At 38.5% G+C, this 275,000-nt stretch overlaps 9 protein-coding genes and 3 long non-coding RNA genes across 33 annotated transcripts in view; 7 read left to right on the forward strand and 5 right to left on the reverse strand.

Annotated features, from left to right (window-relative positions):
• Positions 1–206: 206 nt before the first annotated feature.
• On the forward strand, positions 207–54,899 carry LOC136830572 (transcription factor p65-like). 5 transcript variants are annotated; one of them, XM_067090095.1, is made up of 13 exons: positions 207–1,010; positions 8,080–8,157; positions 10,793–10,941; positions 11,078–11,203; positions 12,876–13,119; positions 13,689–13,832; positions 18,060–18,158; positions 19,278–19,411; positions 21,458–21,554; positions 28,080–28,175; positions 42,152–42,253; positions 42,753–43,043; positions 48,825–54,899. In XM_067090095.1, the coding sequence occupies exons 2-13, from the start codon at positions 8,091–8,093 to the stop codon at positions 49,259–49,261; spliced, it is 1,986 nt and encodes a 661-aa protein (XP_066946196.1). In that variant the 5' UTR covers positions 207–1,010; positions 8,080–8,090; the 3' UTR covers positions 49,262–54,899. The 5 variants fall into 5 exon arrangements, 4 of the variants coding, with proteins under 4 accessions (XP_066946196.1, XP_066946197.1, XP_066946195.1 ...); XM_067090096.1 differs by having other exon boundaries at positions 207–359; XR_010850664.1 differs by having other exon boundaries at positions 262–1,010; positions 42,753–43,103; positions 48,825–48,963.
• A 4,591-nt stretch (positions 54,900–59,490) lies between these two features.
• LOC136830944 (probable methyltransferase-like protein 24) lies at positions 59,491–66,778 on the reverse strand. Its single transcript, XM_067090903.1, has 5 exons — positions 66,518–66,778; positions 65,407–65,608; positions 61,266–61,436; positions 60,172–60,267; positions 59,491–59,717 (listed from the first exon to the last, which is right to left on the reverse strand). Exons 2-5 carry the CDS (start codon positions 65,572–65,574, stop codon positions 59,511–59,513), a joined length of 642 nt encoding a protein of 213 aa, XP_066947004.1. The 5' UTR covers positions 65,575–65,608; positions 66,518–66,778; the 3' UTR covers positions 59,491–59,510.
• A 7,987-nt stretch (positions 66,779–74,765) lies between these two features.
• LOC136830945 (uncharacterized) lies at positions 74,766–79,872 on the reverse strand. The gene is made up of 7 exons (XM_067090904.1): positions 79,411–79,872; positions 78,742–78,894; positions 78,187–78,324; positions 77,559–77,735; positions 77,092–77,340; positions 76,741–76,824; positions 74,766–75,265 (listed from the first exon to the last, which is right to left on the reverse strand). The coding sequence occupies exons 1-7, from the start codon at positions 79,432–79,434 to the stop codon at positions 75,101–75,103; spliced, it is 990 nt and encodes a 329-aa protein (XP_066947005.1). The 5' UTR covers positions 79,435–79,872; the 3' UTR covers positions 74,766–75,100.
• Positions 79,873–88,799: 8,927 nt separating this feature from the next.
• Positions 88,800–99,548, forward strand: SdhB (Succinate dehydrogenase, subunit B (iron-sulfur)). The gene is made up of 6 exons (XM_067090097.1): positions 88,800–88,990; positions 92,469–92,617; positions 95,350–95,493; positions 96,285–96,480; positions 97,866–98,090; positions 98,730–99,548. The coding sequence occupies exons 1-6, from the start codon at positions 88,928–88,930 to the stop codon at positions 98,829–98,831; spliced, it is 879 nt and encodes a 292-aa protein (XP_066946198.1). The 5' UTR covers positions 88,800–88,927; the 3' UTR covers positions 98,832–99,548.
• Positions 99,549–102,341: 2,793 nt separating this feature from the next.
• On the forward strand, positions 102,342–161,467 carry LOC136830576 (uncharacterized). Of its 2 annotated transcripts, none has more exons than XM_067090101.1 (10): positions 102,342–102,422; positions 120,565–120,701; positions 146,138–146,212; positions 148,664–148,797; positions 152,101–152,238; positions 153,327–153,399; positions 155,876–156,027; positions 158,227–158,335; positions 159,478–159,586; positions 160,785–161,467. In XM_067090101.1, the coding sequence occupies exons 3-10, from the start codon at positions 146,173–146,175 to the stop codon at positions 161,002–161,004; spliced, it is 975 nt and encodes a 324-aa protein (XP_066946202.1). In that variant the 5' UTR covers positions 102,342–102,422; positions 120,565–120,701; positions 146,138–146,172; the 3' UTR covers positions 161,005–161,467. The 2 variants fall into 2 exon arrangements, with proteins under 2 accessions (XP_066946202.1, XP_066946201.1); XM_067090100.1 differs by lacking the exon at positions 102,342–102,422 and adding an exon at positions 143,543–143,710 and having other exon boundaries at positions 120,624–120,701.
• Positions 116,873–118,289, forward strand: LOC136830575 (galactose mutarotase-like). Its single transcript, XM_067090098.1, is given in 2 exon segments — positions 116,873–117,055; positions 117,058–118,289. Coding segments are annotated over 2 exon segments (1,062 nt in total). The 5' UTR covers positions 116,873–117,006; the 3' UTR covers positions 118,071–118,289.
• A 5,951-nt stretch (positions 161,468–167,418) lies between the features above and the next one.
• Positions 167,419–173,307, forward strand: LOC136830577 (uncharacterized). Its single transcript, XR_010850665.1, has 3 exons — positions 167,419–167,647; positions 169,382–169,502; positions 173,200–173,307. It is a non-coding gene; the product is annotated as an uncharacterized lncRNA (long non-coding RNA).
• Positions 173,308–173,972: 665 nt separating this feature from the next.
• LOC136830578 (uncharacterized) lies at positions 173,973–183,340 on the reverse strand. Its single transcript, XM_067090102.1, has 8 exons — positions 183,147–183,340; positions 181,053–181,183; positions 179,801–179,938; positions 178,876–178,936; positions 178,240–178,376; positions 177,479–177,587; positions 176,596–176,704; positions 173,973–175,126 (listed from the first exon to the last, which is right to left on the reverse strand). Exons 1-8 carry the CDS (start codon positions 183,205–183,207, stop codon positions 174,922–174,924), a joined length of 951 nt encoding a protein of 316 aa, XP_066946203.1. The 5' UTR covers positions 183,208–183,340; the 3' UTR covers positions 173,973–174,921.
• Positions 183,341–190,871: 7,531 nt separating this feature from the next.
• On the forward strand, positions 190,872–203,844 carry LOC136830579 (uncharacterized). The gene is made up of 8 exons (XM_067090103.1): positions 190,872–193,036; positions 196,010–196,140; positions 196,903–197,040; positions 198,085–198,145; positions 200,110–200,246; positions 200,954–201,062; positions 201,836–201,944; positions 203,377–203,844. The coding sequence occupies exons 1-8, from the start codon at positions 192,877–192,879 to the stop codon at positions 203,657–203,659; spliced, it is 1,128 nt and encodes a 375-aa protein (XP_066946204.1). The 5' UTR covers positions 190,872–192,876; the 3' UTR covers positions 203,660–203,844.
• Positions 203,845–206,270: 2,426 nt separating this feature from the next.
• On the forward strand, positions 206,271–219,500 carry LOC136830580 (uncharacterized). Of its 2 annotated transcripts, XR_010850667.1 has the most exons (6): positions 206,271–206,503; positions 207,444–207,613; positions 212,599–212,683; positions 212,891–212,990; positions 218,522–218,686; positions 219,395–219,500. It is a non-coding gene; the product is annotated as an uncharacterized lncRNA (long non-coding RNA). The 2 variants fall into 2 exon arrangements; XR_010850666.1 differs by lacking the exon at positions 207,444–207,613.
• Positions 219,501–220,320: 820 nt separating this feature from the next.
• On the reverse strand, positions 220,321–237,484 carry LOC136830581 (uncharacterized). The gene is made up of 6 exons (XR_010850668.1): positions 237,351–237,484; positions 235,191–235,385; positions 230,600–230,827; positions 228,970–229,090; positions 225,237–225,355; positions 220,321–220,659 (listed from the first exon to the last, which is right to left on the reverse strand). It is a non-coding gene; the product is annotated as an uncharacterized lncRNA (long non-coding RNA).
• A 2,803-nt stretch (positions 237,485–240,287) lies between these two features.
• The window catches only part of LOC136830582 (innexin inx2-like), a 316,948-nt gene continuing 282,235 nt past the window's right edge, over positions 240,288–275,000 (reverse strand). For all 16 annotated transcript variants that reach the window (XM_067090111.1, XM_067090105.1, XM_067090119.1 and 13 more), the window contains one exon: positions 240,288–247,298. In XM_067090111.1, the coding sequence (XP_066946212.1) occupies positions 246,417–247,298 (882 nt within the window). In that variant the 3' untranslated portion in view covers positions 240,288–246,416. The remainder of the gene's footprint in view (positions 247,299–275,000) is intronic.

Consider the following 275,000-nt stretch of genomic DNA (forward strand, 5'->3'; position numbering starts at 1 on the left):
TAGAAATCAATTCCGACGTGAAAATGACCTCAAACGTGGATATATTCCAAGACGAGAGACGCTTTTGACGAATAACCCCGCTGATAAACTGTCAGGGGCGATTTTGGGTAGTAGTTAATCCGCACTTCTGTCAGGAAACTGGGATTTCGTGGGATTTCCCCTGGTGGTGGGTAGGGTCTTCCCCCACCCCCACCAAGCCTTCCCCCACAACCGTTCCCTCACAGCCAGATCTCTGACGAAACATTTGTGGGTAGGATCTTCAGTCAGTGCCCAGTAGTAGACTTCACTGTGCCTCTGCTCGGTTTGGTCCCCTGGGAGATGAGGGCGTCAATTGGCAGTGACTCCTTCTAAGTATTCGTGTAATTATTGTTGTCTTCTGTTGTAGACGCGGTGGGTGTAGTGAGTGACCTTGAAATTACTCTTGCATGTGCTGAGTTTCTAGTGTACAACGAGTGCATTCTAGGCCGCTGTGTGTTTTCGTATGCGACGCCTAATTTTAGACGGGAGTGTCAAGTCCGGATCGCATTCAGTGAAAATTCATTACACAATCGGATAAGGCCGATATAATATCGCGAAAGAAAAAAAAAAAAAAATCGACGTCATTCATCAGAACCCGGACGAAAATAATACGACGGGTGCCGCCCCCGAAGTGCCCGAACCCCCTTCGAGTCGACCCCGCACCGAAGAAACGCCCGCCGGGACCATTTCCCAACGGGAGGCCCGTCCCGAAACGCCCGTATAACGAAGAAACGGGCGAAAAAGACGGTGCGTGCCGACGCTCGCTAGAACGCATCGCGGTCACGTGACGCGCCGCGACCAATCAGCGGCGTTGTTGTGATCTGGTTCTGGGAATAGATTTAGTCATCTCCACCAAAATACGGGGGATAATCACTCGCGGGAGACTTTTCCTCTTCGTCGGCGGTTTTTCGGCGAGATTCGGCCCTGACTGCCCGCCATGGACCTGTAGGCCGATCGGCGACGACTGCAGCGACGTCCCCACGGGCCCAGGAGTAAGTCCCAAGGGCCGCCAGCCCCGAAATGAGGCCCCGAGTTGTCGGGTCCCCAGCAGGAGGAGGAGGAAGGACGGGAAGGAGGAGGGAGGGAGGGTCCGGAATGTCGGGGGTTGGGGGGTTAGGCTGCGACTCTGTCTGTCTGTTGGTCTGTCAGTCTGTTTACCTCAGGCTACGTTAGGCTGTCTGCCTCAGGCGATGGTAGGTTTGTTGGCTTAGGCAATGCTGGGCTGTTTACCTAAGGCTCCGTGTGGCTGTTTGCCTTAAGGTACGTTAGACTGTTTACCTCAGGCTAGGTTAGACTGTTTACCTCAGGCTTGTTGCCCCAGGCTATGCTAGGCTGTGTACCTAAGGCTACGTGTGGCTGTTTACCTTAAGCTACGTTAGACTGTTTACCTCAGGCTAGGTTAGACTGTTTACCTCAGGCTATGTTAGGCTTGTTGCCCCAGGCTATGCTAGGCTGTCTACTTCAGGCTGTGTTAGGCTGTTTACCATAAGCTAGGTTAGACTGTTTACCTCAGGCTAGGTTAGACTGTTTACCTCAGGCTATGTTAGGCTTGTTGCCCAAGGCTATGGTAGGCTGTCTACTTCAGGCTGTGTTAGGCTGTCTACTTTAGGCGCTGTTAGGCTGGTTACCTTAAGCTACGTTAGACTGTTTACCTCAGGCTATGTTAGGCTGTGTGCCTCAGGCTATGTTAGGCTTGTTGCCCAAGGCTATGCTGGGCTGTTTACTTCAGGCTGCTTACCTAAGGCTACGTTAGACTGTTTACCTCAGGCTACGTTAGGCTGTTTACCTCAGGCTATGTTAGGCTTGTTGCCCAAGGCTATGCTAGGCTGTCTGCTTCAGGCTTTGTTAGGCTGTTTACGTAAGGCTACGTGTGGCTGTTTACTTTAAGCTACGTTAGACTGTTTACCTCAGGCTGTGTTATGCTATTTACCTAAAACTATGTTTGGCTGTTTGCCTCAGGCTATGTTTGGCTGTTTACCTTAGACTGCGTTAGGCTGTTTACCGTAGGCTATATTAGGCTTGTTACCATTAGGCTGTGTACTCTAGGCTATATTAGACTGATTATCTTAAACTATGTTCAGATGTCAGCCATAGGCTGTTTGCATTCAGCCATGTCAGGCTGTTTTCCTTAGGCCCTCGTAGGAGGTTCATCTTAGGTTATGTCAGACTGTTTACCACAGGCTTTCGCAGAGTGTTTACCGTAGACCTTCTTAGAATGTTTACCTCAGGCGACATTAGACTGTTGAACTTGAGCCGTGAGAGGCTGTTTACCTCAGGCTGGTGTATACCTTGGTCCATGTTAGCCTGTTTACTTTAGGCTACCTAAGTCTGTTCACCTTAGGCTCCGCAAAGGCCAGTTCCTCTCGTAGCAACTCTTGAGGGAAATTGCTTGGGTAAATGTAAAGGAGATGGCTGCACGAAGAAATCAACTTTCAATATCATTCCTGTCTCTGTTCATATTTTTGCCCTCATCCCCGAGAAGCTGGTACTAAACACAGCGTCCTACGAAACTTTCACATTTTTTTTTTAATATATATACCCGCTAATGTACAGTATTGTTTAGCCAAAAAAAATGACGTTAATAAACAGTGTATTTTTGCGGCCATCTCTTTTACATTTATGCTCGAGTTATATTTACTTCCAGATGAAAGAATCGTACGTTTTCCCATTTTGTAGAATCACTCCCAACTTCGCCGATTTCAATGCTAAAACTGGTCGTCTCTTTGTTTTTCTCCTGCACCTGAGCCTGTGTAAACTATCTGGGGTGATTCTAAGGAAGAGGTCTGCATAGAGATATGGTTTATCCAGGAAAACTTTTCAGCTGAGCAATATAGAAAAGGGTGTATTTATATGATGCAGTGTATGTCAAATTTCGTGAAAAATTTACTGAAATAATGTGAAAATTTTTCCGTCTCTCGTTTATGTTTTTACGCAGAAAAGCTGCTCCTGACGGCGTTTGGTATCAGCCTCTTGGCGATGAGAATAAAAACATAAAACTAAAGACGGTTGTAAATTTATCAAATTATTTAGGTTAGTTTTTCAAGTTATCTCACCTGTACTGCATCATACACACCCTTTTCTATATTGCTCAGTCAAAGAAATACGTTAATAAACGATATCTCCATGCAGAGCTCTTAACTAGAATTACTCTATCCCAGACTAGGTGTTTTAATGGGGCAGCCCAACTAAGAGCGAATTGCGCTAATAGGTGTAGCCTAAAGCACGCAGACCACAAGAAAGCCATCGTAAAATCGTGTTGTTCGGTTCCTTAATCGGTATCCATCACATAACGTATGGTAAAGGTCGTGGCGTCAGTGCACCTCACACGATGCACTCCAGGCATTAATTAAGGTTCTTTGCAGCGTCCCTTCAACCCCTAGCTGCAATCCTTGTCGTTCCTTTTACTATACCTCTGTTCATACTCTCTTTCCACCCTCTCCTAACAGTTGATTCCAAATTACTTTCAGCGATGAATGACCTTATAGTTGTATATTCCAATTCCAAACCTTATCTTCCGTAACCCAGCCTAGGGCACCAGGTGCTACCTAGCGAGAGCGAGACCCTCCCTTATTCATTACTTTGCCACTTCTAAGAATAATATCGCTTCATTGCAGCCTTTCAGGAAAAGTGTGCATTCTGTCTGTGAAGTGTCCTCACTGCCGAAAAGAATGCTGTACAGTATTTAAATGTGTACAGGTCCTCAAAGTGGCCATCACCAAGTAGCTAAATGGTTTTAACACCCCCCTAACCCCCTCGCACTTCTGACTTGGCATTTTCAGGGCATGGTACCCTAGAATAGGTTAGGTTAGGATGCATCCTTGTTGAAATGTGTCTTTTTCGTACTGTTAAACAGGCCACAACCCATAGAAATAACTTGTGTAACTCGTGGAAGCTTGTACCAGCTTGTGAATGTAGTTTATACATTTTTCCAATGTAAGTTTTCAAACTACAAGCTCTCTCAATGCACTTGTCCAGTTTCTACTTGAAAGTTTTAATGTCTTTCCTTTATGCGCAAACATTGTGTTCATTGTTATTCACGTAATAATTAAATCCAAAAGACATGTAGCACAGTCCACCATTAATTCTTAAGTTGCCGTAGCCTAACCATGCAGAATTTTGATGATGAAAGGCTTACTTGTCATCTCTGATTTACAGAGTTCAATTTCTGACTAGCTGTTCAAGACAAGCTCTGTTTTGTTCTGTTCGTCTTTCTGTATTCTCCCGAATATTTTATTCTTTACTTCTATATTTCTGTCTGTGTCGGAGCACTCAACTTTCATAGCAGGGTCACTGGTCAATTAATTATAGGGGTTACAAAAAAGAGGGTTCCCGAAAGACCTGTCAGGATTAGTGGTGTTACTCTGCCATAATACAAGATCTAAATTTTAAGTGAAGGAAGTGGCAAGGGTATCAGGGCATTCAGGTTGATTTAGGTCAGTGTTGGAGTTCATTAAGGATCAGCCCAGAGCCCTTTTGGTGCAATCCCAAAGGGGAGTTGTGCCATCATTGCTCCTCACGTGCAGTGCAGTGCATTACTTAACGTTCTTTGCAGCATCGCTTCGGCCCGTGGCTGCAACCCCTTTCGTCCTTATTACAGGCAGTCCCCGGTTAACGCCGGGCTCAGTTAACAGTGAATTCAGTTTTATGGTGCTTGTCTAGCGACGAAAATCTGCAATTTTTGGCGCCAAAAATAGCCGATTTCCGCTTATCAGCGCCGATTGTTGGGTACTGGCGCCGATGCATACCTAACAGAGGCACCGATAACCAAAAATCGGCGCTGATAACCCCCGAAAATCGCCGAAAAAAGCTCCGAAATCGCCGATTTTCGGTTAGCGGCGATTTTCGGTAATCATCACACCCTCAGAAACGGAACCTCGCCGATAACCGGGAACTGCCTGTACTGTACTGCCATTCATGGCTTTCTTCTATCTTTGTTTCCACCTTTAAAATCTTTATACTATACTTTCAATGTCCCTTTCAGCACTGAATGACCTCATATGTCCCCGTGCTTGGCTTTTGGCCTAGATTTTATACTTCAATTCCAATTCCTTCTGGTGTGTGCCGAGGGGCACAGAATATACATTGGATAAAATTGGAACCATGTGATGCATTGACAGGTTTAGGAGAGGCAGTGTATGTCTGTTACCCTGGGCGTGCTAGACTGGAGCATGGAATGAGAGGGCGGTGAGAAGGAGAGTACCTGACACTTGGATGAGATGGAAATAGCTAGGTTGCAGATTGGCAGATAAAAGTACCCAATCAGTAGCGAGAGAGGAAACTTGAGTCGGAGATGTAGGGCCTGTACTGCTTGATGCAGCAAAAAGATGGGCACGAACAAGAAAAATGGAAGAGACTTGGAAGGTGTGTCATCCACAGTGTTAAAATGAGGTATGGTGCCCCCACCTGGAAAACAGACTGAGATCTAAAAGATTGAGACTATTTGAATATGCAATGGAGAATGCAAGGAGAATAGGAATTCCCACTGAGATTCAATTCAACAATGCTTTGTAACGTAGAAGAAGCATGAGTGGGAGGGGACTTGAATGGACTTGAGCAAAGAGAGAGTAAACCTGCCTCTGATTGATTACTTTTCCTGGAGTTTCCCCAAGGATGTTTGTTCCTTGCTGTGAGGCATTGTTAAAGTTCCACACATTAGTACCAAAGTATCGTGAGTTTCTCATGAGAGAAATGTGTTTTCATTGCAGTCATTATTTAAGGTTCCTTGTAGCATTCCTAGCTGCAACACCTTTCATTCTTTTTTACTTTACCTCCATTTTTATTCTCTTTCTCCCATCTTACGTTCCTCCCTCTCCTAATAATTGTTTCATATCGCAACTGCGAGGTTTTCCTCGTAGCACACCTTTCAAATTTTCTACTCCCAGTTTCCCTTTCAGCGCTGAATGACCTCACAGGTCCCAGTGCTTGGCCTTTGGCCAAAATTTTATATTAGAAAACTTGTGTCTTGCCTAATAATAAATGCACTGCCCAAAAAGGATGTACCATTCTAAGGACCGAATTTAACCGTTGTCACTTGGTTGCAAACCTGGCAACAGCAGTTGTCACATTGTCAATCCTCTCAGGTCTTGCCAGAGAGCAACCTGCATGGCAAAATCTGCCCTGGCCCCACCTCACTTTTGCCATGGGTTTCAGCCACTGAATCTTTTTCCTGAGATGACATCCCCTGGTCCTGGAAATGTACATGTCAGCCTCTCCAAACAGAGAAAACATAGATTACTGCTTAGTCATGTAACTCATCCATGGTTGGTTCATTAAATGTATGTTTCTATAGTCTCCTATTATTGATTCCCATTATATTGGACCTCATCTCTTTATGGGGAGAAAAGGTTATCCAACCCCATAAACTTACTTAAGGGCAGTTGCCATGGACACCACTATACTCATGTCAATGTTTGAATCATCAACTGGACTGCATGGCCTCAAGGGTAGGCAATCAATATACCATTACAGGTTGGGTTTAAAGAAAAGCTTTGTGATGTTCTACTGCAAACATAATAGCACCTCCCCATATGCCACTAGGGGTGACTTCGTGAGAGAAGACGAGTATGACCTTTTTGGTGTGACTGCATGTGTGATAAATTGAACTAAATGGCAAAACTGTAAATAAAATTGCATTGAGGTTGTAGTGCCTCTTCTTATCATTAATCACATGGGATACTGTCTTCAAGTATCTAATTCGGTAATGGAAGGTTAGCTTTCCCAGGATAGCTATCGTGAACCCCCTGTATTCGCGGGGGATGCGTACTGCAAACCCCCCAGCAAATAGCTAAAAGCCAGGAACACTTAAAACCCCTCTAAAAACACTTAGAACTGCCCATTTTGATAGTTTAAACACAAGGAAAACCCTGTAAAAATATTTATACTTGAGTATTTTAATAGTTTTATCAAAAAAAGTGCATTTCTTCTTGAAAATTATATGAAAATACAGTAATTAGTGAATATTTCTCAGTGAAAAATACCGTGAATGGGCGAATTTTCCCCGAATAATGGGTAGATATGTCCCACCGAGAAACCCGCGAATGCGTAAGTCCGCGAATCATGAGGATGCAAATACAGGGTGTACAGTATAGTATTTCCTAATTGTTGCTTGTCAGTCCTTATTCTTGGATAAACTGTACATTATGGACTACACGGCAAATACAATTTGTTAATGACATGGCTGTGTAATGTATTTATGGTACTGTGCGTAGAAAATGGGGTCCAATTAAAAATGTGAATGACTGGGGAGTGTAGCATACAGGAAGTACAAACATCATTCTTACATAAGGACTACTGTTCAACATTACTGGTAATAATATGTCGTAATGTACATCACAGAATTCATGATACACTTAAGATACACATCATTTTACACTTAGGCTACCATACTGTAGAGTACCTTTGTTGTTTGGTAGTTGCTTTGGTGGGCTAGCCTGCAATGACCCAAAGTTCTTGAATGGCAATTTGCTTGCCAGAATGTCATATTTTTTTATTGCGTTGTGCTTGAACATTCTAAAAAGACGTGATTTTCAGTTAGCCTGGTCACTGTTAATTTGTCCTCACTTTGTGCATATTTGTACCTGTCATTGACAAATTGTATTATTATTATTATTATTATTATTATTATTATTATTATTATTATTATTATTATTATTATTATTATTATTATTATTATTATTATTATTATTCAGAAGATGAACCCCTATTCATATGGAACAATCCCACCAAAGGGGCCATTAACTCGAAATTCAAGCATCCAAAGAATGTGGTGTTCATTAGGAATTAAGAGATGTCGCTTATTAAAAAGAAAAAGATAAATTTATAAATAGATAAAAATGTATTAAAATGCAAGGAGATTAGCATTGAGGTAGTAACGTATTGCGTCTCCGCCTGAACTTTTGAAGTTCCAGTTGTATGGTATCCTCAAAGAAACTGTTCTCTCCTTTCATTGAACAAATTTCTTAGTTGTGTGTAACTTAGTTTTACTGTGCTGTGGGAATGTATAGTGTTTTAATATTTTGACATTTCCGCAACATAATCAGCTGATTTCATTGGGCCTTTCAGGTGCTGGCGGTATGGCGGACCCAAGGTCTGTGAGCATGCGAAACACCAACACGCTCGACTATAACATCAGCGATATCAGTGAGTACTTTTCTGGTGAATTTCTTTTGTCCCTTGTTCCTTGTAGGGGAGTAGTGTAGTTCCGCCAGTGCGCCTCACGCGTTGCACTGTAGGCATTACTCAAGGTTCTCAGCTGTAACCCCTTTTATTCCTTTTACTGTAACTCCGTTCATATTCTCTTTTCCGTCTTTCCACCCTCTCCTAACTTTATTTCATAGTGCAACTGCGAGGTTTTTCTCCTGGTACACCTTTCAAACCTTTTTTACTCTCCTTCCTCTCCAGCACTGAATGACCTTATAGGTCCCAGCACGTGGTCTTTGGTCTAATTTCTATATCCTATTGTATTCTATTCAGTCACCATCAACCACTTTGTGTTCAGCCACAGTTGAGTTAAGAAATCTTGCTGCACACTTACTAACCAAGTTAAAACATTTTATTTTTATTGTATGTAAGGTTTGTGTGATTTTCTCCTCAACATTGACTGGAATGTGAAAAGTAAAAACAAAAGATGTGAAAGATTTTATTATTGGTTTCTGCAGCAGTGAAGGAATGCCAGATGATTTTCTCTGATTTCTTTGAAGCGAGTTACTCCAACTTCAGTACTGCGGAATCTTTTCAACTTCATCCCCCCAGACTACCCTTTCATTATAATCCCACCTCAGTCATCCTCATAGCCCCCTGGTGCTTAAGGAAAGTGTTTGGTGACGACAGGGAAATTAGGGGTTTCCTTTAAGCATCCACTTACCACCAGTTCATCTTAAGGATTATTGCTACATAAAAGGTTCTCATATATATACTAAGGAAAAGTGAGAGGTTTACTGTACGTCTTGAATTATGACTTGAGTGTTGAGAGAACCTTCCTCCTGATGTAGTTTCCTGTCCTTGGGAAGTTCTTGAAGTACCCCCTTTGATTCAGAAGAATCCACAGACACACTTGTCTTTTCTGTGAGCAGTTTTCTTTAGAGCGTCTATTTTGTCCTCTGCAGTTTTCATAATTTTTTCACTTTCTTTACAGTTTTCGATGATTGTAAAAAAATAAAATGGAATACACTCTAAAAGTGAAGTTTTATGCCAAGTTTTAGAAAGAGTGGTCCAGCTCTCTCATTCTTTTCTGACTGGGGAACCTCAGGAGAAATGCAAAATTCTGTGTCTGCCATCAAGGTCTGCTGGACACTATTTCCTAAGTCCTCCCTCCTTTGTTACTCAAAATGGAAAGGGGTCTGTATACATTACCAATGAATGGGATTTTAATAGCTGGCTCTTTTTACCGTCTCGGTTGCTTCCAGTGGCCCCTACATTGAGGTAGCTGTGCAGGCTTTGTGAATCAAAGCAAAGTTAGCTTTTACAATGACCTAATTTGTTTGGAAACAGCGTAGATTGCCCCAGAGTGGACGTACATAAATTGCAGTCATCATGCCTTCCCTAGCTGCCAGACAAGTGAAGTCCCTCGATATCACTGAAAGTTGAGGTGTTAAGGGTCAGACTTATGCCACTTCACCCCTTTTCAGACATAATTTAGTTCCATGTTTGTTCATCTACCTTTTGCTCCACTTGGGATGGGAACATCACCCACAAGTACCGCATACCTTTCTACTTGAACCTTCGTGGGCTAGTGACATAGTTGTCACGAGGTGGTTTCCTTAACCTGTGCTCTTCACCTTGATATCTCACATCTTTTCATCCATCAAAATTACACATTGCACCCTACCACCTTCTAAAGCGAGTAACTTTATCTAAACTCTCACCCTGTTTGCTGTACAGAGACTTATGACCTCACATACTTCGACCAGCTCACCAGGTAATGAAAGATGCTTTGGTAGATCCAATGGTAACCTCCAGAGGGTATCATCTCATTGATCATGTACCTGGGAGAAAGTTTGCAGTTGACCAGTTCAACCTCACTTCCTGCCTCACATGGTAATCTCACCTTTTTGACATGTTCCTGTATACTCGAGTTGCCTTCCTTTCTCAGTTTTCTGCTCAGAGCAAGTTATTTTGTATGTTCATCCATTAGAATATGTATGTATATCATAAGCATGCATTTAAAATGGCTCCTTTAGACTTGATTTGTGTGCAGTGGGTTTCATTCTTCTTAACAGTATGTTCATGACCTCCCATTTCGTTCTACCGTTATTCTCTTATTTTTCCCTTATGGCTCAAATTTCATATTTTGATTCGTTCATCCTCATATTTGCAGTGCCTTCCTTCACAGTATTTTGTTTTCTTTCAGATTCAAACTTGTGATTTTTATCACCCCTGCTTGTTTGAAAACTGCCACAGCTGGAGAGCTGTTTTGCTTGTTCAGCTCATTATACAAAGTTCTTTATGATTACTGGTATTATTTATCTGAACTTGGAATAAACTATAGGGTCATTAACTTATTTTGATTATTGATAGCCTAACGGGTTTGATTTTGAAAGTATTGTGTGGATTATATACAAATGGTTGCCTTATGTCAGTAACCCCTCCTTCTGTTTTCCATTTGGGTTAAGATGGATTAATATTGGAGGTTATACCTGACTAGGGACTTCTCTCACACACTGAAGAACAAATTCTTCTTTGCAAAAATCATGCAGTTAATTTGTCTATGTGTAAAAATGTTAGGCTTTGTTAAAAGTGTTATTAGCATGCATCTAATACTTTCCATACTTTACAGTTGATGTTATCAAAGAAGACTACCAAGACTTAGAGACAGAATATGGTGGAGCCGTTGTCGGAAGCGCGATAGGCAGTGCAGACAATTACTCTGTCGTGACGCAGGAATCTTGCAACGATCCTGATTATGCACTCAAAAGGAAAGCTTACGTAAGTTCGTCCATATCATGCATCTTTTAGTCTTACGATGTAAATTTAAAAATTATTGGAAAAGTTATGGCTTAATGATTTATTCGTCTTCGTTATTGCTCTTAGGGAAATGTTTCTATTCGAATATATTCTGCAGGTGAAAATATTGGAGCAGCCTCAGGCCAAAGCTCTGCGATTTCGTTATATGTGCGAGGGTCGGTCGGCTGGGTCGATACCTGGAGTTCGAAGCACTGCAGATAATAAAACTTTCCCAGGCATACAGGTGGGTGAGATTTTGTTTACTTTCACAGGCGAGGTTCGTCATCGTTATTGGGTTAGTTATATTGAAAACTGGTCATGCTGAATGTGAGTTTTCTTATGACGGTAACACACCGAGATAACGGACTGTGGTAACAATTGTAGGAGTGTAATCTAAGATGACTTTGGGTGTTTTGGGATGATGGTCTGGGGTGTATTTTTGTTTGAGCTGATATTGAATTGTTTTAGTATGATAATTTAAGGTATATATTTGTTTGAACTGTTACATTAGGTGGTGAACTGTTAAATTATGCAGTTATAAGCATTTTACAGTAGTTTAAGGGATACAGGGTATAAATATACCTGTACTTTATGGCAGAAACATGCATTCACATATATACAGCGATATATCGGAGTTTCTTTTATGGCAGGGTAGGCTTGGACGCTTTAATCCGTTATCTCAGTGAACTACTGTATTTGAGATATGAAAATGGGTGTGATACACCAGTTTGTCAGTGGTCTCTCAATGTCTTTTTATCTAATTCAGTGTAACTATTATTCATTCATATAAAGGCAGTCTCCGGTTATTGGCTGGGGTTCCATTCTGATGGCGTGATGGTAACTGAAAATTGGCGATTTTTGGTTATCAGTGCCTCTTTTAGGTATGTATCGGCACCAATACCCAATTATCGACGCCGAAAATTGCTGATTTTCGTCGCTAGACAAGTCCCGTAAAACCAGATCGCCTATAACCGAGCCCCGCCACTAACTGGGGACTGCCTGTATACTGTACATCACATTTTACTCCATTCTTATTTGCTGTTGGGCTTTCACATCTTGAGTAATGATAGTGAAACAGTTGATGAAAGCATCACAGAAGATGCTCTCCCTAAAATCTCTCTAGCCACCTGATCAAGTTTTCATTCCACAAATTCTGTAAAGCCATTGTGGATGTTTAAATGCATTGCGTTCTTGTACAGAGTAACTGCTGGGTTGTGGTGTCCTTCATTTAAAAAAGAACACCATGTTGAAGTAATGTCACCCAGTCTTTGAATAAGTCCCACTCATCTGAATCATGGGTATTTGAGTAACCTACATGACCCAGTCCCCAAATGGAGAATGGAGAGAACATTTACAGTGAAACATACCTTCAGTGGTTTTCTAGTTTTCAACCAGCAACATACACATGTATCAGAGATAATCCTTGAAAGAGATTCTATCGGATTCTTCAACATTTTCTGTTTATTCAATCATAGCCTAAAATTTTGAGGAGTTGCAACATATTTTGACAAGATCTAATCTCTTCATAAAAGAGACAAGCTGTGGGCCAGCCATATGCAGTTGATGTTAACTCCATTTTCTGGTTAAATCATTCATTCATTAATAATCTAAATTAAAAGGGTTCCTAGAGTTCAATAAATGCACAAGTCATTTTGTAAGATTGGTCTTGATTTTTGTCAGTAATTATTATGCTTATTTGATTCATCTTTTCTTTAAAGGTTGTAAAGATGTTACACATTATCTTCCTAGGCTCTGTATTAACTCCTATACATATGGTAGTGTTATATTCATTAGCCTTGTAGTCGTATGTTTTGTCACATTGTATTTATATGTAGATTTGACGAAAGAAAAGTTTCCTAAGCAGCATTCTAGTCCTTGTAGAAGTAAAAGAGATGAATTTGCTTGTTCTCTTACAGGTGGTTGGCTACAAGGGTCCCGCGGTAGTCGTAGTGTCGTGTGTAACCGTCGATCCCCCCTACAGACCGCACCCCCACAACCTGGTCGGGAAAGAAGGCTGTAAAAAAGGAATATGTACAATGACGATCAGTAGCGACACCATGCAGTGCATGTTCTCGAACTTGGGAATACAGTGCATCAAAAAGCGCGACGTGGAAGACGCTCTGAAACTGAGAGAGGAGATTCGCGTTGACCCTTTTCAAAGTGAGTGTGGAAGGGGAAGGGCACGCTGCTTATGGCCTTTGTTGCATGTTGCAGCGTTTCAGGAATGTGGTCAGTCCCATTTCTGTGTGAAAGGTGGTTCTTGAGTAAGATGGAAAAGGATTTTTTATGTAAAAGAGTTTGGTGCATTATAATAGACAATTATATCTAGAGTAGAACTGCAATAATTGATGGTAAGATAAGTTTGCGAGTCCAGCATGTTTCGTAGAAGCCTATCTGAGTAAAATGGAAAAGAATTTTTTATATAAAAGAATTTGGTGCATTATAATACACACAATTATATCTAGAGTGGAACTGCAATAATTGACGGTAAGATAAGTTTGCGAGTCCAGCATTGTTTCGTAGAAGCCTGTCTGATTCCTTCACTTGGACCTGTTTGGTTCAGGAGGCTGCATGTGCGATGTTGCGATATGCATTACACCACCTCTGTTGTAAATGTTAAGGGATGGGAAGCAGCATTGTCACAGAGGCATTGCTTGGGATTGTTATATTTCAGTTGACATGTCAGAATTAAGCTCCCATTTGACTGCTAATCTTTTGTTTCCCCACAGCTGGATTCAGCCATCGAAACCAGCCTCAGAGTATCGACCTGAATTCGCTAAGACTGTGTTTCCAAGTGTTCCTCGAAGGCTCGGAGAAGGGCAAATTTACGTTCCCCTTGAAGCCAGTGGTGTCTGATCCTATATATGACAAAAGTAAGTTTTTTGTAATGTTTAATGAGGGTGTTTTAGCAGCAGTGAACCTTTATAGTTTCTTGCTCCATCTTGTTTCTTTATTCCAAATATATGAACACTCCTAAATAGTATTAACAATATGCAGTGATCTTACGGTATGTTATGAACGTGTTATCTTCATTATCTATGAATCTTCTTCTGTACCAGTGACTCTTAAACGGGGGGCCGCCAGAAGCTTCCAAGGGGGGTGCAAGCAGAGTTGCCAGATGGTGCCTATTATTTTTTTTAGTTTGTGATGTTAATTACAAAATTGCCAAAAACGTTATCACTGCTTCCATATATTTTCTAATTATTATCTCAAAACATGCCAGAAATTCAAAATATAAGTCAATTTTAATTTCAAATCTTGTTTATGAATTGCCTTTTATTGTTGTGATAAGTATAATAGCATACAAATACACAACATATTGTTTACAGATTATAGTTGGCAAAAATTTCAGGGGTAGGGGGGCGTGGGATCTGTACATAATGTTGAGGGGGGGCGCAAGGCAAAAAAGTTTAAGAACCACTGTTCTATACATTCATATATACTGTACAGGATGCTAAAAATTCATGTTATAAGAATGTACAGTGAACCCCCCGTATTTGCGGGGAATGCATAACCCCCCACAAATAGCTAAAATCCGCGAATACTTAAAACCCCCTCTAAAAACACCTAGAACTGCCCATTTTGATAGTTTAAACACAAGAAAAACCATGTAAAAATGCTTATACCTGAGTATTTTAAGTTTTATCACAAAAAGTGCATGTATTCATGAAAATATGAAAATACAGTAATTAGTGAATATTTCTCGATGAAAAATACAGTAGTCTAAAATGACTTTCACAAACCTGCTTCCCGTAGGTGGGTAGTGCTGTCAGTGCACCTCATGTGGTGCACCGTAGGCATTACTCAAGGTTCTGGCAGCGTCCCTTCAGCCCCAAGCTACAACCCCTTTCATTCCTTTTACTGTACCTCCATTCATGTTCTCTCCCATCTTCCTTTCCACCCTCTCCCAACAATTGATTCATAGTGGAACTGCGAGGTTTTCCTCTTGCTACACCTTTCAAGCATTTTTACTGTCAAATTCTGTTTCAGCGCTGAATGACCTCAAAGGTCCCATTGCTTGTCCTTAGGCCTAATTCCTATATTCTGTTCCATTCACAAATCTGTTGATATTTTTAGTGAAAACTGACACACTGAGACAGCGTGAGTAAAAGCATTACCTTACAGAATGGAGCACTAAACATCCCAAGAATAACATAACATCCATCCTTTTTTATTTATTTATTTTTTTTTTTCAAACTAAACTCTGTAAAGTGGGAACAACTCATTTTATATAAGTTACTTACCAAGTAATTACATAGCTATTGTTTCCACCATGAATGGCAGCTTAGATTTAAAATTTCAGGGGTAGCACTTTGATAGTTTGTGTTGGTGATCAGCCTGCCCCACTCACGGGAATATTAAGAACAACTTAGCAGACAATCGTCATTCGTTTCCTGCCATTCATGGGGTCAACACCCGGTTATATTACTGGATTTTGGTAGAGGAGGCCTAAACCAACCATTGGAACGCGTACAGTTTATTGTAGCCTTCAGCTGAAATCTTTCAGGATGAGTTTTTTCTTATTTTGTTTTTTTTACATTGAGAGTCATCTACAAGCGGCCGGTAAACGTCGCCATTTGCATTTATGGTTTGTTTACTGGTCAGGCTACTGGCAAGCTGCCGATAATAGTTTTGCCTTAAGAGTAATTTTTGGATGCCATGACACTCCGTTATAAACAGTAAATTGTTGTATGTTATGCCTTTTCATTAAGCCTTAACTATCACAATTAAGATTTGTGGCCACTGGCACCAATAACAGTTTTGCCTTAAAAGTAATTCTCGGATGTTACATTCCATTATAAAAATAAATTTTTGTATGTTACACCTTTTCATTAGGCTGTAAGTTTTATAAATTATATGATTTTTTTTTTTTACTGAGCATTAGGCAGCTGGCGAGCCGCTGATAATAGTTTTGCCTCAAAAATATTTCTCGGATGTTACATTCCATTATGAGAATAAAAATTCTTAACTGGTGTCTAGTTCACCTGACACCAACTACAGCCGGGTGCCAGCGCGTGCTCCGAAAGAGTGAGCTCTCTTGTCTAATTGGAGCTCTTAGGTATGACCTGAGCAGAACTTGATAATCAAGAGGGCCACACTTATCCTTTGCTCACCCTCTGACTAAGATCACATTGTCCTTTATCCTAAAGAGCTTTTATTTCCAAAGCACTCAGATTAGAACATTTTGCCTTCCTTGTAAGGGAAAGCTATGGACATCAGAGTAGCCTCTACTCCTTTAGCTGTCAGGCACAATATGTCCCTTACTTCCATTCTGCATCGACCTACTGGAAATATAAATCGTCCTCCATGTTTCAGTATCTAAGGAGTGAACCTGAGTTACCAGCCCTCCTAGCTACAAGTCTGGCCCCCCAGTTAAAGAGCTCCCAGCACCCAGACCTTTGGGCTCACCTGCCGCCAGCTATAGTCTGGCACCAGCGATGATTACACCAGCACCTGCAGGCTACTACGGCCAGCCTGGTGCCAACTACAGACCAGCGCCAGCTACATAGTGTTTGAAATTCTGCAGTACCACAGGATAGTGACTGGCTTGGTATGGCATGAGAAAGCATAGGATTTTCTCCTACTATCTCTTCACCTTCTAGTTAGGTATAGTTTTTAGGAGCCAGGAGGTCTATAGTACCTGGAGCACCACCACTCTCAGTGGATGGGTTGTGGTGTTATTTCAGTGTAGGTGACAGCATTTATGGTTGTTTTTTACGTGGGTACTAAAGTTTTGCTAGCTATTGGATAACTCCTCAGCTGCATAACTTCCACTGATGCTTTGGTAGCCATTGGAGTACCCCTTGGCTACAAAGCTCCCACTTAAGTAGAGGCACTCCAAGATTTACCACTACAGGTTAAGTTGATCGACAACCAGATGCAGTTTTTCACTGTGGGCTCTCTCAGCTGTTAAGTTAAGTTAAGTATATCTTAGTTTAACCAGACCACTGAGCTGATTAACAGCTCTCCTACGGCTGGCCCGAAGGATTAGATTTATTTTAACGTGGCTAAGAACCAATTGGTTACCTAGCAACGGGACCTACAGCTTATTGTGGAATCTGAACCACATTATAGCGAGAAATTAATTTCTATCACCAGAAACAAATTCCCAACAAGCATTGTATTCAGTGCTAGCAACTTTTCTTTTTCATATTCATTACACAACTTAATGTTTTGGAGTAGAACTCAGTGTCCATGTATCCCGCCTCATGCCAATGTGGGATTCAGCTATGTAATTACTTGGTAAGTTACTTATATAAAAATGACATATTTATAATAAAGTTTTTATATACTTACCAAGTAATTACATGATCGGAGCCCACCCTCCTCCCCTCTGGTGGACATAAGGCATAAAACGAATGACGTGTCTGCCAAGCCATTCCTAATATTCCCGCGAGTGGGGCAGTTGGATCACTTACACAAACTATTAAAGTGCTACCCACGAAATTTTGAATCAAACCTGCCATTCATAGTGGAAACAATAGCTATGGAATTACTTGGTAAGTATATATAGAACTTTATTTTATTATAATAATGTCACTTTTTGGCAGAGCTCATAAGGTCTTTCTAGTATAATACACATTAATTATTAGATAACTAAAATTACTTTGATTACTCTAAGCTGAGAGTGGTTGACATGCATCAGTGTGAGAATGAATTAGGCCAGAGTTTAAAGTTCAGTTTGTTTCTGTGATAACGTACACACCCAGAGTTCTCGTTGAGATCTTCATACTCTCTTAATAGTAATAATAATCAGAAAATTATTCATGGATAAATAGAAATAAACATTTGCAAAATATGATGTATGTGTTAGTAAAATTGCTCAGTCATAGAAGGGAACTATGTTTAGTAGCTTGTTAAACTATTGAATGTTAATCAGTAACAGTTCTAGTTTATTCCATATTTCATACTAAAATCATTCAGATAGAATGAAGTTGCTGTACCTTGTGTATTCATAAACAAGTTTTGGAATCTGTGGAATATTCTGGACCTTGTAGATATTTTGCAATAAGAACTTTGAGAAGCACAAGTCCAGCAGTGAGGTGTGTGCTAATTCCTCAGTTGAAATACAACTCATATCTTCTCTTTGTCATTTTCAGAAGCCGCCTGTGATCTCAACATATGCAAATTGAGTGATTGCACGAGTAGTGTTGCTGGCGGTAAAGAAATAATACTCTTATGCGAGAAAGTCACTAAAGGTATGTCAAGTTTTTACTTTGTCCTTGATAGATCTTGAGCAAGGGATGGGTGTCCTTGATAGATCTTGAGCTGGGGATGGTAACTGTGTCCATTAATCCAGACTTCTCATGTTTTGCTGAAGAACATTGATCCAGGACATGGTGCTAAAACAATGACGAAGATTCTGTTGTGTATTACTTCTGATGTGCACACGATTTACCCTGTCTTCACAAGCCTCTACTCCTCACCCCAACCCATCATTCTCAAAGACTATGGCACATGGTATTTCCTTTACACACTACAGAGAGGTCTTGTGGTAGGCAGTCACCAAGCATAATGTGTGGCCCTGGGGTCAGTCGTGTTTAAAGTTCACCGAGTAGTGTTCAGTTAAAAATAAGCAAAAAGAGACTGACATTCATGCAGGCTGGAGGTTATGTGGAAGCTAAGACTCTCATGTCGGACTCTGCCATAAGTTTTCCAAATTATTTGTTTTCAAATTTTATAGTTAAATTCTTCCAGGAATAAGGCTTGAAGAATTAACTTGATCAGCCCCAAAAGTTAGCAAATGTAAGTGCTCGAACATAAGTGTTTTTTCAAGCACTTGATAAATGGCTAATTGATGTGACAATTCTCTCTCATAGTAACATTATCCATTACAAAACTCAATAATATTACTCTACACATAATACACACCCATGGAAAACCTTCCTCTCGACTGAGATAGTTTTGAGGTTTAACAAAAATGTTGAAGTCAGTAAACAAAGACGATTCCACCTCTTTGTGGAAGGTTGAAACAAGTGTGAATGATAAAACTTTTCAGAAATATCAGTTCATGTAATGCTCACATTTAACATCTTATCCTGATGGTGCAAAGTCCGGTAAGGTTTTCATGAGAATCCCTTGTAACAAGTAGTCCCCATGCCTCAGTGGTAAATATGTTTAAGAGTCAAACGTTTAAAAGCATGAGAACTGGGGACCTGGGCTTTAGCAGTTGTAAGGAGTGCTTGTTTCTGTAAGTGTAACGTTGGGTTAATTAGGTTGATGGTTACTAGTCGCTTAATGTATGGTGTGAAGTCTTTCAGAAATCTTGCATTGATACTGAAATTTTATGCTAATCACTTCTTAATTTCTTTCCACAGAAGACATCCAGGTACGCTTTTATGAAGTCAAAGACGGAAGGATAGAATGGGAGGCATTCGGGGATTTTCAGGCTTCTGATGTACATAAACAGGTGGCAATATCCTTCAAAACTCCAAGATATAAGACACTGGAGGTTAGTTCTTTGAATTTCTCTCTGTCTGACACCCGTTTATAAACTTCACTTTCAGTAGGTTTTTTTTTTTTACCATTTTAGACATGAAATTAGTTCCCTCTCTCTCTCTCTCTCTCTCTCTCTCTCTCTCTCTCTCTCTCTCTCTCTCTCTCTCTCTCTCTGTTTTCTTGAGCACTTTCTACTGAGTCATTTTCATCATTTAAGCCATTTTCTCCAATATTTTCAGGGCCCCCTTGCTGTTTTGTATTTACCATTTTTTAGATTTACCCATTCTCTTCATGTGTCCAAACTGTCACGGTCTTTGAGAATTCAGAAACCTCCTCATTTAGAATACAAGTCGTAAATTCCAAACTCGTCATTCACATTATTCCCTCATCTCATTCTGAATATCGTTGACGGCTTTATACAAAAAGTTTTTATTATAAAAACTCAGCTCATGAAATGTCTAAGTTACTCAAATACATTTGAAACAGAAAAATATAGTTACTCCTCTCTGTGGTTCAAAATATGATATTGGTGACTCGCATGTGCTAAGTCCATTTCAACGACAGCGCTTTCATGGATTGTAACTTGAGTTTGGTATACTTTCTGCCTACTTTTTTTCAGTTTTCACAGTTTCCATTTTTACCAAACAGCATTGCAGCAGAGTTGTGTGTCCGGTGTTGATTTTTGTCATAGCAGAATTGCATGACTTATTTCTTCTATGCCTCTGTTATTGTTGTAGGAATGTTGTGTATGGTTTCCATTTCCATAGAAAAGGCTCCCATGAATTTATGTTATTTGTCATATAGTAATAAGATGATGCCTGCATTTTTAATTTTTTTTTTCAAGTTTCTAGAAATGACTGGGTGAATTTGTTAAACTACTTTGGATGGATATGTAATGATTGGACCTGACTGAACATTGCCTTTGCAACATATATTTGCTTAAGTGAAAGTGCTGTACATTTCTATCAAAATTTTACTTTAGGGGTAGGGCTGTGTAGAACAAGGATATTGAGAGAGATTGAATTCCAGTGTAATAGAATACAGTAAAGGAGTTCTGTGTCTCAAGTATATGATAAATTATGCTATTTTGTGTAGGTTAGTTTTAACACATATATACAGTAAACCCCCGTATTTGCGTTCTCACAATTCGCGGATTTCTCTGTGGAACGTACCTACCCATTATTCGCGGGAAATTCACCCATTCGTGGTATTTTTCACTGAGAAATATTCACTAATTACTGTGTCTTCATATCATTTTCATGACTAAATGCACTTTTTGTGATAAAACTATTAAAATACTCAGGTATAAGCATTTTTAGAGGGTTTTTCTTATGTTTAAACTATCAAAATAGGCAGTTCTAAGTGTTTTTAGAGGGTGTGAAGTATTCGCTTATTTTAGCTATTCGTTGGGGGGGGGGATGTGGTACGCATCTCCCGCGAATACGGGGGTTTTACTGTATATTGCTCTAAGAACATTGCTATGGACTAGTTGAAACTTGTTTATACAATTGATTTTGTATGTTTGGATGAAAAGAGCACAGGACAGGAGGGAATACAAAGAACTCATTTCATATTTAACCCCAGAAAGGGAAAAGTTGGTACAAAAACATTCAGTGTTGATAGCCCTGTACCAAGAACACCAGGCGTGAATTATCTTCAAATCAATTTTAAAATAGGAAGAGAATAAGATAATTGTGTAAAGTTGGAGAAGCTTTACAGCTAAGTAGGAAGAGACAAAAAGGAACAGATGGAAAGTAGGAAGCAAGTACTCAACTATTAATAGGAAACAAGCACCGTTCAGTCTTTGTAATGGGAGGTATTACTTACAGTTTCATGGGAATTTTTTCTAATATCAGTAGCTGTTAAATGTTTTGTCGAGTGTATTTTTTTTTTTAATTTGCTATTTGTCTTTGATTTTGCAAGCTATGGCATTTTCTAAACATTCATTTGTTTAATAAATATGTAATTAGATTTGGATGCATCATTGCGAACGCCATTTTTACTGTTTATTCGCAAAATAAACTGCTGTATATTGATGATTTTCTGATGTCATTTTTAGGTGGAAAATCCTGTGAAAGTATTTGTACAACTACTGCGACCAACGGACAAGAGCACCAGCGAACCAAGGAACTTCCATTTCTTGCCTCTGGATTCAGGTAGGCCATTTACGTCATTTAAGAGGCTAAAGAACAATTACGGCTTGTTCCAACGTATTTTGGGTTTGGATTCCCCGGCCTCAATAGCCGCTTCTGGCGAGGACACCCTACGTCGAAAGCTGCCGTCTCAGTCTCCGAGATCGCCAGATGTCATTGACGTCCTCGCAGAAGACGCCAAGCCCAAGCCACCAACAGAACTGAAGCTGCCCGGGTTTCCAGTCACAGCTCTGCAGGCCCCGGTTCGTCCACCCCCAGCTACCTCGCCTCCCCTCCTCTCTCAAGCAAAGCCAGGCTCCCCTCCTGCTGCTGCCAGTTCAGCCATTCTTGCGAGGCAGAGTTCCTCTCCTCCTCTCTTGATGTCACCAGACCAGAGCGTCGACGATATCCGGCAGAGGTTGACCGCCACGTTGGAAAGGCGGAAAACGGGGGCAACTTCCCCCAAGGCTTCAGCAGGGCCGCCTCGTCCGTCTCCGTTCTGGTCGGACGACACGAGCGTTTACTCTGACACGGACATGCTGGATGAAGTTCTCTCTCAGGGTAGTGTCAACGACTTGCTGTCTGCGGTCGGCGAAGGCTTTACCGTGTACGAAGACATAACGGAGCCCCTTGATTCTTCGAACAACAATGCTTTGCAGCCCGATGCTGTTTATGGAGATGCCTCGTATGCATCATGTTATTCAAACTTGGAGTTTGTAATGGGTCAGGCTCGTGCGGCATCTGCCGGAGGGTCTACAGCTTCTCTTGTGAGTGCAAGTGATAGTCCAGCAAAACTGGAGGTACCTGCCTTGCCGCCAAAGAAAAATCCGAGAGGGTCTGTAGTTCAGCCTGAAGAGGATTTTGGCATTTATGGCACACCCTCGGGACAGCCCATTCATGCAAACAAGGCTGCCCTGCTGTTAGAACGAGGCTTTACGGTCGCAGCAAACAGTAATCAGAACCCGACAAACAATCAGAGTGTTGATAATATTCTTTACTACGATCCTGGAGGGAATGATCCACAGGGAGGGGCGTCGGAGTGCGGTGATCTCGAAGACATGTGGGATGAAGTTTCGAACCAGACGCGCGAATGCACAAACGAACAGTTGCCGCGTACCGTCCTAGATCTGTTTGTTTAATGTCAGATTTACAGTGCATGTGAAGGTATGCTCTACGAAGGCTCTTCATACATACAAATGCACAATGATGTCAGGTTTTCAAACGGGCAACCTAATGTTGATACAATGAAACAACTAGGAGTGATGAACCATCAGAGCTTACATTAACTAAAGTGGGGGTTTTCAGTCGTGTAAGGAATTGACATTTTCTTTCGTAGCGGTTTTTAGTTGAGGGGAATATTGTTTTGTAATGGTTCACTTTGTCTTCCTTTTTGGTACTGACTTTTTTTTTCAACACCAAAAATGTAGCAAATGCCAGGTCATTTACCATTAATGCTGGTGTGCAGTTGATAGCGGGAAATCACTTCAGACAGTGGAAGCAAATATTGTATGTTCCTATGAATTAATGCCAACCCCTTTACCTTTTCTATGTATTATTCCTTACATACATTTCCCACATTGTAAGGATTCCCATGATATCAGAGTACTGTATTTTTACTGACGATAAAGTAAGCTGAAGTTTTGACAGTATTTTTGCACTCGTAGATGTTTTCTTTGGTAAGTTGACACAACAACTTTCGGTGTTACTTTAAAACAGCAATATTAGTATGTACGCTTTTTGGCCGTAGCAAAATGTTTTTACATTTGATTGGGTAGGAGAGAACAATTTGAACCAGCTCCACCATCCTTGAGGGTTGCATCTTGATTTTGCTAATGAAGGTAAGGAGCCACTGAAACAGCTCAGTAGGGTTATATTAGCTGTATCTACGTATCTCTCTTTCTCTCTCTCTCTCTGTTTTGTGGGTTGCAGGATAAACTCTCTTATACATGAATAGGATATCTTGCCAGCATTGGTAAGTCTTCAAAATTTTTCCACTAAGACTGACAGTGTTCTTGATAATTGTAAACTTTTCTTCAGTGTATGTTAAGGCCAAATATTTCAGGTTTATTATTTATGGTTCAAAGCTTTAAATTGTGTTTGACTCCTTTCTGTGATTATGATTCCTTGCGTAAGAGCTATGATTATTTATTATTCAGGTCTTGTCCCTGACCCTGTAATTTGGTTTAACGGCTTCATGTTTTCCTCAGTCCAACGGAAGGGGATTTCAGTCAAATTAGCTCACCCCATTTTTGTTGCAAACTTAGAAACATCGGTATTGGTTTTCCAGAGCGAGTGATATACGGTGCTGTACCTATTACAAATCTTTGGCAGAAGCTTTCCTGTGGAGATGTATCGCAATATTTCCCCGTGCAGGAATTTGAAGCCATCCGTTACCAATGCTTTATATTTGAAAGTTCCTGTTTCTTGATTTACAGTATACACACAGCAAGGAAATAGTGTTGCATCTCAGTGCATAGTGAGTTTTGCAACTTGATAATAGGCTGTTACATGTAGACAGTTGTAATAGTTTCAAGTGGGTATTTGTCAGTTTGGGGTATGAGCTGTGTATTCTAAATAGTGGTAAAAAACAAAATAGTTGGCAAGAGCCATTGTTTTTATATACTCTGAAAAGTAGTTTGAAGAAAGTTTACAGTTTTTGAACCTGTTGGATATTTAGACTTAGAAACCATATATTCTCGCCAGAAATCTAGTTTTGAAAATGACTTTGATTTTCTTTTTGTTGATTTGTTTTACGTTTTTGTAAATGGTTAAATGTTAGTATTAATCATAAAGCAAGTAAAGTTTGTGTTGCATTTACGGCCATGGTTAATGACTAAGGGGCAAAGTAGTCCAAGTCGTCAAAGTATTCAAAATAATTTTAATTTGAAAATACTCTTCCTAAAACGGCTCGGCTAAATGTGTAAAACAGTTCCCTTCACTTCTTTAATGCAAAACAAGATTAAACCCTCTTGGATACTAAGGTTTTGGGGTTCATCTCGAGATTTTTCTAGCAGGAAATAACTGCATCCAATTGCAAAGTAACTAAGGGAAATAATTTGAACAAAATTTAATCATTAAGGTACTCTTTCTCAGTTGTGATTCTTGCAACATTGCAAGGGCCCCCTTGTATGTGTTAACATAGCACTGTACTATTTAAACCACTTATCAAATGCTGAACCTAATTGAGTGCAGTATTGTAATGTTATCTTCATATAGCTTGCATGACGATGCTTTCGGAAACGTGACAAAACCTACTGACCCTTATAAATCAAAGTACAGTACAGTATAGCGACATTTCCCTTACCAGTGCAAAGGGGGTTCTAGTTTCGTTGATAGATTCTGTGCCTTGAAGATTTTATGTTATGCTTAGTGCGTAGGAAACTTACTTTCTTTTTCAGTTAGACTAATTGATGTAGGTGTGGCTCTTGAATGTACATTCAGGTTAAATGTACAAATTCATTATTTTGTAGCAACTTTTTGGAATTTTATAGCCGTACCAGGTGGTTTTAACAAGCCTTGCAAGGTCATACTTGTGGAGGCCGACATATTGATGGTCTTATCTCAACTCCAGTAGTTTGTCATAAAGATGATAATGAATTGTGTGGGATCCGTTTTGTGACTGCTGATAGACCGAGGAAATTTTGTCTAAAAAATGTTTACTTGGCTTTGTCACAAAGTATGAGAATATTGCAATGATACTCAGGTCATCAATGTGTCAGTTTTTTTGCTTATTAATATTTCATTGACTTCAAAGGCCATTATACTTATTGGTGGCGCTGGTTTTTCCTGCATTTGTTTTGCCGTTGCTGAAAAACGATTGGTATTCCTGTCGTATTGTTTATCTAGTCATAGAGCAAAAGCAACATCCTGTGTTTCTTATCAGTTAAACTTTTGTCTGTACTCGACAAGAGCCAATAGATTCTTTGTTACTTTCAGAACTGATGCAGGTATAGCAAGTGTTTATTTTTTGAAACTGTAGTGTAATCTCATTTTTATATTGTACAGTCATTTTAATACTGGCAGCCAGCCGTATGGGAAACTTCTAAATTATCATAGGAGAGGGTGCAAAGATAAGTTAGATATTGACTGAATTATTGCCTTAATTAGATGTTTTATTCTCTTAACACAATTTTATCATCACAATTTTTATAAAATAGTCAGCACCAAGGAAGTCTTTTAATCATACTCAGCTGTGCAGTGGTGTGGTTAAACCACTTGATAACAGTAGAGGTCTAGAATGCAGAACAGGTCGATGAATATTAAAAGTCAAAGGATCCCTGACTTCTTCGAGGAATCCTGCACACTGTTAGATTCATCGCCTTATGCTTTATGCATGGGACTTTTTGTATAACCTGTGAATGCTAATTACATAATGTACATATATAGTAATGTTTGAGATAAGGCAGTACATTTGTATGTGTGGGTATCAAACAAACCATTCACTTCCCCCGTGAGGGCCTGGTACACATAGCTTGCTCTGAACGACACACAGGCTGAACTGAAGCTTCTTCATATTCCTTCTTCTTCTTCCGTCTGCCCATTTTCTGTCCGTCGTCTACACGTCATTCGTTCTTTCTACTATCCAGTGTCTAGCATGCTCGTACTGTTTTGAGTTTTGCCCTCATTCCAAGAACGACGTTGTGGTCGACTCCTAAGCGAGTTTTACGCTACTAATCATTGAACAGGAGGGGAATGATAAATAATAAAATAATAGTACAGTCATGTGTTCTATAGAACTCCATAGAAGGGGGAGCATAAATGCATCATATCTGGCCTTGCAAGACTATGCTAGGGATGTAGAGTTGGGATTGTCATAAGAATGTACCTTGAAGGGTAGACTTCTGAAGTAAAGCCTAAAGGATTTGATAGACATCTGTGGGTAATGAACATTCTTTCGGGTAAGTCTCTCTTTTCTTGACGAATGGGAATTAGCGGTATAACGTTACTCGAAGTAGAGATGTTTTTAGTTATTGGTTTCAGTGCTTTTCAGTTCATTTGGCCCTCGCCATAAGTTTGGTGCTATAATTGTTAAGTAAGTAATATATTTTATTTAATCATTGTCACAGTGCTGTATGAATTTTTCTAGTCATGACAAGTTCTCAGGTTAACAGTATCTTATACAGTATGTACATAATTCCGAATGAAAGCTTAGAACTTGTGTAGTGGATCCTAGTGGAAGAAATGACCTCCAGAGCCGGAGGACTGCATTATGGATTTCAGTTGGGCCTCTTGACCTGTGCTGTCCGTTTAAGCGATAGGTTGTGTTGTGACTTTGTTGATAGGATTGGTTTTTAAAGCAGAAAATAGTTTAATGTTAACTCTTAATATTATTGATTCTGATACACTTTATTTACTGACATTTCAGTACCTAGTCATGTATAAATCCTGTTTTTCTCTTCTGGAATAGGAAGTGTAAAGCATATACTATTTTTGTTTGCAATGATAGTGTCTATATATGCATTTTGTTGGACCATGTAAATAAGACTTTAACAGAATTTGCTTATAGATTTTTGGAGGGACGTGCTGTACTCCCACATGTACTAACTGTTGAATGTCGTGACTGGTGATGAAGAAGTCCTTGTACATTTGCTTCTTTTTATACGTAAGGTTGTTGAAAATTTTACCGATATCTGACAAGAAATTTGGGTGGTGCTTTTCTAAGGTGAAAGTGGAAGTCGACTGCAGCATCATATCCCAGACACGATGTAGTGTTGAGGCCACTGTAAAGCTATTGGCTGCGGCAGAAAGAAAGAAAAAAAAAGGTTTCAGTTAACGAACACAAATTTCAAAAATCTGATATACTCAAGGAAGTGAAATTAGTCTTAATGCATTATACTTTTGTAGTTGTGTTTGATAAATGTTATATTCATTTTCTGTTCTCTCTGCTCGACTCTTTGTCATCTTAAGGTGAAATTTGGGTAAATTGGAAATTCAGTGATGTCTAATAATCGCCTTCGGAAAGAAGGGAATGTCTGTAATTGGGATCGGAGTAAGCGGCATTTCCCGCGTGAAATCACTTGACTGAAATTTGTGATAATCAGGATAATAATGAGGATAGTTGTTATGAAGATATGTTATGATAGATTTAAAAATCTCCACACACTGTTTTGTTTCTATCTCACTCTCTGTAAAGTAACTTTGTTAACAAATGATGTTTAATGCTAAATCGTATTTGATTTCTCTGTCTTAGAAATAAGCTTTTTCAACTGAATGTGTATTGACTTATTACAGAATAAAATATTAAAATTTGTCAAGGTTTATTGGCTGGTACTTTTCAAGAAATTTGATGCATGCTTGTTTGTTCAGTTGATATTTTTTCTTTTTCAAAGTTTTAATCCAGTAGAATTGTTTTTTAATTTTGTTACCACCTTCGATTGAGTTCCTAGTAGTTATGCATGATTTTCATTTTTGCGCCTCCGAACGCAACTTGTCCCCCACTTAGTTGTTTGGTCCCCCACTTAGTTGTTTGTTGTTTTTATTGAGAATTATAGCCTGCAGTTTTGTTTTAAACCTTTATTTTATGCATGGTTCTTCTCGGTTTGTTTTTAGATCCTTTGTATGTGAAACGAAAAGTGGCCAAGTTGGGGAACAGCAGCAATGCGGACAAATTGGTGAAGTTTGTCGCTGAGAATGTTGGTCCTGGAGGTGAGTTGTCAGTGAATTTTGATTTTTAGATGTCCCTTTCTTATTTAGTTTCAGCAGACCTCTTCTTCTTTTAATTTTTTGTTTTTGCAAACTAATTCAGATACTTTCATTTAGAACCGTGTGTAGTGTAAACTTTTATTTGTTTTGTTATGAATTTATGCTTGTGAGTGGAGTCATCCTGTTTTGTTTATGTGAAGGCTTTGTAGCATTTTTTATCTTAAGATGAAGAGGTTGCTTGTACGGACACCACCCTGCTTACAAACGAGTTACGTTCCAGACAGCCATTTTTATGTTGAATTGGTTGTAAGTTGGTTACTTTACTCTTTTTGCCAATTTAAGCACAGTCTGATATAAAATCATATAGTATTGTATGTTTTTCCATCCTAAAACACAATACATCATACATGCAGTACTTTATGTACAGAATAAGTGTACAAAACAAAATTTGAACTTATGGGTGGTAAAGGGGAGTGCTCTGAACACTATTTAAATTTGTGATCCTGTTTGTTTGTAAGTTGAATGTTTGTAAGTAGGGTGGTGTTTTTGTGCATACTTTATGCATGTTTTCTATTGCATGTTTTAATTTTTTTATACATTTTAATGTTGGTTACTATCATATACCGAAAACGGCACAAAGTGTGCTACAACTTGAAGTACAATGATGATTCTCAAAATTACAAATCAAGGCAGTTCTCCCAAACACATTGTCAGCCATATGAGAGAAATCAGTTTTAATCACAATACAGTATTATCCATTGTATATGATTGCATCAAAGACTCCAAGGCATGTTAGAACCCATAAATCAGCAGCGAATATTAAAAAAAGCTGTTTTATTAATTTAATGTTAATGAAATGTATAGCCACAGTATGGCACAAGAGAAAAAAATGGAGACAATAAACATGCAACCAGGACTGGAGGAAAACTCTGTGTAATAATAGTTCCATTATAATTTACAAACATGAGTTGCCAGTGCATCAGGAAATCGGACAAGAAGGACACTTGTTTACACTAAAAAATATCACACATGAAAGCAGTCGTGTATAAGACATACCAGTGATAAACAAAAGCACCTTTTAAACAGTATGAGCCTTGGAAATGACCTGCTGTGTTTTGTATAAAAAATTTTATTCATTGTCAAATCCTGAGACTTCAGTAGTTTCTTCATTATGAAAGCTAAGCTTCAGTCTTCCCCAGCTCCCACCAAGTGTTGTTTCTGCTTCTGTTGTTATAATACACATGGGACAAAGATGGCCTTATTGAGATAAAAACCAAATACAGTACACAATTTTCAGTGTGTGACAGCCCACAGCTACAGTCTTCACTGTCAGTCACCACTGTCGCCCAAATATCAAGCTTATTTCCGAAACTAAAAGTCCTTTGAAAATGTATGTGGTAGGTATAACATAGATGGGCAGCACCACTTCGTACTTCAATTGAAGTACCTGTGATAGTAACAAAATTAATAATGATAATAGTAGAGTCATTAGCATACCAGATGTCTCAACTTTGAACATAAGACAGGTATATTTTATATTACCATTTTTTTTAGTTGGGAAAAAGGGTGCCTTACTTATGCTATCAAATATAGTGCATACCAAAAAGTTTTGTAGCAAGAAGCTTGAGAGATGTCAGAGTATGGTGTTCATTGTGCCAAATATGAATGGAAAACTTCCACTAGATTTCTGACAGTATATGACAAGATACATGATTTTTGGCATACCCACAGTACAGTAGTATTTGACACCCTGCAATTCGGCCATTACCAATCACAGAATTTGGGCAAGTGTATATTTAAGAGTAAATAGATTTTTGGGGGGGATTGGTGTCTATGTCTTAAAAGCCACAGAATTAAAAGGAAGAAAAATTGATTCTAAAACAACAAGGTAGACATATACCTAAAAAAAATTTTTTATTATTTAGAATGTACACTTGTTTAAATGAGTCAAACCAAAAGGGTCGTTACAGTACTGAGTTTGCTGAACATCCCCAAACCAGAATGCTCATGTGTGGAAACAATATAGATGAAACAGCCATAAGAAGTTATGGAATAACGCTGGAAAACAGTGATAAGAGTAAATCGATTAATCCTTTGGAGATCCCAGGGTTGGGAGTTCCTAGAAATGTGGCAAAATAAATATGGGCATTGCAGTATTTGTCGTTATTACTTGCTGTTTACTGTGTCATTTTTAAGTGAGTATTTGATATTTATTGTAGTATGTTCAAAGGCAGAAAACAAGAAATAAATTCAAATGGATTCATTGAAATTTGCCAAAAGTTTTCCACGGATGTCATCATCGGACTGTAATATTTTGGAACGTCGTTTAATGGAAAAAATTATCGAGACAAATCCAAGTATATAACCAGTGTCTTACAATTGCCACTGTGGGTAACTTCTTGGAATCAAAATGCCTTTTGTTCTTACGGGGAATAAACCATCGCCTTTTATATGAAGCCTCCAGGGCATGCACAAAACTGGCCTTTGAACTTAGAAACATGGGTACAACATGGTGAAGATGGGGGCTGGGGAAATACCCACACTATGTGGTCTCTTTTTCTTCAGCCACCATTGAGAGCAGATGGATTAACGTTCTCTACTGTGTAACAGTTGAATTTGGGGAGTAGCCTGCTAGTTTCTGTGCTTTCTGTGCTTTACACAGGATAAGGTTGCCTTTATATTCCAGGACCAGTTCTTGGCTGTTTTTAATTGTATGTTACCTGCTGTCTTTCTGCTTGTCTGTCATAACATTTTCTAGGGGTTTCTCATCCATGCCCTCTGTTGCTCAACTTTCCCTGTGTTCTGCTGTGTACGTAACAGCTTCTGCACACAAGATCGCCTCCATGTATTCAGTCTTTTCCATGGACTCAGCTGCTCCTATATGCTTGACTGTTCTGTGTGTTTGTTTATGGTCTCTGCTATGTCCTTGGTTCTGACAGCATATGATTTTCCTTTGCTCTCACAGGCCCTTGTTTTGAAGATACCCTGCGACACTTGGGCTAGTCTTTGCTATTTGTAAGGTGTCACTTGGTCATGATCACCCCTCCACCTAGAAGTATCCTGAGGCACCATTGGGGGAGTCGTCCTCTCCCAGTCCAGAAAGTGTGGTTGAACAGTGCAGAACCTTCTCATAGTGACATTAGGACCTTGGGTGATTCAGACTGCCACAAGGTTCTTGAACCCAATCCAAGTAAACAAAGCTCACCTGAGTCCTCTCTATTTATACAGTATTTGTCCTGTTCTAATCCTTTGTTATGTGCTCAGTCATTGAGTGCAGCCTCTTTAAGTACCTTGCCATCTGAACATGACACATGCACTTGTTCCCTTTAGAGGATTTTTAGGCAACCCAGGACAATACATCCTTTGTGGAGATTCTCAGTTGGTTCCTTGGATATTTAGCACTGACTTGTGTGAAATGCCTCAATTTCCATTCTTTCGGACGACGTTGGGGAGCCTGAAACAAAGACCTTTCAGCTTCTTCATGCTAAGTTTTTTGTACTCCCCACATTAATACTTGCTGCTTACGAAGGGTTCCAGCTCCAGTAGGGGTTAATGACTTCTTGTGAGTGCTCCTCATCACCTTCCTCTGTTGGACCATTGTCCTCATAAACTATTCCAAATTCAGGGCTGCTCTTCACAGACTAGACTGCTTCATTCACCACGGAGTTTCTTGCTAAGGGTACCTCACCTCTTTTACACCTTGTTTAACCCTTCAGAAAGCTGCAAAACTGGATGTGAAAGATTCAGATTGGAAGGGAAAGTTAGGTTTTGAATTGTCAGGAATGGGTTTTGGTGGCAGCAGTTACAAGATACAGCCAGTACTTGCTTCAGATTTCATTTTAACTGTAAATGCTTTTTTAATAAAATTTTTGCATTTCTAAGTGTTATGTAAATAATAGCTTTTAGCCTGTCATGTGTGCAGCTTATCACAGAAAAAACAGCAGCTCTTTTGTTTTTACCACGATTCTTCAGAAATGTTTATACTGTGCACATTACTGGTGTTTTCTCTGAAGCGAGGATAAATTTCTTTAATCAGGAACTGAAATAGAACCGACGAGTAACTTTATAAACACCATATGCAGATGGTGTTTCAAAGTCAAGATGGCTTGAGCTTGCATTCGCAACTAATGAGTTGAATAGTTGTATAAAGTCAAGTTTAAAGATCCTGGAAAGAGACCTTACAAGTGCATAAATAAGGGAGGAGATGGGAAAACAAGGAAGATGCTGCAAGATTCATTGTGAATTGGGAACAAAGAGACAGGAGTGAGAATGATAGAGAATACTGTCTAAAGAATGAATGCCTTGTGATACTGACATCAGCCAAGTTTATCCAAGACTTTTCTTTCCACAAGAAATACATATAGGCATTTTGAAATACAAGGTGGTTAGATGGAGAGCCATGGAGTAAGGAAACCACTGCCTTAATCATTTATAAAAAAAAAGATATTGAAGCACTGAGAATTAGGAAGTTTTTGAGTGTGATCAAACAGAAATACCAACCATTGTTTTAATGTCTTGTGCAACAGTGATGCAGAGTTGACCTACTGCAAATTGCAGAGTACTGTTAGAGTTTTTTCTTTATTGTCCTTCTGCTCTAACCTTGCAATGATGCCCATTCCATAATTATCTGGACCTTCACAGGGTCGCCAAAAGACACGGGGCAAAATCAAGCGAAGTTTGCATAGGCAGGATGTAGATTTTCTAAGTGATAATAAGTGCACTCACTTGATATCTGCTTCTGTTTTCCTTATTCCTCACTGGAGGCTGCTTACTCCTAGTGATCCTTGTCAGGATCTTCCTATAGTCCTTTGGAAGGGGGTCAGCATTCTCTTGGAGTGCCTGACACCAGAAACTTGCACGCCTCCAGATCCTTGCTTGTCTCCAGGGTTCGCTTGCTGCCGGGCATTCGCATTCTTCTTCTCGGTCTCCCAGGTGGTCTGGTTGTGCTGTACATCTTTGTGCCCTTTGTCCAAACTATAGGAGGTTTGTGCGAGTAGTCGCGATTGGGTGTGTGAACAGATTGGTTCCCCACTTTCTCTTCCTTTCTCAGATGCTCTCATCAATGTTTGATGTCTTATAAGAGCATTATTTTCTTGCACAGACTGAAAAAGCAGAAGCCTGTATCATTCTCCTTGTTCAGTCTCATTCGCTGTTAGCGATGTGTAAGGTGCAGGCACCGCATTGTAATTCCTGTTCTCCGCAGGCATTACACTTCCATTCTCCTTCCCCTTCTTTGTCACCTTTGGCTCCTGAGCATTATAAAAATATTCATGAACCACATTCATCATCACAAACACAGCAAGCTGCTTCCCAGTCACCGAGGCAACTTTCAAGGTACAGGGTATTCTTAGGTGCCAACATCTCCACGAATGTTACCCACTATGTTGTTGGCTCTTTGGGTGCTTTCAGCAGTAGCATATCCCCTGCATCATCAGCACTTAAGACACTTTCCATTAGCACGAGCCTCCACTTGGGCGCCAGCATCTCCTCAGGTGTTAACTGGGTGTTAGCGCCAACCACCACATCGTTGGCACTTCAGAAGCTTTTGGCGTTGTCACTGGTCACCTCATCGGGCACTAGTTGCCACATTGTGGGCACTTCAGACTCCTTCGACATTGGCATCAGCCTCCACTTCATCGACATCAGAGAGTGCTAATGCTGAGTTCCCTGCTTGGATAGAAGACTGTTCTGACTCCCTTGGGGGAGTCTTGTACTTCTTTACAATGCTAAGGTGTTTAGATGTTTAGGTGTCCTTAACCACAGCAACAGCTTCCATTTTATGCTGGTGCAGAGTACTAAAAGAAGGAGTGTTATAGTACTCCTTTCCTTTTCCAGGCTCCCATAGTGAGTCCACAATTGGTTTTCCCCTCCTACCTACGCTACATACAAGGAGAAGCTCCAGATCCAGCAGTGAGATGTAGATTTTCTTTTGCAAGGGACGGTGGAATTTGTTACAAAGTTGTCTCATGGCATCTACAATTGCCTGTTTCTGGTATTGATGCTTCAGGGAGGAGAGACACTAGCACTGAATGCCTCAAAACAAATCTTTTTCTTATTTGTTTGCTTTACTTCATTTACTCTGGAGGTGACAAGTTTGGTTTTAGCAGAAACCCAGAGGAAGATTGGATGCAGTCGGTAGACATGCTGGATGCTATTTCCCATTTTGCTTCTCCAAGTTTTTACAAGAATCCTGTCCCAGTTGGGCAAGCGGACTCTCCTGTTGCTCCTCTTTCTAGACAACTTCTGAAGTCTAGTTGACAGCCAAGGAGAAGCCTGAGGGCAAAAGTCAGTGTTCTTAATTAGTAAATCTTTGAGGGAATATTAATAGATATTCTAAATGGCTCTCTCTGCTGAGACAGATAGCTTCCCTTGAGAAATGAACCAGTTTAAGGATGAGGCCAATCTAATTTTTTTGAAAGAATTGATGGAATAAGAAACCAACTAGTTTTTGGATACTGCTGGTCTCCAGGAATTTATAAGATGTTGTTTATAAGATGCCCCCTCCAGTTGAAGAGGTCAGACTTCTTGTGGTATTCAGGTATGTTGAGTGAAGGTTGTGGTGTGGTTGAGTCAGTAGACACGTCAGGTTTGGTCTGCAGGGGAATGGCAGCTACACATAGATCAACTGGAGGTGCTTACAGTGTTAAAGATCTTTTGATTGTAAAAGATCCTCTTTGACATTGGAAGAGTTAGTGTAGGGTAAGAACTGGCTTACCTAAAGAATTTAAGAGGTACAAACTCAGTGTTTTGTTTGTGGTCAAGTCGCATTTTCCCAGTTCCTCAGTTGTGCCAAGGAAATGAACATTGTGGCTGATCAGCTGAACAGGGAGTATCATGTTCTGTCTTTGGCATGGACTCTTCATCGATAAGTCTGCAAGGGTTGATGGGAGTTGAGGGCACTCCCTTTCTAGATGTCTTTGCCAGAAGATTCTACTTTTGTCTGCCAGTTCAGGATTCAAAAGCTTGGCAGTAGGTTCTGCTTTTATCTGCCAGTTCAGGATTCAAAAGCTTGGGCAGTAGATGTATATTGGACTGATTTTATCCAGACCTCTATACTTCTCCCCCTTTGGCTACGATTCCAAGGGTATTGGCACATTCTGGCTAACAGTGAATACACCCGTGACCTTGGTGACTCCATGGTCGCCACGCTGGAAATGGTTCCAAATTTTCTGTCACAGCTGATAGACTGCCTTGGACCCTTCCCACTAAGGAGGAATCGGATGCATGAGATTGCACCAGAACCTCCCTATTCTTCAGCTGACCTTGTGGAGACTTGATTGTCTCTTGCCAAAAAGAGACTTTCCTAAGGAGAGCAGATCAGTTATTAATTCCAGAAGGCATTTGACTTTCTGCACTGTATGAGAGACAGTGGTTATTCTTTAGAGCTTGGTGCTTTTCCAAAAGGATTTCCTGCACCCATACCTCTTAAATAACCCGATGAAGTTCTTTGCTCAGTTACGCTACACTAGAGTTTAATTTTGTTCATGATAGTAAGGGGTATTGCTTCCTGTTACTATCCATATTAAGACATTCTAGCCTGGATCTCTCTGCTAACCTGGGCATTAAGGAAACCTTCAGTTCCTTAAATCTAGATTCTCTAATCTGATTAAACCGCTGGCCTGGGATTTAATGTAATGCTGAAGTGCTTAAGTATGCCTCCATGTAAATCCTTAATTCACCCTTCCTAAAAGATTTGATGATTAAGACTTTAAAAATCAGTGGATTCCAGGCCTTCTCCTGCAGTGTGAGCTTTACTTCGCAAGGAACAGTTCTTTCCTTTTTGACCCTTCTTCAGGGCAAAGGATGAATATTTAGTCTTGGGCTCTTCCTTGATGTTTTGTGTTCCCAGTCTTTCTTAGTGCCAGATGTGTAAAGTCCTCCCTATGTCCAATCACAGCACACCTCTAAGAGCAAAGGACTAGGGACCTCAAGTCAGTGTTCTAAACCAGGTCACCCTATGGCAAAAAATGCCATGGCATCTCTGTTTGAGAACTTGGTCAAAGAAACACACACTAATCTAGACTCCCCATTCCTACCACTCCTGAAGGTAAGTTTTGGAAGGTGAGAGCAGTAGCAACTACCTTCAATTTACAGCCATGAGTGTTACTAACGCAGCCCAGTGGAGATGCAACTCCATATTTGCCTCTCACCATCTGCGAAATGTAGATTCAGTACAAATCACACTGAGCACTTTCACCTCTCGTTACAACGGGAACTTAGTCTTTCCTATTTAAGGGAGTTTTTTCGGGAGTATTGAAGGTGTTTAACAGGAACTTAGTCTTTCCTATTTAAGGGAGTTTTTTCGGGAGTGTTGAAGGTGTTTAACAGGAACTTAGTCTTTCTTATTTAAGGAAGTTTTTTCAGGAGTATTGAAGGAGTTTCATGTGAACTTAGTTTTTCCTATTTAAGGAAGTTTTTTCGGGAGTATTGAAGGTGTTTAATGTGAACTTAGTCTTTCCTATTTAAGGAAGTTTTTTCGGGAGCATTGAAAGTGTTTAATTTGAGATAGGTAAGAACCCTCATTGATTTACCATCTTGCTAGCTTAGGCTCAAGGCCTTTTCTCCCACTTTCATCAGAGTGAGAATGGTAATTCTTGGTGGAGTTTTGTTGTTTCCTTGTGGGTCACAATTATTTGCCCTTGCACCTTGTTTCCACCTCTTTTCTTCTGTGTGTGAATCAGCTATTGTAATAGGTAAAATTCATTTAAAAATACTTTTTTTATAAAAAAATTTATTTTATAAATACTGTACTTACCTGTTTATTAAGTATCATTCCCCCAACCTCCCCACTCGTGGACGGAGAAAAAAGTGAAATGGTAAACTCTGAATGCTTGAATCGCCCGAAAGGGATGGAGCAGTAGAAAGTTCAAACTAAATGATCCTATTAATTTTTTAGTTTTTGCCATATCGTAACCTGAACGGTATTTAGAGCTATCATAATGGGAAGGTTTTGAAAAATAAACTTTATAAAAATTTCTATTTTCCCTATGGTAAAGTCTATGAAAAGGGCAAATGGCAAATTCGCTTGACATGACCCCATCAGCATCAACTTTGCATCTACTCCATTCATGGGTAATTTCAGTTAGCTTGACATTTTTAATAAAATCCCTTAATGACCCCAAGACCTTTCATAATATTTGTGTGTGGACACTTGTCATATACTTTCTCATAATTAACAGAGGCCGTCAGAAGGGGATTTTCAAATTCTATACACCGCTGCATAATGTTTTAAGACATATTTCTTATGTGCACCTACTGCTTTTTAGAAAATCAGCTTGTCCATCTCAGTGCATTTCAACATTTTCTTGCCCCAGCTTGTTAAAAATATGCATACGGAATATTTTCATTACAATTCAGACCACCTTTCTTTGGTACATTGCTAGGACTTTAAACCCCAATCATCAGACTTTGTTTCCTCATTCCGTAATTTAAAAAACAGTCTAGTTATTGTACAAGGTGTCACTTCAGTTTCAGCTAAAATCATCTCTGTAGTGATTCTGTCATAACCAGGTGTTTTCCTTCTAAGTTTCTTTTAATATTTATAACGTGTTACAAACTGTGAATCCATTCAGAAATACATTCAGGTCTTCTGCAGTTTCTGGCATATCAGTAAACTCATCCCTTACAGTACATATCTTATTAATGCCCTCTCAAAAGTGTTCCACAGAGCACTGTCCTTCTACCTCTGATAAAAGCACTGACCCATCACTCAGTTTTTTAGGTGTCTGCATCTTTTTCATTTCGCCCATGGATTTTTCATTAATAATTGTGTGGCAAAACACCAAATGAAACACCCTGGATACGTAATTTTTCTTCATGTTTTTCCAGACACTATCTTATTTCTTGCACTTATTTTAGCCTTACTTTCCAGACTTTTGAGTAGTTAACATGCTCCACTTTGCACCCTTCATCTTCTCCCAGAGATTTTTCTAAAGTACCTTGTGCTTTAGATAATCCTTTTTTATAAACCTGGTCTCATCCAGTATCAAAGGTTTTATCTTGTTATCCTATATTCCGAAATTCCTTTTGCAACAGATTGATATTCTTTCCTTAACTTGACCAGTCCTCACTGACTGTCAGTCCTCCTCAGATGATGTTTCTAGAACTGCAAATCTGTTTTGACAGCTGCAAAAGCTTCTAGAGTTTATCTTTTAAGATGCATTTCTGTATTAAACCAAGACAAACTTTTTCGTGAGGTGCATTTAATATCAGCTTCAGCATGGCAGCGACTAGATGGTGATCATTACGCACATCTGCTTCTCTGTAACTGGTTACATTCCTCAGCATTCTTTTTGATCTGGATTTACGGTCATGTCGTCTGAATGGTTTCTGTGACTGCCGTCTGGAGGTGTCTGTTGTCCAGAAAAGCAAATAAAGGGAAAAGACTGGAGAAAAGGGTGTAGAGAATCGCAAAGATTAGAGTCGAGAGGCAGGTTGGCAAAGTTTGAAGCACCTCAACAGGAGGGCAATATTTAAAGCTAAAAAGTTAATGCTAATCTAAATCTAAATGAAAACGCTTCTCACGGCTTGTAAACAAAATGTTTTAACGTTACTGGGTAATTACCTAGCATTTAAATTCATTGTTAAGAAAATACAAATGTTGAAGTGCAGTGCTTATATATCGTCCGTCAATGTTTTGTTTAAATTGGTAATTTCTGTACAAATAACTCAGCCAAACAGACAGATTGTTTGATTTTTTTAGACAATTCTCAAAAAACAAAAAGCATAAAATGTATTTATACGTGTTCCCAAAACATTGAAAAGTTATGTACAGTATATGTACATAAAAGATTCTAGAGTAAATAATTAAAACTACAAGTACTCTTTAGGAAAGCAAAACCAAATATACAGCAGAATTATAAGGACAAGAGAAAGTTAGCACCAAGAGAGCAACACAGCTGTATAAACTTTTTAGCATGTATTTAACAAACATCTGACTTTGTTACATTTTTAACAAACATCTGGCACACAGATATGCTTAGGACTGGGTAATGTTGTAAGGGTTTTCATGAGCTCATTTTCACCACCCCACACAATCACATCCATCTTACAACATTGTTCTCTTACAGAGGGGCCCAGATGTTTGGGGCATAAAATACTAAAAAGATAAATGGTAGGTTTATTACAACCCCTACACTCAAGGTCTGAATAATGAGGTGTATGTCGTTTAACCTTTATTAAAGACTGGAGAAGTATATTTTAGTAGGAAATGAAGTTGGTAATAAAGCAGTAAAGTTATAACTAGTACCAGTGACTAGATTAATTATACCCATTCCTTTAAGGGATATTTTATGAAACTCCTGCATCATTAGTAAATGGCAGATGCTATGAAATAATGATTTTGATGACAAATTAAACTGATTGGAGAACCAAATCCACAGTTATGTATGGGTAAATATATTTTGAAAAGCAAACCTCCTGAGATTTCCGGAAGCTCTGTAGAGATTTATTTTGAAGTATATGTACCTATATATAACTGTGGATTTGTTTCTCCATTTCAAGACTTATGCTACTATGAGTATTTTTTTTATTAAACAGATTAAATGAGATCTGGGTGTATGTTGTCCCCCATTCCAAAAATAACACCACATTCAAGTTAACATCTCACCTTTCTGTTTGTCAAACATTTGACTCGTGAGTACAGGCAGTTCCCGGTTTACGATGAGGGAGTTCCATTCTTATGCCGCGTTGTAAACCAAAAAATCGTCAAAATCCAAAGAAAACCTTACTTTTAATGCTTTTGGTGCATTGAAAACAATGTAAACCGCATTTTCATTGAGTTTTTCATAAAAAAAAACTCCAAATTTTGATTATTCTGCCGTTTTGGAGCCATATTTCTTCCGTCAGATCGGCATCGTAAGCGTTGTAACACCGGAACATGCTTCGTAAACCAGGAAATCATTTTTGATAAATATATTTGAAAAGCGTCGTAACCTCGGAACGTCGTAAGTCAGACCCGTCGTAAACCGGGGACTGCCTTTTAATGATTAACCCATTTTATCAAATCCCATAACGAAGAGAATGCAGAACAGTACTCTCAGTTAAACATATTTTATGTTGCTCAGTTTACACCTGACAACAGATATGAAGTTTTGGAAACAAAGTAGCTGAATTTTTAAAGATTTGTAGTTTATTAGATAAGATCAGGTATCTTTACCAAGAACAAAAGTTACGTTTCTCCTCAGTATTTGTTGCAACTGAGTGAAAGGAATCGTTAGCTTCCCATAAAACCATCCACATTTCCCATTGATATGGTGACACAGTAACTTAAATGATAGAAGCAGAAGTGGTGGTGAGAGGTCTGTAGAAATCCAAAGTACCTGCCATGTTTCAACAGTGTTTTGGGTAAAAATCATAAGAAATGAAAACCATCTTCACTAGAACCCCAAGTAATCCACTACCATTCCAGGATAGATGAAAAATGAACCAACTTTAACCAGCAGATGTTAAGATTCAGTATTTTTTTAATCAAAAACTGCATTGATGCAAAATACAGACTTTTAAATCGTAACGTTTCAACATCCAGTCTGGGCCAACAACAATAGTGCCATTCCTCGAATTGGTTCCTTGAAAAGATGTGTGATTGAGTTGCTTTTCCCTATTCCTCTGTATTGCTTCAATTTATGTAAGCACTGATATTATGCCTTACATTGTTTCAAGTTCCTTCGTTTTCAGCTTTATAGAAATTTTTCTTGAATAAGGAGAGGAAAAAGTTAAACTTGCATTTATTGTTTACTATAGTTCATGTTAGTCAGCAAGGTATTAGCGTCATTATTGGGTCGTTTTTTGGGGAATGGTTTCAAGTGTTCTTTACAGTATATAAAGGGAAATTAAATTTTTATGAAAAAGACTGCAAAATAGTGGAATTATGGAGCTTTTCTATTTATGTGGGGCATATATTATATCTTTGTGATGGCACAAGTAATGACGTTATGGGGTTTTTCTAAGGGTTCTATGTTGCTTCCCAAGACAGAGTATTCAGTTTCAGTCATTTTTCAACTTGCAGGTTTTGGCACTAATTATCAACATAGCTAAGGCATAGCTAAGTAAGCGCGGATTACTCTAAATATGAAAGCGTAGGTTCATACGTTTGGAAAAATATAAATTTATTTTTAATGTGATATATTTTTTTACTTGGTCTGTATTTTGTTTTCATTGCTGTCTTTATCCTTTTGTATAATGTTTGCACTGTATACAGGCTGTCCCGGTTTGCGACGGGGCTTCCGTTTTTACGCCGCGTCGTAAACCAAAAATCGTCGTAAACCGAAAAATTGTCGAAAATCGTCAAAAATCTTAAGAAAACCTTACTTTTAATGCTTTGGGTGTATTGAAAACGATGTAAACTGCATTTTTAGTGAGTTTTTCATCAAAAAACCTCCAAATTTTTATTATTCTGCCGTTTTGGAGCCATATTTCTTCCGTCGGATCGGCGTACGACGCGTCGTAACCCAGGAACATGCATCGTAAACTGGGAAATAATTTCTGATGAATATATTTGAAAAGCGTCGTAACCTCGGAACGTCGTAAACCGGGGACTGCCTGTGCAAATGATGCACGTTTGTCAGTTCTGATGTCTGCAAAACTGTGTCCATATATGAGCATATCCAAGGTTTAAGTTTGGTTTTTTATAGAATCCATATTAACATGTTTTGAATCTTTCCTAGATAGTGACCCCCACCTTTGCGGCTTGTTTAGCACAAGCCCGTTGGGCATGACCATATAAACATAAGACTGTAACTATCATGAAGATAACAACCCCAAAGAAATATTAGTCCTAGATAAAGACCCCTGAACTTTGCTGGGGATCACTATCTAGGAAAGGTCCCACCTGTTTCCAAGACTTGTACTGAGATTCTTAGATTATTCCGATTTATGAACCAGCTTTTGATGTAGTCGAACATGCCCAAAGTTATGATTTTTATTGTGTACCATACTTTTCATAAAGAATTTATATTGTACGTACGTACTTGTTCTTCCAGTTTATGGGGACGTAGCTATGTCGGGAGCTGGAGCTGTGCAGCGACCTGTTATAATCGCAAATCGAACAAAATTCGGTGATAGAATAAAGAAGGAGCCTACAGGTAAGGACATCGAATTGTAGGTTTTCCTGCTTATATAACTTAGTTGTCATGTTGACCTTTGGAACTGACCTTTGTATGTATGCAGCTTAAGTTTTTATTCGAGTAATTTTCCCCCGTGCCTACTGATTCCATTTGCCAGTTAAATGTTACATAAAAGATTTTTATGAATTTGTAATAGGTTATAATCGCTGTTTATGTAGTAAAGTTGTGGAAATACTTAACACTTTGTATTTTCTTTTATAAGTCATTAAGGACTTTTCCCATCATTTGTCTTTTAGTATTTTTTTTTCTCGTTTAAGACTTGTGGACGTCTAATCTGACAATTGTTGTAGCTTTCTTGCAATAGCTTCAAGTTTTCCAAAGAGCATTGAATTGATCTTGTGTCATCCTTTGTAAATGCTACCAAAATTCTTGAATGTTACATTTGAATCAGTTGTACCTTTTTCCGAATGATTAAATATGTAATAAACTTTGATTTACAAATCTTCTTCCATTGCAGATATAGGCTCTCCTGTATCCCCCCTCATGAACATGGTCAAATCGCCTGCCAACCAGTCGGTGTCGCAGCATTACGGCGGGGGTACACTGTACACTGTGCCCAGCCAGTCAATGAGCCCTGTCCCCCATGTAGCATATTATACTCAGCAGTCCCCCGTACACACTGAGACTGTGGGTGTGGCCATGATGCCATCGCCCGGCATACCTGATCGAAGAGTTTCCTCACCAGGCCAACCTTATTACCAAGTTCACGATGCTCACTCTCCCTATTCGCAAGACCCTGGTATGGCTGGTATGTAGCCCCTTACCTTTCAGTTTGGATGCCACAGAATGACCTTCATGTTTGTGATGTGTAAGCAGGTATATTTTGATGTTCTTACGTATGTGACATTTGCTTTGTCCGTCAACGGAAGCGTTCACTTCTACTTGGAGCCTTGGCAGAGCTTGACGTGCCGGATTTGTTAAAAGCTTCTTGCGCTTTGATCCGCCTGTCGTCTTTTCAGTGTTTTTTGTTTTGTATGTGTGGGCTTTGAGGAAAAATTGAGAAAAGTAGGGGTTTGAGTTATGGAGACAGATTTTAAACACTTGACACTTATCTGTAAATTCACATGACTAAGTGCCTTATGGTAGATTTAGTATACGAGTCGCCACTTCCTAAGTTGATGCTGCAGTTGCCGTTGAGCAAAGGACATACATTCTGAGACAGTTTGTAAACTTGCTCTTAATATTTTATTAATTAGTAAATATTGACATCTCATTTACATAGGGAAATTCTTTATTTGGAACACCTAAAAGTAAGCCACACCACGTTGCTTTGCTGTGCTTGCCAATGGTATTTCATATTTTTTTTAAATTCTGTCCAATGAACACCATATTCTTTGTAAGCATGAATTTCAAGTCAATGTCCCTTGTAGGCTTGTTCTATGTGGATAGGAGTTTATCTTCTGAAAAATAATAATAATAATACTGTAATAATATTTGGTCTTACAATGGCCATTTAATGATCTGATGGCTCCAGATCTCTGCCATATATAGGCTTTCTAAGAAAGCAAATAAATTTTGCTTCTGAAACCGCTATGCCCCAAGTTCGGCCGTTGTGAGTTGTAAATATGAACCACCTCAGTAATAAGCCAGATCTCTTTACCTAGTAATTCTTGTTTTGATAGCAGGGTTGTCCGTGTTACGGCAAGAAGTTAAGTTTATCAAAAGCGTGCCAACCACTCATTCCAATTATTGATCAAATTATGCTGTCGATTTCCATGAATATGAAATTGCAACTAGAAAATAATCTAAGGTAAAGTACCTGGAATTTCTGAAACACACAACTTGAAGCTGGTCAGAGCACATCAGAACTTGAATAATTAAAACAAAATCCAATGTAATGTATCACTGTTTGTGGCAATATTAATGCCTTACCAACAGTACACTGTTGTATAATTACAACGTGAAACTAAAACTGTGAGTTACTGTTGCTGTAATTTTATGCTTAAAGGAGAATGACTAAGCTGGTGAAGCAGCTAAAGCTGTAATTGCCTTCATGAGATCAAGCAATGTACAGGCAGTCCCCGGTTTACGACGGGGGTTCTATTCTTACGCCACATTGTAAGCCAAAAATTATTGTAAACCGAAAAATTGTCAAAAATCATCAAAAATCCTAAGAAAACCTTTCTTTTAATGCTCTGGGTGTATTGAAAACGATGTAAACTGCATGTTTATTGAGTTTTTCATAAAAAAAAACTCCAAATTTTGATTATTCTACCGTTTTGGAGCCATATTTCTTCTGTCGGATCGGCGTATGACACGTCGTAAACCGGGAAATAATTTCTGATGAATATATCTGAAAAGCGTCGTAACCTAGGAATGTCATAAGCCGGACCCATCGTAACCCGGGGACTGCCTGTATTCCTGTTCTTGTCTTTGATACTTAACTCTCTCGTGTTATGCTTTATGGAATACTGAATCTGATAATGGCTAATTTAGGTAGATCAGATCGACTGTTGGATTGTAACATTATCAGGTTTTTAGTTTTCTGTAAAAGAAAACTATTGAGATGGCTATATGTCTGTCTGCCCTTAGATCTTAAAAACTGCTGAGGCTAGAAGACTACAAAATTGGTATGTTGATCACCCACCCTCCAGTCATCAAACATACCAAATTGCAGCCCTCTAGCCTGAGTAGTTTTTATTTTAATTAAGGTTAAAGTTAGCGATGATCGTGCATCTGGCACTGCCACAGGTGCCAACAACACAGGCCACGACAGGGCCATGGCAGAAAGTTTCATGGGCCATGACTGAGAGTTTCATACAGCATTATACAGTGTGCAGAAAACTTGACTGCACCAAGGAAACTTCGGCGCATTTTTTACTTGTTGTAAATGGTCACATTTGGCCTCAGGAGATTTGAGAAATAACTCGCACAACTTAATCACAGAATGCATAACATGTTGAACTACACTCCAGATTACAGTAAACTTATTTCATGTAATGGTTCAGTTTTGCACAAGCAGAAAATTATCGAGTTTAGGGGAAAAAACTGAAAGAAATTGTCAGTCTTCAAGATTATCAGCTTATCCTGCCGTTAAAATTTTACCGAGATGTAATCTGTTAATTAAGATACGACTTATTTATTAAGAACAAACCCTTGGGACTAACCTCGTGAAGCTCAGTGGTCTGGTTAAACTATTTATTATGAAAAATAATCCAGAGGAAGATAATTCAGGAAGAGGATAAAAGTGTCTGGTATAAGGCTCATATTCCAATATTCCCCCTTTCCCATCCCAATGACCGTGTTGGAAATAAAATTAATGATTCATGCCACCATAGTCTGGCAATTCACTCAGCCCTGATAGACCCTTGACATTGACAGTTTTCCCCTCTTTCTTCCCAAATATTACCCTCATGAATTTTATGACTATTTTAAAGCCTCTCCTTTTTTTATAGATTCAGCAGAAGCTTAGAATGTTGATGAAAAGTAACTGCCGTATTTTTACTGATATACCTGTAATTGTTTTTTTCATGATTGCAGTATAGATACAAGTAATAATTTGAATCATGCTTTGAGTTTTTGCAAGTTGTTTTTAAAAAGGTTGTAAAGCTATTTTGTTCTGCAAAAACCCACCTGTATTTTCTCAGTGCAATATTATAACGAATGAGAACTCATTGACGCTTATTGTAATATGTAGTTGAGTAATATTATAGCGAATGAGAAGTCATTTACGCTTATTCATTGTAATATGTAGTTGAGTAGGGTGGTGAGAGGAATGGTGCGCAGTTGCTTTCGAATTACTGTACTGCTGCTTATGGTATTTATGGCTTGATTCATTATAAAACAGGTTTTAATATAGGAAAAATATATTTTTGGTAGGCAATGTCCGCCCTCAAAGGATTTACCTTGAGGGTTCCCCAAGGGTCTCCGTAAGACAGACGAACCTATATCAAAGAATTCTCTCATAGTTGGTCTTGGCCAGAGTACAGTGGTAGAGTTTAAATGAACTCAAGACAGGGGGGGGATCCCTTTCCCCTGCCTACAGTGAGTACCACAGTCTTTCATTCCCCCTTCTTGCACAGGGGTGGCAACAGTGCGCAAGCCCACCACGTTCGTCACGACTCGCCAGCTCTGTGAAAGGAAACACCTACCACAAATTCCCTTGCCTTTTCATCAGGAGAAGAAGTTGGGTTTGAGGACTCACAGCAACTACCCAGTTTGGGGTTAATGCCATCAGTGCACCTCATGCTGTGAAATGTAGGCATTACTTAAGGTTCTTTCCACAGTCACGTCAGCTCCTGGCTGCAGTCCCTTTCATTCCTTTTATTGTACCTCTGTTCATATTCTCTTTCTTCCATCTTACTTTCCATCCTCGCCTAATATTTGATTCATAGCGCAGCAGAGTTTTCCTCCTAATACTGCTTGCAAACCTTTTTACTGTCAGTCTCTGTTTCAGCGCTGAGTGACCTCATAGGTCCCAGGACTTGGCCGTTGGCCTAAATTTTATATTCTATTCTGTTCTCAGAGCAGCTATCAAAAAACGATTCGTATCGAAACCTGTTTTTTCTTTATAACTTAGCCGCTGTTCTTCCTGAAAGGACCACGTCAAAGAAATTGACAGGTGATGAAATGGCCTGGCCCCCTGATTAAGGTACCCCAACGATCCAGATGAAAAGCCGTGCGACAGTAAAGTCACGTGACCGATTGCTAATCTTTTATTCAGGATTCCCATCCAGAATTGGTAATGAAGAGAGGTGGGGAAAGAACTTGAACATGTTGTACCTATGGTTTTAGGGTGACCTAAATATGTCAGCTTAGCTGATCTGCCCCAACAGTTAGCAGTTGTGTGAGAAAGGACGTCTGGGAAGGTAGCTAGGAAGTGACCTGACTAATTATAACATTTTGTGAGTAGTATTATGAGCCACCCAGTTGGGTGTTTACATTACAAGAGACATAAGAGTAATGCTAAACACAGTGGACTCTTAGCACTGTTGCCACATCTGTGTGAAAAAGGTGAATGGAAATGTTGTGGTAATTGTAATTAGGCGAAAGACCCTTCCTGCCTTGAGTCCATTTGTACCACTGTGTCAACAGGCCCTATTCTGGCCAAGACCAACTATGAATGAATTATTTGACATTGGTTGATATGTCTTAGCAGACCCTGGCAAGACCATAAAAATAACTCCTTTGAGGACGAACAGTGGCTGTGCTTTCAAAAGTGTTGTTATGTTTGTTAGCGTAGAAAATATCGCATAGTTATTCGTTGGCTTTGCATTTGTTAGACTGTTAATACAGTTTGTGTATGAAAAGATATGATCTAATTAGAATCACATGATTTTTATATTAGTCAAGATCCCAAAACCTTTTAAATCATCCCATGCTTTGGAAATAAACATTATTTTATTCTGCTTTGTGTGAATTTATGTATTTTGTGATACTGTTTATCAGCTTTCAGTGTAAAAGACCTTGATGAAGACTGTTTTACAGTGTTTTCCTTTAGCTGCCAACAGTTAACCTTAACTTGTTAACCCTTTGACATTTTGGGAAGGTCATAAAATTTGTCCCTGGCAAAGCCCACTCTTGACTGACAGTGAACATAGCAATGTTTTCTTCATTCACTCCCAGAGAATTGATTTTTCATCTTAGAAAGCTGGTATTGATGTCGCTTTTGCCAAAAATTGTGGGTGGATGACGTCAGAATCTCAAAGGGTTAATAGGGAAGACCCTTAGACATTTTGATAGGCCTTGTTTGCTGTTGGAATGATGTCCTTCAGAAAAAAATGGCAGTTTTGAAGCAGTGCAAACTTCTTACCAGCCAAAAAAAATGAATTCATATTCAGAGCTTGAATGTATTTATAACATTTTTGTAATCGATACCTTACTGGTCACCAATTTATTAGCCATGGAAATTAGTCCCTGTAAATAACTTGACAGTATATTTATAGTCATTTTGTCATCAGGTTCCTACCAGCCACTTGGGTGTGACCTTATTAATCCTTCTCTGTGATGAAAGTACTTATGTATATGAGAAGATTAAGCATGTAATTTTGGTCTGGTTAAACTGTTAAAAAGTGAAAAAGCTCCATGAATAGATTGTGATATAGAATGGACATATAAAGCCTCACCCAATTGTCTGAAGAGAATTCTTCAAGTACATAAACGTAGCATTTGTAGACTTGGCATCGTACAGACAAAACCAAAGTAATTATTGCTGTAAAATGTGGCCAGATTTCACATAATCAATTCTGAGGGTTACAGAAAGTTAAGCATTTGCAAAAAGACATGAAAACCTTAGTCATCCAGCCATTGCAATATTACTATGTATAGTATATGTATTAGTGATCACTGAATATGTATTAACAATCACATCCTACCTGAAATATAAATCTCTATCTGTGTTATATTTCTTTAAAGTGTTTTGGAAATAGTGTTTTTGACTTTATACAATTCATATCAATGAACTTATCTTGTAGACGTCACAGGTCCTTTACTTTTTGTACTTTATAAGAAGTGTGGCAAACTCTGTACTTACTTAAACATTATTGTATGTTCTGTTTCATATCTTGACCAATGTCTAACTGTTCCACAGGCCTTGATGCTGTGGGTCTGGAAGGATATGTTCACCCACAGTCCGTCAGCAGCTCGCCACAGGGTCCCCCAATATCGCAGTTACTGGACTTGGACTCCAAGAAGTACATTGATCAGAACACAATCGAGTTAGACATAAATAACATCAACTCGGCAGAGCTGCGTTCTCTGCTGCCCAGTGAAAATGACATTAACGCGTCGATGGTAGACGCGCATCTCTCAGAGAATCTCTCCTCCAACCTAAATCTCATTGATCATCCTCCACAAATGAATAAGTTAAACAATAAAAGTGGAATAAGCATGAGTGTTCACGTCCCCTACCTGCAGAACATTCCCTCGGATCCGCAGCCCGACATGGCTGCCCCCTCAAATTCGGATAGTCTGAGTAATCTAAAGAGCGAACTCGAACTTCTGAATCAACTGTCAGCCAAACCCTGAGGGTGGTCCGCAGTACGTGAGTTGAAGGCTGATGTATACTGCAATGCATTTTACTCAAATTGTGTGTGTACTTACTATGGTCACATATTTCTGCGTATGTGAATGCGTTCAGAGTAACAAAATTAGCGTATGTGCAGCCGTCTTCGCTGGTGTGTGGACAGTAATTAAGAGTTGTAAATTTGCTTTGAAAAAGGAGCCAGAGATTCTGCAGTTATTGTACCCATGACGCCAGCAGACCTTATATTTCCCCCCTTTGTCACTCAATTTTACATTTAAAAGCTGTACTTACGACATTTGATACAAAGCTAGTACTAAGAATCAGTTTAGATTGTTACTTTCATTTACTCAAAGTCATTTTAACTACCAGAAATAGATAGATCTTTTTTTTCTGTTTGTACATAGCTGCAGTGAATTTGTAAAAACGAAAAAAAAAAAAGACGAGTTCACCAATAATCTTGTTAGCATTGAATCATGGTAGGCACTGCTTTGACCACAATATTCTTATTTTTATACTCTTATTTTTTTCTTAGCTTGTATATAGGTAGTTGAAAGCAAACTTATTTTACTTAAAATGTAAGATAGGAAGACAAAGTATCATTAGGCCACGGAAATGCTGTTTTTTTCGTAAGATTGTGCTCTTCGCGGTGCTGAGCATCCTGGAGATTTTTCACAGTACCCTGATTGTCAGGACGTTTTAAGTAGTTGAGGCTATTACCTGAATTAACAAGACAATGTTATATATACATTAATATATATATATTCTTGAGAATAAGCGTGTGATGGACCACTACCACCAAGGTTTTCTTGTACCGGATATACTCGCAAAAACCAGGAAGTAGACAAAAACAGTTTCCACATACAGGCAGTCCCCGGTTAACGGCGGGCTCGGTTAATAGCGATTCGGTTTTGTGGCGCTTGTCTAGCGACGAAAATCGGCAGTTTTCGGTGCCGAAAATCGCCGATTTCCGCTTGTCGGCGCCGATAGTTGGGTATTGGTGCTGATACATACCTAACAGAGGCGCCGATAATCCCCGAAAATCGCCGAAAAAGTGCCGAAATCGCAGATTTTCGGTCAGCAGCGATTTTCGGTCATCATTACACCCTCAGAAACGGAACCCCGCAGATAACCGGGGAATGCCTGTACTATGCTTAAAAAAATGTTTATATTTTTCTTGTATTTTCATTTTTAAGCATTTTTTTGGTCTTAATGAAGTTCGTGGCCTGCATGATTAACAGGTTTATTGCATAGTGCTGTATTTGTTTTGCAATAATTTTTTTTTTGTTTTATATTATATCAGAAGTCTATGAATTTTGTGTTATATGAAAGTTGAGTTTTTATTTGTTAATATTTTATATGTGAAAGAACTTTCCTAATGTTATGTTTCATCATTTTAATACAAAGTATTCATATAATTTTTGTTATAAGAAATGGGATAATACAGATACCTACATATATTATATGCATGTATACATCATATACAGTACAAATTCCCTACATTACAGTTTCGATATAGAGAATATTTAATGGCATATAAGTTCTATCCCTCTTGTTCGTTCAATAGGAAATATTTAGTTTTTAGTGCATCTGAACGTATAAGGTATGCAGAAATTTGTTGCAGAAGTACTGGCGTGGACCAAATACCCAGTGAAAATGTCAGTATATATATATTTTTTGTACAGAGGCTTGTCTACGTACGTAGGGCTCATCATACGTAAACTCAGAGATGGCAATGGTTTCGGGAATAAGCCCCTCCAGAAAAGTAATCATTAATAAAAATCAGCCCGTGCACACGAAAATTTACAGAAGACACCTGCTGACTTAAGCCGTCACAAGTACGAAACAGCACACAGTCCCTGCGCTCATCGCCAGTGAGTTCACAGTGGTGAGCTTGTGTGCTTTTCTTCGTGTTAATTTGACAAGGGCTTGAAACAGTTAGGAAAAACGGACACTAATATACAGTTAGTGGAATGTTTTTGTAGTAAAAATGACAAGGCTCTGGTTGGTTGTAGGTTATCATTACAGTCCTGTTTCGTATTTGGTAGTGATTTTGAAGTGCGTATTTGATATACTGTACCCCATCAAATATTATGTTATGGTAAATTTCTTATATTAACCATCACTTCGATGAGTTGGGGAGTCGTAATGTTGTGTTTTGATGTTTGATCTATTTTTTATCTTTTTTTATTTCCTTTTGTTACTCATTTTCAGTTGCTTGTATATTTTATGTTATGGCCAAATCTTTCATTTTACATGTTAAAACTTAAACATGTGTAAACAAACTGTGATATGCTAAACATAGCCCCTGATGGGATGCCTAACATAGCATAGCCTAACTTCGAGTACTAAGAAGTACATTAAGTCAAGTTATTGAATTCTGGTAGGTAGAGAAAGCACATTTACTGATAGCAGTAGTAATACTGTTACACAAGTACTAGGAGATGAAAAGTTTGGATGAGCGGTTGGTAGGTCGAACTAATTTTTATCTATTACCTTTACTGTTCAGTATAGTGCTAAAATAGATAATTTTCCTTTTTTGAAATACCAGATATATGTCATAATGAAAGTTACACATATCATCTGTGACCATATTTCCTCTGGTGCATTTTTTACGAGACTGTGAATGGTGTTGAAGGTGTTACGAAAATGTGGGTAAGGGGTTCTGAAGAGTTTTCTCAGCTTAGATAAAATTTGAGCTTACGTATGTAGAGGAGTCACTGTGCTTCTGTAACTCCATGGTATGTACTGCTTAAGTCCAGGGGTAAATCCAGTTCATATCTGCATTCACCAGGTAAGATGTCACCCAAAATAAGCAGCGCTGTTTCCCGACAATTATTGCCGAATTGTCATTTGTTCCCAAACCGACACTCTGTACTCTACTGCCCTTTTAGGTGTTGTTCATAGGCTGCACAAGTAAAAATGTGGAATGTAGCATAGGCCTGTTAGTGTTGTGTTAATACTCTTAGACAGATTATGGTATAAGGCAGTCCCCGGTTAACGGTGGGTTCAGTTAATGGCAATCCGGTTTTACGGCGCTTGTCTAGCGACGAAAATCGGCAATTTTCGGCACTGAAAATCGCCGATTTCTGCTCACTGGTGCCGATAATTGGGTATTGGTGCCAATACATACCTAACAGAGGCGCCGATAACTGAAAATCGGCACTTTTCAGCGCCGATAAGCCCGAAAAAGCGCCGGAAATCGCCGATTTTCGGTTATCATCACACCCCCAGAACGGAACCCCCACCGATAACTTAGGACTGCCTGTAGTACCAAAAACTTGATTACAGAATACAGTACTAGTAATTCACCTGTACCACAGCAATGCAAATGATAGGCACAAACTGAGGCTATTTTTTATTTATCTAAATGTCGTTTTTATTTCTAAGTTATCAAATATAGATCCAAGAAGGTTGCTGTCAGAAGAGAAACTGCTCTGATTATTCCTGGGGGGCCTCTACTATACCTCCATTCATATTCACTTTCTTCCATCTTGCTATTCACCCTCTCCTAACAATTATTTCTTAGTGTAACTGTGAGATTTTCCTCCTGTTACACCTTTCAAACCTACCTGTCCTCAATTTCCTTTCCAGCATTGAATGACCTCATAGGTCCCAGTGCTTTGCCTTTGGCCTAAACTCTGTATTCCTTTCCATTCCAGGGGGCTCATCTTATTGTTGTAAAGCTTTAAAAACCACACCACATATGCTCTCAGTGCAATAGCCCTTTTTTTTTTTTTACAAGTTGAGCAACACAGGAAGAGACTTGACAAGTAGCAGATTGTGTTTTCGTACAAGTTAGCTAAACACCTTACCAGCTCAAAAAAGAATTACATTTTCAGTGTGTTAATTTTTCAAGACATTTGCTTCAATTTTTTTTTGCAATACAGTGTTACCTTTCTGCATTGGAGATCAACAATTCTTTTATCAAGGAAAGTGTTTTTAATCATGTATAATAAAAAAAAATTGATGATTTTAACTAGGTAGAAGTACCAACAGGCTTTGGTAGTTGACAGCTGGGTAATTGTTTTAGCTTACCAGGTAATTCTCCCCATATAGTACAGTGGGTTCTTTTTTGCGGACTTATATGCCATCAAATAGCTTACGTGTAGTTCTTTTACTGGAAAATTATTCTTGCAATATCATGTCTTTTGTATGGAAAGAGTGAATCAGTTCATATTATGTATAAATTCACATACGTATATCCATAGTACATTTAACATGCCAAGAGGTTACAGTATAGTGTTCTAAGCATCAAAGATTTAAGCCATGAAGCAGATATCGTAGCAAAGATTGATAGAACCTAACTGGCATTTTTCCTGCTTTGAGCGAACATCCACGTGACCTTCAGTAATCTCGGTTTGCGGAGTATCGTACAGCGATCCCTCCCCCGGAGCCCTGAAACTGAAAGGATGCAGCAATAGTACTATCATCCAAGTACTTGGCCCTGTTCTGGCCAGGAAGCCCCTCAGGTGTGCTGCGGAATTACAAAGTACAGTATGTCTTTCATTGTACGGAGAGGAGCAGACGCTCCCCGACACGTGTGGTTGCTAACAGTTTACAAAATACGCGTAATGTAGGTAAAATCTGCAAATTAGCACATTGTGTCATCTACGTTACCTGAAGTTACAGTGACATTTTTCTGGTTTGGACAGTTTAACATCGTAATTTTACAGTGGTCCAGATTTTTGATGGGTATAAAATGTATACATATATATAAAAATATATATGAATGTGCATATACATTTTTTTTAAGTCATGAAGACATATTTATACTTGTGCATGAAAGTCAAGTATTTTTAAAAGCCCATCAAAGAAGCTGTCAGATCAGAACAACTGAATTACAAATCTTGCCGAGCTGTTGCAGTGTAGCTATAGTACGTCAGACCGATTTCCTTTCCCAGAGCAAGGTTTTCCCTCGTCTCTTAAAGGCTTTGTAGTCTGACCCCAGGTCATTTTAACTTGGATTCAACACGGCCATTCCAATGGGTACTCTGGTACTTGGAGAAGGGTTTTTTTGTCTTTCATGTTTTGGTGCACAAATATTTTTTTTTTTTCCCCTTTTGTATTAGGAGTCAGTAGTGAATTCCCTGTACTTGCAAATGAAGCAAAACATTGTACAGTGAAAACAAGGAGGTGACACAGGACCAACAAGTCAATCTGGTTTTGCCTAATTACAATTAAGAAAGATCATGTATTGGATACAGAATAGCGATAAGTTTTCTTAATCCCAGAATTTTTGTAAACCATATATCAGTATATTGTTACTCTCACAAAGATGGTCATATTCATGACAGAAAATGGAAAACTTGCGTACGTCAAGTTTGATATTTTTGTCGGTGAATGGTCGCACATGTTGTTTGAATACCCTATAATTTTATCTTTATGGTGTTAATAAAGATAGATTTATATTCCAAATATTGTTCTCAATGGTTGTGTGTTCATTGTTAAAATGTAATTTGTACAGTACTGTCTCTACTGTAATTTTTAAAACTTGTAATTTCCCGAGAGAAAGCAGTGCTTCCTATTGTTGCCTGGTCACAGTTAATACTAGAATTTTATGCTTTTTTATCGTGGCAAATTGAGCTACTGGTATATAGTTTTATATTTTCAGATTTTGTCAATATATTAATTTGCTTAACACCGAGTGTTTTCCTTGTCCTGATTCGTCAGCAAAGCTGAAAGTGCTCTTTGGCCCACCTTAACGGGTTGAACCTTGGGTAACTTCCATCACAAAGGCTTCAACCCCTTGAAAAAGGCTGTCCTGCTCCCTTGAGCGTTATGCCTAGTTTGCCTTCGTGTTGAATTTTCCTGTACCTTTCATTTTTTTTTTTTTTTTTTTGTGAAGAGTAACTACTTTCTTCCTAATCAAAATTTTGTCCTAAGTACAAGCAGTCCCCAGGTTACAACGGGCTCGCTTACAACTTTCCGAGCTTACGATGCTCATCAAATATATTCATCAAAAATTATTTCTTGGGTTACAAAGCTTGTTCCGGGGTTACGACGCCAATCCGGTGGAAAAAATGTGGCTCCAAAATGGCAGAATGGTCAAAATTTCGAGGTCTTTTTGATGGAAAACTCAATAAAAATGTAGGTTATGTCATTTTCAAAACACCCCAAGGATTAAAAGTAAGGTTTCCTTACGATTTTCGAAGATATTTCGGGTTATGACGATTTTCGGCTTATAATGAGGCGTCAGAGCGAACCCCCGTCGTAAACCGGGGACTGCCTGTAGTTGCTCTATTGTCCTAATCTCCCTGTGTCAGGATTGCACAACCGATTGTTTGCTGAGAATGCAAGTGCATAATTGAATATGGAATACATTGCATGAAAAGCATTGCAAAGTACCAGTTGGCCAGTTAGTCCTTGAAGCCTGATAAACTTGGTATTACATTGTATTTCCATAACAAGGCCACAAAACCATTTCTAATACTGCATATGTAACCATCTTGATATGCAGAACACAGTTTAAAAAATACAGTATAATAGATTTATTATTGCATTATTACAATATTATTTTAAGTAGTTGAACCAAATTCTTGGATTGATTGTATCAACTGAAAATCTTGGAAGATGCAAGGTGTGTTTCCAGTACCTGATGTGCACTCAAAGATTGAGTTGCTTCAATATTTTCATTAAATACCTGTGAGTCAGATGAGTATAGTCTTCTTGTTAAAATGAACAAAGTCTAACAGTTGGTTAAATCTTAAATTTTTTAATTTGTTGTTGGATTCGTTACTGCAGGCATTTACTCAAGACGACAGGTTTTCGAGATGATGGTAAATCACTGACAGGAACAGGGATTTTTGGTTGAATCTCAGTGATTGATGCTGACACAGTTTACCATTTACACCAGCTTCTTATAATCTTTGAAATGAAAACTTAATTTTTGTAAAAATAGTAATTTTCAGACAGTAACTTCAAAGGGTTTTCAAAGCACTTCTAGTGTCACTGAAAATTGCATATTTCTATGGAGACATGTTTTTCAGTACTGCAATCTTATACAGAGTATGTGAAAACAGATGGATTGTGAAACTAGTTTGTTTCATTAGATGACAATGCAACAAATCGTACACCAGAGAAGTATTTGCATCTGTGTGTATAGATTATTTAATGTCGACCTGTTTTCTTACATGTTCCGTTAGATACTATTTGTGAGGTGTAGGGGTGTATGAATGATTTTTGCCAAGAAAGTACATGGGTACAGAATTCTTTATGGAAAGATAATAGTAAAGTTATGTTTAGGTATTCTTTATGCATAGTGCAAGGCTAGGGAAATCCTGTAACTGGAAAAATTGTTTACAGTTATGGACTGAAAAATTGTTAGTTGTAACTGGGAGCAATGGTGGGTGATCGTTAATAAACAGGTCTCGGATTGAATGGCTTTTTAGTTGGCAAGTCACTTGTCCGAAGCTCCAAGTCCCAACCTTCAGATAACTTGTGTGTGATAGTTTTATCAGGTTTAACTTATCATGCTTTTAGCAGCAGTAAGTTCCTTTATATGGGCACCCCAGGGGGAACAAATGGAGGGGGCAATGGTATCCCCATTGTCAGATTGCTGTCGGTCGCTTCTCACTTCTGATGACAATGGGACTTGCATGTGAGGGGAATCTCTTGCTGGCGACCAAAATTCCTTCAGTCTCTATTGTAACGACCGTAGATGTAGACGGCCATGAGGAACCAGTTTCTCCAGAGAAGTCAACAGGCCCAGAACAACCTGCCACTGTTACGCTGGTTGTGTTTGTTCCGACAGAAAGGCATGAGCTACTGTCCTAAACTTGCCGATCCTCTGCTCGGACGGGAAAACTCTTGATGCTGCCGAGTCTGTCACCATTCCTAGGTACAGAATCCTCTGACTGGGGATTAGATTCGACTTTTCCAGATTTACCACAATGCCTAAGTTGTGGCAAAACTGAAGCAGTCAATCCCTATCCTGAACCAGCTTTTCCCTGGAACCGTTAAATCCAGCCAGTCGTCAAGGTACCTCAGAAGTCTGATCCCCTGAGAATGAGCCCACATCAACACCAAAGTGAACACTTGTGAACACCTGCAGAGACGTCAGACCGAAGCAAAGCGCCTTGAACTGAAACACCTTTCCCCCAAGACTGAAGCGAAGAAACTCCTGGGAGGAAGGATGGATTGGGATCTGGAAGTCCATGCCCTTCAAGTCTATAGTCAGCATAAAATCATTGTCCCTGACTGCTGCTAAGACTGTTCACGGAGTCTCCATTTTGAACTTTGTATTCCTGATGAACAGGTTCAAAGTTGACAGATCTATGACTGTCCTCCAATCGCCGGTGGCCTCTGGAACCAGGAAGATTCGGTTGTAGAACCCTGGCGAAGGACGCTCTACTTGTTCTACTGCTCCCTTCTCCATCAACTTCTTTACTTTCTCTTGCAGTACTAGGTGTTTTTGCAATCCTGGATCATACGAGAAGTGCAGGAGAGGGCAGTCTGAAAGAGGAGGAGTGAAGTCGAATGGGAGTAGATAACCTACCTGAAGGACATCTACTACCCACGGCTCTGCCCTGTATCTCTGCCACATAGCCCAGTGGCTCGCCGGGCATCCCCCAACTGGTGGCAATGATTGGGGAGAGGTGCCCACTTTATTGTCTTGTACCTCTGCCCCTATTACCCCTCCCTCTTGTAGCACAGCTCCGGAAGGGCCGTTGTTGTGTAGATTTCTTCGCTGAAGAGGCCGATTGAGGAGGTCTAGGTGCAGGAGCAGGTCTCACCACTTTCTCCAATGCAGGTTGTTGCATCTTCCTCACAAAACTAGGTCGAGTAGCAGCAGATTTACTTACTGCCTGCTGTGCTAGCCTATCACTCGTATCAGACAGACGTCTATCAGATGCCACCTCCAGTGTATCTTTTGGCAGCAGCAATTTGGACTCCAAAATATCACCTTTCCTAAGTGACAATGAGGAGTCCACATCCACTGACCGGGCTACCTTGGCTAGGGACATCTCTTCTCACCAACAGAATATTGGCCCATACATTAGTGCTCAGATTCGTTAAGCATGAGATAGGCCAAGAACCAGACTGGAGCAATCTGATAAAAGCCGTCTCATCCACTCCTTGTAGCCGCAGACGAGGTCATTTTGGCCACTGCTGTCAACCGTAAATCCAACCAAGATGTTGTCTGGAAGAGTGAAGATGCCGTCAACTCCAATGCAGTTGCCTATGGAAGGGACACATTGTCCTAACCTGATCCAAAGTTAGGCCCGGGCATAAATGTATGACTTCCAAATTGATCTGTCTAATCAGCAGTGGAACAATTGGTGTTTGTATAATATCTCTTATGGCAAAGTAAAGGAGCTGGGAGAAACTTGAAAGATCCATTCAATTGCAACAAGTTATCCCGACCCAAGATCAATTAATTCACAGACAAAGGACCGAATCTGCATGACTGGAGCATGGAAACTCAAAAGAAGTCTAACATCCTTCTTAGGGTCTAAAAGGGCTTCAATACATGTAGGAGCGATCGTGGAAGGAGTTTCAATTCTCTTAGAAAGATTATTGGACTGACGAATCAGAAGAAAGAAACTCCTGGTTTTCCAAATCCTCCACCTCCTGTGGAATCTAAAGTGTGTAACCAAAGTTGCAGCCCTTGTCTGTAATGGTTTCATCCATCAGTGTTAAATATGCCAGGAAAGCGTGCAACTCTGCTTTACCTCATGATGAATCATATATGTTCACAGACATCTGGCCATTTACCTTGATCTGAGTAGGGGCATCTTTGTACAGATCAAGGATGATGTTATAAAAATGGCTGTGTACCTCGTCACCTTAACACCCAAACAGCTGACCCATGCAAGTCAGTGTCGAACACTTTATGTCATTAAACGTACAGCCCTGTCTTGCTCAGCCTCGTATCACATTATACCCTACAAGGCAGCCACATTCTTCTTGCATCCTTCCACCATCCTAGAGATTTTCTGTAGCTTTGACCACTTTATTGGTAACTTTGTTTCTCTTAATGTCTTGCTCAACAGGGATCTAGTATATTTCAATAGTTCTACTACAGTATTGATACAAAAAGTTGCTGTTTTTTACAAGTGAACTTTGAGATAATAGCTTTGGAGGCTCCTATAGCACTTTTATTCAGTGAAAACTGAAAATATGGTGATAGCATATATTTAGTAATCATAACTGCTGAATTACTGAATGCAGCTCTGTTGTGAAAACAGAAACACTTTTTGGTAAAGAGCATTAATGTGATTTATTCAATAGACTCTGTGCAACAGATCATCTTCACCAATAAACATTCTCCACCTGGGCCCATGCCATCTCATAACAGGTAGATAAATTACGACCTGGAAACTCTGGATGTTCATATAGAAGTCCTGTGACAGAGACTAGGTGAGCGGCAAAGGTGGTGAAACCCAGGTATTCGAGCGAGACAAATAGGTTGTAGAAGAGTTCGTGGTAGGTCTTCATGGGATGGATCTCGATTCCCAGCTGAAAGAAAAAGGAATCAAACTGGCCCTCATCGGAAACATGTTTCAACCCCGCACTGAGCAGACAGTGAAATGGTTTTGTATTGACGAATGACGCAGTGAAAAGCAAGTTAATCGGCTTTGAAATTTGAAAACGGTGGAAATTTTATTAAAAACTTTACTGGCTTGTTAAGTAGAAACCGGTTCTAGACTTGGAAGCAGAAATGAGGTTCAGCACTATGGACTTTTTGAAACAGAAGAAGGAAGGGAATTTAGAAATAAAGCAGATCAGAAATATGTTTTAAATTAAATCATATGGTGGAAAAAAAAGGCTACGTACTTATTGAATATATGTATACAATATATGATACATGTACAGCATAAATGGGAATACACAGACATGGAATACTGTACCAAGAAAAGAAGCTTCTCATATTTTTCCTGAGACGTCCAAAGAGACAGAATGTAAGCATTACCTGTTTTATCTGCAACAGTCTCTGGGGATTATCCATCAAGGCTTGGAATACGCTCAGTTCCCCACTTTCAATGTCAAATTTAACGTAATCGATGGTCTGAAAGAAGAGAAGGATTTGAGTTACACGGTTCAAAGAGCTTGGTATGAAAAGGACAGCTGCTATTGTACTATGGCTCCACCCTATCACGGTACAAAGAGCTTGGTATGAAAAGGACAGCTGCTATTGTACTATGGCTCCACCCTATCACGGTTCAAAGAGCTTCAAAGAGCTTGTACTATGGCTCCACCCTGGTACAAAGAGCTTGGTATGAAAAGGACAGCTGCTATTGTACAGGCTCTGCTGTACAAAGAGCTTGTACTATGGCTCCACCCTATCATGGTACAAAGAGCTTGGTAGTAGGCTCCACCCTCATGGTACAAAGAGCTAAAAAAGGACAGCTGCTATTGTACTATGCTCCACCCTATCACGGTACAAAGAGCTTGGTATGGCAACTCCACCACCCTATCACGGTTCAAAGAGCTTGGTATGAAAAGGACAGCTTATTGTACAAAGAGCTTGGTATGAAAAGGACAGCTGCTATTGTACTATGGTACAAAGAGCTTGGTATGAAAAGGACAGCTGCTATTGTACTATGGCTCCACCCTATCAGACAAGGGACCAGATACAGTATAAATGAAAGAGTGAAACATCAAGGTTGCAAAGTCAAACTAAATCATACTATGATTTTTATTGTCATATTTGTAAGCTGTAAGTATAAAAAAGATACTGGCGTGAAAGGCAAGTTTCCATGGAAGGGGGTTATAAAGAAAAAAATCATAAAAAATACAAATAAAATTAGTAAGCAAGTGGTGTATACCAACACCATGAAATAAGAAAGCAATGGCTAAAACACACACATCCACATAAAATATGAATATACACAAATATACCTTGAACTGATGCAACACAACCACATGGAATGTGACTGAAGGAATTTCCCTGAACAAAATGGTCACCTAAAATATGCAATGTTTACCCCAGGATCATCACCCTGTGCCCTGCAAATGGTCATGGTAGTAAGGATCTGGAACCCATTAGCATTTCCCCAATCTTACCTTATTTGTGTGTCCCAGCATGTCCATTATGCTGGTCAGACTCAAGAACTGCCATTCCTCTGCACCAACAGTCAGAGTTTGGTTGTCGACTCCCAAACCAATGTTAAAGAAGCGAACGCCATCTGATCTATTGTGGTTAGGAAGCTTTATGGTTGGGTCGAAGGAATATACCTGAAGTTGTAAAATGAGGGGTACTGAGATTAGTCAATCAATGAGCAAGGTCAGAAAGGCATTCAAACCAGGTGGGTGGGTGAACGTGAATGGTGAACAAAGAATTGCCGATTAAACTTCGTTTGTTCTAATGGGAATAAGATCCTATGCTTTCATAGATGGATGGAGTAGTCAGCGCGAAGCCTGCTGTAGCTGTCCACTGGCTTAGATTCAGAATAAATGCTTAACAGGTAGACTATGAATCACCTGTGACCTGAGGTGGGTTCGTTCGTCCATTTTGCTCTCGGTGGTCTTGGTGTGTGGTTGTCATTAACTTTGTCTTGCGTGTTCGCGCCCTTTCTTCGCTTTCACTGCAGCATCTTGCCCTCATAGTGTCTTTCCTTCCTCCAGTGGCCTTGTGCTTGAGTGTTGTGCAGTGTAGATTGGTTTTTAGTGTAGAAGAGAAGCATTTTCTGTGCTTTTTCTTTGTGTAACCCAGCCACGTAGGCGACCTCCCTTGTGTGACCTAGCTTGTTACCCCTGTGCACGTCATTTGTTGCTCCCTTCTGTGAGAAAGTTTCCTGTGGCTGCGATGGAGGATAAGCCTGAATTCTGTAAATGTGTGGGCAGATGTCAGGGAACGCGGATCAAGGATTTGAAAGTTGTTGTCCCTCTAAAGAAGTGGCCAACAGTCAAGAAGTTCCAAGGACCTTCAGGGAGAGCTCTCTCATACACAGTCAGATAGGTTGTTCACCTTCGGGCCAACATCAGTAGCAAGTACAGCACAGACCCACCTCCTCCAGCAGTCAGTCTTCTTCCACCCTCTACCCCCACAACCCTCCAGGACAGGTTCCAGCATCAGAGCCAAACCAGACCACAGAACAAAGTGTCGGAGGTCAGCCAGCCCTTCCATAGCTCCCAGCTCTCTCATGGTCACCACAGGAACAGAACAGGGAAAAATAAGGTTTCAAGTGGACATCACAGAGCCTACCACTTAATGGTACCTCCCATTGTGATCCTAAACCAGAGGTTCAGGATTTCAGGAAGTTGTCTTCTGATGTCCAATTGAAGTCTTACTTTTCCCTGTCCTGTTCCTGTGGTGACCATGAGAGAGCTATGGAAGGGCTGGCTGACCTCCTTCCAGCTTCACGGTTGGAGATTATCTGGCAACTCTTGTGAAGGAGAGGCTTTTCAGAGCGGTCTGCTAAAGCAATCGCGATATCCAATGGCTTTCGTCTGCCAGAGGGTACCAGGGTAAGTGGACTGTCTTCTGCAATTGGTGCCATGGGAGGGACTACAAGACACTCAAGACCACTATGAGGGAGGTAGTGGACTTCCTGGTGTATCTGCAGAGGAAGACTTTACATCACCATAGTGAAAGATTACAAAGTTGTCTTGGCCCACATCTTCAGGCCAATGGGGACAGACCTTTAGAATGCCTGGGAATTGTCTGCCATCAAACACTAAGAAGAGAGATGCCCCAAAGGAGTTTAAGTCTCCTGAGGGGTCTGTTTCCAAGGTCCTCTCATTTTTCCTGAGGAAGTCTCCATTTGAACCTCTCAAGAAAGCGTCGGATAGGGACCTGACTTTGAAGACCATATTCCTCCTCTGCCTTGCATTAGCCAAGAGAGCGGGAAATCTACACGCAACAAACAGGCTGATTCACAAAATGGATGAGCTAACCCTCTCAGGTCACAGGCGACTCATATACCTACCGATTAGGCACTTGTTGTTCATTTAAGTCAGCAGACAGCCTCAGCGCACTGTGCTGAGTACTCCATTCATCTATGAAAATGTAGGTTTGTGTCCTAGGAAAAATACAAATGGTTTTGAATTTGGCATTTATTATATATGACAAAGGGTAACAACAAAACGATTGATTTGCATTTTGATGTACATTGAACAGCAGTCCTTTTTTAACTAACAATGGTAAATGTCTTAGTGACTCAAATTATCTTTTTCACATTTCATTGTAAGTGGTATTCATCATGATTATTGTTCTTTAAAGCAGGGTTCTGGTAATTGTCTGGAAAAATCGAAGCATAGCTGCACTCTAGGAGCCTTTTTCTATGAACTTGCCAAACCTGAGCCCTGCAAATGGTCTTGGTGTCCAACAGTGCAGTGCCTCTTGCATGGGTGTAATAGAGTAGTCCTCAAACACTGAATGAAGATTACAGTGGTACTCGGTTTCGACGCTAATCCGTTCTAGAAAACTGAATGATTTTGTCGAATTCGAATCAATTTCGACCACCTGAAAATGGATTAATCCGTTCCTGACCACCAGTCACTACTCCAACCTTGTCTTTTTATACAAAACACTATTACAATTAAATAAGTTCAGAGTTAAATAACAGAGTCTGGTTTTAAATGAGACAAAAAAAGGAATGAAGAATGAATAACAGAACTGTTGTTAAAAAATACAATGAAAACAAGGGTCATTACATTAAATTAATAAAACAATATTAAAAATAAACAATGTAGAGTCTGTTATAAAAATTAAGAAAACCCTTAAGTTAAGGGACAGGCTAATCAAACCAGAGCGCCGTCCTGGTATATCATTCAAAACCCCTTGACCGGGCCATTCAGAGTCTACTGTTTTTTAAATGGTTGGAAGAACGCCCAACAACGCCAAACTAGCGGCGGCGTTAAGAAAAACAAACATCAATGGACGGGTCGGATCGCAGAAGATTTACTCGGCATTTCGTGTCGGAATCCGATTTTGTCACATGGTTGCTAAGATCAGAGTTGGGAGACTAAAAAAGGAATGAAGATGAATACAGAACTGTGAAAAACTAAAATACAGGTCGATCAAAAAAAACTTCCTAATTATATATCATTCAACCCCCACAGGAAGACTTTAAAAGAAAAAACATCAATGGAGAGCAGAAGATAGGCAAATTTGTAAGAAAAAATTCAAACAATTTTCCTACCTTCCACAGGAAGTTTAAAGTTACTATTTACAACCTGTGTGGGGCCTCTTTCACAAAACGCTCGCAAATTTTACCAAGTTATGCATGTTTTTTCTAATAGTTTTATTTTATTTTGTAGAATTATAATTACAGCTCACACAATATCATAACAGATAAGAAATAAAATCAGTAACAAATTACGAGCGTATTTGTTGTAAAATATTTACGTAAATTTACTGAGATTGGGAAATTCAGTAACATTTTTTGGATTTATACATTTATTTTCTAATATTTATTTGCAAAATTACAATTAGAACTGACATCATATCGTAAAAGATAAGAACTAAAACCAACAGCAATCCCTTTATTTATGGGACATTATGGGAGAGAAAGGAACAAGACATTCCTATATCAAAGCAAGAACAATACTAAATTCCATGAGACGCCCACGACTAAGCTGAGCTGAATTCTTTAGTTGTCACAATTCATTTATGGGCCATTGAAGTATTGGAAACTCTTTCCCGCTCGATACAGCCAAATCATATGGTGCGTAACATTAGCACTCCTTGAGGGGATCCTTCCACCACCCAAAACCTGTTTTAGATCCTCTATTAAGGGGATCCGTCCACCACCCAAAACCTGTTTTAGATCCTCTGTTGAGGGGATCCGTCCACCACCCAAAACCTGTTTTAGATCCTCTGTTGAGGGGATCCGTCCACCACCCAAAACCTGTTTTAGATCCTCTATTGAGGGGATCCGTCCACCACCCAAAACCTGTTTTAGATGCTCTATTGAGGGGACCCGTCCATTAAGGGAAAAGGTTTTGCAAAGCAGAATGAAGACATGAGTAGGAAGTTTAACTAACAGAGCCTTCTTTCACATGATAATCAAGAAGAATTCTTCTGACAGCTGATTCTTAGAAGTGTTTCAAAATGAAAACCAAACATCAGATTAACAGGATGGGAGGTATCCAGTTAATGAGAATGTAATTTAGTTTGGATTCTTTACTGTATTGTGCTGTTATCTTTGATCACAAAGGTGAGACTGCCTTTTACAAGCAAAATAAATGAGGGAGTCCTTACCTGGCAGCCATAACCAGCCATTGCGTCATCGAAGCTCCAGTCCGTGGAGATTCCGAAGGAATACACAATGCAGCTGCCCGGCGTGATGTTATACGAGGGTGCGAAGCACACAGCCTTTTCCCCGTCATTTTCACCAGTGTCTCTCCTACGGCCTCCCATGTACCTCATCTCAGGGCACTTGACTCTTGGGTTTTCCGCATAACTGGAAAGGCATTGACTAATATGTTTTCTTCACAAGACATGAAAAGTTCATTATCATACAAAACAGACTTGAGGTATAGTACTCTAGGTCAAGATCTTTTGCTTTTCACAGATACTATTTAGGTAAACAATAATGTAATTTACTTAGAGTCATACGTACAACTGTTGAGTGAACTTTAGGAGCCAGAGTACAGCAGACCTGGTACACAATGGGAGTTGAACCATATGTCAACATCTTTGGCAATTTAATTTCTCACCTATTCTCTCATCTGTTTTTGTAGAAAGGAAGTTTTGATAAATCTCAAAATGAATGCACAAGAGTCAACTGCCAATAATTGCTCTGGTCAGATCTCTCTTCTGAGTACAAAGCATCTCTACCATGCTTCAGAAGCAATGCAGAATGTTTCATGCTGTGTTTTGTGTTCATATTATAAAAAAATAGTATTTTCCAGTAGCCATTGTACCTGGAAATCGAACAGATAAAAAACGAGCATTGGGCAAACCCCTTACCTGTTATTTTGAAGTCACCTTCCATGCTTTTGATGCAGCAAGGCAAGGGAAATACACAAGAGCTAGGCAGCAACATCTAAAAGTTGACTGACAGATCATTAAGTAATGGACAGTGCAGCGCAGAACTCTATATCTCTCTATCTTGCAGGTTTACAGAGCAGCAGTTACAGCTTTCAAGTCCTGAGCAGCACAGGTCAGCTCTCAAGTCTCAGTTGACAAGAAGAATATAAGTAAAAAGGACGTTCTGTCCATTGAAAACATGCCAATCAAGTTCTTGACTTTTTGTCTTGTTCAAAAAGACAAACTGTGTCTTCTGTGGCTGTGAAAAGTGAGCACTTTTGTCTGACTTGACGTAACACATTGTCCCTTCTTCAAATGAATGGAAGGAAAGATTACTCACTCGAGAAACTGTGGAAGGCCCAAGTAGTAGAAGGGCGGTTTCTTTCTCGCAGATGCCCCTGAGAGCGCCTCGGAAGCAGTGAACTTTGTTTGGCTTCTATCCCCAGTCTGACTGTAAGATGCACAGTTGCAAGGACAGTCGCATTTGACAGACTGGCTGCAGTCAGATTGAAGACTCTTCGTTTCACTGGGGGACTGGCCGACTGGGAAGAAAGAGCCGTGTTCTGGATAAGGTCCTACATGTGGGGTAACAATTTCCTTCAGGTCATCACTGCAGCTGAAAAAGAGAAGCACAAGACCTGGTAAAACGGGAAGAAATTGGAAAATAAGATCAGTCCTGTTACATTTTATAACTCTTCAGATTTCTGTCCATTCATGGCCTGTTTTCCTCTCACATTTTCAGCTATCTTCTCACATCTGACAACTGTGTTGTTGTGTAGCTTGCAACATGAAAACGTAAGTGTACCTGTGCAGCCCCCAACTGTCTTTGTTTTGGTGTTTTTTAAACAACATGGGACACTCAAACTGTTTGACGACAAGCAGCGCCAAAAGCTCTTGACATTACCGGTAACGTTTATTATCTACAGTGACGTCAGCTCAAAGAACATGGCTGACTGAAGTTTTGCCATAAACGTATTTACCCAATCCAGTTCTTCAAGATACAGTATAAACTCATGAGGTGTACTGTAAGCATTACTTTTCCTCCTGTTACACCTTTCAAACCTCTCAATTCTCAGTTTCCCTTTTCAGCACTGAATGACTTCGTAGGTCCCAGAACTTGACATTTGGCTTAAATTCTATCTTCCATTCCATTCAAGATATGCATGACGTAATATTTAGTACACTGTAATATATTATTATTATTATTATTATTATTATTATTATTATTATTATTATTATTATTATTCAGAAGATGAACTCTATTCATACGGAACAAGCCCACCAAAGGGGCCATTGACTTGAAATTCAAGCTTCCAAGGAATATGGTTAAGTGTATCTTAGTTTTACCAGACCACACTGAGCTGATTAACAGCTCTCCTAGGGCTGGCCCGAAGGATTAGACTAATTTTACGTGGCTAAGAACCAGTATGGTGTTCATTAGGAAGAAGTAAGAGGAGGTCAAGGGAAACAAAAAGAGATCTCACTTGATGAAAAACAAAACAAAATTCATAAATAGATAAAAATGGACTAATAAGCAACGAGAATAGTGTTAGGGTAATAACACATTGTATCTTCGCTTGAACTTCAGAAGTTCCAATTGCACGACTTCTCAGGGAGTCTGTTCCACAGTCAAGCGGTGTGAGCTTGAAATGTCAGTTTATATCGCAGGAAAAACTGGACATGATTATTAGTGTATTGCAATCAGTACTATGCCACAAAGACCTCGATGTGCCATATTCTTCCATAAGTTTATGAAAATGTCAATTCTTGAGTTAAATTCTACCTATGTTATGCATGTAAAGCCAGGCTAACTGTGCTGTGTAACATGAGTACAGTATAGCCTTGGCTAAGGACTGCATGCTGTTTGGCACAAGATTGCTGTCCTGAATGAAATTTTGTATTACAGGGGTACCAGTTTAGGATGGTTGTAGGAACGCGCCGTAAGGGTGGCGTCCCACAACTTGTTCTGTGTGTGTTTCTGATTAATTGTCGCAGTTTATATCTCTGGTTGAGAGATAGTTAGTATTTAGTGTTTGCAAGACCAGTACGTTATTGTTAGATTATTATTTTCTAACCTATATTACAATGTCAAGTACCAATTCCAGCTAAGAATAGGTCTGGAATATTAACCTAGGCCATGAGGTAAACTTGTACATATTAGCTTATGCCAAGATTTGAATTATGCATTGGCTAGTCCGAGTTAATAGTCCTAAAATGAATGGTAGCCTCTGAATGTACAACAGACAGGGCAATACATAGTAGTAATATCATTATATAAGTACATTTTTTATTACTAATGACAGTATGAAAATAAACATCGATTGTACCACTCGTACATAACTGAGATGCGGCCAAGGTCATAAAAATTTGCAAATCTAACTAAATTACACTTAAGTAATAATCTAAGTTAAAGTCCTTAAATCTATATCTATCAAGTTTGCCACCCATATTGAATGATGCAACATGCACTAAAACAATTGTGACAACTACAACAGGAACTAAATCAAGGCTTGTAATAGCTGTAATGCTGCTGTATTGTAAGGCATAATTATCACAGCTTATGTCCTTCCTAATTGAAAATAAGAGTCCTAGTTGAGCCATAGCTAGGTCTAGGGTTTTCTCCCATGTCACCATCATCTTTCCTTTTGATGCCCTTGACAGGAGGCTCAGCTGCAACAGGACAGCCCTCAGGAGCTGCTTCATCACCAGGTGCAGTGGATGGACCTGCCACTGGGCTGTGAGGGGCACTAGAAACTGAAGTATGAGTGGACTGCCAGCAGGAGTGAATGCAGGCTGTGGTGGTCCAATTGGGATGGCAGGAGGGATCATGTCCCTGATGAAGTCAGCATAAGTTAAGTTATCGGCTGTAAGGTTCATCCCGGCTCTGATATTAGCCATCCTCTTTGCGTGCTCGTCGATGTCCCTCACTGGGGTGTCTACCCTGGTAAGAATACTGAATAACATGTCATCTGACATGGCAACTCTGGTTCCTGGGGTAGCAACGGCAATGCATGCATCTGCTAAACGCTTTGAGAAGTCAGCCTGAAGCTGCATCTTAATATAATCACAGATATGATCCCATGTGCTGTCATGGTCTTCGTAAGATGAATCGCGCCAGACTTTCTCACCAGACTTAATGGTGACGCAGTAAGGGCTAGCGGCGACTTTAGAGCAGGGCCTGAAAGTTTTGACTCAAGAGATTAAACTACCCAGAGCCTCGATCAGGTCTCACCTCAGTCTTCTCTCCTCCAGCAAGATAAACACTACTGACGTGATGCCTGAAAGGATCAGCGAGGACCTGTTCATACTTCTCGACTACTTGAATCAGATCTTCTGGGCCAGGGAAAATAGCAAATACATAATTTTTGATCAACATATCCAGTAGTGCTTTCTCTATCCCAATAGTCCCTGCTATGCAGGCACTCCAGCCATCCTCGTAAACTCATCTTCAGTCAGTGCTATCTTGCAAACCCATTCTGGATTAGGAATGGCAGCACTTCTCAGGGGCGTTGCAGATGCATCCTTTAGCAAGAACTAGTAGGATACTGCACCAACGGGACTGTGTCCATGATGCGAGTCTGTTCTTGTACGCCATCATATCTGAAGGGCTATTTTGCTGGGCAAACACAGCTGTGAGGACCCTTTTTGCCTACCCTTGTTCATATCCTTGGCTGGCGTGATGGTTCATTTGATAGAAGTTAATCTTTCCTGCAAGAGCCATGGTCATTGCTGAGCTGATCATTGCAGTGGAAATAACTGAGTTAGTTTCGGCAAGTAACCGTTTTCTTTGTAGATATAACTGATCCAGTCACCAACGACATGAGACGATGCAAAATAAATTATTATTTGGGATAGATTTATTTATCCAGTAAGATATTTGAAACCTAGACCTTCTAATTAAAGGGTCAGACAGATTAAAGTACTTCAACCTAATGAACCTCACAAAGCTCAGGTTAGAATTAAAAGGAAACTTATTCTACCTCAGTGCACAGCTGGTATTTACCCATTACCTGTAGATGAACTTTCATATATCAAGGGCAACCAATCCCTTAAATTACAATATTTAGGGTAGACAATACATCTAACAATAACAATACTGGTCTTGCAAACAGTAAATACTTCCCATCCCTCGACCAGAGGTATAGTAAACTGCAACAGTTAATCAGCAATGTTTGTGAAGAGATACACAGCAAGTTGTGGGACGCCACCCTTAAAGGTGCGTTTTGGTATTATTTTATAAGTTGTCGATACACGATACGAAATTGTAACCTACATTTTTAAAAAGAGCTCTTCATTCTCGTTATTTTGAAAACCTTAAATACTATGCGCAAATGATAAATGAAAAATTAATCAAATTACGATTTATAGACCATACCGGCCCCCTCCACAGCTAATACGGCTAAATTCTAACCAGTAAACACCCCTAGGTTACCTTAGGTTGGTATTTTTAGGTTCTTTAAATGCCCTAGCCATTTTTTTTTTTTTGCAAAAATGTCTGGCTGGAGTCATATTGGCAACTTGTGAAATTTTACCTGCCTTCCTACCCAACCATCCCGAACTGGTACCCTGTAAAAAAAATTTTTTCATTTAGGGTAGCAATCTTGTGCCAAGGCCACTAGCAGATCCAGAAAAATTTCATGGGGGCACCAATCTTCAATATATATATATATATATATATATATATATATATATATATATATATATATATATATATATATATATATATATATGTATATGTGTGTGTGTATATATATATATATTGTTATTATCTTTTTCTCAATTTTATTTCTATAATAGATTTTAAATTTTTCCCCATTTTTATATTTCTCATTTATGTTATTATTATCTAAATCTTCAATATTATTATTTTGTCATTTTCTGGGGGGGGGCACGCGCCCAGGTGGTCCCCGCCCCCCCCTGGATCAGTTAGTGGCCAAGGCCATACAGTACTCATGCCTAACTTAACTGTTACAGTGCACAGTTAGTGTGGCTTAACAAGCATAACATCGGTGATGGAATTTAACTCAAGAATTGACATATTCATAAACTTATGGAAGAATATCTCAAATTTTAGCCTAATTGCAACCACGTGCAAGCTCAACATGGTGCAACTGTAACAAGACCAAAACAATTCTTGGTAATTTGCGGTTACATCAAGGTAAAATTACAAAATTAACACTATTAAGTGTTATGGCAACATGTAAATTAATAAATTGTAAGGCAAGTGCATACCTTCTACATGGGAGAAATCTAACCGTTCCCACATTTGCGTCCTTGCCCGCTTCTCGAACACGAACTACTTAATTTGAATGAAGGATTTAAATCATTACACCAGCGCTTGGTCTTTGGACTGAATTTCATATTCCACTGATCCATTCCATTCCAGGAAAAGTTACGAGGTCTTTGCAGCTAAATATTTAAAAGCAACTGCGTCACAGCAATGGCTGAACCAGACAGCGGTAAATAAATTGGCATGTTCCGCACAGTACAGTATTACGCGTCAGGCGAACCAACCCTGTAGGCTACAGAGTCACTTTCCTGTTGCCTTCAGTCGCAGTTGTCTCGATGTGGCACATTTTTTTTTTTAATACGACCCTTCCCTTGCAGAGGGTCTCGGGTTGCTGTCTACGTACTATATTAATTTATTGTTATTGTACTGAGAAGTTTTAGCATTTATTAACAGTAACAAGACCCCACTCAGAAAAAAAATATATTTTATTGTAATCAATCAAAAACGACAGAACTTTGAAACCAAACTTTTATAGAACAGAACGTTTGCACGTCTCTTTTGGGTTGGAAAGAGTTCCAAGCTCAACAACAGGCCTTCCGCACATCATAGCAAGGACACGTTGTGGCATAAGGCCAGCTTCTAAACCTAACAACCAAAGCCAGAAACGAAGAGAAAAAAAAAAACTGGTTTGTTTCGTAATCAGCTGAATCCTTTTGTAAAATATTCACAGTGACCAGATAGACAAATTTTTCATTTTGATTTAAAATGCCTATTAAAAGGAACATGTACACCTTATGTAATAGGCCGGCTTCGACTTTGAATTAAACTTTAAAAACACTTAAAATAAGGAAACTATAGTGGTGGTGATAATTCTGAATTGCTGAAGAAATGCGAATAGTTCAGTGATTATTTTTTTTAGCGAATATAGTCTCCACTAAGTTCCTACCCAGATTCGCTGCTTACAGTAATTAAAACAATTATAAATTAATTTTGACGAATTCCTGATGTTTATAGGTAACTTTGGCTAAATTTTAAAACACATTTTAAACAGAGTTAACGCTTTTATTGTGAGAGAAAGCGCCCACGAAGTAACCAGTTTTAGTACTTACAAAATTACGTATGTGAACATGAGCCCACCCATTACCAGAGTGACGAGATTAAGTAGTGAATGCTTCTTCATCTTAATTTTTTATATATAATTGGCTCAGTCCTACAATCCAGGTTTACTGGATCTTCCTGGAGTCACGTCAATGGATGTTGCTGGTAACTTCCAAAACCTTTGATTTGGAAATTCCCAAGAAATAAAATAAAAAAAAAATTGCAGAAAACACCGGCAACTTTTACGGATCTTGCTGGTCGAATTTATATCACTTCACTGCAAGGTCCTTAGAACATTGGCCCACAATTAGTAGTTTTATGGATTCCGATGGCAATTTCATATATGTATACATATATACATATATATTTCACTGCTTCATTAAACTACGCAACAGGCTTCCCCATGTTTTAACGTTTCCGGGATCTCGAAGGCGCTGGTCAACTCTTCCGCGATAATTTGATTGTTTCAAGAAGATAAATATGTCTGTCGTTCAGTCATGAGGTGTCTCTTTGCTTCGTCTATATTTAGACGACAGCTGAATACTGCCCAAGCAGACTTTGACCGCGACCGAAGGAAAAATAGGATTTAAATTTCTATATCCTCGTGTATGCATCGCCCTTTCGTACCCGCTGAAGGATTTGAACTCGTGTCATTTTGGGTTAAACTCAGTGATAGACAGGAGCTTTTGATGCAAGTTTATGTGAATTTATTACATTTAGGACCTGTTGTAGGCTAGAAGGATAGACTGAAATGAATTTGGCTATTCTGCTTTCAGGATTTATGGCGTTCTAAGTCAGTTTAGAATGCGGGGTACGGGGTTTAGGGAAAACAGAGAAACGAATACCTTTTATCTACAACAACGAAGAAAAAATGCATAAAAATGGACAAACCATTTTCAAAAGACGTGGTTCTTGTATTTGAGGAAATGTTAACCGATTAAATAAAGTCCCCCAAAACTAGAAATCATTCCGGACCCTGGCGTAGGCCTATACGGACTAATATAAGAACTATGCTACACAACTACTACGGTAGTTTTGAAAGCAGACAGAAAGACTACTAAAAACTGTATTAAACTTTTTGTATGACTTGTTTTGTTAAGCAGTTTCGGTACGCTGACATAATTTTCGAACAAAAGGAAAAGACTATAAGAGATATTTGTTGAGTCTGTCCTACTATAGCATGGTCGTTTCGGCCGTAAGTCACTTTAGGCCTAACATCCAAAACAATGTAAGACGTTATGTTTATGGTATTTACCATTATTATTTCACGTTTTACGTACATCCCCAAGGGGCTGGTACTAAACACGGCACCCATTTTGCACGTAAACGTGCTTACGGCCGAAGCGACCCGAATGCATATCCAGCATCTACCTTCTACATTTAAATCCCCCAGGGGCTAGTACTAAACACGGCAAAACAGAGACACTGTTTCGCCGTGTTTAGTACTAGCCCCTGGGGGATCAAATAGTTCTGTATATAGTTTGAGGAAGTAATTGACATGAGCCTTAATTGGGTTGTCTGGTAGATAGCATCCTAATTTTTGGTAGGTCGCGAATAACTCGGTAGATACCATACTATGGTAGCAAAGTTAAGTCTGTGTTAACTGTAACCAACGATTACAGCATCACGTCAACTTTCCCATTTAGTTTTTATCAGTACTGAATCATATTGGCCCGTGTGCATTCAGTGCGACAAAATATGGCATACAAGTTGACAAATACTTTTATTTTAGCTAGGCTTAGTTCAACAAAGGGCTTAGTTAAAAGTAAATTAGTTTCTGACTGAAACTTCCTTTGTTATAGACCGGGTAGGTCTATTTGTGGACTACCCAAGAGTTTTGTTAGAAAAGAAAGGGGATTTTTTATTGTGCATCTCTCTCTCTCCCTGCTTGTGGAACTCCTCTACTCTCTCTCTCTCTGCTTGTGAAACTCTACTCTACTCTCTCTCTTTCTCTCTCTGCTTGTGAAACTCTACTCTACTCTCTCTCTCTCATTAAGGTCACTGTTCAGTAGTACTAAGGGCCATTGTTATAATGGTCAATAATGACCTTCAGTTTCTGTGACAGCTAAATTTGCTCTTTTGATCTGGTGACCACTAAAGACCATTACTTTGCTGGTCACAGTTTTCTTGGGCCTTAAAAGCTTTTTTTTTTTTTTCTACCGACAACATTTCATAACATTAACTGTCAGTTATTTTTCCCACTCATTCGTTGGTATATCTGTGTTGTTGTTGAGGATGAAAATATAAATACAGTTGTTAATGTTTTAATTATATTTTTATAAAGTATATTGAAAGATTCAGGCGATTGTTCTTATAGCACTCGACTTTCGCCCTGAGTTAAGAGCGCGCGCACATGGGCCTACAGAGCTTTCTCTATATATGGTTACTGCATATATATGCTAAGAATGAAAGAATATTAATGGAGACTTTGAATAATACACTTCACCTTATATATTCTTGTGATTCATGTAGGCTAATCTGATGAATTCATATTTTGCAGTAACATCGAACTGTTAAACTAAATTGCGCATTTTGTATTGAGAAATTTAACTCCAGGAGCTGAATGTGAAAGCTCATTACATTTCCCATTGCGCGTCACTGCTCGTTCAAGGGTGTTTCAGAGGTCTTGACCCAGTTGACCTCGTATGCTGGGTAAAACGTCCTGTTGGTCATCTCCGGTATGCGAAGGGTTCCTTTGTAGTATCGAATCGGTCGCCCCAGAACGTACTTGTAACCGGCGCAGTTCAGCCCTTGAAATACCTGTGAGGAAGGAAGGAAAGGTCTTAGTGATATTGAGTCTAAAGGTACAGTCGCAACAGCATGGTTATATAGGCTGGTAGAATGGCTACATTAATGTTTTTTTTTTTTTTTTTCAGAAAACAGCCCAGTGTTTGGAATTTGCTTTATGTTTGAATTTGCAATATGCTGTGTCCTTGGTTAGGTTAGTTTAGGGGATGCTAAGTTAGGAGGTTAAATCCTCTGGTGATGGTGCTTAGTTGGGGTCTGGTGTAAATTTCTGACTGGGTCGTTTTGTAAGACTTTATCATACCCCTGTCTAATCCACAAAGATAGCGTTGAACTGGAAGATCTTAAGACCAAGGGAAAACAAATGTGAGATGGAAATTTCAAACCTTTGCAGGCAACAGACAAAAGTAGAACTCCCTGAACTATGCAAGCTAAGGATTACCAAATTCCACAGAGCAAATGTGGACAGTTGCAGCATGACAAATAAAGTTAGGACTTTTGGGGGTTACTGGAGTACTACTGCTAAAAACAATTAGAAGAGTATTGTAGCAGCGAGAAAAAAGGGGCCTTCAAAAGAGATATGAGTGTGACTGATGATCAGACAAAATTGCCTTTGCATCAGTCCTGTTTACAGAAGGAAACGGCAGATGAAACGCCCTAATTATGCCTGTTCCTTCAACCAGATGCCACAAAAGCAACAGGTAATTCAAACAGAGGAGTTCACATGTGCTTCAGTAGTTGATGCTGTAACCTCTCTAACAGAGAGTACCAAGAGATCAGAGTTGTGAAAAATTGAATTTAATGGGTCATACGAAGGCCTGTGAGCTGGCCTTGTATGGAGGGAATTGTTAGGGAGAGGTGGACGTTGAGAGACTTCCTTTTAGCAGATGGCTTCAAAAGGGGAAGATTCAAGACTCTTAAGTGTGTCTGTCAGTGGCAAACTTCACTTCTGAAAACAAAACTTGGGTGCAAATTGTAGCAAGAGATTTAGAGGTCAGGAAAATCATCGCTGGAAAACTTGGTATTGAGAGATTCAGAGGTCAGGAAAATCATTGCTGGAAAACTTGGCATTGAGAGATTTAGAGGTCAGGAAAACCATTGCTGGAAAACTTGGTATTGAGAGATTTAGAGGTCAGGAAAATCATCACTGGAAAACTTGGTATTGAGAGATTTAGAGGTCAGGAAAATCATTGCTGGAAAACTTGGCATTGAGAGATTTAGAGGTCAGGAAAATCATCGCTGGAAAACTTGGTATTGAGAGATTTAGAGGCCAAGAAAATCATTGCTGGAAAACTTGGATATTGAGAGATTTAGAGGTCAGGAAAATCATCCCTGGAAAACTTGGTACTGACGATGAGAAAAATGGATAAAAGAGGCAGATCTTCCAGTTGTTAAAGGACTGTTTATAGATGAAGACTGAGTGTCCTTGCTTGGGCATGGAAGAGGAACAGGTATTATGAGTGAGTTGAATTCCAGATGGCCCCCTTTACCTGGAAAAGTTTGCCGAAATACTCATGGCGAGATTCTCCTGACATCACATTGACGCTGGTTGGGATGTGAAGGCGGACAGCTATCTGCACAGAAGACAAAGTTCATAATGCTATGAAATAAGATCAGATCACCATAACCAGTGATATGATGGCACTATAACATAATGGCATTGATGCAGCTATGAATATATTGAAAAGAATTCGTCCATTATGTATAATTCATCCATTCCAAGATTCACTCTGCACTCATAAGACTTGGCAAGGCATCCACTTCACAATTCACTCCGCATTCACAAGACCTGTCAGGACACCCAGAGAAACCACAGATGAGATTTTCGTCTTGTACAGTACCTGTTTAATATCGATGGTCTGCGAATGAGTGATGATTTGCCGCAAAAGGATCCACTCTCGACCCTCCATATCACTCTTCAGTAGTTTGATTTCCCGGTTTCTGTGTTTCAGAGCCGTGGTGATGTAATCAAGCGACCTCCTTCTCTCCACGCCACCGCCATCTTGGGGTTTGTCGTAAGGGTACTCTCCAATGGTCCAGGCGTGTTCCTTCCAGAACTCGGTCCGCTGGACGTGCTCAGCTTCTTTCACCTGGAAGAATATTTTCAACCATTAGCCTTTTATTCGTAAAGGAGTGGCACAAAGATTGTTGCTTTCCTAAGTCTAGTTACTGAAACGGCACAAGGAATGACCTCATTGCCATTGGTGTGTAGTGAATATTATAAAATGACTTTCAGCAAAAACTCACTGACAAACAGGAAGATTATGATGGCGCTGAATTGCTTTTCTCCATTAAGCAGACACCTTACCTTGTTGATATCAAAGGCGTGTACCTCGCAGCTGAACATGTCCATGTCTCTCTCGAACTGATTATCGTAATCTTTGTCGAAGCTGTAGATCAGGCACGGGTCATGGGTCATCTTATACTCGTCGTTGAAACAGGCATATTTGCTCTTTCTCACCTCGTCCGCACACTCGCGTTCACTCTGGAAAGGGGTCCGTACTTTGTTAAAAATATGCTTTAGACACAAAGTCCCTTGTCACACTGTTTTTCCATTGGGTTCTAAAAGCGAATTTCTGAATCTTTCTCCTAGACACTGTATTAATGCCTGTTTATTTATTTGACAGATATCTTTCTCTCAGTGATGACAAAACCAAGGGTTTGTGCTTGAACCATCTAACTCTAGACTATAGGGGCTCAATATTTTAAGCAAACTTTGACAATAAGCTTAACTGACGTCCAGAATTCTAGAAATTAAAGTAAGAACCAAACTTCTCAGACGAATGCACAAAACAAATTGAACTCTGAGCAGGTCAGATTTTGCAACTCAGGAGTAACTCCTAACGGACAAATTACACTGATGATGAACAATAATATCTTCATTGCTTTTCAAGACAAATGAGAAAAAATTTCAAACGAGACATACTAATTCGTACCTGTGAAGGGATGGGTATCTTCTCTCCACCAAATTCGACCCACGAGTAGCAGTAATCTGAATCCGGATGCGTTAAATACTGGAAGAAGCTCTGTACACCTCTGTACTCTAACATTGGGAGCGCAGGACTTTGGCACACCTGGGAATGAACACAGGAAAGAAAAATGTGATATGTAAAACCAGACTGGGTGCGTGTGCATATCTGTGGGTTCCTGGAGGTGTAGAGACCTCTGTGGACAATGGTGAGGTTAGGTTATGTTAGGTAAAATGAGGTTATTTAGGAATAGTATATGATAAAATTGGGAAATGTAACAAACTGTAATAAAGTATATAAGGATAATTTAGACTAAAGAAAACTGGTTAAGTTAGACTAGGTGAGACTGGCCTATTGGGTAGACTACTTGACAACACTTTTCCCAACGTCCCATGGAACTTAAATATTTCCCAAAAGGTAAATAAAGGAAAACCACATGAATAAAAGACACTAATGAATGATGACCACATAAATAACACATTTATCATGTGAATGCGTAGCCTACTCACACGCTTTACGCACCTCTTTTAGCTTCTCGTCAAAGCCCGGGCTCTGGAAGACCTCGTAATCCGCAGAAGGGAACGCGAAGAAGTATCCTATGGCCCCCGCTATTACCACCAGTACCAACACGGCAATGAGTCTCTTCGCCAACCATTGGTGCCACCATGAATTGGTCTGTTGGGTGAAAATTCAACTGATCTTAATTTAAAGTGCGTATGCTATGCCCATTTCCTGTGAAGGAGCGATTTACATGTTGTACCCCTAAGCCCAAGGACTGAAGGAGCATTCACCCCTTACAAATTTCTAACTTACATCTGATTCAGACCCAGGACTCTTAAATAATGTCGTGGTCACTACAAACTGACCTACAAAGGTCATTAATATGTAGACACTGACGCTGTTATGCATTCCTGAGATATATATATATATATATATATATATATATATATATATATATATATATATATATATATATATATATATATATATATATATATATATATATATAATAAAGTACAGTGATAATTACTAACGTATAAAAGCAAATAGACTGCTTATACATATGTATACATGCATATATATATATATATATATATATATATATATATATATATATATATATATATATATATATATATATTACTCGGGCATATGAACTAAATAAAAGATGATAAATTCAATATCCTCTACCTTAGTATCGTCGTGTGTTCTCATATTTCAATTGAAAAAAATTCACCACGCTCGCTAACGGATTAAGAAAAAAAAACTAGACAACTCCACTGTAACGACACCAAATATTCGTTAAAACGAAACGAATCCAAAGTAACGCCAGATATTCGTCGAAATTCTCAGAGGAACTGAGGATAACTGAGCGGATTTTCGCTCAGTTTTCCAAGCTGACGCGTGGAACTCGCCCAGACGCTTCGGGGCGATTGTGAATGACTTTTTCCTCGTTCGAAATAGGTTAAAAATTCTCTGTAGCGACTATCATCGTCCCTTTCGATGTAACGAAGAAACAGGTCGTTTGAAAGGTACATCGTTATAGTATCTGAATCGTCTTTTAAAAAAATGTGGGAAATTTGCAGTGGGAGTTTTTCTTTTAGGATTTTTTTCCGTCTTCGATCCCACGTCATTCGGCCTTCCCTGTGGGGTGGCCCTCTTGGTAGGGTTCGCTACCAGGCCACCTCATATATAGCAGAATCCTCTTGGATAAGAATGATTCCTTTCTTCTTCTTTTTTTTATTTCGTATCACTCTTAAATTCGTGATTTTCCTCTAAAGATTTCTATATTTTTGTTTAAACGGTCATTTTATAATCACAGAAGCGATTTATTTATTCTTTCAGTGTGTATGTGTGTGTGCGTGTGTGTTCGAAAATTATATCCACACAGAATTCAGTCTATTTACTTTTAATAACAAAAATATGGGATGAAACAGATTTTACTTTTGTGCAATGACAATATAAGGACAAATTGGCATTTTTCACTGAACATGAAAGGTGATATTATTTTACTGATAAATACAAGAGTAATATAAAATAAAACGAACGTTGCTGAATCAGTTCATCAGAGTAAATAAATACAAAACCTTGCTGACGTCACTGTGGCATTTTTAAAATATAATTCAAAGAGTACTCCTTATTAGATGCTTTTCTAAGGAAACTTGCAGAAGCTCCGGGAATTGATAGGCCTATTCGATGTGTAAGCTTCGGGCTTATACAAACATGGATGGATGGATTTAGATTTAGCCAGCCTTGTGCTGGCACGGGCTCTTGCTATTCAGCAGCCCGTAAGTACAAACATCTCGGCTGTTTCTGAGCAAAACTTTAAATTATTCACAACAGTGCGAGGCCGGATGACTGGATTGCATAATCACACAAAGCTTTTGAATGAAGGAAAGGATCAAGACCGGTAATTTCAGGCGCAAACTGAATTCTTGGAAGACCTGAGGCCGGTGTTGCCACCTATATATACTCTATTAATCCTGCTTTAGATGTACCAAAACCGGATGGATTTGGCGTACCAGTGATTAGACCTACTTGATCACGAAACCTTTTTGACAGATAAACTGGATCTTTTTTACATATACATCGTGCTTACCCCATATGAAAAATGGGAAAAAGCACGTTAAACGAAGAAGAAGAAGAAGACATGTTGCAAGCTATACGTAAGCAACATTCCATGCAGTTAATCCATGCGTGAAGGGTAGATAAATCATGATTTAATGCTTTAGTTTTTTTAATGTTTTTTGGAGACTCTGCATCGATTTTGTGACTGGTGACAGTTCTGTGGCAACTTTACTGTAGTATATGCTAACAAACCGTGGGTTACTTCAGTAGGTCTTAAGTTTGAAACTAAAATTTTGTTAGTTTCTTTGAAAAACTTAAATCTTCTTGGTCGACACGAGAGCGGTGAAGATGGTTTCATGCTTCTCCAAATGACGCCCTTAGACTTTCTGGATTTTGTGAAGATGCTTAATAAGAAAGAGACTGTTTCCTAAGGCCAGATATCTTTACCATTTTCTGAGGGGCTTAATCCTAAGCTTATGATCTATGATTTGCGGAATTCTTTTAGCTGTACAGTGAGTTACAGCTTGGAGCTCCACTTCTGCTCTCTGATCTGAGATTTTCCAGTCACAATTGGATCTTTTTCCTAGTATCTGCAGCTACTAGTGATTACCTGAGCGCCATTGCTTCTTCGTGTGTATAGGCCTATGCCTTCTCATCACCTAAAGTTATTTTTTTATGATAAACTTGAAAGTTTTTCAGCCAAAGTTTTCTAACCAACAGTTCTGAGAAGCTTGGATGTTGCACAACATTAACTAATGGGAATATCTTTTTGTGAAGTTAGTCTTATTGCTATTCACAGTTGTCCATTTAGGTTTGAAATACTTTAAAAGTTTGAACCACCGTTGCTGAGAAACATCACTACTAATTATTACATTGTAAACACAGTCTTTCAAAAATAGATGTTTTGGCATTTTGATAGCAATTCAATGCTTAATTTTAACAGCCTAGTCCATTTGCACATTTTGTAGCTCAGTCAAAAAATTAAGAGAAAAACAATATTGTTAGAAAACTGGGCATTGCCAAAACACACACACACACAAGTGGCTTCATGTACAAAAAATGAAAACTAATTATATTTTTCCTTCGTATACAAGTTTTAGAACAGGAAAACTTATAGAGGATGAAAAAAAATCTTTCTACACAAGTTCTAGAACGGGAAAACCTATAGAGGATTTATTTCTACTTGTTTGTTTTTCTAGAATAAAAAATACATAGGCCTATTTTTAAACCGTTTTCCCCTTGATGTGCCATTAGGATTAGTTACGTGTTATACACAATACAAGAAATGTTTACTTGCATAAACAAAGCTACATTTCTCTCTCTCTCTCTCTCTCTCTCTCTCTCTCTCTCTCTCTCTCTCCCTCTCTCTCTCTCTCGTGATTTGACTACTCTAGCTGTTCCGTAATATTTTGGTGAAATGGGTATTAGGACGTTTCAATTACGAACATTTGGGCATTTCAACTACGAACATTTGGGCATTTCAACTACGAACATTTGAGCATTTCAACTACAAACACTTGGGCATTTCACCGACAGACTTTGGGCATTTTAACTACGAACATTTGGGCATTTCGCCGACGGACGTTTGGGCATTTCAACCAAGAACATTCGGGCATTTCACCGACTGACAGGTGGGCATTTCAACTAAGAAAATTTTGGCATTTCAACTACGAACATTTGGGAATCTCAGCTACGTATATTTGGGAATTTCATCGACGGACGTTTGGGCATTTCATGGACGGGCATAAGGAATGTATCTGAAGGGTATTTGGGCAATTTGGGCATTCTAGTGATGGACATTTGAACGGGTCACCTTAGAACATTTGGACATTTCACTGAGAGGCATTAGGGCATTTCATTGATGGGCCTTGGGCGTGCCACATTCAACCGTTTTGACATTTAAAAAGTGAATGTCAAAATATGTTGCTGATGGGTATAATCCGAGCCTTGCTTTAGAGAATAAATAAATAAATAGATGAATAAATAAAGAAATAGATAAATAAATACATAAATAATAGCAACAAGAATAAATAAACTTAGCTAGAGACTGACACACCTCAAGAATTTAGATAAATAAACAAATGTCCAGGAAGAGTTTGTGCGGAGTTGCATGGACGCAGTGAAGCCATTCAAAGTACCCTGTAGGGCATACGCCTTTATAGTTAACCCTTTTAGTGTAAGAACCTCTACAGGAAATAGAATAGAAGACGAATCTCTTATTTTTTCTCTTTACTTCTTGACGAAACTGGACTTTGGACCAGTGAAACGCCAAGTCATTGTTATGTCCACTCTTGGCAAGTAGTGGATCTGGTAGGCCTATTGTAGAGTCTACTTAGAAAATTTGGCACTAAAATAATTCTGTGAGACCCAGGAATAAGTCAAGGTTCTTCATACTTATATATATATATATATATATATATATATATATATATATATAGGGACCAAGGGCAGAGGAAGACGTCCATAATAACGGCATAACTTTTATTTGTGCTTACGTTTCAAGACATCTGTCTCATTATCAAAGCTGGAATAAGTAAAATATAAATATAAAATCAGACTCATACTTAAAATTACAATCAAAATATTAAAAAAGTTATACAAAAGAAAGACAAAATTAAGAAGACCGTTACCGTTTGTACGGAGTATAAAAGTAGAGTGACATAAACAAAGAATTCCAGGCCGGGGTAAACTCACGTCAGGTACAGAGTTGTTGAGGTAGTTTGGTTGTTCAATCTTGGTACTAGTAGTTTAATAAAAAGAGATTCAAAGATAGGAAGCGAAGAACTGGGGACTTTGGAAAGTATTTTAAAATTTCTATAATTAATTTCTGTTTTACATCTTTTGGCGTGTTCTCGAATATTTGAAAACTCTGGATTAGATAATTTGACTCCAGTTCTATAACTGACCCCCCTATGACAATCAATTCGCACTTTCAGTAGGCGACGTGAGGCGCCCACGTATTTCCCCTGACTACATCGGGGGCAAGCAAATAAATAGACGATGCTTGATGTCATAAGAGGGCTAATTTTGTCTTTGTACTGGAATAATGATTTGATATTAAGAGGATTGACCGGAATCAATTTACAATTAATGGCAGGTGCATACTGTTGAATTAGGTTATTCAAAGTGTTGTAAAAAGACTTATCGTGGATCATAGGGAGACTGGCGAAAAATGTCATCTTAGGAACTGTAGGTATTTGTAATTTAGGTATATATTTATCATTCAGAAATTTATTTAAATAGGTATAAAAAAGTCTGGAAGGGTAACAATTGTCTCGAAAACAATGATTCCACATCCAGACTAACCATGTACAAATCTGAGTCTTGTATTAAAATTCTGTTCTTGAATTGCTCTGAGTTCTGTACAGAGTAATCATTATTAGTTAGATTAGATAAAAGAGGGACAACAAATTTTGCTAATTTATAATTTGGAGTATCGTAAGAAGTCAGAATAGGTCGTATGGGTAAGCCAGCTTTATGTACTTTAGGTAAACCATACAAAGTTCCATATGACGAGCCAGTACTAAGTAAAGATTGGTAAGTATCATTATCAATAACCTTTTGATCCGCTAATTGTTTTAAGAATCTATTAACCCTGTCCTCATTTCGAAAGATTGTGGAGAAATTAGCGTCACCTAATTTCTTGAATTTAGATTCATCACTTAGAATAGTTTCAACTTTTTGTATGTACTCAGTTCTGTTCATCAACACCACACCTTTACCTTTATCCGGTTTTGTTATAATTATATTTTCATTCTTCCCTAGGTTTTTCAGGATTTGTAAATCCTCTTTCTTAAAGAATGGAGTCCATCTTGTGGTAAGGTTATTAAACGTTTTGTGCGCTAGTTGTGATAAGTGAGAACGAAATTCTTCCGTTTTGGAAACCAGTTGAGAACTTACAAGTCTAGAGAACAACAATTCCAGAGAACCGAAAAACTTACAGTACGAAGGTTTAAAGCAAGGTAAACAGAAGTCAAGACCAAACGACAACAAGAAATTTTCACGTGGAGACAATTTGTAGTCGGAGAAGTTAAAAATAGTATTGTTATCGTTTTGAAGTTTGGGAATACTAATACCAAGATTATACAATTTTCTTTTGTGAGTACCCTGGACTGTTGAAACAAAGGCAGAAATACTTTTATTGAATAACATCTTAAAACAGCACAATCTAAAAATGTTAAGTTTGAGGTAACGTCAGTTAGTAAAGTTTGATAATTACAGGATAATTTCTAATTACATTGTTTTTGTGATTGATTTCATGTCTAAGAGTCTGTTAGTGGCTTCGTGGTAAAACGGAGTATGGTACAGCGAAGCTTTATACAATTTAAATTTTATAAAATTTGGAATGACATAGTTCATTTTACAAAACAGTAGGAAGTCAAGATCCAGCTCGGCTTTCTTCAGACGACGACAGCTCCTTTCAAGGGTTCTGCAGGAGTTCAATACGGCAGGAGAGTAACGGTCGCGAATGAATCTCTTTTTATTAAACTACTAGTACCAAGATTGAACAACCAAACTACCTCAACAACTCTGTACCTGACGAGAGTTTACCCCGGCCTGGAATTCTTTGTTTATGTCACTCTACTTTTTATACTCCGTACAAACGGTAACGGTCTTCTTAATTTTGTCTTTCTTTTGTATAACTTTTTTTAATATTTTGATTGTAATTTTAAGTATGAGTCTGATTTATATTTTATATTTTACTTATTCCAGCTTTGATAATGAGACAGATGTCTTGAAACGTAAGCACAAATAAAGTTATGCCGTTATTATGGACGTCTTCCTCTGCCCTTGGTCCTGTTTGCCTCGGTTGATAGCAGCCACCTGTATACCCTCTCAGCTGTATTAAGGAATAAGTGGTATCCATCGTCTGGTTCCTTCGTTTGATGGCCCTTCTGCACCTTCGGTATGGCGTTTCTTCATGTGCTTGGCTGTCTTGTTCCTGTTCAAGGTCCGTGCTCGCCGTTATCGAAGTTTTCATCATTTCATTCGCGACCGTTACTCTCCTGCCGTATTGAACTCCTGCAGAACCCTTGAAAGGAGCTGTCGTCGTCTGAAGAAAGCCGAGCTGGATCTTGACTTCCTACTGTTTTGTAAAATGAACTATGTCATTCCAAATTTTATAAAATTTAAATTGTATAAAGCTTCGCTGTACCATACTCCGTTTTACCACGAAGCCACTAACAGACTCTTAGACATGGAAATCAATCACAAAAACAATGTAATTAAGAAATTATCCTGTAATTATCAAACTTTACTAACTGACGTTACCTCAAACTTAACATTTTAGATTGTGCTGTTTTTAAGATGTTATTCAATAAAAGTATTTCTGCCTTTGTTTCAACAGTCCAGGGTACTCACAAAAGAAAATTGTATAATCTTGGTATTAGTATTCCCAAACTTCAAAACGATAACAATACTATTTTTAACTTCTCCGACTACAAATTGTCTCCACGTGAAAATTTCTTGTTGTCGTTTGGTCTTGACTTCTGTTTACCTTTGCTTTAAACCTTCGTACTGTAAGTTTTTCGGTTCTCTGGAATTGTTGTTCTCTAGACTTGTAAGTTCTCAACTGGTTTCCAAAACGGAAGAATTTCTGTTCTCACTTATCACAACTAGCGCACAAAACGTTTAATAACCTTACCACAAGATGGACTCCATTCTTTAAGAAAGAGGATTTACAAATCCTGAAAAACCTAGGGAAGAATGAAAAATATAATTATAACAAAACCGGATAAAGGTAAAGGTGTGTGGTGTTGATGAACAGAACTGAGTACATACAAAAAGTTGAAACTATTCTAAGTGATGAATCTAAATTCAAGAAATTAGGTGACGCTTAATTTCTCCACAATCTTTCGAAATGAGGACAGGGTTAATAGATTCTTAAAACAATTAGCGGATCAAAAGGTTATTGATAATGATACTTACCAATCTTTACTTAGTACTGGCTCGTCATATGGAACTTTGTATGGTTTACCTAAAGTACATAAAGCTGGCTTACCCATACGACCTATTCTGACTTCTTACGATACTCCAAAATTATAAATTAGCAAAATTTGTTGTCCCTCTTTTATCTAATCTAACTAATAATGATTACTCTGTACAGAACTCAGAGCAATTCAAGAACAGAATTTTAATACAAGACTCAGATTTGTATATGGTTAGTCTGGATGTGGAATCATTGTTTTCGAGACAATTGTTACCCTTCCAGACTTTTTATACCTATTTAAATAAATTTCTGAATGATAAATATATACCTAAATTACAAATACCTACAGTTCCTAAGATGACATTTTTCGCCAGTCTCCCTATGATCCACGATAAGTCTTTTACAACACTTTGAATAACCTAATTCAACAGTATGCACCTGCCATTAATTGTAAATTGATTCCGGTCAATCCTCTTAATATCAAATCATTATTCCAGTACAAAAGACAAAATTAGCCCTTTATGACATCAAGCATCGTCTATTTATTTGCTTGCCCTCGATGTAGTCAGGGAAATACGTGGCGCCTCACGTCGCCTACTGAAAGTGCGAATTGATTGTCATAGGGGTCAGTTATAGAACTGGAGTCAAATTATCTAATCCAGAGTTTTCAAATATTCGAGAACACGCCAAAAGATGTAAAACAGAAATTAATTATAGAAATTTTAAAATACTTTCCAAAGTCCCCAGTTCTTCGCTTCCTATCTTTGAAATCTCTTTTTATTAAACTACTAGTACCAAGATTGAACAACCAAACTACCTCAACAACTCTGTACCTGACGTGAGTTTACCCCGGCCTGGAATTCTTTGTTTATGTCACTCTACTTTTTATACTCCGTACAAACGGTAACGGTCTTCTTAATTTTGTCTTTCTTTTGTATAACTTTTTAATATTTTGATTGTAATTTTAAGTATGAGTCTGATTTTATATTTATATTTTACTTATTCCAGCTTTGATAATGAGACAGATGTCTTGAAACGTAAGCACAAATAAAGTTATGCCGTTATTATGGACGTCTTCCTCTGCCCTTGGTCCTGTTTGCCTCAGTTGATAGCAGCCACCTGTATACCCTCTCAGCTATATATATATATATATATATATATATATATATATATATATATATGATTGTGATTTTGTGCATATATATGCGTGATTTATATTATATATATATATATATATATATATATATATATATATATATATATATATATATATATATATATACACCAATTACGTACTCAAAGAAACTGCAATAGTATTGCGTAATATAGTAATAATAACAGCTGGATGCTGTATTTTGAATCATAGATATATCGTTAAATTTTTATATAACGTAGGAAAGATTGCTTGTAACCTGCCGCCATCTTTCCTGACGAAGCCTAAAATTTCAACTTTTACTTTCATCTCTGCAAGAGTTTACGTAACCTGGAAAGTGTTTTGGCCGTCCATGCTTTTATATTATCATTGACTCACTAAAATTGGAATAATAAAAGGGAATGTACAGTGCAAGTTAAGATGCCAACAAATAAATTGAAAAAAATATTTATGATGGAATTGCTTCACTGTTGCGCATTAATCTTCCTTACGTAACCCACAGTAGATGGACCTATATAGAAATAATCTCAGCAATTAATCGCTTATTGACGTCTTATTGAAGAAATATACGTTAAGATACCTTCCGAATGTTCATCATGATAAAATCATGCAAATTTCCGATTTCATAACACTTCCCGTGGTGATGTTTATTGTGCACATGATGTCTATGATTTACACAACCCTACCGTGGTGACGTAAACGGTAAGGGAGCAACAGGGTGTCAGAGAAGCTTCAACGAAGGCTTACGTAATTTGGGTAATGTTTGTTATATCGGGTATGGAAAAATTATGAATATGCTTATTTAGATTTTTTATTTATATAATATTAAAAATTAAAGGCGAAGATTGAGGAACAGGACCGGAAATAGATTAACGAACAGGTGAAATCGCCTGGCGATTCATTCTGAAGCAGGCTGTAGCCTCCTACGTCACGGCTTAGGCTCCGCCCACCCGACGTCCCGTTACGTGCAGTTGTTACCTAAATCGCCGGACGCCAACACCTAAAAGGCGGAGCTGCGACCTTTCCACCCCCAGAGAGAACCCGTCCGAGTGTTTATTATGGCCAGTGTCACGAGGGCTTTAACCCCGGGGAAATTCGGCACCGCCTGCCGTCTCATTGCTGTGAGTATTGGGCGAAATACTGGTGAGGGGGTGGCGACCCCCTCCTCCCCTGGTATACGCAATCAGCTGATGGTCTCCCCCCGAAGGCCTATGTCTTTTAGGGGGCGGGGGGCGGCGCCTATTTTTGGGGGTTGGCCGGTAGGTCCGTTTAGATGGCGAGATTATTATGTTCCCGTTAATTATTGATTATTAATTTAAGCTTCTTTGGTCCGTTTGTAAAATATTTTTTTTTCGGGTGGTTGCGTCAATTGTCCGTGTGTCTGTCTGTCATGTCTGTCTTGTCTGTGTGGCCTTATGCCAACCCCCTAGGGGGCGTGCAGGCCTATTAGGATGACGAGAAATGTTCCTCCTGTATTCTTATTACATTTTTAGGGAGAAATACCTATTTTAATGATTAATTTAAGCTTCTGACGGCCCTTTTGTGGAATGTGTCTGAAGGCTGTTGCGTAAATTCTGTCTGTCAGTCTGTCTGTGGCCTTAGCCATACGTCCCCTGGGGGTGGGGAGGGGGTTGGCTAGGGCTATTTGGATGATTAAATCATATATATAATTCTGTTAATTTACTTTTTTTATTAATTTACTCTTCTGACGGTCCTTTTGTGAAATCTGTTCTGGGTTGTTGCAAAGATAGTGTCTGTGTCTGTACTGAGGTCTGAGGCCTGTGCTTTGTCTGAGGGGGGGGGGTGGCCACAGGGGGCTATGCTTAAGTGAATGGCGACATTAATAAATTCCTCTTCCTTTTTTTTTTTATTTATGCTTCTGATGGTCTTATTGTGAATGCGTTCGAGATTGTTGCCTAAAATTGTATGAGTGTGGCCTTTCGAGGTGGGCCCAGCCTGCTGGCCTACCCTTCCGCGTTGCTTCAGCCTGGCGCAGACCTCGGGCTTGTTAGTGGTGGGTTGGTAAGACTTCAGTTTAGTTGCGCAGCCTGATTCCAGCCGGTCTTCGACCATAACCTTTCCTAGAATGCTAAGTCTTGACCGAACCAGATCTTACCCACTTAGCCTAACTTAGGGCGACGTGCCCTGACCTGGCCGGGAGGGCTTCGCCCTTCTTGGACCCTCCAAAAAGACCGTAACCTGCCCCGGTTGGCGACTGGCGGGATTCAGGCCACGCAACTAAAGTAAAGTTTTACCGGTGGGTTTATTTATTTATTTATTTGGTCGAATTAGGTATTACTTTGGAAATTGACTTTCCCTGTAGTATTTTGGTCGCTTATCATGAATTTACCGTTATATTTTGTCAGTCGACTGTAATTAACCTGTAATTATCCTTAGAATTTATTATATTTTTGCTATCATGCATACACAGTGTTACAGGGAAACTTTTGGTAAAAAGTGGAGTTTTCCTTCACTGGGGGGTCTGGTGGCAGAGGCCCCAGGCTAAGTAACACCGCCTGCTAGGTTAGGTTAGGTTAGGGTATGTTAGGTTAGTATGGTTCCTTTTAGAATAGGTTTCCTTAGCCAATCCCTTCTTGAACATATGGCTGCCTGATGACTTGCGCATGTGCAGAACTATTCCATAACAACAACATGACAATCCGGTCTATCTCCCAGTGATTTCCCCCACCTTAAACCCCACGTTCCCAAAAGGTCCCCAATTAACCATGTTGGGTAGATATGAGGGTAATAATAATCGACCGACAATAAACACCTCCTCCTTCTTCAGCAACTCTTAAAATCATAGGAAAAATCAATTTCCAGGGTAATAGTCCGTGCAGAGCTGTTCTATACTTTTACCGTTTTTTTTTTTACATAATTCATCATTAGGCTATGTTACACTTTTCCTCATGCCTTGCATTTGTTTTGTGGTGTGTGTAGTTTACTGTGGCATAGGGTTTGCCTATCATAGACCTATAACTTTCGGATTTGATCGCATCCTCCGTGCAGAACTCGTCCTTAGAACTACCACTGAAAGTAGCATTCAGGGTTATCATGTATACATAAACGTACTGTTTAATTTTTAAAAAATTTGTTGCCTGTGTTGTTGCATTTTATCTGTAGCGAAGTGTGTGAATCCGTGAAGCTGAACAGGTTAGGCTAAATTTGAAGGTCAGTCAGTCATTTATGTCATTTCATTAAAATCTCTTCAATATGGACATATTTTTGCAGTTCTACAGTAGAGCTCCACAAGGAGGTGTCACTTATTAGTAAAATTCCATGACTGAACAATGTAGAAAAGATGTCCATTATACAGTATAACCTTATACAGTATAACCCAATAAATGTGAGGTCATTTGAGAAATTTACCAACTTTTGTACAGTATATGTTTTTGCGTTTATCTCCGAGGGACTGGTACTAAACACAGCGTCCCACAGAACTTTTCTTTAGCATTACTTTACTTTCCTTCCATGAGGTATATACCTTTTCACTTGACAGAAATCAGTAATTCCTGAGACCCTGTCAGTAGTTAGGTGAAGTGCTGTATACATGTGTTTCCATTTTGGTAACATTGAATATTTAATCAGTTGAATACCAGCATAAAAATTCTTATACTATATACTGTATTCCTAAAATTTACCGAGAATTATATGGCTACCCAAATGGGATTGGAGGCAAGCAACTGGCAATTAGTGGTAATTCTTAGGAAGGGTTCTGCCGGGAGATATTGTTTTTAAGTGAAGTTTCTTGACAACCTAACCTAACCTAGGGTGCAGTCAAACCTGATTTTTGGTAGAATGGCCTACCTGGCTAGTGGCAATGCCTAGAAATGTTGTTGATAAGTATGGAGGCAGCAATGATGAGGTTTAATCTTGGCACGATATCAATGTCTCGATAACTGTTATATTGTAATTTCCAGGGGGGGTGGCTGAGAAGAAAAGCAGTACAGTACATATCGATGAGATAATTTGTAAAATAAGTGCAGAAATAATGTAAATTGAGTACGGGTTCTCTAATGATACCAGAGTGGCCCTTCTAAATTTGCAGAAAAAACTGCTAAGATGTTGGGTGTTTCTGGCCTTGATAATTGATGGTAGGTTGTGAATGTCCCTACTGTAGACACTGTATGCAACTATATCCATTGGTTAAGAATGATAAACTCATAGTTAGCTTGAAATATTCATATTCTTTTTGGAACTTTCTTCCTTTTATGCATAATAATTGTATTCTATGTAAGCTGACTTAGCAAGTTGATGGCCCCTTTTGTACATTCCATGTCTACTTGTTTGCATTGTGATTATTGCTGGCAATTGTTTTGCGAAGCATTATGATGGGTGGTTTTATGGGTTGGTGAGAATCCATTCCTTGTAAATTGAGTATCAAATGAAGGGGAATTTTGCCTCCTGCTATATTTGTGCACACAAAAGATTTAAGTACGCAAATTTGAGTAACTAGGGAGATGATTGCGAACCGAATGAATGACATTCAGTAAACCATTATCAATCAACTGAACACAAAATACAGTCGTGAAAGATCCACCAGTAAATTGGGAAAACTTCCATGTACCCACCTTTACTGAAGCAATTGACGTCTTTCAGATACGTTCCCAGAGTACAGCGGCGGCACCAGCGGAGCAAGTGGAATCCGTGCGGGAGAAGCGACTGAAGAAATTCACAGTCTACCGATGGGACCCCGAGAAGCAGGGAGACAAGCCCCACATGCAGACGTACGAAGTAGATCTCAATGCGTAAGTCTCCCGAAAACCCGGTGGTTTTTTGCTTCTTTTTCTCATCCGGCTGGCCGAGTGCCTAAGGCTCCTAGTTAAGGAGGTGGCGGTAGTGTCTGCCCCCAACTGCTGCCGGATCTTGTTGCCATGTCAGAGGCTTGGGGATCGATCTTAGGTAAAATGAGAATGTCAAGAAAAATTAGGTGTTGAATATTGTACATTGTTTGAAGTTGTTTGTTTTTTTCTTTGTTTATTATTATTATTATTATTATTATTATTATTATTATTATTATTATTATTATTATTATTATTTACAGCAATAATGTATAAACAAGCATATTGTTCTACCTTGTTGAGAAAATTTGGCTTTTTGTCTTTTTTGTGACAATGATCCTGTTAGTGGAATTACTCATTTCTCATTAGATTATTTTGTGTTTATTGTAGGCTACAATTATTGATAAGCTTGCCATATTTGATGCTCACTTTCAGTTAAGCCTATTAGAAAATTTTAGTAAGTCTGCAGTCCATGTAGGGACCACATACAGCATGCTATCCCAGGCAGACTGTAGGCACTCGTTCTTCATCCCCTGTTATATTGTTTTTTTTTTTGCTTTCGTTTTCTTGAATATCTTCCAACATAGTTGCCCAGTTTCTGTACGATTCGGTCAAATCATTAGCAATAAGAATAGTAAGTTTGTAATAGAATTAGATATACTTAAGTTTCCTCATCATATTAGGAATATTGAAGTACTTCTATGTTTGAGTAGCTTGCTTTGTGGTAGATCTAGACTGTTGGGCTGTCAGTTCCAGCTTATTTCAAAGGCAAATGAACTTCATCTAAATAAGCAAGGACTTGGCATTGTACGCAATGTGACTGCTTGATCATTTGCACTTATGCATCCAAAATGTGAAAATGGGTGAGTGACCAGGCTAGCCTAGACTATGGTACTTCTGCAAGACATAAAAATCCTTCTGTAACCGTGGCTTACCCTTGGAAATATACAATGAATTGTAAATGTGTTCCTGTGGGAATATGCAGACCATTGCTGTTCGTATGGAAGTATTCCTCAGTGCAAGCTGGCATAAGTTGTTGAAACTTGGTAAGAAGGTAGTTAGCAAGTTTAGTTAACTGGTGATAAGTGGATAAGTTGTGGGGGTTGGGGACCCGTACTTACTTGCTGTTACAAACACTTTTTTAATTTTGAATCATGGATATACCTAACCGTAATCCTACCTCAGTCATCCTGCTAAGTCTCTGATGCTGAATGAAAAGCACTTGGTTATGGTACCATTATTTGCTCACTGACCACTAGGTAACTACCTCATTACTGTACCAAGTTTCAGTGACCGATTCCAGCTCCTGCTGACGACCACCACTATTTTATAAAATGCTGATTCTTATACCTCAGATAAATGCAAAACACTTGAAAAATTTGTGATATTGTATAGCATCCAAAGAAATAAGAGTGATTTATGTTTTTTATTATGTTTACATTAAACACATTACAATAAAATTATGACAGAAGGAAAAATATGTCATTCAAGAACTTCATCACAGTACCCTAGCCCACCAAAACTATGTATTCATGATCAAGTAACTGGCCTACTCTTATCAAACACAAAGGTATTGTATGTAAGTGTACATATGTTTATAGTTAATGATGTGTAAGTACAGTTGCAACGAGAAATTTTAAGAACATGTTTACTAGACTCCCTCAATGTTTGCATTTTCTGTGGGCCCCATTTACTTTACAGTACAGTATGTATGGTATATACAGTTATATCAGTAGCCATTTGTATGTATTTTTCATAATTTACTATTTGCCTTAGATTAATGATTGTAAAAACATTATTGCAGTACAATTATGGCATGCACGGTATACTAAAATTTAAGTGATTCCTGTTCAACTCTCTCTCTCTCTCTCTCTCTCTCTCTCTCTCTCTCTCTCTCTCTCTCTCCAGCATTTATCTGTTTCACACATACCCTTTGATATAGTGTCCTAGGAAAATAAATTCATGCTAAGTTTCCTTAAATTTTTCATATGTAATAACAGGCAAAAATCAATGTTTGTCATTTCATATTTAAAGGTGCTAAAATAAAGCACAATTATTTGCCTTGAAAGTAAGACCAAACTCAATAACGTTTCACGAAAAAAGTTTCGTCAAGGGATATGAGGAGATTACCTCATAAACAGTAAGCCGGAATATAGTGCATTTTACTAATGACTGGTATTTAAACTCTCCCCCCCCCATCTCGGAAAGGGTCAAGACCAGAGATTGTCAGTGATATGATTAAGTTAAGTATACCTTAGTTTTACCAGACCACTGAGCTGATTAACAGCTCTCCTATGACCTAAAGTAGGATGAACCCCCAGGGGTGGGGTACATCACTGCACCTCATGTGGTGCATTGTAGTTATCACTTGATGTTCTTTGCAGTGTCCCTTTGTCCCCTAGTTTTAACCTCTTTCATTCCTTTTACTGTACCTCTGCTCATATTCTCGTTCTTCCATTTTCCTCCTGTTACACCTTTCAGACCTCCTTAGTGTCGGTATCCCTTTCAGCGCTGAATGACCTCATAGGTCCCAGTGCTTGACCTTTGGCATAAATCCTATACAGAATTCCTAAAGGAAGATGTTTGGAACTCAGTTTTATAAATTAAGTAGTACCTTGGAAGACAGATTTACACGCCATAGGTTCTGTTGCATTATGTCAGTGCACTATTGTTAATTCTGAACTTTCTGTACTCTTCAGTTGTGGGCCCATGGTTCTTGATGCCCTGCTGAAAATCAAGAACGAGATGGACCCTTCTCTGACCTTCCGAAGATCGTGCCGTGAAGGTATCTGTGGTTCCTGTTCTATGAACATTGGTGGTGTGAACACCTTAGCTTGTATCAGGTAAGGCAGTAATGTTTGTTGAATTCAATGTAATTTCCATCATAATAAGTTGCCCTTAAAAGAAATTTATCTAAATCAATTTTGGGCAAAGGGGGTTCAAATTTTGTAGCATTATCACTTGTCATTATAAGTAGCTTTTTTGGGTCAGACACATTGCATAAAATGATTGCTTGTCATGGTAAAAATATAAATATTTAATCTGTGACTTGAACTGGTATCAAATCCATTGAGGTGGTGGCAGGCTATCTTGAAATTTAAATGTTTTTCCATGTTTACTTCAAGTTAGACATGTAGTTTTGATGTTATTGCTCTTAGATTCAACAGACATGCATTTGTGGATACAGGCAGTCCCTAGTTTATGACGGGGGTTCCGTTTTTACGCTGCGTTGTAAACAGAAGAATTGTTAAAAATTGTCAAAAATCCTAAAAAAATCTTACTTTTAATGCCTTGGGTGTATTGAAAATGATGTAAACTGCATTTTTATTGAGTTTTTCATTAAAAACCTCCAAATTTTTATTATTCTGCCATTTTGGAGCCATATTTCTTCCATTGGATCAGCTTATGACGTGTCGTAACCCCGGAACATGTGTTGTAAACCATGCGTTGTAAACCGGGAAATAATTTCTGATGAATATATTTGAAAAGCATCGTAACCTCGGAACGTCATAAGCGAGACCTGTTGTAAACCGGGAACTGCCTGTATTGAAATACAGCTTCAATACATACATAGTATCTGTTGATATTACCTTGCGTGCATCACAGAAGTTCTGAAAACCTTCTTTGATTTCAGCAAAATCGACACCAACCTGACCAAGGCTACGAAGATCTACCCTCTACCTCACATGTACGTGATCAAAGATTTAGTCCCCGACATGAACAACTTTTACGAGCAGTACAGATCAATCCAGCCTTGGTTACAGAGGGACGATGGTCTGCAGCCTGGAGACAAGCAGTACCTTCAGTCTGTCGATGACCGCAAGAAGTTGGTGAGTCTGTCGTCAGTTTGAAGTAGATTTCTGGTTTGAAAAGGGGACCTTGATGAAAGGTAGCCAGTGGTCAGGTTAAAGTAGTAAGCATAATACTGTAATAAACATAATAATAATAATTATACCTTGGAAGTCAGTAGGATGTTGTTTTTTCACTAGAATTTTTAAATTTGTCTAAAAAGATATTGACTGCTATTCAGAAGTTGCTTGCTACTAGTACAATATCTCATTTTACCCCCTATGGGTAGTGCTGTCAGTGTGCCTCACACATTGCACTTTAGGCATTACTTAAGGTCTTTTTGCAGCATCCCTGTGGCCCCTAGTTGCAACCCCTTTCAATTTTTTTTTTATTGTATCATATCTTTATTCCAGCTTACTTTTTACCCTCTCCTAACAAATTATTCATAGTACAGCTGTGAGATTTTCTTCCTGTTACACCTTTCAAACCTTTACTCTCAGTGTTTTGGCCTTTGGCCTAAATTTCATATACCAGTTTCAATATTTTAATATGGGCTTTTCGGTAGGTTTGATAATTGAGATATATACAGTACTGTATATTAATCCTGTAGTAGTATATAAGTGAATAAGAAACATTTAACCATGCCTGTGTTTGTGAAGACTGAAACTCTGCCCCTTTATGCAATTATGTAATATAATTGAAACATTCTTATACCTTGAAAACCTTCAATTACACTTAGCATGTTCCTAGGGATTCATTGTTTTTGAATCAAGGGAAATCTGTTTTTGGGATGTATTTTTGCATACAATGTAAGTGTAGGTTTCTGCACATTTCTGCTTTTAGGGTTTTTTGAAAACAAGGCAAAATGGTTTACAAGCTGCACCATAGTTTTATAGCAGAGAAAAAGTCTGAAGTTGATGGCTTTAACCCAACCTAATGTATCGATAACCAGTAATAATTTTAATCATTAACTCTGAAGTATCCTTTATAAAATCAGATCGTTGGTTAAGCAGATATATTTTTATCACAGGCGGATTTGATTAGATTTTCTGTGATCTATAGCAGACATTTTCTGATGTTGGGCTTTGTGGCAGAGTTGTTACAAAGTAAAGAAACCAAACCATTGAGTAGAAATATCTAAACATTCCTAGGTCATGGTCAGAGGCTTTGTTCATGAATGTGGGCAGAAAGTAATGTAGAAAATAAGAAACAAATTGGACACCCATGGGGAAAGAGAAGAGACATTAATATTGAAAAGCGGAATGAATGGCTACCCTGTGGTTGTTCTTAAGGAACTCGGTTAAGAGCTTTCAGCATTATATTCTAACACTGAAAGGCACACTACCATCATGTAAAACTTTTGCCAGGAATACAGTATCAGAATCAAAGTTGGCAATGCGTCATTTCCCCTTTTATTTTTTATCAGGATGGTCTCTACGAATGCATCCTTTGCGCTTGCTGTTCTACTTCTTGCCCTTCGTACTGGTGGAACGGAGACAAGTACCTGGGACCCGCTGTGCTCATGCAGGCCTACCGTTGGATCATCGACTCCCGAGATGAAAAGTCTGAGGAGCGTCTGAAAAGACTGCGCGATCCTTTCTCAGTTTACCGATGCCACACTATCATGAACTGCACAAAGACTTGCCCAAAGGTGAGAGGAATGGCAATTTGTATCTTGTTTTGCTGGTACTATTCTTGTTGTGCCAATGAAGAGGTCTTGTCTCGTTAAATGTTGTGAAGCAAGATCATCTAGTTTATAGACTAATGTGGACCAGCCTTGAGGACATGTTCTCAAAAGCATTTGCAGGTTGGGTGAAAAGAGGCAGATGCGTCTATTTTTTTCCTTTGTGGACTGTTAGCCCCTGCATTTGCTGTAGTAGTTTTGTAGTTTTAATCTTTTCACTCACCAAAATCATTCTTCCCAAGTAGATATTTGGCTGTACAGTATTCATTTTTCATTTTAACAGCTTTATAAAGAGCAGTGACAACTTCTAATGATACTTTGTTCATGTAGAGTAATGCTTGTAATTTTATGAAAATGCAAATTCCATATATCCTTTCCTTGACATAAGGTTTGCTGGATGCAATGTTATTTTTATTATTCAGAAGATGAAACCAATTCTTATGAAACAAGCCCACAGGGGCCATTGACTCGAAATTCAAGCTTCCAAAGAATATGGTGCTCATTAGGAAGTAAATTGATTGTATGTTGTCAGAGTATAATTTCATGTGTTTTCTGATGGAATTTAAGTCCTGTTATCTTTCTAATCAAGTTTTCCTCTGATTCCAGGGCCTTAACCCAGGTAGAGCCATTGCTGAAGTGAAGAAGCTGTTGTCAGGAATTGCCAAGAAGGGGGACCCAGGTCTCGATGCATTGGGTGCTGCTAATTAATTTTTAAGGGTTTTATTTTCATTTTCATTTCTCAAACCGAACGCATATGGAACTCGAATATCCGGGTAAATTGATCTATTTTATTGTAATTTATTTTAGAATCTTGATTAGCTAGAATTTTTTATGTACATACAGTGTAGGGGGTAGTTACTGTGCTCCCCCAAAAACTACTGTATATGTTGTATGTATTTTAAGAATTTATTTTTTTTATTTGAAAGTTTTAAACTTGTAAATGGAAGGCAATCACATTAATGTTTTACTCTACAGCTTACCATTGGTATCAGGGTATTAATGCAGTCAAAAGTAATGTATACTATCTTCAAATGTTTTTAACTTTGAGTTTCATCAAGCATTTAGCAGACCTGAAATGTTCCGTGAGTTTTAGCAGTCCCGAACTTGAAAGGTTGATGGCTGATATTTTTTTTTAAATGTGTATTTTTATTTTTCTTATTTCCGTAGTATCGAAGCCACGGCAGGACTAGAGAGCAATAGAGGAGACAATGAAAGTCCTCCTTTGTGTGAATGTATAGTGTAGATATTGCTGTATTTTTTAATTTCCCAAAATATATTTTTTGGCAGAAAGAAAGTGTTCTTTATGCATCACTGTGGGATGAATGAGGTTCATTTTAACTTGTAAATACACATTGAAGAGGGATTATGCCCCTTCCCCCCCATTGATTGGGGGTGTGCACCCCAATCATTAAACTACAAGGCAAAGAGCGTTTTATTTCGTAAGCATTCCTGATGTTTGGAAAGATTACTGGGGGCTGTATTCACTTACGAGTTTAGAATACTGATGAAGGTTATAATTGCTGGATGATTATCATATATTCAGAATCTTATTCTAAACAAAAAGAAGCTGGACGTAGATAGGAATAGACTCCAGGGAACTGATGAAATGCAAATGACCAAAGGGCATTCAACTGGGACCACAGCAAACCTGAATAGGAAGAGACTTCAGGGAAGTTGAGGAGTAAGTGGCAGGCTATTTAACTGGGACCACAACAAACATCCTGTTAATACTATCTGCAGTGTGGCAGCTAAATCACTGTCAAGGGAACTCGCCTATGGTTCTAATTTTCTGTCCTGCCAATGCATCTCTGTAACATCTCTCAAGACCTGGGCTTCACCCAAATAAGACTTCTTGGAAGAAGGCAAACGGCTGTTGATGTCTCCCCAGGTATACGTGTGCTCGCGAACCTGCTCTGCTTAGTTGACAGATGGTGGCGTATAGTGTTTCACTAAAAGGTTTAGAGTTCCCTGAGGTGGGCGTGAACTTGGCACAAACTTACTACAGGCTGTGTGGGCTAGCCTAAATGCTTGTGTGCCTTGAAGTTGTAGGGATTTTGTTAATTGTTCCCCTTCGGAGTTTATGCCATCTGCACCTAGGTATGACTTGAGGTCCTCTGCACCCTCCCATCAGCCCTGAACGGCAAACCCTGTCATTTCTCTAACTCTACCTCTATTCTTTTTCTTCCATCTTACCTCCCACCCTTTACTGACAATTGTATAGTAGTGCAACTACAAGTTTTCCTCCTGTTACACCTTGAAAACCTCCTTTGCTCTCAATTTCCCTTTCAGCACTGAAAGAACTCGTAGGCCCTAATTTTGTATTCCATTCCACGAATCTTGACATTCTGTAGTCATACCTTTTGAAAACCATTTTCTATATCAGTGCCCTCGTTTCTACTCAATTCAGTAGGATAGGCCTTGTGGACACACCTAGTTTTTTAAAAAATTTTTGCTCGATTTAATTTTGTGTACATGAATGTACAGGCGAAAGAACATGTACGTTATTATTTGTGTAAATATTCGAGACCTTCAAAAGTAGAAGCAATCAGTACAGTATCGTGTTTACTGAAAAACCTTTGTGTGTAAGGCACTGGTTGTTATTTCATCGTGATTTAGGTTCCCAAAGTGGAAACACTGCTGTCCATAGGTTATGTCCAAAAGGAATGAGGGGTTAATTAGATTTTGCAATGCTACCAGACAAATGACTTCATGGTCTTTTTAGAGGAAAAAATTTGGTACTTCCTGCCCAAAATCCATCTTGGTTTTACAATATTTAAAGATTGACGGTTTAGCACTGCATAAATGGAAATGTTTGTGTGGATATTTGGACTCGGTAATGAGGCTAATGTGGGTCAGTCCCGACTTAGAAACTTTCGTGTTACTAAAACCAAAAGTCTTGCTGATATTTTAGGGGGCCTAGTGTCGTCAGTACACCTCTTGTGGTGTACTGTAGGCATTACTAAAGGGTTTTGCAGTGTCATTTTGACCTCTATCTACACTTTTTTTTTCTTTTTTTTTGGATGTACACTACCTCTGTTCCCGCTTACTGTCCAAACTTCCCGAATATTACACCTCTTAGTACAACTGTGGCTCTCTATTTTCTGGATCTTTTTACCTTGCTGTCCAACCACTCTAACTCCCGTTCTAATCCTGAGCTGCAGAGCTGTACCTCTGTATTTTAAAAGAAAAATCTGTTCATTTTTTGTGTCTTTTATTCAGAATATAGAGAGATAAATCATAATACTCTGAAGCCGTCATTGAAGCAACTTGCATGAAATGCCTTAGTGAATATCATACGAGACTGTATAGGGGGTTAAGTGCCGTCAGTGCACCTCGCTTTGTGCACTGTAGGCATTACCTAACGGTCTTTGCAGCAACCATTCAGCCCCTAAATGCAACCTCTTTCATTCCTTTTGCTGTACCTCTGTTCATATTCTCTCTTCCATCTGACTTTCCAACCTCTCTAACGATTCTTTCATAGTGCAACTGCGAGGTTTTCCTCCCGTTACTGTCAATTTCCCCTTCAGCTTGAATGACCTTACAGGTCCCAGCGGCACGGCCTTTGGCCTAAATTCAGATCTGTCATAGTGAGAATAAAGCTTTTAAGAAAGACGAATAATCCTAATAACTATAATGATATATTAAAGAAAAATTATCACAGCCGCCATTGATAACATTAGACCCCAAATGCGATTAGATAACTCGTTTTGAGGGTCTATATCAGCCGACCTTGAGTAAGTAATCGATAAAAAAGATAGTGTGACAAAGAGACGGCTATTTTTAACATGAATGCACATCCTCTGGATCCAACTTCCCAGGAGGACATAATTTTGGGTAAAGTAATTAATGTAAATTGCTTTAAAGTCTTCCGATAGAGATAGGTTTCGTAGACGTGTGGCTTACGCCTTTGTCACATAATCGTGCAAAAATAACTATAAATTCCAGTTATTATTATTATTATTATTATTATTATTATTATTATTATTATTATTATTATGAAGATAAAACTACGGAATTGCTTAGAAATATAAAACGAGAGAGAATAAACAGGTCTAATTAAATATGATAAAATACGGAAGAGAAATATTTTATCATAACGTAATAATTATCAACACACCATAAAGGCTTTGTTAAGCCTTAAAAACAATTAAATGTAATTAATTCACTTCCATTACTTTGAAAATTATAATAAAAGAATCATTTCCAGCCATTGTTTACAATTTAAGGGGAAACTACAATAAAGTTTTGTTGCTAAGTGAAGGTGCCAAGTCATCGGCGACTCTAACATCGCGAATGTTGGTGAGTTTAACGTGTTAATCGTTCAATTTAACATTATAATTAACAGATCTTCAATTTATCTTAACATTTTGTGTGAAATTAACCTATGAAAAGAGTTTTAGGCCTAGTTGGTTCGGCCCCTTTAGGCCTAAAGCACGAAAGAGCCGGTTTGTCGTATATATTAACCTAAATTTAACCAAATTTAACATATGGCAGTTAATATAATCAACAAATTTAGGGTATTTAGGTTTGTTTCCTTCATGCAAATCGGAATTGAGGGTATAATAGGCGTAAGCAACAGCTCTGATCGGGTATTAATTGATTTTTTCTATAATATTTTTGGTTAATTATCAAGAATTTACCGCTATTTTCTGTCCGTCGACTGTAATTAACCTGTAATTAACCTGTAATTAACCTCAGACGGTGTACGCTGGCATTCCTGGAATGCTATAGGCCTAGCGTATGCGCAGTGTTATAGGGGAGCTTTTGGTAAAAAGTGGGCTTTCCTTCAGTGGGGGGTCAAGGGGGTGGAGCCCCGCTTAGGTAACACAGCCTGCTAGGTTAGGTTAGGTTAAGGTACGTCAGGTTAGTACAGTTCATTTTGTAAAAGGTTTTTGTAGTTAATAAAGTCTTGAACATATGGCTCCCCTAATGACTTGCGTTCCCAAAAGTCCCCAATTAACCAATTTGGGCAAATACGAGGTTAATAATAATTAACCGACGATAAACACCACCTCCTCCTTCATCCGCAACGCTAAAAATACAGGAAAAATAAATTTCCGATTTAATAGGCCTAGTCATGCTTAGGTAGACCAACCTGTCGACTAACGTAACCGCCGTATAATGCTTAGCCCACCCCATTGCAGTCCGGGCTCGTTGAGTGTGGGCTAGGCGTTATTTAGGCCCGGCCCGTTTTGGGCGACTGTCGCGTATGAACTCTTTGGGGTTAAAGAAAGTTGAAGAGCGCAGTTAGGTTTGGCTAGGTTGGTGAGTTAGCAAGCCTGAGGTTAGGTTAAGTGGGGATCGCGTCGAGGTTAGCGAACACGCTCGCAGTTGGGTTCGCTGTTCTTTACAAGAAGATTATTGGGTTCGATACTCTTTACATGGGGGTAATCTGGTTCGATGTTCTAGATATGAACACTTCGGTACCAGACATTTGATCCCCAGGGCTAGTACTAAACAAGTACTAAACAAGGCGAATACATTTGACCCCAGGTGCTAGTACTAAATAAGGCAAAATACATTTGGGTGCTAGTAAACAAGGTAAAACACAGGGCTAGTACTAAACACAGCCAAACAGCGTAGATTAATAACTTTTTTGCCGTGTCTAGTACTAGCCCTCATGTGGAATTGGAGTGTGGACTGGAAAAGGTCGGCCATTCTTTACTTGGGGATCATTGGGTTTGCTGTTCTGACATGATTCTTAAGTAGGCTTAAGGAATACCAACATTGTAATTATGCCAGTTAGGCCTGTACCCCTACTTGGTCCAGTGGTGCATGGTTTGGTCATTCCAGGGAAGAACTTTGCTTGGAGATACCGTTATTAATGAAATTTTTTGCTTGAGGGCGTGATTGATGCAGTACAGATGAGATAGCTTGAAAAATTGACTGAAATAGTGTGAGAAATTCATCGTCTTTTGTGCGATGTGCTTAGTCTAATCCTGGTGGGTCTGATACTAGACATTTCGTCCAGCGGAGCTATTTTGCATAAAAACTTATAGAAAAGATGTTAAGTTTATCATGTTATTTCAATAAATGTCTCAACCTATCCCCCCCCCCTGTACTGCTTCATATAATACAACCTTTTCTTTATGGTTATATTGCTCAGTCAAAAAATGTCATAAGTTAACGTTAACAAGGGCTCTTATACACGATATGTGGGCAAGCATGGTTTTGGCGAACGCTATCAGTCTGTGTGGAACTCTTTCAGCTCACTAGGCCAGGGAGTGTATGGTTGAGCGTATCTGACCTCTTCCTTCCATTCAGGTCTATTATAAGAGCCCTTGTTCCCTTGTACTACTGGTTGGCAATGTCAGCCTACGAGGGGTTAGTGACAGGTTATAAATAATAATAAGATAACCTTGAATAACCTGCCTAAAATATCCTTTCAAACCAGTTAAAAGGCTAGACTATATGAGACTTAACAGTGAACCATCATGTCTTGTTATCATATGCAACATTGCACACGTCTTGAGAACAGCCACATTCCTTGTGGGGTCCCATCCCCAAATTGTCTTAGGAGAGGTTCGTACCCTAATTCCCCTAGGGCGATGAGGTACTTCAGCCTGCCCCTAGGCCATTGATGTATCCAGCATACTGTATAACTGCCCTAGGGCTGTTTTGTGTCTAAATTATCCTTTTAGGGGACAAGGGGTGGGCCTACTCGTAAAATCTAAAGCCTGTGCCAGCATAAGGCTAGCTTAATCTGACAAAAGCAAAAATCATTCTTCCTTTGGGGGCTATCTTGTACCTGAGCTGACATAGGTCTTTGAACTAACCTAGGGCAGTCACTTTGATGCAGCCGATAAATAGTTTTGTATCTATGAAAGAAAAAATAAATATTTAAAGTTATTTGTTGCTACGGAAATAAAAACCGCTGCCTTTAAAGTAGGAGTATTCCTTGGTGCGAGCAGGAATTGGTCATAGAAGCCAGGTAACAAGGTGGTTAGTTGGAATTTGGGTGGGGAAATGACCCACTCGCCTGCTGTAAGACAGCACATTTTCTTTGGCCATTTTTTATGTGATTGCATTTGTATTATTTTTCTAACTTGGATGTGAACTAGATAAGAGAAGAACAAAAGGTGTTGTCCTGCAGTGGTAGTTCCTACAGGAAGTCTGCTAGCTGGGTTTCTCTGTAGAGGAAAGATAGAAATGTTCGCTTGTTTCTCAGAAGGGGATTTCACTTCTTTCTATAATGCTCAGTGTTTTGTCTCCTTCCTTCTGGGCTGCCATTTCTCTCTCCTTACCTTCGGCTAGTTCTCCCCTGGCTTGCTGAGGGCCCTACATGCACAAGGGTAGGTCACCAGCCAGAGCTCTGACAGTGCCGACCCAGGTGCATTTGCAGAACTCTCCCCAAGTGAAACTGCAACTCGTTTGTGGTTCATGACCACCTACCCATGCTCTGTTAGTGGGTTTGGTGGAGTGTTGCTGAACATTTCCATTCCTTGGTGTTCTAAGCATCCCTTCTTTTGTGCTGTTTCTGTTGCTGTTACCACAAAGGACTCAACACTGTTGAGCCTCCAGTAGTGCTTGCCTTGCCTGTAGAGATACCCTTGAGTTTGCAAGCACAGGCCACATTCCTCTGATGATAATACCTTCCTTGACACATCTGCTGTAGCTGGGGAAAGTAAGACTTGTGAACAGAGTAAGTTGAAGAATGCAAGCATGTATCCTCTTCCTTCTCCTTTGTCAAGCACTTCTTCCTCATTTTTATGTATTCCTTCTTCCTTCCATGGAAAGGAAACGAAGAGAGATCTTGGAAGCCCTCTCACAAAATGTTCCTGGGTCATTTGCATACAGACAGGGTTTACGTGTGAAAGGTCACTTCATTATGATACCATTGGGTATCATGACAATCTTTTTATGTATGGTTGTGTGAACACTCGAGCAGTTATGCACACACTATTCTCGGATCATTCACATGGAAACAGAGGGGCGGTTCACCTCTGGGTATCAGTTTGAGCCACGTGCATGTGATCATGCAGACACTCAGTGTTCTTGGTTTATTCAAGATTCCTGATGTGCAAGTGCACAATAGTGCACATGAACATTTGTTCATAGACTCTGCTAGCGTGGTATCAGCAGGTCGCACAAAAGTGGACAGGAATGTGGACCGTGATTTTGAATGGGCATGAGTAAACCTAAACTAGTGATTCAGATGTCAGTACTACCAGGTCTGATTGTTGGTATCCACATTCCTGCAAGCCAGAGAGCTTACAAGTTGATCACAGAGGAAACTAGTGTTCATATCAGTGGTAAAAGACCCATTAACTGCTGAGAACTGTTCAGAAGTGTATGGGCAAGTCCGTCAATTTGTTACCTCAGCTGTGGCGATCTCAGATGTTAGCGAGAAAATGTTATTGTCAAGAGTGAGTAGAAGAAACACAGACTAAACAAGAAGTCATATCACATTTCTTCATACGTGGTGGGGTCCATTTTATGTGTGCTTCATTGGTAATCTACTGAATAGCATCCATGTCCGGGCAGCTTATCCAGGTTAATGTAGGAAAGCAGAATAACCTATGCCCCAGTTTGCCCAATGGCAGACACTGCCTGTCATCAGGCAAAATATATTGAATGGGGATTGTCCAGTTTCCTTCACTGAGCCAAATCCAGCAATTGAGGATTTCGAATTGAATCCAGCAATGGGAAGAGTCTGCTACTGAGCAAAATTCAATAGTTGACATTGTCTATTATTGAGTGTAACCCATTAACAGGAAATCTCAACTATCAGGGAAAATCCAGTAATGGGTTTCAATAGTTTATGATTTTGATATACTGTAGTTTTTTTTGTTCTCTTCAACCTTTATTTTTGTATGAAAATGCTCTGTCATTTCATTTTTGTTTCTCAGTTACATTGCATAAGGTTACAAACTCATAGCCTAGTTGTTTCAGCATAAAAATCCATTACTTTACTTTATGACAGCCTTTATCTGCTGTAGCAGCCATCTTCTGATGCTTCCAAGTAGAATTCTGCTTCTCAGAGTTATTGTTTTGGCCCCTGAGTGCCAGACAGTGATGGAAACTATTCCTCGTTTGTCTGATGTTTGAATCATACCAGTGGTCCAGTTTTCCCAGAGAATGTTATTACTGTATTAACGTTTTAATTGTTTTTTTAAAGCTTTACCCCTCCAGAGATATTCCTTTTGTTATTCTCTCTTGCTGCTTGTTTGCTTGTGGTAATTGCCAGTAATTCACCTGATTTTGTCCTTGTTTGTGCTTGTGTATGTGTGTGTGTATTTTTTGTCATCAGCCTGAATGCCAGTCATAAGTGCCTTTACTCGTTGGCAGATTTGCAAATATAGAGCAGGCATTGGTAGTCCTTCGTAGTCCTCCAGCATAGAGAAAGACCTGCAGTCACCCTTTGCATATAGGATCAATATTGCTCTACAAGATTATACCATTAGAAGATGGTAACAAAAATACAAAACTGCTTAAGATTTTGTTGCTCCCTGTACGTCAGAGGGCTCTTTAATAGTATGTTTGAATTATGGAAGACCCAACCCATTGGCAGAATCTTCTAGCTGTAGTAAAATTAGGAATTATTTGATTTGTCAACTCTATGAGAAGAGAGGACAATGTTCTCATGAATTGTATGATGACCTTTTTGGAGGGTGTGTTGTCTAACCTGGTATTTCATAGCCCTCCTTCTTGTCTGTATGAGAGGTCATCTTTCCATGATGGGCAAAAATCATCATCAGTGGGTGCTGAGGTTCTTTTGCTGTCATGCAGTACTGTTAGTCGGATGCTAAATCCTTTGTGTGTGCTGATATACCAACTGCACGGTGATACTTATGGTTTTGCATGGTTACAGTGTGGCTTGCACAGTGCACTTTCATATGAGACTTGCTTTGTATACTCACTGTCATCCCATGCTTCATGTACTCTTCATGCTTCTAATGTTGAAGTTGGCTTGACCAAGCACAGCCGATCTTCTTGGTATTGCATGTGGAAACATAGATGACTGTGATTTCTCTTCCTTTCGTAGCCACATCTGCATGTGCTGTTTGAAGATGTTAGCAGACCCTTCTAAGTGTTCTCATCATTTTGAAGATTCACTTCATGCCAAGTGGTCCACTTCAAGCTCTTCTCCTTTAATGGCCTTAAAACTAAGCAGAATTGTTTTAGCACTGAATACCTGGACTACCATTTTTAAAAGTTATTTTGAAGGGTTATGAATTTGCATGACACAGAATTGCATTGCACGGCTGCAATTGTTCCATCGCATCTCCTAGTAATGTGGCAGTGTGCTAAGTAAAGCTTGTTCTAGAGATTCCAGTGTATCATGTAGCCTGCTTGCCCAGGCTTCTCCAACCACAGCCCTCACTGCTTTACTGGTGTGATCCTCGTGGCTTTCTCACATTTTCCCCATGCCTTACCTAGCCTGTGCCGCATGCCACATTACTTGGATAACTTTATTGGCCTGCTCTGCATGTCTCATTACCTAGTTCCCCATGCTTCACCCAGCTCGTGCTGTACGTTCTAACGTACTCACATTGTGTATTCTCCTATCTCTCAGTTGAGGGATTGACTCCCATTCTCAAGCTACTAGTTAGGCACCTTCTACTTCTGATAAGTTAACCTTAGAAGGGGTTCTCTCCTTATTATCTCTCTCAGAGATGTATGGCTGTAGCAATGTACGATGGGACTGTTTAGGACTTGGTTAAAGTCTCATCACATATGAAGGGTTATGAATGTTTCTCAGCTTCTTGTAAGAGGCTCTACACATCTTTTGTGGCTAAGTTATCTGCTGGCCATCCAAGATGTTTGTTTCTTTAGACCTGGAAGCAGACACCTGGACCCATTTTGTCTGACCAACTTTGAACCAGATGCAGATGTCCCATGATCCCTGACTCCAGTTTCTTAATTGACCAGCTCCCCCTGCCCAGTTGTGGTTGAGAATATTTGGCCAACTTTCGTCACTGACAAAATTAGAGGCCTGCTGTTGTTTTTTTTTTTTTTTTTTAATAAAATCTCTGCAATTCCTTTTGAATGGTGACTGTTTAGCATCAATGAACCCAAGAGATTATCTCATCAGTATCTCATAGGAAGTCCCCATCCCAGCAGGGGTGATTTAATTCATTATGCCTGTGCTATTTGCATCACTAACTAGCTAGGAAAAAGCTCTTCCTTTAAGTTTGCAAAGGGATTTCTAGTGTATTTTTGACCAGTCAACATGGTTAAGTGATGTTTGTAAGAGCACCACCTCCTTTCTCTTTGAGGAATGTATTCCTAAGTGCATATCCATCACTAACTCACTAGGAAAAAGCTCTCCCTTGCAGTTTACAAAGGGATTTCTAGTGTATTTTTGACCAGTCAACATGGTTAAGCATGATGTTTGTAAGAGCACCACCCCCTTTCTCTTTGAGGAATGTATTCCTAAGTGCATATCCATCTACCTCTTGAGTTTGAAGTACCCAGATAAAATCCATGTGGTCTAGGCCACTTCAACCTTTACCTTGTAAGATAATATGGCCGTGAATTGAGTTCTGAACACATTCACATGAATATCCCCAGTTTTGCTTGGAGGACACAGTTCAGAGCTGCTTGAATTTGTAGTCAGGTGATTCTGTTGTGACAGCAGGTCACGACTTAGCTGTTCCTGAATAAAGCATTCTTTGCCCTGTGAGCATAGATATCAAGGATTTTCTATCTTGATCTTCCTAGAATGATAATTATTCTTTTACCCCTTGCTCTATGTATTTCCACTTTCTGGTTGGACTGCTGCCCACTGACTGCTTTTGAGAACATGTTCGAGTCTTCCTCTTAAGAAGAAGAATTGAGTAGGTTCTCGAAAGCTGTCTTTTGTACATATATTTTTAAAATGTAAATTTACATCTACACCACTGTGGATTTCTTTGCCGTTATTATTCTTATTATTATTATTATTGTTCAGAAAATGAACCCTGTCCATATGGACCAATCCCACGGGGGCCATTGACTTGAAATTCAAGCTTCCTAAGAATATGGTGTTCATTAGAAGAAGTAACAGAAGGTAATGGGAAATACATAAAGAGGGGATCTGTTATTAAAAAAAGAGAGAAATTAACAAACTGATAAATAAATAAAAATGTAAGTAAAATATTAAAATACAAGTTGAATAATATTAGGGTAGTAATGCACTGCATGTTCGCTAGAACTTCTCAAGTTCCAATTGCACAACGTCTTCTGGAAGGCTGTTCCACAGTCCAATGGTGTGAGGAATAAAGGACCTCTGGAACTTTGGAGACATTCGACAGAGAGGCACATTTAATGCCTATTGGTGCTGGTGTTCAGCGAATCTGGTAGCTCTCAGCAGGAAATGGGATCAATTATGAATATGAAAGATCCAATGGTTTCCAGGGCACAAATCCATCCCACCAAACTTGCTACTATGGTTATCTTAGAGTACTACTAATGGGTTTGTATATTGAAACAAATGGGATTTTCAGAATAAAATTGATTTTTCCACCTACCAACCCATTACCTTAAAAGGAAAAATTTGCCTTCTCAACCTCTTGAAGCAGCAACTAGTTCAGACTGTGCAAGCAATGACCAGTTTCTACCACTTTAGGTGGGAAGGACCTTATTCTGGGTGATTGCTGCCTCCACAGATGAATGTTATAAAAACATAATGGGTTTGTATGTGAAAAGAAGTATTATAATTAAAAACCTATATTTTCATTTAGTTATTTTTTTATTACAGTATATTTATATTTAGTATTTATTTCCATAATGAACATTTGTTTATAGTTAGAAAATTGGCAGTGTGACGAAGAAAACTAAACACATAAATAGGGCTACATTTGGGAGGGGCATTAAATGCCGGGCTGGGAGGGGTAGTCTTATAGATATGGGTGCAGTGGACTGTGATTCAATGAATATGTTTTCATTGGGTGAGGGGATATAATATCGGCTTTTAAACCACAGGTCAGCAGTTTGGATCCCAAGGAGGAGGTTTGTATTGCTATCTTTCCCAAGGCAAGATTGCATGGTTATAATAATAATAATAATAATAATGATAATAATAACAACAAATGCACAGTTATGTGTGGGTACATATATTTTAAAATAAATCACTACAGATTCCCCTCTTCCATCAGATTCCCGAAAGCTCTCTCTAGAGAGTTTATTTTTAAATATCTGTACCCACACATAACTGGATTTGTTTCTCCATTTCCAGACTTATGCTACTATGAGTGTTTTTTAATAATAATAATAATAATAATACAGTAATAATAGTTTAGCCTCATTCGGCAAAGACTTAGTGATAGTGTACCAAAGAACTTAACGTGCTACATGGTTAACCATCAGTTTTATGAAAGTGATACGAAACGTGGACTGTACTTGGATCCTTATGATTAAAATCAGGTCTTAAAATTTTAATTTCCAAGCACTTTTGTCTCTTCTAGGATGATTTTGTGGCGGAATTCGAAACCCAAAAACAACACACAGCACAGGTACATAGAACACTCACCCTGATCCTCGGTTGCTGGGAGATGGATTTAGGCCGCCGCAACAACCACAAACAACCACAAGGAAATACAAAAAAAAGGAAACGGAACACACACAATAAAACAGCACACCAACAAGGAAAACCAACAACTCCCGGAAAAGCATACGAAAACTGTCCAACTGACCGGCACTAGCTCTGACTAAAGACTCTCAACAACCAAAAAAAAAAAACCCTCCTTCACATTCTCACAGACAGACAGCGCCGTAAACAAACTCCAACTAACGACCCTTATCCCTCTTCCAACAACCGAAACACTCACTAACGACAATTACACTCGCTCTCTCTCTCTCTCTCTCTCACACACAAACAAAACGTTGGGAAATGCTAAATAAAAATCCATTCATCCCTCTATAGTTCTCCCCCCTTTTAGCATTTCCCAACCAATGCTTTTCACACTACATTCAAATTGCCTTACGCTACACCCACGGATGCTCACTAGCAGGTCCTTTAGAACGCGTTCGCGGGCACGCAATCATTCTCTCAGACTCGCTCTCTCTTCCAGCAACATTCAGATTTACATTTTCTCCTCCATTCTCTCTCAGATTCACGCTATCTTCTTCACTATTACCACTCTCAATTTCATCCTCAATCTCATCTATACCCTCTAACTCGTTCCCAGATACCTCCCCAATTCTTCAACTAACCCATCCCATTCGCTCATTGACCTTTCCAATTCTTGCAACGATTCATTCATGCTTTCAATCACTCGTATATTACTGTTACACTCTCTTACTCTTACACTTTCGCTCACCTCCAACCATTCACTCACCCCCACACATTCAGTCAAGTCAGTTATATCAAATCCGCATATGCTATACGTTCTATTCATACCATCCCATTCATCCGTATTACACGCTTTATCACTCATTTTCACTTTGGCAGTCACTCCCCTATCACACAACTTACGATCACTCCATTCACTCATGTTCTTCCCTTTCTTACGTTTCCTACCATACTCTATCAAAACAAATTGCTGATCCTCCATACACAAGCTCTCATGCATACAGTACTTGGTTCACCCACATTCGATTTCAACCATTTATACACCCCATTCTCTCTCACATATTCCGGTACATCCTTCCATCTACGCAATTGGTTATGATGCGCTCGTATTTCTCTTACACCACCATCTACACATACTTCCCCTACAACATTTCTAAGCCCACTGGGACCAACTTCCAACACTTCATACGGACCCTCAAATTTTTCATGCACTTTATTTACATTCAACCGCCCTTTCTCAATTACTTCTTTCAACACCTTCTCGCCCACCTTGTAACTTTCAAACCTCTCATGCGCCTTCTTCCCTACCTCCCTATCATTCTCAGATATACCCAATCTCGGTCTCACTATCTTTTCAAAATTTTTAACACATATTTACACGGAGACATACCAATACCCTTATGCACGGTGGTGTTGTATACCCACAACGCTCGCCCAACATTTACATCCCAATCATTATCACATTCACTCATCGTACGTAATATTTCCGTCAACGTTCTCACCGTTCGTTCCGCCAATCCATTCGCACTGGGCATATACGTCAGGCCCATTGTCACTCAACATTCGCGTCGGCTTGCACACACACATTGGCAATATCACTTGACCCACCATTCTCGCTACAGTCTCACTCTTTTTGTTCCGAATCGCTACTGCATATGCAAACTTACTCAAATGATCTACCATTACAACCATTCCCACATGTCCTCTAGCAGTCACAGGCAACGACACACAATCAATCACAACCTCTCAAATAACTCTTTCATCTGCAATCACAACACATGTGGATTCGCATGCACACTTTGATACTTACCCTTCTGACAGTCCGCACACGTAATCGCTACATCCGCACAAATTTTATTCAATCCAGGCACATACAATCTCTCTCTCATACATTCCCATAATTTATTTTTCCCCAGATGCCCAAACCTATCATGCACTAATAAAACATACCCACGGCTGCATCTTCCAAAACACTGGCACATACACTTCCCCATCCCACATTCCTTCCTGATGCAAAAATAAACTATACCTTTACATACAACAAATCTCTTAGTACTTCGCTTACAGACTTCTAACTCAGACGGCCAACTTCCTACTCTTACACCCTCTAACACACACTCTCTTAACATACTTATTCTCATGCACTGATTTTGCATCTGCTTAATTTCCTCTTCACTCAACAAATCATTTTCACTCCTTGCAATATCTACCATACCTACAAAACTAGTTTTAGACACATCCCCTCCTTTAACCTTCGTTATTTCCCTGCCGCCCTTTCCTAAAATTCCCCTCCCGACATCCACACTTATCCCGCATTTTTTCAAAAACTCACATCCCAATAAAATATCATATTTATCATTCGTACTCTCAGTCACACAAAAATCACTTTCTTCCATCATTACACCCCCAATTTCTAACCGTTCACACACTCTTCCAACCACTGCTACCCCTAAATTTCCAATCCCTCTTACTTCCCCCTGACAATTCCTAATTTCACACGTATTCCTCAATTTCTCACATCCATTCTTAAATATGACATTCATACTACACCCGGTATCTACTAACGCAATCAATCTTACTCCCTTACAACACACTTGCACACTCATGCACTCGTCAGTCTTTCCAGCAAAGATCCCCTCATGCAACAACCCCTCACGTACATGCATCACACGCACCGCTTGCATCCTAGAGGATCCACCCATTTGAACCCCCTTCACACTCAGTTTCCCGAATTCGCTGTCACAGTCACCCTCTTTCGTCTACATACACTTGATACATGCCCTTCCATTCCACATTCGACACACTTCGCTCTCGGTTCTGAACACATTCTCGCATAATGCCCATTCTTACCACAGTTGCCACATATTACATTCACTCGGGTACCCCTACAACCATTAGCAATATGACCCACCTGTCCGCATCTGTAGCATTTAACCCCCCCTATCTTTCATACACTCACTTACCAAATGTCCCGATTGCCCACACCCGAAACACACTCCTAAAGCCCACCTACACTCACTCTTTGTATGTCCTTCCTTTCCACATCTAAAACACTTCGCTCGACTTCCACTCACCGACCTTCCCCTTTGTACACTACTATCCCTAACCCATCCAACCCGTTGTTCCCTTACAAACCCACCATTCATCCTCACTGGCACCTCCACATTACTTGCTCTTACACTCCTATCTATTACACTATCTGCCATTCTCATTGGGCCCCTCAACACTGCATCCCTAAAGCTTCCAAACTCTGGCACTCTCTCATCTACCCCAGCCCTTACACTCACACTTCTGCTGTCTTTTATAACCCTGTCAAGCTCATAATCTTCTACAATTTCCAAAATTTCTCCCCAAGTCAACCTTTCACTCGTCCATCTTTTCTTCTCCTTCCGCTTCAAGTTCACAAATTCTCTCACTCCATCTGGCACTGTCTCTAACAACTTTCGTACTAACTCCTTACATTCATCTATCCCATCATCCCCAGACTTCTTCCTCACCAATGTCTCCAGCCTACAAGCATACAGTGACAAGGTTTCCCCAGCTTTCATTCTTGCCTCATCAAATCCATTCTTCCTCTTATACTTAACACTCGCTTTCATACGCCTTGCTTGCTCAACTAGTCTAGCTTTCACCTTGTCATACTCAACATCTCCCACACTCATAATAACCCTATACATATCAAGCAAAAACCCAGTCAAATATTCTCCTAATTCTCGTGCCCACACTGTCTTACTCTCCCCATACTTATCCTGACAAAACCTTTCAAAATCATGCACATCTCTACTTCCATACTCATTATACCTTTCACACCGGGGTACCTCCCTTACATACATAGCCTTTCTCACTTCTTTCTCACTTTCACTCTCACTTTCGCTACTTTCACTCTGTCCTTTCATACCCTCTTCCGAATACAAAGAGTCCACTTCCGCACTTACATTCATCTTACTCATTACACTCTTCTTCCCCTTCTTTTTATCCACTTTTATCCATTCACCTCCATCCACCTCACTATCACTACTATCTTTACCCTCTCCCTTCTTTCCTGCCTTTCCCACTTCCTTACCCTTCTTACCAGTTTCCTTTCCTTTTCCCTTCTTCCTTTTTCTCCCCTGACTTATCCTTACTTTCCCTCTGTTCCTTCCCTTGCTTTTCATTCCCCTTTTCCTTACCCTGCCTTTCATTCTCTCGTTTCTTACTTCCTATTTCCACATCACTTTCATCACTCACGCTTCCACTTACTTCTTCCTCCTTTTCTTTTTCTCTTGCCCCTTCACACGTTCCAGAGGGCCTGCCTCCACCAGCCCTTCTCCTAAAACACCCTTGAACATACCTTTCACCATTTCTTCCACACCTTTCATCATTCCCTCCAGCTTTTTATCCATCCTCTCTTCCATTCTCTCTTCTGACTCTTTCATCTCCCCTTTCATTTCCTCTTTCTCTTTTACCAATGATCCCATCTCTTCCAACTGAAGCCTTAATTTCTCATTCTCACTCTTTAACCATGCATTCTCCTCTCTCAACCTCACCAGTTCCTCTTCCATCCTCTCCTCCAGTCACACTACCTGCCACCAATCTTAATTGCAACTGCAACACCAGTTGCCCCACGTTGGGCGCCAAATATATTATGTGGCGGAATTCAAAACCCAAAAACAACACACAACACAGATACATAGAACACTCACCCTGATCCTCGGTTGCTGGGAGATGGATTAAGGCCGCCGTAACAACCACAACCAACCACAAACACATCAAAGGAAATACAAAAAAAAGGAAACGGAACACACACAATAAAACAGCACACCAACAAGAAAAACCAACAACTCCCGGAAAAGCATACGAAAACTGTCCAACAGGAAAACCACTGACCGGCACTAGCTCTGACTAAAGACTCTCAACAACCAAAAAAAAACCCTCCTTCACATTCTCACAGACAGACAGCGCCGTAAACAAACTCCAACTAACGACCCTTATCCCTCTTCCAACAACCGAAACACTCACTAACGACAATTACACTCGCTCTCTCTCTCTCTCTCTCTCTCTCTGACACACACAAAACGTTGGGAAATGCTAAATAAAAATCCATTCATCCCTCTATAATTTGACACCAAAATGAACACAATGTTGAGGTCTAGAAGTGAGACTCTCCAATTAAAATGTTTAGAGTATTAAATCACGTTAATCTCTTTCCAGGAATTGGCTCAAAGATCAGCTCTGGCTAAATGATCAAGTCTTTAGTCTGTTGGAAACTGATGACTGAACAGTGAGGTGTGCCAGTGCTGTGCAATTCTGGTTTTCTGCCAAGGAATTGGGAATTATTAGTCTCACAACGCATTACCCATCCAAAGTATTTATTATTCTCAGGCAGCGTTTGTTCTTCCCTCTGTTACAATGGGCATTTCAAGTGATCTGTTTGGGGAATTTCATGACCCTGATTCAGGGAGAAGGTTGCTGTGAAACGCTACACTCTGAGCAGTGCCTCTGGCGTGGAAGTACGTGTGATAGCATATGGTGCGGGAATCAGCGGAGTTTTAGTCCCGGACAAAGCTGGCGATAAAGACCACGTGGTTTTGGGCTTCGACAACTTGGAAGGCTACACCAAAAACAGCTATCAAGGCAGCACCGTTGGTCGCCATGCCAACCGCATCTGCCTCGGGAAGTTTACTCTGGACGGTCAGACGCACCAGCTGACAATAAACAACAACGCCAACCATCTGCACGGCGGGAAAAGAGGTTGGGATAAATACGTGTGGAAGAGTTCCGTGATGGGTAACAGTGTAGTATTTTCCCACCTCAGTCCCGACGGGGACCAAGGCTACCCTGGGGATGTTTTAGCTCAGGTCGCGTACACCCTTGATGATGAAGGAGGGCTGAAGATAGATTTCGAAGCCATGACAACTAAGGCCACTCCAGTCAACATGACCAACCATGCATTCTTCAATTTGGCCGGGCACGCTGCAGGTCAGAAGGGTCTGTTTGACCATGTTGTACAACTTAATTGTGACAAATACACCCCAGTGAACAATGACTTAATACCAACAGGAGAGATGAAGCCAGTTGGTGGCACAGGGTACGATTTACGATTCCCGGTCAGATTCGGCGATGCCCTCCCCAAAGTCCCAGGTGGTGGGTTAGACCATAATTTTGCTCTTTTCTCAAAGAGGAGAGGAGAGCTGGAGATTGCAGGCCGGTTCCATCACCCCCCGTCAGGCCGTGCTTTGGAAGTCTACACCACTGAGCCAGGGATCCAGATTTATACCGGCAACTTCCTGCCTAAAGAGAAAGGTGAAATGATTGGCAGGGGTGGATGTTCGTACACCTATCAAGGGGCCTTCTGCTGCGAGCCACAAAATTTTCCAGATTCCATCAATCAGGCAAATTTTCCAGAGGATGTCTATTACCCTGGAAAGCCGTACAAGCATAGCATCGTGTATAAGTTCACAGTTGAAAAGTAGAGAGGATCGGCAAAAGCCATTTGTTATTCTCCTTTCATTTGCCAGATTAAGAAAGATTTTGTTGGTTTTTTCCTCATTGCACTTTATCATTTCGTACTATAATTTCCTCTTTGTTTATTTTTACCACATTGTACTTTGTCTCATTTCATATTGTAATTTCTTCTTTGAAAGTCAGACTTACTGAGAAAAGTGAATGCTTTTAAGAAGGTGCTAAATACTGATAACATTAATGTTATATAACAAGTGGGTTATCCACAGAATAGTTTTACATTTTTTGGGATATACCTTGGCTACCTGATTATGAAATAAGTTCCATATATAAAAAACAAAAGGTACAAAATACAAGATATCATATTTGTTCTAGGAGGTTTTTCCAACATGTACTTTATCTGACATAGATGGCTGTTGCATATATATAGTATGTACATATTTATGGAGGTTTGTTCCTCATTGTGGTATCAACCAATGTTGTTAGTACTTGAGATCTTTCGAGCATTGCTTTGGCCCAAGCTACATTAATTTCAAGCGTACATTTCAGCCACTCCCTCTAGACTCTTTGCGGCTAGATGTCCTGCCTCTTTAACTATTTTAAGGTTTGGCTGTCCTCCACTTTAAAGCACAAATCCTTCAGGCTAGCCAAAAGATGTCTTGACGTGGGATTTAGAAGTGCTATGATATTATGTTATAATAACGCTGGTGCAGGCAGTTCCTGGTCACTGGCGATCCGGTGTAACGGCAATTGTCTAGCGACGAAAACCAGCGATTTTCGCCGCCGATATTCGCCGATTTCCGCTTATTGGCGCCGGTAATTGGGTATTGGTGCCGATACATACCTAACAGAGGTGCCAATCTCCAGTTATTGGGGCCAATAAGCCCCAAAAATCTCCGAACTTTGGTTATCGGCTGTTTTCGCTCATCGTCACGCCATCGGAACAGGACCCCGCCGATAACCAGTGACTGCCTGTAATCTGGTGTTGTATGTGATATATATTAATGCAGTACCTGCACATTTAGAGGAACTTTAAATCTTATGTATAAACTGAATAGAAATTTCTGTTATTTGGCTTCTGTGATAATTTTGTAATGAAAGAATTTATTACCAAGTTCTGTTAGTCAAAAGATGTACAGCATTTATATGAAATGGTTTTATAACATGGATTATGTAGATTTTATACTGATTATCAAGAAGAAATATTTGCATTTACTGTGCTCGTTTCATTCAATCCCCCTGTGAAGGAGTGACCCATTACAGTAGTATGATTATTATTTGTCCCACCAATCATAATAGCTGTCTTTTATTGGCAAGCACAGAGGATGGGATTTTAGGATTATTTTTTCATGAATTTTTTTATATGTACAATATATACTATGTGTTTTACTGAAAGGCTTGCTGACCAGGTAAAGTATACCCATTTTCAAAATATTGATTGTACTCATTCATGTCAAGGTATTTTTTGTTGGAAATCTGCCTGGTGTTAACAGTTGATGATAGAATTTCCAATTTGTACTGTGTGGGAATGTAAAAGTTTGTGTTTTCATCAATTTTTGACAGTTGTAAAGATGCTTCGTACAGCAGTGCAAATCCATATGTTGTTTAAATAGTGATTGTTTCTTTACATCTGCTGTCACACTTTGGAACACCAGTCCCAATGAGGTTTTGCCATTTTTCTCATAATCATTCCCTTTTCAAGACCTCATTCCATCAACTTTCAAAATAAATCGCCAGTTTTCCCAGCTGGTAGACCATTTATTGCAAATTAATGAGTATATGGTTAAAACTAGTGACAGTTTACAGGGTATTGACATTTAGGGAATCCAAAATAGACATCCTTTGCCTTGAATGTGATAAGAGAATCAAATCTGCTTTGTTTTTGGTGTAACTGAATGACCCTGAGACCTCAGTGTCTCAGATTTAGACCTGGAGTATAAGCCATCCTTGTCCATTGAGGTACAGACTATCATTTTGTTTGAAAATACACCCCACCTTTATGTCAGGTCTATCATACTCTGATCATTCACATACATATATGTTGATGTACTCCCATGTTACTGTATTTTTGTATTTTATGTCTGTGTATTATATCCCATCTAAGCATCTAAGACAGTAAATGTTGTGTATTATATCCCATCTAAGACAGTAAATGTTGTGTATTATATCCCATCTAAGACAGTAAATGTTGTGTGTTATATCCCATCTAAGACAGTAAATGTGTATTATATCCCATCTAAGACAGTAAATGTTGTGTATTATATCCCATCTAAGACAGTAAATGTTGTGTATTATATCCCATCTAAGACAGTAAATGTTGTGTGTTATATCCCATCTAAGACAGTAAATGTTGTGTATTATATCCCATCTAAGACAGTAAATAAGATACAAAATGATTTTCATAGACATTACTTGGTAATTTGTGTTGTTTTATGTCGTACCATCCTGTGTATCTTGTCCTGTCAAGTTCAAGTAATACAAAATGCCTTTGTTTTTGTCTTCCAGCAGAACAATCTCTTACTTACCCAAACGTGCGAATGATACAAACAAAATTTCTAGGTATTGCAAGGAAGTCCTGTTGCAGGGTCATGTGTATCATGGTGACTGAGGACCGACATGCTCCTCCTGCTTCTTGTGGAATTGTAAGTGTTAAAAGAAGAATCCTTTTTATACATGTATACTCATCCCCGTAGGGGGTAGCGCCGTCAGTGCATCTCATGCTGTGTGCTGTAGGCATTATTTAAGGTTCTTTGCAGTGTCCCTTCGGCCCCTAGTTGCAACCCCTTTCGTTCCTTTAACTGTACCTCCGTTCGATTTCTCTTTCTTACATCTTACTCTCCACCCTCTCCTAACAATTGATTCATAGTGCAACTGCAAGGTTTTCCTCCTGTTACACCTTTCAAAAATTCCACTGTTAATTTCTGTTTCAGTGCTGAGTGACCTCATAGGTCCCATCAGTTGGCATTTGGCCTAAATTCTATACAGGCAGTCCCTGGTTTACGAAGGGGGTTCTGTTTTTATGCCGCGTCGTGAACCGAAAAATCATCAAAAATCCCAAGAAAACCTTACTTTTAATGCTTTGGGTGTATTGAAAACGATGTAAACTGCTTTTTTATTGAGTTTTTCATCAAAAAAACCTCCAATTTTTATTATTCTGCCATTTTGGAGCCATATTTCTTCCATTGGATTGGCGCACAAGGCGCACAACGCGTCGTAACCCCGGGACGTGTCGTAAACCAGGAAATAATTTCTGATGAATATATTTGAAAAGCGTCATAACCTTGGAATGTTGTAAGCCGGACCCTATTCTCTTCTATGTTTTTGTTTGCTCTTCTTTGTTGTATATTTTATATCATAGTTAGGTGGTGATTTACTCTGTCTCATATTCTAGTCATTGGTCTCTCTGGAAACTTAGCAAATAAAAATATACCCTCTTGGCTTGTCCTATAGAAATTTATGTCCATATGCTGTAGTTTTGTGTGTGTAAGTGAGAGTTTACCAGTAGTTGATTCCATGTTTTTACTTTCTCTAGTCCAGCCTGGAGCCAGCCTCTGTCACCAGGATGCTTGTATAATCATTCAGAATGATGAATATCTTAATTCTTAGGGCTGGGATATTCTTTCTTAATCAACCCAACCAACTCATATACAGTACAGTGCTATCTTTAATAGTATGGTACACTGATTGGATTCTTCCATCCATTCTCTCTCTCTCTCTCTCTCTCTCTCTCTCTCTCTCTCTCTCTCTCTCTCTCTCTCTCTCTCTCTCTCTCTCTCTCTCTCTCTCTCTAAGGCAAAGCATCCCAGTTAATCCCAACTCCTCTTTCATAATTCTTATCAGTTCCTCGTTGGACGAGTCGGTATAATTCTCGGCTAGCACTCTGCTGGGCCCGCGTTTGAGTCTCCGGCCGGCCAATGAAGAATCAGAGGAATTTATTTCTGGTCATAGAAATTCATTTCTCGATATAATGTGGTTGGGATTCCACAATAAGCTGTAGGTCCCGTTGTTAGGTAACCAATTGGTTCTTAGCCATGTAGAATAAGTCTAATCATTCAGGCCAGCCCTCTCTAGGAGAGCTGTTAATCAGCTCAGTGGTCTGGTTAAACTATGGTATACTTAACTTTTTCATAGTTCTTATCTGTGTAGGTCTTGGCCTTTCCGTTCTTGTAGAGCAATCCTCCTAGCCTTTAATTGAAGAACGTCTCTTATTTATGCCTCAAGTCAGTCATCACTCTTTCATGTACAGAATACTGTATACTGAATGTTTGATCTCTTAAAGTTTCATTGATTTGCCCGTGACAAAATCACAAATTTATCACCTTCATTCAGACCTGATGGTGTCTTCAAATTGTGACCTGTTTGTCTTGTGTCTCCTTGCATTTTGGATCCAAATTTCTGGGAAATATAAAAAAAAGTATATGAAAAATCCGATGTTCTGTACAGGGAAAGGTTTTATGTAAGTAAGAGAAGTATAACGGTCGTCATTCATCAGAATAGTGTGTCTGTATCAGGGCTACTTCTGCGTTAGGTAAGGAGTGAATTCACTGCACTATCTTTTGTTATTTCTCTTGGAATCTCTGACTGCCCCTCTTCCATTCTAAAAGGTGACCAAACTGTCTCAGCCTTTGGGATATTGCATTAGTTAATAGATCCACACAGGTACAGTATATACAATAGTGTATACCTCCATGGACTGTTTAACCATAACAAATATGTATGACTTGAGTGTTCTGTTTGAAACATATCAAGCTCATTTATCCAGCCTCCGGATACTACGTCTCTCAGTAACTGTGCAATTGCAGCATGATTTTCTGGATGGACTGAATCCTTGCATTTGATATGACTTCTGACCAGTTGTTGGGGACAAAAATCCTGTCTGCATGGGGACTACTGTATCTGTAAGCCAGTGTGGATGTAGGTGCAGTCTGTTGTATATTTAGCAATACAGTGGACCCCCGCCTGTTTGTGGTTATGGATTTGTGGCTTCACCTATTCACAGATTTTTCTGTGGAACATAAATACAGTACACATTATTCACTGTATTTTTCATAGAGAAATATTCACTAGTTACTTTATTTTCATATAATTTTCTTGACTAAATGCATTTTTTGTGATAAAACTATTAAAATACTCATGTATAAGGATTTTTAGAGGGGGTTTTTAAGGTGTTTGACCTATCAAAATAGGCAGGTATAAGCTTTTTTAGAAGGGTGTCAAGTATTTACAGATTTTAGCTAGTATTTTCGGGGGAGTTTGTGGTACCCATCCCCTGCGAATACCAGGGGTCAACCGTAGTTCATGGTGGTAGGTTTCTGGTCCCTAACATTATCAGTTATGACTTGGACCATTGAAAGATGGTACCTGTTTGTAAATCTTTAATAAGTTGTATTTTAACAATGAACTTTTAATCACAATTGATCCCTCACCCTCTTTTCCTGCCGAGAGCAACCAGATTTGGTGAACAGAAGCACCAATATGCAATAAATGTGCCTTGCTGTCAAACTTCTCAGTTCCAGTGGTTTTTTGTTCCTCACGATGTTGGACTGTGGAACAATCTCCTTGAGAGTGTTGTGCAATTGGAACCCCAAAAGCTGGAAGTAAAGATGCAATGATTGCAACCTTAAAACAATTGAATTTGTACTTTAATAATTTGCAGTTTATCTGTTTGTTTTAATTTATCTTTTTTTTTTAGTAATAACTGATCTCTTCTTTTTGCATTTTGTATTATTTTCATATTATCTTCTGTAATTTCTTTGGAAGCTTGAATTTCAAGTCAGTGGCCCCTTTGGGCTTTTCCATATGAATAGGTGTTTATCTTCTGAATAATAATAATAATAATAATAATAATAATAATAATAATAATAATAATGATAATAATAATAATAATAATAATAATAATAATAATAAAATAATAATAATAATAATTATAAAATCAGTAAATGTATATAGTAAATGTTGTAAAATAAACAAACAAAGATTTATGAACACTTGAATGGTGTTCCTCATCAGTGCTGACGTTAACGTTAGCACTGATGAGGAACACCGTTCAAGTGTTCAAAAGTCTTTGTTTGTTTATTTTACATACTAGTACATTTACTATATAATTGAGGATTTTATTACACAGATTGTTTTCATGAAATTCTGAATCTCTTAGCAATAATAAATAATAATAATAATATAATAATAATAATAATAATAATATTAACAATAATAATATATGAAGGGAGAAGACCCTCTTTTAAGCATGTTCGGTTAAAAAGAATTGCAGCATCAGTGGAATTGATTTTATACTTTTCAATTCTTACTATTTTCTTTTCTTCAGGGCTGATATTTGCTAAGAGCAAATTCTCCAAGAGAATCTTCTGCCATGTCCAGGAAGGCGCCATCCATGATCGTGCCAAGAACGACCTAACATTAAAATAACACAGAAGGATATTATTCCTGATATCGGAATTTTTGATAAGGCCTTCGTCTCCTGGAGGCCCTTAACATCGGAATGGAAAGGCCTAGCCTCAACACCATGCAGGAGAATTCCCTCTCCCAATAGTGGCATGTAGAACACTCCCTGCCAGCACGCCAGAGCTGAAGGAATGGACCAATCAGATGGGGCCCCCATCATCTGTGAGTGGCCTTCCCAATACTACCAACCCAGGCTGCAGCGTCTGCACGTGGAGACAGGTGCAGCCATCAACATTTGGAAGACAGCTTCGCTCAGGGCAATAATTCCCCGAGGTGGCCAATCAGAATTTGGCCCACACCATCGACTACTTGGGGCCCTATAAACACTGACTGATGACCTCGTTCCAACCAGAATGAACCGACGAGAATGAACCAGTTAGAAACATTGGATATCCGCTACGACCATAGAAATCACGAGGAAAACACTCAAGAAATACTAATCTTATATGCTGAGACTTGAAAATCTACAGCTATCATGCGCCATATTTAACTTTACAAAGCAAAATTAAAAATCACTTTATTCAGAACAATTACAATTACCTCCCTTATCCAGTTTACGTGCATCGGCAAGCTCTTAGCAAATAGTAAGAAGATTTGAAAAGACCTTATATAAAATCTGTTCCACTGATGCTGCCATTGTTTTTAACCGAATAATAATTAAAATAATAATAATAATAATAATAATAATAATAATAATAATAATAATAATAATTATATGAGATAGAAAGAGAGAAAATTGATAAGTATCAAGACCTGAAAATTGAAATAAGAAGGATATGGAATATGCCTGTGGAAATCGTACCCATAATCAAAGGAACACAAGGCACGACCCCAAGATCCCTGAAAAGGAATCTGGGAAAAACTAGATGCCGAAGTAGCTCCAGGACTCATGCAGAAGAGTGTGCTACTAGAAACAGCGCACGTAGTGAGAAAAGTGATGGACTCCTAAGGAGGCAGGATGCAACCTGGAACCCCACACTACAAAAACCACCCAGTCGAATAGGATGACTGTGATAGACCAAAAAAATAATAAATTAAATAATAATAATAATAATAATAAATAATAATAATAATAATAATAATAATAATAATAATAATAATAATAATAATAATAATAGTGAGGCAGTGATAAGATGTGGGTGAGACTCCCCAATTTGGAAACAATTGATTCTTTGTTTGTAGGAATTTTGCAATGAAGGACTAAGTTTTCTTTTTGCTTCGTCATCATTATTTGTTATCATTCATTATCAATGGTCGATTTGTAGTTTAGGCTATTTTTCAGAAATGATTTACATTTTTCAAAAAGGCCCTGGTTTTGTGCCCTACTGCTCCAGCACAATCAGGGATTTTGTTGAGTAAGTTTCCTGCAAGAATGCATGTGAACTTGCATGCATATCCAACTATTGCTGATGTTGCCATAGCTTTGTTTACTATGACATGTAGTTTTTATATTTTATTGCTTTGTGTCATCATTACCTTGGTGATAGCAGGAAAAAATGGCACCAACAAGAGAGTTGGACATTGAGTAACCCACCCCTTAGAAGGTCCCTTCTCCTAAAAAGTTTACATTCCTAGTAGCCAAGAGGCCCATCATTGGTCTGATTTGCAGTACAGTGTAGTTGTATAGCAGTGTTTCTTTAGTTCTTCATCGGAGGGATGGGTAGAGCTCTCGGCTAGCACGCTGTTGGCCCAGCGTCCGACTCTCTGACCGGCCAACGAAGAATTAGAGGAATTTATTTCTGGTGATTGAAATTCATTTCTTGTCGTAATGTGATTTGGATTCCATAATAAGCTGTAGGTCCCGTTGCTAGGTAACCAGTTGGTTCTTAGCCACGTAAATTAGATCTAATCCCTCGAGCCAGCCCTAGGAGAGCTGTTAATTAGCTCAGTGGTCTGGTTAAACTAAGATATACTTAACTTTTTTTCTTTGAGCTTTGGTATCAGATGTTTGTGCAATGTTCTCAGTCTCTTTTGAGAAAGACACACTTTAACTGTGTTCTGATTATATAATCCCGTAGGGGAGTGGTGCCGTTAGTGCACCTCATGCAGTGCACTGTAGGCATTATTTAAGGTTCTTTGAAGCATCCCTTTGTCCCCTAGCTGCAACCCCTTTCATTCCCTTTACTGTAACTCTGTTTATATTCTCTTTTTTCCATCTTATTTTCCACCCTCTCCTAACAGTTGTTTTATAGTACAACTGCAGGGTTTTCCTCCTGTTACTGTACACCTTTCAAACCTTTTTACTCTGTTTCCCTTTCGGCACTGGATGACCTCATAGGTCCCAGCACTTGTCCTTTGGCCTAAACTTTATATTCTATTCCAATACTTCTTGTTTGCAAGAGGACTCAGTATTTCATTTTTATGTGAAGATGAACTGGTGAAGGATGTCGAGTGCTTCCTAGACCTTGCTGAACCAGGGCATTGTAGGCGTGATATTGTCCCCATTGTCATCGCTGTCGTCTTGGTTATCAGCAATAGCAGCAGTTTCCTTGCTGGACATATTCTGATACCCAGGATCACCACCACCATCTTCATCCGGCCACTCATGGAAATCATTGTCCTGAATGTTTTCTTTGATTTTCCAAAACCTGTAAAGTTGACTGTAGCCTCCTCACCAAGGTACAGTCCAGTCTACACCAATGCTTCAAGTTGATCCAGTAGAAGATTGCCAACTTGAGGGTGTATCATTATTGTTATTATTATTCAGAAGATGAACTCTCTTCATATGGAACAAGCCCACAGGTGCCACTGACTTGAAATTCAAGCTTCCAAAGAATATTGCAGTGTTCATAAGAAAGAATTAACAGAAGGCAATGGGAAATACAGAAGGAGATCAGTAATTAGAAAAAAAATATATAAATTAAAAATAAATAAAATTTCTAAATGAATAGTTAAAAATACAGTATAAATGATTGTTAAAATACAAAGTGAGTTGTTCTAGGGTAGTACTTGCTGTGATGTTACATTTTCACTTGATATCCTCAGGGAGACTTTCACAGTCCAACGGTGTGAGGAATAAAGGACCTCTGGAACTGAGAAGTTTGACAGAAAGGCATATTTTACTAAATATTGGTGCTGCTGTTCAGCAAATCTGGTTGTTCTCGGCAGAAAAGGTTCCCAAAGATTCTGCATAGTCCGTTCCCCATGGGCATCTAAGTCAGCTTCTTCCCTTCATCCTTGAACACCACCATCACTTCATCCTGGAAGTTCTTTTGGTATAATACCTCATCATCACAGTACTACCCTGGTCTGTTGTTTGAAGGACAGACATCTTTTTTGGAGGCCAAAAAAAAATCACTAACAGAGTACAGTGTATCTGTCCTCCATAACCAACACTGGCTTAGAAGGATGCAGAGATGTACAGTCAATTAGGAGGGCATTTACCTGATCTTTAGGTTTGATACTGGATAACTTCCTCCAGAAATGGTCATGACACTAGTCTTTAATTAGTCTTGGCAGCGTATTTATTGTCAGAAAAACTTGGCTGTGTAGTCATGCCATTTATTGTCAGAAAACTTCTTTGTTCTAAGATTTTTCTAAGATTTTCAGGAAATTATATGTTTATGTATTCCCTGTTTACCGCAATATAAATAATGATGGTTTTGTTTGTGACTGGGTCTTGGAGAAGATTATTTTGGCTTATTCACAGGATTCAGCAGCTTCAGTTATTATTTATGGAGACTTCAATGTGAAGCACAGCGAGTGGCTTATTTCAAATTCCACAGATCAACATGGCTGGTCTGCTCTTGAGTTGTGTGTGTCCATGCATATTTCTGGTAATAAATTAGACCTCATATTCACAGATGTTCCAGCTATTGTCAAGTCCAAGGTCTGATAGTATACTATAGGCATTTACAACAATCATCGTATTCCTAATTCCACCATTGGAAAAATGGTTTGGCTGAAATCCAGAGCCATTTAGATAGACATTTGTCTTATATCAGATTCAATCAGTGTATTGAATAAATGCAGATGGCTATTTTAGTAAGGTACATTGGAAAAATTCAGATGGTTTGGCTGAAATCCAGAGCCAATTGGGATTGCATTATTGAAGTTTGTCAGGCAGTTAACATTTGAAATGTTATATCAGATTCAGATCCCAGGAAGAAGTTGAATGAAATGCTGATGGCTATTTTAGTAAGGTACATCCTTAGAAAGGTCATTAAATTCAGATCAAATGAACAGCTTTGGTTTGATGTTACATGTAGACAAGCTTACCATGATAAACAGACCAAGTTCAACTATGGAGACAAAATTGCTCCCATGAAAATTGCACCATTTTTGATGAGTTTTGCCTCACTGCAAATAGAATTTACTGTATAGCCGAGAGAAATTACAACAATTCCTTAAAGAGGAAACTTGAAGCAAACACTCAACCTCACCTGTGGTGGACCAAATTGGCACCATCAATCTTAGGGTCAACCTTGTCTTCAATTCCACCACTACAAACAGATTACGTTAGATTGGTCACAGGCCCTGAGGAAAAGGCTGAACTGCTTCATTGAGTTTTTGAAGCTAAGCAATCAGCTGAGGATGTTCCTCTCCCTGATACTTGTCATCCTGAACCTATTCTTACAAAATTTGCATATTGCTCTGAGGATGCTAAGAAAATTCATGATGATCTTGATCTGGGATGGAGAAGATCCTGGTGGTGTCTTCCCTTTATTTTCTAAAATGGTTTCTAGTGTGTTGTCTCCCAAGATCAGTAGGTTCTACAGATTTTTATGTAACTTTGTGTCTTTGTGGATGAGTGCAAGCTTAGCAATACAGTAAACACCCTGTATTCACGGGGATGCGTACCGCACCTCCCCGCGAATAGCTGAAATCCACGAATACTTAAAACCCCTCTAAAAACACTTAGAACTGATAGTTTAAACAAAGAAAAAACCCTATAAAAATGCTCATACCTGAGTATTTTAATAGTTTTAACGCAAAAAGTGCATTTAGTCACGAAAATGATATGAAAATACAGTAATCAGTGAATATTTCTCAGTGAAAAATACAGCGAATGGGCGAATTTTCCGCAAATAATGGGTGGATACGTTCCACAGAGAAATCCACAAATACGTAAGTCCACGAATACTGAGACCACGAATACAGGGGGTTTACTGCACAGTACCTGTTGCAAAGTGCAGTATATCTGCAGAGTGCAGTAACTACAGACCAATTTCTATTCTTATGCTCTCCAAAGTTGCAGAAAAACTTATTTTTAAGCCACCATGCAAGATTGTGGGATCCAAATGATTGTTAGCTGATAGTCAATATACATATATGAAGTAGCTAGGTACCTGCGATACTCTTTTGGATTTGAAATGCCGCTTGGAAGAAAGCCTTGATAAGAGTTTTAAGTCTAGAGTAATTCAAATAGATTTTAGTGCTGCTTTTGATTTAGTGAATCGTAAGTCACTTATTCATAAACTTCAGAATCTTGGAGTGGGCGGATGTGTTTTAGGATTACTTCAAGATATCCTTATAGTTAGGCATTAGTGAGGTTAGCAAACCATGACCTATTGTGTCGGGAGTTCCACAGGGTAATGTACTTGGTCCACTGTTATTTTCAGTTTATATAAGTACTGTACTGTGGTTGTTGTCTTGGAAAACAAGATTGTTCAGTATGTCGATGATGCAACACTTGTGGGTGTAGTAAAGTCTCAACTCATGTGAAATGAAGCTGCCCTTAGTCTCGATCATGACTTGGAGCAGAATAGTGAATGGTGTAGTTGGTGGGGTATGAGGCTGAACTCTAAAATAAAAACTTTTTAGATTAGTAGCTCTCGTGCTAATTTTCTGTCCCATCCAGGCTTCCAGTGGATGGGACTCTGATGAATGAGTCTCAAGCTTTAACTATATTTGGTGTAACTTTGGACTCACATCTTACTCTTGAGAAACATCTAACGAAAGTGTCTGCAAATGCCACACAAAAGTTAGGTTTTGTATGTAAGGCCTCTTATACTGATGAAGGTGATAAAACCAGTGCAACCTGTTTTAGGCAATTGCCCTTCCTTTTCTAGAATACTGCTCCTTGGTGTGGATGTCTGCTTCTGCCAGAGATTTATCTCTCAGATAGAGTGGTTCATGGTGGTAGGTTCGTTTCCTAACTTTAGCAGGTACGACTTGACCATTGAAGGACGGCCTCTTTTTAGTCAGTTCTTCATAAGTTGTTTTTCAACAGAGATCTTTTGTCGTCACAATTGATCAATGATCCTTTTCTCCTTCCGAGAGCAACCAGATTTGCTGAACAGCAGCACCAATATGCAGTAAATGTGCCTTGCTGCAGAACCTCTCAGTTCCAGAGGTCCTTTATTCCTCACGCACATTTACTGCATATTGGTGCTGCTGTTCAGCAAATCTGGTTGCTCTCGGAAGGAGAAAAGGATCATTGATCAATTGTGACGACAAAAGATCTGTTGAAAAACAACTTATGAAGAACTGACTAAAAAGAGGCTGTCCTTCAATGGTCAAGTCATACCTGCTAAAGTTAGGAAACGAACCTACCACCATGAATCACTCTATCTGAGAGATAAATCTCTGGCAGAAGCAGACATCCACACCAGGGAACAGTATTCTAGAAAAGGAAGGATGTGCAGTTGGAACCTCAAAAGTTCAACGGAAGCTGTAATTCATTACTACCCTAAAACAATTCTTGTATTCTTGTTGTATATTTATATTATTATTTGTTTATTTGTAAATTTATCAATTTATCTTTTTTCTGATAACTGATCTCTTCGTTATGTGTTTCCTATTATTTTCTCTTACTTCTTTCTAATGAACGCCAGATTATTTGGGAGCCTGAATTTCAAGTCAGTGGCCCCTGTGAGCTTGTTCCATATGAACAGTTCATCTTCTGAATAGCAATACAGGCAGTCCCAGGTTTACAACGGGTCCGGCTTTCGACGCTCTGAGGTTACGACACTTTTCAGTATATTCATCAGAAATTATTTCCTGGTTTACTACGCATGTTCCTGGGTTACGATGCTTACGACACCAATCCGACAGAAGAAATATGGCTCCAAAACGGCAGAATAATCAAAATTTGGAGGTTTTTTTGATGAAAAACTCAATAAAATGCAGATTACATCGTTTTAAATGCACCAAAAGCATTGAAAGTAAGGATTTCTTTGGATTTTTGACGATTTTCGACGATTTTTCAGTTTACGACGCGGCGTAGGAACGGAACCCCGTCGTAAACCGGGGACTGCCTGTACTGTATTAATATGTCTCTGTAGCTATTCAGTACCTGAATGGATGGATGTAAGAAATCAAGCAGAAGGACAGTAGCTGTAGGGGTTAAGTGGTTTTAGTCAAAGAGCATGAAAGGACTATGAGCAGTGGGAGAAAATAGATATAAATACAAGCAAGAGTATGGTTATGATGGTAACTGAACCAGGAAGAGGAAATAATGAATGTCGATGTAGATGGTGGAAGAATAGAAGCAGTAAGTTAGTATAAAGGTATTTGGGATTATATTGGAAAGAGTGTGTTAAGGGGTTGTTGAGGCAACTTACCTGTACGGAAGTAAAGTGTGGATGTTGATTATGGATGAAATAAAAAAGTTAGAAAGCTGTAGGTCTGCATTGCTTGTATACCATGCCTAAGAAACGTAGAAAGGGTTAGAATTATAGGGGTACATTGAAGTAGTAAAAGGGTTAGCGTAGGTGGAAAGGTGGATGAAAGCTTTTTATGATGGTTTGGACATATAGAAAGAATGATTGAAGATAGGTTCATGAAAATTGTGTACAATGCAGAAGTATTGAAAGGGATGAGGTGAATGAGAGTAGAGAGCTGTGTTTCCTATTACCACCATCGTTACTTCTTTCAAATGAAAACTTTATTCTTTCGAAGCTTGAAATTCCAGTCAGTGGCCTAATTGGGCTTCTTCCATACGAATAAAGCTCTTCGTTGGGCGAGTCAGTAGAGTTGTGGCCTAGCACTCGCTAGGCCCGAGTTCGACTCTCCGGCCGGCTAATGAAGAGTTAGAGGAATTTATTTCTGGTGATAGAAATTCGTTTCTCACTGTAATGTGGTTCGGATTCCACAATAAGCTGTAGGTCCAGTTGCTAAGTAACTAATTGGTTCTTAGCCACATAAAATAAGTCTAATCCTTCGGGCCAGCCCTAGGAGAGCTGTTAATCAGCTCAGTGGTCTGGTAAAACTAAGGTATACTTTTTTTTTCCATATGAATAGGTTTCATCTTCTGTAATAATAATAATAATAATAAAATGTATAGAGTGGCAGAGGAGTTGGAAGGAAAGGACCCCAGCATTTAGGCTTAGGGAGAGAGCGTGTTCAAGATGCAGGTGAGTGGTGCAGTGTGTGTAGGTTTATTTGACACACAGTTGACGAGCCTTCTGTGTAGGTATATTTAAAGTTTTACTTGTAAAAATTGAAATGCTGAAAATATATAATAAAGCTTCCAGTGTTCTAGCTTAGATTTTTTTGTTTACTTTAAAGACTTATATGTGCATTTTTATGTACTTTTGTTGGATCATATCCAAGAACTTGTAATTTTAATAATTGTATTTGTTTTGGTCAACAAACTTCTGTCTATTTTATAAAGTGGGGATTGTTGTGGATGATTTTACACAGAGGGTTCGTCCCAAGTGCCGCAGTTAAAGTATGTAGGTTGCCTTCTGATGGCACTGTTCATTGGAAAAACACTAATCTTTTCAGAGGTTTGTTCTGTTAGAACATTATTCATTTCCGAGATCTTTATTCATAGAGAACAGCACTTTATGTTCTCATAAGGAGAACGTTATTCATAACTATTCACGAACACAGTAGTTATGACTTGGACCTTCAACGGATGGTCTCTTGTTTGTCAGTTTTTCGCGAGTTGTATTTTAACAGATCTTTTGCCGTCACAGTTGATCCCTGATCCTCTTTTTCTGCCGAGAGCAACCAGGTTTGCTGAACAGCAGAAGCACCAATATGCAGTAAATGTGCCTTGCTGTCTAATTTCTCAGTTCCAGAGGTTCTTTATTCCTCACACCGTTGGACTGTGGAATAGTCTCCCTACTGAGGATGTTGTGAAATTAGAACTTTCAAAAGTTCAAGCAAAGATTGGTGTTCATTACTACGCAAAACAATTTGCCTTGTATTCTACGTTTTTATCTATTTTTTTATTAATTCTTTTAATATATTTCATTTCTAGTAACTGATTTCTTTTTTTTTTTGTATTTCCTATTACCTCTGTATCTTCTTTCAAATGAACACCATATTATATGGAAGCTTGAATTTCAGGCCAGTGGCTCCTGTGACCTTGTTCCATATAAATAGGAGATCTTCTGGAATAATAATAATAATAATAATAATAATAATAATAATAATAATAATAATAATAATAATAATAATAATAATAATAATAATAATAATGGAAAGAGAACCCCACAAGATTCCTGTGTATAACTTGTTTACTTGTAAATATTTACATTTTACTTGAATCTCGAGTACTTTCAGGATCCTAACTGTGACCCTTTTTCAAGAGATGTCAGGCTGGTTCAAGGTCTTGAACCAGCCTGACCACCTTCACATCTCTTGAAAAAGGGTCACAATTAGGACCTGAAAGTACTCGAGATTCAAGTGATATGTAAATATTTACAAGTAAACAAGTTTTACACAGGAATCTTGTGGGTTTCTCTTTCCGTCTTCAGAAGACAAGAGAAGGAAGTTTTTGTATGGTTCAGCAATAATAATAATAATAATAATAATAATAATAATAATAATAATAATAATAATAATAATAATTGTACATTTGTACATTCAGAAGAGGTCTATTTATTCAGAACTTTATAATACCACAAGGATTTTTTGTCATTCCAAAAGAACTTTAGTTATTATAAGAAGAGCTTTCTGTAACGTGATTCAAAACAGCTTTGTATGTTTACTGTGGAGCTGTGCTCATTCAGAGGAGCTCTAATCACAGAGATAAATGCCCTCGATGTCAGTTGCTAACCGATATATGATGTATGGTTGAAATTGCACTTCCTGTTTGCCACCCTCCCCCCCCCCAACTCCCTACCCACAGTCTTCCCAAATCCACTATCTATTCGTTCATTTTAGAGGAAGACCAGTATTGAGGGAGGTCTTACGTCACTTACGTTCTTTTCTCCTTTATCTTTCTTTCGTTTTTCTTTCTTTCTTCAGCTGAAAACCCTTATGGACAAAGTCAATGAACTATTTAAACCCAAGAGGGCTTCAAAGGGAAAAATCAGTCTTTCAAAGAGAGGGACAAGTTAAAGGGAAAAGTGGTAAAAAAATAAATACAAGGGAATGGAAAATAAACAGAGTAGTATGTTTTATGCAACAGACATAATGAATTCACTTTACGTCTGTGCCACTGTGTAAAGCTAACTGAAATCACCCACGAACGAAATAGATGCAGAGTTAACGTGGATGGGGTCTTGTCAAGCGAATTTGCAGTAAAGAGTGGGGTGCCACAGGGAAACGTTATTTCACCTGCGCTGTTTGATCTCGTAGATTTTATTATGGAAAATGTGGTCGGAGGTGAAAGATAAGGTTTAGGTTGGAATAATGACAGAAAATTGACAGATCTAGAATGAGAATATCCAGACGATACTGTTGTAATCAGCAAAACACCACATATTATACAAAGCTCGTTTCATAGAATGCATCATATATCTAGACAGTTGGAACTCAAAATAAATACTGTATAAGAAAACAGAAGTAATTAGGACATTATGCACTGAGAGATTACATAAATTAGGGAAAGATTGAAGTTATTAATTAAAATGGACAGATTGAGTAAGCTTTGGAAATCCAGTTTACTGAAAATGCATAGGTAGTAAGATTATACATAGGGTATACGATCTGTATTGCTATACCGACAGGAATCTTTGCTTAACAATGAAAACAGGAGAGTTGGTCGATTTGAGGAAAAGGCTTCAAGAAGAAGAGTAGTAAGAGTCAGATAAGAAAAATTACTGTCATATGTAGACCCTGGAGGGGTGCACTGTAGGCATTACTTTAGGTTCTTTGCAGCATCCCTTTGGCCCCTAGCTGCAACCCCTTTACTGTACCTCCATTCATATTCTTTCTTCTATCTTACTTTCAACTGTCTTCTAACAGTATTTAATAGTGCAGCTGCGAGGCTTTCCTCCTGTCACACCTTTCAAACCTTTTACTCTCAATTTTTCTTTCATCGCAGAATGACCTCATAGGTCCCAGCGCTGGGTCTTTGGCCTAAATTGTATATTCTATCTATCCAGAAGTAGAAGAGACAATGATAAAAGGGCGATACAGTGATGGCTGGGGATGGTCAACAGTAACTGCAGAAACAAGTAAAATAATTTGGAAAATTGGAAAGTGTCACTAGGAATTAGAGGTCATGATTGCTCATATTATTGGTGGATGAATGAAAGCTTCTGATTTGCAGGAGCCTTTGGGAATCACAGAAACAAAGGTCACTGGCTGTTTGCAAAAGATTTGGGTAGCCAAGATTGGAGTGTATGAAGGGAATGTTGAGCCAGTTCTCCTTTATGGAAGTGAAGTGGCACTTCAAATACAAAGGAAAGAAAAATGACAAAAGGTCCTTGTGGAATTATAAAGTTCTGAATAAATAGACCCCTTCTGAATGTACAATGCTATTATTATTATTATTATTATTATTATTATTATTATTATTATTATTATTATTATTATTATTATTATTATTATTATTATTATCATCATCCAGAAGATCCCCTATTCATATGGAACAATTGGCCTGAAATTCAGGCTTCCATATAATTTGGTGTTCATTTGAAAGAAGAACAGAGTCTACTTATGATAATGATAGGGTGAGGTATATTGAGCTGGTTAGAATTGGATCAGATTATTTTGAGGTGGTTCAATCATGTGAGAAGAATGGGAGAAATAATTAATTTTAAGGTTGTTTCACAGAGGTAGGCAGCGAGAGACAGACAGACAGAGAGACTGAATGGCTGAATTGGGAAGTTGAAAACCAGTTGCCTAAAATCCAAAGAAAATTCTGGTTGAAAATAGTATATATATATATATATATATATATATATATATATATATATATATATATATATATATATATATATATATATATATATATATATATATATATATATATATATATATATATATATATATAGAGAGAGAGAGAGAGAGAGAGAGAGAGAGAGAGAGTCAGTCAGTCCAATGCCCCCTTGCGTCGAGAAGGCTCACTGAAGGTCAAGTACAGTACCCGCTTTTCAGTGCAGGCCTTCTCGATAATCACATCCGCCCATAGCTCTCTCTCTCTCTCTCTCTCTCTCTCTCTCTCTCTCTCTCTCTCTCTCTCTCTCTCTCTCTCTCTCTCTCATCGCCAGATAAGAAAGAAAAGAGTTATTTAAAAAGTGGCACGGAAGGCTTCTGGATCTAGGCAGTTGTCAAGCGCGGCGCTGCCCGGCCTTCTGACTGACAGACATTATCTGGTGTACCGAGATTCTGTTGCTTAGATTTTTTTATGTCCCATATTTTTTTCAGCTTTGTCTATTTTGCGATGATGTTTATGTGGTGTCGAGTTGTTGTACACACAGACACACAGCTTTTTTATATATACATACTCGTTGCTTGAGTCAGTGCAAAGCACAAATTTTACCAAGGTACTGCAGTAATGGTGCCTCTTCCTTATAATTTATGCAGTGAATCGATATTAACACAATATACACATACCTTTAATATAATATATTCACTGCTTAAGTCAGTGCAAACCACGAATTTAACCAAGGCACTGCATTAACCAGTCGTCACCTTTTTAACCTAAGCAGTGAATCTACCCCCCAAAAAATTAAATAAATAGAGTCGACATTAACACAACACACCCTTTAATATGATATATTCACTGCTTAAGTCAGTGCAAACTACGAATTTAATCAAGGCACCGCATTAACCAGTCGTCACCTTTTTAACCTAAGCAGTGAATCTGCCCCCCAAAAAATAAATAAATAAATAAACAGGGCATCAGTCCAAAACCACGAATTTAACCAAGGTACAGCATTAACCAGTCGTCTCCTTTTTAACCTAAGCAGTGAATCAACAAATAAATAAATAAATAAACAGGGCATCATTCCAGCACCTCCATCCCTAAAATTCCTCACTGGACGACCTGGAGTCTCCAGTTCCCGTATACGATTCTTAATAATTAACTGTTCCTGCTACTGGAACGCATACGGAGCAAGGCTCGGTAACGAAGCGCAGATGATCGGCGCTACGGAAATCGAATCGAGATTCGCAGTAACAGATGCACCGAAAATTCGGTGATTAGGACCCGTCATGCCACTCTATGGGTCACGCCACGTGACACTCAAGGACTGTTGCGTATGTATGGGCGTGTTTATGCCTTGTTTTTTTTAGGAATGGGCATGTTTATGCCTTTGTTCTTAGCTCTGGGCATGTTTATGCCTTGGTTTTTTTAGCCATGGGCATGTTTGTGCCTGTGTTTTTTTAAGCTATGGGCATGTTTATGCCTGTGTTTTATGTAGCTATGGGCATGTTTATGCCTCTGTTCTTAGCTCTGGGCATGTTTATGCCTGTGTCTTTTTAGGTATGGGCATGTTTGTGCCTGTGTTTTTTTAAGCTATGGGCATGTTTATGCCTGTGTTTTTTTAGCTATGGGCATGTTTATGCCTTTGTTCTTAGTTCTGGGCATGTTTATGCCTGTGTTTTTTTAGCTATGGGCATGTTTATGCCTTCGTTTTTTAGCTATGGGCATGCTTATGCCCCTGTCTTTAGTTATGGGCGTGTTTATGCCTTTGATTTCAGCCGTGGGCGTCTTTATGCCTTTGTTATACTTTGTTTTTGGACGTGCCTTCATTCCTTTTACTGTACCTCCTTTCATATTCCCTTTCTTCCACCTTACTTTCCCCAACCCTCTCCTAACAAGTGATTCATAGTGCAGCTGCTTTGAGGTTTTCCTCCTGTTACACCTTTCAAACCTACCTACTCTCGATTTACTTTCCAGCGCTGAATGACCTCAGAGTTCCCAGCCTTTGGCCTGTGGCCTAAATTCTACATTCAGTTCAAATCAACTCGAAAATTTGGTAAGTAAAATGTTGTTCCTTCAATAAAAAATGAATAAAATGAGAAATTGCATCTTTCATTGAAACGTGGATAATCGTTGACAAAATTTCGTTGTGAAGGGAATGTGGTTCCTTTTTCTGAAAAATGTGAAGGAAATGTGGTTCCTTTCTCTGAAAATGTGAAGGAAATGTGGTTCCTTTCTCTGGAAAATGTGAAGGAAATGTGGTTCCTTTTTCTGAAAAATGTGAAGGAAATGTGGTTCCTTTTTCTGAAAAATGTGAAGGAAGTGTGGTTCCTTTCTCTGAAAAATGTGAAGGAAATGTGGTTCCTTTTTCTGAAAAATGTGAAGGAAGTGTGGTTCCTTTTTCTGAAAAAAGTAAAGGAAATATGGTTCCTTTTCCAAAAAATGTGAAGGAAATGTGGTTCCTTTTTTCGAAAATGTGAAGGAAATGTGTTTCTTTTTCCCAAAAAATGTGAAGGAAATGTGATTCCTTCTTCCGAAAAATGTGAAGGAAATGTGGTCCCTTTTTCCAACAAAAATGAAGGAAGTGTGGTCCCTTTTTCTGAAAAATGTGAAGGAAATGTGGTTCCTTTTTCCAAAAAATGTGAAGGAAATGTGGTTCCTTTTTCCAAAAAAATGCGAAGGAAATGTGTTTCCTTTTTCTGAAAAATGTGAAGGAAAGGTGTTTTATTTTTCCAGAAAATGTGAAGGAAATGTGGTTCCTTTTTCCGAGAAATGTGAAGGAAATGTGGTTCCTTTTTTTGGAAAATGTGAAAGAAATATGGTTCCTTTTTCTGAAAAATGCGAAGGAATTGTGGTTCCTTTTTCTGAAGAATGTGAAGAAAGTGTGGTCCCTTGTCTGAAAAATGTGAAGGAAATGTGGTCCCTTTTTCTGAGGAATGTGAAGGAAATGGGGTTTCTTTTTCCAAAAAATGTGAAGGAAATGTGGTTCTTTTTTCCAAAAAAATGTGAAGGAAATGTGGTCACTTTTTCCGAAGAATGTGAAGGAAGTGGTTCCTTTTTCCAGAAAATGTGAATAAAATGTAGTCCTTTTCCGAAAAATGCTAATGAAATGTGGTCCTTTTTCCAAAATATGTAAATGGAATTTGGTCCCATTGTCCCAAAAAATGTGAATGAAATGTGGTCTTTTTTTAAATGTGGGTTAAAAGTGGTCTCTTTCAGAAAAATGTGAATTAAATGTGGTCCCCTTTTCTGAAAAATGTGATTTACATGTGGTCCATTTTTCAGGAAAATGTTATTTAAATGTAGTCTTATTTCTGAGAAAAAAAGTAATCGAAATGTCGTCTATTTTCCGAAAAAATGTGAATGAAATGTGGTCCCCTCTTCAAAAATGTGAATAAAATATAGCCCATCTCTCCAAAAAAATGTTAATAAAATATGGCCCCTTTTTTTAAAAAATCTGGATGGAATGTGGTAAGTTTTTCCAAGAAAATTTGGATAAAATGTGGTTACTTTCGCCAAAAAACTTAAATAAACTGTGGTCCTCTTTCCTAAAAAATGTGAATGAACTGTGGACCTCTTTCCCAAAAAATGTGAATGAACTATGGTCCCTTTCCCAAAAAATATGAATGAACTGTGGTCCCTTTCCCAAAAAATATGAATGAACTGTGGTCACCTTTCCCAAAAAATGTGAGTGAACTATGGTCCCGTTTCCCCAAAAATGTGGATGAATTGTGATCCCCTTTCCCAAAAAATGTGAATAAACTGTGGTCCCCTTTCCCAAAAAATGTGAATTAACTGTGTTCCCCTTTCCCCCCAAAATGTGAATGAACTGTGATTCTCTTTCCCAAAAATCTGAATAAACTCTTGTGTCCCCTTTTCCAAAAAATGTGAATGAACTGTGGTCCCCTTTCCCAAAAACATTGAATGAACTGTGATCCCCTTTCCCAAAAAATGTGAATGAACTGTGGTCCCCTTTTCCAGAAAATGTGAATGAACTGTGGTCCCCTTTTCAAAAAATGTGAATGAACTGTGGTCCCCTTTAAAAAAAAATTGTGAATGAACCGTGGTCCCCTTTTCCAAAAAATGTGAATGATCTGTGGTCCCCATTTCCACAAAATTTGAATGAACTGTTTTACCCTTTTCCAAAAAATGTGAATGAACCGTGGTCCCCTTTTCCAAAAAATGTGAATGAACCGTGGTCCCCTTTTCCAAAAAATGTGAATGAACCGTGGTCCCCTTTTCCAAAAAATGTGAATGAACCATGGTCCTCTTTCCCAAAAAATGTGAATGAACTGTGTTCCCCCTTTCAAAAAAATGTGAATGAACTGTGGCCCCCATTTCCAAAAAATGTGAATGAACTGTGGTTCCCTTTTCCAAAAAATGTGAATGAAGTGTGGTACCCTTTTCAAAAAAATTGTGAATGCACCATGGTCCCCTTTTCCAAAAAATTTTAATGAAACGTGGTCCCCTTTTCCAAAAAATATGAATGAACTGTGGTCCCCTTTTCCAAAAAATGTGAATGAACTGTGGTCCCCATTTCCAAAAAATGTGAATGAACTGGTCCCCTTTTCCAAAAAATGTGAATGAACTGTGGTCCCCTTTTCAAAAAAATGTGAATGAACTGTGGTCCCCTTTTCAAAAAAATGTGAATGATCTGTGGTCCCCATTTCCAAAAAATGTGAATGAACTGTGGTCCCCTTTTCCAAAAAATGTGAATAAACCATGGTCCCCTTTTCCAAAAAATGTGAATGAAGTGTGGTACTCTTTTCCAAAAAATGTGAATGAACTGTGGGTCCCTTTTCCAAAAAATGTGAATGAAGTGTGGTACCCTTTTCAAAAAATTTGTGAATGCACCATGGTCCCCTTTTCCAAAAAATTTGAATGAAACGTGGTCCCCTTTTCCAAAAAATATGAATGAACTGTGGTCCCCATTTCCAAAAAACCAAAAAATTGAATGAACTGTGGTCCCCTTTTCAAAAAAATGTGAATGAACTGTGGTCCCCTTTTCAAAAAAATGTGAATGATCTGTGGTCCCCATTTCCAAAAAATGTGAATGAACTGTGGTCCCCTTTTCCAAAAAATGTGAATGAACCGTGGTCCCCTTTTCCAAAAAATGTGAATGAACCGTGTTCCTCTTTCCCAAAAAATATGAATGAACTGTGGTCCCCTTTTCCAAAAAAATGTGAATGAACCGTGTTCCCCTTTCCCAAAAAATGTGAATGAACTGTGGTCCCCTTTTCCAAAAAATGTTAATGAACTGTGGTCCCCATTTCCAAAAAATGTGAACGAACTGTGGTCCCCTTTTCCAAAAAAATGTGAATGAACTGTGGTCCCCTTTTCAAAAAAATTGTGAATGAACCATGGTCCCCTTTTCCAAAAAATTTGAATGAAACATGGTCCCCTTTTCCAAAAAATGTGAATGAACTGTGGTCCCCATTTCCAAAAAATGTGAATGAACTGTGGTCCCCTTTTCCAAAAAATGTGAATGAACCGTGATACCCTTCCCAAAAAATTTGAATGAAATGTGCTCCCTTTTTAAAAATAAATGTGAATGAACTGTAGTCCCCTTTTCCAAAAAATTTGAATGAACTGTGGTCCCCTTTCCCAAAAAACTTGGATGAACTGTGGTCCCTTTTTAAAAAAAATGTGTGTGAAGCATGAGTGACCCCTTTTTCCAAAAAATGTGAAGTTACTGTGGTCCGATTTTCAAAAAAATAATAATTGGGACTTTTCCCAGAAAAAGGAAATAAAATGTGGTCTTTTGTTTTTTCAAAAAATTTTTGGCCTCCATTTCCAAAAAATGTGAATGAATTGTGGTCTCTTTTTTCGAAAAACTTTCTGAAAAACGAATGAAATATGGTTCTTTTTCTGAAAAAATGTGAATGAAATGTGGTTCCTTTCTTCGAAAAATGTGAATGAAATGTGGTTCCTTTCTTCGAAAAATGTGAATGAAATGTGGTCCCTTTCCTCAAGAAATGTGAATGAAATGTGGTCCCTTTTTCTGAAAAATGTGAATGAAATGTGGTCTTTACATCAATTTGTGAATAACTGCAGACGCAAGGGCCGGGAGCTTGAGCTCATTAGTATCACATATTAATCACCTAGTGATCATTCGATATGACAACAGCTCTCAAGGAAATAGACTCAATTATTTAATATATATATATATATATATATATATATATATATATATATATATATATATATATATATATATATATATATATATATATATATATATATATATATATATATATATATATATATACACAGTAGTGTTACAAACCCCTACACACACTACTGCACCATTTATCTCAATCTTCCATTGACATTCAACATCTGCACCTCACTTCCATAGTGGAGGCTTGGCCCAACAATCCATTAATGTTCTCCGACCTTGACTTCCAAAGACACTTCTGTAAGTAGCTAAACTGAGCAGCACGTGACCTTGGGAACTCCACAGACCGTGAGTGCGCATGCGCGTGCTTTCTCCCATGCAAGTAGGCGGTCACTGGTGCTTAGAATTCAACTCTTCCAGGGAAGCTGGTGGTGGGCTGTTTGTGTTTCTCTTTTAGCAGAGATGATAATAATAATAATAATAATAATAATAATTATTATTATTATTATTATTATTATTATTATTATTATTATTTACATGGCGTTTGTCCCTTTTTGGAAATTTTGCAGTGGACTGTCATGGTGGTATATGTCAAAAATGTAATCTTAATTAGAACTTCTCTCTCTCTCTCTCTCTCTCTCTCTCTCTCTCTCTCTCTCTCTCTATATATATATATATATATATATATATATATATATATATCTATATCTATATCTATATCTATATCTATATCTATATCTATATATATATATATATATATATATATATATATATATATATATATATATATATATATATATATATATATATATATATATATATAACAAATCTTTCTCACTCCCTTTCCGAACAGAATAAGACACGTCAGTAAATCCATTTTCATTCACTGGTGAATCTTTCGTCTATCAATCCAGGGGAACTGCCTCTCTCCCCCCCCTCCCCCCCATGTGTAGCGACAGTGAGGGGGGTGGAGGAGAAGGAGGAGGAGGAGGAAGAAGAAGAGGAGGAGGTGGAGGAGGCTGAATAATAAAACCAGATCGACAACTCTAGGTCTGCGCAGACTCGCATTTGCTCCTGGGAAGGTAGGGTCTCTCTCTCTCTCTCTCTCTCTCTCTCTCTCTCTCTCTCTCTCTCTCTGAGGTCGCTTTGAAATTCAGAAATAGTCATCTACTTTAAATGTTTGGTCTCTTTGCACGTTGATTTAGGTACTTGAAGTTCATTAAACTTTTTTTTGAATGTCAAAGAATTGATTGAATACTCATTTGTATTCGTAGAGTTATCTAATTGTTGTCTTTTTGAAATGACCTTTTTTTTTTATGAAGTGTGTGGAACTTGCGTCATTTTGTCTTCTCAAATGATTTTTTTCATTGTGTGAAACTTGTATAATTTTCTTTTAAAGTTCCTTTTTTTTTGTTATTACGTGTATGAAACGTGTGTAATTTTGTCCTTTTATATTACTTTTTCATTGCGTGTCTGAAATTTAATTAATTTTGTCTCATTAAATTAGTTTTTTTATTATGTGTATGAAACTTGTGTCATTTTGTCTTCTCAAATTACTTTTTCATTATTAAGTGTCTATTTTAATTTTGTCTCTTTAAATTACTTTCTTTGTTATTCTATGTATATGAAACGTGTTTGATTTTATCTTTTTAAAATAATTTTTCACTTTTTGCGTCATTACGGTAAATGAAGCTTAATTGATTTTGTCTCTTTAAATTACGATTTTTGTTATTCCGTAAATGAAACTTGGGTCATTTTGTCTTTCCAAACTACTTCTTTGTTGTGTGAAGTGTGTGAAACGTGTTTCATTTTGTCCCCTTTAAATGATTTATTATTATTATTATTATTATTATTATTATTATTATTATTATTATTATTATATAGCTGTTTCCACGGCATTTAATTTATACAGAGTCTTCTCTATTCTTCTCATTATCTTATATTTCCTCAGCCTGTAAGCTGGTATATCAGCTTTCCCAAGGACATACAAAGATTTCTGTTTTCTTAGGTTTATTTCCTCTGACGTTTCAAACGCTCTCTGGCGTTCATCTTCAAAGGGTGAACGAATGGCATGCAGGTTACAAGGGTACACAGGCCATTCCTTCACTCTTTGAAGATAAACGCCCGAGAGCGTTTGGAACGTCAGGGGAAATAAACCTAAGAAAACAGAAATCTTTGTACGTCCTTGGGAAACCTGATATATCAGCTTACAGGCTGAGGAAAAATAAGATAATGAGAAGAATAGAGAAGACTGTATAAATTAAATGCCGTGGAAACAGCTATCATTTTTAATGCGACTGCCCTCAGAGAAGGTCTCCTCCCGAATTATTATTATTATTATTATTATTATTATTATTATTATTATTATTATTATTATTATTATGAAGATGAAACCTATTCATATGGAACAACCCCACCAAAGGGGCCACTGACTTGAAATTCAAGCTTCCAAAGAATGTGGCGTTCATTAGGAAGAAGTCAGAGGAGGTAAAGGGAAATACCGAAAGAAGAGATCTCACTTATTAAAAAAGAAAAAAATAAATTAATAAATTAATAAATAGATAAAATGTATTAAAATGCAAGGAGAACAGTATTAGGGCAGTAATGCATTGCATCTTCGCCTGAACTTCTGAAGTTCCAACTGCACGACGTCCTCAGAAGGGAGGCTGCTCCACAGTCCAACAATCTGAGGAACAAAGGACCCCTGGAACTGATAAGTTCGACAGAGAGGCACATTTACCCCATATTGGTGCTGGTGTTAAGTGAATCTGGTTGCTCTCGGCAGGAAGAGGGGATCAGGGATCAATTATGAATGTGAATGATCTCTGTTAAAGTACAGCTTATGAAAAATTGACAAACAAGAGACCATCCGTCTGTGGTCCAAGTCATAACTGCTACTATTAGGAAACAGAAACCTACCACCACGAACCACACTATCTAAAAGAGATAAATCTCTGGCAGAAGCAGACATCCACACTGGAGAACAGTATACCAGTATTCTAGTAAAGGAAGGACAAATGACCTAAGACATGTTGCACTGATTTTATCACTGTCATAAATATATGAGGCCTTACGAACAATACCTAACTTTAGTGGGCCATTTGCTGAAACTTTCATTAGATGTTTCTCAAAAGTTAAATGTGAGTGTCTAAAGTTACACCTAGTATAGTTCAAGCTTCAGACTCATTCAGCAAAGTTCCATCCACCCGGAGGGAAGGATGGGATGGGAAATCTGTACGAGATCTGCAATCAATAGTGTTTTCGTTTTAATTGAGTTCAGCCTCATACCCATCGACTGCACAATTCCCTGATACCCTCCATGCTCCAATTGAGGCTAAGGGCAGCCTCATTTCCCATAAGTGGAGACTCCACTACACCCACAAGTGTTATTGTGTATGAAACTTGTGTACTGACTTTTGTTATTACGTGTATGAAACTTGTTATGCCATAAGGAACCTCATGAATAAAATGTATTTTATTTTATTTATTTATTGTTTCTATTTTTTTAGATTTCAGACATTTTGAAGTGGGCCATCTTAGCAAGATGCGTAGATTGCTCCTAATTCTTCTGGTTTGTGTGGCAGGTAAGATATTATTATTATTATTATTATTATTATTATTATTATTATTATTATTATTTTTGTCTCATGACTTTCTCTTAATTCATGACATTATTGTGTTGTGGTTTTTATATTGCTTTTGTCGATGTTATTATTAATATTAATCATAATAAGCACACATTGTTAGGGAGCAAATTGAGAAAAAGCAGACAAAAAAATAGATAAATAAATAAATAAATAAATAAATAAGTGACTGCTAAGAAGGAATGTGAACCCTCAATTCCCGACCTAACCTAACCATTGTTTGAAACCATAGGTTACACAGCCCCTTTGAGGCCATAGGTTACACAGCCCCTTTGAGGCCATAGGTTACACAGCACTTTGAGGCCATAGGTTACACAGCCCCTTTGAGGCCATAGGTTACACAGCACTTTGAGGCCATAGGTTACACAGCCCCTTTGAAGCCATAGGTTACACAGCCCCTTTGAGGGCATAGGTTACACAGCCCCTTTGAGGGCATATTGAGAGCATAGGATACACAGCCCCTTTGAGGCCATAGGTTACACAGCACTTTGAGGCCATAGGTTACACAGCCCCTTTGAGGCCATAGGTTACACAGCCCCTTTGAGGCCATAGGTTACACAGCCCCTTTGAAGCCATAGGTTACACAGCCCCTTTGAAGCCATAGGTTACACAGCCCCTTTGAAGCCATAGGTTACAAAGCCCCTCTGAGGGCATACGTTACACAGCCCCTTGAGGGCATACGTTACACAGGCCTCTGAGGGCATAGTTTTTACAGCCCCTTGAGGGCATAGTTTTTACAGCCCCTTGAGGGCATATGTTACACAGCCCCTTGAGGGCATAGATTACACAGCCCCTTTCAGAGCATAGGTTACACAGGCCCTTTGAGGGCATAGATTACACAGCCCCTTTGAGGGCATACGTTACGCAGCCTCTTTAAGGGCATAGGTTACACAGCCCCAAAGGGGCCATTTGAGGATGAGAAGAATTGGGAAAGGAAGAAAAAGAGGAAGAGAGAGAGAGCAGGAAGAGAATTCCAAAAATGGGAAGACAACTCATTGAGGATCTTAGCCGCGTTCCTTTTCTTCCTTTGTGAGCTGTGGGAAACATTTTTTGTAGAAATAGTTTCAGTGTCTTTAAGATAGACTTGTATTTGTTTGGGTTACTGGGCAGTTTGTGGGGGAATGGAGGGTATAGTTTGGCACAGATTTTTTTGAATGTTTTTTATTTGAATTTTTACAGCTATCCATTTATTTATCATTTATTGGTTGCAACATCTGTCTCCATATTGGCTTTGGGTTCTGGGAATATGTACATCTAGATATATATATATATATATATATATATATATATATATATATATATATATATATATATATATATATATATATATATATGTGTATAAATATATATATTTATTTATTCATATGAATAATTTGTCAACATTTCCTGTGGTTACCATGATGAGTATGGTAACTTTATTCTTTCTATATATATATATATATATATATATATATATATATATATATATATATATATATATATATATATATATATATATGTGTATAAATATATATATTTATTTATTCATATGAATAATTTGTCAACATTTCCTGTGATTACCATGATGAGTATGGTAACTTTATTCTTTCCAGGTTTTGGGGAGTAGGTAGTTTTTGGGTGAAGTAGCAGTTTGAGGTTCACTGAAGGTTGTATAAAATAATTGTATGATTTATGAAATGCAGATGCCCTTACCTTTAGCAAATTTTGTACATTACCATGTTAATTCCTTTTGTCCTAAACATTGAACTTCTTACCTGCTTCTGGTGTCCTCAACTCGCATAATCTCCATTTTATATTTTAAAGATCTTTGATTCTCTCTGGGTCAAACCTCAGACTTTTTATCTCGTCTTTTCATATCTGTATTGTGAACGATTAAGTGAGTGAAACCTTCTTTCCAGAGTGGAACTGAATCCCTCCTGAGAAGGGAAATTTTTTACTTATTTCTTTTTTGGATTTTGAGGTTTTCAATTTTTCTGTTTACCAGGACTTGTACAATCCCCATTTTATATTTGGGAGTTTGATTCTCTCCAGGTCAAACCTCACATTTGTTCTCATATGTACAGGGGGTATCCCCGGTTTATGGCGGGGTGCCGTAAACCGAAAACGCCGAAAACCAGAACGTAACAATGATAACGGTAATAAATGGCACTTTACGGCGCCATAAAACTGCGTACTACATCACTGTAAAATCAGGTTAACGGCACCGTGAGCCTAGTGCCGTAATATGGGAACGCCGTAAGCCAGTTCGTCTGTCTGTAACCCGGGGAGTGATGCAGTGAGTTTAAACCTTATATTCAGAGTGAGAACAAATCCCTTTTGGGAAGGAGAATTTTTCCACTCATTTCTTCTTCAGATTTCAAGGCTTTCAGTGTTTTTGTTTTTACCCTTCAGGTGCCTTTGCTGGATGCTCTGAGGAAGACCAGATCGAGTGTAGAACAGACTCCAGATGTACGAGAATCGCCTATATTTGTGATGGAGACAACGACTGTGGAGATTACTCCGACGAACAGTCCGAACTCTGTGATGTGAGTACTACCACTACTACTGTACTACTGCTGTTATTATTATTATTATTATTATTATTATTATTATTATTATTATTATTATTATTATTATTATTATTAAACTTTGCTGTGGGAACCTGATAACTTGCCAATAATGTAGGTGATCTCGGCCAGTTTTGGAAGGTGTTGACTAATCCCCATTCCAAGAAGTCAAAAGTTTTGTCAGCATTTTGACTACCCTTCACTATGTTATTCTAATCACTTTTGACATTTTTAATTATTATTATTATTATTATTATTATTATTATTATTATTATTATTATTATTATTATTATTATTATTATTATTATTGTTGTTATTATTATTATTCAGAAGATAAACCCCTATTCCTAAAGAACAAGCCCACAGGGGCCAATGACTTGAAATTCAAGCTTCCAAAGGATATGGTGTTAATATGAAGGAAGTTACAGAAGATAATAGGGAAAAGCAGAAAGAAGAGATATGTTATTAGAAAAAAATAAATTAATGAAATGAAAAAATGAGTAGACGAAAATATCAATAAATGATTAAAGTACAAGGTGAATTGCTGTAGGGTGTAATGCATTGCATCTTTGCCTGAACTTTTGGAACAGAAATTGCCCAACATCCACAAGGTGACTGTTCCACAGTCCAACGGTGTGAGGAATAAAGAACCTGTGGAACCAAGAAGTTTGCAGATATATTTTTACACCAAAATGAGTACAGTTTAACATCAAGTAACCTATTCTGATATGTGATTTACAGTTACACTTTCTTATGATTTGGAAGTTACATTTTTTAGGAACTGAGAAATAGGTTAAATTCTTTGCAAATCACATGGTTAGTAGTCTTGTTTTTTTGTCTTCCCAAAAATCAGTAGCAAATTGAAACAGGACAGAACAGTCTCCAGAACTATTGAATAGGCATCAAATTGTTCTTCAGTCCAAACCATCTCAGTTTTTGTGTTCTCAGATCTCAAATACCTCTCTCATAGAGATTCAAGTAAGATGTAGAATAGAGACCCTTGCAAGAAGATGATTTCTTGTAATTTCCACAAAGGAATGATTAAGTAAACGTTGGAGGGGATTATGGGGGTAGAGGAAAGGTGAAGGAGAAGAGCCTCGATGGCTTGGTTGGTAGAGTGGCAACCACAGACTTCATAGAAGCCTGTGAGAGGTTCAATCCCGCAGCTGACCAGTCAGAAGAAACTTTGTAGACATCCCGGGATTACGTAAATCAACGGATAGGTTTGCTGAAAAGCAAATGGATGTTATTTCTAATACACACATAAACAAAGCCACTCCAACATCTTCTACATAACAGACACCTCACACGTCTCGAACTGTTCTACCCGCCCAGTTCTCCTCAAAGGAATGATTAATAAACGTAGGGTCTAAGGATGTCAGGCAGGATGTTGAAGGCACCGTGGGGTATAAAGCACGTTAAAACGAAGAAGAAGAAGGAAAGGTGAAGGAGAGGAAAGGTCCCAGAGAGGAGAAAGTAAAATTAGGCAATTGTGGCAGTCCTTGAAGTCTTTCTCAAGTTGAACGTTGGTGAGAATTCCACAGAGGTCTAGATTTATTGTAGTCATTGCTCCTTGAAATGTTCTTAGAAGCCCCAAGACACAGAGGAGGCCAAAGGGGAAACAAAACAGCCAAACGGATACCAGCAAATGACTCACGATCAAAATCCGCGGAAATTTATACTTCCTTTGTTCCAGTGCTCTCCAATGTGTTTCAGCTTACAGTATGCCTTACACAGCACACTGAAGGTGGTACCAAAGGCTCTGCACACCTTCTGATCTGCTACAGATACATTGCTTTTTTCCTCGTTACACCTCGGCCTTTCCCTTTGGCCCCTTCTCACTAAAAATTGTCACTTAAAGAACAGATCCTCCGGCGTGTCAGATGAATCTAGCAGTGTTGTTTCAGTCGTCTGGTGGAACTCCTTTTGAAACCTCTTTACTGGATTAATAGAGTACAGGCAGTCCCTGGTTTATGGCGGGGGTTCTGTTCCCGGAGGGGCGCCATAACCCAAAAAATGCTGTAAACCAGAACATCATACTAATACAGCAGTCCCCAGTTATTGGCGTGGGTTCCGTTCTGAGGGTGTGATGATAACCGGAAATCGGCGATTTTCGGCGCTTTTTCGGCAATTTTCGGGGCTTATCGGCGCCGAAAAGCGCCGATTTTCTGTTATCGGCGCCAATACTCAATTATTAGCACTGATAAGCGAAAATAGGCGATTTTCAGCGCCGAAAATTGCAGATTTTCGTCGCTAAACAAGCGCCGTAAAACCGGATTGCTGTTAACCGAGCCCGCTGTTAACCGCGGACTGCCTGCAATAGGAATAAATGGTGCTTATGGTGTCATAAGCACTGTAAAACTGGTTATGACACCGTAAAACTGGGTATGACACTGTAAAACCGCTTATAGCGCCATAAAATCAGGTTAACAGCCCAATGAGCCAAGCGCCGTAAAGTCGGAATGCCGTAACCCGGGGACTACCTGTACAGGCTTAGTGTGGCTGCTTTTGGTCGACGTTAAGATAAAGAAAAGTCAGCAGTCTGTATTTGACCTTACCAGAGTGAACAACAAGGAAGCTCTCTTAACCTAGATTCAGGTGCCCTTCACTTGGTCATTCCTTTTAATCTCAACGACCCTAATGCATCCATGGCTTCTGCAGTAGCCAAAGGTGATAAAAGGACATGTGGAGGATTATTCACGTCCTTTAGCTCAGCAGTACCTGGAGATTAACAGGGACCTCTCTCATCTAAGGTCGTGAAAGAGAGAGAGAATGAGTGTGGAACTTAAGGAGTTCAAGAAAAGATGCAGTGTATCACTACCCTGATACTATTCTCCTTGCATTTTGATACATTTTTATCTATTTATTAATTTATTAATCTGTTTTTTCTTTTTTGATCAGTGAGATCTCTTCTTTCTGTATTTCTCTTTACCTCCTCTTACTTCATCCTAGTGAACACCATATTCTTTGGAAGCTTGAATTCCAAGTCAGTGGTCCCTGTGGGCTTGTTCCATGTGAATAGGTTTCATCCTCTGAATAATAATAATAATAATAAAAATTTGCCATAGTGACCCCTCATTTCCTTGTTTTCCTGGTTTTCTTCTATGGTAAGCTTCCAAGCATCCAGCCTACGTCACAAAGATGTGCAGTATTGCCGGGACGGACTGACCCTGCACTCTGTTAATCCTGCCTCTTTACTCCTGCAGGCCTGGAGGAACGACGACTGTGCCAGGTTACAGACTGACCCCATACTCTGTTAATCCTGCATCTTTACTCCTGCAGGTCTGGAGGAACGACGACTGTGCCAGGAGTGACGTTTTGTGCGAAAGGAACGGCGACTCCACTTGCATGCCCATCACGGAATACTGCCGCAAGACTAATCCTCCCTGTTCAGGAGATCTGGACATGAGACTCTGCCAGGTATGTTGAAGTCAATGAAAAAAAGTCCCCGTGGGGGCTGGGGGTAGTGTCGTCACTGCACCTCATGCAGTGCTCCATTGAAGGTGTCACTGAAGGTTCTTAGCAGCATCCCTTCGGTCCCTAGCTGCAACCCCTTCCATTCCTTTTAGTGTCCGTCCACTCATGTTCTATATTCCATCTTACTTAACACCCTCTAACAACAAAAATCGTTTCAACATTATTTTCAGCTCTGAATGACCTCATAGGTCCCAAGGCTTGCTTTTGGCCTAAATTTTACATTCCAGCTCCAATGAAAATAATGTGAGTGAAGGCATTCAGTTGAAATTTAAGTTGAACAGAAGTTAATCCTGTAATAAATTTAATGCTATTCCTGAAGTAGTCTTTATGTGAGTTATATTAAAACATGAACATTCTTATAAATAATTTGAACTGTTAGGTGATGTCAGATTGAAGGTTTTATTCAGGGTTGTGCAACCTTTTCAAATGAAAGGCTAATGAAGCAGAGCGAGTGAAAGTTAACTTGAAAAGCTAATATCTAACCTGATGGTAATTGAATGTTAGATTAAATTTAACATTAATTTTGAATTGCAGTTAACACTGGACCCGTAGGAGGTTAGTGCCGTCAGTGCACCTCATACGGTGCACCGTAGGCATTACTTAAGGGCCTTTGCTGCATCCCTTCAGCCCCTAACCACAACCTCTTTCATTCCTTCCACTCTATCTCCCTTCATATTCTCATTCTTCCTTCTTACTTTCCACACCCTCTAACAATTGTTTCATAGTGCGTGGTCTTCCTCCTGTTACACCTTTCAAACCTTCTAACTGTCAATTTCCCTTTCTGACCTTGTAGGTCCCAGCACTTGGCCTCTGGCCTAAATTCTCTCTCTCTCTCTCTCTCTCTCTCTCTCTCTCTCTCTCTGGTTATTTAATTCTTGCTTACCTCTTCCTATTCTTCAGCATCAGTAACCCATCCAAATCTAGCACAGAGGGTGTTAAGATTCTGATAACCTCCTTCCTCAACGTCTCCAGTTCTTTCGCCATCTTTCCACTCCTGTTTTTGATGTCTGATACTCTTGAATTACTTCCAGATGCTCTCACATGGGAAGCTGCAGAATTTAAACGACATCATTCTGCCAAGAGACCGGAGCGAGTTCCAAGATGGTGAGGATTTTTCTGTGTTGCTCTGAGGCAAAATAAGGAAGGTGGCAGGAGCTCTGCTGAGGGTTTGAAAGGGAAGGGAGGGGAGAGTCCCTGGAAGCAAGCATGTGTGGAGGTTTTGTTGAGCCAACTCTCCTTTATGGAAGTGAACAGTGGATGTTGAATGCATGGCAAGAAAAAGGAAGAAACTGTTGAGGGAAGATGTTTTGCATGGTATACGTCGGTGAGGACTGTAGATGCAGCTAAGATTAAGTAGGAAGATTGACACAGGTGAAAGATTGACACAGGTGAAAGAATTGGTTACATGCCTGAAGTCTAGGGAATAAGGAAGGGAAACATCAAGAATGTGTGAATCAGATGGTGTGGAAGAGGAGTTGGAATGGAAACACCTAAATATCTAGGAAACTTGAGAGCCTATTGATGATATAGAGGTGAGCTGTGCAGTGTTGCACAGGGTTGACGTGCTGTTGATGAGCCTTCTATTTGGGCGTTGACAGGAGCTGCTGTTATGGAAGTTTTTGGCACTTGGAACTTGTCTGTGATATAGCAGTTAAAGGATAAGTACATCAATGACATTTTCTCTTGACTTCACTGTGGGGTACCTTCTCTTATGGTGGAGGTGAATATATATATATATTACACCAACAAACACACACATTTTATGAATATATCTAAATATATAGGAAAAAGAGATTGTTTGAAGTGGACTTGCAGGACAAATAAGTCATTGTGTTTTAGGCAAACTAAGAGGTTGAATCTGAAAAAGAATTAGAAAGCCAGAGTAGTGCAAGTTGCTGAAAGCTTGGTGCTTAATCTGAGCAAGGAATTTTAGAAAAAAGAAAGTCATTGTTCTGGAGAAAGTACTGCACATGCAAAGAGAAAGATTAATAATGACTGAATTGATCTTTGAAAATGCAAGGTAGAGTAAAATTCTGCACCATTCACATGAATTCTTTGAGTTCTTAGACACAAAGGGGTAACCTTGAGAGCTGTGCATGTTTAGGGGAAAGAGCCTTTTACTTGGGATGAATATTACCTACTGTTAGAGAAGCTTCTATCTCCTTGCCAATAGGCAATGTATTGTACTGCATAGGAACACACCTTTATATCATAAAGGTATCTTTGACAGTAGGTAAGTATCCAAATGATAAATTGTATTCCATAGATTTATACAATTTTGGACGCATCTTACCTACTGTTAAAGATCCCTTTATGATATAATATACAATATACTGTGTATCAGTGCAGAGATATAAGCTATCTTCCACAGTAGATGAGTATCCAAGTAATAAATGTTATTATGAAAATGTTATATAGAGCATGTGCAACTTCAGTTTTGCTACCAGTAATTGCATCAGACTGATGAAGGATGTCAGGATGTGTTGCTTCAGGCCAATAAACTCTTAGAAGAACTCTGTGCTGTCAACTGAAAAACAATTTTTTATATACTCCATAACATGTAGTTAAATATGTTCCTTTTTTTCTGCCTTGAAGGCAAGCCCCTTCTCTACATCTTCCTCTCATTCAGCTGAGTGGATTCCTCTGCTATAGCCAGACAAACGCAAACACAAAAGAAAAGAAATTGCAATACATTTGAGCCCATTAGTTAATGCAACCTCCCACCACCATAGATTTTTGTTGCAAGATGAACCATTGCTCTGAAAATTGAAAGGTTTTCTGCAATGTTCTACTCTGATAGGTGTGGAGGTATTTTTATAACATGTGAACTCTTGGTTACTTAGTTAATTAACATAGGCAAATTCCTGACTGACAGAATTGTGAGTTGCAAATTGCTGGGTGTTCGGAAAAAGTTCTTGGGACTAAGGATGTTCGAATTCAACTTTCAGAGCTAAGTCATAAGTGCTGCTGCTGTTGTTAGAACACACCTTGGCCTTATGCCAGCATGAGCTGTACTTCTGTGAACAGCCAGTATAGTCCTAAGGCAGAGTAGACTCTCTCTCTCTCTGCTGTATATTAGCCAAACTTTACACCAGATAGCCTTTATCCTTGTAAAGTTACACAATTGCAAAAAAGCTTAAGTTTGTTGCTACACAAATACGAGTACAAACATTTCTTCTTTACATTAAGCTTATCGTGATGTAAAGAACTTCAGGTTTGTATGTTAGGAAAAATACAAACTACTTTCAAAATGTACTATGTGCTCCTAGAATATAAACCTAAAGTTCTGTACGTTAGGACAAGTTTAACATAAAGGAGGAAGGTTTGTTTGTTATGAAAAATACAAACTACTTTCAAAATGTGCTATGCATTCCTAAAATACACACCTGAAGTTCTTCACATTGGGATAAACTTAACATAAAGAAGGAAGATTTATTCGTTAGGGAAAATACAAATGAATTTTAAAATTTGCTGTTTTGTCGCTGTCGTTGGCTATACGGTGCAGGGTTTGGTACAGAAGAAGACTTCGAAACCCTGCTGTGTGTTTCCCTAACTTCGCTGAACTGATTCTGCTTTGCAGGTGGCGAAGTCATCACCGAGAACCTCAACGACACTCTTGTGTCAGGAACCGACTTTGATTACTTGGTCCCTCACACCATCAAACACGATGATTGCCCTAATCTGTACACGAAAGTTGGGGATATGTGCGTCTCCATCTTCTTCATTGGAAACGTATGTATTCACTCATCAATCATTTACTTTAATGTTTTGTGTCTGTACTTGAAATTTTAAAGTTCCAGATCACTGGATCTAGTCTATAGCTTCGCAAGAGCTTTTAGTTACAGTACTTTCATGTTTTTTGACTGTATCTTACATTCATCAAATATTTAGCAAATATCTTATTATGCAGTTTTGAAGTTACAGATTTTCATGTCACCATATGCAATGGTTTGTCCTACTGCTACTTGTTGTCATAATTTACGTAAAGGCTTAGGGTTATTAGGCGCTGAAGTTCCGGTTCTTGAGAGCAACAGTTCCCTGTAACAGGTAGCAGAGATCTTGAATAGTTTTTATACGATTTTAACATTCTAAATTTCCACTTTTCCAACTCTGTGACCTTATTTTGAATTACCACGTCATTTTCAGCAATTTTTTAAAAATTTCCAAGTTCCTTTACTAGTGACTGTGGCATGCATTCATCAAATATTTCAGTAATTTTTTTTTGTACAGTATATTCAGTGTCCCAAATTTCCCTGTCACTAAACTGTAAATCTGGAGGGTCTTGCTTATACTATACCTGTGTTCCTAGTTTGAATTTAGTAAGTCTTATTGAGCTAATTCTTTGCTGTTTGACTTTTGAATTCCGGCACCTGTGACCTTAAGTGACATTTAGAAAATAACTCTATTTTCATGTTTTTTTTTCCAGTCTTGAATTTTCATGTCACTGACTTCATCAGTATTGTGGACAGTTTCTTGGTGTAGTTCCAGATCCTGTGATCATAGATCAAATTTAGCAACTACTTTTAGGTTGCAAGTTCCAATGCATGTAACTACAGGTCACATTTAGCATTGTTTTACGAGGTTCCTTTGGTTTTGAAACTGTGAGTTCAAGCGTCTGTGATTCTAACTTGAAAATAGCAGTAGCACCTCAACTCAACAGACACACTGGGGTCTGGCTTTCTGATCAATAATGAAGTCTTAAGTAACAGAGATGTTGTGTTATAGCCTGCACTTGAATTTTTTCTAGATATGTTACACTAATAGCAATTCCACAGAGTGCCGTCCCTAAACTAACCTGTCCTTTACATTTTAACAGTCAATGTAATAGATTTATCTAAAAATTCATCACATCAACAATGGGAAAACAAAAAAATAGTTATTTGACAGTAATGTTGCTGGTAAGTACAGGAATGTTATAAATTAAATTCCTAAAGTTCCTTGCCTTTATAATCAGTACAGTACCATTGCAATGCCTGGGTCTCTTTAGGTACAGCAGAAATGCAAAATGAATCTTTTTTCCCCTTTTTGTCATTTTAAGTTTGATAAAGGCTTCTTTTGGGATTGTGCTCATATGAGCTGGGATCCTTCTTTGCACAGTGCCAGCTTAAAATTTGCAATATCAAAGCTGTCTGTTATAGTTTAGAAAGACGAAAATGTGTCCTCATTCATATACATGTACAGGCAGTCACTGGGTTATGGCGGGGGTTCTGTTCCCGGCGGCGCGCCATAACCTGAAAAACACTGTAAACTGGAACATTCTAATGGTGCTTATGGCGCCATAAAACCAGGTTACGGTGCTGTAAACCGTGTTAAGGTGCTGTAAATTCGATTATGGCGCCATAAACCGGGTTACGGTGCCGTAAACCAGGTTACGGCACCGTAAACCAGGTTACGGCACCGTAAACCAGGTTACAGCTCGATAAACTAGGTTGCAGCTTGTAAACCAGGTTATGGCACCGTAAACCAGGTTACGGTGCCATAAACTGGGTTACGGCGCCATAAAACGGGTTACGGCACTGTAAACCAGGTTACAGCGCCAGAAAAACAGGTTAACGGTGCCATGAGCCAAGCACCGTTAAGTCGGAATGCCGTAACCCGAGACCACTGTAGCCCAGGGACTGCCTGGTTGTGTAATATTCACCATATTACTGTTTTTCATTAAAAGAAATAGGATTGTTATTATAATTATCATTAATACTCATTGTGACCACTAATTTGCATGGTATAAGACAAAAGGAGCCTTTAATTACAATTTTATTCATCAACAGTGTGTTGACTGTATACCAACAATTGACCATGTCTTCTGTATGATCAAATATCCAGATACTGTACTGCATATTATTAACTGTATCATGCAGTGCTTACACTGCACCTTCTTGTATGCGATCTTGAATAATGTCAAGTCTAATGTCCCTGCTTCCTGTCCAACAGATGACCTGGGGCGAAGCCAAACAATTCTGCGGTGTGATTGGAGGCCAACTCTTTGTGCCAGAGAAGAAAGAAGAATTGGACATCCTCGGCCGCCACATGAGAGAGCAACGTAAGATAATTTTGTTTTTGGTATTTTCTCCTTAGAAATGCTTTCAGTAACAGAGGCGATGATGCCCACTCTTTTCGTTCAAACACTGGCTTAGAGACAAGACTCATGACCCAGTAACTCGGTAGCAAATGAACTGGTCCAGGAATCGAATTAGTGAGCAAAAGCTCTGATAATTCTTTTCATGTCTTATCACTAATGCTCCCAACCCTTGGTCTCAGCCACAACATTGTCACCAAGACCAGTGCTGCCTTTCTTGTCCTGCATATTAGCATTCAGATTTAAATAATTTCAGTAAGTCATATTTTTATGTGGGCTAGCAGATAATAGCATACTGATTATTTTTTGTTGTTTGTCATATGTGCATTTTGTCTGACTCTTTATCTCTTCTACGTTCGTTCACCTGGTGTTGTCGATTGTAATTGCTACACCACCCCAGGTTGCAGAAACCAATGAATAATTTAATCAGTTCCTTTTCACACATGGGCTATGGAATCTTGCTTGGCAAGTTGATAATCTCTTGTCTTCTTTGATAAGAAGAATTTGAATGGTAATGGGATTACAATACTGATATGGGTGAGCAAATGAGTTTAACTTCCTCATTTTATGACTCTGAAGTCTTCACCAGTCTTGAAGAGGTGGGATCAGTGTCACTACTTTTGGGATGGAATTAGTGTACCCCATGCACAGTCATCAGACTGGCAGAGACCATTTGATGGTTTTCTGTGTACCATGGTAGTTACAGTGTGGTTGCAATGAATTATTATGTGCTCCAGTACCAAAAACAAAACATTTAAATCATTGCAGTCAAAGAGTATATATTAAAATCTTCTCTGCTTGCTTGTACTCCAGGGAAAAATTGAAAATTGGGAATAAATGACGAACACTGCAAACAAAAGTATTGGTAATGTAATAGGGACTTAGTGATAAAAGAAAAACTCTTTGTCATAGCTACTTGGTGGATGAAAAGATGATGTGAAATACTGCAGATGTTTTTTTCTGTGGGCATTTATGCCCTTCGTTTTATAAGCGAGTGTTTTTTTTTTACAGTTGAATGAAGTGTAGCAGACTTTAAAAGAATGAGATCTAATGAAAACAATCACATCTGATCTGCCATTTAAGAAGATATTTTGTTTACTTTCCAGCCATTTCCTCTGACTTCTGGATTGGTGGGAACTTCTACAACAACACCAACGGATGGAGGTGGATTGACGATCGACCCATGGAGCTCAACACCTACCACTGGGCTCTCAGGTAAGTTTTTCAAGCTTCAGACTGACTGCATGAATAGACGATCATTAGAAAGGAGGAGACGGAATGACTGTGCCGCAGGAACCTTACTATGTAGCCAACTGGACAAGCTGAACCTAACCTAATGTAGCCTAACCTAACATTACCTTTCTGGCAGCAAGATGCCTGGTATGTGTGTCCCCAGAGATTTGGTAGACATTAAACTTCACGTAGGAGTCGCTGGCAGCTTTAACCAGTTTTGCTGCAGTAAGATTTCCCATTATAGTTTCAGATCAAAGTACTGTAGATTTGTTGCGTGTGAATGGAATAGAAAACAGGGTGTTTTTGTAGATATGTGTGCTCGTAAATTCAAGAGAAGTTGTGATGTTACTGGAAGAAGAGCTATGCCCCTTTGGTTAATTGAATCTTTATTCATTTGTCAATTTTATCTGTACGGTATAGTATTTAAGACTAATTGCACAGCCATTATCTGCAGGCTCACCAGCGTAAAACATTAACAGCAAGGTGTCAAAGACAACTCTGCTGATTACATTTTGGTTTCATCCAGGGTTATAGCCTATTTTAAAACAAAGCAGTAATTTTCTACCATTGCAGTTTAACTTCTAGAACAAGGGGTAAGTTATTAATTACATAATAGGTTCATTCAACTGCTTAGTCACACTTCTGGAGTATCACAGGCCTAGTTGGAAAGGATTTTTTTTTTTAAATGGCAGGTGAAAATTGGAAGACAAAAATACAGAGGACAGCTGAACGTGATAAGACTAAGAAACCAAATAAAGAGTAAAGAAAGAGAGCCTGTGCAGAGGAATAGGATGTAGTGTGCAGCCTTCCAGTAATTGCGTTTAAGTATTCGTATGAGGTCACAAGTTACGCTGAAGCAACAAAGTCACATCAGCATCTAGGCATCAAATTTGCTACACCTTCTCCTATTTACGTTCCATTTATTTTACTCCTCAAAGCTGAATAGAGTGTAATCTGGTATCATTAGGCACTAAGTAGCTGGTATTAAGGTCAGAATTGAAACTGCGTATGTCTTGATGTGTATGACACTGCCTTAATCAACATGTGAGTGACTGTAGTTTGGTCACTGACAGAGAACATATTGGGCACTTGATGCCAGGTGCCCAGAGGTATCAGACAGTGTGACTCTGCCCCAGGTTTACCAGTTACGCTAATGGCAACAATCTCTCGCTGTCAACAGGCATGATTCGACCTGCTACCCACGAGAGCTCAATTGGGAACACCGCAGCGTCAAAGTCGACGCGAATGACGGGGTCTGCTACAACTATTTCCAGGCTCCGTGGGTGAGCAATCCTTACGGCAGCTGTGTTGCCATGACGTACAAGAGGTTCTACTTTCTCAGTGACGAGAACTGCAGTTTGAAGAAGAGTGCTTTGTGCAAGCTCGTAAAGGCTGCATAGGCTGCACAGAATTTTCTTTTTTGTATTGGCTACAAAGGAAGTGATCCTATAGGCTACAGGGGCTGTGATCTTATAGGCCACGAGGACATCTTGCAGTATAGGGGGCGTTTGATCTTACGGGCTGTAGCAAACACAATTTTACAAGCTGTAGATCTAGGACATGATCTTATAGGCCATAGAGAATGTAATCTAATGAGCTATAAAAGACGTGAGCTTTTAGACAGGTGATCTTGTGTACGGCCAAGGACATCATAGTACAGAGTACAAGGGGCATGATTTTATAGTCTCTGAAGGTTTTAGAGGACATGACCTTGTAGAATGTACATTCTGTGATCTTAGCCCGTAAGCCGTTACATCAAAATCTGAGCCTTTTCCATTTCTTTAGAATTTACAACATCTGTTTCTCAATGCTGTAATAACCATTCTGATGTATTCTAATAGCTGACTAATCATTTACTGAACTTATGTGGTTGTTTTGATGGCTATTCCCATTAGCTCATCCTTTTAAAACCTGTTTTTAGTCCTAAAGTTGTTGTTATTATTATTATTATTATTATTATTATTATTATTATTATTATTATTCAGAAGATGAACCGTATTGACATGGAACAAACCCATTGGGCCATTGACCTGAAATTCAAGCTTCCAAAGAATATGGTGTTCATTTGTAAGAAATAACAGAGGGTAGTATGAAAGACAGAAAGAGGTCAGTTATCAGGAAAACAATTAACAAATAAATAAATAGATAAAAACATAATTCATTGTTAAAGTGCAAGGAGAATCGTTTTAGGCAGTAATGCCTTGCTTCTTGTCTTGAACTTCTGAGGTTCTAATTTCACAACATCCTCAGGGAGACTGTTCCACAGTCCAATGGTGTAAGGAATAAAAGACCTCCTCAAGGGAAAGTGGTTGGAGAGATACTGATCGTGGAGGTATAGTAACAGTTTGTACAGAATTCTGAGTCTCGACACAGGTACGTACGTGAATATGCATCTGAAGAGGTTTAGAAATCCCATAGGGATATGAAAAATGGGTAAGATCCCAGGAACATGAGCAATAAAGAACGCTCTAACAAAAGCCTCCTGAGACCCATTTATTGAAGAGTTGACAAGACTGTATGGAATTGTCACAAAAGAAGTAGGACCAGAGTGATGGGGATTATTATTATGGATAATACAGTAAACCTCCGTATTCGGGGGGGATGCGTAGTCCTACCACAGCCCCCTCGAATAGCTAAAATCCACGAATACCTAGAACCCCTCTAAAAACACCTAGAACTGCCTATTTTGATAGTTTAAACACAAAACGCCCTCTAAAAATGCTTATACCTGAGTATTTTAATAGTTTCATCACAAAAAAGTGCATTTAGTCATGAAAGTGATTTGAAAATACAGTAATTAGTGAATATTTCTCAGTGAAAAATACCATGAATGGGCGAATTTTCCGCGAATAATGGGTAGATACGTTCCACAGAGAAACCCGCGAATACGTGAGTCCGCGAATAGTGAGACCGCGAATATTGGAGGTTTACTGTATACAGGAGGACACTGTATAGTGTTGAAACTGCATAGCAATAAGATGGGCAGAGAACCACACGAATGTATGGGAGGAGACGGTAGAAGAAAGGATAAGAAAAATAATCGTAAGATCAAAAATTCCATTCGACCTCTTGCCAGGAAAATAAAGCACAGGTTTTCATCTAGAATGAGGCAAAATGCTGATGAGGTGCTGTTAAAAAGGGGAAGGAAAACTTTATATCTTTGTACATCTTGAGAAGATATTCAACATAAAGCCAAGCTGAGCAGTTAGGTCGGTGTTAGAGTCAGAATCAGAAAAACTCAATAAGAAACTGATGGTACAGTGTAATGCCACAAGATCTAGAGTGAAGAATGCAGCAGGTATGTCAGAATTTCAGATTAATGAAGGAAGTTTCAGAGGAGTGGAGAAATGTGGAGTCCCTGAAATCTGTTGCATGTACATAACCTGCTTGCAACAGCAGAGTCAGAGGAAGTCATGCAAATGCTTGAGAAACGGAAAAGATTACAAATCCACATGAAAAAGCCATATTTATGGTAACAGGGAATGATGCATCAGAGAAAGTAGTCTTGAAAGTGGTCTGTGGATGCTATGGGTCTGAGGTATGTAGAGATGGGTGCAGTGTCGTGGACTCACCGTCACAGATAGCATCACGGTATATATGCCCAGTTCAGAATTACAAAGTTTTAGTGGAGTAAAGGATTTCTGATGCCAAACATGCATGACAAGAGCTCACAATGAGGATTATTTGTTTGATGGAGTTGTCAGAAGTTTTATGTTACTTTGTTTTGATACTGAATTGCGATTCTGGGGTTGAGAGAGCAGCAAGACAGAGTGGCAAAAGAATGGATAAAGTAGAAAGTTATTGCTGGGTTTGGTAAAAAAAAAAAAAGATTATCTCATTGGTAGACAGGGTGAAAAATTAACCTTTGTGTAAGACCTGTACTACTGTGTACAGAAAGAAGGCATTGATTTTTGAACAGAAGATGGAGGAAATTTTGAAAAGATGGGACTACAGAGTGTTCTCGTCCATGGCTGGGAGCCCTTTTTAAGATATATTATAAATGGAGTTGCAAAGAGATAAGATGATAGAAGAAAATCTTAGGCTGGCATTGTAGCGAACACACGATTACAGATAAGGAAGTAGCTGAGAGAGGTGGCCTTCAAATTGTACTCGGATCTACCAGATTTTCTCTGACACAGAACCTTCCTGTCCCTGTGAGCTAGGGATGGCAGGGTTGGGGAGTGAATTATCCTACTTACTAAGTCATCAGTTGCCATTGTCTTGCTTACCCAGGTCTAAAGTGGGTGAAGAGCAGCTTGTGCACTGACCATAAGTTTTGTGTATACATGTCCTCTTTGGGATTTTCTCTGCTGTTCACTGCTGACCTACAATCAAAGCCTTGAGAAAACTGATGAGAATTCCAACTTCATAAAATGAAAATCATTATAAGGATGAGTAAAGAACATTATTATCAATGGTGGAAAGATGGAAGTATTTGATTCATACAGGTATTTGGGAGTAGCTGAAACGAGGAAGGTAACAGGGTATTGGATTAGGAAGAGTCTTGAAATGTCTGATGGAGCTAAGATGGGAATTATGAAGTGGATGTTGAGCCAACTCTCCTTTATGTATGTGAAGTGTGGATGAAAGAAAAATGAGGTTGTAAATGCTGAGATGCACTCTTTGCATAGTGCACGTCCTGAAAAGATTGAAAGGGGAGTAAAGTAAGTATACCTTAGTTTTAACCAGACCACTGAGCTGATTAACAGCTCTCCTAGGGCTGGCCCGAAGGATTAGACTTATTTTACGTGGCTAAGAACCAATTGGTTACTTAGCAATGGGACCTACAGCTTATTGTGGAATCCGAACCACTTTATAGCAAGAAATGAATTTCTATCACCAGAAATAAATTCCTCTAACTCTTCATCAGCTGGCCGGGGGAATTGAACTCCGGCCCATCGAGTGACAGTCCGAAGCTCTACCAACTCACCTAATGAAGGGCTTTGAAAGGGGAGGAGTGTGAAGACATGCAGAAGTGGTAAACAGGTGTTTCAAGGTGTTGTGGTCATGTGGCGAGAATGGAGAACAATAGGTTGGGAAAAGCGATGTATATTTCACAAGTGTTGTGGAAGTTTTCTGACCCTTGTGATCTGCTGGGTAGCACATTCGTCCCTCGCTCGAGGGGTCCTGAGTTTGATCCTCTGAGGTAGAAGTTTGTTTCCTAACTAAGTATTAGAATAGAATAGAATACAGAATTTAGGCCAAAGGCCAAGCACTGGGACCTATGAGCTCATTCAGTGCTGAAAAGGAAATTGAGAGTAAAAAGTTTTGAAAGGTGTAACAGGAGGAAAACCTCGCAGTTGCGCTGTGAATCAGTTGCTAGGAGGGGTGAAGAGTAAGTAAGAAGGAAGAAAGAGAATATAAATGGAGGTACAGTAAAAGGAATATAAGAGGTTGCAGCTAGAACCTCAAGTAATGCCTACAGTGCACTGCATGAGGTGCACTAGCAGTACAACTCCCCTATAGGGCAATCTAACAATTGTTCTTATTCTTTTATAAACTCTGACCATGAATCATTTTTAACCTTGACAAAAGAATGAAAGCTCCAAAGTTCTACATAAGTCACTGAGGTGCCTTTCCTTTCAAAAATGAAGGTTTTCCATCCTGGTACATATAAACAGGGCTGTGGAATTATCAGAATCGGTTCAGAAAACCTGAAACATTATTATTGTTATTATTGTTATCATATACATTCGTACATTTCATATGTAAGAAGAACAAAGACAAACAACACAAAGAATAAAGCATCGTAAAAATGTACGTACGTAAACAGCAATGCAGGACAAAAAACCGAAGCAAATTTGGTTTGAAACTTCCATTACATCTTCTCCTGAACTTATAGCTCATATTTTAGCTACATTTTTATCAAGTTTCATGTTCCTCATTGGACCGGTCGATATCGTTCTCGGCTAGCACTGTGAAGAATTAGAGGAATTTATTTCTGGTGATAGAAATTCATTTCTCGCTATGATGTGGTTCGGATTCCACAATAAGCTGTAGGTCCTGTTGCTAGGTAACCAATTGGTTCTTAGCCACATAAAATAAGTCTAATCCTTTGGGCCAGCCCTAGGAGAGCTGTTAATCAGCTCAGTGGTCTGGTTAAACTAAGGTATACTTAACTTATCAAGTTTCATATTTTAACCTGGTTACGCCTTCACTCAAGAACAACCTACGTAATTTAGTACTTTCAAAATTTGACAAAGTTATTTTGAAAGCTGCCATATTTGTTAAAAGGAAAAAAAAAACCCTTTCTGTTTATTACTGACTGGAAGGGGGCCCATGCAAGCTTTTCAACAGACTAATTTCTACAGTAATTTTTTGGAATGCTGTAGATAAATTATTTAGAGCCCAGTTATGACTAGTGTAGTCTGCAAGAATAGTTTAATGGTAGAGAATCTGCTGTGAATAATGTGCGTAATTGTTTTTTTCACACCTGGCAACCATTAAAATGTAGGTTATTTTTTAATATAATACGTTCAGTCATGAGAAAGTGTTGCCAGATTAGATAAGAATCAGGCAGAGACACAAAATGTTAAAATGTGGTTTGATGTTCACTTTGACAGTTTGGTTAAAGCCATTGCATATAGGCCTACCAGACCTAGATAGAAAAATGCCTTTTAGACCTACATCTAGATAGTGCAGCCTCCATGCCTCTTTTTGTCACTAAATACTTTGTCCCAGTGGACATTTCGTGAGATAATAGAAGGTATTTTAATGTATGTGACACGATGCTTATAAATAAAATGTCAAATGGTGGTTATCAAGTTAGAATGAGCCTTGTAAATGAACTTTGTAAAGAAGTACGGTAACTGGACGCATAGCTACTCTACCATGACATAGGTTCAAAATTGTATTTTAATTTATGTGACACGATACTAATAAATAAAATGTCAAATGGTGGTTATCAAGTTAGAATGAGCCTTGTAAACGAACTTTATAAGGAAGTAACTGGACGTAAAGCTACTCTGACAGGACTCGGTTTCAAAATTGTTACTTGTTTTTTACGTTGTTTGTAAGTCTGAGATTGTATTTTGGCTTTAATGATTTTTTTTTTAGTATTTAAAAGATTGAAAATGAAACTTGAATGGAACAGAACATTGGTAGCCTTGAATAAACACGAGAGGAAAAAATAAATCGCAGAACTTACAAAAGGTTTAAATAAGAGGTCTGGATTCCAATTTTAAAAAAAGCAAATTACAAGAATCATATAGAAATTAGTAACATCAAGAAAAGGTTTTGTGATAACCCACATTTTCTTGGGTCTTTTTTGTTTTTCCTAAGAGGACAATGGAACAAGGACAGTCTTCAGACAAGATATTCGAGTCCACATAAACAGCCAATCCCCAACAAATCAACTTGCCAGTGCTTAATTAATGGACGTGCAGTCTGGTTACAGTGTAAGGTAACACAAAGAGTGTAATTGTGACTATTCTTAAGTCATATACTATCAATGAATATGTTTTGTGAGAAATATGGTTGATGTAGCCTTGAGACAGTTAGCTTGTAGAATTTGTAGTTTCCCCTGTGTGGGAATGAAACAACAGTGGTAGATTTAACCATAGATCTCTCTATATCTATGGATTTAATGCCTTATTCAAGATCTCAGTGACTCAACTGATATTTCAGGAAAATAAAAGTCAGTTGATTTAACTGATTAACATACTGGTGACCTTAGTTTGATCATAATTTATATATAGTTGTTTAGGTGCTGAGTGACGTATGAATTTTGGAAATTTAAATATTAGGTAATGCCATAGATTTCTGTCCTTAGCCACTAGAATGTTTAAAAACTTTTTTTTTTTTTCAGGAAAGCCCTAACCGTAAGCCAAGAGATAGTCCTGCTCCCCAGTGGTTTCATCAAGTGAGTAATCTTTGGTGGCTACAGAAGATTATGTACACTACCTGAAAGGTAAAAGTGAAAGGAACTGCATAGTACAGTATGCAGTGTGTCACTACAGTGACCTACAGTTTGCAAAGAGTATTGGACCATGGCAGCGAAGTTCCTGTAGACCAAGATTCTGTAAGAATTTCGAAAGCAAAAAGGTAGGAAGTGTTGAAGAATTCAGTCATTAGCCCAGAAAAGTTTCGGGTTTTCTCATTTCAGAATATTTGGTGATAATGGAGTTTGTAAAGGAATGAAAGTTATTTAATCACATTACTCTCATCTTAAGAAATGCTCTATGGGTGAGGCTGTATTACAAGTAAAAAGTCTGTTTAAGTAACAAAGACCTTATATTATAGCTTGCCCTAGAATAGTTTGTAGATACAGCTAACTGCAGTTCCACATAGTTCCTAGCCTAAGTAACCGATACTTTAAACCAGTGGTTCTTAACCTCTGGGGCCGCAAGCCATAGGGAAAAATAAAAAATCCTCTAAATTAGTATATTCATTATTGTCTTAACAAGAGTCACTAAGAAGCAGTGTCAAGTATCTCACTAATTCATTCCCAAAGAATAAAAGCACATTTTTCCTTTTAATCTGGGATGGAATTTTACTCATAGATGCAAGGGGGCGGGGGCAGCGTGTAGGGAAGGACCAACTGTTAGAGGGGACGTGGTAATAAAAAGGTTAAGAACCACTGCTTCAAACTTGAATAAGTTGGTGTGACATATCTAGAAACTTTGAATTCCTGCAGTGTTATGTCATGTGGTCAAAAGTGTTAGGAAATTTTATAATCAAGTTTAACTTCTCTTGAGAGTATTAGTGGGACCTGTGAGCCAGTTGACATGTACAGTACAGTCTGTTGATTAGCAGGAATAATTTAGTTGTTTCATAGTAGCACTTTGCAGTCATTTGTTGTTTATAGTGAGTCTTGGCTGATGCTATCATCAGCTGTTTCATAATGTATTGTTCCATTTCAAGGTTTGTTAGCAACAGTTACCGGACTTGGAAATAGGGTAGTATGTAGGTCTACAGGATACAGGTTTGGAAACTCCTGTAAATACAGACAACCTGAGTTCAATATGAGGTAGCTTCCAGGCTTTTCATCATGAATAGTCATTGGGTACAAGACTGAACTCAAAAGCAATGAATTGTTAGAGTAGATGAAACCATATTGCTGTGGGCATCTACTTGAGTAACTGAACTGATACTGTATTGTAATACGGAACCATCACATAGTTTGAGTTATATTTTTTAGCAGCTTTTCAAACTCATATATCATTTATGCCAGAAAGCTGGGGACTAAGTCTCCTTATTTGTAGACACGCACACAGGCAAGAGGAACTAAGTTCTCTCATGAAGATATATAAATATATAATTTTGTTAGATTTTAGAGAAACCATTCTGGTTATATGGTAACAGTAAGAAGGGTGTGTGTGTCTGTCCTAATTTGTCATTCTTTGGCAAGAAACTGTAAATGTGCAAACCCACTTTCATGCAGATAAAGTTGTCTTGCAAGTTCAGATTGCATAGTAGTTTTTAACAATACCAAGAATATTCAGACTAAAATTGTTGTAAATAAAACTGAACAATGGGAATATGATAACTTTTTACAAATCTCACAACGTAAAATAGTCCCAGAATACATTAATGTTCCCAATATGGGTCCCAGTAGAGTAGGGACTCTGTAAAACTTTTTTAAAGAATTTTTATGGTTAATTTAGCATGACGGATTTTGCATTGCCAAACCAGTTTACCAAAGTTACAAGCAATCTTTGTAGCTCTTGACCAGTACACTGATTAGAAAATATAATAATTTTAAAACTAAATTGAAAATGTAATGTGAGAGCTTTCAGTCATAAGCCCATAAAAGTTTAATTTTTTATATACTTTCAGTTTGATGATGATGGAGTTTACATCAAGGCACAAACTGTTTAGATTGGTCTTGGAGAACTCCCCTGTATGTTTGTTATCAGCTATGTTAGTCTCCACAGAAGGACTACATCATAACTAGTTGGTAAGTTAATAAAAGCAAGATGGCAAATTCAACATAACTAGCCTTGTGTAGCCTTGAACACATTGATGGGTTATGTAAAGGTAGACATGTAGAAACAGTTGATAAACGTAAATAATTAAATTTTGTTTTCTAATTCATTGTGTAGTAATATTTTTTTTCATGCAACCTTTTGTAAGTTTGGCTTTGAATATTAAGGTGTTTAGGATCCTCAATAAAAGTGGTGATAAGTTTTCCCAGATGAAGATTGGACCAGGAATGTTTTAATTGTTGTAATGGTACACAATTTAGTTTTTAAGAAAATTGCTCCTGGTTTGAATTTTCAAACTGTTTAGAATTACAACACCTCACCTTAAGACACTTGAGGGTCTGGCCTTTCTGATAAGTAGCAAAGTCCAGTAAGTTAACAAAGACCCTGTATGATAGGCTGCAATTGAGCACTTTGTATATATCTTATATTTAACGGTAATTCCACAAAGTCCTAACCTAGGCTAACCTGTACTTTACATTTAACATTGAATGTAAGATATATATTAACAAATTGATCACATCCAAAATGGGGGCATAGTAAGAAATAATCAAAATATGATATCTGATAAGTACAAAATCCTCATAGGTTGAGGTCTGTAAAGTTGAGGTGTTACTTTTGGATCTTTGCATGTTTTGAAGCAAGACTGTTAATAAGACCTATCTTGGACAACAGGTGGTGTGAGAGTTTGGTGGTTGAAATCTTGCTGTGTAGATGCAGGAGCTATCACAAACCTTGTTCCCTTGGGCCCCCAAAGGCCAACTCAGAGACCTTGCCTAACCCAGCCATTCATTCTGCTGGAGAAAAAGTAGGGCTTGACAGTACAGAGATGTTTTTAAATACCATGGAAAAAGATTTCATCAGTGACTAGACAAAACAATTGAAGTACAAAAACAAAAGGCTGCATGCCTTAAATGCCAATCTCTTTGGGAACCTTGTCTTCAGTGAGTGAATGCAGTCTGATAGGCCAAATGATTATTGTGCTGTATTCAGAAAACTCTTTTTGTCTGCTCAGTAAAATTTGTATTTTGTAGGCTTTAGGAGTCAATACTGTGTTATTTTTTCACTAAATCACATGCTTAGTGTTTTATTTCAAGGAGCCTAGTACTTCATGATTTTAATGGTGCAAGCTTTGGGTTCTCCAAACCCACTAATCTTCAACTTTTCCAAGTGCATTATCAGACTTTCTGTTTAGTTATTCTCATCTTCAACTAATATGACAAAATGGGGTTGCCAGTCAGTGAGGGGTTACTAGAAGAAAAGTACAATTGTGGAGTTGGCAGTGCCCCAGAAGGGGCTTCCTGCAGCTGAGTGGATAAGACTATCTGAAATTTAGGTTGTGGTGAAACCTTGGTATTTCCCCATTCCTTGCCTTTGAAGTCTCAGCAGTTCTTTTATTAATGGGTGGGCATGTTAGTAGTTCTGTTGTGTGTGTTTTTGCTTCATTTGATGTTAAATATGGTTACCAAGAGTTGACTCTGCTTCGAAGACTGTAATGCTGCTTTTGAGCATCATGTGCCATCACTTCCTTTTATCTTATAATCAAATTTACTTATGTTCAGTGTCCACATATTTTTCTTTGACTGGTTTTCCTGTTCCATAGATGCTTGTGTTGCATGTTAAGTACTTTTTAATTACCCCAATTTGAATATTATTTGATATGATGTACAAATTTTCCAAGGCCTCAAAACCATCTTTATGGAGGCTGGGCAAGGTTGCCCCCCTCCCAAAAAGATCCCTTTTCCAAGAAGTTATATTACCAACATCTATAGTCTTTTCCTTAAGATATTGTCAAAGTTTAAGATGTCCAAGACATGCATCTACTTCTCTCATTTCAAAGTAGCAGAATATGTCCCAGATTTGCAGTGATATAATCTGTTAGGGGAGACCTTGCCAGCAAATTAGGATCGTAATTAAAAGATATGTTCTTTTTTAAAGTATCTAAAAGATAAGATGAAGAGGATCAAATTTTGTATAGAAAGAAATAGTCAATTTTTGAAGGAACAAATATGACTCTGGAGAAGCTGTTATAAATACGCCTAGAAGACAGGTCACAATGAAGAGCTCAAAATTACTTGACAGACTTTGACTCTGTTAATAACACTGACAAGAAAAGGGTAGTTGTTAGTTTTGCATTTTATGATATAGCAGCCAGTGCTTGTCCCCTTTTGAATTACACACACACACACATTCAAGAACAAATTATAACCATTTGAAGTTTGTACAGCTTTTGAAAAGTACTGATTTGTAGAAATGGCAAAATGAGACTAACAAACATCTTTTTCTTTTCAAGAATCTTGTGTATTTATGAAAGGTGAAAAGTGCCCTGCACTAAGGCTGCAAACTGCTAAACCCTATTTTAAAGTCTGCCAACTATCCAGTACTGTAGATGAAAAAAATAGACAGTATGGTTTTTAGTTCCTTTCTCCACTGATAGATTGACACTTCAATTGATTATAATTGTTGAAGAAAGAAGCCTTTCAATTTTTTGTGCTATAGTTTGATGAAACTGAAATTAACAGCAACGCCTAATCAGTGATGGTGTTGCATCCCAGATCAAAGCTTGTAAAATCAATCAAATTTATCTCTTGCATTCCAATCAGAGTGCAAACTAGTGGTGAATTTGTACCCAAGGCTGATGAGTTGAGTAAAATTGAATTTTTCATAATGTGGGTGCTTTCTTCAGGAAATTAAATTTACCAAGGAATATAGCCACAAACTATTGCAAAGTCATGGAAATTACCAGTAACATTCACCTATAACAGTGTTGGCTGTTTTCAAACTAAGAAAGAGCCTGTTTGAAAATCACAGGATTGTCCTTGCATTTTGAGGTCTGTTGTATGTCTCAGTAATAAGTCTCTGGAAGGGAACACCATAAGAAGGATCTAAATGTACTTTTATACATAATATACATAAAACATTCCTCACAAGTGGAAAATTCATCCAAAAACTTGAGTGTCATAAAATAAAAAACTTCAAACTGTGGAGAAAATACCAGATGCACAATTTCCAGGGCTTGGTAGATCAGATGTGGCTGGGTAGTCTTTTTTTCAATAGCCACGTCTTAATAATTGGACTCAACGAACACTATTATTGAAGAGCCCATATTTTTGAGACTAGTATAAAACCAACTTGTTTCTGTGCAGGCAACTGAAAAGGCTTGATGGTTGCTGTTGCAGAAGACTGTTATCTGTAACAAGGATTATCAACCTTGCAAGAATTGAAGCAAAAATAAGATGCTTCTTTTCTTCATTCAGTTAGCTAGTTGCATGAGAGAAGAGTTTCAACTCAGTTTGAAAGTTCTATCATAGAAATATATGAAGAGCTCATTTTTTGATGGAAAATAAGTGTATCAGAATGTAAAATCATTCTCAGATTAACTTTGCTCTGTTGCAGAAAGTAGCTGACTAACATGACAGTACAAACTCGGTTTATACTAACCCTTTTTCTTTGTCAGTTGTTTGTATGCCACTTCAGGCTGTAATATAAGTAAAATACAAAACTACAGTATTCTCTTCTCTGAAATGATGTACAGTATTATGTATACTGTACACATCTTATATGCACTAGTAGTCAATGTCAACTCGCCCGTTCAAAATAAGTTTATTGCATATTGCATGATCAAGCTTAGTTGTATCCATAACAATCTAATGATTTTTTTGTCATTTTCAGGTGAATATGCATATATCCTGAGCCAGTATTTGCAGTTTCCATCCCAAAAAGTGGTCATCCTTCCTTCAAACTTTTGTTCTTTGACAAATAACAGCATCAAATTTGCAGGCAAGTAAGGGTTCCTGGTCAATACTTGTGAGTTTCCTGCTGTTATCACTTGTTATTGAGAGGTCTAGTATATGAGATACAACAGTTTTAGCTTTCCATTTAACTTAGACTTGTATGAAATGGAATTTAGGTGGCTTGGAAGAAAGCTTATGGAATCAAAATGCATCAAAACATTTTGCTGCCAAGTAAGGGGTCCTGGTCTATACTGGTGAGGTTCTTAGTGTGGGCACTTGTTATTGAGAGGTTTGGTATATAAGACACAACTGTCCTTAGGCTTCCTTCAAAGTGAAAATTGGGTGGCTTGGAAGAAAGTTTGTGGAGTCAGTTTTTGCCACTGTTGGTGGCTCAAATCATCAGATGGAATTTGAAAGTACCTTGCCTGAGTGATATTAACGCAGGAGTGTAATATTCCCAGTTTGAATTTACAAGGAACTCTCATTGCCTAACATTTTGTTAATAGCAGGATGGCAGACCTTACTGGTCATTATAGTTCGAGTTTTGTAACATTTGCTACAGACTGTTAAAATATTCACATTTTAGCAACTTCGAAATTATTTTTATTCCAGTTTGCACAAATATCTAGACTTTAAAAGATGAGAGAGAGAGAGAGAGAGAGAGATTTGGTGAAAGTGCTATTAGTGGTCTTCAGAAACTCACTAACTGACCACTTAATAATTGATTTAGATATTAATTGTTAAGTATTTATACATTTCAAAAGCACAACCTTGGTGCCTAAGCCTAGAGCAATTAAAACACTTTGCAACATTACAGTAACTTTATTTGTGAGAATTTAATAATCCAACCAATCTGAAATCCTAAAAATAGCTGCAAAACTTACAGTAATGAGAAAACATTTTAAGGCTACCAGTGAAATTCCTCTCATTCACCTCACTTAATAATCTTCAGCTATGAGTACAAGGTTCCCGATAAATCAAACAGCTTTATTATATTGGGTGCCATAATAGTGTACTGTGCAAATGCATAAACAAGTATTCTATTCAACAATTTCCATAAATCTCATGCTCAGTTACACATCTCACAAAAATTGAGATTTGCAGCATTGCACTTAACTTTCAATTTCCAGAAGGAAAATAGACTGGCTAGAGAGTAAATGCACACTTCTCAGAGAGAGCTGCAATGCAGTAATTAACAATACCTGCCAGCAGTAGAAATAAAATTGAAATTCTCCACTACTTTGTTTAACATAACTCTGCTACTGACATCTCTCTCAGGCCATAATGGATAAGCAGACAGTTACAAGATGTGTTCAGTTCCTGAGCAAATTCTCAGACCAATCGTGCCTCGTGTGTGTGTGTGTGCGTGTGTGTGCATGTGTGTATGTGTGTGGCCTCACAACTACAAGGATGTTGTTGATTTTAAAACAAACATGGATACATATGAGATTTATTCAACTTTTACACATTACAAAAGGTCTACTGTACCTATTCATTCTACCACATTCCAGTTGGTTGTACTGCCAATGCCTCCTAGTTCAGTCTACAAAATTTCGTCTATAATAACGCAAGCAATCTATTCACAGGGAACTATTGAGCCATGTGACATTTACCTAACTCTTACGCATTCTGCAAAGCTCCAAAGGCTCCTCTACTCCATTTACTCCTCTTTCCCACCCTTGTAAATGCAAAGTGGGCTCTTCCTCTCCATGCAGTCACTGTCTAACATGTGAAAGTAGTGTTCGAAGGAGAGGCTGAGACACTGTTCTGAGGCCCCACTGGCTTTCGGAGCCTGCTCGTACTCGTAGCATACCTGGTCCGACCTGGATGCCGTCACGTTCCGGTTGACGCAGATGGGGCTGTACCTGTGACAGGTCGTGGAAGAGACAGATTAGTTGCTGGAAATATTAAGTGAATGTCTTGTGAATGGCCTGGCTAGGGGCTGCTCCAAGCCAAGGTTTTGTGATGACATGAGACCACCTTAATCTCATTGTTAACATGACAAACTTATCAATTTTAATGGGGTGCTGATCACTCATGTCTGTAATTTTTTCTTTCTATCCACATCAGCCTTGAGCTCACAGCAGTTGAAAGGCCACCAGGTAGGCAATTCACTGCTTAGGTTAGTAGAGGCACTCTGGATTGTAGTGGAAAAGCACTCTTTTAACAGAGAGAGAGAGAGAGAGAGAGAGAGAGAGAGAGAGAGAGAGCACAAAAGATTAGTAGAAAACTTGGAGAGTGTCAATGAGATTCAGAGTTGGAATATGTGAATGGATTGTTCAGCCAACTCTCCTCTATGGAAGTGAAGTTTGGAAGGTGAATGCAAATGAAATAAATAAAAATTGAAAAATTATAACTGAAAAGGTGAGAAAAATGGAGACATGTAGGTGTGGCAAAAGGATTGGCATTGGTAAAAAGGTGGATCAGAAAGTTTTCAGACAGTCTGGTCATGTATAGAGAATGGAGGATTACAGATTAGAGAGAAGAATGTGTATGAAGAGGCTAATGTTGCGGAAGTTTCTTGCTTGAGGCTTCATCTATATATCTGCAGTTTAGGTGTGGATGTGGCAGTGGTCACATTCTTGTCTAGGTCTTCATCAGCTCCTTTGCACAAACACTTCTGAACTAACAAGAAGATGCCTTCAAGAAATGATGATACCCAAGGAAGACCCCCCCCAGACTGACAGTTTCCAGTTTAATTGCTCTTTTCAAAATTGTGTATTTTTACTTTTATTTCTTTTTAAACTTTGAAATTTTTGCTCAGTACAGCTGAAGAGGAACTTAGTGAAGGTCGAAAGCTCCTCTTCTGTGTTTACTCACTTAAATTTGGTCGTATAAAGTGACTTTTTCTTAACCATTCAAGACAAACACGAAGAATGTTTTCATTACTGGACTTCTGAACTGTACACTCCTTTCTCCAAACTATCCTCATCGTCCATTCTCCCCACATGGCCAAACCACGTGAAAACTCTCTGACTAGTCCTTTTACCTGCACTAACCACATTATCAGTTCTTTGTATCTCAGCATATCTAATCTCCCAAATCTTCTTAGGCAATATATACATACATGCTCACTTGCCCAATTGTACTGTGCATTTATGCAAAGAATAACAGAACCTCATTTAAACAGGATGGTAACTGAGATTTTATTGCAAAAGTTACATGCTTTCAAGGTCTCCGGCCACTGGACGATGGGGACTGACTAGCCCTTGAAAGCTGGTAAATTTTGTGAATAAAATCTCCATTAGTTACCAGCCTGTTTAAATGAGGTCCTGTTATTCTCTATACATACATACATGCATATACATATCCTAATCAAAAAGGATTTACTTGCCTTGTGGCCCAGAATGGTGATCCTTTATGAATTGGGGTGCCGTCCATCCAAGTCCAGCCCTCTTCCTCATTCTCCATCGTGCCACCGATCCAGAAATCAGATGTGATCTCTGTAAGAATATGAGGTAAGATGCTATGACTGTATTATTATTATCGAATTCCACAAAGATGCTGTATATATTCAGGTTTTCTTTTGAGAAAATATTTCTATGCTTGTATAGTTGCCAGTCCCAAGCATTTTCCTACCCTGGCTACAGCTCACTGCAGTTGGCAGCTGGTACACTTCTTAGTGGACTGTGGGACAGCCTCCCAGAGGATGTCGTGGAATAGGAACTTCAGAAGTTCAAGGGAAGATACAATTCGTTACTACACTAATACTATTCTCCCTGCATTTTAATACATTTTTATGTATTTCTTAACTTATTAATTTATTTTTTTCTTTTTTAATAATTGAGATCCCTTCTTTCTGTATTTCCCTTTACCTCCTCTTACTTCTTCCTAATGAACCCCATAATATTCTTTGGAAGCTTGAATTTCAAGTCAATGGCCCCTTTGGTGGGCTTGTTCCATATGAACAGGGTTCATGTTCTGAATAATAATAATAATAATTTGAAAGAAGTTACAGGAGATGATAGGAAATGCACGAAGAAGAGACCGCTTATTAGAAAAAAAAGATAAATTAGTAAAATAATATATGAATAGATAAAAATACAAATAAATCATTAAAACACAAGATGAATTGTCTTAGGGCAGTAATGCATTGTATCCTCGCTTGAACTTCTGAGGTTCTCATTGCACAAGGTCCTCGGGGAGACACTTTCACGGTCCAATGGTGTGAGGAATAAAAGAACAATCTGGATATTCAAATCTGCGAAATAACTAACCGTGTTGATGCAAATGTTGGACGACTTTTGCGTAGTGAACGATTTCAGGTAAGGTGATCAATTCGCCCCCAATCATGGCGCAGAATTCTCGTGACTCTGACCAGCTTATCTGAGGAGCACACAAGAGGATTTTGGAGGTGGAATGTTCTCTCTCTCTCTCTCTCTCTCTCTCTCTCTGTACTGTCATGTAAATTTGTTAAATGCCTGCGATTAAAAATGTAAAGAAAAATTTTATTTCAGAATTTTCTCTCAAAATCGTGATTTCCTATGAAAAAATTCTTCATAAGGAATGCTTCAATAAATTTTTTTTTCTCCCCAAAAACAAAATTCTTCACAAATAATCTCCTAGAATATTTTCTTCCTCACGAAAAAAGTTCTCACTCATTGTCTCTTCCAGACATTTTTCCTCAGAAATGTTTCCCCTGAAAATCAAAATTTCATGGAGAATTTCAGTGATGAAAATGTTCCTCACGAATAAAAATTCATTATAAGGTTTCACCCCCTGCAAAAAAGCGTTTGGGAAAAATAATCCTATAAAACAATATAGCCTTCAAGAAAAATAACCTTTAAAAAACTCATTCCACAATTATTCAGCTTACAATATCTATTCTCCCAAATGAATAACGTCTAAAAAGATATTCCCACAAAAATAATTACATAAAAAAATGCCCCAGACAAAAAAGTATATTCCTCTTCCAAATTATTGTTCCTCCTTCCTTTCCTCCTCAGCAAATTCTCCTCCACCTTTCCTCCCTACTTACCTTGCCCAGGTAGAACAAGGAGAGACATTGGTCTCCTAACTTGGTGTACATTTGGGGACAGTCGTCGTGGCTGAGTGTGTGTGGGATCAGGTCCATGAATTTCTCGGCCAGAACCTCAGACCTGTTCAGGTTACTTCCTGTGGAGGTGAGATGGATATTCTTTTTATTATCATCCACACACAGAGAGAGAGAGAGAGAGAGAGAGAGAGAGAGAGAGAGAGAGAGAGAGAGAGAGAGAGAGAGAGAGAGAGAGAGAGAGAGAGAGAGAGAGAGAGAGAGAGATTCTTATTATCATTCGCAGAGAGACAGAGAGAGGAAGAGAGATATATATTCTTATTATCATCCAGAGAGTGAGAGAGAGAGAGATTCTTATCATCTTCCACAGAAATATATATATATATATATATATATATATATATATATATAATATATATATATATATATATATATATATATATATATATATATATATATATATATATATATATATATTTTCTTATCCATAATATAGATATATATTTTTCTTAGAGAGAGAGAGAGAGAGAGAGAGAGAGAGAGAGAGAGAGAGAGAGAGAGAAAAAAAAATCAAATTACATTTATGTCATTCAACAGGCGATGAATTTTAACTGTCCTCACCTGAAATGGGATCGTGTGCAACAAAGTTGCTTAATTCAGTCAGGATTCCTCCTTTAAGCATCTGGAAGAGAATGTTGACAATGAAAATCAACTCTGATACACACACTGTGCCACTCACCACAACCATACCATCACTCTCCAGGCCGTCCGTCAATTTTAGCTCCAAATCACCTTCCATTCCCTCCACTTGTACATTCCACCTCAAACCTTTCCGAGCTCCTCTTGCACTTCATCCACTAAACAGGTTTTACAGAATCCTCTCCTCCTTCATCTCAAGTCTCTCTAATTATACAAACTTTTCACCAATTCTCCATTCTCTCCATGTTTACGGACCACCTCAGACATCTAGCTTTGTAGTATTGCTAAATTTCCTTCCATTTCTATCTGTCGATATCAAAATATTTGATAAACTGAACTTATGATTAAGCCATTTAAAAACAGTTGTCAGTAAATGTCAAAATGAAGCTATTTAAAATATAGTAAAATAAAGTCAAAATTAGCCATTTGATAAACTGAACTAATAACATTGGTCAAGAAATGTCAAATTGAAGCCATTTAAAAAAAGTCAGTTAACGTCAAAATCAAGCTACTTGATAAACTGAACTTAAGACTGAGCCATTTAAAAAGACTTCTATGAATGTCAGAATAAAACCATTTAAAATGTGGTCAATGAAAGTCAAATTCAGGCCATTTAAACTGTAGTCAATGAAATTCAAAATCAAACCATTCAAAATTTAGTCAGTGAAAGTCAAATTCAAGACATTTAAAATACTGTCAGAATGAAAGTCAAAATCGAGCCACTTGATAAACTGAACGACCAAGCCATACAGAAAAACACTTGTCAGTAAATGCCAAAGTGAAGCCATTTAACAATGAAAGTCAGTTTCAAAGCTGTTTCTCAAAAGAGCCGCATGACATTCCTCACCTCGCAGACACGTCTGTCGAGGTCCCCTTCGCAAGGAGGGTCGTTCATCAGGCAATAGCTCATGATAGGGACGCAGGCTGTCTCCCCGTTCCTCGTGCAGGACGTCTGGCCCCTGGAACAGTTGTAACTCCTCCAGGCCTGTTTCAAAGAGAAGGATATCAATCGATAAATGCTGTTCGTGAGCCCCTGTCATGCTCTGGAACTCTCTCTCGCTTGGTCCCGGACTTGAAACTCTTCATGGATATAAGAGTCTTGGTCTTTCTATCATCAGTTAAAGTACCTTAGATACTTTCTTTATGGTTGTCATTCCCACAGTGTTGGAATCCTATTCCTGCTTCTGTTTTCTGCAGCTTTCAATCTTTCATCATATATGTATATATATATATATATATATATATATATATATATATATATATATATAAATAATATATATACATATATACATATAAATAATATACTGTACATATGTACATATAAATATATTTTATATATATATATATATATATATATATATATATATATATATATATATATATATATATACAGTTGACCCTGGGGTTCACGGACTCACAATTGATGGACTCAGTGATTTGCAAAAATTTCTTTGTGGAACATATATACACATTATTTGTGGAAAATTTGCCTATTTGTGGTATTTTTCAGAGAAATACTCACAAATTACTGTATTTTCAGATCATTTTCATCACTAAATGCATTTTTTGTGATAAAACTATTAAAATTTTCAGGTATAAGCATTTTTAGAGGGTTTTATGGTGTTTTGAACCATCAAAATAGGTAGTTATAAGGGTTTTTAGAGGGTTTTAAGTATTTATGGATTTGAGCTATTCACGGGGGGTTAGTGATACGCATCCCCACAAATCCTGGGTGTCGACTGTGTGTGTGTGTGTGTATATGTATATATATATATATATATATATATATATATATATATATATATATATATATATATATATATATATATATACTTATAATCACTTTTGTACATGATTCATTTATCACACATTACCACATGTGAGAAATAAGAGACGAGGTGTAGGTCCTACACCCCGTCTCTTATTTTTCACCTGTGGTAATGTGTGATATATCACACTGCCATATTCCACCTTGAAGGTCAGGAATCAAGGCTGAAACCCAAATGCAGAAAACTCCACCGATGCATCACAGGCCTACAAAGAATGCCTGTCAGCATCCCATCAAAGCAGTAAATAAATGAAATAGTAAATACACTCACATAGCACAAATCTGCATCTTCGTCGGAGTCATCATAGCAATCATCATCGTCGTCGCAGATGTAGTAATACCTCACGCAGCCGTCCCCGTCAGAGCAGGCAATCTGGTCACTGTCGCATTCCGACGAAGTTGCTGGAAGTGACGCACGAGAAGACAAGATCAATAATGCAAGAGTTTGATGGGTAGATGTAGATTTCAGACAGTCTTTGAGCATTACATGATGTAAAGGAAGCAGGTAAGAGGTTGAAAATGGAGTAAAAAAAAGAAAAATTAGCAGGATCACAAGTAATATGGTGTGACTGAGCAACTGGCTGAGGTGTGTAAGGTATGTTTTGATGAAGGAATGATTCCAGATGAGATAGAGGTGTGAATGAGTGGCTGGCCAAGGTAACGATAGCATAGAATACAGAATTTAGACCAAAGTCCAAGCACTGGGACCTAAGATGTCATTCAGCACTGAATGGGAAATTGACAGAAGATTTGAAAGGTGTAATAGGAGGAAAACATCGCAGATGCATGATGAAACAATTGTTAGGAGAGGGTGGAAAGTATGAAGGAAGAAAGAGAACATGAATGGAGGTACAGTAAAAGGAATGAAAGAGGTTGCAGTTAGGGACCAAAGGGATGCTGCAAAGAACGTTAAGTAATGCCTATAGTGCACCAAGTGAGGTGCACTGCTGGCACTAACCCCTACGGAGGAGGGGTAGATGTACTTTCGAGAAAACCTTTGGACATTATGTGATGTACTGGAAGTAGTTAAAAGGTTGAAAATGGAGAAAAACCAAGAATTAACTGGATATCAAATAACATGTTGTTACTGAGTGGCTGGCCAAGGTAAGTAAGGTACATTTTTATGAGGGAAAGGTTCCTGGGGAAATACAGGCGATCATAAGAACTAAAGGGGCATAACATTACCTCAGTATAGTGTTGGTGGTGTATTGAAAGGGGAGTACATACATCCATCACTACAACTGTCATTTCCTGAACCCTCAGAGGTTGAGAGAAAATCGACCCTCAAGATCAGTTGCTTTAAGAGAATCATTTGTGTGTCTCTTTGGCCCCCAGCTGTAAGGCTTTCTGCCTTTTTTGGTTTTCTGTAAAAGAAAACTATTGTGCCAGCTTTGTCTGTCTGTCTGCACTTTTTCTGTTCGCCCTCAGATCTTAAAAACTCCTGAGGCTAGAGGACTGAAAATTAGTATGGTGATCATCCACCCTCCAGTCATCAAACATACCAAATTGCAACCATCTAGCCTCAGTAATTTTTATTTTATTTAAGGTTAAATTTAGCCATAATTCTGCATCTGGCATTGCTATAGGACAGGCCACCACGGGGCCGTGGCTCATACAGCAAACTCAATTGCGCTGAAGAAACTTTGGTGCATTTTTTACTTGTTTATTTTTTTGCTTGGCCCATTAGCCTCTTCTCACTTAGGAGTCCAGTGTCAGTCATTTCAGCTGTTTATTTGTAAATTTTAAACACTTTGTATCCATGTATTTATGTATGTATTTTCCGTATGTGTAACGTCACTGATCTGCAGGAAGCACACTCCAGGTTTAGACTTTCCATGACTGAGACTAATCTTTTCAACCAAATCTAACATTAACCTTTTTTAGTGAACAATCCATACAACTGGATATGGTATGAAATGAATTCCTTGAAGTTTGTAAAGTATTTTACATTTTTAATCAAGAACCAAAGTGAGTTTTCGTCCGAAAAATTAATATAGTAAATTTCTTGGGTCACAGTTTAAATTACTATCATTATTGTTATTATTATTTCAGTAGATGAAACCTATTCACATGGAACAAGCCAACAACAGGGACCATTGACTTGAAATTCAAGCTTCCAAAGAATGTTGGTTTCAACCCCTCGCCGCAGGACCCCACACTGCGGCAGTAACTGATCATGACACAGAGCCAGTGATTTTTCATATTTTTCTTCGCCCCGGGGGAACGCAAACCCACGACATCAGAGCGGCTTGCCATGACGCCAACCACCGTCCCAGCGGACCAGCTAAAACCTTCCAAAAAGTCAATGGAAATACATCCATAACTCTTATGGACATCTAACAGACAGACAGACAAAGAGACTTACCTGAGGCACAGAGGCAGGCAAGAAGGAGAAGTCCCAAGATGCTCATCTTGAGGGATGCCATCCTCGAATGTGGACAGATGGCCCGTGGGAGGAGGTGCTGAAGAAGGTTACCTGCTGTGCTGACTGCAGACGGGGATGAGATGGTCTCAGCACATGTCGTCCATTTATATACTCATCTTTTAGGGGGGGGCGGTTCCCGTGGCTTGGCCCTACTACAAGACGGTCTGCAAATTGGGCTCCCCCTCCTTCATCACTCCTCTCTCTCTCTCTCTCTCTCTCTCTCTCTCTCTCTGTTCTCTCTCTCTCTCTCTCTCTCTCTCTCTCTCTCAATAAAGTAATATGGGGAAAATAATCATCTCTCTCTCTCTCTCTCTCTCTCTCTCTCTCTCTCTCTCTCTCTCTCTAAAGTGATATGGGAAAAATAATCATATTTGTCTCTCTCTCTCTCTCCAAGTAAAATAATATTATATAAAAATAATCATTATATATCTGCTCTCTCTCTCTCTCTCTCTCTCTCTCTCTCTCTCTCTCTCTCTCTCTCTCTCTCTCTCTCTCTCTCTCTCTCTCTCTCAAAAGTAATAATATATTAAAATAAATCAAAAATCTTGTTGTTTCTCTCTCTCTCTCTCTCTCTCTTGTTTAAAATAATATATATATAAAATTTATCTGTAAATCTTGCCCTTAGAGATCTCTTGTCTCTCTCTCTCTCTCTCTCTCTCTCTCTCTCTCTCTCTCTCTCTCTCTCTCAAGTAAAATAAAGTGAAAAATAATCATTAAAAATAATCGTCTTTGTTCTCTCTCTCTCTCAAGTAAAATAATATAACATATAAAAATAATAATTATATATCTGCTCTCTCTCTCTCTCTCTCTCTCTCTCTCTCTCTCTCTCTCTCTCTCTCTCTCTCTCTCTCTCTCTCTCTCTCTCAAAAGTAAAATAATAATATATAAAATTAATCATTAAATATCTGCTCTCTCTCTCTCTCTCTCTCTCTCTCTCTGTCTGTCTGTCTGTCTGTCTGTCTGTCTGTCTGTCTGTCTCTAAAGTCTATCTCTAATCATCTTTGTCTCTCTCTCTCAAGTAAAATAATAATATATAAATATAATCATTATATATCTGCTCTCTCTCTCTCTCTCTCTCTCTCTCTCTCTCTCTCTCTCTCTCTCTCTCTCTCTCTCTCTCTCTCTCTCTCTCAAAAAATAAAAATATATAAAAAAATTAGAATAAAAATCTGTCGTTTCTCTCTCTCTCTCTCTCTCTCTCTCTCTCTCTCTCTCTCTAAAGTAATACTACAAAAAGTAATACTATATTAAAAATAATCATTATATATCTCTCTCTCTTTCTCAATAAAGTAATAGTCCATTATCTCTCTCTCTCTCTCTCTCTCTCTCTCTCTCTCTCTCTCTCTCTCTCTCTCTCTCTCTCTCTCTCTCTCTCTTTACAAAGAACTGCCATAAAATGAGTGAATTATGCAGATTCATAATACTTTAAAAATACTGATTCATTTTTACCTCAGAAATAATTGCACATCATCATAATTGTTGTCTGCACCAATGGCTACTCATGCACATGTATGTCTGTGCACATGTGTGTGTGTGTATGTATGTGTGTATGCATATGTGTGCCTGTGGTGTTTGAAAGGAAAAATATATCATATGCAAAAATTTGGATGACATTGTTTCGAGATGGTCTGATCATGTGGAGAGTCTGTGCAGCCTTTTTCCACTATTGCCAAACACCAATCAAACAAGAGTTCATTCATGGCCGCGTTTCTTTTCCCTAAATTTCCACCAACATCTGTCTTTTCCCAGAATTTTGTCCATTATTGCATCCATTTTGACATGGATAGCCATACAGACTTAACACACCATAGTTTTTGTCCCACTTTGACACCAAACTAGTCACTCTACCCTCTACATATTCTAGCAAATGCAGGTTTCATTAAGAAAATTATAATCACCATTAATAAATTACTTTCTACATACTTTATCCCTACTTTCTTATACACACCTCTGTTCCCTCTGGAACTTTTCCCTCATCCAGACATACCTTACTTGCCCTGGCCAGCCACTCTGTCATAGCATATCTGTAATGGCGCTGATTTTTGGGTCTTCTCCATTTCTCAACCTATTAACTGGTCTCATTTCATGGAGTAACATCCAAGGTTATTCTCGTATCTACATTTGCCCCTCCCACTCTTGCATAGTTCCTCTCTCTGCCTTTTCAATGAGCTACACTTGACAGCTTTTCATGAATCACGCCATAGACACAGGGCTGCTTTCTCTCCAGACAGCAACTTTCTCTTTGCATTCTTTATTCTTTAATCCATTTGCTCATTAATCTTTTTTTTTATTCCTCACTTAGTCTGCTCATAATTACCTCCCCTTGTTCACCTGTACGCGACTTTTGTTATCTTTTCAGTTCTCTCTCTCTCTCTCTCTCTCTCTCTCTCTCTCTCTCTCTCTCTCTCTCTCTCTCTCTCTCTCTCTCTCGCTAGGTATGCAGGGACTAATACAGTGCTTTCGTGGCTACGCAGTTGTGTGACTGTTTGATTTTATAAATGGTAAAGTTTGAAACAAAAAGGTCACAACGATTGGTTTCATTTATTCATTGTATATATATATATGTGTGTGTGTGTGTGTGTATATTATATATACTGTATATATATATATATATATATATATATATATATATATATATATATATATATATATATATATATATATATATATATATTTTTTATCACTTACACAATTATCTGTGAATTTATGCAATACTGGCAGGACCTCATTGAGACTGGATGGCATCTAGTAGAGATATTTATTAAAAAAAATTACAAGCTTTCCAGGACTAACAGTCCTCATTGTCAAGTATCCATCGAATGACTGGACACGTGGTCCAGCTGTATTTTATGTGTGTGGGGGAGTGTATTAAAGCCCTTATCCTGCGATTATCCTCTATGTCCTGTGTGGCGCTGCCCTAGTGACCTTGGTCTTTCTCTGCCCGCGGTTCTTTCCTGGTGTGAAATTTCCATGTGGTTTCTTGTGCTTTTGTGTTTCTTTTCTGTTGTAGAGTATAAGATTTTCTTGATAGGCTGTCTTCAAATTTGTTTCCAGTGTTGCCTGCCATTACATTCTTTGCGCATGTTATGAAGGCATTCTCTACAATCAGTCTGGCCATTTTGTTTGTGTTCCTGTACAAAAATTTCATATTTTCCCAGTCTATTTTGTGGTCCTTTTCCCAACAGTGCTTGGCGACTGCCAACGTCTGAGTATAGTGTCTTATGTTTTGTAAATGTTGTTTTGCTCGTTCTTTGCAAGATTTGCCACTTTGGTCGACGCAGCACTCTTCACAGTCTAGACACACTGTCATGTATACCCCTCTTACCTTTTTCCCTCCTCTACAATCTTTTTGTTTCTAACTATTTTATTCCTAATGGTGTTTTTGTAACTGCCTATCAATTTTCAATTATCTAGCTTCCTGTTGATGGGTGTAAGTGTTGTTGTCCGGGACTGTAATTATTTTCTTCCCTTTCAAATGTTCCTTCTCTGCCCCTTCCCTCTCCCCAAAATGGTTTTTTTCTTGCCTTAATGTGTGCCCATTCCCACCAATACTTATGGTATCCTAATCTCCTGAAACTCTCTCTCGGGTATTCCAACTCTTCGTCCAAGAATTCGGGACTGCAAATCCTATAAGCCCTGATGGCCGACCCTGTCATTACTCCCATTTTAATTTCTTTCCTATGACTGAAGAACTTATGTATGTATGAATTGGTGTGTGTCTTCTTCCTGTGTACCCTAAACTTTAAACTTTCCCCTTTCCTCTTTGCCAGTACGCCCAAGAAAGGGATTTCTCCCTCCTTCTCTTCTTCTATTGTGAACTTTATTTGTTCATTCACTTTATTTATGTTCTCTAGGAACTTGTGTAGTTCTTCCCTTTCTCCCTTATAAATAATCAAGATGTCATCCACGTATCTTACCCATTTGATATGTTTAAGTTCCCTTTATTTAATTTACCCACCTCTTCCGTTTCAAACCATTCCATAAAAATGTTAGCCAAGATCGGTGAAAGACTCGAACCCATGGCCACGCCATTTTTTGGATGTAATGGTATTCGCCCCAGTTAACACATTGACGCTGAGGGCCGCTGACAACAATTTTATCAAAACGTCATGATCTCAGTCACATGTATGAACCCCTTTCTTCATATTCTTTTCTGTTACTTACATCGCCTTCTTGACTGGTACGTTGGTAAACAGGGAAGTTACATCTAAACTTGCAAATTTGCAATCTTTTACATTAATTTTGGATGACGTAAAAGATTGTAAATTTGCAAGTTTAGATGTAACTTCCGTGTTTACCAACGTACTAGTCAAGAAGACGATGTAAGTAACAAAAAGGAATATGAAGAAAGGGGTTTATACATGTGACTGAGATCATGACATTTTTATCAAATTGTTATCAGTGGTCCTCAGCGTCAATGTGTTTAACGGGGCGAAAACGTTACATCCAAAAAAATGGCGTGGCCAATGGGTTCGAGTCTTTTGCCAATCTTGGCTAACATTTTTATGGAATGGCTTGATACAGAAAAGGTGGGTCAATTAAATAAAGGAAACTTAAACATCACCAAATGGGTAAGACACGTGGATGACATCTTGATTATCTATAACGGTGAAAGGGAAGAACTACACAAGTTCCTAGAGAAAATAAATAAACTAAATGAACAAATCAAGTTCACAATAGAAGAAGAGAAGGAGGGAGAAATCCCTTTCTTACGCGTACTGGCAAAGAGGGAAGGGGAAAGTTTAAAATTCAAGGTACACAGGAAGAAGACACACACCAATTCACACATACATAAGTTCTCCAGTCATAGGAAAGAAATTAAAATGGGAGTGATGACAGGGTTGGCCATTAGGGCTTATAGGATTTGCAGTCCCGAATTCTTGGATGGAGAGCTGGAATACCCGAGGGAGAGTTTTAGGAGCCTAGGATACCCTAAGTATTGGTGGTAATGGGTACACATTAAGGCAAGAAAAAACCATTTTGGGGAGAGGGAAGGGATAGAAAGGAACATTTGAAAGGAAGAAAATAATTACAGTCCCGGACAACACCACTGTTACAGCCATCAACAGGAAGCTAGATAATTTCAAATTGAACACGGGAAATGGATTTAAAGACAGCCTATCAAGAAAAATCGTATACTCTGCAATAGAAAAGAAATGCAAAAACACAAGAAACCACGTGGAAATTTCACACCTGGAAAGAATTGCGGGCAGAGAAAGGCCAAGGTCACGAGGGCAGGGCCACACAGGGGACGGAGGATAATCGCAGGATAAGGCTTTAATCCATTCCCCCACATGCTTATAAATACAGCTGGACCACGTGTCCAGTCATTCGACGGATACTTGACAATGAGGACTGTTGGTCCTTGAAAGCTTGTAACTTTTATTAAATAAATATCTACGCCAGATACCATCCAGTATCAATGGAGTCCTGTCAGTAATATATATATATATATATATATATATATATATATATATATATATATATATATATATATATATATATATATATATATATATATATATGTATATATATATATATATATATACTGTGTATATATATATGTGTGTGTGTAATTGTAATAGCCACAATACCCTCTTAACTTCTCGAATTCTTCGTGCTTTTTTGGATACGCATGTCACTACAAAGCCTTAAGATCCAAGTGCAAGAAATATGAGGAAATTGTGATGTCCAGTAGCAGGAAACGAACCCAGGTTCATTTCCTGCTACAAGACATCATAATTTTTTCATATGTCTTGCACTTGGATCTTAAGGCTTTGTAGTGACAAGCGTAGACTATCCAAAAAAGCGCAAAGAATTCGAGAAGTTAAGAGGGCACTGTAGCTATTACAATTACATTATTTGGCTCAAGTTTGCTAGGTCAGTGGTTCGCTCCTGGCTTACCACTTACCTATCCACCCAGCCGAATTCAACATGTACCAGTAGCTACTAGGATAGAAAAAAAAAAGGGCTATGGGGCTAGCAACCTCATCCCTGAAGAGTGCAACTCTCTGCAGCAGACTAACTCCTTGGTGCATAATTTTTTCTTAGGTCAATAGAGGCACAATACAAGTTTCAGAAAACTGGTCCAAGTCATTTAGCTCTACTGTGAGACTGAACTCTGGCTTATGGAATGGTTATTATTATTATTATTATTATTATTATTATTATTATTATTATTATTATTATTATTATTATTATTCAGGTGAGCCAAATTCATATGAACAAGCTCACTATAGGGTGCCATTGACGTGAAATTCAAGCCTCCAAAGATTATTATTATTATTATTATTATTATTATTATTATTATTATTATTATTATTATTATTATTATTATTATTATTACTGGGCGGTGGGGTCAGGCAGCCGAAGGGAAGTATATGAAGGGAATAGACCCTCTCTTAAACAGGTCTTATTAAAAAGGATGGCTGTATTATGCGAATTTATCTTATACGAGATCTTTTCAATTTTCCTTATGATTCGCTTTTCGGCCTCAGCGATGTCGTTCAGCAACTGGCCGATATTCATACTGGAAAAAGGACAGTGTGTAGAATGCGGGAAGTCATTTATTGAAATATCCAATCGACGACGAAAAATTTCTGATTGGATATTTCAATAAATGACTTCCCGAATTCCACGCACTATCCTTTTTCCAGTATGAATATCGGCCAGTTGCTGACCAGCATCGCTGAACCTGAAAAGCGAATTATAAGGAAAATAGAAAATTTTCTGTATAAGATAAATCTGCATAATAAATCCATTCTGTTTAATAAGACCTATTATTATTATTATTATTATTATTATTATTATTATTATTATTATTATTATTATTATTCAGAAGATGAACCAAATTCATATGCAACAAGAACCATAGAACCAACTTGAAATTCATATGCAAAGAATATTATTATTATTATTGTTAAATTCATCTGGAACAAGTTCATTGACATGAAATTCAAGCCTCCAAGAATATTTATTATTATTATTATTATTATTATTATTATTATTATTATTATTATTATTATTATTATTATTATTCAGAGGAACCAAATTCATATGGAACAAGTTCAACCATAGGGACTATTGACTTGAAATTCAAGCCTCCAAAGAATTTTATTATTATTATTATTATTATTATTATTATTATTATTATTATTATTATTATTATTATTATTATTCAGAAGATGAACCCTATTCATATGGAACAAGCTCACAAAAGGGGAACCACTGACTTGAAATTCAGGCTTCCAAACAATGTGGTGTTCATTCGAAAGAAGTACAAAAGTTAACAGGAAATACAGAAAGATGAGATCAGTTATTAGAGAAGAAAAAAAAATTATAGATTAATGAATTACTCTAACTTAAAATACAGAAACGAGACAAAGATGCAATCCTTCTGTCTACGAAGTCAAGCATTTTCACGTTTGCAGAGCAAACGGTCCTGCGTGGCATCTTTCGTTAGATTAGGAGAAAATTTGAAATCGAGTACAAGAGAGAGAGAGAGATACACCACATTTTTAATGATTATTTTTTTATATTTATTGGAAAAGAGAGAGCAAATATACAACAGTTATTTTTAATGCATTATTGTTTTACTTGGTGAGAGAGAGAGCAGATATGTAATGATTTTTTAGTATATTATTTTACTTGGGGAGAAAGAAAAAGTAAGTCTCATAACGCCATGCAGGACAGCATTACGGATGGGAAACAAGACACCTGTTTCCAAGGCCACGCGGCATTACGTAACTGTATTGTGTAGCAGTATGGTTAAAGAATACAGGCTTTCCTGCCAGAGCCCATCGCTACTGGAGAAGTACAAGGAACGCTGCAATTAATGCATGCGGTACAGGGGGATCTAAAGGTCACACTGTGATGGTTCTTGCGCGACAAATTACCTACGGGACGCACGCTCTAGTGAGGTTTAGGGGGTTTGTGTTTTTATTGTTTAGCCTTCCAGGCAGCTGCTGTATTGTCTGTACAGCCTTCCAGGGAACGTACTGGAAGAGCTGGAATGCAGCATGAGTATCTGCGCAACAGAATAATGATTGTTGGGTCAATTAAACGAGCTTATCACTCGAGACTCGGGGCAATTATAGAATTAAGAGGCGTGGTTGGTTGGTGGTATCTGGCATTCACCGGCGATCGTCGCGGGAAGTTGCCACAATGCGACATACGACGGGAAATCTTGCACCACTTTATAATAATTAAACTAAAATCAACAGAGCGAGAGTCCAAGTGCATTCTGTTAATTCCTGCATCCTGAGAGAGAGAGAGAGAGAGAGAGAGAACTAAAAAGTAGCAGTCAGGTTCACGGTAAAAATTGACAGAAATCGTGTACAGGTAAACAACGGGAGGTAATCATAGCCAGAATGAGTGATGAATAAAAAAAGGTTAATAAGCAAACGGATTACAGAATAAAAGACGCAAAGGAAAAGCTGCTGTCTGGAGAGAAAGCAGCCCTGTGTCTATGGCGTGATTCATGAATAGCTGTTGTTAAGTGTAGGTCTCTGAAAAGGCAGAGATGAGGAACTATGCAAGAGTGGGAGGGGCAAATGTAGATACGAGGATAACCTTGGATGTTACTCCATGAAATGAGACCAGTTAATAGGTTGAGAAATGGAGAAGACCCAAAAACTATCGCCATTACAGGTGATATGCTATAACCGAGTGGCTGGTCAGGGCAAGTAAGGTATGTCTGGATGAGGGAAAAGAAGTTTTAGAGGGAACAGAGGTGTGTATGAGAACGTAGGGATAAAGTATGTAGAAAGGAATTTGTTAATGGTGATTAGAATTTTCTTAATGAAACCTGCATGTGCTAGAATATGTAGAGGGTAGAGTGACTAGTTTGGTGTCGAAGTGGTACACAAACTATGGTGTGTTAAGTCTCCATGGCTTTCCATGTCAGAATGGATGGAATAATGACAAAATTCAGGGAAAAGACAGTTGTTGGTGGAAATTTAGGGACAGACACCATGGCCGTGAATGAACTCTGCTTTGATTGGTGTTTGGCGATAGTGGAAAAAGGCTGCGCAGATTCCCCTCATAATCAGAGCGTCTCGAAGCAATGTGATTGATGTTTTTGCCTATGACAAACTTTTTCCTTTTACACACACACACAGACACACACGCACAGACGTACATGTGCATGAGTAGCCAGTGGTGCAGACAACAATTATGATGACTTGTAATTGTTTCTGAGGTAAAAATGAATCAGTATTTTTGAAGTATTATGAATCTTCATAATTCCACGATTTCGTGACTGTTCTTGTAAAGAGAGAGAGAGAGAACAGATTTTTAATTATAATTTTTCATATATTACTTTATTTAAAGAGAGAAAGAGAAAGAGCAAATATATAAAGATCATTTTTTAAATATTATTATTTTACTTGGAGAGAGAGAGAGAGATGATTTACAGATATATATTGATTAATTTCCATATATCACTTTATTGAGAGAGAACAGATTGTTAATTATTATCTTTCATATACTGTTACTTTATTTGGGAAAGAGAGAAAGAGAGAGAGAGCAGATATATAATGATCATTTTTAATATATTTTACTTGGGGAGAGAGAAAGAGAGAAGAGGGGGGAGGCAGTTGGGACACCGACTGGTAGGAGGGCCAAGCCAAGGGCAACCCCCAAAAAAGATGTATATAAAAGGACGACATGCATGCAGGCCATGTCATCCTTGCCTGCAATCTCCTACTGCAAGCAGCAAGCAGCCAGCCTCTTTCAGCATCTCCTCTCAGGGGCCATCAGTCCACATTCGAGAATGGCGTCCCGCAAGATGGGCATCTTGGGCCTCCTTCTTGCCTGCTTCTGTGCCGGAGGTAAGTCTGTATGTCTGTCTGTCAGGTGTCCATAAAATCTATGGATGTATTTCCGTTGAATTTTTGGAAGGTTTTTCGGGCGAATCCTAACTTTGGCCCATAATTTTCAGTGTATGATGATTTTCAATGTATGATGTTTTTCTAACTTTAAGGACTCCATAGGTGGGTAGTGACTTCAGTGCACCTCTTGCGGTTCACTGTAGGCTTTACTTAAGAGGATCGGCCGCCTAAAAAAACCCAATAATCTTGAAAAAATTCGATTTGCTGAAAAAAGTTCTATGGCTTCGTATAGGGTTCAAGAATGTGTCCACGAAATATTATGCTAAAATTTGCCGTATTTCTCTAGTTATAGCCTCAAATGTAACAATAACTATATACCCATAAAACACCAGTAGCGCAAATGATTTAGTCTGGTATAGTTTTTGCGATATATATTACGAAAACTTCCTTTGAAATGAAATGTATAATGTCAATAATATCCTACTCGGCACCTTTTTAGTTATTCCTAATGACAACGCGCACACGTTGCCTATAAAGTTCCAAGCTAGAAGAACACTTGTTTTTTTCACCGTGCCTAAAAGGTCCAAGAGTTCACTTCATGCTTCTAGAATGCCGAAAAGCCAAGTGGAAAAGTCCAGGCGAGAAGTAGAAGAAAGAATTCAAGAAATTGGTGCCATAGAGGGGAATGGAGTGACGGAGAGAGAGAGAGAGAGCTGTCGCCCAGCAAACAGCGCAGGCAGCGATCTCTGCTGACCAGAGACCAACCACATCTACCCCTAAAAGCCTCTTTATTCGTTCGTCACTACTAAAGGGCAAAGATATTTTAGAAGAAAGCAGTAGCTCGGAGGCTGGTAATATAGACGATCGTGAAAATAAAATGATCATAATAAGTGAAGCAAGACTTGATGAATTACTTGAATCACGAATCCCTAATTGTGAATGTAAAGTAATTCCCAGGATCCATTTGGCAAGGGATGGATTCGAGACACTAATAAAAAAGTGTAGGCAACTATGATACCCTAGAGAATACCTTGCAGCAAGATCAGACAGGGGGGGACCAGGAACCTAAAATTTATAAGAATGTGTCTTAGGCACATAAATAATCAATTAATGTTCTTATTTATAATCATTTTGCATTAATTAATACCCAAAAATAAAAATTAAAACCATAGAATTAATTGTAACACAGTCTTTGAAGTCCCTTTTACTTTTTTATGTAACTAAAACTTTGAAGGCCCGTTTCTCAAAACAAAGTTTTTCGCCTTTAAAATGCATCTCCTCCTTAGTATTGGACCAATCTAAATGAAATTTTAAATATAACATGGGGAAACATGGTAGATTAAAACAAAGCCGGGGATTTTTAATATTTTGAGTTTCTGATTTTTGGCAATTTTTTTCTGTAATTTTTCCGGGAAAATTTCATTAAAAAAAAAAAAAAATTCATATCTCGAAAAATAATTGAAAAATCAAAAATCCCCGGCTTTATATCGAAGGTCCATATGTGTTTTATACGTGGTTCAAATCTCATCCCTTAAAACCAAAAAGCAAAGGAGGAGATGCATTTTGAAAATGGCCCTTTTTGGCCGAAAAATGCTCTGGCGTCACAAAACCTAAGGTCACTGAACAAAAATTTTTTCCCCAGAAGTTCCACACAATATCCTTTAACAAACCCCCTATATATCAACAACCTGTCGTTCAAAAAGTCGGAAACTGTGCAGCGTCCCATCGGCCCCTAGCTGCAATACCTTTCATTTCTTTTACTCTACCTCTGTTCACATTCTCTTTCTTCCGTCTTACTCTCAACCCTCAACTAACAATTGTTCCAGAGTGTGACTGATTAGGTTTCCTCCTCTTACACCTTTCGTTCTCGGTTTTTCTTTCAGTGCTGAATGACCTCATAGGTCCCAGCGCTTAGCCTTCAGCCTAAATTGTATATTGTATCCTATTCTGTTCTGTTGGGTCAAGGAAGAATTTATTATATTATATTTTGGACGAATCCCGACTTTGGTTAAGGATTTGAAACGGATGATGTTTTTCAAACTTTAAAGAGTTCAGTTCATAGGATCTCCAGTCGTATAGATTGTTCACTAGAGGAGGGTAATGTAGGAGATGGTTGGCAAAACTAGCCTCAGGAAAAATACATAAATACATGGATACCAAGTGTTGAATCATTTAGGGATAAACAGCTGGAATGACTGACGTTGGACTCCTAAGTGAGAAGAGGCTAAAGGGTCAAGCAAAAAATAAAAGGCAGAGAACCACACAGCTGGGAGGCCAAAGAGACTCCCAAGAGACTCCCAACAAATGACTTCTCTTAAAGCACTTGATCTTAAGGGTCGTTTCCTCACAACCTTTGAGGTTTCAGGATATCATGAATTGACAGTTTAGTAAGGGGTGTATGCACTCCCCTTTCAATACACCACCGTCACTATAATAGCTCTTCGTTGGGTGAGTCGGTAGAGCTGTGGACTAGCGCTCGCTAGGCCCGAGTTCGAGTCTCCAGCCGGCTGATGAAGAGTTAGAGGAATTTATTTCTGGTGGTAGAAATTCATTTCTCGCTATAATGTGGTTCTGATTCCACAATAAGCTGTAGGTCCCGTTGCTAAGTAACCAATTGGTTCTTAGCCACGTAAAATAAGTCTGATCCTTCTGGCCAGCCCTAGGAGAGCTGTTAATCAGCTCAGTGGTCTGGTAGAACTAAGGTATACTTAACTATACTAAATAATGTTATGCCCCTTTAGTTCTTATAATCACCTCCATCCCCCCAGGAACCTTTCCCTCATCAAAAAATACCTTACTTACCTTGGCCAGCCACTCAGTTTAACCATATTATGTGTGATCCCTTTAATTTTTGTTTTTTTCTCCATTTTCAACCTTCCACTACATCATGTAATGACCAAAGACTGTCTCAAATCTACACTGACCCCTCCAACTCCTGCATTATTCATCTCGGCTTCTCCCGTCTCACTCCAGCAACTTCATCGGAATGCGACAATGACCAGATCGCCTGCTCTGACAGGAATAAATGTGTGAGTTATCCGTACATCTGTGATAATGATGATGATTGCACTGACAACTCCGATGAAGATGCGGATTTGTGCTATGTGAGTATTAACTTCCTTATGTATTTACTGCTTTGATGTGATGCTGATGGGCATTCTTTGTGGGCCTGTGACGCAGCGGTGGTGGGAGTTGTCTGCTTTCGGGTTTCCGCCTTGATTCCTGCGACTGGAGGTGGAATGTGGCAGTGACTACTAGTCTGAGGTTTCTTTGGAGCCACCCTGCCAAGTAGGGGAGGCAATGGGTGATATATATATATATATATATATATATATATATATATATATATATATATATATATATATATATATATATATATATATACATACATACATACATACATACATACATACATACATATACATATTAGCTTTATCACATACACAATTGTTCTGTGCATTAGTAGGATTACTAAAAGGACCTCATTCAAACTGGATGGTATCTAATGGAGTATTTATTCAGAAAAAGTTACAAGCTTTCTTGGACAAATGATACTTGATAATGTGGACTGGTTGTCCAAAAAAGCTTGTAACTTTTTCTGAATAGATACTCCATTAGATACCATCCAGTTTGAACGAGGTCCTTTTAGTATATATACACATATATACAGTGGATAATTGGAAGCTGCAGAAAACAGAGGCAGGGACAGGATTTCTTATTTTATTTTTCAACTACATTCTAGGAAGAATGATCAGGACTCTAATATCCATGAGTCGTTTCGAGTCTTGGACAAAGCGAGGGGGTTCCGGAGCGTGACAGGGGCTCATGGAAATGTTTATCGACTGATATCCTTCTCTTTGAAACAGGCCTGGAAGAGTTACAACTGTTCCAGGGGCCAGACGTCTTGCACGAGGAACGGGATAACTACGTGTGTCCCTATCATGAGCTATTGCCTGATGAACGCCCCTCCTTGCAAAGGAGATCTCGACAGACGTGTCTGCGAGGTGAGGAATGTCATACAGATCTTTCTGGAAACAGCTTTGAAACTGACAGGTGTTTTAAGTTGGGTTTATCAAGTAAATTCATTTTGACTTTCATTGAGTGTATTTTATATGGCGTCACTTTGTTATTCTGACGAGTGTTTCAGGTTCGGTTTATCAAATAGCTTAAATTTTATTTTCATTGACGCTTTTAAATGGTTTCATTTTGATATTTACTGACAAGTGTTTAACAGTTTGGATTCATTTTGACTTTCATTAACTGTGTTGAATAGCTTCATTTTGGCATTTATTGACAAGTGTTTTTAAATGGCTCAGGCTCAAGTTCAGTTTATCAGGTGACTTGATTTTGACTTTCATTGACCATATTTTAAAAGTCTGGATTATAACTTAAATTGACCATATTTTAAATGGCTTGAATATGACTTTCATTGACCCCATTTTAAATGGCTTTACTTTAGCATTTATTGACAGGTGTTTTTTAAAATGGTCTTAAGTTCAGTTTCTCAGGTGGCTTGATTTTGACTTTCATTGACTTGTTTAAATGGCTCAATTAAGACTTTCATTGACCATATTTTAAATGGCTTGATTATGACTTTCATTGACCATATTTTAAATGGCTGTATTTTGAATTTCACTGACCACAGTTTAAATGGCTTGATTATGGCTTTTATTGACTATATTTCAAATGGCTTCATTTTGAAATTTACTAACAAGGGTTTTTAAATGGTTTGGAATTTAGTTCAGTTTATCAAGTGGCTAGATTTTGACTTTCATTGATTGTATTTTAAATTGCTTCATTTTGACATTTATTGACAAGTATTTTTAAATGGTTTAAATAGTTGGGAATTTAGCAATACTACAAACACATGGTGAGGAAGTTGATGAAAATATAGACATAGATGTCTGAGGTGGTATGTACATGTGGAGAGAACGGAAGGTGATTTGGAGCTAAAATTGACAGACGGGCTGAAGAGTGATGGGATGGTTGTGGTGAGTGGTGCAGTGTGTGTATCAGAGTTGATTTTCATTGTCAACATTCTCTTCCAGATGCTTAAAGGAGGAATCCTGACTGAATTAAGCAACTTTGTTGCGCACGCTCCCGTTTCAGGTGAGGACAGTTAAAATTCATCGCCTGTTGAATGACATAAATGTAATTTGATTTTCTCTCTCTCTCCCTCTCTGTCTCTCTCTCTGGATGATAAGAATATCTCTCTCCCTCTCTCTCTCTCTCTCTCTCTCTCTCTCTCTCTCTCTCTCTCTCTCTCTCTCTCTCTGGATGATAAGAATATCTCTCTCTCTCTCTCTCTCTCTCTCTCTCTCTCTCTCTCTCTCTCTCTCTCTCTCTCTCTCTCTCTCACTGCATGATAAGAATATTCTCTCTCTCTCTCTCTCTGGATGATAAGAATATCTCTCTTTCTATAAGGATCATAATAAGAATCTCCTAAGAATCTCTCTCTCTCTCTCTCTCTCTCTCTCTCTCTCTCTCTGCATGATAAGAATATCATCTCTCTCTCTCTCTCTCTCTCTCTCTCTCTCTCTCTCTCTCTCTCTCTCTCTCTCTGGATGATGAATCTCTCTCTCTCTCTCTCTCCTCTCTCTCTCTCTCTCTCTCTCTCTCTCTCTGGATGATAAGAATCTCTCTCTCTCTCTCTGGATGATAAGAATCTCTCTCTCTCTCTCTCTCTCTCTCTCTCTCTCTGATCTCTCTCTCTCTCTCTCTCTGGATGATAAGAATCTCTCTCTCTCTCTCTCTCTCTCTCTCTGGATGATAAGAATCTCTCTCTCCCTCTCTCTCTCTCTCTCTCTCTCTCTCTCTCTCTCTCTCTCTCTCTCTCTCTCTCTCTCTCTCTGGATGATAAGAATCTCTCTCTCTCTCTAAGATGATAATCTCTCTCTCTCTCTCTCTCTCTCTCTCTCTCTCTCTCTCTCTCTCTCTCTCTCTCTCTGGATGATAAGAATCTCTCTCTCTCTCTCTCTCTCTCTCTCTCTCTCTCTCTCTCTCTCTCTCTCTCTCTCTAAGATGATCTCTCTCTCTCTCTCTCTCTCTCTCTCTCTCTCTCTCTCTGGATGTTAAGAATCTCTCCCCCTCTCTCTCTCTCTCTCTCTCTCTCTCTCTCTCTCTCTCTCTCTCTCTCTCTCTCTCTCTCTGGATGATAAGAATCTCTCTCTCTCTCTCTCTCTGGATGATAATAATCTCTCTCTCTCTCTCTCTCTCTCTCTCTCTCTGGATGATAAGAATCAATGGAATTGACTGTGACCTGAGGTCGAAACAATAAACAATCTATGCAGTCTCTAAGAATACTCTCATCTTGATGCCTGTGAATGAAGAAACATATACAAATGTGTGAATTCGTATAAATACTCTAAAATGATTAAAATGGATGACCTGGCATTTTAGACTAATTTAGAATCTCTCTCTCTCTTAATCTCTCTCTCTCTCTGGCTCTCTCTGCTGTTTGCGGCGGTCCTTCCTGGGGGCCGCGCCTGGGGAATGAGCGACATGATGGCTGGGTGTTAACTGGTTTATTGGTTGTCTTACTGAGAACTCAGGAACTCAATCTGGGTCTCTTGGGTCGGCTCTCTCACTCCGTCACCAGTCTCCTAGGTAAAGGTTACTGCTGATTTATCTCTCTCTCTCTCTGTGAGAGACAATGGATGATAAGAATAAACAATAATATGCAGTGAACTCTCTCTCAGAGACACAATATAGATACAGTCTTGATGCCTGTGAATGAAGAAACTGTGATACTCTCTGACCTGGCTTTTAGGGCTAATTTAGCTTGAAGAAAACTCACCAAAGAAAACAAGCTCAGCGAGACTTAATTAATGGCGCCGCCGAAACACTATCCTGGCTCTCTCTCTCTCTCTCTCTCTCTCTCTCTGGATGATAAGAATATAAGAATCTCTCCCTATCTCTCTCTCTCTCTCTCTCTCTCTCTCTCTCTCTGGATGATAAGAATATCTCTCTTTCTATATGGATCATAATAAGAATCTCTCTCTCTCTCTCTCTCTCTCTCTCTCTCTCTCTCTCTCTGGATGATAATAAGAAGGGTATCCATCTCACCCCCACAGCAAGTAGCCTGAACAGGTCTGAGGTTCTGGCCGAGAAATTCAAGGACCTGATCCCACACACACTCAGCCACGACGACTGTCCCCAAATGTACACCAAGTTAGGAGACCAGTGTCTCTCCTTGTTCTACCTGGGAAAGGTAAGTAGGGAGGAAAGGTGGAGGAGAATTTGCTGAGGAGGAAGGGAAGGAGGAACAATTAATTTGGAAGAGGTATATGCTTTTATTTGTTTTCCGAGGCATTATTTTATGTAATTATGTTTGTGGGAATTTCTTTTTAGATGTTATGCGTTTGGAAGAATAGATATTATAAGTAGAGTAATTGTAGAATGAGTTTTTTAAAGGTTATTTTTCTTTGAAGACCATATTGTTTTATAGGATTATTTTTCCCAAGCGCTTTAATGCATGGGGTGAAATCTTATGGTGATGAATTTTTATTCCTAAGAAACATTTTTATCCCTGAAAATCTCCATGAAATTTAGATTTTCAGGGGAAACATTTCTGAAGAGAAATGTCTGGAAGAGACAATAAGTGAGAACTGTTTTCGAGAGGAAGAAAATATTTTAAAGGATTATTTGTGAAGAATTTTCTTTTTGGGGAGAAAACATTTTTATTGAAGCATTTCTTATGAGGAATTTTTTCATAGGGAATCACGATTTAGAGAGATTATTCTGAAATAAGATTTTTCTTTACATTTTTAATGGCAGGCATTTAACAACTGTGCATGATGGGAGAGAGAGAGAGAGAGAGAGAGAGAGAGAGAGAGAGAGAGAGAGAGAGAGAGAGAGAGAGAGAGAGAGAGAGAGAGTGAATATTCCACCTTCAAAATCCTCTTGTGTGCTCCTCAGATAAGCTGGTCTGAGTCACGAGAATTCTGCACCATGATCGGGGGCGAATTGATCACCTTACCTGAAATCGTTCACTACGCAAAAATCGTCCAACACCTTCATCAATATGGTTAGTTTTTTCGCAGATTTAAATATACTGATTGGTCTTTTGTTCCTCACACCATTGGACCTTGAAAGTGTCTGCCCGAGGCCCTTGTGCAATCAGAACCTCAAAAGTTCAAGCGTAGATGCAATGCATTACTACCCTAAGACAATTCATCTTGTTGTTTAATGATTTATTTGTATTTTTATCTATTTATATATTATTTCACTAATTTATCCTTGTTTTCTAATAAGCGGCCTCTTCTTCCTGCATTTCCTATCATCTTCTGTAACTTCTTTCAAATTATTATTATTATCATTCAGAACATGAACCCTGTTCATATGGAACAAGCCCACCAAAGGGGCCACTGACTTGAAATTCAAGCTTCCAAAGAATATTATGGGGTTAATTAGGAAGAAGTAAGAGGAGGTAAAGGCAAATACAGAAAGAAGGGATCTCACTTATTAAAAAAGACAAAAATAAATCAATAAGTTAAGAAATAGATAAAAATGTATTAAAATGCAAGAGAATAGTATTAGGGTAGTAACGAATTGTATCTTCCCTTGAACTTCTGAAGTTCCAATTCCACGACATCCTCTGGGAAGCTGTTCCACAGTCCACTAAGAAGTGTACCAGCTGCCAACTGCACTGAGCTGTAGCCACGGTAGGAACGTGCATGGGACTGGCAACTGCACAAGCATAGAAATATTTTCTCAAAAGAAAACCTGAATATATACAGCATCTTTGTGGAATTTGATAATAATAATACAGTCATAGCATCTTACCTCATATTCTTTCAGAGATCACATCCGATTTCTGGATCGGTGGCACGATGGAGAATGAGGAGGAGGGCTGGACTTGGATGGACGGCACCCCAATTCTTAAAGGATCGCCATTCTGGGCCACAAGGCAAGTAAATCCTTTTTGATTAGTATATGTATATGCATGTATGTATAGAGAATAACAGGACATCATTTAAACACTTGGTGACTAATGGAGATTTTATTCACAAAACTTTCAAGGACTAGTCAGTCCCCATCGTCCAATAGCAGGAGTCCTTGAAAGCTTGTAACTTTTGCAATAAAATCTCAGTTAGTTTGCATAAATGCACAGTACAGTTGGGCAAGTGAGCATGTATGTATATATGGCCTGAGAAAATTTGGGAGATGTGATATGCTGAGATGCAAAGAACTGATAATGTGGTTAGTGCAGGTGGAAGGACTGGTCAGAGAGTTTTCATGTGGTTCAGTCATGTGGGGAGAATGGATGATGAGGATAGTTTGCTGAAAGGAGCATACAGTTCAGAAGTCCAGTAATGAAAACAAATTCTTCGTGTTTGTCTTGAATGGTTAAGAAAAAGTCACTTTATATGACCAAATTTAAGTGAGTAAATACAGAAGAGGAGCTTTCGACCTTCACTAAGTTCCTCTTCAGCTGTACTGAGTAAAAATTACAAAGTTTACAAAGAAGTAAAAGTAAAAATACACAATTTTTAAAAGAGCAATTAAACTGGAAACTGTCAGTCTGGGGGTCTTCCTTGAGTATCATAATTTCTTGAAGGCATCTTCTTGTTAGTTCAGAAGTGTTTGTGCAAAGGAGCAGATGAAGACCTAGAGAAGATTGTGACCACTGCCTCATCCACACCTGAACTGCAGATATATAGATAAAGCCTCAAGCAGGAAACTTCCACAACATTAGCCTCTTCATACACATTCTTTCCTCCAACCAGTCATCCTCCATTCCCTATACGTGACCAGACCGTCTGAAAACTTTTTGATCCACCTTTTTACCTATGCCAATCCTTTTGTCACACCTTCTACATGTCTCCACTTTTCTCACCTTTTCAATTATAATTTTTCAATTTTTATTTATTTGCATTCACCTTCCAAACTTCACTTCCATAGAGGAGAGTTGGCTGAACAATCCATTCATACATTCCAACTTTGAATCTCACTGACACTCCAAGTTTTCTCCTAATCTTTTGTGTACATCCTTCTGCCTTCATTGCTCGCTCTCTCTCTCTGTTTGTGCTCGCAGCAAACAACAGGGTGCTCTTCCACTACAATCCAGAGTGCCTCTGCTAACCTAAGCAGTGAATTGCATACCTGGTGGCCTTTCGACTGCTGTGGGTCAAGGCCAGGGTGGATAGAAAAAAAAAATTGCAGACATGAGTGATCAGCACCCCATTAAAATTGATACGTTTGTCATGTTAACGCCGAGATTAAGATGGCCTCCTGTCATCACAGGACCTTGGCTCGGAGCAGCCCCCAGCCAGGCCATTCACAAGACATTCATTTAATATTTCCAGCAACTAACCTGCCTCTTCCATGACCTGTCACAGGCACAGCCCCATCTGCGTCAACCGGAACGTGACGGCATCCAGGTCAGACCAGGTTTGTTACGAGTACGAGCAGGCTCCGAAAGCCAGTGGCGCCTCAGAACAGTGTCTCAGCCTGTCCTTCGAACACTACTTCCACATGTTAGACAGCGACTGCATTGAGAAAGAGCCCGCTTTGCTTCTACAAGGGTGGGAAAGTGGAGAAAACGGAGTAGACGAGCTTTGGAGCCTTGGGGTAGCAAGCAGGGTATATTGTGAGAGAAAGGGACTTTTGCAGAATGTGTAAGAGTTAGGTAAATGTCACATGGCTCAATAGTTCCCTGTGAATAGATTGCTTGCATTATTATAGACGAAACTTTGTAGATTTAAATACGAGGCATTGGCAGTACAACCAATTGGAATGTGGTAGAATGAATAGGTACATTAGACCTTTTTGTAATGTGTAAAAGTTAAATAAATCTCATATGTATCCATGTTTGTTTTGAAATAAGTGGCATGCTTGTAGTTGTGAGGCCACACACACACGAGGCACGATTGGTCTGAGAATTTGCTCAGGAGCTGAACAAATCTTGTAATTGTCCACTTATCCATTATGGCCTGAGAGAGATGTCAGTAGCAGAGTTATGCTAAACAAAGTAGTGGAGAATTTCAATTTTATTTCTACTGCTGGCAGGTACTGGTAATTACTGCATTGCAGTTTATGCGTCTGCGCTGTACGCTATAGTTATGGCACCCTATATAATAAAGCTGTTTGACTTATTAGCAGCCTTGTATTCGTGATTGAAGGCTATTACTTGAGGCAAATGAGAGGAATTTCACTGGTAGCCTTAAAATCAAGATTGTGAATCATCTTGTCACTGGTTATTTGAGGGAACCATTTTCCTTGGAAAACCCAACGAAGAGTTATTCAAACTGAAGTTTAAATGTTGAAAAAAAAAATAGGCTTCTCAACTGTTTAGTTTGTAAAGGTTATATAAGATAAGATGTGTTTTAAGTTTACCAGAAAACCTGTCTGCAAGTCCTACAAGGATGTAGATGAAGAAGGAACAATGACTTGAAGGATTCTTCTTCTTACTTGTGTGACGTTAGGTTTTCAACGTCGATTGTAAACCAAACAACGCAAAAAAACAGAGTTGCATTGGGAGGCAATCTGTGATGAGTGCTAAGCCAAACACCATTAAATATTCCTCTACCAGTTGGCTAAAAGAGCCAGCAGTACCCATACCAGTAAAATTTTAAACTGCTACCCACCCCTCTGGTTTGTTAATTACCAGTTTACGTCCAAAAGGGGCACCGTGTTTAGTACCAGCCCCTTGGGGATGAGCCCAAAAACATAAACTAAATCATAAACACAAACAGGACTTAAAAATAAAGAAAAGCATAAACAAAAGGCAGTAAATATTTATGTCAGTGACTGGCAGAATCCAAGTCGCGGAAGTTGTAATCAGTTTTATCTCCTTCCCACCATTTGAAGGTTGAGTACTGTCCGGGAAACAGTGTTGGATTATCCTCCCCCCCCCCGCCCCCCGGGTACGACCAGGGGGAACCAGGCACGCAGTGGCTGCTGACAACTCGGCAAGCAGACCCAGTTCACGGGAATATATGGTCGTTTTTTGCCAGTTAAATCTATCAAGCTATTAGCTGAGATTGAACTGAATTTATTATTATTATTATTATTATTATTATTATTATTATTATTATTATTATTATATTCAGAAGATGAGCCCTATTTATATGGAACAAGCCCACCAAAGGGGCTACTGACTTGAAATTCAAGCTTCCAAAACACTTGGTGCTCATTCGAAAAAAGTAACGGAAGGTACAGAGAAATACAGAAAGAACCTCACTCATTAAAAAAAGTAAAAATAAATTTACAAAGAAATAAACAAATAGATAAAAATATAAGTAAATTATTAAAATACAAGCAGAATTGTTTTAGGGTGATACTGCATCATATCTGCTTGAACCTTTGAGATTCCAATTCCACGATATCCTCAGTAGTCAGACTGTTCCACAGCCCAACAGTGTGAGGAACAAAGGACTCCTGGAACTGAGGAATTCGACAGCAAGGCACGTTCACAGCACATTGGTGCTTCTGTTCAGCAAATCTGGTTGCTCTCTCCTGGAAAAGGGGATTGGGAATCAAGTGTGAATGTGAAAGATCTCTGTTAAAGTGTTAATGAGGATAAGAGGTCAGCCGTGGACCTCTGGACTCTGCAAACTAAAGCTGTCTAGTTGAAACTACAACACGAATCTAAGGCAGATAACTAACAGAATTTGTCAGAGGTTGTGATGTTAACTGAACGATTTATTTTCTCCTGTTTATTAGAAGTGTTTAATGTTAAGATTAAAAAAAAAAAACATGTATTTAAAATATCTTCCTTTCCCATATTCAATGTTGATTTGACAGTACAGTATTGATCTAACCCAGGAGTATCGTAATTTGAATTTTATTTTGCCCAGGTTTTATTTATTTATTTATTTTTTTTTTGAGGTATTTGGAATATTGCTAGAAACCAGTGTTGTTTGTGCCTTTATTGCTATTATCTGTTACAGTTTCTGTTTGGCATTCAACGGAATTCTAATGCTATGAGCGTTTAGAGCCCAAAAAAAGCATTTTCGTAGCAAGTTTTGATCATTTCTCTAATTCACCATCAAGGTCAATTTCTGTACCCAATATAAATATGAGAATTACTATAAGGTCATTATTTTGATAAGCTACAACTAGTCTCTATCAGAATATGGCTAAGTATAATATATCTATTACATTAAAGTCACGCAAAACTAAAAAGGACAAAAAAAAAAATGGTAAAGTTTCAAGGAACTTGGAAAAAAATCTGGCAACTTCCCCAAGGATAAAGAATTGTCACAGATGAAGACAGTCAGTGACAGTTCCGGCTGGGTGGTCCATGGAATTTTTGCCACCATTGGTTGGACAAAAAGTCACTCTGACTGCACAGTTCAGACTTTATATTGTGAATTATCAATCGTTTTGTGGTGATAGCTCAGATATTATAGATTTAAATGTGAGTTTTTTTATGTGGTTTTGAAAATTTTAACATAAAACTGAATGAGAACTCCAGGACCATTTTATTTTGGGTGAGAGAACTCCATGGACATTTTACGTTGGGTGAGTGAACTCAAGGGCCATTTTATGTTGGGTGAGAACTGTATGTGGTCCTAAGACTGCCTTTTCTTCAGGGTCAAATACCTAGGTAGGTTAGAACAGGCTCCCTAAGGTGGGTTAGGGAGTCTGTCCCAGCCTACCTATGTTGGCTAGGCTAGGCTAGGACAGACTCCCTGAGGTGGGCTATGAGTCTATCTTAGCCTACTTAGAATAGGCTAAGCAAGGCTAGGACAGGGTTCCCAAGGTGTGTAAGGTTAGCAGTGTTAAGGACTTAAGGTAGTGCGAACTAGTCAGAAATTGAAATGAATATAGTGTCATTTAGGACCAAATTAAGCAATACTAACAAAGTTTTTAATACTCAGGGGCTAAAGCTGGTCTACTCAATACTGTGGCAGTAGGTAAAGTATTTGCTACGAGGGAGCTAAGCTAGGATACTTTGAAATCATGGCATTGTGTATTTTGTAAGTGTTCACTGCTAGCCATTTCGGTAGAATTTTATAAGTTGCCAATAAGACTCCAGCCAGCCATTTTTGCATGAAAACCCATTTTGAGTTTTTCATGCAGAAATGACCAGAAAATGATTGAGCACTAAGAGAACCCAAAAATACCAACCTAACGTACCCTAGGGGTGTTCACTGGTTACAATTTTGCTGTATTAGCTATGGGGGAGGGGGGTGGTACTGTCTTACCTTAGCCTGCAAGTCCCAATTTGATTCATTTTTAATTTGTCATTTGTGCATACGGTTTATGGGGTTCAAAAGACCGAGAATGAAGAGCGCTTTTCAAAAATGTGGGTTAGAATTTCATACCGTGTATTGGCAACTTATAAAATACCGCCATTTCTAGGTAAATGACAAAAATAAGCTTAGATTTATTGTACCAGTGTAGCCACAAGGTTCGCTATCCCACATTAAGATTGTTTAAAAGGCTGTATAGTTCACAGGACCTGTACTGCCACTCCAGTGCTCACTTTCCTTTGAAACGGTCAAGGGTGTCAGTACCTGAAGATGGTTAATGTGAAATTGAAGTTATACAACGCACAGAATAGGAGAAACGCTACCTGGAAAGTAGCGCAGCACCCAAATCTTTCCAGTTGTTACTCATAACAGTCAGGTGAGGTTAAAATCACCAGTATGTAATAATCTTAATTTATTGAATAGTAGGCCAAGGTGGTTGTGAATATAGCCTAAGTGGTATCGTGGGAATAGTGACAATTCTAACTTTGGCTATGCCATCAGTTATTTTTCGGAAGACTCCAGCCAGCCACTTCAGAAGGGTCCGGCTAGCCATTTTTGCATGAAAAACCATTTTGGGTTTTTCACGCAAAAATGGCTAGGCAATGATAGTAAAAGAACCTAAAAATACCAACCTAACATAACCTAGGGGTGTTTACTGGTTACAGTTTTGCCGTAGTAGCTTTGGAGGGGAGGGCCGGGGGCCAGTATTGTCTTACCTTATAAGTCGTAATTTCATTATTTTTCTCTGTTATTAAGCATTTGCGAAGGTCATGTATTGAGAAGAAATTTTTCATTTTGATGAGTTGAGAAGAAATTTTTCATTTTGATGAGTTTTATCCAAGAAAAATAGAAGTTATAATGTGGGTGGCAGGAGTCTTCCATCTATACGCCTATCTCAAAATCTTACCCTAATCTTGCTTGTGTGAAAAGGTACATATAAAAAATTCTTTATAATACAAAGATTCTTGATAATTTTACATCAGACAAAAAATAGCACAGTTTAGCTAGGAAAATGTCACACTTTGAGCTGTTACAGTAGCCTAACCTACAGAACTATGCAATCATGGTAAGTACCGTATATCCCAGCGTATAAGACGACCTTTTAACCTTAGAGTCTGCCCCAAAATGGAGGGTCATCTTGTATGCTGAGTATTAAAAGCAAACCTTAAATCATGCCATCAGATTCGGACTTTGATCTGTAAGAGTACTTCCTTACAAATATATCACAGAACATAACGAACTTGTGATATCTGATGAACATAATGAATTTGTAGGATTTTAATTGTTCAAAAATGTTTTTAAAATGTTTTAATCATTGCAAATAAAATATCCCTTATATGCTGTACCAGAATATTTTTAAAATGAGCTCACCATTGCTTATGCTTACATCAGCTGATAGTGTTGAATTTTACAAACTGGGAGTCGTCTTATATGGCAAACATACCTTTAAACCTACATTTTTACATGAAAAATGGGGAGTAGTCTTATATAAGGAATCACCTTATACACAGGCATATACAGTAGATAAAATGAACACCACACGGAGATATTGTTTAGCAAATATTTTTGTCAGAACAGTGTAAAGAGGTTGTATATAATGCAATACAGGCTAGATAATTTGAGAAATTTGCTTAGGTAATTTGAGAAATTTATTGCCTTTTGGTTTTTATGTTCATCTCTGATGGGTTGTTCTCAGCATGGTGCCCCGCAGAGCTTTTCCATAGAATTAGCAGTAGACAAAATATTTTCATATAAATAAAATTGGTGTGGTGTGTGTGGTGAGGACTGTTTATGCACATGTATCAAAGAAATAAAAACATCCCCACTAACTGGAAAATCAGAATGGCAGTGCAGTATGTAAGTGCAACGCTAATTCACAGCATTTTTGCTAGACTCCTCTTTGCTTCTGTGTGTAATGCCCAGAGGGTTTGCCTGGCTGAGGCAAGGCATATTTTGGGTTCCTGTCAAGGCTGCTCAATCTGTACTCTGCATATCTGGGACAGTGTGTGTTGAATTTGCACTTTTGCCTTTACTGCTGCAGCGCAGATATTTGAGGGTTTACTCTACAGAATGGAAGTTTCTCCATTAACAATGCATGCTGGCTCATTCATTTTTAAGTTATGACTAGATGGAGACCAACAACTGGTATCATTATCTTGGTATTATTAATTTCAGTAAGAAGTGTGCACTGTTTTTCAGTTTGATTTTGATTTGAATGGCTCTGTCCAATGTTGCTGTCTCAAGTTGCTTGTTTATGGAGTAGCATTAATGATAAGGCCTGTGGATATGCCAGTGGGGTGAGGTAAGCTATGGGTGGGATAAACTACACATTTTCTGGTTCTTGGTATTGAAAGTAGGCATGGCTTTGATGAAAATGGTTTTTATTTCAAACAATGAAATGCAGTTTGAATAGACCTGGTTAATTTGGTTTTAACAAGAACTAAAACATAGATTTGGAGACACTACAAACAAATTTAAACTGAAATACAGTATCTTACATTCAGTGTGTCAGATGTGTACAGTAGTTACAGGGCTGTTGATATGATGCAGAAATGATAAATTCTAGCTGTTACATTTTTTCCTTGTCTAAAGTCATCAGGCTTTCGTGATAGGATGTCCCTTCAGTTATACTGACACTTGCCATTTGCAAGCCAAGTCGCATTCAGGCATCATCACTGACAATACCAGCAGTTGCACTTAAGAATCTTAATCCAGTCTCTCAGCCCAGGTTTCCTTTCTTCATGTAGTTGCTCAGTAGCTGTTGTCAGACCACCTTTTGTGGCTACCACTAAGATAGTATTGTCTGTGAACACTGGAAAGTTTGTAAACATTACCGGGTTAACTCGGCTGCCTTGGGTGATGTGCACATGACTTGTTCAGTCCAAAGCAAAGTTGAAAAATGTTACTTTCAGAGGGTGGTTCTTTATTACTTCTTGTATTAAAGTTTTGGCCAGGTATGATGGTGTTATTTGATTTCATAGGTGTTATAGATGCTAGACTGTTTCCTCGTTCTTACTGACTATACTGAGTACTCTCAGCAGTGCAAAGTGGCCTGTGGATTTAAAGGCCTTAAAGTTTATAGCATATGCAATACACAAGTTCATATGTGCTGCTTAGCTTGTTTTGCAAGTGCAGTTTGTTTCAGAGGTGGAATGCACTCCTGAATGTGTGCCTCTGTAAGTGTCTTAAAATTGCTTTTGCAATGCCATTAGTTTTATTTGTAGGGTGAAGGCATCTCTGAATATCCTCTAACTGCCCTTCAGGAAGCAAGGATTATAAATGTAGGCATTGCTGTTCTATATTTGAAGCTACTGATCTAGAGAGAGTATCTTTACAGCTGTAGTATTTAACGTATAGAATGATAGTATGCATACACTAGGCATCCAGTTCATTTTTACCATTATTTTTCTTAAGCGCAGTCACTGCTAGTCTAGGATACTTAGTTTCAGGCAATGACACCTTGTAGAAGGGTAGGCTAATGTAACAGTACAAAGGTCGCCTAATGTCAGGCAAGGTTAACTCCTGCATGAGTGATGTTCATTTCTGAAGTTCTTATATTAGTATTTACATTCCTGGGACTCCATATCAGATTTGCTGGTTTATAATGAGTGACTGATGTGAATTATGAATTTTGAGTGGCAGATGACCTGATGAAATTTCTGGTTGTGTTCGTTGCTCATTCAAACATGAAATAAGTCTTACTAATTGTGCAAGATGTTTGAATTCACAGAATTTGGAAAAATATACCAAGACTTAATAATTTATATGCTGTATACAGTAAGCTAAGATTTACCAATACTTTAGTCTAAAAATTAGTTTATCAATATATATTAGATGTGTAGGGCTTGTGGAGATTTTGTAGAGGAATAAGTAACATTTTATATATGTATCCTTAAGCTGATATTGATATCAAAATTGTGATGTGCACAGCACAAGCTAATTAGTCGGAGAATTGTGCTCTATGGCAGTCTTAACAGTTGGAGAATCACATAACACGGGGCTGCTATTTACTGACTTAAGAGGCTTATCTGAACCTCGGTTACAGTAACTGTTTAGTATCCTTCCCTGTAAAGGAAATGTAGTGGAGGAGTTCCTTCTCCTTGCATTCTTGATACTCCAGTATGTTGTATGCATATTTCCTTGAAGTGTTCTTTTGCAGGCAGTTTAAACTTGACAAGTAGAAGGTTAAGATGCAGCCATATGCAGCCCTGTTAGGTAATCCTTTCTACGGATGATTAAGAAAAATTGGCCATCTTGCATGCCCAGGTTATCTTACTAGTATGAATGAAGTTTTTTCACAAGCACAAACACCTTTCTCAAAGTAAGGTCAATTTTATTCATCAGAGAAGTGGAATTGGTAGAAAACTTTTAAATGTTATTAAATGGCTGGAGATACTCCTGTGTGCACAAGGGCATGCACTCGAAAAATGGACAGAACGTACTGAAGTAAGCTGCCATACTGCTCTCAAAATGAATGATTTTGACACTTTAATGCCCAATTTTACCTAGGAATGTTATCTAATGCCTCGGTCCCCTTTAGGAGTGAGTCTCTTGGTCATTTTATAGATACAGTATGCATTTTGTAAAGGGTTGGCATTGTTGCTGTCCTTAATCAATGAAAGAATTTCTCATTTAATTTTTGGTAGCCATGTGAACTCAAAAGATGGATTGCCATCTTAGAATTGCACAATTACACAAAAAACTTTTTCTCATCAAAATAGAGCTTTAAATTGGTAGTAACTAAAAAAAAGTAATGCCTCAAATTATTGGACTAAGGTACAGTACTTAACAGTTACCAAGTTGATTATTTTTTCTTTTGTTCTACAATTTTATATGTTTTATACCAGTTTCCAGCTGGTGCTAGACGTTTTATCCCAAAGCTAAGATTGTAAGTTTGTTAGCTATGAAAAATACGATTTAAAATTTTGTCATTTTGAGTGTTAAAGTACAGGTTTAAGTTGGAACTGTGGAATTGCTGGTAGCTATAAGATATGTTACAGTGTGAACACAGATGTTCTTTGGAGTGTTAAGTAATGACATAATTGAATTTTCATGTCATACCTCCCTTGACTTGCATCAGAACCAATCTCTATATACCTTTCTGAAGTTAGACCCCCCATGCCTGGTAAACTGTGACATGGGTAACCATCAGCATATTCCTTGTTAACTCACCATAGTTTGTGGTTGGTTTACAACTTGCCCTGATCCATTCATGAGTAAGGGCTGTGCTTTTGATTAACCCTTCTCCCTCATCCATATTTTTGTACAATTTTCATCCCAGTATATTTGTATTGTACAGTCTGCTAATAAATTTGTAGATGGTTGTGGGTAACATGTATGATTATTCTTTATTAATTTCAGGACTGCGGCATTCTTCAGTACAGTGTGAAGTTCCTCTACTCATTTGCAAAAGGTGCAACACACAAGATGGTGACAGTATTCTCTTGTAAGTATAGTTTAAGGAGAGTTTCTTCAAACTCAGAGTAGAATGAGATGCTTAGGAGATATTGTAATGAAATAGTTAAACGATACATTGCACAGTACTAGTGGTCATTTTCATTCAGTTTGATCGAAGTGTTGTTGAAAGAAATATCTTTAAATACTAGTAAATACTTATCAAGGGGTGTAAATATTTAAATTTTTTTTTTTTCAGTGGAAGATGGGGCTGAAGAAGTATGGGCCTAAAATACTGTTATCATTATTCTTATGATGCTGTTTCCCCTTATTACTTGCACAGCCAAATGCCCAATTTGGTAAGTGATAAAATATACTTGTACAGTATTTCCTTTATATTTTCTAATGAATCACTGATAATTTAATGATTAATGTATATTTAGGCAAGTGTCGGTTATTTCCAAAGACACTTAAAAAAATTCAGTACATGTAAAAATATCCAGTACATGAATGACTGTGTATTGAATATGTATTCCTTGACATGTGGTGCAGAAGGTGGCTGTAAGTACAGAATGCTGTACTTTATTCAATATTATATTTTAGCAAATTGTATTTTCAGTTTTGCACTAGAGCTCTATGCTTTAAATAGTGCTCCCTGGTCAAAGCAAGTAGTTTGTGGATACTACAGTGTCTGAATGATAGAGAAACTGTGAATGTTGCACAGTACAATATAGTCTCAGTACTTATACAGTATCATTATTAACTGTGCTGGAAGTATGCAGACTTTATAAATGTTTGCAGTCAATTATGTCCATGTTCTGGAGACTGAATTTCCTGACATCATTACCACATGCAGGGGATCATTACACTGGTTCGTTCAAGGGTGTTTCTGTACTCTGTTGTAGCTGCGTTATGGTATGAGCTGTTCCACTCGTATGTCGTGTATGGGGTTTAATATAGAATTACTCAAGTGTGCATGCAGTAGTTTTTGCTTTGAAAGGAAAAGGCTTGTTACAAATGTATGTTGATTGTAATCACCCACAGATTTTTACACAAACAACAGTTCTAACTGGGCTTTTGCACATTATATTTTTGGAATTTGGAGTAAAGTGTTTTGGGTGGCTAGTGTTATTTGTTCATAAATAAAATCCCACACTTGTGGTTGACTGTTATTTGTAGGCAGTGCATTTTTAAGATTTTATGACGTCTGCAGTGTGGTGATGTAGTTGTCTCTTCCTTGTCTTGAGCTTTGCCCATTTCTGTAGGGGTTCACTGTTTCCTATAAGCCTTCTCCACTTAACTGTGTGTGTGTGTGTGTGTGTGTGTGTGTGTGTGTGTGTGTGTGTGTGGTGATACAGTACATGATGATAATTGTATATTATTGTAGTTTGGAATCATTTGGACAGCCTCAAGCAAAATCAGGCCCAGTCCTTGAAGCTTGGTAACAAGGTAGTCAACCCCACTGAACTGAGACTTCATTTTGAATTTTTACTTAAATCACGTACATTTTGTGGTGTTGGTTGTTCAGTACCAGTAAGGCTCACAAAGTGAGTGATGTTCCTCTACCGTAGGACAACTGATCAATCAAGTATGCACCGAGTACTGTCAGGTGTTAAACTTTTGTACAGTATATAAATGACCAAATATACAGATTGATTCTTGTAGTCTATGATCACTTATGGTTGGCCACCCATAACCTGAGACTTATGAAGAAAAAAGACAAAAAACACTCAAGAATTCTTGATATTAAATGATTTGCAAAAGCCTAGTTAGGATGGTAGTACCTGAAAAAAAAATTACAAATTGTAATCAACATGCATTGTACAGATCAGGAAGCAGGTAATATCCCATCTTTCAGATAAGTGGTGTGCGTATTTTCCAGTGACTGAAAAGAATTTTTCAGTTTTTCTTGACTACTGGGTAGATGTACGTTTGACCAACCAATTTTGCACAATTAATACCTTGTTTTGCTTGTATCTCAGCAGTCATTGAGCACGGTGAGAAAAGTGATTGAAAATGAGTTCTTGAAAAGATTCAGTACCTAACCTTCATAGAGAACAGGTTGCCTCAGGTTCCTTTCCATTAAATTTGATGTCCACTCTGGACATTGTCTCAGCTTCTTCATAGGTGCATGAACTGCAAGGAACCAGTTGAGGGACATTGTCTGCTTTCTTGCCACCCTTTGTGTAGATTGTACCTTTGGCTTAACTAAGATTATAATCCTTTTTAACTTTCTGTACTAGTGAGAAGTAGGACTTGAGTTAGTTTTTCCAGGATGTCACTAGAAGTCAAAAGTGGCTCTACAATGATATTAGAATTCCCTTGTCTTAACAAGGTCACCTGATTGCTGTATTGTAAAGGGATGTTTATGATTAGGAATGAGTACTTTGTAGAAGTCATGTTTTGGATTTGAGTCCTTTGAAAATGTTTGCAATTATTTTGTTTTGACAATCACAAAATACTGCAGACTCCCAATACAGCTTATTGTATCTCCTTCACTTCCAGTTAAACTCATTGGTTCTGCAAGTGAATCTCTTGAAATCAAGAGATGTTTATTTCATAAGAGTAACTTGTTTTTATTGGCATCCATAACTGAAAATAGAATGTCTGAGTTCATTTTGCTTGTCACAACATATTCAGGACAGTCTTCTGAAATAAAGCAACATCTTGTACTGGTTTTCACATTTCTCTCTCGAAAGGTGTTTATGGTTTAAGTTTGGATAGCCTGATTTGGTGAAATCATAATTTAATTTTCTTCAAGTAGGAATGACAAGTGGTTGTTCTTTAAATAGGGTTATCGCTCTTGGATTTCTGTATGACTTAATTATTGAAGAAAAGGACTGGTTGCTGCTTCAGTTTGCTTCCCTGTAGATTATGTCGAGTAGATGAAGACTGGGATGTATTCGTGAGTGTTTGTCAATTTTGGACATGAAAAATGTTTCAGGAGTTGGAATACTTCTGAAAAACAGCCCAGCTTATAGTACAGAAGGATGACTTATATTGCAAACAATGTAGAAGCTTAATTTTTTTCAGATTATTAATTGTGATGTATGATTGTTCTGTGCCATCATACTTTATAGTAACCAACAGCTTTATTATCCAATAATTGTGGACTATTTGAGTGAAGAGGTTGCAAATTTTAAATCCTGTTTAATGAACTTTGTTTTCAGATTTGATGTACAAGAGAAGTAGTGCTGAGTGATTTGACTTCATGGAACAGTTCACTATGGCAACCCAGACTGGTTTTTGTTGTAGAAAGATTGTTTTTTTCTTACTGGAAGTATGAGACGGTGTGCTGTCATTAACTGCAAGGAATCAGATTATTGAAAATGATCTCAGGTTGGGGGAGGTTGATTAGCATTGATACAACTTAGTTTTGTCATAATACCTGATATTAGATTACTTGGACAAAACTAATGTACAGTTACTTTCATAACTTCAGACATAGTTCTATGTTATTTTGTTTTACAAGTATATTTGTTGGTTTTTATTAGCATTTTCTCTTAACAAAAATTCCATGAACTTTATTTTGATTGACATTCAGAATTAAAGTAATTATTAGCAGAATATAAAAGTGTCATTAAGCAGCATATTCTTTTTTTGTAATAATTTTGCAACCGTTGCTCTTTGCATAAAGCATACATCACAAATCTTATATAGACTGAACATTGCCAAACTTGATACTCTGCAAAGCAAAATATGCAAATTATCACATTCTGATTAAGCTGTACTCTGTACTCTGCTGTAGCTGTGTAATGGTATGGAAAGGCTTGTTACAAATGTATGTTGATTGTAATCACCCACAGATTTTTACAGGAACAACTGTTCTAACTAGGCTTTTGCTCATTATATTTTTGGAGTTTTGAGGAAAGTTTTGGGTGGCTAGTGTTATTTGTTCATAAAGAAAATCCCACAATTGTGGTTGACTGTTATTTGTAGACAGCAGTTGCATTTTTAAGATTTCATGGCTTCTGCAGTGTGGTGTATAGTTACCATCTTCGTTGTCTTCAGCTTTGCACATTTCTGTAGGGGTTCACTGTTTCCTATAAGCCTTCTTGGTACAGTGCATGATGATAATTGTATAGTATTGTAGTGTGGAATCATTTGGACAGCCTCAGGCAAAATCAGGCCCAGTCCTTGAAGCTTGGTAACAAGGTAGTCAACCCCACCGAACTGAGACTTCATTTTGGATTCTTAAATCACTTACATTCTGTGAAGTTGGTTGTTCAGTACCAGTAAGGCTCTTAAACAAGTGATGTTCCTCTACTGTAGGACAACTGATCAATAAAGTATGCACTGAGTACTGTCAGGTGTTAAACTACTTTTGTACAGTATGTAAAAAAGCAGTATAAACAATGACCAAATACTGTATACAGATTTATTCTCATAGTCTGTGATCACTTACGGTCGGCCACCATTAACCTGAGACTTACGAAGAAAAAAGACAAAAAACACTTCTTGATATTAAAGGCATGTGATTAGCAAAAGCCTAGTTAGGATGGTAGTACCTGAAAATAATTAAACATTGTAATCAGCATGCATTGTACAGATCAGGAAGCATGTAATATCCCATCTTTCAGATAAGTGTGTATTTTCCAGTGACTGAAGAGAATTTTTCTTGATTACTGGGTAGATGTACGTTTGGCCAACCGATTTTGCACAAGTAAATGCTTTGTTTTGCTTGTATCTCTGTAATCATTGAGCACAGTGAGAAAAGTGATTGAAAATGAGTTCTGGAAAGGATTGTCAGTACCTAACCTTCATAGAGAACAGGTTGCCTCAGGTTCATTTCCATTAAATTTTATGTCCACTTTCATCTGGACATTGTCTTGGCTTCTTCATAGGTGCATGACCTGCAAGGAACCAGTTGAGGGACATTGTTTGGTTGCCTTACCACCCTTTGTGTAGATTGTATCGTTGGCTTAACTAAGATTATAATCCTTTTTAACTTCCTGTACTAGAGAGAAGTAGGACTTGAGTTACAGTTTTCCAGGATGTTACTAGAAGTCAAAATTGGCTCTACAATGCTATTAGAATTCCCTTGTCTTAACAAGGTCACCAGATTGCTGTACTGTAATGGGATGTTTATGATTAGGAACAAGTGCATTGTAGAAGTCATGTTTTAGATTTGAGTCCTTTGAAAATGTTTGCAATTTTTTGTTTTGACAATGACAAAATACTGTGGACTCCAAGCACAGCTTATTGTATCTCCTTCACTCCAGAATTCATAGATTCTGCAAATGAATCTCTCAAAATCAAGAGATGTTTATTTCATAATAGTACCTTGTTTTTATTGGCATCCATAACTGAAAATTGAATGTCTTGAGTTCATTTTGCTTGTCACAACATATTCAGGACAGTCTTCTGAAATAAAGCAACATCTTGTACTGCTTTTCACATTTCTCTCTGAAAAGGGGTTTTTTTTGGTTTGGGTATCGTTAGCCTGATTTGCTGAAAAATTTTATATTCCAAAGGTAGGAATGGCAAATAGTTTTTTAAATATGGTTATCTCTCTTGGATTTGGTTTTTTGTATGACTTAATTGTTGAAGGATAGGATTGGTTGCTGCTTCAGTTTGCTTCCCTGTAGATTATGTCGAGTAGATGAAAACTGGGATGTTTTGTGAGTTTTTGTCAACTTTGGACATGAAAAAAGTGTATCAGAAGTCCTGAAAGACAGCCCAGCTTTAGCAAAGGAGGAGGACTTATATTGCAAACAATGTGGAAGCTTAATTTTTTTCAGACTATTAATTGTATGATTAATGTTCTGTGCCATCATGTACTGTGCCATCATACTGTATAGTAACCAACAGCTTTATTATCCAATAATTGTGGACTATTTGAGTGAAAAAGAGGTTGCGAATTTTAAATCCTGTTTAATGGACTTTTCAGATTTGATGTACAAGAGAAGTAGTGCTGAGTGATTTGACATCGTGGAAGAGTCCACCGAGGGCAACCCTGACTGTTTTTTTGCTGTAGAAAGATTTTCTTACTGGAAGAATGAGACTCGGCTGACATTAATTGCAAGGAATCAATTATTGAAAATCTCAGATTGGGGTATGTTGATATATAAAAGAAAAATAACTTTATATTACATTACTTGGATATTAATGTACAGTTACTTTCATAACTTCAGACATAGTTAATTAGTTAATTTTAGTTAATTTTAATTTTGTTTTACAAGTATACTGGATTTTAGTATTTTCTCTTAAACTAAAATTCATGAACTTTATTTTGCTCTACATTCAGAATTGAGTAATTATTAGCAGATTATAGCAGAGTATTGAATAGTTATTAGCAGAATATAAAGTGTATCATTTAGCATCATGCTTTTTTTGTAATATTTTTGCAACAGTTGCTCTTAGAATAAAGCATTCAGCACAAATCTTAGACTGAACATTGTGAAACTTGATACTCTGTAAAGCAAAATATGCAAATTATCACATTTTGATTAAGCTACGTTTCAGAGGCATGTTACAAAGCAAAAATAACAAATTATCAAATTTTAGTTTAAGCTAAAAATGTGAAAGGCATTTTACAAAGCAAAAATAACATTTTACTGAAAGGTGGTAGTTTAACCAAAATGTGAAAGTTTGCAGATTTTACTTTAGAGTATGAAGTTCAGCAGTGGTCAATTTGATTTTGTGCTCTATTTTCTTATAGAAAGAGTAGAGGTTTTAAGTTTTAAAGTGCCATAATTGAAACTGCTTTTTTACCTTATATTACAGGGCCTAATAAATTTTTAATTCTTACTTTGTATTACAGGGCCTAATACATTTTTTTTAACCGAAGACTCAAGATCGACGTGCGAGAGGAGACATCGTGGGGCGAGAGGACTTGAAGTCAAGATTAACGTGTGAGAGGAGAGGACGTCATGGAGTGAGAAGACTCATTCAAGATTGACATCATGGAGTGAGAAGACTCATTCAAGATTGACGTGTGAGAGGAGAGGATGTCATGGAGTGAGAAGAACTTCACATGTTAGGAAAGATGACGTCAGCTGGAGTGAGGGGACTCATCCAAGATTGATCTGTTTGGAGAGGACGTCATGGAATGTAAGATGTTTCAAGATTGACGTAAATAAATGTTAAAGTTGACTAATAAAGATTGACGTTAAGAGGAGAATGTCACTGGAAAGTGAGATGAACTTCACATGTTAGGAAAGATGACGCATCCACCAAATATTTAAATCCTTGTGTTTGTACAGAAACATGTATTAGAGGATATGTAAATAAATGTTTAAATTCAACTATTTATTATTCTACTTTAGCAAAATTTTCACTTGTCACTTGCCTAAAGAGAGAAAACTTAAGATTATTGGTACTTGCTCAAGTGGAACAAATAACTGAACACATGGATAAGAAATCCACATACATTAGTTCCTCTCTGGTAATTTCCTCCCCTTCAGTATACAATACAGCCAGTTGGGTTGTTAAAACTGATATACATCCACTGTAGAGTGACTTATGGGGAAGCATAGCTGCTTTCTTACATTGAAGATACTCATCACTGGTGAGGTATATGGTTGAATAGAGCAGCAGCCATAGCAATCGCAAAGCCCATAGAAGCTATGAAACAGCCAGTTAAGTTATCAAAATAAACCTAGAGGACCAAGTCTCTGATCAGCCCCTTGTATCTGAATCCAAACATAAGATTCAGACAAGGGGGCTGATCAAAGCCCCATGTCTATCCTTTTGATAACAAACCAACTGGATGTACCAAAGCTTGAATGACCTTTGTGATTGCCATAGTTGCTTCTGCAGTTCCAATCACATACCCTGCCAGTGATGAACATTTAACTGTCTAAAACAATTCATATGTTATAAAAGTTAGTTGGTCAGTCCCACATCAGGGATCTTCACTTCTTGGTCAATCACACATCAGGGATCTAGTTGGTCCGTCCCACATCAGGGATCTTCACCTCTTTTGACACCACACAAGCAGATGATTTCATAGCTGGAACGACCTTCGTGACTTCTGTAGTTGCTTCTGCAATTTCAACTATACCTTCCTAGTGACGAACATTCAAACTGTAAAAACAAGTTTATCAGTTAATGATGAAGCTTTTCTGAATCATTTCAACATCACACTGATCTAATCAGTCTTTCAGTTAGCTGAAAAATGGTAATAGTTTGAAAGCAAACAACACCAATATTGAGATCGGTTGTGGACTAAGTATGAATCAAAAAAAATGGTAACGAGGAATAATTTGAAAGCAAAACAACAAATATTGTTAGATCAGTTGTGGACTAAATGAATCAGTTGAATGGTAACGACGAATAATTTGAAAACAAAATAATGTTGTTAGATCAGTTGTGGAGTCAGTTGGCTACAAAAATGGTAACGAGGAATAATTTGAAAGCAAAACAAAATATTGTTAGATCAGTTGTGGACTAAGTATGAATCAGTTGGCTACAAAAATGGTAACGAGGAATAATTTGAAAGCAAAACACCAATATTGTGAGATCAGTTGGCTACAAAAATGCTAACGAGGAATAATTTGAAAGCAAAATAAAGTAATGTTGTTAGATCAGTTGTGGACTAAGTATGATTAGACTAAAACCAAAGTACTACAAATTTATATTAAATATAGTTACTCTTCTCAACATGTATGACCTTATACACACTATAAGGAATGTGTTTGAGATATTAAGACCATGAAAGCTATACAGTAAAGGACTATAATATAGACGGACCATAGCTTGTAAGTGATACTTTAATAAATTATACATATACATCACTTCCAAGCTTAAATTTATTACTGATTGTCATTAAAATTACCTGATAAAAATACACATCTGCATATAGGTCAACATTTTTGCCACACTTCTTGATTTGTACCCAAATTGAAAATTTCTTCCTGATTAACAAACACACCATGTCTTCCACATACTTCATGTCATATTGTCAAGTCAGAATACATTAGAGGACTATTAACTAAAAAGAATGCTTATATTTAATGAAGTATGGTTGTGGGATCAGAAACTTCAAAATTGTATACAGCATTTATAATGACTGTATTAAAAGGTTCTTATAAAAACTTTCTTCAAAGCCAGAGGCAATTTCTAGCTCCTAACAAAATATGGAATGTTAATTTTTAATAAAGGTGAATCTTTTGGAAATTATTCTCTAGATATTTTTGACACTGCATTAGGATGATTAAAAATGTGTTTAATATGAAAAAAATTCTTTGGGATTGAAATTTACTGGCTTCTTACTGCTTTAAAGCACTTTCCTTACTACCCTGCCATCTTTACATCACAGCTGCTGTGCTTCAGAGAATGAGCATTTATAAACCAGAATTTCAACAAGTACTTCATGCACATACTTGCAGACTTCAACATTCATGTCTGTTAAAAGTAATTCCAACATAACTGCTGAACTGAACAGATACAATGTGAACTGAACAGATACAATGTCAAAGATAAAACTTTTATGTTTGAGCTAGATTAGAATTAATTCTTGTTCTTGCTGGTTTGCCATGAATACCAATTGTGAAGGGAGTAACCTTTTATTTGTAGTTAGCTTGGCTGCCTTGTGGTGGTAGTGGTACCATCAGTAGAAATTTAACACTGTTCTAGAGACACTAATTTACTCTTATGTAATGATACAGTATTATTACTACTATTACTATTATTATGATTACAATTATTACTTTATATATTCGTTCAGAAGATAAACATCCCCATTTATATGAAACAAGCCTAATGGGGCCACTGACTTGAAATTCAGGCTTCCAAAGAATATGGTGCTCATCTGAAAGAATCTACAGAAGATAACAGGAAACAGGAAGAAGAGATCAGTTATTAGAAAAGAAAAAGATACATAAAAATATAAACAAATTTGTTAAATACAATGTGAACTGTCTTCAGGGTAGTCAATGCATTGCATCTTCGCTTGAACTCTGGGGTTCTAAATAGCACAGTATCAGGTGTAAACTGTTCTAAACACTGAGAAAATTACTGTCATGTACCTCTTGCCTACAGTACTGGCTAACAATTTTTACATCTACACACTTCATAGCAGGCAAATTGGCTTGATTGTAATTACAAAATTACAATATAATAAAGCCTTATTCTTCATTCACTGAATGCTTCTGCAAACTCTTCAAAACTTACCAAAACTGGAAAAAAATTATAGTTAGGAATTCAGCTGCAATGTTGCCAATTATAGTTAAGAATTCAGCTCAATGTTGCCAAATATAGAACATTTTGCTTATTATCTTCTAGTTAGAGATATTTACAAGGCATTTTTCTGAGAGAGATGTAGAGAGAGAGAATAGAGAGAGAGAGAGAGAGAGAGAGAGAAATTATTCTCGGTATCTGCTTATTGGAGAATCATTTACAAAGTCCGTAATCATCATACAATCATTTGAACAGGCAACATGGCACAGAACTTTAAGAATGCAACCCAAATTAGGACACACAAGAAAAACTTTCATACTGTATACTATTTATGCATTGTACATGTATACGCTACTATTTATACATTGTACATGTATAAACTACTACTAAAACACTGTATAAGCTTCTACAGTATTTATACACTGTACTATTTGTATAAGCTACTATATAGTATAGGCCTATACATTGTATAAGCATCACCACAACCCCACGACCATTTTACATTTTGTAATGCATGTTTTGTTGTCTTCTAAAGTGATTCATTTACTATATGCCCATTTGTACCCCTTTCATTTTACATAATAAATGTTTCCTGAACTTAACCTAGTAAGTTGATAGCCCACCTAATCTGTTGATAGCCCTAAAAAGATAGTTTTCCTTGTTTAACTTTTGGTAATAAAAATACAACCATTTTATTATAAATCAGTATATAACATAATAAATGGAGCAGTTTCTGCATTTTTTTTTTTACATTACATTCATCAGCATCCCACCCTTGGATTTAGAACTAGAATATAAAGTTTAGGCCAAAAGACGAGCATTGGAACCTAATTTATTTCTGGTGATAGAAATTAATTTCTTGCTATAATGTGGTTCGGATTCCACAATAAGCTGTAGGTCCCGTTGCTAGATAACCAATTGGTTCTTAGCCAAGTAAAATAAGTCTAATCCTTCGGGCCAGCCCTAGGAGAGCTGTTAATCAGCTCAGTGGTCTGGTAAAACTAAGGTATACTTTTGTAAGGTCATTCAGAGCTGAAAATATTCTGAAAGAGGGTTGAAGAAAGTAAGACGGAAGAAAGAGAATATAAACGGAGGTACAGTAAAAGGAATGAAAGGGGTTGCAGCTAGGAGCCGAGGGAACGCTGCAAAGGACCTTAAGGAATGCCTGCACTTGAAATTTTACTATCAGATCATTGTTATCAAAAGACAGTTTTGATACACAGTCATTTCTGCAGGGGGCAATGCATTACTAACCTAAAACAATTCACCTTGTACTTTAATCATCTAGTTGTAGGTTTGCCTATTTATTTATTAACATTTCTTATTAACATTTCTTTATAATAACTGACTGGTGCTTTCTCTGTATCCTAGTATCTTCTGTAACTTCTTTCAAATGAACACCACATTATTTTGTAAGCTTGAATTTCAAGTCGATGGTCCTTGTGGGCTTATCCCATATCAATAGGGTTCATTCTCTGAATAATTAATAATAATAATAATAATAATAATAATAATAATAATAATAATAATAATAATAATAATAATAATAATAATAATAAATAATTATTTTACAGGTAAAATGCTTTTCTATAGAAATCATTAGCTCTTGATTTTGTTTCAACTATTTTCTCATCACTGCAAGTTTTTTTTTTTTTAGGTTTTCCAGGTTGGCTGGAGTATCAAATTCTCAAAAACAAAATTACAGTGCTGTAAATTTGAAAAATGTTTTAATTGTTCTAGGCTTAGGCACTAAGGATGTGATTTTGAAAAATATAAATACTTTCCAAGTAGAGTCTAAATCAATTATTAAGTGGTCAGCTTGTGAGCTCCTGAAGACCACTGATACCACTTTCACAAAATATATATCTCTCTCATCTTTTGAAGTCTAGATATCTGTGCAAACTGGAATAAAAATAATTTCAAAGTTGCTGACATGTGAACATATTTCAAGTCTGTAGCAAATGTTACAAAACTCTAACTACACTGACCAGTGGGTTTACATCCTACTGTTTACAAAATATCAGACAATGAGAGTTTCTTGCAGACTAAAATGGCAATGTTAAACTCCTGTGTTAATCTTACTCATGCACGGTACAGTACTTTCAAATTCCGTCTGATGATTTCAGCCACCAACAGTGCTAAAAATTGACTCCACAAACTTTCTTCCAAGCCACCCAATTTTCACTTCATACAAGTGAGAAGTTGAAGGAAACTTAGGACAGCTGTACCTTATATACCAAACCTCCCAATAAGTGCCCACACTAGGAACCTCACCCGTATTGACCAGGACCCCTTACTTGGTTGCAAATTGTTCTGATGCATTTTGATTCCACAACCTTTCTTCCAAGCCACCTAAATTCCATTCCATACAAGTCTTAAGTTGAATGGAGAGCTAAAACTGTTGTATCTTATATACCAAACCTCTCAATAACAAGTGATAACGGTAAGAACCTCACCAGTATTCACTAGGAACCCTTACTTGCCTGCAAATTTGACGGCTATGTCAAAGGACAGGAGTTTGAAAGAACGAAGACCACTCTGGAAGACCACTCTCTTGGGATGGAAACTGCAAATACTGGCTCTGTATATATGCATCTTCAGCCTGAAAATGACAAAAAATCATTAGATTGTTATGGCTACAACTAAGCTTGATCATGCAACATGCAATAACTTATTTTGAATGAGTTGACAATGACTACTACTGCATACAGAATGTGTATACATCATACTGTACACTATTTCAGAGTAGAGAATAGTACTGTAGTTTTGTATCTTACTTATATTACAGCCTGAAGTGGCATACAAACAATTGACAAAGAAAAATGGTTAGTATAAATCTGGTTGGCACTTTCATGTTGGTCAGCTACGTTCTACAACAGAGCAAAGTTAGTCTGAGAATGATCTTAGATTCTGATATAATTATTTTCCATCAATAAATGAGCTATTCATATATTTCTATGATGGAATTTTCAAAGAGTTGAAACTCTTCTCTATAATGCAACTAGCTAACTGAATGGAGAAAAGAAGCATCTTGTTTTTTTGTTTCCAATTCTTGCAAGATTGATAATCCCTGTTACGGATAACAGTCTTCTGCAACAGCAGCCACCAAGCCTGTTCAGTTGCTTACACAGAAACAAGTTGGTTTTATACTAGTCTCAAAAATATCAGCTCTTCAGTAATAGTATTCTTTGAGCCACATCTGCTCTTCCAAGACCTGGAAATTGTCTCTTATGGTATTTTCTCCACAGTTTGAAGAATTTTACTTTATGCCACTCAAGTTTTTGGATGAATTTTCCACTTGTGGGGAATGTTATATGTATACTATGTATAAAAGTACATTTAGATTTTTCTTAGGGTTTTCTCTTTCAGGGACATATTACTGAGATATACAATGGACCTCAAAAGACCTCAAAATGCAAGGACAAACCTGTGATTTTCAAACATGCTCTTAGCTTGAAAACAGCCAACACTGTTATAGATGAATGTTATTGGTAATTACTATGACTTTGTAATAGTTCGTGGTTAGGTTCCTTGGTATATTTCATTTCCTGAAGAAAGCACCTACATTATGAAAAATTAAATTTTACTAAACTCAACAGCCTTGGGTACAAATTCACCAGTAGTTTGCACCCTGGTTGGAATGCAAGAGATAAACTTGATTGAATTTACAAGCTTTGATCTGGGATGCAACACCATCACTGGCTTAGGCTTTGCTGTTAATTTCAGTTTCACTGGAACTATAGAGCAAAAAATGAAGAGGCTTCCTTCTTCAGCAATTCTAATCAACTGAAGTGTCAATCTATCAGTGGAGAAAGGAACTGAACAACCATACTGTCTATTTTTTTTATCTACAGTACTAGATAGGTGGCAGACTTCAAAGTAGGGTTTAGTAGTCTGCAGCCTTAGTGCTGGGCACATTTCACCTTTCATAAATACACGAGATTCTTGAAAGGAAAGAGGTCTGTTAGTCTCATTTTGCTGCTTCTACAAAACAGTACTTTTCAAAAGCTGTACAAACTTCAAATGGTTTTAATTTGTTCTTGAATGTGTGTGTGTGTAATTCAAATGGGGACAAGGACTGGTTGCTATGTCTGACAGTGCATAACTGGCAACTACCCTTTTCTTGCCTGCTTCATTAACAGAGTCAAAGTCTGTCAAGTAATTCTGAGCACTTCTTTGTGACCTATCTTCTGAGTGTATTTATAATAGCTTCTCCAAAGCTGACTACTTCTGTCTATACAAACACTGATCCTCTACATCTTGTCTTTTAGCTATTTTAAAAAAGAACATGATATCTTTTAATTATGATCCTAATTTGCTTGCAAGGTCTCCCCAAACAGATGATATCACTGTAAATCTGGGAAATATTCTGGTACTTTGAAATGAGAGAAGCAGACGCATGTCTTGGACATCTGAAACTAACAATATCTTAAGGAAAAGACTTCAGATGTTGGTAATATAACTTTTGGGAAAAAGGGCCTTTCTGGGAGTGGGGGCAAACTTGCTCAGCCTCCATGGAGATGGTTTTGAAGCCTTGGAAAACTTATCATACCAAATAATATTAAAATTGAAGTAATTAAAAAGTACTTAACATGCAATGCAAGCATCTAAGGTACAGGAAAACCAGTCAAAGAAAGAGTGTAGAGATTGAACAAAAGTAAATTTGATTATAAGATAAAAGGAAGTGATGGCACATGATGCTCAAAAGCAGTATTACAGTCTTTGAAGCAAACTGAGCTAACTCTTGGTAACCATGTTTAACATCCAAGGAAGCAAACTAAAGCATAGCAAGAGAACTGCTAACATGTCTACCCATTAATGCAAGAACTGCAGAGACTTCAAAGGCAAGGGGTGGGGAAATACCAAGGTTTCACCACAACTAAATTTCAGACAGGCTTATCCACTCAGCTGCAGGAAGCCCCTTCTGGGGCACTGCCAACTCAACAATTGTACTTTTCTTCTAGTAACCCCTCCCTGACTGGCAACCCCATTTTGTCATATCAGTTGAAGATGAGAATAACTGAATGTTAAGTCTGATAGCGCACTTGGAAAAGATGAAGATCAGTGGGTTTGGAGAACCCAAAACTTGCACCATTAAAATCATGAAGTACTAGGCTCCTTGAAATAAAACACTAAAAAAAGGGATTTAGTGAAAAAAACAGAAGCTCAGTATTGACCCCTAAAGCCTACAAAATGCAAATATTACTAAGCAGATAAAAATAGTTTTTCTGAATACAGCACAATAATCATTTGGCCTATCAGGCTGCATTCACTCACTGCAGACAAAGTTCCCAGAGAGATTGGCATTTAAGGCCTTTTGTTTTTGTACTTCAATTGTTTTGTCTAGTCACTGATGAAATCATCTTCCATGGTATTTAAAAACATCTGTATTGCCAAGCCCTACTTTTTCTCCAGCAGAATGAATGGCTGGGTTAGGTAAGGTCACTGAGTTGGCCTTTGGAAGCCCCAAGTGAACAAGGTTTGTGATAGCTCCTGCATCTACACAGCAAGATTTCAACCACCAATCTTTTACACCACTGTTGTCTGAGACAGGTCTTATTAACAGTCTTGCTTCAAAACATGCAAAGACTCGAAGGTAACAGCTCAACTTTGAGGACTTTGTACCTATCAGCTACCATATTTTGATTATTTCTTACTATGTACCCCATTTTGGATGTGATAAATTTGTTAATATATCTCTTAAATTGAATGTTAAGAGTTATGTACAGGGTAGTTTAAGTTAGGACTACAAGGAATTACTGTTAAATATAAGATCAGAAAAAATTCAAGTGCAGGATATAGTATAGGGTCTCTTGTTACTTATCAGAAAGGCCAGACGCTCAAAGTGTCTTAAGATGTGTTGTAATTCTAAACAGTTTGAAAATTCAAACCAGGAGCAATTTTCTTGCAAACTAAATTGTGTACCATTACAACAAGTAAAAAATTTCTGGTCCATTCATCATCTTGGAAAATTTATTATCCTTTTTGTTGAAGATCCTAAACCCCACTGGACATTCAAAGCCAAACTGTTACAGAAGGTTGTATAAAAAAAAAAAAAAAAAAAACAGTACTACAAAAGATACTAGAAAACAGAAGTTAATTATTCACATTTATCAACTGTTCCTACATGTCTACCTCTTTACATAACTCATCAATATGTTTAACACTACACATGGCTAGTTACGTTGAATTTACCATCTCGCTTTTAACAACTACCAAGTAGTCACGATGTAATCCTTCAGTTGAGACTAATATAGTTCACCACACAGATGTACAGAGTTCTTCCAAGTTCCATCTGCACAATTTGTTTCTTGATCTAAACTCCATCATCATCAAACTGGAAGTATATGAAAAATTAGACTTTTCTGGGCTTATGACTGAAAACTCTCGCATTACATTTTTCAATTTACTTTTAAAATTTATATATTTTCTAATCAGTGTACAGGTCAAGAGCTACAAAGATTGCTTGTAACTTTGGTAAACTGGTTTGGTAGTGCAAAATCCTTCATGTTAAAATAACTATAAAAATTCTTTAAAAAAAGTTTTTCCAACAGAGTACCTGAAATCCCAGCTCTGTAGGGACCCATATTGGGAACATTAATGTATTCTCGGACTTTTTATATTGCGAGCTTTGTAAAAAAAAAAAAAAAAATGTTCATATGACCATTGCTCAGTTTTATTCAACAATTTTTAGTCTAAATACTCCTTGTTATTGTTAAAACTACCATGCAATCTGAACTAGCAAGACTACCTTATCCACATACTAGTGGGTTTGTACACATTTAGTGTTTTTTTTGCCAAAGAATAACATATTAGGACAGCCATACACACCCTTCTTACTGTTACCATATAAGAAGAATGGTTTCTTTAACAGCTAACAAAATTATATATCTATATATATCTGATAAGAGCACTTAGTTCCTCTTGTCTGTGGTTGGGTCTACAAATAAGACTTAATCCCCAGCTTTCTGGCCTAAATGAGATATGAGTTTGAAAAGCTGCTGAAAATATATGACTCAAACTATGTGATGGCTCCATATTACAATATACTGTAGTATCAGTTCAGCTACTCGAGTAGATGCCCAGGGCAATAAGGTTTCATCTACTCTAAAAATTCATTGCTTTTGAGTTCAGTCTTGTACCCAATGACTATTCATAATGAAAAGCCTGGAAGGTATCTCATATCGAACCCAGGTAGTCTGTTCGATTAGTCTGTATTTACAGGAGTTTCCAAACCTGTATCCTGTAGACCTACATACTACCCTATTTCCAAGTCCGGTAGCTGTACTAACAAGTCTGGAAATGGAACGCTACATTATGAAACAGCTGATGAGAGCATCAGCCAAGACTCACTATAGACAACAAATGACTGCGAAGTGCTGCTATGAATCAACTAAATTATTTCTGCTGATCAGCAGATTGCACTGTACACGTCAACCAGCTCACAGGTCCCACTAATATTCTCAAGGGAAGTTAAGCTTGATTTTAAAATTTTCTGAAACTTTTGACCAAATGAAAACACTGCAGTAATTCTTCCACGTCGTTCTAGATACGTAACACCAACTCATATAGGTGTAAATTATCGGTTAATTAGGCTAGGAACTGTGTGGAACTGCAGTTAGCTGTATCCACATACTATTCTAAGGCAAGCTATAATATAAGGTCTTTGTTACTTAAACAGACTTTCTACTTGTCATTAGCCTTACCCCTAAAGCATTTTTAAGGTGAGGTGTAACTGTGATTAAATAATTTTCATTCCTTTACAAACTCCATTATCACCAAATATTCTGAAATGAGAAAACTCTAAACTTTTTTTTGGCTAATGACTGAATTCAACACTTCTTACCTTTTTGCTTTCAAAATTCTTACAGAATCTTGGTCTACAGGAACTTCGCTGCCATGATGCAATACTCTCTGCAAACTATAGGTCTGACACATTGCATACTGTACTATGCAGTTCCTTTCACTTTTACCTTTCAGGTAGTGTACATAATCTTCTATAGCCACCTAAGATTACTGACTTGATGAAACCACTGGAGAACAGGATTATCTCTTGGCTTACGGTAAGGTCTTTCTGAAAAAAAAAAAGTTTTAAACATTCTGGTGGCTAAGGACAGAAATTTATAGCATTTCCTAAATATTTAAATTTCCAAATTTCATAAAAAATCAATCAGCACCTAAACAACTGTATATAGATTATGATCAAACTAAGGTCATCAGTACCAATCTGTTAACTCAACTGACTTTTATTTTTCTGAACTATCAGTTGAGTCACTGTGATCTGGAACAAGGCATTAAATCTACCACTGTTGTTTCATTCCCATACGGTAGAAACTACAAATTCTGCCATTGCTAACTGTCTCAAGGTTACATCAACCATATTTCTCACAAAATATATTCAATGATAGTATATGACTTTTGAAAAGTCACAATTACACTGTTACCTTACACTGTAACCAGACTGCACGTCCATTATTTAGCATCAACTATGATTTATTTGGGATTGGCTGTTTATGTGGGCTCGAATATTTTGTCTGAAGACGGTCTTTGCTCCATTATCCTCTAGGAAAAAAAAAAAAAAGACCCAAAAAATGTGGGTTGTCACAAAACCTTTCTTGCTGTTACAAATTTCCATATGATTCTTGTAATGTGCTTTTTAAAAACTGGGTTCCAAACCTCTTATTTAAACCTTTGTAACTTCTGTGATTTATTTTTTCTTCTCGTATTTAATCAAGACTATCAATGTTCTGTTCCATTCAAGTTTCTTTTCATTCTTTTAAATACTAAAAAAAATCACTAAAGCCACAATATAATCTCAAACTTAAGTAAAAAACAATTAACACAGTTTTGAAACTGAATCACGGCAGAGTAGTTTAATTTACGTCCAGTTACTTCTTTACAAAGTTCGTTTACATGGCTCATTCTAACCTGATAACCGCCATTTGACATTTTATTTATTGGCATTGCGTCACATACATTAAAAATACCTTCCATAATGTCTCGAAATGTCTACTGGGGTAAAATATTTAGGGACTAAAAGAGGCGTGGAGGCTGCGATGTCTAGCCATAGGTCTAAAAGGTACTAGTCCATATATGACTGGTAGGCCTATAGGCAATGGCTTTAAACAAACTGCCAAAGCGAACTTCAAACCACATTTTGGCAAAGCGAACTTCAAACCACATTTTGGCAAAGCGAACTTCAAACCACATTTTGGCAACTTCAAACCACATTTTGGCAAAGCTTAACTTCAAACCACATTTTGGCAAAGCTTTTGGCAAAGCGAACTTCAAACCACATTTTGGCAAAGCGAACTTCAAACCACATTTTGGCAAAGCTAACTCCACATTTTGGCAAAGCAACTTCAAACCACATTTTCATTTTGGCAAAGCTTCAAACCACATTTTGGAACTTCAAACCACATTTTGGCAAAGCGAACTTCAAACCACATTTTGGCAAAGCGAACTTCAAACCACATTTTGGCAAAGCGAACTTCAAACCACATTTTGGCAAAGCGAACTTCAAACCACATTTTGGCAAAGCGAACTTCAAACCACATTTTGGCAAAGGAACTTCAAACCACATTTTGGCAAAGCTAACTTCAAACCACATTTTGGCAAAGCGAACTTCAAACCACATTTTGGCATGCAACTTCAAACCACATTTTGGCAAAGCGAACTTCAAACCACATTTTGGCAAAGCGAACTTCAAACCACATTTTGGCAAAGCGAACTTCAAACCACATTTTGGCAAAGCGAACTTCAAACCACATTTTGGCAAAGCGAACTTCAAACCACATTTTGGCAAAGCGAACTTCAAACCACACTTTAACATTTTGTTTGTCTCTGCCTGGTTCTGGGTTCCTGTCTAATCTGACACCACTTTCTCTTGATTGAACGCATTACATTTAATGGCTGCCAGTTGTGAAAAACGCAATTACGTATTATTCACAACTAATTCTCTACCGCTAAACTATTCTTGTAGACTACAGTAGTCGTAATTGGACACTTAATCATTTCAACAAATTACTGTAGAAATTAGTCCACTAAATAAAACTTACAGCTCCCCCCACCCCCGGGTCAATACGCTGTTTTCCCCTTTTAACAAATAAGGCAGCTTTCAAAATAACTTCATCAAATTTTGAAAGTACTAAATTACGTAGATCGTTCTTGACTGAAGGCGTAATCGGGTTAAAATATGAAACTTGACAAAAATGCAGGTAAAATATGAGCTAACTTTTTATAATATCACCAGCAATAAGACTGATTAATTAGTTTTTCCACTCCAACGACCTCTCAAGATGAAACTTTTGTTCCAGCGCAGAGCGTATTCCAGTCAGCTGGAAATCAAATTGAAGTGTGAAGTATCAGTTTATTTAGACTCATACTAAACTGTTACTTGAATAATTAATTATTTTTAAATGTGTAGCTTAAATTCGAGGCTGCAATCTCGTTCCCTTTATCTAGAGTCATCTGTTTTCAAAGTAGGCCTACTGTTAGCAACAGATGGTAACACTGCATTGCATTACACCATCAGATTTTTCTTATCTGTTATTAATGTATTGGTCCCATTTCCCGTGAATTAACTAATTATCATCCAAGTACTAATTAAAATGAAATCGATATTTGACCAAATTAACGTACGGATTAATCCGTTTCGGAGTTAATTGCTATCGGAAGGAGTAAGTGTTAGGCTAATGGAGAAGAACTTTCCGTTAAGGATGATTTTAACTTTTCAAAACTGAATTTTAATGGAGTCTGAGCAGCACCACAGCTTTGGAAGACTAATTAAGTGATTTGCCTTTTCAAAGGAATATATTTAAAGCGTGAACCTCTACCCTAAACAGTGCCTAAAATACCAAAATGATTTAAAATGAAAACGGCTCAACTACAAACCGGTTACAGGGAGTTTTAAAAACTTGTCTGGCCATAACGGACATGAGAGAGAGAGAGAGAGAGAGAGAGAGAGAGAGAGAGAGAGAGAGAGAGAGAGAGAGAGAGAGAGAGAGAGAGATAAAGCAGTTCATAATTCAATCCTGAAGGAAAACTTTCCACTAGCCTGCAGGAACAAAAAGTTCAGAAAGCCTAAGTTTCACTATAAGGAAGTTTAAATTGTATCAGGATCAACTAGACGTAACCCGCAAAGTAATTCAGACCAAAAAAGTAATTGTTTAAAATCTAGTTGCTCAATTAAAGATAATCACATGCTATTACTATAACTACCTTGGAAATCTACCACAAACCAGCATCTGTCGTACAATAGGCCTATAACAAGAAAGACTCTTAAAATAAATGTTTCTTTACTAACACGTATTAACTATTTTATGAATTGACCAAATTTAATAATTTTTCTCGAATAATACTGACAGTGAGGCCACGGGTATAGGCCTAAGGTTGCCGAGACTGCTTCCGTAAAGAGAGAGAGAGAGAGAGAGAGAGAGAGAGAGAGAGAGAGAGAGAGAGATCATTCTGATGCCTAAATAGGCCTATCTGTAATGGGTAATTTGACAACCTGTCTTTAATGGCATTCAACCTAACTATTAGACCTAGTGACTCCAAACAGGTTAATTATACTTCCGATACGCCCAAATTTTATCGTTTACTGAATTATACACCAACTAAACGCCCAACCGGAAATGCAATATTTCGTCCATAACCACACGTAAAACGGGCCTACATCTCGTTCCTTCCCTTATCTGCACGACTGTCGTTTCCGCTAGACCAGATTCTCTCGACGCAAATATGGCTGCCGTGTGCTTAAGGCTATAAATGTTTTATTTTGGGGTAAAATAAAAAAAAAAAAAAAAACTGGGAAAATAATAAACTTTCAAACCCCTGGCATAAAATATGGCTGCCGTGTACCTAAGGCTACAAATACTTGGGCTGAAAACCCGCCGGGAAAATAATGAAATACTCCTTTCAAATCCCAGGCATAAAACGTGGCTGACGTGTACCCAAGGCTACAAATGGTTTTTCGGGGTAAAAAAATCGCCAGGAAAATAGCAAACTACTAATTTTAAATCCGAGGCCGAAACCACGGCTGCCGTGTGCCTAAGGCTACAAATACCTTTTGTCTAAAAACCGTCGGGAAAATAAACTAATCCATTCAAACCCGAGGTCAGAAACATGGTTGCCGTGTACTTAAGGCTAAAATTACCTAACTTGGGCTGAAAAATCGCCGGGAAAATAATAAACTACTTTTAAATCTAGGCAGGAAACATGGCTGCCGTGCACCCAAGGCTAAATACCTTTCGGCTAAAACATCGCCGGGAAAATAATGAAAAAAGATCCCAGGCCGGGAACATACCTATAGCTGCCGTGTACCTAAGGCTACAACAGCCTTTTGGCTAAAACACCGTCGGGAAAATAATAAAATCTCCTTTTTTACAATAACGATTTACAAGTCGCCCACTACAGAAACCGTGAAAATAAATAATTACCTTTAGAAGTTCCACAATATTCGAATATTCCCGGTGGAACCACTTCCGGTCTTCAGAGGTGTCTCAGGTGAACTAACCCAGATGGACAGTTCCGGCAGTTCAATGAACAACGAAGCAGTTCTCCCTCTGGGCCAATCAGGAGCCTCCACCAGGACCAGAAGCGAATTTAGGCTGGTTTTGCTTAGATGCCACTTCCTGTAGCAGGGAAATGTGGAATTTCTTCATTATTTTAAAAGAATTGGAATTTTTTGATTATTTCAAAGAGGAATGGCAGGAATTGGTTAAATGCCACTTCCTGTAGTGGGGATGTGTGGAATTAATTGTTTTGAAGAGGAATTGGATTTTTGAAAATTGTTTTAAAGATGAATTGGAGTAGAAAAAAATTTAATGAGGAATTATTGTTTTAAAGTGGAATTGGATTTTTAAAAATTGTTTTAAAGAGGAATTGGATTTTTAAGAAATTTTGAGGAATTGGATATTTAAAATTTTTTTAAAGAGGAATTGATTTTAAAGAATTGTTTTAAAGAGGAACTGGATTTTAAAAAATTGTTTTAAAGAGGAATTGGATTAAAAATTGTTTAAAGAGGAACTGGATTTTTAAAATTGTTATAAAGAAGAACTGGATTTTTAAAAATTATTTTAAAGAGGAATTGAATTTTTAACAAATTGCTTTAAAGAGGAATTGAAACCGAAAAATAAAAATAAACCAACTCTAGGTATCAAAATAAAAAAAAAATACGAAAAAATGGAACTGATAATTTTAAGATTAAAAATTAAATGAATGAGTAAAGAAAATTATATGAATAAGTCGATAAAATTTACTGAATAAAACATGTAAATAAAATTAAATGAATAACATGAGTCAAGAATATTTTGCGAGTAAGGTGAATATTGCTAATCCTATTGGCGAGAGAGAGAGAGAGAGAGAGAGAGAGAGAGAGAGAGAGAGAGAGAGAGAGAGAGAGAGAGAGAGAGAGAGAGACTCCACAGAAAACGATCCAAAATTGTAACACGCTCGTTTTCTATGACAAATAAGTATGGCTAACTAAGATAGATTAGGAATTCTAGAGCTCTTCTGAAAAACGTTCCTTTGAGAAGGTTTTAGTTTAAATATTCGACGGTGAATTATATTAATTCTTTTTATTGATGTTTGTTCTTAATCTCTACCCTTCTGCAAGTTTAGGACCTTTTAATATTTGTGCAAATGCACGAAAGTTTTCACAACATTCCCATCTCTCTATGGAACAAGAAAATCAATAAGTTATTGGGAAAATTTAATAAGTTGTTGTGAAAATTTATAAGTTGTCGTGGCTTGTAACAACATTAAGGATGTCAAATAACAACTACTAGGCCTATCTGAGGCTGTAACATTGCAGAAAGGTCCACATTAGGCCCATTCCTTCCTGAAAGCCACACTTCTGCATGCTATATTAAATCATGTAACTTGGGTTACATGGAAACTGGAATAATGTTTAAAATATGTTTTACGTTTAAGATATGTTTTGTGAGGCACGAAGCTATCTAGACAGGATTTCCAAAGAATCTTTAATATTTTCTGTGAATAGTAAAGCCAACGAACGGAGTCAACATAAGTCTAGCTCCAGACGCTTTCAAATAATCTTAGTTCAGATGCAATTACAAACTATTAAGACTTTATTCAGTTATGTTATTGCGGATTTGGCAATTAATATGGAATACGGAGCATGAATAAGCTCATAAGTAGAATGCAACACACTTGTGGTCTGTTCGGGACACCATACTTTCTTAATGCTGACTGTTATAGTGAACTCTAGACCTACTTGACCTGTTTAGTGTCTCTGCAGAGTGTTTTAAAGTCCATAGCCTCAATGCAACATGTACCTTAACCATTTCCTAAATGTTGAGGGTACATACCTTTAAGTTATCCATAACACTATGGTGAAGTTAATGTGAAAAGCTTATGCCGACAGGCTCCATTGGCACCCTTAACCAGTGAAGAATGCATTTGTAGGTGTTTTCATACTAAGGCTTTCCATCAGCAAATAATTTAACCATTTTATGCCTCTTGCATGAATTTGAAAAAAATATCAAACTTTATACATTTTTTGAGGCCCTACGCACTGAGTATGTGTCCTGAGAAGTGTGAGAAAGATAGAGCACTGAGCCCTTACACTTACTTACCTGATTAAATTTGTAGGCCTGCTATCCGATCTCTGTACATACTGAAGGGGGCAAGAAGCTTATCATCATCATTATAATAGCTTATCATCATCATTATAATAACCCTCTTGCCGGAATGTTTAGCCGATACTGCTTCATTGGTCAGTCTATTTGAAGAGCACCTCATCTTCAGCACATCAAGGTCAGTCTACAGTTATGCAAATGAGTACCTGTTAGTAACCAGGGATGTGGTGTGGTAGTTCGTCTTTAAAATGCTTGGTTTATGACTATTTTAGGGCAAAAATATCTTGGATTCAAGAAACCACTGTCATACTGATAGATATGACTGCGCTATCCAGTTAACTGGTTTTCAGTAAACAAGCGTTCATAGCAATTAAATCATAAATGCTTGTTCAGGCAGTAGAAGTGATATTTGGCATCTATACAGAAGTTTGCTTCTAATAATTAATATAACGGAAGTCTCTCATATCTTGAATAATGACTGGTAATTTTGGTACATGAACAATTATTTCTTCTTATGGAATCAGATGAAGAAACCCCTTTATGCATTGTTATGTACCACTGGAGGGTAAGTTTCAGATAAGTCTTCAGTCAAGGAGTGTTTTTTTTAGTGCAGTGCAGTGATTAATGAACAGTTATTTCTTCTTATGTTGGTTAGTGAGGGTAAGTGAGATAAGTCTTCAGTCAAGTGGTTTTTGGAATGATGAGCCTGGTGGTTTAGGCGGACGTTCCCCCAAACCCCATCTCATTCAAGAATGTGGCCCTGTATGGTCAACCCTCAATAAACAAGTCATGCTAGTTCATTCTGTAAGCATTAGTAATGTCATTTTGGGCTCAATGGGAATGTTTATAAGATCTTCTTGAGACAATAATGGGGCAGATTTTTAAAACTTTCTTGAGCACCTCTCCAAACTCTTTTACCTAAACTGAACACCTTGATTACTGTACCTTTGATGTATCATCAGCTCTCTCTCTCTCTCTCTCTCTCTCTCTCTCTCTCTCTCTCTCAGTATTCCCATCAACTGGCTTGTCAAAAACGTTTAATCTTGTTCTCTAAAATATACTCGACATTCTGCCAAATATTCATGTCTTCCATTCAGCTTGTTTGCAAGATTTCCGACAAGACTCTTTACTCGATGCATTGAATATAATTTTGGGTGAGGGCCACTTTTAAAATTCACAGGTATCTCCCTCTATGTAAAACTTCTGACAACAAACTGGTTTACTTCAAAACCCATTGTCTTTCTTTTTTACTGACACTTAGCAATCAGGAGTCTTTTCTCTGTACTTTTTGAAGGCATCAGCACTGAATTATACCTCTCTTGTCTTTCAGATGACCTCAGCTTTCATTTCATCAGAGATATAATCAGCTGTCTGTCCCAAAGTCAGTCCACATATTGTCTCTCAGAGTTTTCAGCTCACATTTCAAATGATCTCTCAGAAACTCTTCAATCACCAACACACCAGACCGGTACATTTTTTGTGTGCCCATGTACAGTAGCCTACTAAAAGCGTACATTCTGCCCAGGCAATGTTTTTTATCCCATGCCATGAATTTAAAGTTAGCCTTAACCTGTATATTTTCAAAACAATCACGAAGCAGAAGTAGACACTACCTTCCTCACTGAGTACTACACACACACTAATATTGTTTTCCTTAATCTTATGTCAATATGTCAATTTCCCATTCTTCTTCTTCTATCTACACTTGGTAGACCTTGAGAGTATATAAACTGTCATTTCAGAAGGAGTTTCTGTACAAGCAAAATTGTTTATGCAAGGAAATACTTTATTGAGGCTTTGTAAAGATTTTTTTTAGCAGAATATTTCAGAGGAGAGATGTCGTATCATGCTTTGTTATTGATTTTGCCCCTGACATAAAAAAATGCGTATTGTTACGCATGCAAAATTTTAGCTGAAGGCTGGTGGGTTTCACAAAAACATTCTGGTCCACACAGGTACAAACATTTCAAAGGTTCTTCATTTTTATTACAAGGCTTCAGTCATGCTAATAGCTCTACTTTCTCCGTCATTGTCAAATTACAATTGAATTTTCTGCCATTCACTTTTCCAGCTACAAGTAATTACAAATATTTACCACTGTTGTTTTTTAATGAAGTGGCCTTGTGCCATCAAAGGCTACTGCTCCTTTGAATAGTAAAAGAACAAGAAGCACTACAACCTACCTGAGGTACTTTCATGTGAATGTAATACAATGGTTTGTATTTGCAATGTCAAGCAATTGTTTTTCACGGCTTACAGAAAGTTGCTTTGTATTTTGTTCAAAGTTTTATCGGACTTCGAGTGACATTCAAGTTTGTATTTATTACTCCTTGTTTTGTAATCTTTGTAATCATATGTGCATTACTACTCTCAAGCTGGTTTCCTCTTTCACAAAGGGTAATGAAACCTTTTACAATGAAGTCAGCGAAAGAGACGCACGGATACTGGCGTTTCAAGAAGTTAGGCCTATACCTTAAATACTGCTCACAATTTATCAATGAAAAGTTCAGCCGGTATGAAAATGGCAGTATTTTGTAGAATCATTCTAGATGATTCTACGTAATTTCTTTCATTACAATGATTCTGTTATGTTTTAAGAATATCACATAGAATCTTTTTAGGCTATAACTTTATTTTTTGTCTCTTTTTCAAGGCGTTTTGTAGATTGTTTCGTAATTATAAAATTTCCAGTGACTGAAGCTTAAAGTGATTTTTTTTTAGTTTTACAGTGTGACGACGTTTGAAGCTTCCTAGCAGCTTACAACTTGTGTTGACAATAACTGGTAAAAGAGGTTCGAGCTAGTTTACAAAATAAAATATTCACAACACAGTAGTTAGAAAGACACACACAAAAGTTAAATATCTTGGTGCTTTGAGCAACAATTCACAACACTTAGAAGCAACACAGAAGAGGATTGCACTGAAACACACATCTGCAGTTTCTCAGTTTTATTTAATAAATTTGCAACACGAGAACTTTACAGTATATTAACTATATGTCCTTATTGCCTCTAGAAATGCAAAGTTACAGCTCGGTGCTTCGTCCTCTTAGTAACTGACTATAATTGGGGGCAATTTCAGGGTGCAATAGACAGAGACGAATGGAGTGGTGCCTGGGGGGTGGTGGGGGGAGGAGGTGGGGGTTTGGGGGGGGGAGACTGACAAGAGAGTGGTAAAGAGCAGAGCGGGTTTTTAAATCATCATCTTCTTCTCCTTCTTCCATATGCAAAATAGCACCTAATTTACGCTAACGAACGGGGCTGTCGCCAGACCCCGCGTCAAAAGTCCAATTCGGTATTCCGGAAAGGCTAAATTCGAGACATGGAAAAGTATTATTATTATTACTATTATTATTATTATTATTCTCTTTATATATTTCCCCTGAAAATGTCTTATGCTAAAGAGAAGTAGTCCTAATTAACTGAACCTTTGAAGAGCAAGCAAAGAAATCTACAGATCATCTAGTTCAAAACGTCCCGAGGGACGTCAGGGCGACACCACTTATCCCTGTCAAAACAGTGACCGAAAGAAGAGAGAGAGAGAGTGAGAGAGAGAGAGAGAGAGACAGAGGGGGGGGGGGAGGGTTAAAAAAGGTAACCATGAATCCAGTACACTTTACGAGAGCTGTCTTTCTGAAATTTTGAACACTTAAGTCTACGGGTCAAAATAAACTTGCTGCACATGTACAATGAAACGTGAGCCGATGGAATTCAAAAACACACTCCAAAAATATCTTTTCTTTCAGTGAAAAAAAAAAAAAAGGGATTTCTCGCTAAGCCCACTTCAACGCAAGGGTGTCCTTTACAGAACTTGACGCCACGGCGTTCCCCACCTCCATTCGCGATGGAGGCTGAAACGCCTCCCTCTGGGGTCCTGCTGCGCCCCAGGGGTAGCAGCTGGGATCCTACCGCATCCCAGGGGCAAGAGCTAAGGGCCACGCCCTATGTTCGGCACCCCCAGAAGGCCTAAAAAAACGCTTCACAGGTCTAGCTTGGTCTATCTTAACGTCCCCTCCAGACTTGGTTAACACGTACCATCCCAAGACTCGGACTGATAAAGCCATTTAATCCCGGACTCAAATGTTTTTTTCTTTTTACAAATAAAGGTCACCTGAAGTTTCCTATGAGTGTATATAAGTGTATTTATATAATATATATATACTGCGCGTATATATAAAAACGTCTCTGTCTACTGAACCTATAAAACAGGATTATACCGAAGCAATTGTAAACATTACCTTCTAATAGGTGATCACAAAAGTTATAACAATACAAGGTCTAACAGTTCATACTTGGAGAACAATTGATTTCTTTTGTATGATAAGTTTGTCTGCCATTTCAAAAAATCGCATGTGGCTGTGTTTAGTATAGGTGATGTGGCTATTTTTTTTTTTTTCCTTTTTGAAGTAATGGCCTGGACATCAGCTGACCAATCAGCGCCTTCCTAGCTCAGGTCAGCCGAGGACACGGGCCAAAAAGATGCAACGTTAGAGTAAAACAACCCCAAGTGATTTTATGACCGTCACAAATGTACGTTTTCGCTTTTTTTTTTTTATTTTACAGAAGCCGAAAAAGTTTCAGTTTTGGTTTTAGTGTTTTTTTTTTTATTTTTACATTTCTCGTAGCGAGAGAGGTCTTTCTTACCCTGAAATATTTTTAACTTTAGTCTAGACTCCATTACTGGATTAAACCACGAACAAATGGCTGCGTTTAATTACCAACGTCATGATTATCATTAATTGTCTTCAATAATCGTCACTGTCAACCCTCATCTTGTGCTTTGTCACCTTATGGTCAATCTTGCTTTCTTCTATTTTTTGGCTATTGTGTTTATTTTTTACTAGTCAACAGGACCCCCTCCCTATTTCAGAAGTGAATTCTGCCCCCCCTTTATTTTGCTGTCCAAAAAAAAATGTCCTGCAGATTCCCAAATACATTGCTGATCTTAACTTTCTCTCTGGTGCTGGGGCGGAACAGAGTCAGGAGAAGAAAGTGGGGAACTGGGGGTTTCTCATCCCTGCAGGTGTCAAAGAAAGGGGAAATTGAAAGTCTTAAAACTATCTGGTTATGATACAAAGCACCGACAGTCCTACGCTGAATTGAAAATGGGTTCAGTATTGCGAACTGCAATGAATTTTCAACAAAGGCTTAGATAGCTCATGTTCACACCATAACATGACCACAAATAGGCCTAAGTCTCTTCATTATCATCATTTGAAAAAAATTGCCGATTGATTTGAGACAATCCCTCAAGACTTTTCGTTTTTTTAGTTCCAATTTCATCCCAAAACTGCTTTTAAGTGGAAGGAGAAGGGCGCTGAAACATTTTAAAAGACAGGCAGTGAGGTTGAATCCGTGATACCACCCTGAAAAGCATCACAAGTTGCCCAGTACCGATTTGGGTGGGTCGTCCCTTCTCGAAGAACAGCGTATTAAAAGGAGAGACTTCTAATCTCATCGTGAAACGGGAGGGCATTCGGTGACCGTTAAAAGTACCGTCATCTCGCCGAGGCTGTCAGTGTCCGGCGTCAATGACGCCTTTAATCCAACCGTCGACTGAGAGACTGAGAATCCGAACGATGTGACACCCGCGCAGCAAGACTGACTATATAGGTTCATGCATCTGACCCCCCCTAGCAGGGCTGACAGTGAGATCTGTTATATTTGGGGGACATAAGAAGATGGTGCCACTTTATAGTACTAGAAAATGCGCTGATGACCGAGGGAGAGTGCTACTGTGTCTCGGGGTGGGGGTGGGGGAACTGGTGAACGCGGCAAGATTCAAATCATCGTCAAAAGAGGTGTGTTTGTGGTTTGGGGGAGGGGAGGGGTGTTTTTAGGGGCCTGGGTAGGGTGGGGTGACTGGAAAAGGGGTAGGGATGGTATACAGGCTGATGATGAGGGTGGTACCTACTGTGAAATGCCCACGAAAAGAAAAAAAAAAAGGTTAGGTTAGGAACACCGGGAAGGAACACCACGCTACAGATTCTAGGCCGAGGTTTGGGGAGAGAGAGAGAGAGAGAGAGAGAGAGAGAGAGAGAGAGAGAGAAGAGGGCGAGACAGAGACCAGACGGACAGACAGACAGACAGAGAAAGGCTTAGGTACAAATGATGAAAGGAGGATCAACTTACGATGATATATTTATATGTATTTATATATTTATATTTATATATATTTATATATATATATACTTGATACTCTATCTCTAAGATCATTGAATTTGTAATGAAAACTATCAACAACAGTGGCACCAAGTTCTATGTGACACGCGCTTCTTGGCAGCTTGAATACAAAAGGTCCCATTTCTACATACACAACAAGGGGGCGAGTCAAGGGCCTCTTGATCCTGACGGCAACGGGTGGTGCCCTTGGAACAACACCCGCCGGGAGGATGATTGTAATTAAGATGGTGAGTAAAAGTTGGAAGAAGGTGTGAGACAGAGATGGAGAGACGAGAACGAGGTGGCGGATAGGAGGAGGAAGAGGAGGAGGAGGAGAATGAGGAGACAGAGAGAGAGAGAAGGAAGGGACAGTCAGAGAAAGAGAGAGAAAGAGAGAGAGAGAGAGAGACAGGTATGGTACAGACAGCTCTAAACTGCAAGTGGCTACAGGTTAACTAAGCAAGTGTTGATTAAGCAACTCCCTACTGTAACTTTCTTTGGTAATAGAGAAGTAATGCGCGGTTCCATTAAGAGGCTAAAACTAATAACATTCTGCTTTTAGGATATATAAACATCTTATTGAACAGACAACATAAATATGATTCTAGTAAAATTCAATTTCACCTAGCCGGGAATGAAGACATTCTGGTACATATAAAATATGCACGTCACAACAAAACAATAGAAAAAGATCATTTCATAAAGTTATGTGAGAAAACAACCAGCTTTATACAAGTCTAAACACTTAAGTAACCTGTCTGACTGACACCCCGCCCGACAAGGAAACAGAATGATTATTCTTTGGCTACAACCTAGACTGACTGATAAGGTGTTTGTTTTAAGGTGGGAGGCAGGGGCGGACAGGTTGGGGAGGCCCGCGCCCGCGGAGAGGCGCGTGGGTGGGCCGGGGAGAAAGCGTCCCAGTCAAGAGATTCGTTCGGGTCTCTCTCCCCGACCCTGCGCGCTCTCTCTCTCTCTTTCTTTATTTTCCGCCATTCTTTCTTCTTTCTTCTACTGCTTCTTCTTCCCATCCCGGCCTCCCTGCCTCCGTTTGGCTTTATTTATAACAAGGAGAGAACGGTCATTATGTCGATGTCCTAGAAATAACTTATGGGGACTAGAACACTATCTCGGAACCTCAGTGGGTACGTCAACTTATGTTTAATTCTATAATTGCACAAGTCCATTCACAATATATCCAATCTGCCTGACGAGGCGCATGGCAAAATTGTCACACTATTATGGCTAAGGGTGTGTCCCGTGGTTTTCCTAATCTAAGAGAGCCCCCCTGAAAAGCAGGAAGCCCGCAGTGGTTTGGGTGACCCATGAACCAAGCCTCACAAACTGCTCACTGAGCCCACACCATCCACCTTGTTCGTACAGTCATCAATGAGCGGCAGCTGTGTGTCAGTGCAGACTTCTTCTGAGGGTGCAACGTAACTCCTCCTCCTCCTCTGTGTCTTCCTCTTCTTCTTCTTCTTCTTCTTCCTCCTCGGACCTCTCTCTCTCAGGACAGTTGTGGGCTTGGAGGCGGCGACGTGGCCAGGGCAGGTGGTGGGGTGTTGGCGGCGGCAGCTTCATGGGTACGCCTACTGTAGTGTCAGACGGCTCTGATGAGACACACGCTGTTGCCTTGATAGCTTAAATGTGGAGCGTCAACAACCACAAAGTAACATATATTTATATATATTTATATTTATATATATATGTATTTCCACTGTGTTTCTGTTTTGAGTTTATTGAACAAGAAGCACTATGACCACACGCAAAATGAATAGGAAAACTGATACATTTCTTGATGAAGTGTATGACCGTTCATGTTGAATAATACTGTACTGAAGAATATCTGAAATACTGATCTGACTCCCAAAATACAGAAAACACTTTCTTTGTAATATCACCAGTCTGCTACACAGCTTAGATAAAGCAAAAATGATAGACCTACGAGCATATAAAATACACACATACAGTCATTTAAAGATTAAATTCACTATATGAAAATTCGACTTAACGAGAGCTGTCGAGAGATTTCGTGTTGAGGCTGCGACAACAGTGACCTAGACCTCTGCCGATGCATCCCAGGATTTTCCTCTTTTTGTTTCTTTTTTCTTTTTTCTTCTTCTTCTTGTTGTTGTTGCCAGTGACGAAACGAATGCGATTATGATGATGATTCCAATGGAACTTTTACTGACTGACTGACAGGCCCCCTGTTGGAAACGCAGAGTGCGGGTGTGTTGCAAAGGGTCCTGGTGTGTTGGAATGTGTGGGCCACCTCCAATCACCAGAGGAACCCCACAATCATCTTTTGGGCATTGTGGTGGTGGTGGTGGCAGGTCCCATGGCAAAGCTCGGGGCTCGGCCACGCTCTTGAGATCTGCTGCTGCTGATACTTCTTCTTCTTCTTCTTCCTCTTCATCTTCTTCTTCTTCTTCTTCTATGCTGCTGACATTGTGACTGATTCCTGATGCTACGGTGGAGCCGCGCGGCCCACCATCCCCACAGTGTCTCGGCCGGAAGGGTCTACCAGGTGCTTGGTGGGCAGCGGGCCCCAACAAGGTGGTGGTGGTGAGAGAGTGGCGCGGCGCCTTCCCCTGCGTGGTGCGGTTCTGCAGCCGCCCTAAGCGTCCGGCGGGTGGCGTAGGGGGCTGGGCCGAGCCCTGTGCGCTGCCGTGGCCCCTTGCTTGAGGGGTGGAGGACCTCATAGAGGCCAGGCAGGAGCCAACCACACTTACAGCGCCTCGCAGTGGCCGTTGGAGTAGCCATTACCGAGCCCGTACTGGGGCGGGTAGCGATTATGATACTGGCCATACGGGTGCTGTGGGTATCCACGCATTCCGTACGTTGGGTGGCCATTGGGAAGGCAGTGTGTGAGCGAGTGTGGGGAAGTGCGCGGCGCTGAATCTCATATGTAATTGACAGACTGTAGCGATTTTTCTTGCTTACCAAGGCGGGACGGTTTCGAGTCTGAACTTTCTCCACCCTGTACCTCGTAGACAAGTTGGGTGACGAGCTCCGCTATGAGGACTGGGTCCATCGTCGGTGCTAAGTTGCAGAGAACGAACCAGTCGCTGAGGTTGTGTGCATTGATGAATCTCTCCAGAGTGTCTTCGGGCACCAATTTGGCGCTAAACTTCAGGCGCATACGACGTGCTGGCTTGCACGTGACTAGCACCATCATATACAGGCCTCGCAGCAGAGACAGCCCGAACAACATGCAGTACCAGAAGTAGAGGAACAGGAAGATTTTATCGTTAAAACAATTGATGGGAAGCAGGCACAACGGGTAGTAGCTGTTGATGGTGCCACCCCGGCTGTGGTACTGGAGCTTGCAGACCGTCAGACGCGGAAACCGAGCCGTCATTGGGGAGATGGTGGTGTTGGTGGCGTTGTGCATGAAGTTGAACCAGTCGAGGCCATAGTTGTAGAAGTCGCCCCCTAAGAACACGTCGGTGAGGATGAAGAAGGAGGCCAGGAGCGCGATCGCCAGCAGTTCGGTGAGCAAGTACTGCCACAGCCAGTACTCGTGGTTGCCTCTGGTCTGCTTCATGTGCCACACCAGGAAGTTCTTCTTGTCCTCCCAGTCCTCGCGGCGTCTCAGGTTCGTGAAGTCGAACGGCAGGCACTGGCTGTGCGTCAGCTGGTGCCAGATCTGCCGCGGCAGGTAGATGATGAGGGCTTCGATTAGCAGGAAGAACGTCACCCACTGGTAGTAGGAGATCTCCCGTCGAGAGCTCTGCCCCTCCACAAACTGACCAAGGTTTGGGTATATAACATTTTTACCAACCTGAAAATGAGGACAGGTGTTAGAAAGTGGTGTCGAAACAGCCGTTGTTAATGACAAAGTTATGGTAATACAAGAGAGAAGAAGTGCTCCATTTCCCAACGCGTGTGCACAATCAAACACCAATGCTCATGAGTCCTTTAAATAAACATTAGGTAAAACAGGTCTATGCTAATGGTGGCGTCACGTGACCATGACAAAAATATGACCTCGCCACAACAAAATGACGATCGCAGAGCGTGAAAATGCCATCAGACAGCTACTCGTGATTGATTACATTAAATATGAGATCCTTATAATATGCGAACTTCAAGCTGTGGAGTTACGACTGAAGGTTCACGTTAGAGATCTGTACATAACTGAAGGTTCATGTTCGAGATTTGTAAGTAACTGAAGATTCACGTTAAAGATTTGTACATAACTGAAGGCTCATGTTAGGGATTTGTATGTAACTGAATATTCACGGTAAAGACTTGTATATAAGTGAAGGTTCATGTTAGGGATTTGTATATAACTGAAAGTTCATGTTAGGGATTTGTATGTAACTGAAGGTTTACGTTAAAGACTTGTTTATAACTGAAGGTTCATGCTAGGGATTTGTATGTAACTGAAGATTCACGCTAAAGACTTGTACATAACTGAAGGTTCATGTTAGGATTTGTATATAACTGAAAGTTCATGTTAGGGATTTGTATGTAACTGAAGGGTTACGTTAAAGACTTGTTTATAACTGAAGGTTCATGTTAAGGATTTGTATGTAACTGAAAGTTCATGTTAGGGATTTGTACATAACTTAAGGTTCATGTTAGGGATTTGTGTGTAATTGAAGATTCACGTTAAAGACTTGTATATAACTGAAAGTTCATGTTAGGGATTTGTATGTAACTGAAGGTTTATGTTAGGGATTTATACATAACTTAAGGTTCATGTGAGGGATTTGTATGTAACTGAAGGTTCATGTTAGGGATTTATACATAACTTAAGGTTCATGTTAAGGGTTTGTGTGTAATTGAAGGTTCACGTTAAAGACTTGTATATAACTGAAGGTTCATGTTAGGGATTTGTATGTAACTGAAGATTCATGTTAGGGATTTGTACATAACTGAAGGTCCATGTTAGGGATTTGTGTGTAACTGAAGGTTCACGATAAAGACTTGTATATAACTGAAGGTTCATGTTAAGGACTTGTATATAACTGAAGGTTCATGTTAGGGATTTGTATGTAACTGAAGGTTCACGTTAAAGACTTGTATATAACTGAAGGTTCATGTTCAGGATTTGTATATAACTGAAGGTTCGTTTTGGAGACTTGTACATTAAATCATAGTCAAGAGTTTCCAAAAACTGACCAATGCCAATCAATCACGAATAGCTGTCGAAACTAAACAGGAAGATGGAAGTATCAAGTTTCATTTTGCTCGTTCTTGCCAAAAAGATAAGTCAGTGCCTGGAACAATCTATGGAATTTTTGCTGTCACTAATTTACACGCGACATATTTTTTACGCTCTCAAAAAACCATCCCACATCAAATTTCACTTCTCGTTTGGAAATAAAGTAAACCCAAATGGGACTATGATTGGTAAGTGCTTCTACTGTGAATGGGATTCGAATCTACGAGTTTGTCTTTTGAGGTAGGTAACTAGGATGATGATGATGACGTTATATTTATATATATATATATATATATATATATATATATATATATATATATATATATATATATATATATATATATATATATATATATATATATACATACATACATACATACATATATATATATATATATATATATATATATATATATATATATATATATATATATATATATACACACACACACACACACTCTACCAGTGCAGTTGGAAATCCACATTGGTACCTCCGATTCTCCTGTTGTATTAACTGCAAATTAACTTCGCATCCTGGACAGTACAATTAGCAAAGCAATGGCCTGAACAGGCTCAAACAGAGCCTATAAATGTGAAGTGTCGAGCAATCACCGTTTAGGTCTACGAGACCGGCTGGACATTCAAGATTCTACAATAAACTTCGAGAATATTGGTTTGTTTGCATTCTGAATGGAATAGGCCTAAAGAGCGCTCCTAAGAACAATCGTTGATTTATATTTACTTTTCGTCTCGCTCTGGTTGGAGAAGTGTGCAAGGAGTATGAGTTGCACCCTGCTTATTTCTTTAATTATTAATATTAATAACTCCAGGAGGAAATATGAAAACCGACGAGTAATGGGAGGCATTACGCTGGAATAACAGCCGGCATTACGGCCTCATTCTTCACCAACTTGCTCCGCTGCGGAGAACGCAACAAATTTAATGAACGTTTAAGAAAAAATGTAGCGAGAGAAGAATGAAAAATAAATAAATAAAAAGAGAAAGGCGAGTTTGCCCCCACGTCAAGAGCAGGAGAAACATTTGAATGAGTAACAGGTTTCGTGCTTGGTCCCCTTGATGGGGAGGGGGGTCCATAAATTTTTTTGGGGGTGGGGCGGGGATCCAGAATTTTTTGGGTGTAGGGTGGGGGACCAGAATTTTTTTTAGGTGGGTGGGGGCCGGAATTTTTTAGGGTGGAGGGTGGGAGTCAAAAATTTTTTTTGGAGGGGTGGAGATGGGAGAGTCTAGAATTTATTGGGGGTGGGGGGTCCAGAATTTTTGGGGTGGGGAGGGTTCCAGAATTTTTAGGGGTGGAGGGTGGGAGTCCAGAATGTACTGGGTGTGGGGTTGGGTCCAGAATTTTAGGAGTGGAGGGTAGGGGTCAAGAATCTTTTTGGGGGTGGAGGGTGGGAATCTAGAATTTTTGAGGGGTGGGTCCAAAATTGTTAGGAGTGGAGGGTGGGGGTCAAGAATTATTTTTGGGGGTGGAGTCTAGAATTTATTAGGGGCTGGGTCCAGAGTTATTTTTTGGGGTGAGGGCCAGAATTTTATTGAGGGGGTGGAGGTACAGAAATTTCTTTTGGGTGGAGGGTGGGAGTCCAGAATTTTTTAAGGGTGGGGTCCAAATTTCTTTTGAGGTCGGGTTCAAGATTTTTCAAGGGTTGGGCTGGGGGTCCAGAATTATTTTGGGGTGAGGGTCCAGAATTATCTTTGGAGGTGGGGGAATTATGTAACAACAACTGTATTAACCTCTGGAGGCTAAATGAACATAGAGGCCGATGGGAATGGCAATCCAGTGGCCTTACTTGGACCGAGTTAAAAATGATAAAAAGGCCTTATATCTCAAATGGATGAAGGGCACATGTGGTTCCGAAAGTCGACGATGGCATGTGAAAAATGGAGTTCGCCTTCCGTAGAGTTTTTCCCCGCCTAAAGAAGAAAAACTCTACGGAAAACGAACTCCACATTTCACTTACTCTGGTCGTTAATCTGTAAAATTGAAAGAGGGTCTCTTACCTACCTATAATAATAATAATAATAATAATAATAATAATAATAATAATAATAATAAAAATAATGACCTTTATTACAGAACGCCAGAAGGGGTAGGAAACTGCTGCTAGGGGGAAGGGGGAGGGGGGGGGGGAAGCTCCCGATGCCACAATGCATTCGGGTCGATGCTGGTTGGGGGGAGGACTTGGAAAAAAAAATATCCATTTAATGATCTTGCTTGTCCTGTTATGCAGAGGCGTTCTCATTCTGTCGCTCTATCTCTCTAAGGAGGAGAAAGGGGGGAAGGAAGGGGGTTCTTCACCGGATTGGAAAAGTACAGTAGGTGTGAACTTATTTCTACTCTCTCTCTCTCTCTCTCACTGAATATACATGTGTTCAGTCTCTCTCTCTCTTTCTCTCACTTTGAATATACATGAGTTCAGTCTCTCTCTCTCTCTCTCTCTCTCTCTCTCTCTCTCTCTCTCTCTCTCTCTCTCTCTCTCTCTCTCACTTTGAATATACATGAGTTCTCTCTCTCTCTCTCTCTCTTTGAATATACCTCTCTGTATACATATATGCTCCTGGCTCTCTCTCTCTCTCTCTCTCTTCTTTCCGTTTGAATATAATAGCTTCTCTCTCTCTCTCTCTCTCTCTCTCTCTCTCTCTCTCTCTCTCTCTCTGAACATACATGGCTTCATTCTCTCTCTCTCTCTTCCTTTCTCTGAATATACATTGCTTCTCTCTCTCTCTCTCTCTCTCTCTCTCTCTCTCTCTCTCTCTCTCTCCTCTCTCTTCTTTCCGTTTGAATGTAATGGCTTCTCTCTCTCTCTCTCTCTGAACATACATGGCTTCATTCTCTCTCTCTCTTCCTCTCTCTGAATATACATTGCTTCTCTCTCTCTCTCTCTCTCTCTCTCTCTCTCTCTCTCTCTCTTTCTATTTGAATATAATAGCTTCAGACCTTTCCTTCCCACCTCTCTCTCTCTCTCTCTCTCTCTCTCTCTCTCTCTCTCTCTCTCTCTCTCTCTCTCTCTCTCTCTCCGTGGAAAACGTTTATGGAGAAATTCAATTTCATTGAACTCTCCTTTCAAGTTCCATGCATGATCACTGCAAGGTCAAAGTGAGCAGCCACGCACTGATCTTCCATTCAAAGCTGTTGACATGATAGGGGTAATAACAGACGACATTTGCACTTTCATTCTAAGTTGTTGACATGATAGTGGTAAAAAACAGACAATATTTGCACTTTCATTCTGAGCTGTTGACATGATAGTGGTAAAATAACAGATGATTTTTGCACTTTGATTCAACGATTTTGATATGAAATTGTTAAAAACAGTCGATATTTGCACTTTCATTCTAAGCTATTGACATGATAGTGGCAAAGCAGACAATAATATTCGCACTTTCATTCTAAGTTGTTGATATGATAGTGGTAAAAACATACAATATTTGCGATTTCATTCTAAACTGTTGACATGATATTTGTAAAAAAAGAGACGATTCTTGCACTTTCCTTCAAAGCTGTTGACATGGCAGTGATAAAAATATACCATATTTGCACTTTCATTCTAAACTGTTGACATGATACTTGTAAAAAAAAGATGATTCCTGCACTTTCCTTCAAAGCTGTTGACATGGCAGTGATAAAAATATACCATATATGCATTTTCATTCTAAACTGTTGACATGAGGTGATAAAAACCGACCTTTGCACTTTCATTCTGAGCTGTTGATATGGTAATGGTAAAAACAGAGATATTTGTGCGTCCACTCAAAGCTGTTGACATGACTGTGGAGAAAACAGACAATATTTGCTCTTTCATTCAAAGCTGTTGACATGACAGTGGTAAAATAAGACCATATTCGCACTTTCATTCATAGCTGCTGACATGACTGTGGTGAAAACAGACGACATTTGCACTTTCATTCCAAGCTGTTGACAGGATTATTGTAAAAACAAAAAACATGAACTATTCTGTTCTACAATCTGCTGACATGATCACTACAAAAAGGAAAGAATTGGGACGTCTATTATACAGTGTTGACATGATCACCACTAAACCAGCCAATGGTTAATCTCCCATTCTAAGATTCTGACGTGATCACAATCACATCAAATACAGACAAACGCTGAATTTTCATTCTAAGATGATCACCACCAGATCACACATTGATCACCACGATGGCAGAGGTTTATCAGACTTCCATTTCAAGCTGTTGAAGGGATTGTCCCACGCACAGGCAAACAAGGAACATTCTCACTTAACATTATTATTATTATTATTATTATTATTATTATTATTATTATTATTATTATTATTATTATTATTATTATTATTATTCAGAAGATGAACCCTATTCACATGGAACAAGCTTACAGGGGTCACTGACTTGAAATTCAAACTTCCAAGGAGTAAGGTGCCCACTTAAAAGGAGTTGCAGAAGAGATCAGGTAACAGAAAAATGATAAATTAATAAATGAATAGATAAAAACATAAATAAATTATCAAAGTACATGGTGAATTGTTTTGGGGTAGTAATGCATTGCATCTTCGCTTGAACTATTGACAAATGTTTATGGGAACATATACTGCACCAAAGACTATAGTATTTCAAACATGTTACTTTCGGAAATTCTGACGGAACTCCTGTATTGCTGTCCATTACAAAGGGACTAGCCATTTTGGGAAGTTGTGTACTTACGCCCTTGTCATCCAAAGCACTGACTTTTCTTACAGATAATGAGATACCTCTTATCTTAAGTTATCCCTTATCTTTGGCAAGAAACTAGAAATCGTGAGAAATCGAGACACCACACAGACGACAGCTCTTTTTTGAAGACTGTCACAGGATCGTTTAAGGTTGAAAAGATAATGGTCACTACTTTTCACTAAAGAACTGGATTGGTTAAAAGGCTAATTTTATCAAGAAAAAGATGACCATAAAAGGTCTCCATGGAAATCGTATAAAAAACGAAAAACAGAAATGCATAAAAAAACTACATCTGTTTCAAATCATATTTAGGAAAAATGATGAAAAAAAAGAGACTACACAAATTTGAAATGATTTTCAAAAATGGAAAAAACACACAACTATGGTCGGCAGTGACATCAAAAGTGCAATAACAAAATACACTGCTAATATATATAATATACTATATATATATATATATATATATATATATATATATATATATATATATATATATATATATATATATATATATATATATATATATATATATATATATACATATATATATATATATATATATATATATATATATATATATATATATATATATATGTATATATATATATATATATATATATATATATATATATATATATATATATATATATATATATATATATATATATATATATATATATAATCTAAAAAGTACCACAGAAAGGAACATCATCTAAACAGCATAAAATTCCACTCCGGAAGTGACCCACACATCGTCACATACTTCCTGTCACTACTAATCTGTCGGGAGGGGAAAAATACACATATATATGTCAAGGACATAATGATGAGGACGCTGGAATCGATGGAGAAGAAGGCATCTCTCTTGACCTCCTGGAAATGGATTGAGAGAATGAGAAATGTCATCATTAGTCACACGTGAGAAAATAGACCCAGAAAATAAGATGAATACACAAACTGCTCAATGCTTTGGTCGTTCCCTTGAGCCCTCAACACTGAGACAGAGAGTTAAGCAGACTCTGGCAACACACTCACAGAATACTACCAGTGATTGTTTTTAAGTCATCAACACAATTTCTTTTTAAGTCTATTTTTTTTTTTGACGACAAACATTCAAAGAGTGAATGGAATCTTGAATAAAAAAAAAACAGTTGAACAACTATTGCTGTTTGTGACAATATAGAAGAACAATCTTAACAGTGCTATAACAATAGTTATACAGATGATAAAAAAATAACTAAGACACTAAAGAGAGAAACCATGCAATTTCGACAGGAAATGGAGAAGGTTGACTACAAAGACTAAATCTACGTAGGGTTGAACACTTCGGAATCTTACCTAATCTGAGAGAGAGAGAAAGAGAGGGAGGGAGGGAGAGAGAAAGAGAGAGAGAGAGAGTGGGGGCCAGAGAGAGGAAGGAAGGTAGGAGGAAGTTCAGTCTGACTGATGTTCTGTTATTTTCATTGTCCAGAATACGCAGCAGAGTCAACATCCTAAAATTTTCAATATTTCAAAGTTTCGGATTTTTTTTCGGATTTCTCTTCGGTTTGGGGTCTAAACGACGAGAGGGGAGGAGGAGATTTTTTTTTAATTAGGGGAGTTTTTTGTGTGGGTTGGAAGAAGGATGCGTCAGACAATAGAAGAAATAGATGAGTAAAAGAACTTGTGTTTACTGAAGTGGTGATCCTGCGTCGCAAGAACTGGACCAGTAGAAAGATTCAGAGTGGCGGGATTTTTTTTTGTGGGTCCAGCAGAAACAAAATGGAGGATGGGTGATTTTTCTGAGGATAAGTGGGTGGGCAGTTTCTTTTTTTTTTTTTTTTTTACATAACTGGTAGTGGAGGTGCTTGAGCAGACCCCCAAATTAGGCCTGAAAATGTCAAAACTTTTGGGGGGTGGATTTTCGTCACTAGGATAGGGGCCAAATGTAAAAGACACGCCTCGCATACAACTTCTTTCTTTTTTTTTTGTAATGGAGGACGGAAGACGGTTGATGGGGGGAGGGAGAGAAAGAAGAAGAGGAAGAGGAGGAGGAGGGGTTGGAAAGGGGGAAAGTGGCCTATCCCAGCGACAACGTCCAGCAGGCACTAGGATACATTATACATGACGCTCAGTGTCAGGAAGCCCAATGCTTGGCTAGTGTGTGGCCGTGACGAAGGTCAGGGGTCATGCCAGCTCGAAGATAGCTCTCGAAGGAAGGGGAAGGGGGGAGGGAGAAGGGGAAGGGGTGGAAAAGGAAGGGATGGGTTGGTGGTTGTTCTGAGAGAGAGAGAGAGAGAGAGAGAGAGAGAGAGAGAGAGAGAGAGAGAGAGAGAGAGAGAGAGACATACGGTTGTTTGGTGTGTGTCAAATGGTTTCATGAATTCTGGGCATGGATACAGGATCTGAACATGATGTCTGCAAATGGAAATGGTGTCTGAACATGTCTGAAAATGGAAATTGTGCCTGAATATAATGTCTGAAAATGGAAGTTGTGTCTGGACATAAAGTCTGAAAATGGAAATGGTGTCTGAACATAATGTCTGAAAATGGAAATGGTGTCTGAACATGTCTGAAAATGGAATTTGTGTTTGGACATGATGTCTTAAAATGGAAAGGGCATCTGAACATAATGTCTGAAAATGGAAATTGTCTGAACATAATGCCTGAAAATGGAATTGTGTCTGAACACGAAGTCTGAAAATGGAAAAAGTCGCAACTTGAAGTATGGTCATAGACACATTGTCTGAACATATAGTCTGATAATAGAAATGAGTTCTGAAAATGGGAAGGGTTTCATGAGACTGTGTTTGATACTAACAGATGGAAATGAATGAACAAAAAAAAGGGGCTTGAAGTGAAACTGGTGTGTGAAAATGGCGTCTGGAAATGGAGTCGGGAAAGAAGCCTTTGCAAGTCGAAACAACGAGAAAAGGAGACAAAACACTTGAGAGAGAGAGAGAGAGAGAGAGAGAGAGAGAGAGAGAGAGAGAGAGAGAGAGAGAGAGGTCACTGCGTCTATCCGTATTCCCGCCGAGAAACATATGCAGCACTTATCAGCAGAGCAACAACTTGGGCAATTGAGTAACGACGAGAGTTTCACGCCGTAAATGATCAAGATCTGGCAGTAAATTTCAGCCGAGGCTCAGTTTCTCAGCCGTTTTCACAAACAGACGAAGCTGGTGGCTAGTAGCCCTTTGCATCCCCCCCCCCTTTAATGAATTTCTCACGGGGAAATCTAAGGGAAGAGAGTCCCACTTTTCAACAAAGCACTGCTAGCTGTTTTCGTTTGGTGAATGTGAGACAGATAGTCACAATTTGGATAATAGGTAGAATAGTATCATCGCAGATTGAAAACCATATATATATATATATATATATATATATATATATATATATATATATATATATATATATATATATATTGATAACATGACTTCAATAGTCTATGGGACCCTAGGTGGGAAATGTAGAGCAGAAAATGTTGAGCCAACTCTCCTTTATGGAAGTGAGGTGTGTGTGTGTTTTTGCTGAATGTTGAAGCTTTAGTAGAATAGTACCATCGCAGGTTGAAAAACCACACACACACACACACACACACACACATATATATATATATACATATTGATAACATGACTTCAACTGTCTATGGGACCCTAGGTGGGAATGTACAACATAAAATGTTGAGCCAATTCTCCTTTATGGAAGTGAGGTGTGTGTGTGTGTGTGTGTTTTCTGAAGTTTGAAGCTTTCACAATGAACTACAGGTCACGAGAATGGACTTTATGAACAATTTTACCGCCCAGGGGATGAAGAACGCCTTGTGAAGGCCCTCCTGTTTGCAATTACGAGCTGACGGAATTCAATATGACAGGGTACTTTTAAAAACACTCCTGTTCAATTCTTCTCTTTCTCTGTTTGCAGCTGCTACCCACAACAGTCAACGTACATCCATATGTATACAATTCCCTGTTTATGTCAACGCACCATTCTATTTCCCACAGTGATATATTTAAGTTATATATTTATTTTGGTAAATAATTATCAATTTTGATTTGCTTTTGCGTCATTTTATTCAGCTTCACTGATAATATGGAGGATAATAACAGTTGCCTGTTATATATGCCTATCTACAGAAGATTAAAAGAATGGAAGCATACTCGTAGAGTGGTCTGCCTCTCTCTCTCTCTCTCTCTCTCTTAGACGTAACGCCAGCAATTCACAATCAATCAGTCAACAACGTCTGTAGCAGCAGTTATAGGAATCAATAAGGTTAGACCTCACTACTGATATCAGCGCCTGCGCAGTTCCCTAATGGCCGACCACTTCTAGCGCTAATAGCGCATCGTACGCTCTTTCCCAAGTAGCAGCAGTGGCATTACAGCAACTACTAGTGGTATGAGTAGCAGTGGCAGTACTAGGGCAACCGATCAAGCTCCGCAAAGCTCTCTCAAGCAGCGATATTTCAAAGCTCCAGCCACCCACTCCAAGTGCTACGTACTCGACTTGAAACAGCCACGTTATTTTCTCGCCAGGCACGAGAGGAGAGCCCCCACAGATCAATTTTGGGGGCGGGAGGTGGTCCTAGGAGTCTGATGAAGGTTGGGTGAGGACCCTTGGCGAGCGGGGTGGGGGTGGGGGGTTGTGGGGAGGTCCGAGGATGCCCATGGGAGGCCGGAAAACAAATCCTCCGGGATTTTCTCTTGACTAATCGCGATCAAGGCCAATCATCTGAGCGCCCCCTCGGCGGAGACCCTTCGTTCTTTTCCAGGTCTTCTAATTTCCGCGCGTTCTTTTAATTTCCTCTCGAAAACCCGTGTGGATTTCTCTCTCTCTCTCTCTCTCTGTTCGTGAAAAGATATTCAAAATTATTTGCATGAGCAGAAATGTATATTTGAGTTTTTACGTTATTATGTAATGCACGATTTCACACGTCCCAAAGTGATCTTTTGAGTAACTCCTAGCTCATGGCTAGTCCAGATTCAGAGGTCCACATCAGGCATCTTGATCCCTTTAATACACTACCACACTTACTGGCAAACGTCAGCTTAATGGTTCTGGGAATACAAAGATTGGTGGAGAGTTCCAGATTCTGGGGGCGAAAGGGGTACTTAAGTTTTCCAGCTCTTCCTTTCAAACTCTGAGGCAAGTTTTTCTGTTATTCTTTTCAATCCTGAGGCTGCTAAGAGCCAAATTTCCTCATTTTTTTAATACACTGCTCTTCTCCTAGCAATACTACCTTCATCTATCTACTTTTCTCAATTAGGAACTTGAGTTGTTTAAACACTCCTCTTCCCCTATCAGTACCATGGCATCAACCTCACTTTCTCAATCAGAATCCTAACAAACACCCTCCCTAAGAATAATTATCTTTCGCCTGTTTAAAAGGAATACAGAAGAAAGTAGAGAGGTTTGTATTTTAGAAGCAAATGGTAAATGGGGCTGATAAAATTGGCTGACTAGCAAGTTTTTGATTTTCAGTCAGTATTGTCGTATGTGATAAGACACATTGTGCCTACCTATTTTTGCCTCACTATAACCAACATCTATCAAGTACGTTTTGAACTGCTTTTCTGAAACAGTATACACATACACACACACACACACACACACACACACATATATATATATATATATATATATATATATATATATATATATATATATATATATATATATATATTATGACTTCAGTTGTCTATGGAAGAAAAGGTAGAGTACATAACAGAAATGTTGATCCAACTCTCCTTTATGGAAGTTAGGTTTGCATGTTGAAGTTTGAAGCTGTGGCTGTGAACTATTGCAATGAACTATACTTGTGGCGCAGTAAGAACTGAAAGGTCGAGAAATGTTGAGATGTGTAGAAGTCGCAAATAGATTACAGTTGTTGAAAGGAAGGATCAGGGTGAATTGAGATGGTATGGCCATGTAAGGAGAATGGAAGCTACCTAGAAAAGGCTAGCCACTGGAAAGAAAGAGCCTCAACATCAAGCAAGCACCAAAGTGCATGCGAGACGCGGAGGCCAAAAGCTCAGTGTTTGTACCAAGGACTCCCTTTTATGCAGCCAATAGACTTTGCTAGATTTCATCAAAAGACGCCAGGGTCTTGTCTGGGAAATATTTTATGACCTTCGAGAGGACTGCGCCCTTGGTCGAGGAGGAGGAGGAGGAGGAGGAGGAGGAGGAGGAGGAGGAGGAGGAGGAGGAGGAGGAGGAGGAGGAGGAGGAGAAGAAGAAGAAGGAGGAAGAAGAAGTCGTCCTTGAAGACACCCATCTACAAAAATGGTTGCTGACACGTCCCCCTTCAGCGATTGCATCTGTCTGAGCGGGAAAAAGGCTTCTTATTGAGGTTTTATTGAGGTTTCCTTTGAAAGGGGAAAAATGACCGATACAAGGGGCAAATATAAGTCCAGGACAGATTGTCGGTCTTCTTTCATCTGCTAAGCAATATACTTTAACCGGTTTTTATTCGGCTCGTTTGCATATGCGACCTTTCCGCTTGGCGGAAAGCGAAGCGCCTTTCCCGTGGAGGATTTCAGAGAGAGAGAGAGAGAGAGAGAGAGAGAGAGAGAGAGAGAGAGAGAGAGAGAGAGAGAGAGAGAGAGAGAGAGCAATTACCTGCATTCCAGTATGAGTGTGTTATGTTAAAGAGAGAGAGAGAGAGAGAGAGAGAGAGAGAGAGAGAGAGAGAGAGAGAGAGAGAGAGAGAGAGAGAGAGAGCAATTACCTAAATGCCAGTGTGAGTGTGTCGAATTGAAGAGAGAGAGAGAGAGAGAGAGAGAGAGAGAGAGAGAGAGAGAGAGAATTGGAGAGAGAGAGAGAGAGAGAGAGAAATTTCAATTTCAGTATGAGAGCAATTACCTAAATTCCAGTATGAGTAGAGAACTGAAGAGAGAGAGAGAGAGAGAGAGAGAGAGAGAGAGAACTACTGACTCTGTTGCAATGAGAGAGAGAGAGAGAGAGAGAGAGAGAGAGAGAGAGAGAGAGAGAGAGAGAGAGAGAGAGAGAGAGAGAGAGAAAAGCCACCCAAGTCCTTCCCCGCCGCCACATAAAACGTCCACATCCCGGAGACCCTGAATTCAGTGGTGTGGTGGGCGGTGGGGCGGGGGGCAGGGTGAACCTACAGTTAACTTCTTCTAATTATTTCAGAGACATTATAACGAAGTTGGAGTTTGACATTTTAAAAGTTGCCGAAAATTCCGGCCTACCAGGGATCCAGTTACGTATGGCCCCGAGTTCCTTCAAGAAAAATTGAAGGCTGGTGGGAGCGCAAGTTTTGCCTTGCAACTTCCGGGCCACAGGTTTTAATTTTTATTCATTTTTTTTTTTTAGTCATTTCCTTGCGCTTGTGAATTCGAAATTCTGGCGAGGGAATTTTCCCCTAATAATGATTATTATTATTATTATTATTATTATTATTATTATTATTATTATTATTATTATTATTATTATTATTATTATTATTATTATTATTCAGTGCCTTTGTCATTATTTTTGTTGGATAAATCATCAAAAATAAACATAAAAAACAAGTAAAAAATGCACCAAAGTTTCTTCAGACGCAATCGAGTTTTCTGTACAGCCGCTACGGCTTATAATCAAGGTCACCGAAAACAGATTTACCTTTCGGTGGTCTCGGTATAATAGTGTATGAGCCGCGGCCCATGAAACTTTAACCACAACCCGGTGGTGGCCTATCCTATATCGTTGCCAGAAGCACGATTATGGCTAACTTTAACCTTGAATAAAATGAAAACTGCTGAGGCTAGAGGGCTGTAATTAGGTATGTTTGATGACTGGAGGGTGGATGATTAACATACCAATTTGCAGCCCTCTAGCCTCAGTAGTTTTTAAGATCTGAGGGCGGACAGAAAAAGTGAGGACAGAATAAAGTGCGGACGGACAGACAAAGCCAGCAAAATAGTTTTTTTACAGAAAATTAAAAAAACGTAAAAAACTTATAAAACTATAGTCTTCTTACATAGTGAATGTTCACCAATAAAAAAAACCACACAACTGAACTTAAAAGGAAAACTAAAAAATTATATAAAAACGCAAAATTATACAGTGATTAAAAACCATTCTCTAAAAATCTTCAATTTTCAAAGATAAAAAAAACATTCTTAGCTGACCACAAAAAGGAAAAACAACCATTATCTATGAACGCAAAATATACAACAATAAAAAAATGCTTAAGTGACCTTAAAACTAAAAAAAAAAATCACTAAAAATCTTCAATATTCAAAGATAAAAAAAAAAAACATACTTAACTGACTATAAAAATGAAAAACAACCATCATCTATAAACGCAAAATATACAACAATAAAAAAATACTTAAACGATATCAAAAACGAAAAAAAAAATTCTCTCTAAATCTTTAATAAATATTAAAATTGAAGTCATACAACAATAAAAAAAAAACTTAACTAACCTTAAAACGGAAAAAAACAAACATTACCTAAAAATAAAAAAAACGGACAAAGAAAAACTAAACAAAAGTAAAACAAAAAACTGGAAAGACTAAATAAACCTCTCCCAGCAGAAAGTCTCAATCACTTCTCGAAGAACTATTGAATTTATTGAGTTTTTTCCCAAAGGTGAAGAGGCACTGTGTTCAACGCCAGGTTGAAAGGTTTTTTGGCACTGATGCCAAGTGCCCGTGTTTCCCCTCGGCTCGAGAGCGTACATTACGTGGCCATGGAGAGAGAGAGAGAGAGAGAGAGAGAGAGAGAGAGAGAGAGAGAGAGAGAGACAAACACACACACACACAGAGAGAGAGAGAGAGAGAGAGAGAGAGTAGAGGAGTTCCACAAACACATACAGAGAGAGAGAGAGAGAGAGAGAGAGAGAGAGAGAGAGAGAGAGAGAGAGAGTATTACTTTTAATCCTATCTTCACTGTTTCATATATACATAAATAAAGGAGAGAGAGAGAGAGATAGAGGAGTTCCACCAGCAGAGAGAGAGAGAGAGAGAGAGAGAGAGAGAGAGAGAGAGAGAGAGAGAGAGAGAGAGAGAGAGAGAGAGAGACTCATTACTCTTCTTCACCGTAGCAGAAACTGGAAAATAATTCCGAGTATTTCTTCCGCCCCGGTTCACGCATCCATTTTGTGCATTTCAGAGAGACAAAAAAAAAAAAAAAGGAAAAAAAAAAGTGAGTGAACTATGACGCAAATCTTGCATGTTTGTATGTGTCCCTTTTGTGTTTTTTAGTCTTGTTTCATGGCGTTAAAAACACGCACATACACACAAACTCAAACGCTCATACAGTGACGCATTCACAAGCACACTTGTAATGGAATTTGGTTAACGCAAGATTCTACTGTACATCCTTGATACAGCAGTGACTATTTTACTTGGGCTGGTAGACTCGCAGTTGCTGGTAGACACTCATCAGCTGTTGGTAGCCTCACCAGCTGCTGGTAGGATCGCCATTTACCGGTATACTCACAGCCGTTGGCAGATTACCCAGCTGCTGGTAGCCTAACCAGCTGTTGACAGATTGAACAACTGCTGGCAAATAAACCAGCTGCTGGTGACCTCACTAGCTGATAGTAGCCTCACTAGCTTCTAATAGACTCACTAGCTGCTGGTAGTTTCAACAGCTGCTAGCAGACTTATCAGTTGCTGTTAACTTACAGCTGCTGGTAATCTCATCACCAGTTGCTGGTAGACTCAGTAGCCACGGGTAACCTCAACAGCTGCTGGCCAAAGTAACCAGCTGCTGGTAGTCTGATCACCAGTTTCTCGTAGACTTACTAGCCACTGGTAGACTCACGAACTGCTGGCCAAAGTAACCAGCTGCTGGTAGTCTGATCACCAATTTCTGTTACTAAATCTGGTCCACTCACAGCTGGTGATAAATTAACAAGCTGCTGGTAGACTCAACAGTTCCTGGTAGACGTACCAGCTGCTGGCCAAAGTAACCAGCTGCTGGTTGCCTCAGCAGTTCCTGGTAGACGTACCAGCTGCTCTCCAAAGTTACCAGCTGCTGGTAGACTCACCAACTACTGGCCAAAGTAACCAGCTGCTGGTAAACACACCAACTGCTGGTCAAAGTAACCAGCTGCTGGTAGACTCACCAACTACTAGGAAACTAGCCAGCTGCTGGTAGCCTCAACAGTTACTGGTAGACGTACCAGCTGCTGGCCAAAGTTACCAGCTGCTGGTAGACTCATAACTACTGGTCAAAGTAACCAGCTGCTGGTAGACTCATCAACTACTAGGAAACTAGCATGGTAGCCTCAACAGTTCCTGGTAGACGTACCAGCTGCTGGTAGACTCACCAACTGCTGGTCAAAGTAACCAACTGCTGGTAGACTCACCAACTACTAGGAAACTAGCCAGCTGCTGGTAGCCTCAACAGTTCCTGGTAGACGTACCAGCTGGTGGTCAAAGTAACCAGCTGCTGGCAATTGCATGAATAACTTAATCTTCCCCCGCCCCCCTCAAAAAACCCCCAAAATAAAAGCTTTTGTTTCCCTACCAGCCCACCCCTCCCCACCTTCCCCTAATCTCTTTCCCCCGCCCCTAAAATGGAGGTGGGGTGGGAGAAGGGGGAGGTGGAAGGGGAGGTGGGGGGGCGGGGGGAGAGGAAATGGGGCATTGGCCGACAGTGGCTCGGTTGTAATTAGTTAAAAAATCCCTGATGAAAGGGTTTATTGAAAAATTCAAGTGCTGCTACTGGTTTAACGAGAGAGAGAGAGAGAGAGAGAGAGAGAGAGAGAGAGAGAGAACCTTCCTGGAAATGGCGGCTCATGAGAGAGAGAGAGAGAGAGAGAGAGAGAGAGAGAGAGATAAACTTCCTGCTAACGGTTCATGAGAGAGAGAGAGAACCTTTCTGCCAATGGTTCATGAGAGAGAGAGAGAGAGAGAGAGAGAGAGAGAGAGAGAGAGAGAGAGAGAGAGAGAGAGAGATAAACTTCCTGCTAACGGTTCATGAGAGAGAGAGAGAGAGAGAGAGAGAGAGAGAGAGAGAGAGAGAGAGAGAGAGAGAGAGAGAACGAACGTAAAGCGATTACATGACCTACTTTGATGTTGGCGTCTGCGACCTAGTTTCACGTAATCAGTAAATATTTGTTTTTATCATTCAGCAACCGACGCAGGACAAAGATGTCAAGATAAAATGATTTACTTAAAAAGAAAAAATGTGAAACATTTTTTAACTTCTTACTTTGCAAGCATATTAATTTGCTCGTTACTTCATTGCTAATAATAGTTTTGTGACGGTCGATTACAGGCAATTACATACAGTGATTGTTATAATTACAGTCGTGATTGATTTTGTGGTAGTTCAAAAATGACTGAACACGAGGTAAATCTTTTATATGTATAAATATATATATATATATATATATATATATATATATATATATATATATATATATATATATATATATATATATATATATATATATATATATATAAACACAGTAGTAGGGAAGTATAAAATTTACCATTCCATCTCTGCCAAAGAGATTTCATCCAAAACGGAATTTTTAATTTTAATTTTTTTTTTTTTTTGGGACGTTTCGAGTCGAGAGAAGCAAGCGCAGGCCCACAAAAATCGATAGATAGGATTTCCTCTCTCTCTCTCTCTCTCTCTCTCTGTCGAAAATTGGCCGTATCTGCACCTGTCCTTCGCTGTCCAGGTAGGACCTCCCTCTCTCCCTCCCTTTCTGACAGGGATTCGTTCGAACTGGTCACGGTGGGTCTAACAAATTTAAGCATCTGATCGTGCTGGTCTCAAGGAGGACCGGACGACGACTAGAGAAGAAGAAGAAGAAGAAGAAGATGAAGAAGAAGAAGAAGAAGAAGAAGAAGAAGAAGAAGAAGAACAACAACAACAACAACAAGATGAAGAACAAAAACAACAACAACAAGATGAAGAAGAAGAAGAAGAACAAATCATGACGTCACATCAAAACAAAAGCGAGGATGGCAGGTGAACGATGATTCTTTCTTTTTTTTTTAGATTATTACATTAATTTCATACAGCTTTGTTACGTTTACGGCCTTATTACCATTAGAGAGAGAGAGAGAGAGAGAGAGAGAGAGAGAGAGAGAGAGAGAGAGAGAGAGAGAGAGAGAGAGAGAGAGAGAGAGAGAGAGACTTTTGGTACTAAGTTGAATTATGAAGTAATTTAATTTTCTTACAATCTTGTAAGAAAGCAAAACCACTAAGTTAATAATAATAATAATAATAATAATAATAATAATAATAATAATAATAATAATAATAATAATAATAATCTTATCACTTGTTTTCGCTGCTCAGTGGTTTAAATGAAATAAAATAAATAACAATAAACTAACTGTAAAAAGGCAATTTATGTCAGTTTTACACGATAACATATTTCTACTTGGCCCAACGTATTTGGTGAATACTTTTCTAAGTATAGAAATTTTGTCCTTGCTTCAAAGCTTCCCTTTGACCTTTTTTGAACATATTTCACATTACTTCTATAAACCTGCAAAGTGACACAAAAGGTGATAGTATATCGGCATGAAAGCTAACTCTGCTTTGATCAAGCAAGGAGAAAATGTTTACCAAATACGTTCGCGATGAAAAATGATAAAAGTTGTAGAGTGTCTTTCGGTAATCTGTCTCTCACGAAAGATAATGTATTGAAAAATTATATATATATATATAATATATAATTTCCCTTGCATTTTGTATGTATTAAAACACTTTCTCTATCTCTGCCTATCTCTCTATTTCCATATCTCTTTCTCTTTCTGTCCGTCTCTCTCCACAAATAACGACAAAAGTAACAGACGCAAGTATTGAAAAACGGGGGAGAATTATATTTCAGAAACCAGCAAGGAAACGGAGATGTCCACACATCCTATCGAAGCCACAGAGAAGAAGAAGAAGAGAAGAAGAAGAAGAAGAGGAACATCAACAACAGCGATCCATTCGCAGCCTCCTTTGTTACCCATCTCAAAATGGTTGCGCGCTCTTCCCCCCCCCCGTACGCTGAAATCATCTGCTGCCTTCCTTCACCGCCCTGGACCAGTGACGTCACGCTGACGTCACAGCTACGTCATACTTGTGTACCGCAATTTCATATCATTCTGGGAAGGTTAGGCAGGAGGGGAGGGTCCCCCCAACACCTCCCCCAAAACCTTCCCCTCCATTGTTACTCTCAGTTGCGTCTCTCTGACGAGACGTTTATGGCCCCGTTTCATTTCGGGGTATTTTTTTTTTTTTTTTTTTTCGCAAACTTGCTCCGAACAACGTCGGAGGAAGGAATAAATTGCGAATGAATTGCGACAAGCGACGGGAGGAGGATACGACATCTTTAAGATACGCCCAGATATCGATTTCACATCTAATGAATACAAATTATTGGCTGGGATTCTGATATAACTTTTTGTCCCAGTTCGGAAAATCCGTTGAAAAGCAGCAACAGGTATAAAATGAATACAAAGCCATAATTACAAATGCTTGGTAGCTCGCGACGACACACACACACACACACACACACACAGAGAGAGAGAGAGAGAGAGAGAGAGAGAGAGAGAGAGAGAGAGAGAGAGAGAGAGAGAGACTCGTTTCGTCGGAAAAGGTTGACTGATGGACAGCCAAACGACGGGGGAATAGATTTGCCTGAAGGGGGTTGAGGGGTGGAGGTGGTGGGGGGATGTTGGTGGTGAAGACTGGTGTTGGAGGGTAAGGGTGCACAGAGCATGTTAGCGGAATGTTGGAGAGCGAGGTTTCATAATAAAATTTAGACAGTGTTTGGAGGGCAATGGTGTATGTAGATTGTTGGGGAATGTTGAAGGGGAAGGGGCTTTATAACATTTGGTGGAGCGTTGGAGAGCTTAAGTGTATGTATGAAATGGTGGCTGAATGTTGGAGGAGAAAGGGTTATATAACACATTGATGGACTGTTGGAGGAGAAGGGTTTATGTAACACATTGATGGACTGTTGGAGGAGAAAGGTTCATATAACACATTGATGGAATGTTGGAGGAGAAAGGTTTATATACTGCATTGATGGAATGTTGGAGGAGGAAGGTTTATATACTGCATTGATGTACTGTTGGAGGAGAAAGGTTTATATACTGCATTGATGGAATGTTGGAGGAGGAAGGTTTATATAACACACTGATGGAATGTTGGAGGAGAGAGGTTTATATGCTGCATTGATGGAATGTTGGAGGAGGAAGGTTTATATACTGCATTGATGTACTGTTGGAGGAGAAAGGTTTATATACTGCATTCATGGAATGTTGGAGGAGGAAGGTTTATATGCTGCATTGATGGAGTGTTGGAGGAGGAAGGTTTATATACTGCATTGATGGAATGTTGGAGGAGGAAGGTTTATATAACACACTGATAGAATGTTGGAGGAGAAAGGTTTATATAACACATTGATGGAATGTTGGAGGAGAAAGGTTTATATACCACACTGATGGAATGTTGGAGGAGAAAGGTTTATATACTGCATTCATGGAATGTTGGAGGAGGAAGGTTTATATGCTGCATTGATGGAGTGTTGGAGGAGGAAGGTTTATATACTGCATTGATGTACTGTTGAAGGAGAAAGGCTTATATACCACACTGATGGAATGTTGGAGGAGGAAGGTTTATATACTGCATTGATGGAATATTGGAGGAGGAAGGTTTATATACTGCATTGATGTACTGTTGAAGGAGAAAGGTTTATAACTACACTGATGGAATGTTGGAGGAAAAAGGTTTATATAACACATTAATGGAATGTTGGAAGAAAAAAGGTTTATATAATACACTGATGGAATGTTGGAGGAGAAAGGTTTATATACTGCATTGATGGACCGTTGGAGGAAAAAGGTTTATATAACACATTCATGGACTGTTGGAGGAAAAAGGTTGTATAACACATTCATGGACTGTTGGAGGAAAAAGGTTGTATAACACATTCATGGACTGTTGGAGGAAAAAGGTTTTATAACACATAGATGGACAGTTGGAGGAAAAAGGGTTATATAACACACTGATGGAATGTTGGGGAGAAAAAGGTTTATATAACACATTGATGGAATGTTGGAGGAGAAAGGTTCATATAACACATTGATGGACTGTTGGAGGAGAAAGGTTTATACAACACATTGATGGAATGTTGGAGGAAAAAGGTTCATATAACACATTGACGGAATGCTGGTGGAGAAAGGTTTATATAACACACTGATGGAATGTTGGAGGAAGGGTTTATATAACATATTGATGGAATGTTGGAGGAACACTATGCATAGCACAGGTTGGAGAGTTTTGATGGAGAGGGCGTGTAAACATGCTGGGGGAACGTCAGATGAACATGTCACAAAAACACGTCAGCAACTTATCACAACCACGTCACAAACATGTTGAATACATGCTAATGATTTACTGGCAGACTTAACAAGTGTCTTATATGATTATCCAGAATTTGCCAAAGATTTATTGTCCACTGACTGCTGTCGACTTGTTTTCAACCTGTCTGTGATATGCATATGTTGTTGATTTGTTTTCAACCTGTCTGTGATGTGCATAATGTTGCTGACTTGTTTTTATCCTGTCTGTGATATACATATGTTGTTGATTTGTTTTCAACCTGCATCCTGTGATATGCAATGTTGTCGACTTGTTTTCAACCTGTCTGAGATATCTGTTGTATTGTTTTCAACCTACTGGATATGCATATGTTGTTGACCAACCTGTTGTGATGTGATAATGTTGCATTGGTTTATCCTGTCTGTGATATGCATATGTTGTTGATTTGTTTTCAACCTGACTGTGATATGCATATGTTGTTGATTTGTTTTCAACAAGTTGGATATGCACTGTTGTATACAAAAAGTTGTGATGAGTTGAGGACAAGTTTTCAAAATTTGTTGGGATATGCATTGTTGGACTTGTTTTCAACTTGTATACATACTATGTTGGACTTGTTTTCAACTTGTTTATATGCATTATTGGACTTGTTGGAGAACCTGTCCGTGATATGCATACGTTGCTTATATAAGCTGGATATGCATATATTGTTGACTTGTTTTCAACCTGTCCCTGATATGCATATGAGAGTGACCTGGAGGAAACTGTCTGTGATATGCATATGTTGTTGACTTGTTTTCAACTTGTCTGTGATATGCATATGTTGTTGACTTGTTTTCAACCTGTCCGTGATATGCATACGTTGCTGAATATAAGCTGTCTCTGATATGCATATATTGTTGACTTGTTTTCAACCTGTCCCTGATATGCATATGTTGTTGACCTAATATGTGTTTATATGTTGTTGACTTGTTTTCAACCTTCTGTGATATGTAGGAACGAGGTGATGAAAAGCAAGGGTGTAGGGTACAGTGAATGACAATTTGGGGTGTTGAGAGTAGATGTATCAACATGTTGGTGGACTGTTGTTGTTGTTAGTGAGTTTGAGGTCAAGTTTGTGCAAAATTTGTTGGGTATACGTTGGGGACTCCATGTATATATATTTGGAGGTTTATACAGATTATTGGATTGTTGGAGAGTAAGGAAATGTTGGAGTAAAGGGCTTATGTAACAATCTAAGAGAGTGATGGAGAAAGTGAGTGTCTGGGGAATGACAGGGAAGAGTGTATTTCAACAGGTTGTTGTTGGGTGTCAATGGTGTTGGAGGTCAAAGAATGTGTCTAATATATGTTTAAAACTTTGGTGTACTGATGAACAGTAAGGGTGTATATGAATACAGTAATTTGGGGTGTTAGAAGACAAGGGTGTAGATTTGTTGGTGGAGGGTTGGAGGCCCAAAGTGTTGTATATAAGGCAAGAGTTCCATTGTCTGTAGATTACATGTTGTTGGAGTAAATGTTGGTGTAACTGTCACATTCATAATGAAGATGAGTGTTGGAAGACAGTGGTGTAGACATGTTGTTGGGGCAGTGTTGGAGGTCAATATTTATATATAATCGTTTGATGGATTGTTGGAAAGAAAAGCATATTTACTAGTCGAGTCTTCGAGATTGTACATGTTGTGCTGGTGGATTGTTGGAGGGCATGAGTGTCAGTGTTTGTAGATGTCGTGTTGGTGAATTGTTGGAGGGTAAGAGTATATGTCGTGTTGTTGGACTGTTGGAGAGCCAAAATATATATATCGTGTTGGTGGATTGTTGGAGAGCCAAAGTATATAATCGTGATGGTGGAGTGTTGGGGAGCCAAAATATATAATTTATAACATGTTGGTGGATTGTTGGAGAGCAAGGCTGAATACAACACGTTTAGGAAAATGTTGGAGGACAGGGATGTAAACTACAGTTTAGTGGGGGAGAAACAAGAGTTGGAGATAGCGTTGGAGATAGAGTTGGAGATACAAGGCAAGACTTTACAATCAACCGGAACTTTCCGTCCGTGTTTTCATTTTCGAGAAAAATAACTGACTGACGGATTTACATTTTTGAAATGGGGCTGGGAAAGAAGGTGGTGGGGGTAGACTATAGTTTGAAGAGTTGAGGAGGGGGGAGGCTAAGAGAAGCGAATATGTTCCCTGGAAATTAATTTATAAAAAGGGAAGTGAGACAGACACAGGAAGAAACACACAAAAAAATTATGAAATTCTGGTCTTGTGTATCATGCAGAATGGAACAAAAACGAAAAGTATGAGATAAAAAAATTGAGCAAATAAAAATCATGCTTCCAGACAACGATTGAAGCAACGTGAGTGATCTGTGAGTATTAACCTATCTGGAAATTTCGTCACAAGTGTTTTATCAATTTCTCTTATTAATTCTGCGAAGAACTGGCGTCACAGTTCCGATTGGTCATCAAATACGTGTTTGTCAAAGGCGGATTTCTGGCAATGGAGATATAATTAAAAACCTATAAAAAAATTTGGAATACTCAGAAATACCCTTTAGGAATCATTTGAAGTTTTGACAAGTATTTACAACATATATCAAAAAATCTATTTGGGCTTCAAAGAGATTACACGACTGACAAGGTTAGAAAACTGTCTGAAAATGAGTTAAAACCAAATGTCGAATTTTTGCATAGAAAAAATTTGTCCTTTTTAGTTTTATGTAAAAGAAAACTATTGAGATGGCTTTTTGTCTGTACGCCCGCCCTCAGATCTTCAAAACTACTGAGGAGGCTAGAGGGCTGCAAATTGGCATGTTGATCATCCACCCTCCAATCATCAAACATACCAAATTGCAGCCCTCTAGCCACCTCAGTAGTTTTTATTTTATTTAAGGTTAAAGTCAGCCATGATCGTGGATCTGGCACCGCTATAGGTACCAACAACACAAGCCACCACCGGGCTGTGGCTGAGAGTTTCATGGGCCATGGCTGAGAGTTTCATACAGCATTATACGCTGTACAGAAAACTCGACTGAGCCGAAGAAACTTCGGCGCATATTTTACTTGATTTTTCATAATTCCGAGGAAATTTAAAAAAAAATCGGAAGGGATCCTGACTTGGTAATGAACTCCTGTAACAAAAATTTTTTTTTTCTAAATGAAAATGTACAAGAAACATTCAAAAGTACATTGAGCAAGACGAGAACGCCGGCACAGTGAAATAATGCAAAAAATATACATATATAAAAATATATATACACAAACATGAAAAACTGACAAATATTTGTCTACAAAAAAATAACGCTTTTTGGCACACATAAACACTCAACACGACAAAAAAAAAAAAAACACACACTAACTGCAATACAAAGACACACGAAAAAGGGTGCAAAATGTTTAGGTTTGCTGTGAACAAACACACACACACACACACACGTGGAAAAAACACACAGGAAAAACACACACAGGGCATGATTACCAACATCAGGTTAGGGGTGGGCACGACCGGAGGACGAGTTAAGTGCGTTCAGTAAAAGTTGTGGGCACTGGGACGAAATCACTGACAAATTATTCACAAGTAAAGTCTCGCCACTGTCTAAGGGAGCCTTCAAAAGACGAAGAGAGAGAGAGAGAGAGAGAGAGAGAGAGAGAGAGAGAGAGAGAGAGAGAGAGAGAGAGAGAGATAAAGCAATGGTGGGGAGGGAACGGCGCGGAGGAGATGTTGGAGGGTGTCTGAAGAAACTACAATAGGCCTATGCCCCGTCTGTCAGTGTATGGGCACTCTTTGACAAAAAAAAAAAAAAACTGACGAAGGAAGTTTTGGACAGCGGAAACTTCTCCTCAAAAAAAAAAAGTTACCTTTCTCGAAGGCTTCTACTTACGTTAGCAGTGATCAGCGCTGAAGGCGTGTACTTTGTCTGAATGTTTTTTATTTTCTCTCGAAGGGGGAGGGGGTTGGTTCTACATGTCTATGGGTACTATGGTATCCCAAAATGCTGCTACGATGGGGAGGGTTTTTTTTTTTTTGGGGATGGTTGTAGGGAGGAGAGGGGAGGGTGGGGTTTCTCTCTGCTACTCCCCGCCTCCAATTCGCTCTGACTTATCCACCCAGTTCCCGAATTGTATCTTTTTTTTTTTTTTTTGCTGCAAGACAGAATGTATATTTTTATATAAATATATTTTTAAAACAGAATAAATGTATTTTGTGTGTGTGTGTTTTTTTGAAGGCTGTGAAGAACCGTTTGCTCTGTGTGAAGTTCTGTGCAAATGTTTTACCCCCACAGTCCGTGGGTACTATTTTGTGGGTCCTATTCTTGGGTCCTACTCGTGGGTCGTGTCCAAAATTTGGAACACCAGAAGATCGCGTCTCCCTCCAGGGAATAAAAATAGCCCCAGGGCGATGCAATCCGATAAATAAATACCAACTGATGACGACCAGTCCAGTGAAAGGATTCTATTTGATTTGAATATCTCTCTCTCTCTCTCTCTCTCTTTGCATATATATATATATACATATGTTATATATATATATATATATATATATATATATATATATATATATATATATATATATATATATATATATATATATAGAGAGAGAGAGAGAGAGAGAGAGAGAGAGAGAGATTCAAATATAATACAATCACCAACTGAATCCTCATTGAGAGAGAGAGAGAGAGAGAGAGAGAGAGAGAGAGAGAGAGAGAGAGAGAGAGAGAGAGAGAGAGAGAGAGAGAAATTCAAATGGAATAAAATCACCAACAGAATTCTTATTTAGAGAGAGAGAGAGAGAGAGAGAGAGAGAGAGAGAGAGAGAGAGAGAGAGAGAGAGAGAGAGAGATTCAAATGGAATAGAATTCCCAGCAGAATCCTTATTGAGAGAGAGAAAAAGAGAGAGAGAGATTCAACTGGAATAGAATTCCCAACAGAATCCTTATTGAGAGAGAGAGAGAGAGAGAGAGAGAGAGAGAGAGAGAGAGAGAGAGAGAGAGAGACACGAATGGGTCTCGGAGAAGAAGAAGCGTTCATGACGTTTAGGTACGGATGATCGATGGCCACCACAACCCAGTCATTAATTCGCGCGCGAATTTTTTTTAATTACACTAATGAGGACCGATTGCTTCGCGTCCATTGACATCCAAATTCCCGAGAAGAAACCTGGATGCGTCGACGTCTCTGACGAGTGGGAGAGATAGGTAGAGAAAGCAGGATAAGGAAGAGATAGCAAGAAAAGTAGGAGAGACAGAGATAGGATGAAGAACAATCAGCATAAATATGCCACTATCTGCTTTCCTGAGACGGGGGATTCCTCAGACGAGTGACTCCAACGATAGTTTGAGTCCAAGACTTTTCTTTAAGTCCTTGGGGCCTCTAGGAGTCCTCATATAAGTGAATCCTGGAGCGTTTGGAGTCCAAGGACTTCTCTTTAAGTCCTTGGGCCCTCTAGGTGTCTCAGATAAGTGAATCCTGAAGCGTTTTGAGTCCAAGGACTTCTATTTAAGTCCTTGGGGCCTCTAGGAGTCCTCATATAAGTGAATCCTGGAGCGTTTGGGGTCAAAGGACTTCTCTTTAAGTCCTTTGGCCCTCTAGGTGTCCCAGATCAGTGAATCCTGGAGCCTTTTGAGTCCAAGGACTTTATTTAAGTCCTCGGGCCTTCTAGGAATCTCAGATAAGTGAATTCTAGGACGTTTTGAGTTTAAGGACTTTTCTTTAAGTCCTTGGGCCCTCTAGGTGTCTCAGATAAGTGAATCCTGGAGTCTTTTGAGTCCAAGGATTTTATTTAAGTCCTTGGGCCCTCTAGGAATCACAGATAAGTGAATTCTAGGACGTTTTGAGTTTAAGGACTTTCTTTTACGTCCATGGAGCTTCTTAATGCCTCAGACAAGTGACTCCAAGGATATTTTAAATTGAAGGACTTTTCTGTAAGACCTTGGACCTTTCAAATATTTCTGAAGAGAAGCTTTTAATGCGTCACAATTATGAAGAAGTGGCTTTGGAGTTACAGGGAGCGTGTCTTAAAGAAATTTGCCACAGGAATCCGTAAATCTTTTGTAGGGGTGTATCTGGAATGTTTTGGCATTCTGAAACTTGGAATATGGACTTTTCTTGAAGAAAATCGTCTGTCATGGAACTTACTGGAGCTTGATAAAAAGTATATTGAGAATTAGGACCTAGAAAGTATACAGATTCTAAAGTGTCCTGACATGTTTCCGGAATTAGCTTTTTCTGTAGCTGAAGTTTTTGGAAATGTGACAACTAAGAATAAATTTCAGGGACGTCCTGAAGACTTTGGCTACCATTAACTTGAAAGCGTATGTAATAAGA

This window comes from Macrobrachium rosenbergii, chromosome 47 (assembly GCF_040412425.1).
Source record: "Macrobrachium rosenbergii isolate ZJJX-2024 chromosome 47, ASM4041242v1, whole genome shotgun sequence".
NCBI classification, from domain to species: domain Eukaryota; kingdom Metazoa; phylum Arthropoda; class Malacostraca; order Decapoda; family Palaemonidae; genus Macrobrachium; species Macrobrachium rosenbergii.

What these genes read in the sequence shown, in the direction of transcription:
- LOC136830572 (XM_067090094.1), top strand. Translation starts at nt 8,091, where the DNA reads ATGGCGGACCCAAGGTCTGTGAGCATGCGAAACACCAACACGCTCGAC. An exon ending in TCGCGTTGACCCTTTTCAAA is followed by an intron (nt 13,120 to 13,688) that starts GTGAGTGTGGAA and finishes GTTTCCCCACAG; the next exon opens with CTGGATTCAGCCATCGAAAC. An exon ending in CAAGATATAAGACACTGGAG is followed by an intron (nt 19,412 to 21,457) that starts GTTAGTTCTTTG and finishes TGTCATTTTTAG; the next exon opens with GTGGAAAATCCTGTGAAAGT.
- SdhB (XM_067090097.1), top strand. Translation starts at nt 88,928, where the DNA reads ATGGCCAGTGTCACGAGGGCTTTAACCCCGGGGAAATTCGGCACCGCC. An exon ending in CCGCCTGCCGTCTCATTGCT is followed by an intron (nt 88,991 to 92,468) that starts GTGAGTATTGGG and finishes GACGTCTTTCAG; the next exon opens with ATACGTTCCCAGAGTACAGC. An exon ending in TACGAAGTAGATCTCAATGC is followed by an intron (nt 92,618 to 95,349) that starts GTAAGTCTCCCG and finishes TGTACTCTTCAG; the next exon opens with TTGTGGGCCCATGGTTCTTG.
- LOC136830945 (XM_067090904.1), bottom strand. Translation starts at nt 79,434, where the DNA reads ATGAGAACACACGACGATACTAAG. An exon ending in GAACACACGACGATACTAAG is followed by an intron (nt 78,895 to 79,410) that starts GTAGAGGATATT and finishes TTCACCCAACAG; the next exon opens with ACCAATTCATGGTGGCACCA. An exon ending in ACGCCTTTGATATCAACAAG is followed by an intron (nt 77,341 to 77,558) that starts GTAAGGTGTCTG and finishes ATATTCTTCCAG; the next exon opens with GTGAAAGAAGCTGAGCACGT.
- LOC136830579 (XM_067090103.1), top strand. Translation starts at nt 192,877, where the DNA reads ATGCAGGCCATGTCATCCTTGCCTGCAATCTCCTACTGCAAGCAGCAA. An exon ending in AAGATGCGGATTTGTGCTAT is followed by an intron (nt 196,141 to 196,902) that starts GTGAGTATTAAC and finishes TCTTTGAAACAG; the next exon opens with GCCTGGAAGAGTTACAACTG. An exon ending in TCGACAGACGTGTCTGCGAG is followed by an intron (nt 197,041 to 198,084) that starts GTGAGGAATGTC and finishes ATTCTCTTCCAG; the next exon opens with ATGCTTAAAGGAGGAATCCT.
- LOC136830576 (XM_067090101.1), top strand. Translation starts at nt 146,173, where the DNA reads ATGCGTAGATTGCTCCTAATTCTTCTGGTTTGTGTGGCAG. An exon ending in TGGACATGAGACTCTGCCAG is followed by an intron (nt 152,239 to 153,326) that starts GTATGTTGAAGT and finishes AATTACTTCCAG; the next exon opens with ATGCTCTCACATGGGAAGCT. An exon ending in ACCTACCACTGGGCTCTCAG is followed by an intron (nt 159,587 to 160,784) that starts GTAAGTTTTTCA and finishes CGCTGTCAACAG; the next exon opens with GCATGATTCGACCTGCTACC.
- LOC136830578 (XM_067090102.1), bottom strand. Translation starts at nt 183,207, where the DNA reads ATGGCATCCCTCAAGATGAGCATCTTGGGACTTCTCCTTCTTGCCTGC. An exon ending in TGCCTGCCTCTGTGCCTCAG is followed by an intron (nt 181,184 to 183,146) that starts GTAAGTCTCTTT and finishes CGTCACTTCCAG; the next exon opens with CAACTTCGTCGGAATGCGAC. An exon ending in AAGATGCAGATTTGTGCTAT is followed by an intron (nt 179,939 to 181,052) that starts GTGAGTGTATTT and finishes TCTTTGAAACAG; the next exon opens with GCCTGGAGGAGTTACAACTG.
- LOC136830944 (XM_067090903.1), bottom strand. Translation starts at nt 65,574, where the DNA reads ATGAGGTACATGGGAGGCCGTAGGAGAGACACTGGTGAAAATGACGGG. An exon ending in TGCTGGGACACACAAATAAG is followed by an intron (nt 60,268 to 61,265) that starts GTAAGATTGGGG and finishes CTCTTCTTTCAG; the next exon opens with ACCATCGATTACGTTAAATT. An exon ending in GACTGTTGCAGATAAAACAG is followed by an intron (nt 59,718 to 60,171) that starts GTAATGCTTACA and finishes TTTTTCTTTCAG; the next exon opens with CTGGGAATCGAGATCCATCC.